The following is a 288,358-nucleotide window of genomic DNA, read 5'->3' on the forward strand; positions in this document are numbered from 1 at the left end:
CAATCTCCCTGTTGCTGCCCCTGCCAAACACTCCAGGCACAGTCTACACTTGCCTGAAGATCATGGTCACTTCCCAGGGCCCTGCATCTAGGAGCAGCAGGCTCCACCTTCCACTGTGTCCTTTGCCACTGACAGGGGAACCAGGCAGAGGCTACTAGCCCTGACCATTGCCTGGAAGCATATACACACACTACTAAGGGGATAATGGCAAGCTAATACCAAGGAAAGTGATAACAAACAACCAAACACACAGGCCAAAAAAAAAAATATATAGTAAGCCGTCACAAAATACCCAGGGGTGATCTTGCATATAAATAGTCTTCCAAGATTACAGTAGTTGTTTTCTCTAAACTAACAGAATAAGAAAAAATATAAGCAAAATGATGAATCTCAGGAACTATTCACGGTAAAAAGAATAAGAGAAGTAACCTGAAAGAGAAAAAAATGTAAGAGAAATCTTCAGTCTAACAGACACTGAGTTCAAAAAAGAGGTAAAGCACCGAATGAATTAAAGACAAATATGAAGGAATTAAGAGCAGATATGAGCAGTAATGCAGATTACATTAGAAAGGAAATAGAAAATATAAGGAGGAGCCAAGGTTAATTAGAAAATTCATTTACAGATATGCAAACTAAGTTAAACACACTGAAGACCAGAATGAATAAGGCAGAGGAACAGAGTAGTAACTTGGAAGATAGAATAATGGAATCACCCAATCAGGACAGCAGGAAACCAAATGAAAAAAAAATGAAAGCAATAAAAGAGACTCATGGGATAATATAAAGTGGGCCAATCTATGCATAATAGAGATTCCAGAAGGAGAGGAAAAAGAAAAGGGGATTGAAAATATACTTGAAGAAATTATGTCTGAAGACTTTCTAAATTTAAAGAAAACAGATATCAAAATACAGGAAGCACAGAGGCCCCAAACAAGTTGAACCCATTATAGGCCGACAGCAAGACATACTGCCATAAAAACAGCAAAATTTAAAGATAAAGAGAGGATTCTAAAGGCAGTAAGGAAAAAAACAGAGAGTTAATTTTAAGGGAACACCCATAAGTCTATTAGCTAATGTCACTATGGAAACACTACAGGCCATAAGAGAGTGGCAAGATATATTCACAATTTTGAAAAGGAAAAATTTGCAGCACAGAATACTCTACCTTGCAAAGATACCATTTAAAATAGAAGGAAAAATAAAGAATTTATCAAAAAAACAAAAACAAAAACAAAAAACAAAAAGAGGGAAGCAATACTAAACCCATTCTAAAAGAAATACTGAATGGGCTCCTCTAAAAAAAAATAATTAAGTGGAAATCGCAAGGAGGAAATTACAATTGGAAAGCAAGTACTTAAATAAGCCAGTATAAAGATTTAAAAGGGAAAAAATCTATTATAAAAGCAATGATAAAAACAATAAAAGGAAAATAAACATGAATATGTTAAAAAAGGACTTCAAAATCATAAAATGTGGGGAAGGAAAGTAAGAAAATTTAGATTCGTATTTTTTAAATGTGTTTCAGCCTATATGACTATAAGGAAAAAGCAAGCAGATATATGAAGGAGTTAAAATATTTGAAAAACAGGGCAAACAGAAATCAAAACCAAACATTATTTTCTCAAAAACTAAAAAGAAGAGGACATAAGCATAAAATAAAAGGAAATTATCCAAACAAAAAATTATTCAAAAAAAGGGAACAAAGGCGAAACACTGAATCAACTGGAAAAAAATGTTTAAAATGGCACAAAATCCATATTTTTCAATAATTACCTTAAATGTCAATGGACAGAATTCTCCAATCAAAATACAGAGTGGAAGATTGGATAAAATTACAAGAGCATAAAATGCAAGAGATTCAACTTAGGGCAAAGGATACATATAAATTGAAAGTGAGGGGATGGGAAAAGATATTTCATGCCAATGGACAAGACAGGAAGGCAAGATTTACAGTACTCATTTCAGACAAAATAGACTTTAAAAGGAAGGCCATAAAGACAAAGCAGAACATTATTTAATGATAAAAACTCCATTCAAGAAGAATATAATACAATCATCAATATATATCCCCCTAATATAGGAGCACCCAGATATGTAGGACAAGTAATAACAGATATATAAGGAGAAATTGATGGGAATACAATCATAGTAGGAGAGTTTAATACCCACTCACATCAATTGACTGATCCTCTAGACAGAAAAATCAATAAGGCAACAGTGATCCTAAATAACACAGTAGAAAAGTTAGACTTAATTGATATTTTCAGGACATTACATTTTCAAGGACATTAATTTTTTGGCAAAAATTCTCAACAAAATTTTAGCCAAACGAATCCAACAGAATATAAAAAATATACACCACAAACAAATATATCCCTGGTTCACAAGGATGGTTCAGCATGTGCAAATCAATCAACGTCATATATCACATTGTGAAAAGAAAGGTAAAAAACACATGATCATCTCAATAGATGCAGAAAAAACATTTGACAAAATCCAACATTCATTTCTGGTAAAAATTTTTACCAAAGTGGGTATAGAGGTAACATACACTAACATAATAAAAACCATTTATGTCAAAAACACAGCCAGTATAATACTCAATGGAGCAAAGCTGAAAGCCTTCTCACTAAAATCTGGAACAAGACAAGGATACCCACCCTCACCACTTTTATTCTATGTAGTATTGGAAGTCCTAGCCACAGTAATCCAATGAACAACAGAAATAAATCTTACCCAAATTGGAAAAGAGGAGCTAATATTTTCACTCTTTGCAGACAAAAATGATAGAAAACACTTGGAGTTCCCGTCGTGGCGCAGTGGTTAACGAATCGGACTAGGAACCATGAGATTGAGGGTTCAGTCCCTGCCCTTGCTCAGTGGGTTAACGATCCGGTGTTGCCGCGAGCTGTGGTGTAGGTTGCAGACGCGGCTCGGATCTGGGGTTGCTGTGGCTCTGGCATAGGCCAGCGGCTACAGCTCCGATTCGACCCCTAGTTTGGGAACCTCCATATGCCGCAGGAGCAGCCCAAGAAATAGCAAAAAGACAAAAAAAAAAGATAGAAAACACAAAAGACTCCACACAAGAACTATTCAAACTGATAATTGAATCCAGCAAAGTAGCAGGATAAAAGATAACATTCAGAAGCAATTGCATTTCTCTGTACTAACACTGAATTATTAGCAATGGAATAAAAAATACAGTACATTTTAAAATTGCACCCAGAAATTAAATACCTAGGAATAAGCCTGACCATGGAGGAGAAAGACTTTTATGCTGAGAATAATAAAATATTAATCAAGGAAATTAAGGGGGATTCAATGAATGGAAAGATATTCCATGCTCCTGGACTGGAAGAATTAATATCTTGAAAATGGCCATATCACCCAAAGCAATCTATAGAGTCAATGTGATCCCTATCAAGTTACTCATGACATTTTTCACAGAACTAGAACAAACAACCCAGAAATTTATATGAAACCATTAAAGGCACAGGATTGTCAAAGCAATCTTAAGGAGCAAACATCAAGCAGGGAGGCATAACTCTCCCAGACAATATTACAAAGCTGCAGTAATCAAGACAGTTTGGTACTGGTACAAAAACCAGACCTACAGAACAATCAAACTGAATATAGAGCCCAGAACTAAACCCAGGTACCTATGCTCAATTAATCTTTGACAAAGGAGGGAAAAATGTAAAATAGGAAAAAAAAACAGTCTCTTTAGTAGCAAGTGGTGCTGGGAAAACTGGATGTCTGCATGTAAATCAATGAAATAAGAACATACCCTCCCACCATGCACAAAAATATACTCAAAATGGCTTAAAGACTTAAACATAGGGCAAGACCCCATCAAACTCCTAGAAGAGAACAGAGGCAAGACATTCTCTGATATCATCTGTACAAATGTTTTCTTAAGCAAATCTCCCAAGGCAACATAAATAAAAATAAATCAATGAGATAAATTTGCAAGCTTTTGCACAACAAAGGGAAACATTAAAAAAATGAAAGAGACAACCTATGGAATGGGATATAATAGTTTCAAACAATGCAACCAACAAGGCCTCAATATCTCAAATATACAAACTACTATAAACTCAACAGCAAAAAACCAACAACCCAATTGAAAAATGGGCAGAAGACCTGAATAGACATGTCTCCAAAGAATATGTACATATGGCTAACAGGCACTTGCAAAAATGTTCAACGTCATGAATTATGAGAGAAATGCAAAACAAAATTACAATGAGGTACCATCTCATGCAGGTCAGAATGGCCATCGTTAAGAAATCAACAAATAACAAATGCTGCAGAGGGTGTGGAGGAAAGGGCACCCCACTTCACTGTTATTGGGAATGTAAATTGGTACAGCTACTATGGAAAATATGGAGTTACCTCCAAAATCTAAATATAGAGCTGTCATATAACCCAGCACTCCCTCTCTTGGGCATATATCCAGAGCAAACTTTTATTGAAAAATGTACATGAACCCCTATGTTCATCACTGCACTATTCATAATAGCTAAGACATGGAAACAAGCTAAATGTCCATTGATGGATTAATGGATTAAGAAGATCTGTCATATATACACAATGGAATACTACTCAGGCATAAAAAAGCAAAAATAATCCCATTTGCAGCAACATGGATGGAACTAGAGACTCTCATACTAAATGAAGTAAGTTAGAAAGAGTAAGACAAATACCATATGATATCACTTATATCTGGAATCTAATATATGGTATAAATGAACCTTGCCACAGAAAAGAAACTCATGGACTTTAAGAACAGACTTGTGGTTGCCAAGGGGGAGGGAAAGGGAGTGGGATGGACTGGGAGTTTGGGGTTAGTATATGCAAACTATTGCTTTTGGAGTGGATGAGCAATGAGATCCTGCTGTATAGCACAGGGAACTATATCTAATTTGTTGTGATGAAACATGATGGAGGATAATGTGAGAAAATGAATATATATATATACAAACACATATATATGTATATATATGTGTATGTATATATATCTGGGTCACTTTGCTGTACAGCAGAAATTTACAGAACATTGTAAATCAAGTATAATAATATTTTTAAAAGGATAATTTCTTTGTCTATATTAGTTCTATTTGATACAGTTCCAAGGGCATGGTCTGCAGTGAAGTTTGGGATTGGCCTGAGATAGCTCACAGGGCTTCTTTTCAAGTGTGTTTCTCAGGCAGCTGTTCATGTACAAAGCTCAAGGCTCAAAGTCACTTCTGTTTCCTTGGGTTTGGCCAGTAAAAGAGGGTCATTACCAGGGAATAGTATAAATATAAAAATGATAAATCATGTTAACAGACAAATGTAAGCACTGCTGATGATGGTGAAACTTAGGCAAACTCCCTTCCTCCACGTGTCCCACAGTGTTTTCATGGGTACAGATTTGCTGACTATAGTGCCTTTGTGGCTCTAATTTAGTGGAATTTCTGCTGAAGCACACACAACCTCCTAGTTTCAGGAAATGAAGACATCTTTTAATTTTTTTCCTAAAGTTCTGTGCCAAGCAGGTTTCACTCTACTTAACAAGCTAATTCCAGATATAAGATGAATGGTACATTTTATACGACTGAATTGTTTGGCTCTCCTTTTCAGAAAAAATCACAAAAGAAGGAAAAAGCAAAGAGTTTATCTACAGAATATGAGAAAGAATAATAACATATGGGAGTGAAGATTAAGAAAAAAATGCCTTACTAATCATGTCTTGCTCCCCTCACCACATAACCCTTTGGGCTTACAGGCAATTTCCTAACCCCAGAAAAATATGCATCTGAAAAATCAACATCCAGATTTCTCCAGAAACACAAGCCATGTGTCAGAGCTAATTCCTTGTTTAACATGTTGACCATAATTTAGTTTTTACCTTAAATAATATCTGATTGAGAAAGTTTTCAAAGTGAGTGTAGATTCAATATTTCACTTAACCATAAGCATAGCATAAAATTATGTTACCTTTCAACTGGATTTGGAGGTCTATAGATATGGACTTGCATTTCCAAGTCCCAACCACTTTTCTAAGTAATATTCCTGGGCTTCTCAGAAAGCAATGGGAAAAAATGAGTAGATGGGGATCCTCAAAGACTCTATAAGTTATTGTTGATATATGTCTACTTTTCCTTTATCCAAAGTAATTTCAATACTATGAAAAAAGTTTTTAAAAACACATATCTTTCTCAAAAACATGTGGAGAACCCCTCGGGTTAGAGAAGAAAATGTTTATATTCCTGTCCATTATGGTGCTACATTAAGTGTCCAATTTGTCTTCAATAAAGATTGGATCATTATCCTGAAAAGGAGATGGCACTAGGTCCAAAGAAATATGTCTAGTTTCTTATTCAAAGGAGTCCTTGGTCATTTGTTCATGGAAATCCGATATGACTGAATCCTAGCCAATGGTCAGTGAATCTTTTCTCATAGGTACTTCCTCAATTGATATTTCAGGGTTTTTTTCTGAGATATAATCAACAGAGGAAAATAATAATTAAACATGTTTCCAAGAGCTCAAATTATATGGGCTATTGCATACCTACCAGTCATATAATAGCAGAAAATTTACAATATTTAGATTTAATAACCTATGATATGCCAACAACCTCTTCCTTCATTTGCCTGTTATATAATGCGATGTCCAAACATTCTGACAGGTTTCATCACCTTAATTTAATGAAATAAAAAATAAGGATTTACAATAACCAGAATGGCTGTAATAAAAAAGACAGAGAATAAAAGTTGACAAGGAAGTGGAAAAATGGGAACACCCACATATTGATGATAGAAGTAACTCTGAAATGGTATGCTGCTTTGGAAAACCATTTGGCATTTTTTTAAAGTTAGACGTAATTTACCATATGACCTAGAAATAACATTCTTGGGTATTATATTTTTGAGCAGAATGTAGTTTCCATCTTCAAGAGCTCTGAGGACTCTTAAAAGAGTAGAGAAACAGATACATAGTTATTTTTAATGTAAAACCTGATTTTTTTATTTTTAAAATTTTATTGAATTATAGTTGATTTACAATGTAGTGATAATTTTTCCTGTACAACAAAGTGATTCTGTTATACATATAAACACATCCATTCTTTTTCATATTCTTTTACCATATGGTTATCACAGTATATTAAGTAGATTTCCCTTTGCTACACAGCAGTTCCCCATTGGCCAATCATTTAATATACTACAATATACCTATGACAGTCCCCAACCCCCAATCCATTTCTCCCCTACCTGTCCCCATTGGTAAACATAAGTTTCTTTTAAAAAACTATGAATCTGCTTTTGTTATTCAAAGAAGTTCATTTCTTTCCTTTTTATGATTATATATATAAGTGATATCATATGATGTTTTTCTTGCTCTAACTAGGTCCATACATTTTGCTTCAAATGGCATTATTTCATTCTTTTTTATGGCTTAGTAATATTCTATTATATATATGCACCATATCTTCTTTATCTATTCCTCAGTAGGTTGCTTCCATGTCTTACCTATTCTAAATATTGCTGCAATGTATATTGAGGTGTATGATTTTCTCTGGATATATGCCCATGAGTATGATTGCCAGATCATATGTAAGTTTTATATTTAGTTTTCTGAGGAATCACCATACTGTTTTCCATAGTGGTTTTAACAATTTACATTCTCACCAACAGTGTAAGAGGGTTCCCCTTTCACCACACCCTCTCCTCCAATTGTTATTTATAGACTTATTAATGATGGCCATTCTGACCAGTGTGAGGTGGTACCTCATTATAGTTTTTATTTACATTTCTCTAATAATTATTGATGTTGAGCATTGTTTCATGTGCCTACTGACTATGTATTTCTTATATGGAGAAATGTCTGTATAGGTTGTTGCTGAGTTGTATGAGTTGTTTGTTTATTTTGCAGAGTAAGCCGTTGTCTGTTGCTTCATTTTCAAATATTTTCTCCCTTTCTGTGGATTGTGTTTTCATTTTGTTTGTGTTTTTATTTGCTGTGTTGTTGCGAGACATGTTTTTATATTTTCTTAGCCTCTTTGCTGAAAACTCCATCTTGTCCTTCCTTTCTTTGTCCCATCTTCCTGCTTGAGAAACAGTCACGGTGATAGTAAATGACTTGAGGATTCTCTGAAATGCTATGCATAGATAGCTAACTCAAATGCTAATGATTCTTAAATGCCTATAGTTTAGAGTAAAAAGTTTAACCATTTACCAGCTAAGTGACTTTTAAAATAATAAAGAAAAAACCCTATATCCTGCACCTACAACCCCCTTTTCACTTGACGTAATCCTCAAGAGCACAACAAAAGCAGTGTGGTTTCTTGAGGCAGGGCTCTTGGTCCCTGAGACCTTGAGTCCCCTGGTTCCCACCTTTACTTAAGATAAATGTCTCTGTGTCTTGTTTTATGTTAACTTTCTTTCCTTAAGTTCCACAGCACCCATTCTTCAGCCCCATCCTGCTGAGCTGGTCTCGACACTGTGTGAAAACTGTTAAGTTTAATTAGATCCCATTGGTTTATTTTTGGTTTTATTTTCATTATTCTAGGAGGTGAATCAAACAAATATTGCTTAGATTTATGTTAAACAGAATTTTATCTATATTTTCCTCTATGAGTTTTAAAGTATCAGGCCTTACTATTAGGTCTTTAATCCATTATGAGTTTATTTTGTGTATGTTGTTAGTGAATGTTCAAATTTCATTCTTCTATATATCCAGTTTTCCCAGCACCAATTCTTAAACAGACTGTCTTTTCTCCATTGTATAGTATTACCTCCTTTGTAATAGATTAGTTGACCACAGGTGTGTGGATTTATTTCTGATATTCCTATCCTATTCCACTGATCTATATTTCTAATTTTGTGCTCGTACCATACTATTTTGATGACTGTAGCTTTGTAGTATAGTCTTAAGTCAGCAAGCCTAATTCTTCCAACTCTGTTTTTTGTTTTTTATCCCTCGGGATTACTTTGGCTATTTGTGGTCATTTCTGTTTCCACACAAATTTAATTTTTTTCTAGTTCTGTGAAACATGCCATTGGAAAATTTATAGGGATTGTATTGAAGCTATAGATTACCTTGGGCAATAGAGTCATCGTGACAAGATTTATTCTTCCATTCCAAGAATATGGTATATCTTTTCATATATTTGTGTCCCCTTCAATTTCTTTCATCAACATCTTATAGTTTTCAGAACACAGGTGTTTTGTCTCCTTAGGCAGATTTATTCCTAGATATTTTCTTCTTTTTGTTGCAATGTGAAGTTGGATTTTTTTCCTTAATTTTTTTTCTAATCTTGTGCTGCTATTGTATACAAAAATGAGAGATTTCTGTGTATTAATTTTGTATCCTGCAACTTTGCTGAATTCATTGATGAGATCTAGTTTTCTGGTAGTGTCTTTAGGATTTTCAATGTATAGTATTATGCCATCTGCAAATGGTAACAGTTTGACTTATTTTCCAATCAGAATTCTTTTTATTTCCTTTACGTCTCTGATTACCATGGCTAGGACTGACAAGAATATGTTTAATAAAACTGGTGAGAGGGACATCTTTGTCTTGTTCCTTATCTTAGCAGAGATTCTAATATAACATCATTAAAAATAATAAAGGCCATCTATGAAAACTCACAGATAACATCATGATGGCCTTTATTATGTTCAGGTAGATTCCCCATATGCCCCCTTTATAAAGTTGTTTTTTTTTTATCATAAGTGGATATTGGATTTTGTCAAAACATTTTTCTTGATCTACTGATATGATCTTATGGTTTTTATTATTCAATTTGTTAATGTTGTATATCACATTTTTTTTCAGATATTGAAAAATCCTTACATCATTGGGACAAACCCCACTTGATCCCAATGACATATACGATCTTTTAAATGTATTGTTGGATATGGTTTGCTGGTAGTTTGTCATGGATATTTGAATCTATGTTTATCAGTGATATTGTCCTATAATTTTCTTTTTGTGGTATTTTGTCTGGTTTTGGTATCAGGGTGATGGTGGTCTCATAGAATGATTTGGGAGTGTTACTTCTCCATATTTTTGGAATATTTTTAGAAGGATAGGTGTTAACTCTTTTGTAACTGTTTGATAAAAGCCATCTGGTTCTGGACCTCATTTGTTGTAAATTTTCTAATAACATTTTCAATTACCTTATACTTGATTGTTCTGTTCATATTTTCTATTTCTTCCTGGTTAAGACTTGGAAGATTGTACCTTTCTATGAAGTTGTCCATTTCCTCTAGGTTGTCCATTTTATTGGAATAGTGTTACTTGTAGTAGTAACTTATGGTCCTTTGTAGTTCTGTGATGACCATTGCATATTCTCCTTTTTCTTTTCTTATTTTACTGATTTGAGCCCTCTCCCTTTTTTCTTAATGAGACTGGCTAATGGTTTATCTGGTTTTTAAAAATTTTATTCAACGAACCAGTTTTTAGTTTCATTGGTCTTTTCTATTTTTATTCATCTCTATTTCATTCATTTCTGCTCTGATTTTTTATCATTTATTTATATATATATTTTTTCTACTGTACAGCATGGTGACCCAGTTACACATACATTTCTTTCTACTCACTTTGTATTTCATTTGTTCTTTCTATAGTTGCTTTAGGTGAAAGGTTAGGTTATATATTTGTGATTCATCTTGTTTTCTGAGGTGAACTTGTATTACTATAAACTTCCCTATTAGAATTGCTTTTGCTGCATTCCCTAGGTTTTAGATTGTTGTGTCTTACTTGTCATTTGTCTCTAGGTATTTTATTTATTTATTTAGTGACCCAGTGGTTGTTTAGTAGCCTATTGTTTAGTCTCCATCTGTTTGTATTTATTTTCTGCTTTTTTTCTTGTATTTGATTTCTATTATTATCACATTATGGTAGGAAAAGATGCTTGATGTGATTTCAATTTTTGTAAATTTACTGAAGCTTGATTTGTGGTTTAAAATATGGTCTATCCACAGAATGTTCCCTGTGCTCTAGAAAAGAACGTGTATTCTGTTTCTTTCAGATGGAATGTTCTATAAAGTCATCTAGTCTAATGTGTCATTTAAAACCTGAGATTCTTTATTGATTTTCTGTCTGAATGATCTGTCCATTGATGTAAGTGGAGTATTAAAGTCCACCACTATTTTGGTGTTGTCGTTGCTTTCTGCTATTATGGCTATTAACAGTTTGCTTATATATTGAGTTGGTCCTATGTTGGGTGCATAAATATATATATATTTACAAATGTTTTATATTCTTCTTGGATTGATCCTTTGATCATTAGGTAATGTCCTTCCTTGTTTCTTGTAAGTATCTTTATTTTAAAGTCTATTTTGTCTGAAATGAGTGTTGTTACTCCAGCTTTTTTTGATTTCCATTTGCGTGGAACATCTTTTTCATCCTGTCACTTTCAGTCTATATATGTACCTAGAATTGAGGTTGGTCTCTTGTAGGTAGAAAATATATGGGTCTTGTTTTTTTATCCTTTCAGCCAGTCTGTGTCTTTTAGTTAGAGCATTTTAGCCATTTACACTTAGGTAATTATTGATAAGTATGTACTTACTGCCAACTTGTTAATTGTTTGGATTTCTTTTGTTGGTCTTTTTTTCCTCTTTTCCTCTTTTGTTGTCTGTTCTCGTGGTTTGACTATCTTTAGTGTTGTGTTTGGACTGCTATTTTTATTTGTATGTGTATCACTGCAGATTTTTGGTTTGCACTTAACATGTTTTGATATGTCTCTCTCTATATATATGTTTTAAGACACTTCTCTCTTAAGTTCAAATACTTTTCCAATATCTTGCATTTGTACTCTCCTCATGATTACCGGTTTTGATATCACATTTCTTGGTGGAATATTTCCTACCTTACTCTCTTTGCCTTTACCAGTGGGCTTATTTTTAATTTTCTCAGTTCTAGTCACATTATTTTCTACTTAGAGAAGTTCCTATAGTATTTGTTGTAAAGCTGGTTTGGTAGTGTTGAATTCTCTTAGCTATTGTTTGTCTGTAAAGTTTTTGATTTATCCTTCAAATCTGAATGAGAGCCTTGCTGTGTACAATATTCTTGCTTGTAGGTTTTTCCCTTTCATCATCTTAAGTATATTGTTCCACTACCTTCTGTCCTTAGGAGTTGCTACTAAGAAGTCAGCTGATGAACTTGTGGAGGTTCCTTTGTATGCTATCTGCTGCTCTTCCCTAACTACTTTCAATAATTTGTCTTTATGTTCAGTTTAATATATATCTCAGGGTATTTCTCCTTGTTTTTTTTCTATATACTTTGTTTTCTTGACTTCAGTGAGTGATTCCTTCCCCATGTTAGGGAAGTTTGGCTATCATCTCTTCAAATATTTTCTCTGGTCCTTTTGTTCTCTCTTCTCCTTCTGGCACACTTATAATGTGATTGCTGGTGTGTTTAATGTTCTCCCAGAGTTCTCTTAGACTGCCTTCATTACTTTTCATTTGTTTTTCTGTATTCTGTTCCATACTGGTTCTTTCCACCAGTCTGTCTTCCATCATGCTTATCTGTTCTTCTGTCTTATGTATTCTTTTTTTTTTTCTTAAAGCCACATCTGTGGCATATGGAAGTTCCCAGGAAAGGGGTCATATCAGAGCTGCAGCTGCCATCCTATGCCATAGCCACAGCAGTGCCAGATCTGAGCCATATCTGCTACCTACACTGTAGCTTGTGTCAATCCTGGATCATTAATCTACTGAATGAGGCCATATGATGAAATTGAATTCTCACAGGCATGATGCTGTGTTCTTAACCCCACTGAGCCACAACAGGAAGTCATGCCTTCTGCATTTTGCTATTGCTGGGTGTTATTAGAGGTGGCTGTAAGCCTAGGGAGACTTTCGGCATCTTGTCTGCTGATGGATGGGATGTGTTCCCACCTTTTTGTTTGGATCGTGGCCACTCACCACTGGTGGGAGGAACCAGATTTTGCTGAAATGTCAGCCTCCAGAGGATATAACTCTTATGATTTCCTGGGACTACTTCATTCAGTGTCCTGCTTCCACAGTGAGCCATATTTGACCCTTGCTTTCCTAGGAGACACTCCAGGACCCAAAGGTAGGACAGTACTAGATTCTTATGGGGTCACTGCTACCCTGGGACCTGGTGCATGTGAAACCCTGTGTGCACTTTCCAAGAGTGGATTTCCCATTTTCTCCAGACCTGTGAAGTTCCTACTTTCAAGCCCCAGTGGCCTTCAAGGCCTAATATTCCAGGGGCTCTTCCTCTCAATCACAGACCCCCAGGCTGGGGAACCTGATGTGGGGTTCAGAACTCTCACTGCTTAGGGAAAGCCACAGCAATATAGTAATTTTCCAGTCTGTGGGTCACCCACTTGGTGGGTCTGGGGTTGCTTATATCATGAAAGCACCCCTCCCACCATCTCAAAGTGGCTTCTTCTTCAGTTGCAGGTGTATCTTTTTTGGTAGCTTCCAGTCTATTTTATTGACTAATGTTCAGTAGTTAGTTTTAATTTTAGTGTTTCCATGATTGGAGGTGAACTCAAGTCCTACTCCACCATCTTGTTTCCAACTCTCTATTCTTAGGTGTTTATCCAAGAGGAATAGAAACACAAAGATTTGCATGTGAATATTCTTAGAAGCATTATTCATAATAGCAAAAAAGATAGACAGTATGTGTCCATCAACTGATAAGTGGGTGAATAAAAAGTGGTATATCCATACAATGCAGTATTATTTGGAAATAAAAATGATAGAAGTATAGATACATGCATGATATAACATGGATGAACCTTGAAAACATTAAATGAACTAAGCCCCAAAATAAAACATTTATTGTACAATTGTATGATTCCATTTATATGAAATTCTAGAATGACCAAATGTTCAGAAACAGAAAATAGATTATCTAATGGTCATGAGACATCTTATTAGTGGGGTGAAAATGTTCTAACATGGAACTATAGTGATGGTAATTTGGTAAATTCACTAAAAATCATTGAATGGTACATTTTAACTGTACAAATTTTGGTGTTCCTTTGTGGCTCGGTGAGTTAATGATACAATGTTTTCACTGCTGTGACTAAGGTCACTGCTTTAGTGTGCATTCAATCCCTGGTCTTAAAGAAAAAACTAAATGAATGAAAAGAAGATGATGTTCTTGAATGGGAAGAATCAATATTGTCAAAATGACTATACTACCTAAGACAACCTACAGATCCCTGCAATCCTTATTAAATTACCAATGGCATTTTTCATAGAAGTATAACAAAAAAAATTAAATATTTGTGGAAACACAAAAGACCCTGACTAGCCAAAGCAATCCTGAGAGAGAAAAACAGAGCTGGAGGAATCAGGATCCCTGACTTCAGACTATATTACAAAGACGCATTTATCAAAACAGTATAGTACTGGCACAAAAACAGAAATATAGATCAATGGAACAATATACAAAGTCCAAAAATAAACTTACACACAGATACTCAAATAATCTGCTATGAAGGAGGCAAGAATATACAATGGCAAAATGGTGATCTCTTCAGTAAGTGGTGCTATGAAAACTGGAGAGGTAAATAAATGTAAAAGTATAAAATAAGAACCCTCTCTAACACCATACAAAAAAATAAACTCAAAATCAATTAAAGGCCTAACTGTAAGACCACATACTATAAAACTCTTTAAGGAAAAAATGAGCAGAACAGGCTTTGACATAAATTACAGCAATTAATTTTTATATTTAAAATTTATTAGAATATATTTGACTTACAAATTTGTGTTAATTTCAGGTGTACAGGAAGGTAAATCAGTTATATATGTACATATAGCCATTCCTCTTCAGAATCTTTTCCCATATAGGCTACTACACAGTATTGAGTAAATTTCCCTGTGTTATCAGTAGGTCCTTGCTACCTTTCTATTTTATATATGAGTGTGTATATATTAATCCCAACCCCTAATTTATCCCTTCTGCCCCCCTGACATTTCCTCTTTGGTAAAAATAATTTTGGTTTCAAAATCTTTGATTAGGTTTCTCTTTGTTCTATTTTATCATTTCTATTAGATTTTACATTTTAGTGATCTCATACAATGTCTTTCTCGCTCTGACTGACTTAGTATGGTAATTTCTAGGTCCACTTACTTTGCTGCATATGGCAAAAATTTATACTTTTTTATGGCTAACATTCCCTTGAATAGAATATTCGATAAAGAAGATGTAGTAATATTTTGTTGATCCACCTCCTAGGCACTGAAAAGGAAAGCAAGCAAACAAGCAAAAAATGAAATTTAGTTAAGCTTAAAAGCTTTTGCATAGCAAAGAAAATCATTAACACAATGAAAACCCACACAATGGGTAAAAACCATTGCAATCAAAGTGACAAAGAAGGGATTAATCTTCAAAATATGCAAGCACCTCAAAGAGCTTTACATCATAATACAAACAACCCAATTAAAAAATGGTCAAAAGATCTAAATAGACCTTTCCTTAAAGAAGACAGACAGATTGCCAAAAATAACATGAAAAGATGCTCAACATATCTAGTTATTAGAAAAATGGGTGGGGTAAATTAGAGTGTTGGGATAGGCATATACACACTCCTATATATAAATTCAGTTAGATGGACTTACTATATACCACAAAGAATATTACTTAATACTCTGTAATAACTTATATGGGGGAAGAATGTGAAAATAACAAATATATGTATATGTGTAACTGGTGTACTTTGCTATATACCAGAAATTACCACATATTTTGATAAAATTTTTACAAATAAAAATAAAGTAAAATTAAAAGATTGATTGGATGGGAATTTTTCACAAACTAGTAAATTATGAAAAATAAAACTACCTCAATAAAGTTGCTTATATATATGTATATAAATCTTAGCTGTATATACATATTAAGTGGAAATATATTCACCTATCACATATAAATGTGTATATATAGAGATATATGTTTATTATGTATTTATGAATATTCTTAGGATATAATCTCCTAACAATGTTCATATATAACATACAACAGTGTTAATTACATTTATCATGTGTTACACCTCTAGTACTTACTTATCTTATAACTGGAAGTTTGTACCTATTAACTGTCATCAGCTGATTCCCCCTTCCAGCTTTAAGGAAATAGAAAAAAAAATTTTGTTATGAGAATTCTTAGGATTTTTTTTCTTGCTTTTTAGGGCCTCAACTATGGCATATGGAAGTTCCCAGGCTAGAGGTCAAGTCAAAGCTATAGCTGCTGGCCTACACCAAAGCCACAGCAACATGGGATCCAAGCTGCATCTGCAAACTGCACCACAGCTCACAGCAATGTCAGATCCTTAACCCACAGGCAAGGCCAGGGATTGAACCCGCATCCTTGTGTATCCTAGTTGGGATCATTAACTGCTGAGCCACAAAGGGAACTCTCAAATTCTTAGGATTTAATCTCTTAACTTTCCCTCACTCCTCAATTCTGATAATCACAAATCTGATTTTTTTTTTATTCCTCTATATATGTATATATATATGTATGTGTGTGTATATAACTGGGTCACTTTGCTGTAGAGAAGAAATTGACAGAACATTGTAAATCAACTATAACAAAAACATTTTTTAAAAAGAAGAAACAACTATCAACTAAAAGGTAACCTAATGAATGGAGAAGACATTTACCAACAAGATATATGATAATGGACTAATATCCATTAACTACAAAATATACAAGTATACAAAGAACTCACACAACTCCACATCAAAAAGTTGAGCAGCTTGATTAAAAAATGCACAGAGAATCTGAATAAACATATTTTTTCAACAAAAGACATACACCATGGGCCAACAGTCACATGCAAAATGCTCATCTCTAACCATCAGAGTAATGCAAGTCAAAACTACAATGATGGGAGTTTCTGCTGTGGTTCAGTGGTTAATGAATCCGACTAGGAACCATGAGGTTGCAGGTTGATCCCTGGCCCTGCTCAGTGGGTTAAGGATCTGGCATTGCCATGAGCTGTGGTGTAGGTCGCAGATGCGGATCAGATCCCACGTTGCTGTGGCTGTGGTATAGGCTTGCAGCTACAGCTCTGATTAGACCCCAGCCTGGGAACCTCTGTATGCCACAGGTGCGGCCCTAGAAAAGACCAAAAAAAACAAACAAAAAAATGCAATGAGATATCACCTCAAACATGTAAAAGTGGCCATTATCAAAATGAAAACAAATAATAGGGATTGGCAAGGATATGGAGAAAATGGTACCTTTGTACATTGTTGGTGGGAATATAAATTGGGATAGCTGCTTTGAAAAACAGTATGGAGATTCCTTAGAAAACTAAAAAGACAACTACCACTACCATATGATCCAGCAATGCCTCTCTGGGATAATCTATCAAAGAAAATAAAAAGACTAATTAGAAAAGATATGCGCACCCCATGTTAATTGCAGCATTATTTATAATAGCCAAGATATAGAAGCAACATGTGTCCATCAATAGATAAATAAAAAAATATGAGAATATTACTGAGCCATACAAAAGAATGAATATTTCCATTTGTGACATGGATAGACCCAGGGAACATTATGCTAAGTGAAATAAGTCAGACAGAGAAAGAGAAATTTTGTATGATTTCACTTATATTTAGAATCTGAAATCAAACAAATCAACAAACTTAAAGCAGGAACAGAGTTATACATACAGAGAACAAACAAAGGAAGAAAGAAGTAGGTGAGGGAGATTAAGAGGCACAAACTTCCAGATGCAAAAAAAAAAAAAAGGGTCATGGTTATGAAATGTAGAGTGTAACAAATAGACTCAATAGGTAATATAAAGACATATCCTAACTAAACTTACCATGATTTACTTATTTATTTATTTATTTATTTATGTATTTATTTATTTATTTACTTTTCTGTGCTGTACCAGTAGCATATTGAAGTTCCCAGGCTACGGGTTGAATCAGAGCTACAGCTGCTGGCCTACACTACAGCCACAGCAACATGGGTTCTGAGCCATATCTGGTACCTACACCACAGCTCACAGCAACACCAGATCCCCAACCCACTGAGAAAGGCCAGGGATAAAAAAAAATATCAGATTTGTGATTATCAGAATTGAGGAGTGAGGGAAAGTTAAGAGATTAAATCCTAAGAATTTGAGAGTTCCCTTTGTAGCTCAGCAGTTAATGATCCCAACTAGGATACACAAGGATGCGGGTTCAATCCCTGGCCTTGCCTGTGGGTTAAGGATCTGACATTGCTGTGAGCTGTGGTGCAGGTTGCAGATGCAGCTTGGATCCCATGTTGCTGTGGCTTTGGTGTAGGCCAGCAGCTGTAGCTTCAATTTGATTCCTTGCCTGGGAACTTCCATATGCCATGGGTGTGGCGCTAAAAAGCAAAAAAAAAAAAAAAAAAATTTAAAATCCTAAGAATTCTCATTACAGAAATTTTTTTTCTATTTCCTTAGAGGGGGAAGGGGGAACCAGATGATCACTATATATATATATATATATATATATATATATATATATATATCACTTCATATATATATATAAAATCTCCCCCTGGAGTATAGGTAACTTACAGTGTTATGTTAGTTTCATGTGTACAGCAAAGTGAATAAGAAATAAGTATACATATATATCCATTCTCAAACTTTTCCCCATGTAGCTATCAGAGAGTATTGAATAAATTTTCCTGAGCTATATCGTAAGTCCTCATTACTGTCAATTTTATGTATAGTAGTGTATATATACTAATCCTAAACTCCCAATCCATCACTCCCTCAAATGTTTCCCATTTGGTCACAACAAATTTGGTTTTGAAATCATTGAGTCGGTTTCTATTTTGTGAATACGTTCTTTTGTATCATCTTTATTAGATTCCACACATTAGGGATCTCATATTGTACTTGTCTTTCTCTGACTTCACTTAGTATGATTATCTCTAGGTCCATCCATGTTGCTGAAAATGGCAGTATTTTGTTCATTTTTATAGCAGAGTAATATTCCATTGCATATATTTACATCTTCTTTTGTTGATGAACAATTTAGTTTGCTTCCATGTCTTGGCTAGTGTAAATAATGTTGCAATGAATATTGGAGTGCATGTATTCTTTCAAATTATGATTTTCTCCAGATATATGCCCAGGAGTATGATTACTCAATCATATGGTTAATCTATGACAAAGGAGGCAAAAATATACAATGGAGAACAAGAAGTTTCTGCCATAAGTGGTGCAGGGAAAACAGGACAGCTGCATGTAAAAAAATGAAATTAGTATATTCCTTTACTTCATGCACAAAAATAAACTCAAAATGGATTAAAAACATAAGTATAAGGCCAGATACTTATAAAACTATTAGTGTTTCTCTTAAATTATAAATTTAATAATTTTAATAAAATTAAACAAAATAAACTCAAAATTATTTCCTAAATTTCATCATCCAATTTGATTAAGATTTAGAAAAAAATGCTATTATTTCCCCATATTACCTAACACTCTAACTGAAAGATTCTGTGTGTGTATTTGAGGGAGGCATACTCTTTAGAAGGCCAATGCACTATCCATTATGCAATGGAGCCACCTGAGGGAGGCATACTCTTTAATTGGAGTTGTCATTCAAGAGCTCTTGGGACTCTTTATAAACCAAACTAAATTATTCTGGGACAAGAATACCCATAATCCAAATTTTATTTTTTTTCTGAAATAGATTAGCTTTCACAAATAATACTACCAGGGAAATACTGCATAATGTCAGAATAATCTGTCCCTTCTCATGATTAACTTTTCATAAAGATACAAATGATGACAATTAAAAATAATCATGAAGAAAGACAAACACCATATGATATCCCTTAAATGTGTCATCTAAAATATATTACAAATGAACCTATCTATAGAACAGAAACAAACTTATGGACATGGAGAACAGACTTGTGATTGCTTGGATTGGGGGAGAGTGGGATGGACTGGGAGTTTGGGTTAGTACATAAAAACTAGTACTTTTAAAATGGATGAGTTAGGTAGTCCTGCTATGTAGTTCAGGGAACTGTGTCCAATCTGTTGGATAGAATATGATGGGGGATGATATGATGAAAATAATATATACACACACACATATATATATGACTGAGTCACTTTGCTGTACAGCAGAAATTGGTAAAACATTGTAAATCAACTATACTTATTTTTTTTGTCTTTTTGCTATTTCTTTGGGCTGCTCCCGCGGCATATGGAGGTTCCCAGGCTAGGGGTTGAATCGGAGCTGTAGCCACTGGCCTACGCCAGAGCCACAGCAACACGGGATCCGAGCCGCGTCTGCAACCTACACCACAGCTCACAGCAACGCTGGATCGTTAACCCACTGAGCAAGGGTAGGGACTGAACCTGCAACCTCATGGTTCCTAGTCGGATTCGTCAACCACTGCGCCACGATGGGAACTCCTAAATCAACTATACTTAAAAAGAAGTAATTTTGAAATGAGAAAGGCCCTAGAGAAAATTATCTGTAAACTGGATGCATGGTATCTGGATAATTAGTGGTTTGATAATAATGTATAATAAAAGTAAAATATGACAATGTATAGTTACAGCTTAATCATATTTTGTATTTTGGTTATCCTTCCCTTTATGAAAATTAAAACTGTGCATATTAAACAAGAAAGGCATCCAAAGGTTAATTAGAAGTAGTTTACACATATTACAAAAAGCCTGAGAGCTCACAGTACTTTTTAAAGAGTTACATTTTCCTACATGTATTTAAAATATTATTTGACTGAAAAGAACACAAGTGTCAAAAAATATTAAGTCACCTACGGACTATCTATATGATAAAATATGATATAAACATTAAAAATACCCTTTTTCAAAAAATAATGTCATGGAAAATGCTTACAAAAAATTTCATTCAAAAGATACAAGATTATATAATTTTTAAGTATTTCTAAAAATGAAAATTTGCTTTATTATGATTAGAAAAAAAAACATTCTCAATGTAAAGTAATTGAATAAAATAAAAATATATACATTGAAATATATATAGAAGTTCCTATTGTGGTACAGCAGAAATGAATCTGACTAGTATCCATGAGGGTGTGAGTTCAATCCCTGGCCTCATTCAGTGGGTCAGGGATCCAGTATTGTCATGAGTTGTGGTGTAAGTCACAGATGTGGCTCGGATCACATGTTGGTGTGGGTGTGCCATAGGCAAGGAGCTGTAGCAATGATTCGACCCCTAGCCTAGCCTGGGAAATGCCATATGCTGGATTTGTAGCCCTAAAATGCAAAAGAAAGAGAAAGAAAGAAAGAAAGAAAGAAAGAAAGAAAGAAAGAAAGAAAGAAAGAAAGAAAGAAAGAAAGAAAGAAAGAAAAGAAATATATACAAAAATACGATTTTACTTAAATAGGATCATGCTAAATATTTTGTTCTGCCAGTCTTACTTCTATCCAAACTGTATGAAAAGTATAAAGAAAACTAAAGTATCACCTATAATTACATCATCCAGAATAACAACTAACACTTTTGTACATTTATTTAAAGATTGTTTTATAAACTGCAACAATAAATATATATTTCATTTAGAATTTTAAAACACTTTAAAAATATTACATAAATTTATACATACACACTCCTTTTCAGGAATTCACCACAGCAAAAAACAGTGATCTGTATGATTATACCCCTGTTTCCAGTAAAAAAAAAAAAAAGTACTTTAATTCCTTGCATTATGTCTTTGTAAACCATATCTTCCCATTTCAGCCCAGTTAAAAACCACGTAGTCATCTCAATAGATGCAGAAAAAGCATTTGACAAAGTCCGACATCCATTCATGATCAAAATTCTTATGAAAGTAGGTATAGAGGGAACATACCTTAAAATACCTAAAGCCATTTACCACAAACCCACAGCAAATATAATACTCAGTGGAGAAAAGCTGAAAGCCTTCCCACTAAAATCTGGAACAAGACAGGGATGCCCATTCTCACCACTGCTCTTCAACATAGCAGTGGCTGTCCTAGCCACAGCAATCCAAAAAACAAAAGAAATAAAAGGCATCCAAATAGGAAGAGAAGAGATAAAACTGTCCCTGTACGCAGAAGACATGATACTATATATAGAAAACCCCAAGGACTCAGCCCAAAACCAACTTGAACTGATCAACAAATTCTGCAAAGTAGCAGGATTTAAGATTAACATTCAGAAATCAATCTCATATCTGTATACTAACAATGAAATAATAGAAAAGGAATATAAAATATAATACCTTTTAAAATTGCACCCCAAAACATCAAATACCTGGGAATACACCTGACTAAGGAGGTAAAGGACTTATATGCTGAGAACTATAAAATATTAATCAAGGAAATTAAAGAAAATGTAAAGAAATGGAAAGATATTCCATGCTCCTCAGTTGGAAAAATTAATATTGTAAAAATGGCCATACTACTGAAAGCAATCTACAGATTCAATGCAATCCCTATCAAATTACCCATGACATTTTTCACAGAACTAGAACAAACAATCCAAACATTTATATGGAACCACAAAAGACCCAGAATCGCCAAATCAATCCTGAGGAACAAAAACCAAGCAGAAGGCATAACTTTCCCAGACCTCAGGCAATATTCCAAAGCCACAGTCATCAAAACAGTGTGGTACTGGTACCAAAACTGACATAAAGGCCAATGGAACAGGATAGAGATCCCAGAAATAAACCCAGACACCTATGGTCAATTAATCTTTGACAAAGAAGACAAGAACATAAAATTGGGAAAGGACAGTCTTTTCAGCATGTATTGCTGGGAAACCTGGACAGCTGCATGCAAAGCAATGAAACTAGAACACACCTTCAAAGCATGCACCAAAATAAACTCAAAATGGCTTAACAACATAAATATAAAACAAGGCACCTTCAAACTCCTGGAAGAGAACATAGGCAAAATACTCTCTGACAACAACCTTACAAAGTTTTTCTCAGGCCAGTCTCCCAAGGCAATAAAAATAAAAGCAAAAATAAACCCGTGGGATCTAATCAAATTGACACATTTTGCCGAGTAAAGGAATCCAAACGGAAAACAAAAAGACAACTTACAGAATGAGAGAAAATACTCTCAAATGATGCAACTAAGGGCTTAATCTCTAAAATATACAAACTTACACAACTCAACATCAAAAAAGCCAACAACTCAATTGAAAAATTGGAAAAGACCTGAATAGATATTTTGCCAAAGAAGATATCAGCAAACCCATGAAAAAATGCTCAACATCACTGATTATTAGGAAAATGTAAATCAAAACTACCATGTGATACCACCTCACACCAGTCAGAATGGCCATCATTAAGAAGTCCACAAATAACAAATGCTGGAGGAGGTGTGGAGAAAAGGGAACCCTCCTGCATTTTTGTTTGGGAATGTAAGCTGGTACAACCACTGTGGAGAAAAGTGTGGAGGTACCTTAGAAAACTATACATAGGACTACCATATGATCCAGCAAGGGATCTGGTTGGGGCTGCAAGTGATTTTTGTTCAGGTGTCCCCAGTAGTGGTCGGCCCAGCCCACCTCTGGGGTCAGAGATAACTGCTCTGGTTTGCCCTCACCACCTGCTGACCACTCAAGAAGCACCCTGTCCCACTTAGCCCATACAGGAGGTTTAGCCCCAGCTGCTCCTAGTTGTAGTGTCTTGGGAAGGGACAGTGACCAAGTGTCTGTGTGCCACCCAGAGCATTTGGCAGTGGTAGTTGCACAGTGAGTGTGGTCCCAGTGAGAGCAACAGCATATGGTGCTTGGTGGGCTTCACATTGCACATAGCCCCCTGATTTCCTAAGCCCATAGAAGAGGTGCCTGGTCAAGGGTTGCCAGCACAAGAAGTGCCCAGTCTCCTGTAAATGAGCAAGAGGCTTTTGCTGCCCACACCCTGCACCAGAGCTACCTGGTCTCCCACAAACTAGTGAGTGGCTTCTTGCTGCCCACAGCCTGTGCCAGAGCTGCCCAGTTTCCTGTAGACTAGCAGGTGGATTCTCGCCACCTATAGCCTGTGCCAGAGCCACCCAGTCACCCATAAACTAGCAAGTGGTTTCTCACAGCCCATAGCCTGCACCAGAGCTACCCCACCTTCTGAGGTCCTGTGGGCCCACACGCACATTAGGGCACAGGGAGTTTCCTATGGTGGAAATAATGGCTCCTTACCTCTCCTTGGGGCATGGACATTCTCCCAGGTTCCCTCTGCCATGGTGTTGCACTCCCCATCCTGTAGCATACTGTTCCTCTGCCCATGGTGCACTTCTCCTTAGCCCCTTAGGCTGTCTCCACACCTCCAACCCCAGTCCTGTCCCCAGGACTGAGCTCCAGAGCCTAAGTGTCAGTGCCCAGCCCCTGCCTGAGCATCTCAGGCTGTAGTGTCTGGGTCAGTAGTTCAGATTATCTGTGTGGCTCTCACTCTGATTTGCTGTTCTCAGTCCAGCTGCTGCACTTTTCTCAGCAACTTTGAGGTTCCTCCAACTTGGCTGGTCTTTTTGTCAGTTAGGTGGCTTCCCAGGATGTGAGTTCCTTTTCTCCTTCATAGCTCCCTCTCAGGAATGTTAGTCCCATCCTGATTCCTTTTCTCTCTCTCTCTTTTTTTCTTTTGTTCTACACAGTTATATCAGCAGTTTCTTGTGCTTTTTGGAGGTTTAAGTTCTTCTTCCAGCATTTAGTTGATGGCCTATCCAAGTTGTTTTACATGTAGATGTGTTTTTATGATGTTCTTGTGGAATTAGATGAGCATGACCTCTTACTCCTCTACCATCTTGCTTCCTCTCCTGGAAAATAATATTTTAAATAATAATTTTCTCTAAAGTGCTTAAATCCTTTGACTTAGTAACTCTCATTTTAGGGATTTATTCCAAAGAAAAAGCTATAATATACCTTTTTATACAAATGCATTCATCATGCCACCATGGAGTTATTTTTAAAAGCAGAAAAGATAAAATCATCTAAATGCCTAAAATATACTGGTTGAATAAATTATGGTACATTCAGATGGCTTTTATATGGTTATTAAAATAATATACTTGAATATTTGATATCACTTGGAAAATACTTACAGTTTAATTCTAATGGGAAAAATTGCAACATTGAATAATATAATCTCAACTTACTAAATAACAGTATATTTATAAATATGTAATCATGCATATATACACAATATGCATAAAATATATATAGATAAATATGTGTGTGTATAAATACATAAATATGGAGGAGATTATGTAAAAGTTGGTTTATCTTTGAGAATTGTTATTATAGGCATTTTTTATTTTCTTATTTTGTATTTCCAAATTTTGGCTGCAGACACAGACATACAAAGCATTGTTTAAACTTCAATACTGTATTCCTAATATCTGAAAAACCATTTTAAAAATGATATGGGTTTTGGTGAACGTACACAAAGATCAATAGTTTTAAACTATCGTAATATATTGCTTACTAAGAAAACTTAGTCAAAATCGACAACTCAGAAATGCAATAAACGGTGCTCTCTCCCATCCCATTCAATCAATATCACCTTCTAAAAATGTCCCCACATTAACTGTACCAAAACAACTAATTATACATATCCAAATTCAATTATTCAGATATAGCAATTGCTTAGTACACATTGTAATAACAAGAGATTTTTTTTTCTTTTTACCATGGGTTCAAAGTTTCTTTCACAGCAATAAAAATAGAGAGGATTATGCTATACACAAACATTATACCAGAAATCAATTCTTCCTCCTCCCCTATAGGATATCAAAGTCCATAAAAGAAAAAGGAAACAAAAAATTAAAAGTATGAAGTTATATATAATGAAAATTTCTTAAAACCCACCTATAGTTTTATTTAGGCCCAAAATACACCTCTTTTGTGTTTATCTGATAAACTAAAGAAAAATCAGGTTAATTAAAGTCCAAAGCTAAAGGTATGTATGTGATGGGTAAAATGAGTTCAAAAGTTAGTTTATGCCCCTCAGTGTCTTTTGCTGTAATAGAAAATGTAAGAATAACTCACAATACACAGCTCTCCCAGACTTTAGACAATATTGCAAAGCTACAGTAATCAAGACAGTGTGGTACTAGTACAAAAACAGACATACAGACCAATGGAACAGAATAGAAAACCCAGAAATAAACCCAGACACCTATGGTAAATTAATCTCCAACAAAGGAGTTAAGAATATAAAAATGGAAAAAATAGAGCTTCTTCAGAAAGTGGTACTGGCAAAACTGGGCAGCTGCATGTAAATCAATTAAACTAGAATGCATCCTCACACCATGCACAAAAATAAACTCAAAATGGACTAAAGTCTAAAGTATAAGACATGACATCATAAAACTCCTAGAAGAGCACATAGTCAAAACATTCTCTGACATCAAATGCACAAATGTTTTCTTAGGTTATTCTCTGAAGGCAATAAAATAAAAATACAAATAAAAATAAAAATAAAACAATTGGACCTAATCAAACTTACAAGCTCTGGCACAGTAAAGGAAAACTTAAAAAAAAGATAACTTATGAAATTGGAGAAAATAGTTGCAAATGATGCAAACTGACAAGAGCTTAATCACCAAAATATAGAAAAAACTCATACAATTCAACAGAAAAAAAAATAAAAGTAAAAAATCGACAGAAGACCTGAATAGACATTTCTCCTAACAAGACATACAGATGGCCAACAGGCATATGAAAAAAGGCTCAACATCACCAATTATTAGAGAAAAGCATATCAAACTACAATGAGGTATCACCTCACACTGTCAAAATGGCCATAAGTCTACAAGTAACAGATGCTGGAAAGGGAGTGGAGAAAAGAGTATACTCATTCTCTGTTGGTATGAATGTAAATTTGTACAGTCACTATGGCAAACAGTATGGAGGTACCTCAGAATTCTCAATATAGAACTACCATATAACCCAGAAATCCAACTCTTGGGCATATATGCAGAGAAAAATTTTATTGAAAAAATACATGTGCCCTTATGTTCAGTGCACCACTATTCACAATAGCCAAGACATGGAAACAACCTAAATGTCTATCGACAGATGAATGGATTAAGCAGATGTGGTATACATACACAATGGAATACTACTCATCCATAAAAAGAATGAAATAATGCCGTTTGCAGAAACAATTATGGAAGTAGATATTCTCATACTAAGTGAATTAAGCCAGAAAGACAAATACCATATGATATCACTTATATCTGGAATCTAATATAAGGCACAAATGAACCTATCTGAAGAAATGCATTAATTTATGGACTTGAAGAAAAGACTTGTGGTTGCCAAGGGGGAGGGAGCGGGATGAACTGGGATTATGTGGTTAGTAGATACAAATCACTGCATTTGGAGTGGATAAGTAATGAGATCCTGCTGTACAGCACAGGGAACTATATCTGGTCACTTGTGAGGATCATAATGGAGGATAATTTGAGAAAAATAATATATATATTATATATGTATATATTTATGACTTCATCACTTTGCTGTACAGCAAAAATTGACAGAACAGTGTAAATCAACTATAATAGAAAAAAATCCAAATAAAAAACACAAGTCACCAATATAAATAGGAAGTAAGTCCTAGTAAATTAGTACTGATAACAAATGGGTAGATAAATTGTGTGAGATTATAAAAGTTCTCCTTGTACACTTATTTCTCAGTAAAATAGCAATTACATTAATCAGATAAGAGTAAGGGCTGTGGGTAAAGTTGCTGGAGAAAGGGAAAGAGAAGGCATGAAAACAATCTTTGAGAGCTAGTGAAGGAACTAAGGTGAAATTTAGTGTTATGGCCAAGCAGGTTTAATGTCCACTTTATGATGTAAATCATCATAATTTTGAAATTAAACAAGGCCTCATGCTGTGTATTTTAATTCAGTCACATCCAGAAGTATAGGGAAAGGCATGGAGTAGATAAAAATCCAGGATTGATTAGTATTAGGACTGTATAGTGAATATGAAAAGAAAAAAGACCAAGTGTGGCTAGCCATGTCAATCACACATGAAAAAGAAATAAAAGGCATTCAAAAATAAAAGTATCAGTATTTTCAAAAGATATGATATTTAATATAGAAAACCCTAATTTCTCAATATAAACTATTATAACTAATCAATGAATTCAGTAAAGTTGTAGGATACAAGATTAACTATACAGAAATCTGTTGCTTTTACATGTATATAAATTGGACAAGGGAATGTAAAAAATTATGGTTTAAAGTTACACAAAAAATGAAATACCCAGGAATAGAGCAAATCCAGGAGGCAAAAGACTCTGAAAACTACAAAACTTTGATGGAGGAAATTGAAGATGATAAATAGAAATTGACTAGGTACTCTTTCTAGTCAATTATGATGGAACACATAATGTGAGGAAAAAGAATGTATACAGGTATGTGTAACTGGGTCACCATGCTGTGCAGTAGAAAAAAATATATATAAAGAAAAAAATAAAGTGAATTTTATTTGGTAAAATAAAATAAAATAATAAAAAAGAAATTGAAAGATCACATATTTTTGGATAGAAATATCTAATATTTTAAAAGGTTCATATTTCCCAAAATATTAATGCAGATTGTTATTAGTTCCCTTCCAAACATCCATGACATTTTCCCCAGAATTAGAAAAAATCATTCTAAAATTTACATGGAAACAAAAAAGACCCTGACTTGCAAAAGCAATCATGTGATAAAAGAACAAAGCTGGAAGAATCAGGGTCCATGGCTGCAGACTATACTACATAGCTACAACCATCAAAATAGCATGGTACTGGTGTAAAATAGACATGTATCAAACAGACTAAAGAGTCAAGAAATAAACCCATTCACTTATGGTCAATTAATCTAGGACAATGGAAGCAGGAATATATGATGGGGAAAAGACAGACTCTTCAATAAGTCGTCCTGGGAAAACTGGACCAGCTACATGTAAAAGAATAAAATTAGAACATTTCCTCACACCATATACAAAAATAAACTCAAAGCTGATTAAAGACCTAAATATAAGACTAGAAATCATAAATTTCATTAAATAAAACCTAGACATAACTCTCTTTAACACAAATCATAGTGATATATTTTTGGATCTGTCTCCTAAACAAAGGAAACAAAAGCAAAAAGAAACAAATGGGACCTAGTTAACCTTAAAAGTTTTGCATAGCAAGGAAAATGATAGAGAAAGTAAAAAGATAACCTATTGAGTGGGAGAAAATATTTACAAATAATATGCCTAATAAGGGGTTATTGTCCAAAATACATAAACAGTTTATACAACTCAATATCAAAAAAGCAAAACCCTATTAAAAATGAGCAGAAATCCTAGGTGTGCACACACACACGCATACACATACATATATGTAGAATGTAATATAACTCAGTTATAAAATGAAAGAAATTCTATACTTTGTAACAATGTTGAAAATCCTAGAGGGTATTGTATTCAGAAAAATGTCACATAAAATCAAATGCGGAATCTAAAAAATAAAGCAAGCAAATGCAAATAACAAAACAGAAACAGACTCAGAGACATAAAGAACAAACTAGTGGATATCAGTGGGGTGAGGGGGAAGGGGAGGGGCAAGGTAGGGTTATAAGAAGAAAAAAATGAAGCAAGTGAGGCAAAGGATTTAGAAGACCATGTAATGAAGAGATTGGTATTTGTTCCCACATAATTTAGGTAGGAAATGGGTACTGAGGACATAAGGGAGAAGAGGAACAGTGAAAGATAATAGAACCAATGGGGTTTAAGAGTTGTTAGTTATACTTGGTGAACTTTTCATTAGTACAGGACTAATATAAATAAAACAGGTGTATTTATTTATGCCATCCTAAAATTAATAAAGTTAAATAACAAAACTGAATATCACGTTTTTAGTCATCAATATACTTCCTTGTGAAATTTCAACTTTTAAAAATGTACATCCCAATGTACCAATATAAGAATATATAGTAGTATAAATAGATGATTCAAAAATGGAAGACACATATCACAGGAGAATTTGAAATAATTGATGTAGATACTCCTCTCATCCAGAAGGAGTAGCCTAATTCACTATCCTCAACTGTCTTTGATTTGGGGCTGGAATTAATTTGTTACTTCCAAAGAACAGAAGATAAAAAAGTGAAAAGTGTCTTTAGAGAGGACAAAACTTGAGGAGAGTACTGACTAGGTGATTGAAGTTAGCATCACTGGTGTAAGTCATGTTGACAGCATGTGTCCCCTAATAGGATGTGATGAGATAAACAATTAACCTCTGTAGTATTCTTCCTCAAAATTTGTAATTCCAGTCTAATCATGAGATAAACATTTGACAAACTCAAATTACTGAACATTGAGGAACATCTTCAAAACTATCACTCTCATGAAGAAAAACAAGGAAAGACATTTTCACAAAACAGAAGAGACCAAGAAGATATGATAACTAAATACATTGTGGGTTGGATCCTGGAATGTAAATGAATATTAGTGGAAAATAAAATTAAGGTTTGGAGTTAAGTATTTAATATTAATATATCAATATTTCTAGCTTAGTTTTGACAAATGTACTATAGTTAAGATATCAACAATAGGAAAACTGGGTTTTGATCACACCAGAACCCCTTGTGTTATATTTGCAACTTTTCTATAAATCTAAAATATACCAAAGTAAAACATTTATTTAAAAAATTGTATCCCATATGGTCTATCTTAAAAATAACATACAGTTACTAGAACTACAACACCAGTGTTATTAAAAGTTATAATTTACAAATATAAGACAGCCATACAAGTAAATACTCAGAAATGACATTCTTTTTTTAAAATTATTTATTATTATTTTTTTCCCACTGTACAGCAAGGGGGTCAGGTTACCCTTACATGTATACATTACAATTACATTTTTCCCCCACCCTTTCTTCTGTTGCAACATGAGTATCTAGACAAAGTTCTCAATGCTACTCAGCAGGATCTCCTTGGAAATCTATTCTAAGTTGTGTCTGATAAGCCCAAGCTCCCCATCCCTCCCACTCCCTCCCCCTCCCATCAGGCAGCCACAAGTCTCTTCTCCAAGTCCAGGATTTTCTTCTCTGAGGGGATGTTCATTTGTGCTGGATATTCAATTCCAGTTATAAGTGATATCATATGGTATTTGTCTTTGTCTTTCTGGCTCATTTCACTCAGGATGAGAGTCTCTAGTTCCATCCATGTTGCTGCAAATGGCATTATGTTGTTCTTTTTTATGGCTGAGTAGTATTCCATTGTGTATATATACCACCTCTTCCGAATCCAATCATCTGTCGATGGACATTTGGGTTGTTTCCATGTCCTGGCTATTGTGAATAGGGCTGCAATGAACATGCGGGTGCACGTGTCTCTTTTAAGGAGAGTTTTGTCCGGATAGATGCCCAAGAGTGGGATTGTGGGGTCATATGGAAGTTCTATGTATAGATTTCTAAGGTATCTCCAAACTGTTCTCCATAGTGGCTGGACCAGTTTACATTCCCACCAACAGTGCAGGAGGGTTCCCTTTTCTCCACACCCCCTCCAGCACTTGTTATTTGTGGATTTATTAAGGATGGCCATTCTGACTGGTGTGAGGTGGTATCTCATGGTAGTTTTGACTTGCATTTCTCTTATAACCAGCGATGTTGAGCATTTTTTCATGTGTTTGTTGGCCATCTGTATATCTCCTTTGGAGAAATGTCTATTCAGGTCTTTTGCCCATTTTTCCATTGGTTGATTGGCTTTTTTGCTGTTGGGTTGTATAAGTGGTTTATATATTCTAGAGATTAAGCCCTTGTCGGTTGCATCATTTGAAATTATTTTCTCCCATTCTGAAAGTTGTCTTTTTGTTTTCTTTTGGGTTTCCTTTGCTGTGCAAAAGCTTTTCAGTTTGATGAGGTCCCATGGGTTTATTTTTGCTCTAATTTCTATTGCTTTGGGAGACTGACCTGAGAAAATATTCATGATGTTGACGTCAGAGAGTGTTTTGCCTATGTTTTCTTCTAGGGGTTTGATGGTGTCCTGTCGTATATTTAAGTCTTTCAGCCATTTGGAGTTTCTTTTTGTGCATGGTGTGAGGGTGTGTTCTCGTTTCATTGCTTTGCATGCAGCTATCCAGGTTTCCCAGCAATGCTTGCTGAATAGACTTTCTTTTTCCCATTTTATGTTCTTGCCTCCCTTGTCAAAGAGTAATGGACCATAGGTGTCAGGGTTTATTTCTGGGTTCTCTATTCTGTCCCATTGGTCTGTCTGTCTATTTTGATACCAGTACCACACTGTCTTGATGACTGTGGCTTTGTAGTATTTCTTGAAGTCTGGGAGAGTTATGCCTCCTGCTTGGTTTTTGTTTCTTTGTTTTGGTTTTGTTGCTTTGGCGATTCTGGGTCTTTTGTGGTTCCATATAAATGTTTGGATTGTTTGTTCTAGTTCTGTGAAAAATGTCCTGGGTAATTTGATAGGGATTGCATTGAATCTGTAGATTGCTTTGGGTAGGATGGCCATTTTTACAATATTGATTTTCCCAATCCAGGAACATGGAATATCTTTCCATTTCTTTACATCTTCTTTGATTTCGTTGATTAAAGTTTTATAGTTCTCGGCATATAGGTCCTTTACCTCCTTGGTCAGGTGTGTTCCAAGGTATTTGATTTTGTGAGGTGCAATTTTAAAGGGTATTGTATCTTTGTATTCCTTTTCTAATATTTCATTGCTGGTATACAGAAATACGACTGACTTCTGAATGTTCATCTTATATCCTGCTACTTTGCTGAATTTATTCATCAGTTCAAGGAGTTTTGGGGTTGAGTCCTTCGGGTTTTCTATGTCTAATATCATATCGTCTGCCTACAGTGACAGTTTGATCTCTTCTCTTCCTATATGGATGCCTTTTATTTCTTTTGTTTGTCTAATTGCTGTGGCTAGGACTTCCAAAACGATGTTGAAGAGCAGTGGTGAGAGTGGGCATCCCTGTCTTGTTCCAGATTGGAGTGAGAAGGCTTTCCGTTTTTCCCCATTGAGGATTATATTTGCTGTGGGTTTCTCATAAATGGCTTTGATTATATTCAGGAATGTTCCCTCTACCCACTTTGGCGAGGGTCTTGATCATGAATGGATGTTGGACTTTGTCAGATGCTTTTTCTGCGTCTATTGAGATGATCATATGATTTTTTACTTTTTTGTTGTTAATGTGGTGTATGATGCTGATTGATTTGCGTATGTTGAACCATCCTCGTGAACCTGGGATGAACCCCACCTGGTCATGGTGTATAATTTTTTTGGTATGTTGTTGGATTCGGTTGGCTAAGATTCTGTTGAGAATTTTTGCATCTATATTCATCAATGATATTGGGCGATAGTTTTCTTTTTTGGTGGTATCTCTGTCTGGTTTTGGAATGAGGGTGATGGTGGCATCATAGAATGTCTTTGGGAGTATTCCTTCTTCTTCAACCTTTTGAAAGAGTTTCAGGAGTATGGGCAAGAAATGACATTCTTGATTAAAGTTGTATTAGAAATAAGTCATTTTTTCCTGCCTAAATAGAAAGACTGATGTACCCACAAGACCATATAAATATTTCTAATATTCTATGATTGCTTGTTATGTGAGCTCTGTGGGCCCTTCTGTTGAAGCAACACTGACTACTGTGGGAGTACTAGTAGGCAAGGCTGACCTCCAGCCTGGTTGTCATCCAGCCCTTCTCTTGTGCAGTGCCTGTCAACACACTAGTAGGTAGGACTGTTCCAATATGACTGGCTGTGGGCTCTGGAAGAAGTGGTATGTGTACGTTTTGGCCCATTGTCAGACAGAGCTCTGTTTAGGGTGGCTGGTTGTGGGAACTGGGGTATCTGGGACTGATGCTGGCCTACTGATAGGCAGGGACAATTCTCCAAGCATCTGACTGCATGGGACTAGGGGGTCCCAGGAATGAAGCTGGATTGCTGCTCGGTAGGAAAGCCCCAGGCATTAATAGGCTAGAGGGAGTACTCCAAAATGCCACTTTTCATCATCAGTGTCCTTATGGTGTAAGCTGCTCTCCAAAATATCTGCCACCAGCATCTGTGTCCCCAACTGGATTTCCAGTTGCCTTCTTCCAAACTAGGGAGCTCTGAAAGATCAGCAAGTGGGTCTTACCCAGGATCCTTTCAAATTACTGATTCTGGAGTTCCCACTGTGACTCAGTGGTAACAAACCAGACTAGTATCCATGAGAACGTGAATTCAACCTCTGTCCTTGCTAAGTGGGTTAAAGATCTGGCATTGTTGTGAGCTGTGGTGTAAGTTGCAGAGGTGGCTCAGATTCTGGGTTGCTGTGGCTGTGGTGTAGGCCAGAATATGAAGCTCTGATTCAACCCCTAGCCGGGGAACTTCCATATGCCGTGGACGTGGGCCTAGAAAGACAAAAAATTTAAAAAAGTACTGACAGTTCCCTGGGTCTCTGAGCATGTGGAATTTTGTACGTGCCCTTTATTTTTTTTTCAATTTTTTTATTACTCAAATGAATTTATCACATCTGTAGTTGTATAATGAGCATAACAATATGATTTCACAGGATTTCCATCCCACAGCCCAAGCACATCCCCCCAACCCCCCAAACGGTCTCCTCCGGAGATCATAAGTTTTTCAATGTCTGAGTCAGCATCTATTCTGCAAAGAAGTTCAGTCTGTCCTTTTTTCAGTTTCCCCATGCCAGTGAAAGCATTTGATGTTGGTGTCTCATTGTATGGCTGACTTCACTTAGCATGATAATTTCTAGGTCCATCCATGTTGCTAAAAATGCTGGTATTTCGTTCTTTTTAATGGCTGAGTAATATTCCATTTTGTATATGTACCACCTCTTCTTGATCCACTCCTCTGTTGATGTACATTTATGTTGTTTCCATGTCTTGGCTATTGAAAATAGTGCTGCAATGAACATTGGAGTACATGTGTCTTTGCAAGTCGTGGTTTTCTCTGGATAGATGCCCAGGAGTGGGATTGCTGGATCACATGGTAGTTCTATGTTTAGTTTTCTGAGGAATCTCCATACTGCTTTGCAAAGTGACTGCACCAATTTACAATCCCACCAACAGTGTACTAGGGTTCCTTTTCCTCCACCCCCTCTCCAGCACTTCTTGTTTGTAGACTTTTGGATGATGGCCATTCTGGCTGGTGTCAGGTGGTACCTCAGAGTGGTTTTGATTTGCATCTCTCTAATAATGAGTGATGTTGAACATATTTTCATGTGTTTTTTGGCCATCTGTATGTCTTCTTTAGAGAACTGTCTGTTTAGATCTTGTGCCCATTTTTTGATAGGTTTGTTTGTTTTTTTGGTATGGAGCTGCAGAAGTTGTTTATAAATTTTGGAGTTTAATCCCTTGTCAGTCATTTCACTTGCAAAGATTTTCTCCCATTCTGTGGGTTGTCTTTTTGTGTTGTTTAGGGTTTCCTTTGCCATGCAGAAACTTTGAAGTTCAATTAGATCCCATTTGTTTATTTTTCTTTTTATTGTCAATACTCTGAGAGGTGGATCTGAGAAGATGTTGCCGTCGTTTATGTGAGAGAGTGTTTGGCCTATGTTTTCCTCTAGGAGTTTGATAGTGTCTGGTCTTATATCTAGGTCTTTAATCCATTTGGAGTTTATTTTTGTATATGGTGTTAGGGAGTGTTCTCATTTCATTCTTTTCCATGTGGCTGTCCAGTTTTCCCAGCACCACTTATTGAACAAGCTGTCCTTTATCCACTGTATATTCTTGCCTCCTTTGTCATAGATTAGTTGGCTGTAGGTGCATGGGTTGAATTCTGGGCTTTCTATCCTGCTCCACTGATCTATATTTCTGTGTAAAAGCTGAAAGAATTCCTGCTGAGATCAGGAACAAGACAAGGATGTCCGCTCTCGCCACTACTCTTCAACATAGTTCTGGAAGTCCTAGCCACCGCAATCAGAGAAGTAAAAGAGATAAAAGGAATCCAAATTGGAAAGGAAGAAGTAAAACTATCGCTATTTGCAGATGACATGATACTATACCTAGAGAATCCTAAAGACTCTACCAGAAAACTGTTAGAGCTCATCCACGAGTTTGGCAAAGTTGCAGGATACAAAATCAGTACACAGAAATCAATGGCATTTCTATATACTAACAATGAAAGAGCAGAAAAGGAAATTAGGGATGCAATCCCATTTACCATCTCATCCAAAATAAATATCTAGGAGTAAACCTTCCTAAAGAAACAAAAGACCTATACTCTGAAAACTACAATCCACTGATGAAAGAAATCAAAGATGACACAAATAGATGGAAAGATATACCATGCTCGTGGATTGGAAGAGTTAATATCAAAATGACTATACTACCTAAGGCAATCTACAGATTCAATGCAATCCCTATCACATTACCAAGGACATTTTTCACAGAACTTGAACAAAATATTTTCAAGTTTGTTTGGAAGCACAAAAAACCCAGAATAGCCAAAGACATCCTAAAAAAGAAAAATGGAGCTGGAGGCATCAGGCTTCCAGACTTCAGACTATACTACAAAGCAACAGTCATCAAAACTACATGATACTGTTTGTGCCCTTTAAAAGTGTAGTTTCTGTTTCCTACTGCCTTCTCCATGTCCCATACTAGAGCCTCATTGGCTTTCAATGCTAGATATTCTGAGGCTTATATCCTCAATACAGAGCCCCTGTGCTAGGAAATCTGAAATGAGTATTAGACCCTTCCTCCTGGGTGAGAACCTCTGCAATTGCGATTATCCTCTCATTTGTGGGCCATCTACTCAGGGGTGTGAGTCTTAACTTTACCACATCTCCACCCCTCTTACCCATCTTGATGTGGTTCATTCTTTACATATTTAATTGTGGAAAATATTTCCTGCTATTCTTCAGGTCATTCTCGGAGATATTTGATCTGAAAATGATGTAAGTGTTTGTGTGTCTGTATTAAGAGATGAATTCAGGGTCTTCCTATTTGCCATCTTTGCCTCATCTCCTGATTTTTATTTTCAAAAACTTTGAGTAATACAGTTAATAATTGGTAATGATTCAGATTCACTTTTAGAATTTTTTGAATTTTCTCAGAGACTTTATTATGATGCTTTCTGAAGTGTTTCTCTGTAACAGTGGTTGAGATGACAGCACTCTTCACTGCCCCCATATGCATATATTTGCTTCCAAGTTAAGAAAATTGATGCATTGTCTGGAAGCACAATGTTATCAAAGCTGAGACTACTAGGGACACTCAGCAAAGGTTTGTTTTCAATGCTGTTGTTGTTAAAAAAAAAGGAGAATGTATCTGTTTCCTAGGGCTGCTGTAACAAAGTACTACAAACTGGGTGGCTTAAAACACCAGAGGTATATAATTTTTTGTAGATACAGAGGTGAGAAGTCCAAAATCATTCGAGTCCATGCTATCTCTCCAAAGCTTCTAGGGGAGAATCATACTTTGTCTCTTCTATCTCTGGGTGGTTGCTGAGATCCTTGGTATTCTTTGGCTTATGCTTGCGTCACTTTGATCTCTGCCTTCTTCACATGGTATACCTCCTTGTACATTTATGTCTTTGGGTCCAAATTTCTTTCTCTGTATAAGGGTACCTGTAATTGGATTAAGGTCTATTTTAATCCAGTATAAACTCATTTTAAACTGATTATATCTGCAAAGAGCTTATTTCTAAATAAGGTCACACTACCAGGTTCTAGGAAGACATGAATCTATGAGGAACATTATTCAACTGAATAAAAACAACCTGGGACATTGTGGAGTTGAATTAGAGCTTTTGATGCTGGGAAAAATCTGGCTGTGTGGTTACATTTTGTCACTTAGTCTATTTTGAAATATAATTCCTTCTGTCACAATCCTAGAGTGATCTGTAGTAATTGATTGGCACTTAAATATTTGGATAGGATTTTATACATGGTCTAACTTTTACACATAATAATGTGGATTTTTAATCTGTTTGCAGTAATGTACCATTACAAGGGGATGAATGAAGCTCCCCATATATATGATAGGCATGTATTAGCTGATTACAATGCCTAATGCCCTAGCACCCCATCATCATATTTACCCTAAAGCATAAAATGACTCATTTTGGAGGCCAGGCAGGAGGACCTGTAGCTGGCAGAAAGTGCCTCACATGAGTGCAAGTGGCTCATGTGCTCTCCAATGCCCTGTCACTCCCCACCATGCTCCCTCCATCTTCCCTTCCCTCCATCAATCTTTTTCTCCCTCTTCACATTCTTTAGCTCTGGCTGTATGCTGGTACGTCTCTGCATTGCACATTCTGGGGACACCAGGGTTCTTGGGATAGAGCAGCAGGATCTATGTAAATCCGTGTAAAGGTAGACACATCATCAGACAGTGTATACAATAATCTAAATCCTTTGTCTGCCAAATCAGAATTTTGGTGGCTGAGACAAATGCATCAATGTTTTTTAAAGATCCCATGTGGGATTCCAGACAAGATGCTAAACTAGGAGGATTTGAGTTCACCTCCTTTCATGAAAACACCAAAAACACAACTAACTGATGAATAGTCATCAAGAAAATAGACTGGAAGCTTCCAGAAAAGATATCCCATGTCAAAGACAAAGAAGAAGCCACAGGATATTAGGAGGGGCAATTTCACTGTATTAGCAATACTATGTCCTCTGGGTGGACAACACACTAACTGGAAAATAACTCTATCACAGAGGAACTGCCACAGGAGTGAGAGTTCTACCCTATGTCAAATTACCCAGCCTGGGGGTCTGGCATTGGGAGGAGAAACCTCCAGAAAATTTGGCATTGAAGGCTAGTGGTGCTTGAGTGCAGGAGCTCCACAGAACTGGGGAAAGAAATACTCTAGTCTTAGAGGGTTCACACAAGGATTTATGTGCACTGGGTCCCAAGGAAAAGCAGGGATTCCATAAGGATCTGGTAAGACTAAGCTGTGGGTTTTTGAGGGTCTCCTGGGAAAGTCATGGCTGGCTATGGCTAACTGTGGGAGCAGAACATTGGAGGTGGAAGTCCCAGGGAATAATCATTGGCATGAGCTCCCTCAGAGGCCTCCATTTTGGAAAAATTTGGCCCAATCCACCAGTGCTGAGAAACCTCAAACCAAACATCAACTAGGTTGACACACAGCCCCATATATAAGCAGACAGTCTGTCTAAAGTCCTCCCAGGAATACAACTTCCTCCAATCACACCAAGTGACATCTCCCCACCCATCAGAGGTACAAGACTCAGGTCCACCACCAATGGGCAGACACCAATACCTCTCGTCAGGAAGCCTGCTCTTATAGCAACTTCACCCACCAGGATGCAGAGGCCAGAAGCAAAAGTGGCTATAACTCTGAAGCCTGCATAAAGGAGACCAAAACACAGAAATCTATACAAACTAAATGTCTGAGAAATATGACCCAGAATAAGGAACAACATAGAACTTCAGAACATCTAAGCAAAATGTAGATAAGCAACCCACATGAAAAAGACTTTAGAGTAATAATAGTATGTTATGCAAAGTCTTGGAAAAAAAATTGGAGGCAAATATCAAGAAATTACAAGATGTGAATTCCCATCATGGCTCAGCAGATATGAGTCTGACTGCTACCTATGAGGATGTGGGTTTGATCTCTGGGCTCAATCAATCAGTTAAGGATCTGGGATTGCCACGAGCTGTGGTGTAGGTCACAGATGTGGCTCAGATCTGACTTTGTTGTGGCCATGGCATAGGCCAGAAGCTACAGACAGAGGATATAGCTCTGATTTGACCCCAAGCCTGGGAACATCCATATGCCACAGGTGCCACCCTAAAAGACAGAAAAGAAAAAGAAAATAAATTACAAGAAATGTTTAACAAAGAAATAAAAGGTTTAACCAATAAACAGGCAGAGATAAATGACACAATAATTGAAATGAAAAATTCACTAGAAAGAATCAACAGCAGAATACAGGAGCAGGAGAGTGAATTAGCAAAATGGAAGACAGACTGGTGGAAATCAATGACGTGGAAAATAAAAAAGAATGAAAATAAATGAGGACAGTCTAAGATAACACTGGCACTACTTTAAACACACCAAGATTCCCACTATATAGGTGCCAAAAGGAGAAGAGAGTGAAAAAAGCCTGGATAAAATATTTGAAGAGATAAAAACTTCCCTAACATGGGAAAGGAATCACTCACTCAAGTGCAGGAACCACAATGAATACCATATAGAATAAACCCAAGGAGGAACACCACAAGGCACATATTAATCAAACTAAGCAAAGTAAAAGATGATGAGAAAATATTGAAAAAGTTAGGGAAAAGCAACAAATTACATGCAAGCGAACCCTGATAAGGTTATCAGCTGATTTTTCAGCAGAAACTCTGTAGGCCAGAAGGGAGTGGAACAATATACTTATAGTGATGAAAGGTAAACACATACAATGGAGAATAATCTACAGAGCAAGGCCCTCATCCAGATTTGAAAGAGAAATCAAAAGCTTTATAGACAAGCAAAATCTAAGAGATTTCAAAACTATCACATCAGCTTTGCAACAAATACTAATGGACCTTCTCTATGTGGAACAAAAAGGCCATGAATAGAAATAAGAAAATTACAAATGACTGTCTTTTTCCCATTTTATGTTCTTGCCTCCTTTGTCAAAGATTAATTGACCATAGGTGTCTGGGTTTATTTCTGGGTTCTCTATTCTGTTCCATTGGTCTGTCTGTCTGTTTTGATACCAGTACCACACTGTCTTGATGACTGTGGCTTTGGAATATTGCCTGAGGTCTGGGAGAGTTATGCCTCCTGCTTGGTTTTTGTTCCTCAGAATTGCTTTGGCAATTTTGGGTCTTTTGTGTATGTATGTACACATGTATGTGTAACTGGGTCACCATGCTGTACAGTAGAAAATAAATAAATAAATAAATAAAATGTAAAAAAAGGAAAATTACAAATGAGAAGTCTCAAAAGTAAAAGCAAACATAAAGGTAGGAAATCATCCACATACAAATATGATATCAAAACCAATACTCATGAGAAGAGGAAAAAGAGAGGCTCCTATAGCAAACCAAATTGTAACCACAAATCAAAATTCTACACTAGGAGTTCCCGTCGTGGCGCAGTGGTTAACGAATCTGACTAGGAACCATGAGGTTGCAGGTTCGGTCCCTACCCTTGCTCAGTGGGTTAACGATCCGGCGTTGCCGTGAGCTGTGGTGTAGGTTGCAGATGCAGCTCGGATCCCGTGTTGCTGTGGCTCTGGTGTAGGCCCGTGGCTACAGCTCCGACTCAACCCCTAGCCTGGGAACCTCCATATGCCGTGGGAGCGGCCCAAGAAATAGCAACAACAACAACAACAACAACAACAACAACAAAAATTCTACACTAGATACACAAAAAAGAAAAATACAAGAAGAAGATATTACAAGTATAAATATATATGCACCCCACACTGGAACACCTCAATATATAAGGTGACTTCTAACAGCCATAAAAAGTGAAATCAATAGCAATACAATAACAGTGGGGGATTTTAACACTTCCTTAAATCAATGGACAGATCATCCAGGAAGAAAATCAACAATAAAACATGGCCTTAAATAATGCATTCGACCAGATGGACTTAATTGAAATCAGCAGAATATACATTCTTCTCAAGTGCACATGGAAAATTCTCTAGGATAGATCACATTCTGGGCCACAAATCAAGCCTCAGTAAATTTAAGAAAGTTGAAATAATATCAAGCATCTTTTTCTGACCACAATGTGATAAGACTACAAATCAAGTACAAGAAAAAAAATGCAAAAAACAAAACCACTTGGAGAGTAAACAATAAGCTACTGAACAACAGATGAATCACTGAAGAAATAAAAGAGAAGATTAAGCAAGATAAATTAAAATGTAAACACAATGATCCAAAACACTTGAAAATCAGCAAAAGCAGTCCTAAGAGGGAAGTTTATAGCAATACAATCTTAACTCAGGAAACAAGAAAAATCTCAAATAAGCAACCCAACTTTACACCTAAAGCAACTAGAGGGAGAAGAACAGACAAAACCCAAAGTTATTATAAGGAAAGACAATAAATATCAGAGCAGAAATAAATGAATGGAGACAAAGAAATCAATAGAAAGCAAAAATGAGGAGTTCCCATCTTGGCTCAGCAAAAACAAATCTGACTAGAATCCATGAGGATTCAGGTTTGATCCCTGACCTCACTCAGTGGATTAAGGATTGGTGTTGCAGTGAGCTGTGGTGTAAGTTGCAGACATGGCTCAGATCTGACTTTGCTGTGGCTGTGGTATAGGCCAACAGCTACAGCTCCGATTTGACCCTTAGCTTGGGAACCTCCATATGCTACAGGGGCGGCCCTAAAAAGAAAAAAAAAATATATGAAACTAAAAGTTGATACATTGAAAAGACCACAACATTGCTAAGGAGCCAGACTCATCAAAAAAAATAGGTAGAAGGCTCAAATCAATAAAATTAGACATGAAAAGGAGAACTTACAAAGGACATCACAGAATACAAAGGAATGAAAGAAAGTACTGTAGTCACAAAAGACCTGCTGGGCAGGCAAAGTGAGGAAACAGCCCAAATGGCCTGAGAAGCGGCAAAACCTGGTGGCCTAAGAGCTGCAAAAGGCCTGGTGGGCAGACAGAATTATTGTGGAAACAGCACACATGCCCTGGAGATGCAAACTGCCCTCAAGTGGGCAGAGCAATCTTGTGATTAGCACAAGATCTGTGATCCCTGCAAGCAGCCAGTCAGGGGACTGCAGAAGTGGGATACTTTGCATGGCTGGCCAAAGAGCTTTTAGGGGCCCACTGGCACATGTTTTGTTCCGTGGCATCTACAGGGAACATTCTGCCATTTGCCTGGCAGGGGAAGGGACTGCAGAATGGCATGGGTCCTACAGCTGCAGAGAGAGCCTGTTAGCAACAGTTAGGAAACAGCCCCAAACTTGGGACTGCAGAGAACACTCCCTAGAGTTGCCAAACAAAGGGAGTGACTGCAAAAATGTCCCCACAGCTATAGAGGGGAGTCCTGAGTGCCTCCTTGGCAAACAAAGGGACTGCAGGAGAAGTTGCTAATGTTGCCAACCAGCTACAGGAAATGGTCCTGAGAGCTACCTGGTAGAAAGAGGGGTCTCAGGAGCCACTTCCACCCATGCTGCCACAAAAGCAATCTTATGCAAAATGAACAAGTGCCATATGTAGAGAACCACATTCCTAGCTCCAGGGGAAGTAGCATGATACTGCTTCTCCCTTCACATGCTCTTGGTACACATGAGCAGATACTACCCCTGAAACCTGCAGGAATAGATGCCAGCTGCTGTATCTGCACACCTGCTGTCAAGGGGATGATAAACATAGAAAGTTAGATATTTTAAGATGACAAAGAAAGAGCTTTCAGAAAAAGGAGGAAAGCAAAAACACACAAACAATTAAATGAAGAGGAGATAGGCAATCTACATGAAAAAGAATTCACAGTGATGATAATAAAGATGACCCAAGATGTCAGAAAAAAAAAAGGCAGGACAGATAGAAAAGTTACAATAGAGCTTTAACAAACAGAATACTGAAAGAACAAGCAAGTAAGATGAATAAAACAACATTTAAAATGAAAAATACATTAGAAGGTATCAATATATGACTAATGGTGGCAGAAGAACAAATAAGTGATGGGGAAGACAGAAAGGTGGAAATCACTGCCACAGACAAGAATAAAGAAAAATGAATGAAAATAAATGAGAAGAAGCTGAGATCTTTGGGACTACATTAAAGAAAACAATGTTCAAACATAGGGTATCCAGAAGAAGAAGAGATAGAGAGATAAAGAAAATATTCAAAGACATTACAGATGGAAAATTTCCCTAACATGGGAACAGAAACACCCACTCAAGTTGAAGAAGCACAGAGTATCCCATACAGGATAAATCTAAGAAACACAGTGAGAAGATTGGAGGCAAGATGGTGGAAGAGTAGAGGGATGCGCTTGCCCTCTCCCACAAACACAACAAAAAAACATATCTACACATAAAATGACTCACACAGAACATCAACTGAATGCTGGAAGAAGAACTTAAACCTCCAAAAATGGCAAGAATCTCTTGATATAATTGGGTAAAACAACAGGAAAGAGGAGAGAGAGAAGGGGAATCAGGACAGGCCTAGCACTCCCAAGAGGGAGCTGTGAAGGAGTAAGGTAACCTACACCCCGGGAAGCCATGTAACCAACAGAAAGATCAGCCAAGACAGAGGGATCTCCAACATGCTGAGAAAAGCTCAGAATCAGGTCCAAGAACAGAAAAGCAGAGTCAGAGTCACACAGATCACCTGAACCACTCCACAGACGCCAAAGACTGAGACCTATGTGTGGGTGCTGGGTGCTGAGACCTATGCTCCAGAGGTCAGTCCCTGGGAGCAGGCTAGTGTTGGCAGTGTGGTGACAGCCTAAGGAACTAGGAAGCAGTGTGCAATGGGAAGAGGGAGTGATACACTAAGGGATGGGGAGTGGAAAGCAATGACAGAGGGAACCCTGGAGAAGGTCAGGACCCACAGGAGAGACAAGGAATCATTGTTGGGGAGGGGAGAGGAGGAGGTATGGGCCACCATAGAATATTCCTTGTTCCCCAGTGTGGGTGCTTGCCTGCCAGTTAGCTTTCCCAGCACACCCCTAATTGCCACCCCTCATGCACCTAGCCAGAAGCTGCCTGCCATCCACGGTGGACAGGCCCTACCACCTGTGGGAAACCAACCACCACTGTGGCATGCCCCAGCCAGGCCTGCCCTACCACAGGAAGCACCCACTGCCCCAGCGTGCCCTGGCAAGCATGGCCTGGCTGTGAGGATTGCGTCACCAATGTGATGCACACCAGCCAGCCCTGTCCACCCTTAGGAAGTGCCCTGCAGCTGCAGTGCAACCAGACCAGCACCACCCACCCTTCAGAAGTGCCCCTATACTTTGGCACAACCTGGTAAGACCTGCCCAGCCACAGGAAATGAACCACCACTGTGGCGTGAACCAGTCAGCCCTACCCGACCTTGGGAATCCCCCTGCTGCTGTGGTGCACCCTGGTCAGCCCTGCTCAGCCATGGGAAGTGCACAACCAATGTGGCATGCAATGGCAAGACCTGCCCACACTCTTGCTGCCCAGGAAGTACCTAGCTGCAGTGCATGACCCAGCCAGTCTGTCCACCTTCAGCAAGCACCCCACCACTGTAGAATGACCTGGACTGCACCTAAAACAGTCCACGATGAAAACAGACCTCTGCAGTCTAGCAGACTTTGAGTTCAAGAGGAAGATAGTAAAAATACTGAAGTAATTAAGAGATGATACGAACAGTAATTCAGATTCCTTTAAAAATTAATTAGAAAATATAAGGAGGAGCAAATAAAACCTATAAAATTCATTTGCATAGATACAAACTGAGGTAAAGGCAGTAAAGAGCAGAATGCATAATGCAGAGGAATGAATTAGTGATCTGGAAGATAGAATAATGGAAATCACTCAATCAGAACAACAGACAGAAAACAAAATGAAAAAACATGAAAGCAATATAAGAGACCTATGGGTAATATAAAGCAGGCCAATCTACACATAATAGTAATTCCAGAAGGAAAAGAAAAAGAAAAGGGAACTGAAAATATATTTGAATAATTATGGCTGAACACTAAAGGAAACTGATATCAAGATACAGGAAGCAGAGACGAACCCAAACAAGTCAAACACAAACAGACACACACCAAGACATACTACAATGAAATGGAAAAAAAATAAAGAGAGGATTCTAAAGGCAGCAAGAGAAAAGTAAAGTGTTAATTATAACAGAACCCCCATAAGGCCATCAGCTGATTTCTCTACAGAAACACTGAAGGCCAGAAGGGAGTGGCAAGATATATTTAAAGTGCTGAAAGGAAAAAATGTGCAACCTAGAATACTCTATCCAGCAAGAATATCATTTAAAATAGAAGGGGAAATAAACAATTCCTCCAACAAACAAAAGCTGAAAGAGTACAGCAAGGTGAAACCCATTCTAAAAGAAATACTGAAAGGGGTTCTCCAAATTTAAAAAAAAAAAAAAAGAGGAAGAACTAGGATGGAGGAAACCACAATTAGAAAGCAGTCACTTAAATAAGCCAACATACAGATCTAATCATGGAGATGTTAAAAAAAAGACATCAAAATCATACAATGTGGAGAAGGAAAGTAAGGAAATAAATAGAATCCTCTCTTTAAATTTTATTATTATAATGAACTGTTTGGGCCTACATGGGTATCAGGCTAAAGAATACAGTTATAGGAAGAGTTAACATACTTAAAAAACAGGGCAAGCACAAACCAAAACCAAACATTACATTCACAAAAAATAAAAAAGAAAAGTACTCAAGCATAAAATAAATGGAAACCATCCAACCAAAAAAAGAAAGGAAGAATGTAGAATCATAGAATCAATTGGAAAACAAGGTTTAAAATGGCAATAAATTCATATCTATCAATAATCACCTTAAATGACAATGGACTTACTCCAATCAAAAGACACAGAGTGGCAGATTGGATAAAAAACAAAAAACACTCAATCTGCTGCCTACAAGAAACTCACCTTAGGGCAAAGTACACATATAGATTGAAAGTGAGGGGTTGGGAAAAAATATTTCATGCCAATGGACAAGACAGGAAACAATACTCATATCTGACAAGATAGACTTTAAAATGAAGGCCATAAAGAAAGACAAAGAAGGACACTAATGGTTAAAGGAACAATTGAAGAAGAGGATAATACAATCGTCAACATATATGCACCTAATATAGGAGCACCCAGATACCTCCAACAAATACTAACAGACATAAAATGAGAAAAGGATGGGAATACAATAACATCAGGGGGCTTTAACACACTCACATGAACAGACAGATCATTTAGACAGAAAACCAATACAGCGACAGAGATCCTAAAGGAAACTATATATATATATATACACACACACACACACACACACACATACACACACACACATACACACACACACATATATATATACATATATATGTATATATATACTATGTATAGAAACCCTAAAGACTCAAACCAAAAACTACTTGAACTGATCAAGAAATTCAGCAAAGCAGCAGGATTTAAGATTAACATTAAGAAATGAGTCACATTTCTGTATACTAACAATGAAACATTGGAAAAGGAATATAAAAACACAATACCCATTAAAATTGAACCCCAAAAAATCAAATACCTGGGAATACTCCAGACCAAGGAGGCAAAGGACCTGTAGGCCAAGAACAATAAAACATTAATCAAGGAAATTAAAGAAGATGTAAATCAATGGAAAGATATTCCATGCTCCTGGGTTGGAAAAATTAATACTGTACAAATGGCCGTACTATCCAAAGCAATCTACAATTCAATAAAATCCCTATAAAATTACCCATGATGTATTTCAAAGAACTAGAACAAGTAATCCAAAAATTTATATGGAACCACAAAAGAACCAGGATAGCCAAACCAATCCTGTGGAACAAAAACCAAGCAGGAGGCATAACTCTCCCAGACTTCAGGCAATACTACAAAGCTACAGTCATCAAGACAGTGTGGTACTGCTACCAAAACCGATATAAAGGCCAATGGAACAGAATAGAGATCCCAGAAATAAACCCAGAAACCTATGGTCAATTAATCTTTGACAAAGGAGGTAAGAACATAAAGTGGGAAAAAGACAGTCTTTTCAGCATGTATTGCTGGGAAAACTGGACAGCTGCATGCAAATCAATGAAACGAGAACACCCTCACCCCATGCACAAAAATAAACTCAAAATGGCTGAAAGACTTAAATGTAAGACAAGACACCATCAAACTCCTGGAAGAGAATATGTATAGGCAAAACATTCTCTGACATCAGCCTTACAAATGTTTTCTCAGGTAAGTCTCCTAAAGCAACAGAAATAAGAGCAAAAATAAACCAATGAGAACCAATCAAACTGACAAGCTTTTGCACAGCAAAGGAAACCAAAAAGAAAACAAAAAGACAACTTACAGAATGGGAGAAAATAATTTCAAACAATGCAACTGACAGGTGCTTAATCTCTAGAATATAGAAACAATTTATACAACTCCACAGCAAAAAGCCACAAACCCAATGGAAAAATGGTCAGAAGACCTGAATAGACATTTCTCCAAGGAAGATATACACAGATGGCCAACAAGTACATGAAAAAGTGCTCAACATCCCTGATTATTAGAGAAATGCAAATCAAAACTACCACGAGATACCACCTCACACCAGTCAGAATGGCCGTCATGAATAAGTCTACAAATAACAAATGCTGGAGGGGCTGTGGAGAAAGGGGTACCCCCCTGCACTGTTGGTGGGAATGTAAGCTGGTACAACCTCTATGGAGAACAGTATGGAAATACATTTGAAAACTATTCATAGATCTACCATATGACCCAGCACCCCCAGTCTCGGTCCTATATCTGGAGAAAACTTTCCTTAAAAATGACACAAGCACCAACATGTTATTTACAGCTCTATTCACAATAGCCAAGACAAGGAAACAACCCAAATGTCCACCGACAGATGATTGGATCAGGGAGATGTATATATACACAATGCAATACTACTCAGCCATAAAAAAGAATGAAATAATGCCTTTTGTGGCAACATGGATGGAACTAGAGACTCTCATATTGAGTGAAGTAAGTCAGAGAGAGAAAGACAAATACATATGATATCACTCATAGCTGGTATCTAATATATGGCACAAATGAACCTTCCCACAGAAAAGAAAATCATGGACTTGGGGAATAGACTTGTGGTTGCCCAGGGATAGTGGGAGGGAGTGGGATGCATTGGGAGCTTGGGGTTAATGGATTCAAACTTTTGCTCTTGGAATGGATTAACAATGAGTTCCTGCTATATAGCACTGAGAACTATGTCTAGTTACTTATGATGGAGCATCAAAATGGCATAAAAAGTTATGTGTACATGTATGTGTAATTGGGTCCCCATGCTACAGTGGGGGAAAAATTGTTTTGGGGAAATAACAGTTAAAAAAAAGAAACACATTGAGACACATACTAATCACCTGACAAAAAATAAATGCAAAGAAAAAATATTGAAATCCACAAGGGAAAAACCATAAATAGCATACAAACGAACCCTCATAAGTATACCAGTTAATTGTTCAGCAGAAACTCTGCTAGCTAGATCGGAGAGACAACATATATTTCAGCTGATGGAGGGGAGTGATCTAGAACCAAGTATATTCTACCCAGCTAGGCTATCATTCAAATTTGATGGATAGATAAAAACATTTTCAGACAAGCCAGAGTTAACAGAATTCAGCTCCTTCACACCAGCTGTACAGCAACTGCTAAAGGAATTTCTCTAGGCATAAAAGTAAAAGAAATTTATAAGAAAATTATAAATGAGAAAACTCACTGGTAAGACAAAGATAATATAAAGGTAGAAAATCACCCATTTACAAATATGTTATGAAAACTATGAAGCATGAGAAGAGGGGTGGACTAACACATAACATTGAAAATAAATTTGAAAATAAGAGCATAGCAACCAAAAATAATTCTGTATACATATAGATGGTTATATCAAAATTTAATGGGAAACGCAAACTAAAAAAAACTATAATGGACACACATATAAAAAATAAAATAGAATACAAACACAATACTAAAGATAGTCAGCAAATCACAAGAAAAGACAATGAAAAAGGAAGGGAAGAAAAAATACCCAGTCACCATCAAAAAATTAATAAAATAGCAATAAGTACATACTTATCCATAATTACACTGAATATAAATGGATTAAATGCACCAACCAAAAGACACAACTTGGCTGAATGGATAAAAAAAGAGACCCATATATATGCTATTTACAAGTGGCCCACTTCTGTCCTAAGAACACATAGAGACTGGAAGTGAGGAGATGGAAGAAGATATTATGTGCAAATGGTAATCAAAGGAAATTAGGAGTTACAATATTCATATCAGACAAAATAGACTTTAAAATGAGGAAAGTCACAAGAGACAAAGAAAGACACTGAATAAGGAGCACCACAATTGCTGACAGCTGTAAGCGAAAAGTTGGTTCTTTGATAAGACCAATAAAATTGAAGAAGAAGCCTGTGTATGGAAAGCCATAATTTGTCTTGGAGGCAAAAGGTGATTTTGCAAAGTGCACGGACAGTGCAGGAGTTTACATGGGCCCCCTGGTGGGCAGAGAGCTTCAATTCACCTAGGGAGTAGAGAAAATTATTTCCGAAGAAGCACAAAAAAATCCTGGTAGTTGAAAGGGGCCTTATAGGTGGACAGAAAGCTGCAATTTTTCTAGGGGGTGGAGGGTGAATCTGAAAACAGTGCAGACTGCAGGAGTCCACACAGGGCCCAATGGGTGTGTAGAGAACCTCAATTTGCCAAGATGGGGTGAGAAAGATTTTTCTGAAACAGCAACAAATGATCTCAGGAATAGCACAAGCTCTGTGATACCAGCCAACAATCAAGCGGAAGATGGTAGAAGCAGAGTACATAGCTAAGCTAGCCAGAGCAGTTGAGAGGGTCCCGTTTGCATGTATTTTACTTTGCCACTGTCACCACTGACGGGGAGCACTCTGCCATTGGCCTATTAGGGGGAGGAATCACCAGAATGGTGCAGAGCCTACAGCAACAGAGAGAGTCTTTTAGCAACAGATAGAAGTCCATGCCCTTGGGGATACAGAGACCAGACAAACAAATGAAATGATTACATAAAGCCTCTTTCCCCCACAGCTAGAGAGAGCAACCCTGAGAATCTCTCCAACAAAGGGAGGAACCTCAGGAGCAGAGGATGCCTTTGCTAAATGTAGGAGATTGTCCCTAGTGATATTTGGATGCAAGAGAGTTTGCAGGAGACAGTGCTCCCATCCTCTGCCACAAAAGTAATCCTGTGAACCCCGAACCACTGACAACTCACAGATCTCATTCCTAGCAGCCATGAATAGTGTAATATCACAGCTCCCATCATGAGTTTTAAGTATACATGAGCCACTACCACACCTGACAACTCCAATACGAGGCACAAGCTGCTTCATCTACATACCTACCATCAAGGACACATTAAACATAGAAAATTAGACATTATGAGATGACAAAGAAATAGCTATCAAAGTAATAAGATAAAAGTCACATAAAAACAACTAAATGAAGAGGAGATAGGTAATCTACCTGAAGAAGAAATCAGAGTTATGATAGCAAAGATGATCCAAGATTTTGGAAAAAAAATAGAGATAAAGAGAGAGAAGTTAAGAAATGTTTAATGAATAGATATAAGACCTAAAGAACAATAAAACTAAGATAGATTACACAATATATTTAATGAAAAATACATTAGGAGAAATCAATAGCAAGATAATGGAGGCAGAAGAAAGAATAATGGCATGGAAGACAGAGAGATGGAAATCACTGCCACAGAAAAGAATAAAGCAAAAAGGATGAAAAGAACTAAGGAGCATCTAAGAGACTTCTGGGACAACATTAAAGATACCAACATTCATGTTATAGAGGTCCCATAGGAAAAGAAAGATAAAAAGGCCCGAAGAAAATATCCTAAGAGATTAGAGATGAAAACTTCCCTAATATGGGAAACAAAACATTAAATCAAATTGAGGAAGCACAAAGAATCCCACATAAGATAAACCCAAGGAGAAACTCAGGAAAACAGATACTAAATAAACTGACAAATATTAAATACAAAGAAAAATATTAAAAGCCACAGTGACAAGAAACACATAACATACAAGGCAAAACCCTCCCCAAGTATAACAGCTGATATTTCAGCAGAAGCTGCAAGCTAGAAGGGAGTGGAAAGATATATTTAAGGTAATGAAGGGGAGGAATCTAGAACCATGAGTACTCTACCCAGCAAGGGTCTCATTCATATTTAATGTAGAGACCGAAAACTTTTCAGATGAGCAAAAGTTAAGAGAATCCAGCACCTCCAAACCAGCTCTACAACAACTACTAAAGGAACTTCTCTAAGCAGAAAAGAAAAAGACACGATTAGAAATAAAATTTCAACTGAGAAAACTCACTGGTAAAGACAAAGATAATATAAGATAAAAAATCACCCACCTACAAATCTGATATCAAAACTAGCAAACATGAGAGTAGAAGACAAATGGAGAATATCAAAAATGCAAATAAAAATAAGAGAATGGTCACCCCAAACAATTCAGCACACATATAGTTGGTTACATCCAAATCTAATGGGAAGAAAAAGCAAAAGAACTATAATGGACACAGACATAAAAAAAGCAGTCTGAACTCAACACTAAAGATAGTCAGCAAATCTCAAGAGAACACAATAAATGAGGAAGGGAAGAGAAAAATATTCCCATAGTAACAATACAAAACAATTAACAAAATGGGAGTAAACACATACTTATCCATAATTACACTGAATGTAAATGGATTAAATGTTCCCACCAAAAGACACAGACTAAAACAATACCATATATACTCTGTTTACAAGAGACCCACTTCAGATCTAGGGACACAAACAGAATGAAAGTGAAGGGATGGAAGAAAATATTATATGCAAATGGAAATCAAAGGAAAGCAGGAGTAGCAATACTCATATCAGACAACATAGAATTTAAAATAAAGAATGTCATAAGAGACAAAGAAGGACACTACATAATGATCAAAGGATCTATTCAAGAAGATATAACAATTGTAAATATCTATGCACCTAACAAAGGAGCACCTCAATATATGAAGCAACTACTGACAGCCATAAAAGGAGAAATCAATAGCAGCACAATAATAGTGCGGGACTTTAACACCCTACTTACATCAATGGACAGATCATCCAGACAGAAAATCAACAAGGAAGTACAAGCCTTAAATGACACCCTAGACCAGAATAGATTTAACTGATAGTTATAGAATATTCCATCTCAAAGCAGCAGAATATAAATTCTTCTCAAGTGCACAAGGAAACTTCTCCAGGATAGATCACATCTTGGGCCAAATATCAAACCTTGGCAAAATTTAAGAAGTTGAAATTATTTCAAGCATTTTGTCTGACCACAATGCTATGAGACTAGAAATCAACTATGAGGGAAAAAAGCAAAAACTAAAAATGTCCAGCAATGAAAAAAAAATGCTAGTAAATGACAAATGGAACATTGAAAAATCAACAAGGAAATCAAAAGATACCAAGGAACAAATGACAATGAAGATAAAATAATCCAAAATCTATGGGACACAGCAAAAGCAGGTCTGAGGGAGAAGTTTACAGCATGCAATATTATTTCAGGAAGCAAGAAAATGCTCAAATGAACAACCTAACCTTACACCTAAAGCAACTAAAACAGGAACAAAAACAACAAAAAATCCAAAGTTAGTTGAAGGAAATAAATCATAAAGAGCAGAGCAGAGCAGAAAGAAATGCAACAGAGACAAAGAAAACAATAGAGAGGATCAATGAAACCAAAAGTTGATTCTTTGAAAAGATCAATAAAATTGTTAAAGTTTTAGCCAGACTCATCAAGAAAAAAAGTGAGAGGGCTCAAATCAATAAAATCAGATATTAAAAATTATACATTACAAGATACTCCACAGAAATACAAAATATCATGAGACTACTATAAGCAACTCTATGCCAATAAAATGGACAATCGAGAAGAAATGGACAGATTCTTACAAAGGTACAACCTACCAAGACTGAACCAGGAAGAAACTGAAAATACAAAGAGACCAGTCAAAAGTACTGAAATTGAAAATGTGATTAAAAACTTCCAAAAAACAAAAGTCCAGGACCTGACAGCAACACAGGTGAATTCTATGAAACATTCAGGAAAGAGTTAATGCCTGTTCTTCTGAAACTCTTCCAAAAAAATAAATAAATAAATAACGGAGGAAGGAACACTCCCAAGCTCATTCTATGAGGCCACCATAACCCTGATACAAAAAGCAGGAAAGGATAACACAAAAAAAGAAAATCAGAGGCCAATATCACTGAGGAATATAGATGCAAAAATCTTCAACAAAATATTAGCAAACTGAATACAAATGTATATTAAAAGGATCATACACTATGATCCAGTGAGATTTATCCCAGGGATGCAAATATTTTTCAATATCTGCAAAGCAATAAGTGTGATTCACTATATTAACCAACCGAAGAATAAAAACCATATGATCTTCTCAATAATTGTAGGAAAGAATTTTGGCAAAATTCAACACCACATTATGATTAAAAACTCTCTAGAAAGTGGGCATAGAGGGAACCTACCTGAACATAATAAAGACCATATATGACAAACCCACAGCTAACATCATTCTTAATGATGAAAAACTGAAAACATTTCCATTAAGATCATGAAAGAGAAAAGGATACACAACTTCACCACTATTACTCAGCATTGTTTTGGAAGTCCTAGCAATGGCACACAGAGAAGAAAAAGAAATAAAAGGAATCCAAATTGGAAAAGGGAAGTAAAACTATCACTGTTTGCAGATGACATGATACTGTACTTGGAAAACCCTAAAGTTGCTACCAGAAAACTGTTAGAACTCATCAATGAATTTGGCAAAGTTACTACCAGAAAACTGTTAGAACTCATCAATGAATTTGGTAAAGTTGCAGGATACCATAAATTTATTGCATTTCTATATACTAACAATGAAAAATCATAAAGAGAAATCAGAGAAACCATCTCACTTACCATTGCATCAAAAAGAATAAAATACCTATAAATAAACCTACCTAAAAAGAAAAAATACCTATACTCTGAAAAATATAAGATGCTTAGAAAAGAAATCAAAGGCAAAACAGATGGAAAGATATACCATGCTCTAGAATTGGAATAATCAACATTGTCACAATTAATATACTCCCCAAAGCAATCTACAATTCAATGCAATCCCTGTCAAATTACAAAGGACATTATTCACAGAACTAGAACAGAATATTTTAAAATGTGTATAGAAACACAAAAGATGTTGAATAGCCAAAGCAATATTGAAAAAGCCAAGACAAGGAAAAAACTTAAATGTCCACTGACATATGAATTGATTAAACAGTTTTGATAGATATGCACAATAGAATACTGCTCAGCCATAAAAAAGGACAAAATAATGCCATTTGCAGCAACATGGATGGAACTAGAGGCATCACACTAAATGAAGTAAGTCAGAAAGAGAAAGACAAATGTCATATGTTATCACATATGTGGAATCTTAAATATGGCACAGTTGAGCCTATCCACAAAATTGAAACAGATCACAGACATGGAGAGCAGATTTTGGGTTGCCAGGGGGGAAGTGGGAGGGAGTAAGCTGGATGGGGAGTTTGGGGTTTGTGGATGCAAAGTGTCACATTTGTAATGGATGGGCAATGGGTCCCTACTGTACAGCAGAGGGAACTCTATGTGATTGGGTCACTTTGCTGTACAACAGAAATTGAAGAAACATTATAAATCAACTATACATTAATAAAAAATTAGATAAATAAAAACTACAATTGGAACCTGAGAGGTAAAAATAGTGCCATGTCATTTGTATGTTAATTTTTATTTCTATTACTTTTATAGTAAAAGACATTTTTAAATAAGATAATTTTAAATTTAGATAATACAAGATGGCAGAGGAGTAATACATGCTGCTCACCTTCTCCCACAAACACATAAAATATTTTTCCCACTACATGTAGAATGATTCACGCAGAACATCCACTAAACACTGGAAGAAGACAAATTTCCAAAAAGGGCAAGAAATCCTCCACATAACTCGGTGGTTGAACAAAAGGGGAAAAAAGAGAGAGAAGAGACAAAAAAGAAAAAATGAATCAGGATGGGACTAGCACTCCTGTAAGGGAGTTGTGAAAGAGGAAAGGAACACACATCCTGGGAAACCACCTAATTGATGGGGAGATTGGCTGAGATGGAGGGACCTCAAAACTTCATAGAAAATACAGCAGCCAGACTGAGGAGAGCAAATCAGGGAGATAGCCACACAAAGCATTGGTACCACCACCCCTGGATACCACAGCCTGAGATGCTTGAGTGGAGGCTGGGCAATGAGAGTCAGGCTCTGGAGGCTGGTAACCAGGAGATGACTAGGGTTGGTGGTATGGAGACAGCTTGAGGGGCTAGAGAAGCAGTGTGCTACAGGATGGGGGGCAGAGTCCACAGCTGTGTGAACCTGGGAGGAGGCCTGGGTCCACAGAGAAGCCAGGTGACATTGTCGGGGAGGGTGAAAGGAGGAGGGGTGAAAATACCATAGGAATATTTTGCCCTGTGCACACATGGGCTCTCGGATGGCTGGATGACTATTACATGGACTATGGACAGTGGGGTGCTCTTGTACAGTTGGGTGCTTCTTTTGTGGGTTATGGGCTGTGGGATGAAATCTCCTCAGCCATCTCAGACTACAGAGGATGGCATGGTCCACCACCATTAGGAGTTCTTGACCAGGCATCACCTGTGGCCCCAGTCACCTCAGAGGAGGGCACTGCAACTGAGGGCCACCCGTTGTTGCTCTCACTCACCTGGGAACACACGCAGCCTGCCATGGCCTTTGCAAAATGCTCTGGGTGCAGCCTGTATCTTCCTGAGGTTCATGTCACTTCCCAGGGCCCTGCAACCAGGAACAGCATGTGGGGCCTCTCTGCGGGTCTTGCCACCGTCAAGGGCCCAGAAACCTGGCAGTGGCTAATAGCCCTGTCCATTGCCTCTATCTTCCTGGAAGCACGTTCAGGCTGCAAATTAGCAGTCTGCACACAAGCATACGTACCATCAAGGGGTAAGATGTTGCACATACTGAGGAAAGAAGCAGCAAGCATCCAAACCAAAAGCAGCCCTCATACCAAGTAAGTAAGTAAGTAAGTAAGTAAGTAAGTAAGTAAATAAATAAATAAATAAATAAATAAATACATACATACATACATACATATATACATACATACATAGTAAGCCCTCACAAACTATCCAGGGGCCCTTTTGCATAGAAATAGCCCTCAAAGACAACAGTAGCTCTTTTCCCTAAAGTCACAGAATAAGAAAAATGAAGAAGCTCAGGAACCATTCCCAGTCAAAAGAAATGGATAATTCCCCTAAAGGAACAAACAATGAAATAGACCTCTAAGTTTAATAGACACTGAGTTCAAAAACAAGATAGTGAAAATACTGAAGGAATCAAGAGAAAATATGAAGGAAATAAGAGCAGATAAGAATAGTAATGTAGAACACTTTAGAAAGGAACTAGAAAATATGAGGAGCCAAGAAAAATTATAAAATTCATTTTCAGAGAAAAAAGCTGAGTTGAAGTCACTGAAGAGCAGAATGAATAATGCAGAGGAGTGAATACATCCTTACCAACAATTGTTATTTGTGGTTTTTTTTGATGATAGCCATTCTGACGGGTGTGAAGTGATAGCTCATTAAGGTTTTGTTTGTATTTGGGTGATAATCAATGATGCTTAGCATCTCTTCATGTGCCTGTTGTCCATTTGTATTTCCTCTTTGGAAAAATTGTTTATTCAGTTCTGTACATTTTCAAATCAGGCTGTATGATGTTTTCATTGTTGCGTTGTATCTGCTGTTTATATGTGTTAGACATTAACTGCTTATAAATCATATCATTTGCAAAATTTTATCCTATTCAGAATGTTTTCATTTTTTTTATATTATGCAGTGCAAAAGTTTTTAAGTTTAATTATGCCCAATTTGTTTATTTTTGCTTTTATTTCATTTGTGTTGACAGATCAAAACAAATTACTGTGATTTATATAAAAGAACACCCATCTATGTTTTACTCTAGGAGTTTTATGGTTTCTAGACTTAAATTTAGGTGTTTAATCCATTTTGAGGTTGTTTTTGTGTACGGCATTAGAAAATGTTGTGATTTCATTCATTTATATGTAGCTGTCCAGTTTTCCTAGTATCACTTATTGAACTGCTGTCCTTTTCTCCATTGTATTGTTTTCTTACATTGTCACAGATTCACTGATTAGTTATGTGCTAATTTAATACTGGGCTGGCTATTGTGTTCCATTGTTCTATATGTCTTTATGCTGGTACCATAGGGTTTTTTGTATTATTATTATTATTATTTTAATAGTTATTTCCCCAATACAATCTTTTTTCTACTGTACATCATGGTGACCCAGTTACACATACATGTACACATTCTATTTTTGCACATTATCATGCTCCATCATAAGTGACTAGACATAGTTTTCAGTGCTACACAGCAGGAACTCATTGTTAATCCATTCCAATAGCAAAAGTTTGAATCCATTAACCCCAAGCTCCCAATCCATCCCAATCCCTCCCACTATCCCCAGGCAACCACAATTCTATTCTCCACATCCATGATTTTCTTTTCTGTGGAAAGTTTCAATTGTGTTAAATGATAACATATGGTACTTGTCTTTCTCTTTCTGACTTACTTCACTTAGTATGACAGTGTCTAGTACCATCCACATTGCTGCAAATGGCATTATTTCATTCTTTTTTTATGGCTAAGTAGTATTCCATTGTGTATATATACAACATCTCCCTGATCCAATCACCTGTCGATGGACATTTGGGTTATTTCCTTGTCATGGCTATTGTGAATAGTGCTGCAATGAAATGTGGGTGCATGTGTCTTTTTTAAGGACAGTTTTGTCTGGATATATGCCCAAGATTGGGATTGCTGGGACATATGGTAGTTCTATGTATAGATTTGTAATGTATCTCCATACCGCTCTCCATAGTGGTTGTACCAGCTTACATTCCCACCAACAGTGCAGGGGGGTACCCCTTTCTCCACAGCCCCAACAGCATTTGTTATTTGTAGACTTATTCATGATGGCCATTCTGACAGGTGTGAGGTGGTATCTCGTGGTAGTTTTGATTTGCATTTCTCTAATAATCAGGGATGTTGAGCACTTTTTCATGTACTTGTTGGCCATCAGTACATCTTTCTTGGAAAAATGTCTGTTCATGTCCTTTGCCCATTTATCCATTGGGTTGGTGGCTTTTTGCCGTAGAGTTGTATAAATTGTTTCTATATTCTAGAGATTAAGCACCTGTCAGTTGCATTGTTTGAAATTATTTTCTCCCATTCTGTAAGTTGTCTTTTTGTTTTCTTTTTGGTTTCCTTTGCTGTGCAAAAGCTTGTCAGTTTGATTGGTTCTCATTGGTTTATTTTTGCTCTTATTTCTGTTGCTTTAGGAGACTTACCTGAGAAAACATTTGTAAGGCTGATGTCAGAGAATGTTTTGCCTATGTTCTCTTCCAGGAGTTTGATGGTGTCTTGTCTTACATTTAAGTCATTCAGCCATTTTGAGTTTATTTATGTGCATGGTGTGAAGGTGCGTTCTCGTTTCATTGATTTGCATGCAGCTGTCCAGTTTTCCCAGCAATACATGCTGAAAAGACTGTCTTTTTCCCACTTTATGTTCTTACCTCCTTTGTCAAAGATTAATTGACCATAGGTTTCTGGGTTTATTTCTGGGATCTCTATTCTGTTCCATTGGCCTTTATGTCAGTTTTGGTAGCAGTACCACACTGTCTTGATGACTGTAGCTTTGGAATATTGCCTGAAGTCTGGGAGAGTTATGCCCCCTGCTTGGTTTTTGTTCCCCAGGACTGCTTTGGGAATTCTGGGTCTTTTGTGGTTCCAAATAAATTTTTGGATTACTTGTTCTAGTTCTGTGAAAAATGTCGTGGGTAATTTGATAGGGATTGCATTGAATCTGTAGATTGCTTTGGGTAATACGGCCATTTGTACAGTATTAATTTTTCCAACCCAGGAGCATGGAATATCTTTCCATTGATTTACATCTTCTTTAATTTCCTTGATTAATGTTTTATTGTTCTTGGCCTACAGGTCCTTTGCCTCCTTGGTCTGGAGTATTCCCAGGTATTTGATTTTTTGGGGTTCAATTTTAATGGGTATTGTGTTTTTATATTCCTTTTCCAATGTTTCATTGTTAGTATACAGAAATGTGACTCATTTCTTAATGTTAATGTTAAATCCTGCTACTTTTCTGAATTTGTTGATCAGTTCAAGTCAGTTTTAGGTTGAGTCCTTGGGGTTTTCTATGTATAGTATCATGTCACCTGCATACAGTTACAGTTTTACCTCTTCCCTTCCAATTTGGATGCCTTTTATTTCTTTTGTTTGGCTGATTTCTGTGGCTAGGACTTCCAGTACTATGCTGAATAACAGTAGTGAGAGTGGATATCCTTGTCTTGTTCCAGATTTGCAGTGGAAAGGTTTTTAGCTCTTCACCATTGAGTCTTACATTTGCTATGGGTTGGTCATAAATGACTTTTATTATTTTAAGATATGTTTCCTCAATACCCACTTTGGTAAGAGTTTTGATTGTGAATGGATGTTGGACTTTGTCAAATGCTTTTTCCATCTCTATTGAGATGATCATGTGGTTTTTTACTTTTCTTTTTTTATTTATTTTTTATTTATTTTTATTTATTTATTTATTTTTATTTTTTTGGCTTTTTGCTATTTCTTGGGCCACTCCCGCGGCATATGGAGGTTCCCAGGCTAGGGGTCGAATCAGAGCTGTAGCCACCGGCCTACACCAGAGCCACAGCAATGCGGGATCCGAGCCGCGTCTGCCACCTACACCACAGCTCATGGCAACACCGGATCGTTAACCCACTGAGCAAGGGCAGGGACCGAACCCGCAGCCTCATGGTTCCTAGTTGGATTCGTTAACCACTGCGCCATGATGGGAACTCCGACTTTTCTTTTTTTTATGTGGTGTATTACATTGATTGATTTGCATATGTTGTACCTTACTAGTAATCCTGGGATTAATCTCTCTTTTTTGTGGTGTATGATCTTTTTTATTGATGTTGGATTCCGTTGACTAAAAGTTTGTTGAGCATTTTTGTGTCTATATTCATCAAAGATATTGGCCTATAGTTTTTTTTAGTATCTTTGTCTGGTTTTGTTATTGGGGTGATGGCATGTTCATAGAATGACTTTTGAAGTGTTTGCCCTTCTTCAATGTTTTGAAAAAGTTTAAGAAGAATGGGTATTAGTTCCTCTTTGTATGTTTGAAAGAATTCTCCTGTGAAGTCATCTGGTCCTGAACTTTTGTTTGTAGGGACTGTTTTTTATTACATACTACATTTCATTTCTAGTGATCCATCTGTTCAATTGATCTGTTTCTTCTTGATTTATTTTATCAAGCTGGAAATCTCTAGAAAGTGGTCCATTTCTTCTAGGTTTTCAAATTTATTGGTATCAAATTTTTCTTAGTATTCTCTTATATTTTTTGTATTTCTTCAGTTTCTGATGTAATTTCTTCTTTTTCCCCTCTTATTTTGGTTATTTTTGTTTTTTCTCTCCTCGTCTTGATGAGTCTGGCCAGATGTTTGTCACTTTTGTTTACCTTTTTAAATAACAGGGTTTGGGTTTAATTGATTTTTTCCTATTTTTTTGAATGTATATTTTATTGATTTCCTCTCTGATATGTATGATTTCCTTCCTTCTGATGACTTTTTGTTTGTTCTTCTTTCCCTAATTTCTTTAGGTGGTGGATTAAGTTCTCCATTTGTGTTTTTTTTTTCCTTTATTGAAGAAAGCCTGTATGGCTATAAATTTCCCTCTAAAGCACTGCTTTTGTGTCATCCCATAAATTTTGAATGAGTGTGTCTTCATTATCATTTGGCTCAATGTATCTTGAATTTTCCTTTTTGATTTCCTCATTATCTCATTGATTTTTGTGGCATATTGTTTAGTCTCCATGTAGTCAGTTTTTTCTCATTTCTTTTCCTGTGGTTGACTTACAGTTTCATGCCATTGTGGTAAGAGAAGATACTTGAAATATTTTCTATACTCTTAAATTTTTTGAAGTTAGCTTTGTGCCCTAGGATGTGATCAATTTTTGAGAATGTTCCATGTGCACTTGAGAAGAATGTATATTCTGATTGTCCTGAAAATGTCAATTAAGTCTAACTTTTCTATTGTGTCATTTAGGACATTTGTTGCCTTATTAACTTTCTATCCAGAGTATCTGTCCCTTGATGTAATTGAGGTGGTGATGATTCCTATCCATCTGGTGGGTGGGGTTTTGTCTTCTGTGAGATTAGAGGTGGCTGTGTGCCTCAGGGGTCTTTAGGCAGTATGTTTAGTGATGGATAGGGCTAGATTTTCCCAAAATGGCTACCTCCAGAGAAACACATACTGATGAATATTCCCAAAAGTTTATCCTCCAATGCCCTTCCCCCACAATGAACCACAGTCACCTTTTTTTCCCAGGAGATCCTATAAGAACTGCAATCAGGTCCAACCCAAATTCCTAAGGAGACTTTGCTTTGGCCTGGGACCCAGTGCATGTGAAATTCTGTGTGTCCCTTTCAAGATTGGGGTCTCTGTTTCTCCCAGTCTCATGAAGCTCCTGCACACAAGACCCACTGGCCTTCAATGGCAGATGCTCTGGTGGCTCTTTCTCTCAGTGCCAGATCCCCAGGCATGGGGTTTTGATATGGGCCTCAGAATTCTCACTCCTGTAGGTGAGTCTCTGTGATACAGTTACTTTCCAGTCTGTGGGGTTTCCCACCTGGGAGGTATGGATCACATAATCTCCCCTCCTACCTCTGGATGTGGCCTCATCTTTGTCTTCTGGAGTAGGATATCTTTTTGAAAGTTTCCAGTCCATTTGATTGAAGGTTGCTCAGCATTTGGTTGTAATTTTGTTGTTTTTATGAGAGAAGTTTAGCTACAGTCTCATTTTTTTTTGTCTTTTCTGAGGCTGCACCCATGGCATATAGAAGTTCCCAGGCTAGAGGTCTAATCGGAGCTGTAGCTGCCAGTCTATGTCACAGCCACAGCAACGTGGGTTCCAAGCCACATCTGTGAACTTCACCACAGCTCATGGCAACACCGGATCCTCAACCCACTGAGTGAGGCCAGGGATCGAACCCACAACTTCATGGTTCCTAGTCAGATTTGTTAACCATTGAGCCACGATGGGAACTTCTCACAATATTTTTTATGGTGCTCTGTGATCAGTCATCTTTGATGTTACTCTTGCAAAAAGATTATGACTTGCTGAAGGCTAAGATTATTGTTAGCATTGTTTGGCAATAAAGTATTTTTAATTAGGGTATACAATTTATTTTTAATTTCTATTTTTAAAATTTTTAATAATATACAGTTGATTTATAATGTTGTGTCGAATTTTTCTGTACAGCAAAATGATACAGTCATATTATATATACATATTTTTCATATAATCTTCCATGATATTCTAGCCAAAAGATTGGATAGAGTTCCCTGTGCTATAGTGTAGGACCTCATTGCTTATCCATTCTAAATATAATAGTTTGCATCTACCAATCCCAAACTCCCTGTCCATACCACTTATTCCCCCTTCAACCTTGGCAACCACAAGTCTGTACTCTATGTCTGTGAGTCAGATTCTGTTTTTTAGATAGGTTCATATGTGCAATATATTAGTGATAATAATAAGGGGTTTGTCTTTCTCTTTCTGATTTACTTCACATGGTATGAGAAGCACTATTTGCATCCATGTTGCTGCATAGGGGATTATTTTCTTCTTTTTTAAGGCTGAGTAGTATCCCATTGTGTATATGTACCACATCTTCTTAATCCATTCATCTGTGGATGGACATTTAGGCTTTTCAATGAAAGTTTGGTACAATCACTATGGAAAACAGTATGGAAGTACCTCAGAAATCTCAATATAGAACTACAATGTGATCCAGCAATCCCACTCCCAGACATATATCCAGACAAAACTTTCATTGAAAAACATGCATGCACCCCTATGTTCATTGCAGCAGTATTCACAATAGCCAAGACATGGAAACAACCTAAATGTCCATCAACAGATGAATGGATTAAGAAGATGTGGTATACATACACAATGGGATTCTACTCAGCCTTAAATAAGAAGAAAATAATCCCTTCAACACTGTAGGAGTGTTCCCTTTTCTCCACACCCTTTCCAGAATTTGATGTTTGTAGATATACTAATGATAGCCATTAGTACCTGTGTGATGTGGTACCTCACTGAAGTTTTGATTTTCATTTCTCTAGTAATCAGTGATGTTGAGCATTCTTTTATGTGCCTATTGGCCATCTATATGTATTTAGGTATTCTGCACATTTTTCTTTTGGATTGTTTGTTTGTTTTTGCTATTGAATTGTGTGAGTTGTATGTATATGTTGTACATTAAGCCCTTATTATATTCATCGTTTTTTAACTTTTTTTCAGATTTCATAGGTCGTCTTATTTTACGGTTTTCTTTTCTGTACAAAAGCTTGTAACTTTGATTAGGTCCCATTGGTTTATTTTGCTTTTATTTCTGTTGCTTTGGGAGACTGAACTAAGAAAACATTTGTACAGTTAATGTCAGAGAATGTTTTGCCTATATTGTCTTCTAGGAGTTTGGTGGTTTCTTGTCTTTAAGCCTTTTGAGTTTACTTTTGTTCATGGTGGGTGTGAGGGTGTGTTCCAATTTCATTGATTTACATGGAGCTGTCCAGTGTTCCCAGCATCACTTGCTGAAATGTCTGTCATTTTCCCATCTTATATTGTTGCCCCCTTTGTCAAAGATTAATTGACCATAGGTGTCTGGGTTTATTTCTGGGATCTCTATTCTGTTCCATTGGTCTGTCTGTCTGTTTTGATACCAGTACCATGCTGTCTTGACGACTGTGGCTTTGGAATATTGCCTGAAGTCTGGGAGAGTTATGCCTCCTGTTTGGTTTTTGTTCCTCAAAATTGCTTTGGGAATTCCGGGTTTTTTGTGGTTCTATATAAATTTTTGGATTGTTTATTCTAGTTCTGTGAAAAATGTCGTGGGTAATTTCATAGGGATTGCATTGAATCTGTATATTGTTTTGTGTAGTATGGCGATTTTTACAATATTAATGTTTCCAACCCAGGAGCATGGAATTTCTTTCCATTTCCTTTAATTCTCTTTAATTTTCTTGATTGATGTTTTATATTTTTCAGCATATGTCCTTCACCTTGATGGTCAGGTTTATTCCTAGGTATTTAATTTTATTGGCTGAGATTTTAAAATGTACTGTATATTTCTGTTTATTTTCTAATATTTCATTGTTAGTATACAGAAACGCAACTGATTTCTGATGTTAATCTTGCATCCTCCTACTTGGCTGAATTTGTTATCAGTTTGAGTAGTGTCTGTGTGGAGTCCTTAGGGTTTTCTATTTATAGTGTTATGTCATCTGCATACAGTGACAAATTTACCTCTCCTCTTCCAATTTGGATACCTTTTATTTCTTTGATTTTTCTGATTGCTGTGTGTAGTATTTCCAATACTATGTTGAGTGAAAGTGGTGAGAGAGGGCACTTTGTCTTGTTCCAGATTTTAGTGGGAAGGCTTTCAGCTTTACTCCATCGAGTATTATATTACCTGTTGGTTTGTCATAAATGACTTTTGTTATGTTCCCTCCATACCTACTTTGGAAGAAATTTATCAGGAAAGGACATTATAAAATGTTTTTTCTGCAACTATTGAGATGATCATGTGTTTTTTACTTTTCTTTGTTAATATGGTGTATGACATTGATTGATTTGCATATGCCAAACCATTCTTGTGAACTTGGGATGATTCCCATTTGGTTTTGGTGTATGATCTTTTTTTTATGTTGTGGATTCTGTTGGCTAAAATTTTGTTGAGAATTTTTGTGTCTATACTCATAAAAGTTATTGTCTAAAATTTTCTCTTTTTGGTAGTATCTTTGGCTGCTTTTGGTATTAGGGTGATGGTGGCTTCATAGGATTATCTTTGAGAGTGTTCCTTCTTCTTCAACCTTTGGAGAATTTATTTAATCTATTTCTTCTTGATTCAGTTTTGGTGGGCTGTAAGTCTCCAGAAAGTTGTCTCTCTCTTCTAAGATATTAAATTTGCTGGTGTATAATTGTTCATAATACTCTCATTTTTTTTGTATTTCTGCAGTATCTGTTGAGATTTCCCCTTTTTCATTTTTTATTTTGTTCATTTGAGTTCTTTCTCTCCTTTTCTTGGTGAGTCTGGAAAGAGGTTTGTCAATTTTGTTTGCCCTTTGAACGAACCAGCTCTCGTTTTTATTGATTTTTTTCTATTGTTTTTTGAATGTCTATTTTATTGATTTCTTCTCTGATCTTTATGATTTCCTTCATCCTGCTGACTTTAGGTTTTGTTTGTTCTTCTTTTTCTAAGTTGTTCTGTTGGTGGGTTAGGTTGTTAGTTTGAGATTTTTCTTCTTTTTGTAGGAAGGCCTGTATCGCTATGAACTTCCCTCTATGAACTGCTTTTGCAGCACCCCTTAGATTTTTAATGGTTGTGTCTTCATTATCATTCAGTTCAATGTATTTTTTTTAATTTCCTTTTTGATTTCCTCATTGAGCCATTTTTTCTTTTTTCATAGCATGATGTTTGGTCTCAATGCAGTCAGTTTTTTCTCATTTATTTTCCTGAGGTTGATTTCTAGTTTCATGCCATCGGGGTCAGAGAAGATACTTGAAAAAAGCTCTATACTCTGAAATTTGTTGAGGTTGGTTTTTTGCAGCAGTTTTTGGTCAATCATTAAGAATGCTCCATATGCACTTGAAAAGAATGTATATTCTGATCTTTTTGGAGGTAATGTCCTGAAAATACTAATTAAGTCTAACTTTTCTTTTGTGTGATTTAAGATCTCTCTTGTCTCATTGATTTTCTTTCTAGAGGATTGGTCCATTGATGTGAGTGAAGTGTTAAATTCTCCTAATATTATTGTACTCCCATCAATTTCTCTTTTTATGTCTGTTACTATTTGCTTTATGTATCTGTGTGCTACTATATTAGGGGCATATATGTTAATGATTGTGATATCCTCTTCTTTGAATGGCATTTTTATCATTAAATAGTGTCCTTTTTTGTCTGTCTTCATGGTCTTCATTTTAAAGTCTATTTTGTCTATGAGTATTGCAACTCCTGCTTTCCTGTCTTTTCCAGTTGCAGGAAATATCTTTTTCTATTTCCTCACTCTCCATTTATATGTGTCCTTTGCCCCAAGGTAAGTCTCTCGTAGGCAACTTATGGGAGTCCTATTTTTTCCCCCAGTCTGCCTCTGTATGTCTTTTGTTTGGAGCATTTGGACCATTGACATTTAAGAATTTAAGGCAATTATTGATAAATATGTATTTGTGGCCATTTCAAAACTTTTTTCCAGTTGTTTCTACATTTCTCCTATTTTCCTTTCTTTCTTTCTTTTTTTTTTTTTTTGGTTAGATGATTTTCTTTTATTTTATGCTTGTGTCCTCTTCTTTTTAGATTTTGTGAATGTAATATTTGGTTTTGACTTGGAGTTTCCCTCCTTTTCAAGGATGTTAACCCCTTCATATATCTGCTTGCTTTAGCCTGATAATGATATAGGCTCAAACCCATTATTAAATAAAAAGAGACTAGATTTTCTTACTTTTGTTCCTCCTATTTTATGTTTTTGATGTCCTTTTTTTAACATCTTCATGTTTATCTTTTTGAAGTTCCTTTTTTTTTTCCTTTTAGGTCTGTATACTGCCTTAAGTTATTGCTTTCCAATTATGATTTCTTCCATCCTATTTCTTCTTTTTTATTTGGAGTATCTCTTTCAATATTTTTTTTTAGAATGGGCTTAATATTGCTGTATTATTCCAGTTTTTTTTTGGTTGTTGTTGGATAAATTGTTTATTTCTCCCTGTATTTTAAATTATAGCCTTGCTGGGTAGAGTATTCTAGGCTTAACATTTTTCCCTTTTAGAACTTTGAATATATCTTGCCACTCTTTTCTGGACTATAGTGTTTCTGTAGGGAAATCATCTGATAGCCTTATGGAGCTTCCCTTATAATTATTTGTTATTCTCTTGCTGCCTTTAGAATCCTCTCTTTATGTTTTGACATTTTTATTGTAATATGTCTTGGTGTGGGATTTTTGATTTCAACTTGTTTGAGGCCCTGCATGCTTCCAGTATCTTGATATATGTTTCCTTTAGATTTGTTTTCAGGCATAATTTCCTCAAATATATTTTCAATCCCCTTTTCTTTTTCTTCTCTTTCTGGAATCCCTATTATATGTAGATAACCTCACTTTATATTATTGCATGAATCTCATATTGCATTCTGTTTTTTTCCTTTGATTTTCTGTCTGCTGTCCTGATTGGATGATTTCCACTAGTCTGTCTTCCAAGTCACTAATTCTTTCTTCTGCATTATTTGTTCTGCTCTTCAGTGACTTTAATTCAGTGTGAATGTCTGAAAATGAATTTTCTATTTTTTATTGGATCCTCCTTATATTTTTTTATTCCTTTCAGAAGTAATCTCAATTACTGTTCACATCTGCTCTTAATTCCTTCATATTTGCCCTTAATTACTTCAGTATTTTCACTATATAATTTTTGAGCTTGGCATATGTTAGACTGCATAGGTCTGTTTCATTGTTTGCTCCTTCAGGTGTATTCTACCTTTTTTTTTTAAACTGGTAATGTTTCCTAAGCTTTTTCATTTCGCCTACTTATTTCTTATTCTGTGAATTTAGAGAAAACAACTACTGTACTCTTGGAGGGTTATTTATATGCAAGAGCACCCCTAGGTATTTTGTGAGGGTTTACTATTTATTTTTGGCATGAGAATTTGGATACTTGCTGTGTCTTTCCTCAGTGTGTCCAGGCTCTTATCCCCTTGATAGGGTGCTGTGTGCTTCCAGGGAGATGGAGGCAATGGGCAGGGCTAGTACCCAGTGCCTGGTTGCTAGGCCCTTGACAGTAGCAAGGACCCATGGGAAGGTGGCACAGGCTGATCCTAGTTGCAGTGCCCTGAAATAACAATGAGGCTCAGGCAGGTTTAGGCATCACCCAGAGCATTGTTCAGTGGCAGCAAGAGTGTATGTGCATTCCCAGAGAGTGTGAGATACAATGGGTGGTGCTCAGTGGCAGTGCCCTCCTCTGATGACTGGGGCTGCAAGTGGTGCCAGTTCACGGACCTCTTGTGGTTCTGGTCCATAACCACTTCTAGAGTCAGAGATTACTGCAGTGTGTCGCCCCTTCCACCTGTAGACCACACAAGAAGTGCCCCTTCCTTCTTAGACCATGCTGTAGGAGCTGCCTCCCATAGCTTGTGCAAGAACCATCACCAATAGCTCACACAAGTGGTGCCTCACTGCCCTTAGTCCTGCCCTCTGAGGGCCCACAGGTGCTAGGAGAAATATATTCCTGTGGTAGTCTGTCTCTCCTCTTGCCCTCTCCGATAATGGTACCTTGCCTCTCCTACAGGCCCAGATCTCCTCCCCATTTCCCTTTGCTATGGTGCTCCTCTCCTCAGCCCTTAGCACACCACTCCCTAGCTCCATCAGGCTCTATCCACACCACCAAATCTAGTCTTCTCCCTGGTACTGAGCTCTGGAGCCTGAGTCTCTAACCAGCCCCCATCCAAGCATCTCAGGCTGTGGTGTCCAGGGGCAGTGGTACCAATGGATTTGTGGCTCTCTCTCTGCTTTTCTATCCTTAGTCCAGCTGCTGTGCTTTTCTCTGCATCTCTGAGGTCCTTCCATCTTTGTGGATCTCCCCATCAGTTAAGTGGCTTCCCATGGTATGGGTTCCTTTCCTCTTTCTCAGCTCCCTCTCAAGAGTGCTGGCCCTGTATTAATTCCTTTTATCTCTCTCTTTTATTTTTTCCTTTTGTTCTACAGAGTTATGTGGAGGGTTTCTTACTGTTTTTGGAGGTTTAGTATCTTCTGCCAGTGTTCAGTAAATGTTCTGTGTGAATTGTTCTACATGTAAATTTTTTTTGATGTGTTTGTGGGAGAAGTTGAGTGATACGTCTTACTTCTCTGGCATCTTGATCCTGTTCTCCAGGTTATTATCATTATTATTATTATTATTTCTTCTTAGGGCCACACCCACAGCATATGGAGGTTCACAGGCTAGGGGTCAAATTGGAGTTACAGATGCTGGTCTACACTATAGCCACAGCAATACGGGAAATGAACTGAGTCTGGGACCTACATACACCACATCTCACTGCAGTGCCACATCCTTAACCCACTGAGTGAGTCCAGGGATCAAACTCACAACCTCATGGTTACTAGTTAGATTCACTTCCACCGTGCCACCATAAGAACTCACTCCCCAGGTTTTTTTTAAAGGTTTCCTTTGCTGGGTTTCCTTTGCTGCGTTTCCTTTGAGTTTAATTATGCCCATTGGTTTATTTTTTGTTTTCATTTTCATTATTCTAGGATGTGGATCAAACATGATATTTCTGCTTTTCATGTCAAAGTGTGTTCTGTCAAAATAACCATTTTAGTCTATGTGTTCATTATCTCATTAGATTTTGATGGATTTATACTTTGTATAGTATAGCAACATTGTATAGTATACTATACATTTATATACTATATGTGTATACTATATATATATATGGTCATTGCAGTACTGCCTATAATATTGATAAATGTGTTTATCCAAAGAGCATACTATACATTTGTATACTATATGTATATACTATATGTATACTGTACATTATGTATAGTATACTATACATTTACACTTTGCATAGTATAGTGACATTACTGTTCTTTTATTTATCCATCCCACTGATATTTATTATGTGCAGACCATTATGCCTGAATTAGGAGATCCCAGTAATGATCCCAGTAAACCTGATTTTAAATAATACTCACATTTTCCTTCACATTGGATTTGGCAATTAGACCACAATATGTCTGTAATGTCCATTGCATTTCCTTCCATCCCCAGGAGTAGGAAGGAAGAAAATGTAACCTGCCATGTGAGTCATGTGACTCAGTCCTGGTGAGTAAGGAGATAATAGATATCTTGCACTTATTCTAAGACAAAACTCCAACACTGAGTTACTAGAAAGTGATATGCGATGACAAAAAATGCTGCTTGGTTCCAACTAACTCTGCTCTAGAAATTTGGAGGAAGAAGCAATTCATGAAAACTAGAGTCAGAGAATAATCTCTGGAACAGATAGGATTTCAACTTGCCTTTGAAGGATGGAAGGGATTCAAATTAGTGAAAGTTAGAGGAAGAATGTTTCAAGAGAGGTAGAAAGTGTGAGATCAAACATATTTATACTCCCACATTAGGCTCTGAGTATAAACTGACATTTTCTTTTAGAATCTATAATTGATTTCACCTTATGCTCTTTTTATATCTAAGCATTGCCTCAGAAAGAAAAATTTCCTTATATATTTTTAAAATAAAAGAATCATAGAAGCAGAAATGATGGATTATTTTGGCTAAAACATAGCAGTAAAAGCTCTTAGTAAACTTTAAATAGATTTCATAAATAATACTAGCTAACATTTATTAAGAATCTTCCATGAGCTAGGAGTTATTCTATATACTTACTATGTATTTATTCACATAATACACAAAAAACCTTGTGAGTTATTACTATCTGCATCTTATAGATGAAAGAAATGAAGCAAAATAAGGTTTAATAAACTTGCTTAAATGTCACACTTAGGAAGTGGCACAGAGTTAAAGTGGAATTTAAAGATTCAGTTTCAGGTGGGTTATCTCCAGAGCCTTTACACTTAATCATATCATAGGTTTGATGAGGAGTTAAAGGGAGAGATGGCTTTCTTTAGTCTTCTGAAAGGTAGAGACAAAATATTAGTCTCCAGGAGGACAGGAGGGCTTTGGGGAAGACTCTGTGGTAATAAGCAATTATTCATAATTCATGCCTGACACAGATAGTTTGGATCGTTAATGGGGAGAAATATATCCATATATCTATATCTATCTATCCATATTTTATATATATATATATGTGTGTATATATATATATATATATTAGTTTTTATGTTTAAAGTGATTTCTGATAACATTATTTTTATTAAATACAAAAGCAGTACAGATTAAGCTAATATCCCCTTGACTATCAACTTCAATCCTGGCACACACACATTGTCCTCTATATCCTAGATTATTGATATGATTTTATTAGTTTGTCTATTTGTGTGTTTTATGTAAATGATATATCTTCTACAAAGACATATGTAATTTATACAGTTGTACATATTGTTTTGTAACTTTGTAATTGTTTTGTTTTAATATTGTTTTGTTATGTATAAATGCATACATGTTTTACCTAAATAAAATGCATAATATTTTATATTAGTATATTTTGAAAAAAGTGGTATCATTTTATACTGCACTTGTTCTAATCTGTCATAAATACAATCTATATTTGTAACATAGATATGATTGTTACTTTTTGTTGTCAATATTTTTGTAATAAGTCTGTTCTTCCCCTCATTATTTTATTACAAAAATTTCAAACATATGGCAAACAAATAAACTTTGTAGAGAATACTCATGTACCTACAAACTAGATTCTACCATTAACATTTTACTATGCTTGCTTGTTTTATTACATATACATGCATTCTTTTATCCATCCATCAATCCATCTTCATTGTTTGGCCTCATTTTAAACTTTTCCATAGAAACCCATATTCTTGTAATAACATAGTTTATTTATCCAAGTTTATCAGTATTATAGGCAGTGCTGCAATCAGCATCCTTGTCCATTTGTGTCCACTTTGCTGAACACCTAAGAGCAATAACTGCTGTGTTATAAGGTGTATACATTATAAATATTAGTAGATACTAACAAATTACTCTTCATAGTGGATCCAACAGTGTATAGTTCTCATTAAAGTATGAAGGGGCTTGTTCCCTAACACATTTCACTTATTTTCATCAACTTTTGAAATGTTTTAAGAATGTTAACTAACCAGTATATTTGGTTGGTGAAAAATGCTATCATTTGTTGCTTTGATTTTCAACTTGCATTTTCATGATTACTAGAGAGTTTGAACATTTTTCATGTGTTTATTTTCCATTGGGGTTTCATTTTTATTCATGTACTTTGCCTAATATACACATTCATACATATGTAAACACACCCACATATATATTTCTACATAGTAATTCATTATCTGTTTTATATGTGGAGGATATTTTTACTGGTCTGTTGTCCATCTTTCTACTTGTCTTATGATGTTTTCATTGTACAGAACTATTCCACTTTACATTTCTATAGCACTTTGAACTTATTTGGTCTTCAGTGTTATTTTTGATGTTAATAAGCAAGGTGATCTTTCTCATTTTATAGATGAAGACTCTAAAATCTTTGGTAAATAAATATTTTCAATATCACACAGCTAGTATGTGGTAATAGCAAGACTCAGAATTAAATCTATTGACCTCTGTTTTAGTTTCTTATTGCTGCTGTAACAAATTAGCAGAAACCTGGATGATTGAAACAACAAACATTTATTATGTTAAACTTCTAATAGTTTTGAGGTCTAAAGTCTCACTGGGCTAAAATCAGGGTGTCGACAAGGCTATATTCCTTGAAAAGACTCTACAAGACAATGCATTTACTTGTCTTTTCCAAATTCTAGAGACATAAATTCCCTAGATCATTGTTCCCTTCCTCCATCTTCAAAGCCAGAAATACAGGCTTTGAGTCCTTCTCATACTTAATTCACTTGATGTCTTCCTCTGCCTTCCTTTTGCATATTAAAAGACTTGTCATAGCCTTGGGCCTACTGGGATAATCACATTTAAAAGTCAGATGATCAGCAACCTTAATTCCATCTGCAACCTAATGCCTCTTTGTCATGTAACATATTCATAGTTTCTGGGGTTTAGGATATGAATGTCTTTGAGGCAGGCATTATTTTTCTTTCCCCATCCCCTAATATGCTGCAACAGAGTAACAGCCAAAGGAGTAAAACAAATGGTTTGGAAAGTAGGGGTGAGAAGGGACAAATTTACCATAGACTTAGTCATATATTGAGTTTTGACTGTGTTCCCAATTCCTGGAAAAGCAGTTGGATCATGAGAATGTCTGCATTTTATGCCTGTGAATAGAGATTTAGGGTTTGAAACTGCATGTAATTCACTTCCACAAATGGTGTAATTAATTTCCACAAAAGAGCCGCAAACTCACTCATAAAAACACAGAGGGCATATAAATAGTATTCATACAGCTACATATGGTTTCTGGGTGCTGGTGAACTCTAATCCAAAAGATCGAATCATGGAAATATAGGATGTGAGAATATAAGCGACCTTAAAGACCAGTTAATACAAGGCTTTCCTTTTACAAGTGAGGTGACCAAAGACCAAAGAAGGAAAATAGCACACCCAAGGTAATATATAAGACTGTGGCATAGTGAGTATGGAATATAATTCTCACTACTAGGTCCAGTTTCACCAAACTAAGCTGTCATTTTTAGAGGCTGTGTAGGTGTTTTTGTGTCCCTTAAATCATATCAGGGAGATGACCATATCCTCCAGCCAGTGGTTTAACCAGCAACTAATTTTCTACCACAATTCTCTAGGAATAAAGAAAACATTGAAATGAGAACAAAGAAAATATAGGACTTGGGAGCCAGCACTGAATGTAAGTGCCCAGGAAGAGAAATATTCTCCAAAAGACAGCTCTTTTTTCTGCTGTTAAAAAGAGGTGAGGTGGAATTGACCAGAATTTTTGTGTGAGAGTCCTGAATTCAATAGAAAAAGGAGCCAAAAAACATATAAGTTAGAAGAAGGCAGATGTTTGGCTATTTAATATAAAGAAAAGTAACCCAAAAGTTGAATGAGTTGTCTTGGGAAATCATGATCTCTCAGTTATTAGAGGCATCCAAAGTTTGTATAGCTAATAAGGAGAGAATATTGTATTGGGACTTTCCAGATTTATATTGCTAAGAACTCTTTCTTTTAATCAAGGTCTACGTGACTGCTTAACACAGAATATAAAATAGGTAAATGCAGCTCTTTTAATAGCTCTATGAAGCAACCTAATCTGGAAGTAAACACTCTTCATGCCTTCTCAGGCCTCCTCTTGCTCACTCTTCTAACCTGCAGTAACTCAAGAGGATTTTGGGATTAGGTGCTTATAGGAACAGATCCCCAGCTGGTTACAATGAGTCAATAAGAATAGCACAGGGACTTGCAGTGACAGACACACAGGCCTTTTGGCAACAGATTTGTTGGGGCAAACAGTGAAACTATCAGGTACAACTAAACCAAACTTAAAACAAGAAAATTCCCACCCAATTCATTGTCCCAAGCACAAAGTTTACAAATGCAGCTCTTTTCTATTAGGATTTTGCTGACCTTGCTCAAAGGCTGTCTTTTTGATTATTTGGTTCATGATTCATGCATTCATTCATCTAGCCAATGTTTATTGAGCACCAAGCCTATATCAAGTGTTATGCTAGACTTTGAGGCTACAATGGGAGCAAAAGAAAAAAACGTGATCCTGGAGTTCATAGTGCTTCAATTATGAGCTGTAAAGACAGGTAGTTAAACAAGAAATTTCAATAAACTTTAAATATACATTGTGCATTGGAAGCGCATGGCAGGACCACCCAGCAGAGAAACATGAAAAGTCAGGGAAGACCACTTGGAGAAAAGGGATTCTAAACTGAGACACAAAAGATAAGTGGGGAAAAGAAAGGGGAAAAAATGTTTGAGCCAGATAGAAAAACACCTAAAGTTTGGAGCTAAGAGAAAGCATGGAGTACCTTGGGAAACTGACAAACTGGCAGAACTCTGGTATAGGTAGAGTATAGAGGAGCATGAAGACAGGCAAACAGTGGCTAGAAAGATTAGGAGAAGCCAGACCACAAAGGGCCATGTTAAAGAGTTTGACCTTTATCCCAGAGAAAGAAAATGAGAAGCCATGAATTTTCTCAAAAAACGTTATAATTTTCTTTCTCATGCAAAGGAATACAAAGAAAGAAAAAAATCAGTTTATATTCACTTTCTAGATAAACTTTAAAAATCAAATTCGTGTATGAAATTTGAAAATTCAAATAGTCCCAAATAAAAAGTGAAAGTCACTCTCTAGGTCACTAACTAGGTCACTTTCCCTAATGGAAGTGTCTGTTAAAAATATTTTTGTGATGATTTCCAGAAGAAAAATTCTTCAACCTCCCTTATAAGTAAATACATAGAAGTATGTGTTTAAGTGTGCATGTGTGTGTGTGTGTGTGTGTGTGTGTGTGTGTGTGTGTGTGTGTGTGTGTATGGAGCAAACACAAAATGCTAATTCTTCTGTACCTTACATTTTACTTAGTGATATATCTTGGAAATGTTTCCCTATGTGCTTACACAGACACGACACATACAAGGAACATTTCACCAGTTTCAATATCATTCTGACCCAGGATCCATGCTAATCTCTGTATTACTCCAATTTCAATAAATAAGGCAAGCACTGCTGGAGGATTTTAAGTAAGGGTGAAATGCAGTCACATTTGTGTTTTGGAGAAAATAACTGGCTGTTATTTGAAGGGCAGATTGTGGGGAGAAAGAATGAAGACAAAAAGAACAATGAGGAAGTTATTGCTGTGATCCAATTAAGAGATGATCTTGTCTCAGATCAAAGCTATGGTGGGGGGATGGAGAAAAGTAGTGGATTCAAAACACATTTAAAATATAAACATGACAAGATTTGTCAATGAAATGGATATAGACGGAAGGCAGGATTCTTAGATGACATTCATATTTCTAAGCTTGAGAAATAGGATGGGAGGGAAAAATTCAGTCACAGTCATAGGAAATGACTTCTTCCTTTTCTCAAATGTTATAGCACTTTTACAGGCTCCTCTTCTCTCACCATGTTTTTATACTAATTAAAGACTTTATTCCTGCATTGTCGTAGCATTCTTATTTGCTGCCAGCTCCTTGGTAGTGGGGTGGGGATAGACTAGAGTGAGGAAAGTGGAGGAAGTAAAGGAAAAGATACTAAAATTTACTGATAACTTACTATGAGACAGGTGCTGCACTAGGCCCTTTTACAGACATTTTTACATTTTATTTTCACAGACTGATTTTGCAGATGAAAAACTTAGGCCCAAAGAACTCGAAAGTCTTTCTCACAGTAATATACTTCAGGGAGAGGCATAACCAAGCTTCAAACTAGGGCTGTCTCTTCCCAGAACCTACAATCAGGAAGCCATATGATAAAACAGAGTAAAGTCGGAAGGAGAAGTTGATGACATTTATAGAGCTGTTCAAGGATGGCAGCCAGGAAATAAGACATGTTAAGTGAGCATAGAAGAGAAAGGCAGACAGGAAGACTCCGGGACAAAGAGAGTGTGAAAATAGGTATCGGGAGGACAGTCACGGAGATTCCAAATGAATGAAGACCCAGGAGGCTGAAGGAAATATGCTTTTTTGCCTGAGGCCAAAGATTGGAAACCTGAAGAATAGGGCTGTCAAGAGCTGTCTAGATCAGTGGTCAAGTGCAAGTTAGCTAGCAGAAGGTAAGTTTCAGAGTTAGAGACCCATAGCCTTGAGCAATAGTTCTTAAAGTGCATGTGGTTCTTAGATGAGCAACATAAGCATCACCTGGGAACTCATTAGAAATGAAAATTACTAGTGCTCACCCCAGATTTACTGAAACATGAACTCACTGTCTTAACAAACTCTCTGAGGTACTCTGTTACATACTCAAGTGTGAGATTCATTGCCTTGGAGGACTGAAGAAAGCGGCAAGTCAAATTCAAGAACCATAGCTCAAGAACAAGACAGTGTCCCCTGAGAGACCACAGAAAATCCACAGATTACAGCATCGTAGATCAATCATTTTAAAGCATGATGGAGCCTGCTGGTCAGAGGTGGGAATGAAAAGGGGGCACTGTGTCTTCAGAGGTGTGGTCTCTTTGGGATAACCTCTTCCTCTCTGCACCCTTACACATTTTTTCAGAGGGCTTCTTTTTAAGAACTGCTAAGGGCAAGCTCCTCAGAGTCCTGAGATAAAGCAGGTAGACTGGCTATGACAGCTCACTGCCCATGACCTTTTATTTTCACTGGACACCATATTCTTCCCCCTAATTTTCACTGTGGGAATGACGGAAAGAAAAAGAACATCTATTGAAGGCCCTTAGATGTTGAGCACTGTGCCAAGGGTTCATGCAAATGTAAGCTTATTTAATGCTTACAGTGTTTCAGTCATGGAAGTGTTATTGTTCCACTTTTACAGATGAGGTCCCAGAGACTCAAAAATGTTAAGTGACTTACCCAAAGTCACACAGCTTAGAAGAAGCCAGCCGGGATAAAAACCCTGGTCTTTTTGACTCAAAACTCCACCCTTCTCACATTGAAGAGTGTTTCCCTATCATGAGATTCCCTGTGTTCTTTTCATTTTTGTAGACTTCCAGGGCCATGCCATTTTGATTGTCTGTACACAGATAATCTGGAAATATTGACTGAGTAAATGAATAAATAAAGGGATGAATGAGTAACAGAATTTAAGATTTTTAAGGACTCTGAAGCACATTCCAGTCCTGTGCTTCTCAAACATGCTTTTAGTGCCATTGAAAGTCCTCGCTGATGCACCAGGATTAACCACATTCTCTGCATGGGCAGGCATACACATGAGTAGATCCCTGGGTATCCTCAGCTCTGCATTCATCTTCCATACATAGTTGGTGTTTGCTATAATATTCTGTTTGGGGAAATAGTTCTGTCACCAAAAATAATTTTGAAAAATGACAAATCAAGACCATGTTCTCTATTTTAGCGAACAGGGGATGGAACCAAGTGTCATAAAGGCAAAATGACTTGTCCAAGATCACTGTGTTTTCTGTAGTGGCACAACTAAAACTTAAAACTAGGATTCCTGAGACATTAATTTTTACCATGAATTAATATAACATTTTATAAAAATGGGGAAAGAATAATTTAGATTTATTTATTTATTTTTATTAAAGAACATCGGATTTACAATGTTGTGCCTATTTCTGCTGTGCAGCACAGTGACCAAGTCATACATATATATACATTCTTTTTCTCGTACTATCTTCCATCATGTTCTACCCCAAGAGACTGCATATAGTCCACTGTGCTGTACAGTAGGACATGATTGCTTATCCATTCTAAATGTAATAGTTTGCTAGATTTATCTTGGAATTTGGAGTTCCCATCGTGGCTCAGCCATTAATGAACCGAACAGCATCCATGAGGATGTGGGTTCAATCCCTGGCCTTGCTCAGTGGGTTAAGGATCCAGCATTGCCGTGAGCTGTGTTGTAGGTCGCAGACATGGCTTGGATCTTGTGTAGCTGTGGCTGTGGTGTAGGCTGGCAGCTACAGCTTTGATTGGACCCTTAGCCTGGTGCCATAGGTTCGGCCCTAAAAAGACAAAAAAAAGAGAAAAAATTGAAATGATTACTCATTTTTGTGCATTTACTATGGGCCAGTCACTGTGTTAAATATCTTTTATGTAAACTTTTATTTCAGTCCTCATAACAGCCTTATGAAATAGGTGCAATTATTACCTCCATTTTACAGAGGCAAAATCAAGTTTTAGAAGAATTAAATTACTTCTCCAAAGTCATAGTATCAAAAAGTGGTAGATCTGGGAATTCAGTCTAGGATGTTTGCTTCTAGTTTTCCACACCCTTAATAATGTTGTCACATTGTAAATATCTATATTGCAGGGGTTTTCAAACTACAGCTTATGGGCCAAATCTCATCTGCTGATTATTTTCGTAAATCATTTTCATATGTATATCAATATACCTAGTGTGCTACAATGGCCTATTTTAATAGTTATGACAGAAAGTGGCTTATGTTCTGCACATAAAATATTTACTAACTGCATTTTTACTGAAGTAGTTTAGCAATTTCTGGGCTATAGGTATTAACTTAAACCCTTTTAAGGTGACCCCTGAGGAAAGGCACCAGAAATATGCCCAGGATTTGCAGAAAAAGTAGGCATTGTGTGCTCTGTCAGTGAATTGCTGAATGAATAATACAGGGTCAAAAACCTAGCTTATCTGGCCTCTTGTTGCCTTCACTATGTTGACTCAACTGTGTCTATATGACTGTTTATTGTTGCCTTTTGTGAGTCACAACAGAGCCCTTATCCCTACTCCTCCCTGTCATAAATGCCTTTAAGCCTGGACTTGGATCCCAGCTTAATGGGTTTGGTCCCCGCCTTCCTCTTCTAGTTTCAAGGTCCACATCTGTGCTAAGTAGGGGAAGAGGCAGATAGTCCCAGGGGCTTTTGTGGACTGATCTAACTCCCCTTGATCACTGATCATTCCTGAAGGAGCTGAAGAAATAGTGGCTCCACCCCTCTCCCTATTGGCACTTCTTGGTTTAGACTGGGATGTAGTCTGTGGAGGTAGTTCCTAAGTGGCTAGGTACCTTTAAGCACCTCCAGTACTTTATGGTCCAGACTTTGCCCCACCAGCTTAATCTTTGAAAGTCCTCCTCCCTGGACACTGCTCCAGACACTTTAAGTCACAGAGAGAAAAAAGTATCAAGACTGCCTGGGGAACAGCATCTGGTCCTAGCCAAGATCGCCTCATCACAAAGTAAGGCTACTGGGTGTTGGAACTGCCATCATACCTGCCTCCTTCCTATAGCTGGTTCTGCTGGCCAGATGTAGTCCTTTCCAAAGAGGCATGGAGTTCTCCAGCTTTTCTCCATGAATTACTCTGCATCCATTCCTTTTTTATACTTTGCTTCTTTAAAAACTCTCTTCTACTCTTAATATCAAGAATGTGCCTTCTTCTTGGAATCTTAGGTATATAAATTTATATAACTGAGATGGTCCACATCGAGTTTAAGTTGCTAATTGTGCAAATGGAATGACTGAGGCCCAAAAAAGGGAAGGGTCTGAACAAAGGCCTGCAACTGGAACCTAGGTCACTTCACTTAGACCAGTGATTTTTCACTACCTTCTCTTTGCAGGAACAAGGATAGCCTCTGGTTTTAAAGAAATCCAGACTTCAATTTCACCCAGAAGTGCTTTTTTTTTTTTTTAGTTTACTTTTTTTTAAAAAAATAATATTTCTGATTCTTTTAAGGCTTCTTAGTTTTTAGGTTTGTTGACCTATATTAATCCAGGCTATTTTCTGGCTATATCTGCTCTCCTCTATGGAAAATATGAGTATTGCAGCCCTGCAGCTTCACTCCAAGAGCTGTTACAAATGGCAGAAGCAGAGTCAATTTACCTTATGAAAGATCTAGTAGTGATCTGTGTACAGCAGGCTCACAGTAATTGTGAAGTTGCTTCCCTGATCACAAAAGAGCTCTGTTTCTCCCTTAAGTAGCACAGTGCGGTAGTGTTGTGGCTAAGAGTTTTGACAGATACAGTAAAATTCCTCCCTCTTTTACTTCCTAATTATGTGATCTTGAACAGTCACCTTCGCCCTCAGAGTCTGTTTTTCTTCAGTTGTAAAATAAGAATTAGAGTATCCATTTCACAGGATAATTGTGAAAGTTAAATGAGAGAATGCATGTAAAGTGGTTAACATAGAGGCTGACATGTAGAAAGCTCTTGGTTTTATTACTAGTTTTATTTTCCTCTATTATCAAGCAACCATGGCCTCAGAATAATAGGAGGGATGATAACCGTGCTTCACAGCAGTAAGGGAAAAAGTTGGTGGGGATGGGGCTCTTCTCACATTTTGTAACCCTTGCAGAGGGCCCTAGTTCTTAAATGGGGCTATTAAAATCCTCCTGTGAGTTTTGACTGGCCACACTGACAGTGCATTTCCTCCTCCTCTAAGCAAATACAACCGGCAAGCTGAGATAACAGAAATGCAGCCCACCCTCTTGTAATTCCTTCTGAGATCCTAACCAGGATTTGGAAAACACCCGGATATGGTTAAAGAACCGTCCCGGGTTTTGTACCAAACCAGGCAGGAACAAAACATTCCGGTAGCTTAGTTTCTAGAAAAGAGGGCTCTCAGAGCTTCCCCCGCCTCCATTCACTCCTCCCCAGTAACACTAACCAAATTAGAGCCCCGGACACGAGAAAGGCCCTGTAACCCAGGATACTGACTAAGCAGGGCTTGCAGACTCACGCTGGGGTCTGCAGTTCAGCATCACTAGGCCGCTAATGTGGATATGGAAGAGTTTTCTCCAAAAAAGGTAAGCTTTTTTTTTCCCTCTCTTTCCAAACTGTACCTTGCCTACCTTTCTTTGGGAAAAAAAAAAACAAAAAACAAAACCTTTCTTCAGCTGGGTTTAGGGGAATCCTGGGCCACTGAGAGAGAAACTTAGTGACTGAGAAGTTGGAAAAAGCATGGCTGGGTGTGCAGGGAAATTGAAGTGGACAATAGGCTCTCTTTGCTACTCTCACCAAAATGGCCAGGGCCACATAGGTTTGGCTGTTTCAGAGACGATCCTGGAATTGTAGAGAGTAGTTAATTTCCTTGTTGCAATAATATGCTCATTTTCTTTCTCACAGGTTGTGGGGTTTATTGAGGTGATGGATCCGAGAGCTACATAAATGGGAAACTCAAGCACTTAAAAACAACCGCTTAGTTCCATACTTTGAGATTCAGATTGACAGAGTGTAAGGCAATGAATGATAGCTGAACTAAGCTATCAGCTTAAAATCTGAATTATTTCTCATACTTAGTGCTTAAATAGAAGAAATATTTTAGAAAATATGGGTTCAAATTCTGGCTTTGCCATTAATTGTCTGCTTGGCTTTGAGCAAAAACTTTCACCCCTGTGGACTCAGTTTTCTACATGTCACATCAAAGGGTTGAAAAAATGTAGTTTCTAAAGGTTTTTATGGATGTGTGAATCTATAACACATTTAGTTTTCTACTGAACATCCATTGTACTTTAAACCCTTTGATAGGGGCTCATATATCCATTATTTTCTTGGAGCCTCAAAACAATCTTGCAAAATAAATATTATCTCTAATTTTGGCTGAGGAAACTGGGGATCAAATGGGTCAAAGTGACTTATTGAAAGTTCACACAGCTACTAGAGGCAAGAAATAGTATTTGAATCTAGGTCTTCTAATTTCAAATCAGTATACACTTTCTATGATACCACAAGTGGGGTGTAAGAAAATAAAGAAACCACCTTAATACGAATGTAAACATGTAGTGAAGTCATATTGTCCAGGAACAGTATGGTGATGATATACTGGACACTATTGCCAGGCTAGAGGATCTTAGATTCTAGTACTAGCTTTCAGGACTTTAGGCGAGTCCCTTCTTCTTTGGGCTTAAGTTTCACCACTTCTGATATGCTAGGATACAGTGATAATTTAAAAATAATATAAATTTTACTTGTATCATCTGGAAACTTTTGAGGCTTTCAAAACTCTCTCCATTTTTCCCTCCCAGTTAAGAAAATCCCACACTCATACTCATTGAAGGTGAGAAAATTCCCATCCAGGACCTATTTTTACTTACGAGGTGAAGAAAAAGCCACAAAAATTAAGAAAGTGGAAAACCAAAAGGTCAATATTGATGGAGAGTTCTATTAGGAAGGCTGCTAAGACTGGAGGCAAAACTCTTTAAGGATAGCTCAGCATTCCTCTGCCCAGTTGAGTGATACTTTGTCTAGGATGAGCCTGTCCAGGCCAGTCTATCCCAACTCAGAGAGAAAAGAGCATTGTTACATAAAGGAACAACTTGCAAATTCTAGGGAAAACACTGATGTAAATTGTCATGGATTATACAGACCAGGCCCAGGTAATAGGGATGACAGGAAAGTAAGATTGAACAGTGTATATTAACTAAACTATGTCTAATTCAAAGTATCACAAAAATTCTCTTCCCTCTCTCTCTCTTTCTCTCTCTCTGTGTTTGTGTGTGCATGTGTGTGTGCCTCTTTCTGTTTCTCTTTCTCTTCTCCTTTGAGCACCTCTTACTTCTGCTGTCTTTTTTTTTTCTTTCCTCCAGGATTCTTGCTTACCTTAACTATTTTGCTTTTAAATTTTCCTTTTATTTTCCTCCTCAGTCTGGTCTTTCTATAAGATCTCCTCCCGTGGGATCAACTGAGAGAAAATATCCCTGCTCAAGTGAAAAGTTTACATAAGGCTTTCAAATCTTTCATCTCATGTGATCTTCATAGCAAACTAATAAGCAGCCCAAAGCAGAGATTATCTCCATTTAAGAGATGAGAAAACTGAGGCTCAAGATACTAGGTGACTTGCTCCATGTAATAAAAGTAATAAATGATAAATCCGTAACTAGAATCTATTTTTTCTAGAGTCTAAAGTCTTTCACTTTTACCATGAAATATCCAAGTGATTCTGAAGGAATGTTATGGGTTTTCCTTTTCTTCTGCTTTTATAATGTGTGATAAAACAAAATTTATTTATTTATTTTTTTTGTCTTTTGTCTTTTTAGTTGTTGTTGTTATTGTTGCTATTTCTTGGGCCGCTCCCTCGGCATATGGAGGTTCCCAGACTAGGGGTCCAATCGGAGCTGTAGCCACCGGCCCACGCCAGAGCCACAGCAACGCGGGATCCGAGCCTCGTCTGCAACCTACACCACAGCTCACGGCAACGCCGGATCGTTAACCCACTGAGCAAGGGCAGGGACCAAACCCGCAACCTTATGGTTCCTAGTCGGATTCGTTAACCACTGCGCCACGACGGGAACTCCTGATAAAACCAAATTTAAAAACAACAATGATAGCAATGACAAGTGAAGCTTTAGGGATAAAAAAGGAAAATTAGTGATTAGAAAGAATGAAAATCTATTTATCAGATACTTACTAGGTTCATAATGCTATTTAACTTAAATGTAACTGAAAACAGTACTCAAGCCTGAGTTTATCAGACTTAAAAATTCTGGTTGTTTTCATTATATCATTTTGCTTCCAAAGAAACTAATTTGTGCCATAGACATGCTCCTCTATGTGTTATTGTATACAGGAACTTATGAGTATGTAGTGTTATGGCTCTTCATAAAATGTTAAAGATTTGTAATTCTGGCGATTTTCATTTCTAAACCTATTTCATTCTCTGTAATAATCATAGCCATTAATTCTTTTTGACCTCTTACTTGTACACTTGAGTACTTATTTGTGTTCTATGCACTTAAAGATCTTAATTCTCACAACTACTCTGAGATGTAGCAAATAGTATTATTTCCATTTCAAAGATGAAAACGCTATGGCTGGAGAAGTGAAGCAATTAATCAATTCACTAAGCTAGGAAGAATAAAGCCAGGATTCATTTGAATAGTCTGATTCCAAAGCCTGTGCTGTGTCCTTAATGAAAAATGGGAAAGAAAAGCTTATCTCACAAGAGTTTGAGAAATAATATGGCATATATGAAAACCATACTGTAGAGAAGAAAAGTACCAGAAAAATGATAAGTTGCATTTTTTCCCATGTTCTGTTGTTTAGTCTTTTTTTGTCATTAGTTACCACTTTTGAATGCTTGTTCATTTAATGCTGAAGTTCTGTACCAGTCTCTTCTGGGAATATTTCCAAGTAAACCATGTGCTTCTTCAATTGTGAAACTCTTACCTGGAACAGTTTTCTCTCTAGGTGAGTTTATGGCACAACAGCCTTATTGCCACCTCTTTGAGAAGAAAGTTTTAAGGAGGTGCATGTTGCTGTCGTACTTTCACTAAATCAAGGACACTTCCTCTCTGCTAAGGACATGGCTATTTGTGACCTTATGTGGTACTATATGTTGGTGATGTAAATGCATCTCTGTATCATCACTGAATGTGAAAACTAGAATGACTTTATGAAAACTCTTTAAAAAATATTTTTTGTAGTTATTTGAGATATTCTCAAATATCCATGACCGTCCAAAAGTAAGAACTATATATTTTAGCTCTATTATTTTATAGATGAGAAAACTGAGGATCACTAAGGTAAAGTAACTTGGCCTAAGGTCACTCTGAACCTGTGGCAAACTTGAACTAGAGTCATTTGATGGGAAAATGTATGTCTAATGTTGCTTTATGTCACATTAGCAGTAGCTGTTTATGTTACACTATGGGATTCCCATTACCATTATTGCCCATAGATGAACAAAATTTCAAGACATGAAATTTTATAGTCCTATCTGGGAAATAAAGAAAATTCAAGGGGTATCTTATGAGAAAGGAAGATGACAACACAAAGTCCAATAACAATTGGTTTATTGCCTGCTATAGAGAATAAAGAACAGTGATGAAGATTCTATAGGGGGCCTCCTGGATCAGTTAGGATTTAAGTTAGCCCTGAGAGTCAAAACATAGAAAGTATGATATGTAGGAGACTATAGCATAAATCAACAAACTGCAACCAGGATGGAGAAAGAGGAAGGAAACCAGGAGTTACCATCTGTTTTGCTCTAAACACTAATTGTACTGGGGCCTTTTCATGTAGGTTTTCTAACTTATTTCTCCAAGGCTTATATTATTACACATAGTTTATAGATAGCAAAACATGTTCAGAGTTGTTAATTATGGCTGCATAATTGTTCAGTGAGAATGTCAGGTTTTAGAAAGATGAATCCAATAACAGGTCTTCCCTTATATCTAGGGCTTTATTCCAAAAGTCATATGAAGACTAGAGATTAACGCTTGGCCCACTACTCTGGGTCTGAGAATTTGTAGTGATACCTATAGTTCTATTTATCAATTAGGATAAATATCTGGGGATTTCCTATCCTCATGTTATCTGTACATATCTTTGATTTTCTATTTTTGATTAATAATCCTTAATATCATGTGCTTAGTTTGAGGATTTAGAAAAAAACTGAGAATTATGTTTAGAATGTGGTAATCTGTCAATGAATCATAGCTACCATCATTGTCATCATGAATGATATTGATTAGATGTATCTCTGTCTAGTTGAATATATGTGTCTGTTACTAGAAGTGATCATAACTACATGTGATTGCATGTTTCAGAATGTGTGGTGTTTTCTCAGATATGACTATAGCTATAGGCATATATAAGCATAACTTGGGGATATTGTGGTTCCATACTATTGAAATAAAGTTAATATTGTAATAAGGAGAGTCACACATTTTTATGGGAGTGTCCCAGTGCATATAAACATTATGTTTACACCATACTAGAGTCTATTAAGTATACAGTAACAATGTTCATACCTGAATTTTAAAACATTTTATTGCTAAAAAATGCTAAACATCATCTGACAATGCAGAATTGCCACAAACATTCAATTTGTAAAAAACAAAATGTCTGTGCAGTGCAACAAAGTGAAACACACAAAAAATTTGTATATGTTCTCTGTGAGTGTGCGAGTATATTTTGTGGAAGGTAGTATAGCATGGTGATTAAGAACATGTATACCTGAAACTAATATAACATTTTAAGTCACTTATACTTTAATAAAAAAAAATAGAAGACCCATACTTCCTTGAGCTTATGACTTTACTGATTATTAACTGGGTGAAATTGGACTAATTACCTTATACTTCTGTTCTGCAGTTTCTCCTTCTACAATATGGAGATAATAATGGTACCTGCTTTATAGTCTCGTTATGTAGATTGAATGATTTAATCTATGCAAAACACTTAGAACAATGTCTGACATGTCACGTGCACATTATAAATATTGATTTTACTATAATTTTATTATTGTTTTTCTTTTTATGGCCTCACCTGCAACATATGGAAGTTCCCAGGCCAGGGATCAAATCAGAGCTGCACCTGGAGCCTATGCCACAGCCACAACCCGGGATCTGAGACACATCTGCAAACTATGCTGCAGCTTGTGCTGAGCTATGCTTGAAGCTACATGGATAAAGGCCAAGGATCAAACACACATCCTCACGGAGACAGCATTGGGTTTTAACTCACTGATCCACAACAGGAAATCCCTTTGTTATTACTTTCAAATCGAAGTATATTTGATTTACAATATTGTGTTAGTTTCTGGTGTACAGCAAGGTGATTCAGTTATATATATATATATATATATATATATATATATATATTATTTTATATGTACTTTTTCAGATTTTTTCTGTTATTGGTTATTATTATTACTATTATTATTATTATTATTTTGAAAGTGACTAAAGCTCTGTGTGACAGTGTGTTTTTATGTGTGGATGCTAGTGTGTGCATCTCTACTTTTAGATACGAATCCATGTGTCTATGTATATGCAAGTGTGTTTATATTATGATGTCTGTGTATCTGGGATTGACTATACCTGTATGGTATGACTGAATGCTCCATGTCAGTCCCAAGAAGTTTAGCTGCCTGGTTGAGGTACTGGAATGAGAGGCTAGAGGCTTAGTTCTAACTTTGATTCAATATTGGACACATTACATGGACTTTTGCATAATAGATAACAAGCAGAGAACATTTTTTTTTTCTGAGAAATGTGCTAATTTCATAGATCTGTGTATTTTCACAAAGTGAACACCCTCATGTAACCAGTAAGTAAATAAAGAAACAGGACATTATCTAGAAGCCTTCCTTTTCTTCCTTACCAGTCACTGATCCTTACCTCAAGAGCAAACGTTATCCTGGCTTCTAACATCAAAGATTAGTTTTGTCTTATTTTGTACTTTACATAAATAAAATCATATAATATGAACTCTCTTGTGTCTTGTTTCTTTCTGCAACATTGTATTTTTTTGAAAAACATCTATGTTTTCATGTATAGTATTAGTTTCTTCCATACCATTGCTATATAGAATTCTATTGTATGCCTAAAATACAATATAATCACACATTATAGTGTTCATGGACATGTTGACTACTTCCAGTTTGGGTCTATGAACATTCTAGTAAGTGTTTTTTGATGAGTTATCATTGTTTTTAAACATAGTTCATAGAGGATGGAAATTGGCAATGATGAAAGCATAAACACAGGGAGAATTAGTGACTTGATCCAGGTACCAAGTTGAGTTAGTGGCTCAGTTAGGCTACTGATGCCTGTTTTCTAATTTGGGGGCCAAAATATATTCTTTTTACACTGCTGAAGAAACTGGATCCAGATTTCTCTTCTGAAGGAATTGATCCATATTTGTCAGTACAAGTGAGTTTTTAACTTTTCCCTCCAAAGTCCAACATGCAAAGCTCCTTTGTTTTCTTTTCTATACCAGCAGCTATTCATTTGCCTGTTTCCAAGAATAATGTGGTCCATGGATCCAGGGCATCTCCTCTGGGCTCTGCTGTTGGTGCAACCCTTATGGTCTGGACTGACTGATGGGGCCACTAGAGTCTACTACCTGGGCATCCAGGATGTGCAGTGGAACTATGCTCCTAAGGGAAGGAATGTCATCACGAACCAGCCTCTGGACAGTGACACGTAGGTTTAATATCCTGTCTAATTTCCTGGCATTAGAGCTAGAATTGGGGAGGGGCACCCTTGAGGACCTTTTCCCAGGTTGTGACTACAGCCAGCTCCTGATCTCTCTGAGCCATGAACACAGTAGTACATTCCCTGAGAATAAAACTAGTTGACTCAGGAGACAGCATCCCATATGGAGTCTGCTGTTCCACATTGAGGTGCCTCAGCATTTTTAGGGTCCTAAATGTCATTCCATACTACCTTGATTCTAAGGTGTTATCTACAATGCTTTTTTAGTAATAGATGTTTAGCTTTTAAACAAGAAAGAAACATGATGTATATACAGTGTTTGTAAGATGTGTGTAGTATATGTAGGCTGCCATAGTTCAATGGAACTATACTGATTTAAGATATGTGAAAAAATAAGGTCAGCCTTAGAATCAAGGAAAGAATAATAATAGCTATAATTTATGTAACACTTTGTGACAGGCACCATACTAGAAATCTATATACTTTGTCTCGTCTAATTCTTACAGAAATTCTAGGAGGTGAGTATGAATATTCTCATCTTATAGATGAGAAAACCGAAGCTCAGGGAGATCAAGTGACTTGCCCACGTCCCACAGCTGTAAATGGAAGAGCTGAGATTTGAACCTGGATAATGCAAATGCAAAGCTCATACTCTTCTCATCATTCTGCCTTTCACAGATCCCACAGATTAACCTTTCTTGATATCAGAGCTTTTCAGATGTTCCACAAATATCTTGAAAAAACCCAAATTGCAGTGGGGGGGTTGCTGAGTCTTGCTTGCTCAGAGCTCCTGACTGCTCTGTTGGTCAATAAACTCTGCTTGCAATCTCAAAACAAGCAAACAAACAAACAAACCAAAACAACCCAAATTAATATATTAAAAAATCTTTGGTAATCACGAATCACTTTGTCTCTCCAAAGCCTCAGAGTTTTTCAAGGTTGACTGTAACATTTCAGAACTCTCTAGGAAGAATTAGAGTAAGAAAAAATATATCTTTTTTTGACAAACCATATTCTATTGATCTAGTGTTGGAGTTACAGAATCTTTGTATTAAAATTATCTTTGAGGGATAAATTTGTTGTTCCCCATCCCCCAATATTTTGAAGTAATAATTAATATTTATTAAGCTTTTACTATTTTTAGGCACTCTTTTAAACTCTATGCATTTTATATTCGCCACCAGTAAAACTGGTATCCTGATTATTTACATTTTACAGATGAGGTAATTATACACAGAGAAGTTAAGTAATCTGCTCAAAGTCCCACAGATTTAGAAATGTCAATATTGACATTTAATCAAAACTTCCTGGCTCCAGAATTTGTGGTCATAACTACTATGCTGTAAGACTTCCCATATATAGCAGGACAACACTAACTCAGGCCACACAGATAGGGACTTGATCACATAGAGTCAGTTGATGTTTGGTTGCCTCCCTATTACTATATATTAGAGTGTACTGAGTGAAATTGCCTTTTTTGTAGGTTAAAATGCTCAAATATCAACAAATTCATATGCTTTAACTTAATACTTCTCATCATCTAACAATTAGATTCTAACCTAAAGCTTTGATCAGTAAAATCCCATTTCCTCTTGTTTTTCCCCAAAGATGGACCCTTTTTTGTCAGCCTCCTCTGGAAAAAAGGCAAAATTATGACTCTCTCTTTCCTTCCTTCCCAGAGTAGCTTCCAGCTTCCTAAAGTCTGACAAGGACCGAATAGGGAGCAGCTACAAGAAGACCATCTACAAGGAATATAGGGATGGCTCATACATGGATGAAATAGCTCAGCCAGCGTGGTTGGGTTTCCTGGGGCCAGTGCTGAAGGCTGAGGTGGGAGATGTCATCCTTATCCACCTGAAAAATTTTGCCACTCGTCCCTACACCATCCATCCCCATGGCGTTTTCTATGAGAAGGACTCAGAAGGTAAGTCCGCCCCCCCACATTTTTTCTCCTACCTGCACCAAATATTCCTTTTCTTTTCCTGCCCTCTGAGAGAGAGGATCTGGGAATGAAGACAGTTTTCTCTTCCTTATTTATCCGAAGTGGCAAGGACTCTTCAGAGAAATCATTATTATCGGTTCTGTTATCCACACTCTGTGTGACTGTGGGCAAGACACTGCCCCTCTCTGGACCTCAGATTCTTCATTAAGAATGTAGAGATTTAATTTTTACTTTATTTCAAAGAATCACTTGAATGAAATTTCCATAAAGCATTTCACTGTGCTTTAGAAAGAGAGGAGTATGCTGTGAATGTAAGGGGACATCATTCTGGTGCCACATTTTTTTTCCTTAAGAGGGAGTTTGGTTTACTCATCTGTATCTCCCACTGTCTCAGGCCTGATGGCTTATAAATATTGACCCAACATTAAGTGAGGGGAATAGGGAGGCAAGTTAGAAGACCCTGACTTGGCCACTAATTCCCTGTATGACATTGGGCAAGTTATTTTTCCTCTTCTCTTGTCCATAAAATGGGAAGTAGACCAATTGATTATTAAGTTGCCTTTAGACTGAAATTCTGTGATTGTCTGCTTTTTGTTTTCCAAAGCGTGTGCTTAAAGGAAAGAAATTCTTCCTTCTTTCTTGCCTCCATATCATCAGTTTGCACTGCTGGGTTATACTATGCAACACTTTTCATGGCCATAGCTCCTTCCCCAAGGGTTGCTACCTCTCTACCCACTGTTGATGTGAGGTCTAGGATTCTTTAGAAAGATATTACCTGAATCTGTGCCCTCCTCAGGTTGTGAGGAATACTGTGCTGGGCTTTAGAACTCTACCTTCCATAGACTGGAAATAGGTGTCCTATACATTAGCCCTCTCTTGGCTTCTATATCTGTCTGGCTCCCTCTCACTCACCCTGGGATTGGGCATGTAATATTTAATTTTCTAGGTTCCTTATATCCAGATGGTTCCTCTGGTTGGCTAAAAGCTGATGATTCTGTTCCCCCGGGAGGCAGCCACATCTACAACTGGACCATTCCAGAAAGCCATGCACCCACTGATGCTGACCCAGCATGTCTCACTTGGATCTACCATTCTCATGTAGATGCTCCACGAGACATTGCTACTGGCCTCATTGGACCACTCATAACCTGTAAAAGAGGTATAGTCCCTAAGTGTGAGCTATGAGATGCAGTTTTGTATATCTAGAGGAAGCAGCGATATAGTTGAGTCACCTACATATTGAGCAGCAGCCTGGAGAGTGTTAATCTTGCAGCCTAGTTTATTATCAGTAATAAAACCTACCAAACTTCCTTTTCAATATGTTTTCTATTTCATTACTTTTTTTTCTAAAATAACAAAAAATAAATTAAAGATTTTGCTACTTTCTTATTTTTTTATTTCACTTAAAAATATACTTAATAATGATGGAAGTCAATTTACATAAGAATAAGATATGTATTAAGAGTTTGATTGTGATGATCATTGTACAACTATAAATGTAATAAATTCATTGAGTAATAAAAAAGTACTACTTTAGCAACAACAACAACAACAATAAAAGAGTTTGGGTAGATAGGATTGAAAGTGTGAGGAGGAGTGTCGGCTTAGTTGTAAAGAGGGATGTTTAAGGTATAGTCAGGCCTGAAGATCTGGGTGTTACAGAAGTGTGTCAGATTAACATCCTGGGTTGAAGACATAAGCAGGGATGATATAAGGGAATTATTCTAGAGCCTATATGCCTTATCTTCTCAACTGAACTGGTGCTTTTATCTGGGATATTTGGAAATAGGAATAAGCAGCAGAAGACTTTATCTACTTTTCTCTTGCTGACAAACTCTTAAGGCCCCTCTCTTTCATGCCTTTCTTATAAGTACCTCCTTGCAGGGAGGTCCTGCTGTGGCTCAGTGGGTTATGAACCCGACTAGTATCCATGAGGAAGTGGGTTCAATTCCTGGGCTAGTTCAGATGGTTAAAGGATCTGGTGTTGCCGTGAGCTGTGGTGTAGGCCACAGATGTAGCTTGGATCCCACGTTGCTGTGGTTGCGGTGTAGGCTCACAGCTGCAACTCCGATTCGACCTCTAGACTGGGAACTTCCATATGCTGCAGGTGTGGGCCTAAAAAGCAAAAAAAAAAAAAAAAAAAAAAAGTACCCTATAGCAGCTTACTGTTGTTAAATAAAGGTTCTTAAAGGCAACTTTCTTACTTGCCCTAGGAACCCTGAATGGGAATTCCCCTCCTCAGCGGCAGGACGTCGACAATGATTTCTTCCTGCTCTTTAACGTGGTAGATGAAAACCTTAGCTGGCATATTAATGAGAACATCGCCACTTACTGCTTGGACCCTGCCTCAGTGGACAAGGAAGATGAGGCCTTTCAGGAGAGCAATAGGATGCATGGTGAGCTGGGAGGAGGTGCCCACACCATGACAGTGAGCACTGATGGAGGGTCTCCACTGGGCCTAGCATTTGGTGGGTGCTTTCACATACCTGGTCCTTTTTAATCCTCCCAAGGACCAGGAGTAGTAGATAGTTTTCCTTGTTTCACTGATGAGGAAACTGAGGCTCCAGTATTACACAGATAATAAATAGCACAGCTAAAATTCCAACCTTGATCTGTCTGACTGGATAGGCTGTGCTCTTGCCATTAGATGCCCTATCTCCTAAAGTGGAAGAATCCAGGTTGTTGACTCCAAAGTCATATACTATGTGCTCAGTCACTTTGGTGAGGGTTGACCATTTATTTTAGTTAGCATTTATTTGTACCAAAAAGGATGCAAACTGGAAAAATTACCCACTTTTTTGGAATGAAAAAAATGATTTCCCATAAAGGAGTTGACAATGTTAATTAAAATTAAAACAAACTAAAAACACAAAATCCTTGAAGCATGGATAGAAAACTAATTTCAGAAATGAAAACAAATTGTTACTTTTGTTTAATTATGGGAATGATTCACTTGATGACAGATATGGGCTCAAAACCAGAGAGTCCCAACAGGAAGTGAAAATTCCAAGGGAAGATGCAAAGGATGGCTTGGACAGCTCAAATTTCTCTTGGATTTAATACCAATTGCTTGTAATAAACATAATTATTCAGCTAACTTACAACTATCTGTGGAAATTATAGGAGGAAATTGGCCTAGGAGTAAAGAGTAGTGTGTAAAATAAAATCCAGTCCTTAGAAAGCTCCCTCATATTGCTGAGTTGGAATCCTGAATCTACCACTTAATAGCTCTGAGTCATTGGGAAGAAAGTAATTTTCCTCTATGAGTCTTGATTTCCACATTTTTTTGCATATGATCAATGATATCTGCCTATTTCCCAGGGCTGTTTGTGAGATTTAAATGAGATAATGCATATGATCAACACAGTATGCTCTTTAAAACCTCATTTAAATGTTATCTATTATTATTGTCACATTGTAAGGCTTCTCTCATTGGGCTATACTTTCCTAACTCTGATGTTTTCTTTGGGTTTTCTTTTGCAGCAATCAATGGCTTTGTCTTTGGAAACTTACCAGAGCTGAGCATGTGTGCACAGAAGCGTGTGGCCTGGCACTTGTTTGGTATGGGTAATGAGGTAGATGTCCACACAGCTTTCTTCCATGGACAGATGCTGACCATCCGAGGCCACCAAACTGATGTGGCTCGCATCTTTCCAGCCACCTTTGTGACTGCTGAGATGGTGCCTCAGGAACCTGGCTCCTGGTTAATTAGCTGTCAAGTGAATAGTCACTTGAAAGGTGTGTCAACATCTCTGATCCTTCAAGTATAGGAGATTGGTGGCAGTAATGGTTATTAGGAGGCTGAAATTCTGTCTTGGGGCCATAAGACTGGTCTTTTAGGTGAGACAGCTGAGTATAAAAATGAAATACTAGACTAGAATTCTTGGAATCCAGGTTCATTCCTGGCCCAGCCATTAAATTGCAGGGTGATGGAATTCTCATTGTGGCTCAGCTGGTTAAGAACTGGGCATAGTGTCAGAGAGGATGTGATTTTGATCCCTGGCCTTGCTCAGTGGGTTAAGGATCCCATGTTGCCTTAAGCTGAGGTGTAGGTAGCAGATGATGCGACTCGGATCTGGTGTTACCATGGTTATGGCATAGGCCTGTGGCTGCAGCTGCAATTCAACCTATATATAGCCTGGAAACTTCCACATGGTGTGGGTGTGACTGTAAAAAGAAAAAAAAATGCAGAGTGACCTGGGGCACAGTTTTCTGGGTTCCATCTTGTCCATTTCTAACATAAGATGGTATAGGAATGGATGAGAGGAATTTTAAGCTGCCTTCTTTTTCTTCTTTGCTCACTATTCTAATGAATTAAGACCTAATAGTATTTGCTGCTGATTGAACAAGGAGTAAAGGAGAAATTAGCTAAAGAAGAGTAGGGCTTCTGCAGGAAATCACAGAGTATTGTGGGCCAGTAGTGACACTCTAGTTGGGAACCAACAGCAATAAGTGTAGAAAGTTTAGTTGTCAGGGGGAGAATTGTTGAAGTAATGGCCTTGTGTACCCAGGAGCATCAGAAGACAGGAAGAATATATGAGACAATGGAAAGAACATTAGGTAGATGATGAGAAGGTTTGGGTTGTTGTCTCAGCTCTGTGAAAAACTAAAAAAATACTGTGTGACTTTGGAAAATCCTGTTCCCACTTCTAGGCTTCACTTGTCAGACATGGAAAATGGGGCATTTGTTTTAAATAGTTTCTAGTATACTCTTCAGCTCTCATTTCTAGAGTTATTTGATGTAAGATAAATTAGGTGTCAAGAAAGTAATATGTGAGTATGTGAAAGTCGATTTCAAAGGGTGACAAAATGTAGACTGGTGGATAATAAGTCTGGAATGGTAGAACCCAGTAAGAGAAAGTTATTCATGTCCCATTGTCTAGGATTTGCCTTCTGTCCAAAAGTTCCCTATATAAGAGAGTATGAATGTTGATGGAGATTAGGGATGCAGTGTGATAGTGGAACAAGCATGCACCTTAGAGACAGACAAGCCTGGATTGAAAACCTGTTTCTTCCACTTAGTTGCCTTTGGTAAGTCATTTTTTGAGTCTATGTTTCCTCATCTGAAGATTTCAGTAATGATTCTTACCTTAGAAACCTGTAATGAGATTTCAGAGATATACTAGGGTTTTGAATCTTAGAGACTAGGGGAATAATGGTGCAAGAGAAGAAAATGAGCACTCAAATTTTCTGTTAAAAATAGGCTCTTAACTCTTAACTGTACCTCTGACTAGCTATGTAATCTTGGGAAAATTATTAACCTATCTATCTGATCCTTACTTTTCTTCATGTGCGAAAGAGTTCACTAAAATTCTGTATCACAGTTATGAGGACTGAACGAGATGACATATGTAAATCACCTGCCACAATACACATTCAACAAAAATGGATATCCTTACTGCCTTCTTTTTCATACCTTGGATTTCTAATTTCCTTGGAATGTTGTGAGATTCAAATGAGATAATGTACCTAAATTACCTCTATAAATAACTAAATGTACATAATGCAATATTATCCATTACCACTTTGCCTCAATGTAACACCTTCCAACATTTGGAAAGACTATTTAGACTCTGCATTTTTTCTTCTTTTTTTATGACTGCACCTGCCACACATGGAAGTTCCCAGGCTATGGGATGGATTGGAGTTGCAGCTGCTGACCTACACCACGGCCAGAGCAATGCCAGATCCAAACCACATCTGCAACCTATGCTGCAGCTTGTGGCAATGCCAGATCCTTAACCCACTGGGCGAGGCCAGGGATTGAACCCACACCCTCATGAACACTATTTTGAGTGCTTAACCCACTAAGCCACAAAGGGAACTCCAAAATCTCTATTTCCTGACAGTCCCAAGTGTGAATATTCATCTCTTTGTAGAAGATGTTTCATTATTTTGGGAGCTTCCCACCTTAAAAATAACTAACTCTTCTTTTTAAAAAATTTGATGCTCCTATGGGCCTAGATTTGTGTGTGGTAGAGTTCTCTATTCTCCCCATTTAAAATCAGGGGTTAAAGCGCAGATCTAGGAAGTGACTTGGACTTGAACTGAGGTATTCTGACTTCAAGCTATGTGATGTTGCTACAGTGTAAGTATTTTGCCACAACAATTAGGCCCTGTTAAATGAGTCAGTTGTGGTGAGCAGGTGGCCCTCTTTCTCCCAGCCAGATTCCTGAGGAGTGAGAGAACATAGCCCATTTGGAGGTAGAGGTAAAGGGCCTAATGGAAGTGACAGGGGAAACACTAAGATAAGGGGAAAGGTGAGTCATCTGGGAGTTGTATTGAGTGGAATAGAGCCAACTCTGGTGTTCTTCCTCCAGGTGGCATGCAAGCACTCTACAAAGTCAAGTCTTGCTCCATGGCACCTCCCATGAACCTACTCACAGGCAAAGTCCGGCAATACTTCATTGAAGCTCATGAAATTCAATGGGACTATGGTCCAATGGGGCATGATGGGAGTACAGGGAAGAATTTGAGGGAACCAGGCAGGTAAGAAGCAGTGGACTCCCTCTCCCCATTCCTGGGCCCAACCACAGACACCTGTGAGTCAGTCTCATAAATCTCTCCACTTTGGTGTCACAATCATTGTCTGTCTGGAATTACATGGCATGACTGTTAACCAATTATTGTGGCTCCCAGGAGAGCTTGCTCTAGCAGAGCTATACAGCTTTTTTATGGTTATGTCATAATCCCAGCAAAGGGTCCAAACAGAAAAGAAGGCCCAGATGGGACCAGATCATTTAAAATGGCATTTCTCCCAACTATTTAATTTACTATTTATTTACCTCTTTGCTCCTTCCTTTCTCTACCACAGTCTGAAAGATAAATTTAAGCTGAAGTATAAAATGTACTCTGGGAAGTATAGGAAAAGGGGAAGCTACCTGCCTTGTAGCCATTCCATGCCTATTATTTTTGGGAAATTTCTGTTTTTCATGCCTCATACATGACTCAGTTGTGGGCAAGAGAGCCAAAGGTTAGTGTCCTAATCAGTTGCTAGGCCTTAAGTTGTATTGACTCATCAGGCTATTAATGGTTCTAGGTCTTTCCAAAAAAGGCGCTTGATAGATGACTAAGAGAGTTTATGGAGGAATATTCTAGGACACCCAATCATGTTCATTCTTTCAGTAGGAACTAAAGGAATGAATATGTAGAAAACTTAGGAAAACAGGCACTTGGATGTCAGCTTGGCTTCTAGAATCTGCAACCAGTCTTGCTAAGTTAGTGCTCTTTACTTTTTTAAAAAGATTTTTATTTTTTTCTATTATAGATGATAGAAATGGTTCTGTCAGGGCTTTAATTTTTGAATGAAGGATATTATTTATTAAAGGTAGGAAGGATCTTGAGTACCTGAGGATGATTAAGGACGAATTGGAACTTGCCCCAGTGTCTGGAATTTATAAGCAAGAAGATTTTACCATACTATTGAGAACTACAATCATTAAAACTATCCACAGTAAAAGGAATTGTTTTCCCTGAAAATGAGTTCCTGATCTTGAAAAGGCTCAAACAGAAGCTGTATATCACTAATTATTGGTGTTGCCAGAGGAAATACCTGGATTATACCTGAAGTCCTCCCTAACCACAAAGATCAATAACTTTATGAGAAAAGGGGTGAGATGGGAATCTATTTGACACATGATAAATAAGTTGAAATTTGCCTACTTATATTCCAGTGTTTCAGATAAATTCTTCCAGAAGAGCTCCAGCCGAATTGGGGGCACTTACTGGAAAGTTCGATATGAAGCCTTTCATGATGAGACATTCCAGGAAAAGGTGCAGCTGGAGGAAGATATGCATCTTGGAATCCTGGGTGAGGAATCCTTAAAATATTAATTCAATTGACTAGAGCAGAGAACTAGGGAGGACTTAGAAACTGGAGCCTGGGGCAAGCTCAAAAGTACATTGTAGTCCAGCATTTTCCAAAGAGATGACTGTTTTGTGAAAAAGAGTTGTAAGTCTGAATATGTATACAAAATACTAAGTTAAACAGAGTCGAATAGTGTTATTTGATGCAGGGCCTCCCAGAGCCTTATATTTATTTTTGATCATCAAGAAGATCTAATAAGGGAATAAAGTATATACATTTTTTATATTTACTCCTAAAAACTTTTTTCATTGAACATTTTCTGATAGCAGTGTTGTACAGATTACACTTTAAAAATTATTCTTTAGGTATGTTTCTAAAGGACTATATAAGACAGTAAGATTGCTCTACTTGGCAATATGGGTCTAGTAACAGACTGGTACAACATGTAGACATGCTTGCTATGGTGAGGGATGCAGAACAAAGTTTAGGGCAGATAGAGTATTTTGCATATGTTAGACCTAATTGTTCTTTTGCATGGTTTTTCTTATCTTTTGTCTAGTGGTCTTGTACATTATTGTAAGTGGGGTATTAATTCCTAGTCTTTGAGCAGAGGTGGAACATTAGGTCTGTGGTTGAGGGAAAAACCAAGCCAGAAACTCTGAACTAGGGTTAGAGCCAGCATACATACTCAGGGTATTGTCTTGGTATTTCTAGTGATTCAAACTAGGTTACATGTGGTATATAATGCAGCAAAGAAAGTCTAGAAGTCATAGCTAGACTACTTAGTCCAGTGCCTGAACAGAGTTTATAATAATTTCATCTACTTAGATTTAGTTTAGGACTGAGGCATGCTCAGATATTTAGATGGCTCCTACCAGGAAATGCTGCTGTGGGAACTGGGACAATAAAGGTGGGGGAAATAGGATTGTACTTGATGATGGAATGGGAGAAAACCCAGGCTTTAGGACCTCGGTCTATTCCTAATCAGTCATTTGAATTTAGGCAGATCAATTCTACCTATCTGAGCTGCAGCCTCCTTACCTATAAAATAAAGATATCCTCTGTCTTGCATACTTTAGAATGTTTGAGGATCAAAATAAGATAGTGGATTTTAAAAAATGTTTTTTTTAATTGTAAATTGCTGTATGTTTTGAAAAGATGATTATTATCACAAAGAGAAAATTTATCTTTTTCATTTCACTTCTCTTTCCCTCTCTCTTCTTCTGTTTCTGACCTTCCTGGCCATGCCTGTTTTCATTTCCATTTTCTCTCCTTTCCACTTTCCAGGGCCTGTGATCCGTGCTGAGGTGGGTGACACAATCCAGGTGATTTTCTACAACCGTGCTTCACAGCCATTCAGCATACAGCCTCATGGGGTCTTTTATGAGAAAGACTCCGAGGGAACTGTGTACAATGATGGTGAGCATACAGGTTTCAAGTATTGTGGCTGCAGATAAGAGCAGGTAGGGAGGGAAAGAGAGAGAAGAAGGTGGAATTAATTGCCATAGATGGATGGTGTTGAATGAATATATGATATTATAGAGAGACAAAGCTGGGATCAGTAAGAAACAGCTACTTTATAACATATTTAAATATATTCTGATTATAAAATAACACATGTATTACAGAATTTTGATAAATGTGGAAAATTATAAAATAAACATTATTCATAGGTAAATTGCTATTACATTTTGATATAACTTCTAATATTTTTCTTTTTATACAAATATATATATTTATAGATTTGTGCAAATCTATATATGTATACACTATATATATATTTTATAGTTTGGTATTGTGCTATTTTCACTTACCATTTTATTGTATCCTTTTTATATGTCATTATAATGTTACAAAAACATTTTAATGACAGTGTAATACTCTATCACATGAATTTGCCATAATTTATTTACTTTATAATTTATTTACTATTGTTTGAATATGTAGGTTGCTTTCATTATTTTTTAATGTTGTAAATCACATTGCAATGAAGGAATATCTGGTTTGGATTACTAACTCTGGAGAGAATCTTATAAGTGGGATTATTGGGTAGTTAGTTTTTGTTTTCTCTGTGAATAATATTAACACATGCTAATCCCAAGCCAAAAAAAAAATTCTGAAAGCATAAAGGGAAATTTGCAAACCAATCTAGAATAAAAGAACAGTCTACAATCCAACTGGTCTCTTCAAGAAATCAGTGCCATAGGGGAAAAAATTTAAAGAGACAACACCAAGGGCAATATGCAAACTTTGTTTGATTTTGGTTGTAAAAAAAGACATTTTGGAGATAATTGGAAAATTTTTGATATACACTGGGTGTTAGATGATATTAGGGTATTTTCTTAGGTGTGGTAATGCTTACTAGTGTATTCAGAAGTAAAATGTCACGATGCTTACATTTTACTTCTAAATGATTTAGAAAAAAAGAGAAAAAAACTGTGTGTGTAAATAGATACACATATACACAGATTTAGATAAATTAAAGATGGCAAAATGTTAACAGTCAACTCCAAGTGGTAGGGCAATTATTATATTATCCTTTAAAGTTTGTCTGAAAGTTTAAGGAGTTGGAACAATGAATAAATAAGAAAAAACTACCCTAAATTATACCACCATGTGATAAATTTACAACAAATATTCTTGTGTATGCTTCTTTGCACATTTTCATGATCATTTCATCAAAATATATGTTAAAAGATGTGGAATTGTGTCAGAAGGTACACACATGAAAAATTTTGGTACCTATGTCCAAACTGCATTCTGGAAAAAATTGCAGTTATATTAATTTGTAGTTCTACTAACAGTTACCAAGAGGGAGGCTATATTTTCTTGCAACCTTACCAGTGTAGGGTAGGCACTTTAATCTCTGTCAAAATGTCACTCTTGTAGATAAACAACAACAAAAACAAAACTCACTGTTTTAATTTGTGTTAGGTTAAACATTCTTTTCAGTATTTATTTTGTATCTCACATTTTTGTGAACATAAACTTTTTAATGTTTTTGATCCATTCTGTCAACATTTTTCCAAAGGGGCTATTTTCATATAGTCACCTTTTCATAGGTGAGTGACAGAAGCAGATGTCATTTGAACCACTTAACACCAGCGCTGATCATTATAGTTTGTAAAATTTTACATTTTCATAGCCAAAAACTTATCTGTTTTTGTTTGTACTGATTTGATTACTAATAGGTTTGAAATTTTAAAATAAAATTTCTGTGCATTTCCTGACCGTAATCCATGTTCATTTAAAAAATTACAGTCTTAGTGTCTCACACACACACACACACACACACATGCAACATATACATGTCTACCTACATACACATACAGAGGGAAAAGTCTTCAACAATTAAAACTGTTCAAAGGTGAAACAGGCTATGATGGCATGTAGCTAATCTTCCATCCCTGGATATTTTTAAACAGGGGTAGGAATACAAAAGGAGATGAATGTGTATTTTTAACTGAGGAATATTCCAAATAAGTTTTAAAAGTCCTTTCAATCCTTAAGTCCTCTGAGTTTGGAAAACTGAAACCTAAAGCATTTTTAATTTCCCCAGTTCATATCACAAGTAGTGGCAGAGTCAGAAACCAAACTCTAGTCTCTTGATTACTACCTGAGATCCTTTTCCATATCTATATTCTATGTTGCTGCTGCTCCAAAATGCATTTGTAGATTATGGTCTTTACCACCCTGTTTGCAAATGATGATACTCAATCTAGCCAGTGTGAGCAATGAGATCCATGTTTTTCCTGCAGGTTCATCTCCCTCTGGCTTGGTGGCTAAGCCCTTTGAGAAAGTAACATATCGCTGGACAGTTCCTGCTCACGCCGGCCCCACTGCTCAGGATCCTGCCTGTCTTACCTGGATGTACTTCTCTGCTGCAGACCCCATAAGAGATACAAATTCTGGTCTGATGGGCCCCCTGCTGGTGTGCAAGGCTGGTGCCCTGGGTGCAGATGGCAAACAGGTATTGCCAAGGTTTCAGGCTGGAAAGTCTGCTGGGAGGAGAATAAGGCTGGGTTGCTGAATAGGAGTTAAGCATTGGGTTCTAGAGGTGAGGGAATAAAAAAAAATAACCAAGTTATTAAATCAGAAGTGAATATTTGGTGACCTCATTCTATTTTGTATACTATTCTTTCATTCACACACATCTTCCTTAGTCTCTATTCCTTTCTATTTTATATTCTCCCAACATCTCATTTTTTTAAATCAATGACCCCTAAACCTTGCTCCTAATTCCTAAATCTGCCTTACTATTTGTTTGTCTCTTTCATATCCAGCCCATCAATTTTAGCTGTTTAACTCTAGGCAATCTGAACCTCTCTTTGCCTCATTTTCCTTATCTAGAGTGAAGAGTTAAAAATGGAAGAAGGTATCTTGTGTTTCTGTGAAGATTAATTAAAACAATCCATATAAAATGCTTAGCACAGTGCTTGATACACAATAAATGTTAGCAGTAATAATAACATTACTAATTACTAATAAAATAATGTTAATCACTAGTATAATTGTTTTTTTCTTTTATTTTCTGGTTCCTCCCCCAAGAGAGTCCATTCCTGATCTCCTAGCCACTTTTCTGCACTCCTGTCCCTAGCTGACTCCAGACTGTCTTCTATTATACTCTTCTCCATAATCTTCATCTTGTGCTTCTCCCCTGCCTCCTTTCATACATTCCTCCCCTCTAGTCTTATCACTTTATTCGAATGTACTTCCCCCACCTGCAATTTAAAGTTATCTGAAGAAAAACTCCCTAGAAACAATTGCAACTCTAGGCAGGAGATATGGCCTTGGCTCTGTGCTTAGAAAAGGAAATTAAAAATAATCAGGAATCACTAGGTTCTAGAGCTGCACAGTCCATAACTGCTGAAACTATTGTAATTCCTCCCTCTGTTCTCTTCCACTGGGACTACAGAAAGGAGTGGATAAAGAATTCTTTCTCCTTTTCACTGTGTTGGATGAGAACAAGAGCTGGTACAGCAATGCCAATCAAGCAGCTGCTATGTTGGATTCCCGACTGCTCTCAGAGGATTTCAAGGGTTTCCAAGACTCCAATCGGATGCATGGTATGGGGAGTGATTTTACCCTGAGCTACAACTGAGAGATTATGAACAATCTAACCTAAATTTAATCATGACCCACTCCTAAAAACACTGATCCCATTGCTGAGCTCTTCCCAAGAGACAAGCTGAATTGAGGGGTTAAACTTAAGGCAATAGATCTTACATTTAGCACTTTCTTATGCTGTATTCTGTTACCTGGTATGGGGGACACTGGAAAAAGATACTGTGAAATGAGGATTGCACACAAAGAATCTACTAGAGAATGAAGAGACTAAGCTCTGATGTTACCTTTCTAGTCTTATCTCCTCCCTTATCACCTTCTACCCTTGCTTCTCAACCCCATACTCCAGCCAAATGTACTTTTCATGCTTTTGCAATGCTTTGTATTACTCTTTAAATTCTCCTCCTTACAACTTTTCTCTCTGCCTATCGAAATTCTTCCCATTCTCTAAGGCCCTACTCCAAAACCACCTCCACTATGTAACAATTTCTTATCACTCAAGCCCAAGATGATGACACTCTCTTCTAAATGTCTATTTCTTTTTAAATCAGACTATTTCGATAGCAAGTTCCAAAGACTCCACAATAGTGTTATCTGTTACATGGCTTTTGACTTCTGCTAAAGTATAGTCTCTTTAAAGGTGAGTATTGTTTGTTTTTTTATCAACGTATCCTTTATATGGTCTAATACATAGCAAATATTTATTGAACTGGTAAATTACCAAACTAATGAGTAGGTGGATGGATGAGTATTCAATGAGTGATTTAATGGGAAGACTCAGTTTAAATTCACAAGTAGCTCTCAGCATTTTCCAATGAGATCAGACTAACAATACCCATGAAACAATTATAGAACATCCAAGAGAGACAATAATTAAGTGCTAAGTTGTGTGGAACATCTTTTAAGTGGCATGGAATTCAGAAGAAGAGGACATTGGTGAATAATCAATTAAAGGATTCCTGGAAGAAGAGACTACTTGAACTGAGCCTTGGAGGTTGAATAGGTTTGCAATCAAACATTATAAGCAGAGGAAGCAGATTCATGAGGTTAGCTATGTTCCCATCATCCCAGGGAATTACCAAATCGAGTTACTCCTTAAATCTGGTTCCAGTCAGGACATTGAAAAGTAATCAGCTTCAAGCAGGCCTCCCTGTACTTTTGAGGGGAGTATGGAAAGTGGGAAGGGTTGAAGAATGAGTGTGTTGTCTTTTGGCTCCATCTTTTGGTTCTCATTACCAGACGGTTACATCAACTGGAAAATGTATTACAGTCCTATGAACTAAGTTTATTCCAGTCTGAATTTATTGGGCACCTGGTAAGTATTTTTCACAACATGCCAGGTGCTTGGATAGTCACAGAGATACAGAAAAAAATGGTGTGGTTCCTGTTAAGTCAATCTAATGTGGGAGATAAATTTGTAAGTAAATCATTGAACTCTGGTTGTATTTCAGAATTTGGGGGTGAGAAGAGTTTTAAGGAAGCCAGAAAGAATGTAATAACTCTGCTTCACAGTAGGTGATATTTGAGCTAGGACATGATAGATGTGTAGTAGTTTGCTTAAGGAGAGAGACCAAGGTTTATTCCAGGCAGAGGGAACAGCATGTGAAAAGTCATGAATATTTTCTAAGTGGTTACCATGTTTAAAGCCTTAGAGAGGCAGGAGCTCAGAAGATAATGGTGTGTATTTGTGTGTGAGAGAGAACAGGGAGGTAGATTGCAGATAGGAGTGCCAGGGAGGAGGCTTTTGAAATAGTTCATGCCAGAGATGATGAGGGCCAGAACCAGGGCAGCGGGAGTGAAGATAAAGAGGAGGAGACGATTGAAAGTTGAGGAGGGAACATTGGGGAACATCACACTTTACAGAGTCATGGAGAATGAGAACAAATGGAGGAAAAACAATCAGAAAAGTTGTAAGAGAACCAGGGAAATACTATGCTACAGAAGCCAAGGGAGGAGAGTTTCGAGAAAGTGAGAATAGGAAAGATTGGGGTGTGTGTGTGTGTGTGTGTGTGTGAGTTGTGGTAGTGGAGAGTAGTTCAGTTTTGCCAGGATATGGAGCATGGTGGAGGAGGGGCAGGAGATAAAGCAAGAAAGGCCAGTCAGGCCCTAATCCTAAAGAGGCAGATCTTCATAAGTAGACCTAAAGTGGCTTAGGGAAGAAGCAAGAGGAGTTGAGAATGACTCAGAAATTTCAAGTTGTGGGAAACCTTAGTATAGAGCTGATGCCATGCTGCCAGCTAGTGCCTGAGTAGTCTGGTCTCATCTCCCCATCTTGTCTTGTGTTTTTGTTTTCCAGCCATTAACGGGTTTCTGTTCTCTAACCTGCCCAGGCTGGAAATGTGCAAGGGTGACACAGTGGCCTGGCACCTGGTTGGCCTGGGCACAGAGACTGATGTGCATGGGGTCACATTCCAGGGCAATACCGTGCAGCTTCAGGGCATGAGGAAGAGTGCAGTCATGCTCTTTCCTCACACCTTTGTCATGGCCATCATGCAGCCTGACAACCCTGGTAAGTGCTATAGCAGCTGGCCCTAGGCTGAGAAACATTGTTGGGTATAGGGCTTGGGGAAATGGGGGAATGGTGAAGAAATAAAAAGAATCAAGTTGAGGGTACTTGGGAATTTTTCAAAATACCTTTGTCGTCTTCTTCAATGTGTACTCCATGTTTTGGTTATTTGGATTCTCTTATCAGATGCAGCCAGAATAGACTGAAGAGCTGAGAAAGCTATTTTTCTGGAACAACAGGAGAGAGTAGGGATGCTGCTAAATATAAGGACATAAATAGGCAGAGGGTGGATTTGGCCACTTAGCCCATTGGCCACAGAGAGCTTCTATAAATTAAATCCTTGCATTGGAAATGAGGTCCATGAGATGTACCTTTAAGTGCTTCCAACTCTGATATTCTGCGAAGATTTTTGCAAACTTCTGCTGGAAGTGGGATAGTGTGTGATGTTATAGTTTCAGCCTAGGAATCAGAACACAGGAACTTCTAGTCCAGGCTCTTTCATTAACTTGCTGTCTAAATTTTGTCTGATCACTTCTCCTCTCTGTAGCTAGATTTCTTCCTTCTTTTCTATTAACTCCTCTCCCTCTCTTCCTTTCTTCTTTTTCTTCCTCCGTCTCTCCCTCCTTCCCACTCCCTCTTCCCTGTCTTTCTTTCATGACGAAATTTGACTGTGTTTCCTCAGGTTCCATTTATGTCTGAAATTTCATAATGTGGCAGCAGTTTTTCTTTGCTGTTCCTAGGGTATATTCTTCTTCTAGGCAGTAGGTGGCAATAGTGTTATTATAAGCTCCATGCAGTTCCCACTAAATTTTTATTTTAGTTCTGTAAATTCCATCCATATTTGAGGCAAAAATTCCCTAAACAAAGCTAATTCCTTGATAACTTAAAAATTCTCAGCCTAGCACTGAGTCTGACAAATACTTGACATAAAGTAGGCCTCTACAGACTTCTTGGGTCCTCATTTCTTCCAATCTACTTAGGATACTTCCTTGGTCAAGGAGAGTTGTATTAGCGAATTAGATACAACCATTAATGGGACTGAAAGAAACAACAGTAATCAGCTCTTGTTGTGAGTGCTGGGATGGGAAACTTCTGGGACAAAAAGACCCTTCTCTCTAGCCTTGGTCCCAAAGCCAAAACCTAGGTTTAATCTCCTTCATACAAAATTAGCTTGGCTCCCCAACCAGGCCTATATGCCATCTCCAAGGCTCACTCTTACTTGGATAAATGAATTTTTGTGCTATATTAAGGCCCAAGGAGAGTGACTGTAGATGGCTCAAAACATTCTGATTGGGAAGTGGCACTAAATGGCTTTATAAGAGCAAGGCTTAAAAGGTTACTTTTCATCAAGATTCCCAAGTTTTCTTACTAGTAAAAGCCCAAACTCTTCTTACTTTTGCATTTTTCAATCCTTTCAAACTCTCCTCTTTCTGAAGAGTTCTCAAGTCATAGAATGTTGGAACTGGAAGAGCCCCCTTGAGATAGTCTTAATTTATTTGTTTTACTAATGGGAGGAATAGGCAGAGACCTGGAGGTAGAAAATGATTTTCTCATGTTAGGAATATTGGATCTATTATTTTTTTCTTTTCTCACTTACCCCTTCTCCATCAACTCCTATTGATTCTTACTCCTGGGTAACCCCTTTTTTTTTATAATTTATTTTTTTCCCCACTGTACAGAATGGGGATCAAGTTACTCTTACATGTATACATTTTTTCCCACCCTTTGTTCTGCTGCAATATACGTATCTAGACATAGTGCTCAATGCTACTCAGCAGGATCTCCTTGTAAATCCATTCCAAGTTGTATCCAATAACCCCAAGCTCCCAATCCCTCCCACTCCCTTCCTCTCCAAGCCTATTCTCCAAATCTATGATTTTCTTTTCTGTGGAAATATTCTTTTGCGCTGTATATTAGTTTCTAGTTATAAGTGATATCATATGATATTTGTCTTTCTCTTTATGACTAACTTCACTCAGGATGAGAGCCTCTAGTTCCATCCATGTTGCTGGAAATGGCATTATGCCATTCTTTTTTATGGCTGAGTAGTATTCCATTGTGTCTATATACCACATCTTCCTAATGCAATTGTCTGTTGATGGACATTTGGGTTGTTTCCATGTCCTGGCTATTGTGAATAGTTCTACAATGAACATGCGGGTGCATGTGTCTTTTTCAAGGAATCTTTTGACTGGATATATGCCCAAGAGTGGGATTGTGGGGTCATATGGAAGTTCTGTGTATAGATTTCTAAGGTATCTCCAAACTGTTCTCCATAGTGGCTGTACCAGTTTACATACCCACCAGCAGTGCAGGAGGCTTCCCTTTTCTCCACAACCCCTCCAACACTTGTTATTTGTGGACTTATTAAGGATGGCCATTCTGACTGGTGTGAGGTGATATCTCATGGTAGTTTTGATTTGCATTTCTCTAATGATCAGTGATGTTGAGCATTTTTTCATGTGTTTGCTGGCCATCTGTATATATTCCTTGGAGAACAGTCTATTCAGGTCTTTTGCCCATTTTTCCATTGAGTTGTATAAGTTGCTTGTATAATCTGGAGATTAAGCCCTTGTCCATTGCATCATTTAAAACTATTTTCTCCCATTCTGGAAGGTGTCTTTTGGTTTTCTTTTGGGTTTCCTTTGCTGTGCAAAAGGTTTTCAGTTTGATGAGTTCCCATGGGTTTATTTTTGCTCTTATTTCTGTTGCTTTAGGAGACTGACCTGAGAAAATATTCATGAGGTTGATGTCAGAGAGTGTTTTGCCTATATCCTCTTCCAGGAGTTTGATGTGTCTTGTTTTATATTTAAGTCTTTCAGCCATTTTGAGTTTATTTTTGTGCATGGTGTGAGGGTGTGTTCTAGTCTCATTGCTTTGCATGTGGCTATCCAGGTTTCCCAGCAATGCTTGCTGAATAGACTTTCTTTTTCCCATTTTATGTTCTGGCCTCCCTTGTCAAAGATGAATTGACCATAGGTGTCTGGGTTTATTTGTGGGTTGTCTATTCTGTTACATTGGTCTGTATGTCAGTCTTGGTACCAGTACCACACTGTCTTGATGACTGTGGCTTTGTAGTATTTCTTGAAGTCTGGGAGAGTTATGCCTCCTGCTTGGTTTTTGTTTCTCAGGATTGCTTTGGCAATTCTGGGTCTTTTGTGGTTCCATCTAAATGTTTGGATTGTTTGTTCTAGTTCTGTGAAAAATGTCATGGGTAATTTGATAGGGATTGCATTGACTCTGTAGATTGCTTTGGGTAGTATGGCCATTTTTACAATATTGATTTTCCCAATCCAGGAACATGGAATATCTATCCATTTCTTTACATCTTCATTAATTTCTTCGATTAAAGTTTTATAGTTCTCAGCATATAAGTCCTTTACCTCCTTCGTCAGATCTATTCCCAGGTATTTGATTTTTTGAGGAGCAATTTTAAAAGGTATTGTATTTCTGTATTCCTTTTCTAATATTTCATTGCTGGTATACAGAAATGTGACTGACTTCTGAATGTTAATCTTATATCCTGCTGCTTTGCTGAATTTATTAATCAGTTAACGTATTTTTGGGGTTGAGTCCTTAGGGTTTTCTATGTATAGTATCATGTCATCTGCCTACAGTGACAGTTTGATCTCTTCTCTTCCTATATGGATGCCTTTTATTTCTTTTGTTTGTCTAATTGCTGGGGCTGGGACTTCCAAAACTATGTTGATGAGCAGTGGTGAGAGTGGGCATCCCTGTCTTGTTCCAGATTTGAGTGAGAAGGCTTTCAGTTTTTCCCCATTGAGGATTATATTTGCTGTGGGTTTCTCATAAATGGCTTTGATTATATTCAGGAATGTTCCCTCTATACCCACTTTGGCGAGGGTCTTGATCATGAATGGATGTTGGACTTTGTCAAATGCTTTTCCTGCATCTATTGAGATGATCATATGATTTTTGACTTTTTTTTTTGTTAATGTGGGGTATGATGCTGATTGATTTGCGTATGTTGAACCATCCTTGTGAACCTGGGATGAACCCCACCTGGTCATGGTGTATGATCTTTTTGATATGTTGTTGGATTCGGTTGGATAAATTTTGTTGCAATATTTTGTGTCTATATTCATCAATGATATTGGGCGATAGTTTTCTTTCTTGGTGGTATCTCTGTCTGGTTTTGGAATGAGGGTGATGGTGGCATCATAGAATATCTTTGGGAGTATTCCTTCTTCTTCAACCTTTTGAAAATGTTTAAGGAGGATGGGCACTATATTTTCTTTATATATTTGTTAGAATTTGCCTGTGAAGCCGTCTGGTCCTGGACTCTTATTTGTAGGGAGTGTTTTTACAACATCTTCAATTTCATTCCTAGTGATCAGTCTTTTCAGTTGGTCTCTTTCTTGATTCAGTTTTGGCAGGCTGTAAGATACTAGAATGTTGTACATTTCTTCCAGATCGTCAAATTTGTTGGCATATAGTTGTTCATAGTATTCTCTTATGTTCTTTTTTTATTTCTGCTGTATCCGTTGTGATTTCTCCTTTTTCATTTATAAGTTTTTTTATTTGAGTTCTTTCTCTCCTCTTTTTAGTGAGTCTGGCCAGGGGTTTGTCAATTTTGTTTACCTTTTCAAAGAACCAGCTTTAGTTTTATTAATTTTCTCTATTGTTTTTTTGAATTTCTATTTTATTGATTTCTTCTTTGATCTTTATAATTTCCTTCCTTCTGCTGACTTTAGGGCTTTCTGGTTCTTCCTTTCCTTTTTTTTTTTTTTTTTTTTTTGTCTTTTTGCCTTTTCTAAGGCCACTTCCATGGCATATGGAGGTTCCCAGGCTAGGGGTCATATTGGAGCTGTAGCCACCAGCCTAACGCCAGAACCACATCAACATGGGATCTGAGCCGCATCTGTGACCTACACCACAGCTCATGGCAATGCCGGATCCTTATCCCACTGAGCAAGGCCAGGGATCAAACCCGCAACCTCATGGTTGCTAGTTGGATTCATTAACCACTGTGCCACAATGGGAACTCCTCTTCATCTTTTTCTAATTCATTTAGGTGGAGGGTTAAGTTTTCAATTTGATATCTTTCTTCTTTTTTGAGGAAGGCCTGTATCACTCTGAATTTCCCTCTGAGTACAGCTTTTGCGGCATCCCATAGATTTTCAGAGGTTGTATGTTCATTATCTTTTGTCTTGAGGTATTTTTTGATTTCCTCGCTGACCCATTGGTTTTTTAGTAGCATGTTGTTTAGTCTCCATGTAGTAGGTTTCTTCTCATTTATTTTCCTGTGGTTGATTTCTAGTTCCATGCCATTGTGGTCAGAGAAGATATTTGAAATCATTTCTATACTCTTAATTTTGTTGAGGTTAGCTTTGTACCCCAGTATGTGACCAATTCTTGAGAATGTTCCATGTGCACTTGAGAAAAATGCATATTTTGATTTTTTTAGTTGTAATGTCCTGAAAATGTGGATTAATTCTAAATTTTCTATTGTGCCATTTTGAATCTCTGTTGCCTTATTGGTTTTCTGTCTAGAGGATCTGTCCATTGATGTGAGTGGGGTGTTAAAGTCTCTTACTATGATTGTATTCCCATCAATTTCTCCCTTTATGTCTGTTAGTATTTGTTGGCAGTATCTGGGTGCTCCTGTGTTTGGGGCATATATATTGATGATGGTAATATCCTCTTCTTGAATGGATCCTTTAACCATTAAATAGGGTCCTTCTTCGTCTTTCTCTATGGCCTTCATTTTAATGTCTATTTTGTCTGATATGAGTATTTCAACTTCTGCTTTCCTGTCTTGTCCATTGGCATGAAATATCTTTTTCCATCCCCTCACTTTGAATATTTGTCCTTTGCCCTAAGGTGAGTCTCTTGTAGACAGCAGATGGAAGGTTTTTCCTTTTTTATCCAATCTGCCCCTTTGAGCCATTTGATCGAAGCATTCAGTCTATTGACATTTAAGGTAATTATTGATAAATGTATATTTATTGCCATTTTAAACCTTGTTTTCCAGTTGATTCTATGATTCTCCTTTCTTCCTTTCCTTTTTTTGGTTGGATGCTTTCCAGTTATTTTATGCGTGTGCTTTTCTCTTTATTTTTTGTGAAAGTAATATTTGTTTTCGATTTGTGTTAGCCCTGTTTATTTAAGTATGTTATTCCCTTCCTGTATTGGCTTGCTTTAGCCTGATAGTCTTATAGGCTCAAACACAATATTAAAAAAGAAAAGAGTCTAGATTTTCTTACTTTCCTTCCACACATTCTATGATTTTGAAGTCCTTTTTTAACATCTTAATGTTTGTCATTTTGCTGTTCTTCTGTTTATCATTTTTACAGTAGTCCCCCCCCCACTTTTAGATCTGTATCCTGGCTTATTTAAGTGATTGCTTTCCAATTGTGGTTTCCTCCATCTTATTTATTACTTCTTTTATTATTTATATAAGCCCTTTTGGCATTTCTTTTAGAATGGGTTTAGTATTGCTACACTCTTCTAGCTTTTCTTTGTTGGAGAAATTCTTTCTTTCCCCTTCTATTTTAAATTATATTCTTTTTTATTTCCCCAATACATTATTTTTTCTACTGTATATCATGGTGACCCAGTTATACATATATATGTATACATTCTTTTTTCTTTCATTATCATTCTCCATCATAAGTGACAGATATAATTCCCAGTGCTACTCTGCAGGATCCCATTGCTAATCCATTCCAAAAGCAAGAGTCTGCATCTATTAACCCCAAGTTACCAATCCATCACAATACCTCCCCCTCCCCCTTGGCAACAAGTCTATTCTCCAAGTCCATTATTTCCTTTTCTGTGGAAAGGTTCATTTGTGCCATATATTAGATCCCAGATATAAGTGATATCATTTAGTATTTGTCTTTCTCTTTCTGAATTACTTCACTCAGTGAGTCTCTAGTTCCATCCATGTTGTTGCAAATGGCAATATTTTGTTCCTTTTTATTGCTGAGTAGTATTCCATTGTGTATATATACCACGTCTTCCTAATCCAATTCTCTGTTGAGGGATATTTGTGTTGCTTCCATGTCTTGGATTTTGTGAATTGTGCTGCAAAAAATAAAACTTACAGAATGGGAGAAATTGTTTCAAATGGTGCAACTGACAAGGGCTTCATCTCTAAACTATACAATCAAGTTATGCAGCTCCACATCAAAAATGCCAACAACCCAATTGAAAGATGGGCAAAAGACCTGAATAGACATTTCTCCAAGGAAGATATACATATGGATAAGAAGCACATGAAGAACATCCCTAATTATTAGAGAAAAGCAAATCAAAACTACCATGAAATACCACCTCACACCAGTCAGAATGGCCGTCATGAATAAGTCCACAAATAACAAATGCTGGAGGGGGTGTGGAAAAAGGGGAACCCTCCTGCACTTTTGGTGGGAATGTAAGCTGGTACAACCATTATGGAGAACAGTATGGAGATACCTTAGAAATCTATACATAGAACTACCATATGACCCAGCAATCCCACTCTTGGGCATATATCCAGACAAAACTCCTTAAATTATATTCTTGCTGGATGGAGTATTCCAGGCTGCCAATTTTTTCCCTTTCAGAACTTTACCTATATCTTGCCACTGTCTTGTGGCCTATAGTGTTTCTATAATCATCTGAAAGCCTTATCGGGATTCCCTTACAATTAACACCTTGCTTTTCTCGTGCTGCCTTTAGAATCCTCTCTTTAACTTTTGTCACTTTTATAATAATATATCAGTGTGGGCCTGTTTGGATTCAATTTGTTTGCGTCCCTCTGTGCTTCCTGTGTCTTGATATCAGTCTCCTTTAGATTTGTAAAGTTTTCAGACATAATTTATTTAAATATATTTTAATTCCCCTTTTCTTCTCATTCTGGAATTCCTATTATGCAGATTGGCCTGCTTTATATTATCTCATAGATCTCTTATATTGCTTTTATATTTTTTATTTGGTTTTCTTTCTGCTGTACTGATTCTGTTATTTCATTTCATTATGGAATGATTTCATTATTCTATCTTCCAAGTCATTAATTCATTCCTCTGCATTATTTATTCTGCTTTTTTAGTGCCTTTAGCTCAGTTTTCATCGCTGTAAATGAATTTTCTAATTTTTCTGTGTTCCTCCTTATATTTTCTAGTTCCTTTCTAATGTGGTCTGCATTACTGTTCATGTCCACTCTTTTTTTATTTTTTAATAATTTTTTTTATTTTCCCACTGTACAGCAAGGGAGTCAGGTTATCCTTACATGTATACATTACAATTACCATGTCCACTCTTAATTCCTTGATATTCAGCCATAATTCCTTCAGCGTTTTTTCACTATATCCTTTTTGAACTCAGTGTCTTTGAGACTGCTGAGGTCTGTTTCATTGTTTGTTGCTTCAGTTGAATTCTCCTTAAAAAAAAAAAAAAACTGGAAATGGTCCTGAGCTTTTTCATCTTGCTTATGATTTTCTTTTTCTGTGAGTTTAGGGAAGCCAAACTGTAGTCCTAGAGGGTTACTTCTATGCAAGAGCTCCCTTTTGTATTTTGTGGGTGGTTACTATTTTTTTTTTTTTTTGGCATGGGAGTTTGGATATTTGCTCTCTATTTCCTTGGTGTGAGCAGACTCTTCCCCAGAGTGCTGAGTGTGTTTCCAGTGAGAAGAAGGCAATGGGTAGGGCTAGTAGTCAGTGCCTGGTTGCTGGACTCTTAAGAACAACAAGGACCTGCATGAAGGTGGCACAGGCTACTCCTAGTTTCAGGGCCTTGCAAAGTGGTAATGAGCCTCAGGCAGATTTTTTAATTGCTCAGAGCATTTGACAGTGGCAGCAGTGGGGTTTTTGTGTTCCCAGGGGAGTCAGAGCAACAACAGGAAATATTTGATTGCAATGCCTTCCTCTGAGGTGATTGGGTCCACAAATGTTCACTTTTCAGAGACCCCTTGTGGTGGCAGGCCATGCCTACCTCTAGAGTCAGAGATAACTGTGGTGGTTTGCCCCCGCCACCTGTTGACCATGCAATAAGCACCTCATCCCACTTATCCCACAAGAGAGGTGCTGCAGAGGTTGCTCCTAGTTGTAGGTTCCTGGGAACGGACAGTGATCTAGCATCTGGACACTGCCCAGGGCGTTTGGCAGTGGCAGCAGCAGGGAAGGTGTGTTCCTAGGGGAGTGAGAGCAACAGTGGGTGGTGTTTGGTTGCAGTGCCCTGTTTCATTTTTGCCAACCCCTGAGGTGACTGGGGCCACAGGTATAGCCCTCTCACAGGCCCCCAGTGGAGGCAGGACACACCTCCCTCTGGCCTCTAAGATGACTGCAGAGGTCTGTCTGTGCTGCCTGTAGATCACACAAGAGGCAGCACATCCCACTTACCCCCCTCACTGCCCTTAGCCCACACACGAGGTGCCTTGCTACCTGTGCCCTGCACAAGAAGGGCCCAGTCTCTTTTAGCCTGAGCTAGTGGCTTCTTGCCACCCATAGCCTGTGCCAGAGGCACTGTGCCCTCTAAGGGCCTGCATGTACACAGGGACATTCCTGTGGCTGTACACCCCTCCTCCTCTTACCTTCTCCAACCATGGCACCTAGCTTCTCCTTTAGGCCAGACTTCCTCCTGGGTTCTCTCTGCCATGGCATTCCATTCCCTAGCCCATAGCACACCCCCACCCATGACAAACCACTCCTTAGCCTCTCAGGCTACCCCAACACAGCCTAATATAGTCCATTCCAAGGAACCAACCCTCAGAGCCTTAGTCTGAGCACCAGGCCCCTGTCAGAGCATCTAAGGCTGTGGTGTCCAGGGAAGTGGTATAGATGATCTTTGTGGCCTTCACTCTACTTTGCCTTCCTCAGTCCAGCTGCTGTGCTTTCTCAGTGAATTTGAGATCCCTCCACCTCAGCTAATCTCCCAGTTGCTTATGTGGCTTCCAAGGATTTGGGTTCCTTTTCTCTTTCATAGTTCCTATTCCTTTTCTCTCCCTCTTTTTCTTTTTCTTTTGTCCTACTCAGTTGTGTCAAGACATTCTTCCCTTTTTGGAGTTTTAAGTTCTTCTGCCAGCATTCGGTAGATGTTCTGTGTGAATCATTTTACATGTAGATTTTTTTGATATTTTGGGGGGAAAGTGAGCATGACATCTTACTCTTCTGCCATCTTGATCCTTCCCCAGTATTGTCATTTTAGCTATATTGATTCTTCCAATCCAAGAGCATGGTATATCTTTCCATCTACTTGTGTCATCTTTGATTTGTTTCATCAGTCCTATAGTTTTGAGACTACAGGTCTTTTTGTCTCTTTAGGTAATTTTATTCCTATGTATGTTTTTTTTTTTTTTCTGATGTGGTGGTAAAAGGTATGGTTTCCCTAATTTCTCTTTCTGACTTTTCATTATTAGTATATAGAAACACAATCAACTTCTATGTATTGATTTCGTATCATGCAAATTTAACAAATTCACTGATGAGCTCTAACAGTTTTCTTGCTCTGTCTTTAGGATTTTCTAAATATTGTATCATGTCATATGTAGAGAGTGATAGTTCTACTTCTTTTTGCAATTTGGATTCCTTTTATTTCTTTTTCTTCCCTAATTGCCATGGCTAGGAATTGAAAAACTATGTTGAATAAAATTGGTGAAAGTGGACATCCTCGATTTGTTTCTGATATTAGTAGAAATGCTTTCAGTTTTTCACCAATGAGAAAGATATTCCATGCTCCTGGGTTGGGAAAATTAATATTGTAAAAATAGTCATACCACCCAAAGCAATCTACAGATTCAATGCAATCCCTATCAAATTACCCATGACATTTTTCACAGAACTAGAACAAACAATCCAAACATTTATATGGACCCACAAAAGACCCAGAATTGCCAAAGCAATCCTGAGAAACAAAAACCAAGCAGGAGGCATAACTCTCCCAGACTTCAGGCAATATTACAAAGCCATGGTCATTAAGACAGTGCAGTACTGGTACTGAGACTGACATACAAACCAATAGAACAGAATAGAGATCCCAGAAATAAATCCAGACACTTATGGTCAGTTAATCTTTTATAAAGAAAGCAAGAACATGAAGTTTTTTCACCATGTATTGCTGGGAAAGCTGGACAGCTGCATGCAACTCAAAGAAACTAGAAGACACCCTCACACCATGCATGAAAATAAACTCAAAATGGCTGAAAGACTTAAATGTAAGACAAGACACCATCAAACTCCAGGAAGACAACATAGACAAAACATTCTCTGACATCAACCTTACAAATGGCTTCTCAGGTCAGTCTCCCAAAGCAACAGAAATAAAAGCAAAATAAACCAATGGGACCTAATAAAAGTTCCCAGCTTTTGCATAGCAAAGGAAACCAAAAAGAAAACCAAAAGACACCTTCCAGAATGGGAGAAAATCATTTCAAATTATCAACTGACAAGGGCTTAATCTCTAAACTATGCAAACAACTTATACAACTCAACAGCAAAAAAGCCAACAACCCAATGGATAAATGGGCAAAAGACCTGAATAGACATTTCTCCAAGGAAGATATACAGATGGCCAAGAAGCACATGAAAAAATGCTCAACATCTCTGATTATTAGAGAAAATCAAATCAAAACTATATCATGAAATACCACCTCACACCAGTCAGAATGGCCATCATTCATAAGTCCACAAATAGCAAATGCTGGAGGGCGTATGGAGAAAAGGGAACCCTCCTGCACTGTTGGTAGGAATGTAAGCTGGTACAACCACTATGGAGAACAGTATGGAGGTACCTTAGAAAACTATGCATAGAACTACTATATGACCCAGCAATCCCACTCTTGGGCATATATCCGGATAAAACTTTCCTTAAAAAAGAAAATGCTTGAAATAATTTCATTTAAAAAAATTTACCAGGGCTTGATTTGTGGCCCCAAATGTGATCTATCCTGGAGAATGTTCCATGTGCTCTTGAGAAGAATATTGTGCTGCATTAGGGTGAAAAGTTCTATAGATATCAGTCAAGTCTATTTAGTCTAGTGTATCATTTGAGGCCTATGTTTCCTTATTGATTTTCTGTCTGGATGATACATCCATTGCTGTAAGTGGGGTGTTAAAATCACTTACTAGAACTGTGTTACTGTTGATTTCTCCTTTTATGGCTGTTAGTAGTTGCCTCATAAATTGTGGTGGTCCTATGTTGGGTGCATATATATTTACAATTGTTATATCTTTGTCTTGGATTGATCTTTAATCATTATGTAAAGTCCTTCTTTGTCTTTCTTTTTTTTTTATTTATTTTTATTGTTATTTCCCCCAACACATTTTTTTTCCATGGTACAGCATGGGAATCCAGATTACACATACATGTATACATTCTTTTTTCTCCTATTAAAATTCTGCATTGTAAGTATCTAGACAGAGTTGTCAGTGCTACACAGCAGGATCTCATTGTTAATCCATTCCAAGAGCAATAGTTTGCATCCATTAACCTCAAGCTCCCAATCCATCCCACTTCCTCCCACTCCCCTGGGCAACCATGAGTCTATTCTCCAAGTCCATGAGTTTATTTTCTGTGGAAACGTTCATTTGTGCCCTATATTAGATACCAGATATGAGTGATATAATATGGTATTTGTCTTTCTCGTTCAGATATATTTCACTCGGTATGAGAGTCCCTAGTTTAATCCATGTTGCTGCAAATGGCATTATTTCGTTCTTTTTATGGCTAAGTAGTATTCCATTGCATATATATACCACTTCTTCCTAATCCAATTATCTGTAGATGGACATTTGGGTTGTTTCCATGTCTTGGCTATTGTGAATAGAGCTGCAATGAACATGCAGGTGCATGTGTCTTTTCAAGGAAAGTTTTGTCCGGATATATGCCCAAGAGTGGGATTGCTGGGTCATATAGTAGTTCTATGCATAGTTTTCTAAGGTACCTCCATACTGTTCTCCATAGTGGTTGTACCAGCTTACATTCCTACCAACAGTGCAGGAGGGTTCCCTTTTCTCCATACGCCCTCCAGCATTTGCTATTTGTGGACTTATGAATGATGGCCATTCTGACTGGTGTGAGGTGGTATTTCATGATATAGTTTTGATTTGATTTTCTCTAATAATCAGAGATGTTGAGCATTTTTTCATGTGCTTCTTGGCCATCTGTATATCTTCCTTGGAGAAATGTCTATTCAGGTCTTTTGCCCATTTATCCATTGGGTTGTTGGCTTTTTTGCTGTTGAGTTGTATGAGTTGTCTCTTGTGACTTTCTTTATTTTAAAATTGAGTTTGCCTGTATTTCTACTGCTTTTCTGTATTTTCCATTTGCATGTAATACTTCCATTCTCTCACTTTGAGTCTGTATGAGTCCTTAAATAAGTGGGTCTCTGTAAACAGCATGTATATGGGTCTTCTTTTTGTATCCATTCAGCCAGTCAATGTCTTTTAGTTGGATAATTTACTCCATTTATATTCAATGCGATTATGGTTAAGTATGTACTTACTGTCATTTACTTAATTTTTTTTAATTGCTTTTTTGGTTCTTATTTCTTCCCTTCCTATTTTTGTCGTCTTCTCTTGCAATTTGCCAACCATATTTAGTGTTATGTTTGGCTTGTTTTTTCTTTTTTATGTGTATGACAATTATAGTTTTTTATTTGATAATCCACTTATATTTTGATATATCCATCAATATGTTTTCAGAATTGTTTCTGGTTTTTGTCTCTTAACTTCAAATGCATTTTCAATGTTCTGTGTTTGTCCTCTCCTCTTCTCATGCTTCCTAGTTTGGCTATCATATTTGTCAATGGGTGATTTTCTACTTTGATGGCATCTTTGCTTTTACCAGTGAGCTTTTCATTTGTAATATTCTTTTTTTCTAAGAACGGCTTTTCCTTTTCTGCTTAGAGAAGTTCCTTAGTAGTTGATGTAGAATTGGTTTGGTGGTGCTGAATTCTCTTAGCTTTTGCTTGTCTGCAAAGCTTTTGAGTTCTCCATCCAAACTGAATGAGAGCTTTGCTGCATAGAGTAGTCTTGTTTCTATGTTCTTCCTCTTCATCACCTCAAATATATCTTGCCACCATCTTCTAGCTTGTAGAGATTCTGCTGAACGATCAGTTGTTATCCTTATGGGGGTTTCCTTATATGTGATTTATTTCTTTTCCCTTGTGGCTTTTAATATTTTTTCTTTGTCTTTAATTTTTATCTGTTTGATTAGTATATGTTTTGCTATGTTTCTCCTTGGGTTTATTTTATATGGAATTTTCCATGCTTCCTCAACTTGACATTATTTCCTTCCCCATATTATGGATATTTTTGGCTATAATCCCTTCAAATATTTTTCTCTGGCTCTTTCTCCCTCTCTTCTCTTGCACTCCTATGATGTGAATGTTGGTATGTTTAATGTTGTCCCAGAGGTCTCTTACGCTCTCCTCTGTTCTTTTGATTCATTTTTTTTTTATTCTTTTCTGTGGCAGTGGTTTCCATCACTCTGTGTTCCACCTCACTTATTTGCTCTTTTGCTTCATTAACTTGTTATTGTTTCCTTCTAGATATTTTTCATATCAGTTATTGTGCTATTCATCTTGCTCTTTAAGTCCTCTACCTCTTTTTTTAACATTTACTTTAAGTTCTCAATCTTCCTCTCCATTCTTTTTCCAAGATCTTGGTTCTTCTTTACTATCATCACTTTGAATCCTTTTTCAAGTAAATTGCCTATCTCCTCATAATTTAGTGGTTTTTGTCTTGTTCCCTTGTCTGAAAGCTATTTCTTTGTCCTCTCATAATGTCTATTTTTCCATTTATCATCCTTTTGACAATAGGAATGGCAGCAGCAGGTGCCCAGTCCTGGAGTTTTCACGTGGGTAGTAGCAGTTCATGTGTACCCAGTGCATGTGTTTAGAGCAGCAGTATCAGACTCCTTCTCTTGGATCTGAGTGGCTTCTAGGTATGGGGTCTGTGAGGCAGGTGGCAGTGATTCACAGTTCACAGAATTGCTTTTGCAGCACACAGTGGAGCAGGGTCTCCTGCAACCTCACCTGCTACCAGGTAGCTTTCAGGACTATTTCCTGTAGCTTTCAAAGTCAGTAGTTGCTTCTGTTGCCCCTCCCTTTGCCAGAAAATCTCTAATAACTGCTCTCTGTAGCTGTAGCTGTTGGCACTGCCATTCTGCCATCATTCCCCTTGCTTGGCCACTCCAGGGAATCTTTCTAAAGCTTCAAATATGGGGTCTTCTCCCTGATTTTTTCTAACAGACTCTCTCTGTCGCTGCAGGACATGTACTTCTGCCAGTCCCTCCCCCCACTTGGCTAATGGTAGTGGTACTCTCTGTAGCTGCTGTGGATTGAAATGTTGATTAATGGGCCTCCTATGACTCCCTTGGTATGGAATTAGTGCCACTGATGTGGGCCTTTGAAGGGCTGATGGCAGGGGCCCTGTGCTTTTTGCCTTTCTCCAGCCAGGCAACCCACAGCTTTAGCATGGAGTGTGCACATTCAGCCCTCTCTTGGTTCTTTTTGGTGCAGATCTGGTGCCACTAGTGCAAGCTCCTGCAGGAACTTGTTCTTTTCTTGGTCAGGCTATGTACAGTTCCCATGGGGAATGGGCACTGGTGGTCCTGTCTTGGCTCTTTTGGAACTGGTTCCACCAGTGTGAGCCCCTGTAGAGCCACTGAGTGGAGCTGCAGCGTTTACCACTCTAACGGGGAATAGACACCACCACCAGTGGCTCTTCTGGCACAGGTAAAGTGTTACTAGCATGGAGACCACTGGTAGGAGTTGGGAGCTTTTGTTATTTCCCTAGGCAGTTACTCTACCTGCTCCAAGGGCACTGCAGCCCTATATGTGGGGTTGCTTCCCTGCTGCTGCTAGGCAGCCACTGCTGCCAGGTGGCTCCCTGAGCTGAAACAGGCAGTGTCCTGAAGCTTGAAAAAGCACATGAGAAGGGAACAAGACTGTGGTTGTGGATCCCACCCCTTCCTTCCAGCTCCCCCAAACAGTAGCATCTAGCCTCTAAGCCTGACTGGATTACCTCTGCTTACACACCCTCAGTTGTGGTTGCCCTATACTCTACTTCCTCCAGGCTGTTTCCATGTGGCCAACCCTGTTTTTTTTTTCTCCCATATAGCCAGCCCCCCAGCTCCCTCTTTGAGTCCAATCTCTAAAGCCAAAGTTTTAGTTCCCAACACTTGCTTGCACCTGCGTATGGTTTCCTGTAGCACTGACTGAGGAGGACTGTTTCTGTTTTAACTTCTTCATGCCCATTGTCTAGAGTTCCTCTTCTGTTTGGGCTGATCCCATCATTGGTGGGGGAACTTCCCAGGGTGCATGAGGTTTTCTTCTTTCCAGCTCCTTCCTAGGGGTTCAAGCACCATCTCGCTTCCTTTTACATATTTTTCTCCTTTCTTCTTTCTTTTGTCCCATTTTCATGAAGTTTTTCTTGTTCTATCATAATCCTGAGGTCTTTTGTCAGCTTTTAGCAAATTTTCTGTGCAAATATGTCCATACATAGATGTATTTTCAGTGTATTTGTGGAAGTAGTTGAGCCTCATGTCCTACTACTCCACCATCTTCCCTCCATCCTCCCAAAAGGACCATTTTTAAATAGAAGACCACTTAGGTCTTAGCCATGTCATTTAGATATGAATTGTGTTAAGAGTGGAGAGGCCGAGAACGTAGAGGCCAATCTCAGCTAGAATAATAAGGGAGGGCTTTCTGTAAAAGATGAAACATGAATTGGGTTTTAGAGAATGAATGAATTCTTATAGGTATTTATGGGGAAGGGGGTAAGCAGGTGTACTATGGAAAAGTAATAACAACATGAGTGAAAATTCCAATATAGGAATGAGATGTGTGGGAGAGGCAATCAGGGACAGATTTAATTGGAGCACCGTTTAATTTGGGACAGAGTGGGAAGCGTGGTTAGTAGTTTGGAGCTAGCTCAGAGAGGCCTTTGAAAGCCAAGAAGAAGAATTTGTAGTGTTGATATAGGGAGTGAGCAATAAAGGAAGGCATACTAAGAAAAATGTCCTAAGTAATGTATCTTCACCTTCAGTTTATGAGCCTTTGTATCCTTGACATAGAAACCTGGATCTTCAGATCAGATCCAAGGAGCTCTACAACTCAGACATTTAAGAATGATATCCAAACATTCCAGAGTCCCTGTCATGGCTCAGTGGAAATGAATGACTAGTATCCATGAAGATGCAAATTTGGTCCTTGGCTTTGCTCAGTGGGTTGCTGTGGCTGGGGTGTAGGCCAGTGGCTACATCTCTGATTAGACCCCTAGTCTGGGAACCTCTATATGCTGTGGGTGTGGCCTTGAAAAAATACAAAAAAGACTGATATCCAAACATTTCATTGTAAAAAGTTAGGGAAGGTCATTCCAAATGTCTCTGATGTGAGCATTCTTCTGATGAAGAAGTTGATATTTCTACATATGCCCACTTTTGTTTCTTTGGGACTTGGTATAAAAGGGAGAAAATTGGTCAGTGTCTTCCTTCAAATAATAATTATTACAGCTTTAGGTACTTATAGTTTCACTTATTGAACATTTACTATATGCTATGCCAAGCAATATGTACAAATTATTGTATTTAATTGTAAAACAATCCTATTCAGTAAGTAAAATGACCTCCATTTCACCATGAGGAAACTGAAACATACAGAGGATTAAAACTTTCCTGAAGGTTATATAGCTAATAAGTGTCAGATAGGGTGATTGAACATCCCAGTTTGTTCAGAACTGAGGAGTTTCCAGAGATATGGGACTTTTATCGCTAAAACTAGGAAAGCCCTTGGTAAAAAGGGAGGAGTTGGTCATCCTAGAAGAAGTTTATTTTTAGACCTAGGCAGTGTAGCTTTGGCACCAGAGCTCTTAACCTCTGTACTCATTGCTCTCAATAAACTTATAATAATCTTTTACTAATGCATGGAAGAACCTTCTCTGAAACTACCCACTGTGCATTATGTATAGAGAACACTACACAGGTGATTCTGATTCAGGTTTTGCTCTCTGTTCCAAACTCAGGGACATTTGAGATTTACTGCCAGGCAGGCAGCCATAGAGAAGCAGGGATGAGGGCAATCTATAATGTCTCCCAGTGTCCTGGCCGCCAAGCCAACCCTCGTCAACATTACCAAGCTGCAAGGATCTACTACATTATGGCAGAAGAGATGGAGTGGGACTATTGCCCTGACAGGAGCTGGGAACTAGAATGGCACAACCAGTCTGAGATGGACAGGTAAGTCCTCAGAAAAGAAGAAATCACATTTTCAGAGATTCTGGATCATTTTACAGATAAGGAGGATATGGAAATTCTGATATGAGAAGGCACTTATCTAAAGTTACCTAATAAAATACAAGTGAGTCTTGAGCAGGGACTAGACCACAGGTAAGCTGAAACTCAGTGCTTCTTTTATGTTGCTATACAGAGCTAAGTAAAAGATCTTTCTCATATCCTCATGCTCTCAATCTTTTCCTCCTTTCCTCTGGTTATCCAGAAGCATCTATATTGGGACTTAAATTTTATAGAGGATTTCCTCAAGGGACCGAATACCCCAAGATCAGCTGTGCCTTGACAAAATGTCATTAAGATAGAGGTTAAGCTGTATAGAAGAAAAAGCTCCAAATAGAGTGGTTTAAATAAGTCTCAAATTTATTTCTTGCTTATATAATAGTACAAATATGAGCAGTTGAAGGCCAATGAGTTTATAGTTACCCACAATACTTGCTTTAATCTCTTGAATTAAGATGTCTATTCCAGTTGTAATCATTCCCAGCTATCAAGAAAGGGGAAATAAATTCAAGGCAAGAAGCATTGTATATAAGGCAATGATCTGGAAGTTGTATACATTACTTTTTCTCATACCCTGATATCCTAAACATATTCACATGGCCCTATCTAGCTTCAAGAAAATCTGGGAAGTGTTACCTCTGGTTGGGAAGTCATGTGCTCAGCTAAAGCCTAGGTGATTCTATTGCTAAAAATTAAGGAGGTGAGAATGGAAACTAAGGTACAACTTAGTAATTTTCACTGTGTTTATTTTTTATGTTCTCACTACCCTTTGCCAATTCTTTATGTTGGTTGTTGAAGGTTGAAGCTTTCTTGCTAAGTTGTTCTTCAACCTATAAAATTAGTTTCTTTCTCTGGCCCTTCATTTACTCATCTTTAAAGTGATGTGTTATAGTTGTAAGAACTTGACTAGTCTTTAATCCAAGCCCTACATCCCTTTCTGGCTGATGTTATCAATGAAGATAAGCCCTATAACCTCTGCATCACTGATTTCCACCTCTAGGATATACCTACCTCAGCAGTCTACTGAGAATATGAAATGATAAAATGAATAATAAAGCTCTTTTTCCTGTTTACAAACAGGAAAAATTCCATAAGGAGAAGTATGTAAGATTTAATTCTATTCCTACCCTTCCCTACAGCTTACCCACCAGCAGGAGAAGCAGTTAATACTCTCAACCACATTGCACCTTGTCCTTTTGTCAGACTAACTCTATCTAAGACATCATTAAGGCTAGAGCTAGTGTTCAGGGCCTCTGATTCTTATCCTCGTGTTATTACCATATAATCTTACTATAAATTCCTAGCTGAATAATGGAAAACAAGGGGACACAAATAAATATCAAAATTTTCCAGTTTTAAGTCCAGTTATGCAGCCAAGTGATGTCTATTCTGACATTAGAAGGAATAGGTCCCTTCCTTCTTATATCTGTTATATGAAGTTGAGTCTGACTTAGCTTCCCTATATCTGAAAGTGAGGAGTTGAGGGTCAGGTGCTGATATCACTCTTTGGATTCCTCTAGTTATGGTCACATATTCCTGAGTAAAAAAGATGGACTCCTGGGCTCCAGATACAAGAAAGCTGTATTCAGGGAATACACTGATGCTACATTCAGAATCCCAAGGCCAAGGACTGGACCAGAGGAACACTTGGGGATCTTAGGTAAGAGAAATCCTAGTCTAGAAGTCTGTGCTTCTCATATGGAGGCTATTTCATATAAGGAAGGCCTGCACATTTTCCATTATCAGTTTTGCCTTGTAACATGCTGGAACTATGGTCATATTTTATAAATCAGCCATGAAAAAAAGCAATGAAAAGGAGGTAATTCATGAATTCCACTACAACCTGAACCAGGTATTTCCAGTATTCTATGCCTAGGGATTTGTAAGTGTGATGGATTTTTTATTTTAAAAAAATATTTTATTTTATTGCTTTTTAGGGCTGTACCAGGAGCATATGGAAGCTCCCAGGCTAGGGGTCAAATCAGAGCTTAAGCTTCTGGCCTATGCCACGGCCACAGAAATGCAGGATCTGAGTCATGTCTGTGACCTAAACCACTGCTCACAAGCCAGTTCCTTAACCCACAGAGTGAGGCTAGGTATCAAACCTACATCTTCATGGATACTAGTCAGGTTCATAACCCAAAAATCCACAATGGGAACTCCCTGGATTTTTTAAAATGCTAAAAACAAGGTAACTTAAGAATATTAAAAAGTAGAAAAAAATGGTACAGGGAACCAGTATTACCCTTCCATGATTTCAATTTTTGCTGTAGTTTCTTCACTCTTATAGGGGCCAATGAGTTTCTTTATTGTTGTCTCATACAGAAGGGGCCCACTGGCCCTTGAAGGGAACTCAGCAATTCCTTACTCTGTGCCAAACTGTCACTCCCTACCAACGATGATTCCATAGAGACCTGATTATTTAGAACCTTAGTGTATTTATTATACAAAGAGAGTTGGAGTGGAAGAAGTGGAGAAAATTGGAGGCAAAATTGCTGTTGAACTACCCTCATTTTGTGAGTATAGGTATATGTTTAAGGCCTTTTGAACTAAAAAGAAAAAAAATTGTCTTTTTGTCTTTTTAAGGCCACACCTGCGACATATGGAGGTTCCCAGGCTAGGGGTCCAATAGGAGCTATAATCACCTACCTTCACTACAGCCACAGCAACAGGGGATCAGAGCCACATCTGCAACCTACACCACAGCTCACAGCAATGCCAGATCCTTAACCCACTGAATGAGGCCAGGTATCGAACCCACATCCTTATGGACACTAGTCAGAATCATTAACAGCTGGGCCATGATGGGAACACCTGAATTTAAAAATTGAGTTAGTCTTGACTTTCAGTCTTTGGATCCCTTCTTGGGGAAAGCTCCTAATTCTAGGGAGCTCCTATATATATACCTTTCTTTAATTCCTTTAATGTACCTGTCCCACTATTCCACTAATTAGAATTTTTCTTCCTTTGCATGTATTAGGTCCACTTCTCAGAGGAGAGGTCGGTGATATTCTAACTGTGGTGTTCAAGAATAATGCCAGCCGCCCCTACTCTGTTCATGCCCATGGAGTGCTAGAATCTAGAACTGGCTGGCCACTGGCTGCTGAACCTGGTGAGTGGGAACATTTAGTGAAGGAAATAGGTAGTGAGACATCTCTGTTTCAGTCCTCTCAGTTTGTTCCTTTATTTTTTTAAATATTCTCTTATGCATAGCACAAATGAACCTTTCCACAGAAAAGAAACTCACATACTTAGAGAATAGACTTGTAGGGCGAGGGCAAGGGAGTGAGATGGGCTGGGAATCAGGGGTTGATAGATGCAAAATATTGCATTTGGAATGGATAAGCAATGAGATCCTGCTGTTACCACTGGGAAGTATATATAGTCACTTGTGATTGAGCATGATGGAGAATAATATGCGGAAAATATGTATGTGTGTGTGTGTGTGTGAGAGAGAGAGAGAGAGAGAGAGACTTGGTCACTTCGCTGCACACTAGAAAATTGACAGAACACTGTAAGCCTTCTATAATAGAAAAGATAAAAATCATTATAAAAATTTTTTAAAATATTCTCTTAGAGAACAGAAATGGGAATATTAACCATAACTAAGCCACAGCCTAAATTTGTCTCTATGAAATGCTCTTTTTTTTTTTCAATTTCAAACAGGCTACTGACCCTATTATGTCTTTTGTTTCCTGAAAGATGTACCCAGCACTTGCTGCACATAGAGCCTTATACTGTCCTGAACCCTGAATACGGATTAAGCTTCTAACCCTCTGTAGATATGAACTTAATCTTGGCCATTGTTTTCTTAAACCCAGTCATATATAAATTTCTTATCACCTTAGTACCAACAAATCTTAACCCCAGTTACACACTAAACTTCTAATACTAAAGGTAGGGCTACTAAAATCCTGACCACATTCTCTTATGATTATTCATTCATTGAATAAACAATTACAAGATGCCTACTGTGTGCAGAAACAATGTTAGAAGTTATGGAAATAGTGAGAAATAAGATTTCTTCCTACCTTTAAAATACTTGGGCTGTTATGACATAGAGATAAGTAAACTGGTAATTATAACACAATGTTTTCAGTGTAAAACAGGGATTTTTAAAATGTGCTATGGAGGTGTAGATTAGGGTATCTAATCTAATGTTCGGGTGATCAAGGTTGGTTTCCCAGAGTAGGTGATGGTTGTTGTTGAAACTCAGCCTCTGTCCACCAGTGCAGAATAGAAATGCAGAAACAGAGTTTTGGGTGAAAAAGAAAAAAAATAGCTTTTATTGCTTTGCCAGGCAAAGGAGGCCATAACAGGTTAATTCCTTAAAGACTGTGTCCTCCTTTGGGGAAGAATTGCAGGGAATTTTATAGTCTAAAAGGAGAAAAACAGGCTTTCAGATAAGAATCAGGATTGAGGCAAATGTACATTCTTCTTTCTTTGGGGGAATATCTGTCATCAAAGCTGGCATCATGAGCTCTCAGCACGATCCTAGTGGTGGTCTTCTGGGTTATTGCCTAGAACAACAGTAGCTGTGAAAAGGGCATATTGATCAGAGATTAGAACAACAAGGAAAGTTCTTAAAAAACATCATGCTAATAATCTTTAACTCACAGTCAATTGTGCTCAGGGTGCCTAATTTTTAGCTTACAGGTGAGTGTGTCTAGGGTGCAATCAAACAAGGGAGAAGCACAAAAAATCTGTTCAATTTTAAAGTATTCATTTCTAAAAGAAGCATAAGGAGTATAAATTTTCTCCTAGCTATGTAAGATGCCTACATCGTTATGTGTATCCCTTGACAGGGACCAGCATCCTGCTCCAAGGCTGCACAATTGTTCCTTGACTGTTCCTCCCTTGTCTTTCCATCTCCTCCATTCCACAATCACCAACTGTCTGAATCTTCTCCTTGGAACTCTGGGAAGGCCATGGGGGCTGAATTAGGCCCATTTCCTAAAGATAAGAAATGTGGGACACAGAAAGGTGTTTTGTGCCCAGGAGTCTGACAGGGCCCTAATCAGTTACCATATCTTAGCTGAGCTCTAAATCAGTAGTTCTCAAACTTTAGAACGCATTAGACTAACATGGAAATCTAGTTAAACTATAGATTGCTAGGATCACCCCTAGAGCCTCTGATTCAGTAGGTCTGGAATGGATTCCAAGAATTTTCTTATTCAAACAAGTTGATGATGTTGCTGGATCAGGAACTACACTTTGAAGAACTACTAATATAAAGGATGAGCTGTATGCATGTGGGTAAAGTGATAGTGTGGAAGAAAATTAGGGGAAAAGAAATTCCAAATTTGGGGAATGCAATATGTAAAGACCCAGTAGTAAGCAATGAAATTTGAAGTTGAGGAAAGGGGATAGGTTCTAAAAAAATAAAGTAGAATCAACAGGATTTGATATTGAAGTAAGAAGGATTCTTGTACAACAACCACATATTTTAGGAAAATCCTAGAATGGCTCTAAGATTTTTGTCCTGGACAACCAGGTAAATAGATTTTGTATTGGACAACTGGGTGAATAGTGATGTCATTCACCAATATAGGGGACTTGGGAATAAACTGATTTGGTATAGGGAAAATTTAATGATTGTGAGTTCATTTTTGAATTTCTTGAATTTGAGATGCCCATAATACAACCAAATAGAGATATCTAATAGACATAAAGGTATAGAACTCAAAAGAAAGGTATTATTTTAGGGATTATATATTAATGGCATCAACATTTATGTAGCAACTGAAGGCAAAAGAACAAACACAGTTGTCTTGGAAGAGTACAGTCAATGAGACAGTAGGAATCCTAGAATAAGACCCTGAGGAAAACCATTTTGAAGGGAGGTAATAATTGAAATGTAAGCATGAGAAGAAGTAAGATGTTAGGATGAAAACCAGGATAAATATGGCATCAAAAATGTTAGAAAGAAGATAATTTGAATGATGAAGATGTCAACAGTTTCAGGTTCCTCAGAGAGGTTAAATAAGATAAGAATATAAAATTTTCCATTAGATATAGCAATAAGGGAGTGGCTGGTGCTTTTGATAAACTGATGGGAAAGTAAGGCAGATTATAATGGACTAAGGAGTAATTAGGAGATGTGTGGGTGAAAATAGTGAATATGGTTTAAGACTTAAGCAGAGAAATTTAGGTGATGAGACAGTCTGTGGTTTGACCAAGGGCTAAAGTAAAGTGGAAGTGAAAGATACTGGAGATGAGGAGAACAAGGGACTAAGAGGCTAGAGTGTTACATGTATTATCAATACAGAATTTAAAAGTCACCGAGCAGTGGAGATTGGGGTATATAGGAAGATGGTGATATAGGTATTAAGATCATCGATAAATGACTAAAAAGGAGAAAAGGGATACATTGGATGCAGGGAACTCACTTTAGAAGGTTATTGTAGTAATCTGCACAAGTGATGACAATGACAATGACAATGACAAAAGTGGTAGGAAATGAGGATTGAGATAATTAAATGGGTTTGAGAGATGTTAATATATAATCAATAAAATATAATGATTATACAGATGTTAAGGATAAGAGAGAGTAAATGATAACAAGCTTACTTTTGGATTAAGCACTTGGATGGTCATACCATTCACAAAGGAGATTTAAAAAGCATGAAGTAGTGGGGTGTTTTGTTTGTTTAGAGTAAGAAGATCTTAAGTTTATACTTGAATGTCTTGAATATAAGGTACCTGTAAGACATCCAGGTAGAAATGAGGGCACTTATAATAATAGGAAGCTATATTCAATTTGAATATGGATATGTAATTGTCGATTGACATCAGGAATAGATGTAGAGATTTAACCATCACAATAGATGATAATTGAAGTCACGATCAGATATGAGATCACCTAGTGGGATAGTGTACAGAGTGACAATAATGGTGAGCTGAGAATGGAGTTTTGTAAAATATGATTATTTAAGAGGAGGTGATTTACCTTAAATAACATAGTTTTTGGTAGTTATAATAAAAACCACATTTAGACACTTTTATACTTGAATGAAATGACTATAAAAAGGTGACTTGGGAAAAAAAATACATGGACAAGAAGAGCCAAGACCTATTTTTAAAAAGATTAATTAGGTGGATGTACCTAGAGAATATTATGCATAGTGAAGTAAGTCAGACAAATATCATGAGATATCACTTATATGTGGAATCTTAAAAATGATATAAATAAATATATATACAAAGCAGAAACAGACTCACAGATATAGAAAACAAATTTATGGTTACCAAAGGGGAGAAGGAAGGAGAAATAGACAAATTAGGAATATGGGATTAATATATACATAATATGCATAAATAGGTGAGCAACATGGATATACGGTATAACACAGAAATTTATATTTAATATTTTGGAATAACCTATAATGGAATATTATCTTTACACCCAAAACTAACACAATATTATAAATCAACTATTCTTCAATAAAAAAGATTAATGAGTTAATGCATGTTAAAAAAAACACTATGATAATTTAATCAGTATGGTACTGTTAAAAATAATTAATAGGACAAAGTACAAATTCCTGAAACCAAAAAAAAAAGCAAAAAAAAATTCCTGAAACAGACGCTAGTTCCATCTTTGTCAATAGCAGTGGGAGTGCCACTATACCACTATCCCACTATTAGCCCATATTTATTCTTTCTACCTCCCTCCTTAGAGCTTCTTACAAGGGAGATGTTACTAATCTGATTAATAAGAACCAAGGATATTTGTTGAAGAATTCCTTACTAGTGAGCAGGGCTACTGTTTCTTTCATCTCAGCACTCCTTATTGTCCTGCCAGCTTCCATGTGGTAAGCTGATCGGTGACTGCAAGTGAGTGAACTAGTTATATGAGTTAGGACAATGCCTGCACTGTAGATCTAGCCATTTTACTTTCAAGGGGATAGAATGAGGAAGCTTTGTGTAGGCCTTTTGGTCAAAGTTTATCAATTCATCTATTATCAGCATTCTGCAAATAGGAATTATTGGACCCTGTCTCAGCTATTAAAGTGGCATTTGATTTTCATTCAGCTACTATTCTTTATAGTTCCCTTAGTCAGAAGTATCAAGGAGAGGTATATGTAATAAAAGTCAGACTTTCTTGTGCTCCTGTAGAAATAGCATCACGATGGCATTGAAATATTTCCTCTTATGCCGAGTGTATATAAAAATTTAATACTAGGAAAAGTTGGCATTTCAGTGGAAGAAAGGAAAGAGTGATCAATACAGTCAGCCCTCCATAACCACTGGTTCCACATCCAAGCATTCAGCCAACTACAAATTGAAAATTCAGTTCACTCTTGAACAACATGGGTTTGAACTGCAGAGGACATTATACATGAAATTTTTTTCAACAAACATGTATTACAGTACTACACGATCTGGGTTGGTTGACTCCACTGATGAGGGGCCATGAACATGGAGGGCTGACCTAAAGTTATATGTGGATTTTCAACTGTGTGGAGGGTTGAAACACTTAACACCTGTGTTGTCTATGAGTTACCTGTATTTGCAAAAAACAATCTGGAAAGTTCCAAATATCAAAACCCTAATTTGCCATGGGCCAGCAACTGGTTTTTACATAGTATTTACACTGTATTTATAACTATTTTCATAGAAGTTACATTATATTAGATTTTATAAGCAATCTAGAGATGATTTAAAGTATATGTAAGGCTGTGTTTGGTTATATGTAAATAATTTATATAAGGGACTTAAGCATGGATTTTGGTGTACATAGGAGTTCCTGGAACCAATCCCCCATGGATGCTGAGGGAGGGTTGTATATGGTTTTAGGACATGGTGTTATCCCTTGGGAAAATAAAATTAGATCTCTGCTTATTTCCATATGCTAAAATAAATTACAAATAAATTTAAGGTAAAATAGCTTACAAATAAAATAATTAAAAGACAATATAAGTAAAAATTTTTCTGCATTCAAGGTGAGGGTAGGTTTTTCTAAGTTTGAGACCCTAAAAATATATTTAACATATGACATTGTTACTATATGAAGAACACATATTTTTTAAAGAGTGGCAAAAAAATGAGTATATAGACTGAAAATGTATGAGAAGAAATATGAATGTCTAGCAACACATTTTATAACTAAAAATGGGGTAACTAATAAATATTGCAGTGCAAATTGGTTAATAAAGCAAGTGTGAACCCCTCCTTCATAAATTTTATACTCTGGGGGACAAGGCAGGTAATAAATAAGTAAATTTGTAGATATATATATTTACAAAATCATGTAAGTTTTATGAAGGAAACAGAAAAGAATAATGTGACAGGGTAAGGGGAAAGGTATATAGATCTTCCTGAGACAGTGACATTTAATTTGTGACCTAGGGGATATGAAAAGCTAAGGAGGCAACTATAAGAAGAGTATTGGAGGAAGGGGAAAACATTCCAAGAAAAAGGAAAAGCAAGAGTAAAGACCCTGAAGCAAGAGTGTATTTGGCATGACCAGAAAAGCAAGGCTGCTAGTATTCTGGAATTGAGTGGGCCATAAGGAGAAGGGAAAGAGAAAATGACAAAGTTACAAGTGGAAGAACAGTGAGAAGCAGATCATGTTGGGTCTTATAGGCCATAATAGGGACTTCAAGTGTGTTGGAAAGACACCCGAGAATTTAAATAGGGGAATGACGTGATATGACTTACATTTCAATATGACCAATCTGATTGCCATGTTGAAAAGAGGCTATAAGAGGGCAAGGGAGGAATTAGGAAGATTATCAAGGAAACAATGCAGTAATTCTGGTGAGAGATGAGGGGATGATGATAGCTCAGACCAAGATGGTATAGATGGAAGTGATGAGCAGTGATCATATTTAGCATGGCTTTATAAAGTGAAACTAATGAGATATTTTGATGGTCTAAATGTGAATTGGGAGTAAAAAAGAGCAGAAAATAAAAGATTATTACAAGTGTTTTGGTCTGGGACAATGGAAATGAAACTGTCATTTAAAAAAAAATAGAGAAGACAAGTTTTTCAAGTAGGAAGAATGGGGTCTCAATTTGAAAAACAATGTTTAAGATTATTGGACACATGAATGGAAATATCAAGGAGGTATTTTGCTACACATGTTTGAAGATTCCAAGAGAGGTGCAAACTCAAGATAGAGATTTAAGATTCATCAGACTTTAGATGATATTTAAAGATATAATATGTATGAGATCACTTATGGAGTGAATTAGGCAATGAAGAATGACTGAAATAATTAGATTAATCCAGGTAGGAAATGATGGCAGATCAGACTAGCCTGATATAGAGAAAAGAGTGAGAAGTGTTCTTATTCTGAATGTATTTTGAAATAGATGGATGGATTGGGCTTTCTAGATAGATTTTTCTTTTTTTCTTTGAATTTATTTTTTAATTTTTAAACTTTTTTATTGTTATTTCCCTATACAATTTTTTCTACTGTACAGAACAGTGACCCAGTTACATATACATGTACACATTCTTTTTTCTCCCAATATCATGCTCCATCATGAGTGACTAGACATACTTCTCAGTGCTACACAGCAGGATCTCATTGCTAATCCATTCCAAAAGCAATCGTCTGCATCTATTAACCCCAAGCTCCCAATCCATACCACTCCCTCCCCCTGCGCCTTGGCAACCGTAAGTCTATTCTCCAAGTCCATGATTTTATTTTCTGTGGAAAGGTTCATTTGTGCTGTATATTAGATTCCAGATATAAGTGATGTCATGTGGTATTTGTCTTTCTCTTTCAGACATATTTCACTCAGTATGAGAGTCTTGGGTTTCATCCATGGTACTGCAAATGGCACTATTTTATTCTTTTTTAAGGCTCAGTAGTATTCCCTTGTGTATATATACCACTTCTTCCTAATCCAATCATCTATGCATAGACATTTGGGTAGTTTCCATGTATTGGCTATTGTGAATAGAGCTGCAATGAACATGTGGGTAAATGTGTCTTTTTCAAGGAAAGTTTTGTCCAGATATATGCCCAAGAGTGGGATTGCTGGGTCATATGGTAGTTCTATGCCTAGTTTTCTAAGGTACTCTGTACTGTTCTCCATAGTGGTTGTACCAGCTTACATTCCCACCAACAGTGCAAGAGGGTTCCCTTTTCTCCATACCCCCTCCAGCATTTGTTATTTGTGGACTTATTAATGATGGCCATTCTGACTGGTGAGAGGTGGTATCTCATGGTAGTTTTGATTTGATTTTCTCTAATAATCAGGGATGTCGAGCATTTTTTCATATGCTTGCTGGACATCTGTATATCTTCCTTGGAGAAATGTCTATTCAGGTCTTTTGCCCATTTATCCATTGGGTTGTTGGCTTTTTTGCTGTTGAGTTGTATAAGGTGTTTGTATATTTTAGAGACTAAGCCCTTGTCTGTTGATCATTTGAAATGATTTTCTCCCATTCTGTAAGTTGTCTTTTTGTTTTATTTTGGGTTTCCTTTGCTGTGCAAAAGCTTTTCAGTTTGATCAGGTCCCACTGGTATATTTTTGCTTTTATTTCTCTTGCTTTGGGAGACTGACCTGAGAAGCAATTTGTAAGGTTGATGTCAGAGAATGTTTTGCCTATTTTCTCTTCCTGGAGTTTGATGGTGTCTTGTCTTATATTTAAGTCTTTCAGCCATTTTGAGTTTATTTTGGTGCATGGTGTGAGGGTGTGTTCTAGTTTCATTGCTTTGCATGCAGTTGTCCAGGTTTCCCAGCAATGCTTGCTGAAAAGCCTCCCTTTTCCCCATTTTATGTTCTTACCCTCTTTGTCAAAGATTAATTGACCATAGGTGTCTGGGTTTATTTCTGGGTTCTCTATTCTGTTCCATGTATGTGAGTTTTGGTACCAGTACTGCACTGTCTTAATGACCATGGCGTTGTAACATTGCCTGAAGTCTGGGAGAGTTATGCCTCCTGCTTGGTTTTTGTTCCTCAGAATTGCTTTAGCAATTCTGGGTCTTTTATGGTTCCATATAAATTTTTGGATTGTTTGTTCTAGTTCTGTGAAAAATATCATGGGTAATTTGATAGGGATTTCATTAAATCTATAGATTTCTTTGGGTAGTATGGCCACTTTTACTACCCAAAGCAATATATAGATTGTTTATAAATATTTTATATAATTATTTTATATTATTCACTTAGAATGACTTTCCATTTATTCATATACTCTTCTATGCCTTTTATAGAAAGCATAGTATTTTTATGAAGATGTCTCCATAAAGGTTTTACATATGCTTAAGTTCATACGTGGTTGTCTTGTCACTTTTAATGCTAATTTTACAATACACTTTTAATTATTTCTCATAGATTAATTCTATTGATTTTTATGTTAATATTTCATCTAGTAGGATACCTTAATTTCCTTATTGATTCTGTTATTTGTTGATTCTTTAAAAACTTAGTTTTCGTTCTCTCTATTATTTCCTTTTCACATGTGTTTGTCAAGATCTCTGGGATTAGGGATATTGGTGGTATCCTTTGACTTTTTCCTAATCTCAAAGGGGATATGACTATTGTTTCTCATTCTTTTCTATGGATCTTTTTTGGAAGAAGATGATAAATTTATTTAAATTTCAGTCAGTGTAAATTGACCTAAAACCTTTAATAGAAGGATCATTTAAGAACTCTTTAAAATGATTTTTCCAAAAAGGTTATTCTAGACTTATCCTAATCCCCAAACCATGTTAATTTGTATAGGTTCTAACAGCTTAGAATTTGTACTTCTCCCCCATTACCCCCCCAAAATTAAAGGTTTTATAATACATATTCTCACAAGGCATACACCTTCTTATGCATTCATTGCATTTACTCTTAGTAGATAAGAAAAACTCATCCTAGTTATAAGGCCAATCACATCACTATTGAAAAGCTGCACTTATTACTTCAGTATAAGTTTTATTCAGAATACATTGTATTTCTTGAACAACTTCTATTTTAACCTAAAATCTTTATCAAATCCTAGTTTGGTGTCTGTATTTTCAGAGTGTGGGTGAACATGTGGTGAAATGATGATTATGCAAGTAATAATGCAGCATAATATTTTACTACTATAAAAATGTATCGTGTAGTTAGAGAAAAACTGCCTACCCACCTTAGATAAGTTTTCCAACAAATCTATGTAAAACATGTAATTTAAAAATACTGACACCACAGTATATAAGTATTTATTATAAATGAACATAATATATTCTATAGTCCCTGTCTTTAATTTTTTGGGGAAAACCATAAATTACACTATGGAAAAATTACATCCTTGGAAACGCTTATGTTCTCATAGTGATGTATGGTCAGATTTAATGATCCCAATTTTTAAACATCTAGATTAAATAATAAAACATATTTTATAAGCATACTATATTACATGTATATCAATTCTAGTACCTTAAGAGCTAACCAATTAGTCATTAACATACAGAGACATTCATCATAATAATTAAGAACTATCATCCATCTCTTCCACGAATTAATGGGTGGTCAACTCCAAATAAGCAGTGCTTACATCATTATCTGTTAACAACCATCATAAATGAAAGATGGGATGAGAAGTACAACTGCAACATATTAAAAACCATTTTATCAAAAATTCACAAGTTAAAACTAGAATACTTTATATAATTGATCACCAGCTGTCATAAAACTGCCTTCAATAAAACTCTCTCTGTCACTGATTGGACAACTGGGTATATGTGGGTATGATAGAGATTTTCTTGTTGAGGTGCACATAGGTTAGGATTTTTTGAGGAAAAAAAACCATCAGGTATGTTTCACCAGCCTCTGAAATGTACCCATGACTGCATTACAGAATCTCAAGTCTGTTTTGAAGCCCCAGACAAGAGCTTTTGAATAGACAGTTTGTTCATCTCTGGTAATGATGGCAAGACTCCTGGATTTGTATGATGCTACTTTTTTTGAAGTACAATTTTCACTTAACATTATATTAGTTTCAGATGTGCAATATAATGATTCAGTAATTGTATACATTACAAAATGATCACCCTGATAAGTGTAGTTAACATCCATCACCATACATAGTCACATTTTTTCTTGTCATGAGGACTTTTAACATCTACTCTTTTAGCTATTTTCAAATATGCAATACAGTATTATAAACTATAGTGACCATGCTATACATTATATCCCTGTGACTTTTTTATTTTACAACTGGAAGTTTGTACATTTTACTGCCATTGCTCATTTTGCTCAACCTCTAACCCATGCCTCTGGCAACCACCAATCTGTTCTCTGTATCTATGCCTTTGTTTGGTTTGGTTTAGTTTGGTTTTGGTTTCATCTTTAATTTACCATATAAGTGAAAACATACATTATTGGAATTTTTCTGTCTGATTTATTTCACTTAGAATTATGTCTTAAAGGTCTATCCATATTTTCACAAATGCAAATATTTTATTGTTTTTTATGGCTGAATAGAATTCCCTTATATATATGTATGCCATGTCAACTTCATCTATTCATTCACTGAAGGATACTTTGGTGTTTCCATGTCTTGACTATTGCAAATAATGCTGATATAAACACGGGGATACATATATCTTTTTGAAATAAGGGTTTTTGTTTTCTTCAGATAAATACCCAGAAGTGGAATTGCTTGATCATATATGGGTTCTTTTTTAAAATTTTTTGAGGAACCGCCATACTATTTTCCATAGTGTCTGCACCAATTACATTCCTACAAACAATGAGCAAGTGTTCCCTTTTCCCCACATCCTCACCAATGCTTATTTCTTGCCATTTAAAAAATTGTTTTTAGGGCTACACCCACAGCATATGGAAGTTCCCAGGCTAGGGGTCAAATCAGAGCTACAGCTGCCGGCCTATGCCACAGCCACAGCAACATGGGATACAAACCATGTCTGTGACCTACACCACAGCTCAAGGCAATGCTGGATCCCCGACCCACTGAATGGGGCCAGGGATTGAGTCTGCATCCTCCTGGATACTAGTCGGATTTGTTTCTGCTGTGCCACAAAGGGAATTCCCATTTCTTGCTTTTTGATAATAGTCAATCTAATGGATATGAATTGATATTATGGTTTTGATTTGCATTTCCCTAATTAATGATGTATAGCATCTTTTCATGTACCTTTTGGCAATTTGGAGGTCTTCATTGGAAAAATGCCTATGCAGGTCCTCTGCTCATTTTTTAATCAAGTTGTTAATTTTTTGGATGTGGAATTGTATGAGTTTTTGTATAGGTTTTTTTTTTTTGTCTTTTTTTAGGGCTGCACCCACAGCATATGGAGGTTCTCAGGCTAGGGGTCTAATCGGAGCTGTAGCTGCTGGCCTACACTACAGCCACAGCAACACCAGAACCAAGCCATGTCTGTGACCTATACCACAGCTCATGGCAACGCCAGATCCTTGACCCACTGAGCGAGGCCAGGGATTGAAGCCATACCCTCATGGTTCCTAGTCAGATTCGTTTCTGCTGTGCCATGACGGGAACTCCAGTTTTTGTATATGTTGGATATGAATCTCTTATTGGATATATTGCTTGAAAATGTCTTCTCCCACTCAGCAGGTGGCCTTTTCATTTCTTTAAAATTTTTTATGCAAAAGCTTTTTAGTTTTATGTAGTCTCATTTTGCTTATTTGTGTTTCTGTTGCTCTTGCCTGAAGAAACAGATCCAAAAAAAATATCAGGGTGTACTGCCTGTGTTTTCTTCTAGGATTTTTATGATTTCAAGTTTTACATTTAATGCTTTAATCTACTTGGAGTTTATTTTTGTATATATTGTTGTGAGAAAACAGTTAAGGTTTATTATTTTGTATGTAGCTGTCCAGTTTTCCCCACAACGTTCATTGAAGAAGTTATCTTTTTTCCATTGTATATTCTTATTTCCTTTGTTGTAGATTAATTGCCCATTTAAATGTGGTTTATTTCTGAGCTGTCTATTCTATATCATTGATCTATGTGTCTCTTTTTATGCCAGTACCATAATGTTTGATTACTGTAGCTATGTAGCATAACTTGAAATCAGGCTGCATGATGCCTCCAGCTTTGTTTCTCTTTCTCAAGTCTGCTTTGACTATTCAGATTCTTTTGTGGTTCTGAAAAAATTTTCAGAATTACTTGTTCTATTTATATGAAAAACGCCATTGAAATTTTGATAGAGATTGTATAAAATCTGCATATGCTTTGGGTAGTTGAACATTAAATAATACTAATCCTTCCATCAATGAGGAAGGAATGTCTTTACATTTATTTGTTTCTTCTTCAATTTCTGTCCTCAATGACATAGTTTTTATTGTTCAGGTCTTTCACCTCCTTGGTTAATTTTATTTCTAGGTATTTTTTGATACTATTGTAAATGGTAACAATTTTATTAATTTTTCCTTCTGACAGTTTGTTATTGGTGTATGGAAACACAATGGATTTTTGTATGTTGAGTTTGTATCCTGAAACTGCTGAATTTGTTTATTAGTTCTAAAAGATTTTTGGTGGTGTCTTTAGGATATTTTATATATCTTCAAATAGTGATATTTTCACTTTTTCCTTTCTAATACCTCTTATTCATTCTTCTTGCTTAATTGGCTGGGGTATGTCTTCCAATACTGCATTGAATAAAAGTAGCGAGAGTAGACAATCTTGTTTTGTTCCTCACAATAAAGGAAAAAAATTCAAATTTTCACCATTGAATGTGATGTTATGTGTGGGCTCATCATATATGGCCTTTATTCTGAAGAAGTATGTTGACTCTATACTAACTTTGTTGAGAATTTTTATCAGGAATGCATGTTTAATTTTTTTCAAGTGTCTTTACCCAAAAAAAAAAAAAAGACGAAAAAAAGGTTAGGAGTTCCCATCATGGCACAATGAATCCAACTAGGAACAATGAGGTTGTGGGTTTAATCCCTGGTCTTACTCAGTGGATCAAGAATCTGGCGTTGCCATGAGCTGTGGTGTAGGTTGCAGGTGCAGCTTGGATCTGGTGTTGCTGTGGCTGTGGTGTAGGCCAGCAGCTACAGCTCTGATTAGACCCCTAGTCTGGGAACCTCCATATGCCATGGGTGCAGCCCAATGGTTCACAGTATTCTTTTTTGTATTTTTGCAGTATTGTTTGAGATTTCTTCTTTTTCATGTCTTGTTTGTTTATTTGGGTTCTCTCTCTTTTCTTCTTGGTGACTGTAGCCAGAGGTTTATCAATTTTGTTTACCCTTTCAAAGAACCAGCTCTTGATTTTATTGATTTTTTTAAGTACAGTTGATATAAAATTTTGTGCCATTTTCTGCACTAGAGCAAAGTGACCCAGATATATACACATTCTTTTTCTCTAATTATACTTCATTATCTTCTATCCCAAGAGATTGGATATAGTTCACTGTGCCATACAGTGTGATCTCATTGCTTATCCATTCTCAATGTAATAATTTGTATCCAATAACCCCAAACTCCCAGTCCATCCCACTCCCTCCATGATCCCCCTTGGCAACCAAAAGAGTGTTCTCTACATCTGCAAGTCTGTTTCTTTTTTGTGGATATATTCATTTGTGCCATATTTTAGTTTCCACATATAAGTGATATCATATTGTGTTTTTCTTTCTCTTTCTGACTTACTTCCTTTAATATGAGAATCTCTAGTTGTATTCATGTTTCTACAAATGGGATTATTTCATTCTTTTTATGGTTCAGTAAAATTCTGCTATCTTAGAAGCAAATATTCCCACCCAAATCAAGCCTTCAAAGAACTGCAGCCTTGACTGTAACCTCATGAGAGACTCCAACACAGAACCATGCAAGTAAACTGCTCCTAAATTTCTGAATCACAGAAATTGTGTGAATTAACATTTATTGTTGGTTTAAGACACCAAGTTTGGGTCAATTTGTTATGCAGCAATGTATAACTAATACATCTTCCAGTTGGCTATTTTATTGGGAAGTTATTGAATTTATAGCTTCATTTATAGAGAACTGACCTCTTCACAATATTGAACATTTGTATACAATTAGAACTTCTTTCTTTCCATTGAGTCAAGAATTTTTTAAAATACTATTTTATTTTTATGGCTGAATAATATTCCATTGTATATATGTACCATGATTTCTTTATCCATTCCTCTGCCAATGGACATTTAGGTTGCTTCCTTATCTTAGCTATTGTGAATAGTATTACAATGGACATTGGGATGCATGTGTCTTTGCAAATTATTGTTTTCTCTGGATATTGGCTAAAGTTTTTGCCTCCATCCTTTTTCTGAGTCTTGAATCATATTTACCATCATGATTCTGAGTTCCTTTTCAGACAGATGCATATCTCCACTTCATTTAGTTCTTCTTCTGGGGTTTTATCTTGTTCCTTCATCTAGAACCTATTTCTCTGTCATCTCATCTTAAGTTTCTGTGTTTATGGCCTCTCTTCTATGGGATGCAGGATCATAGTTCCTTTTATTTCTATTGTATACCACCTTTTGGGTGAGATTGGTCGAGGTGCTTGTGCAGGCTTTCTGGTGGCAGGGACTGATGCCCACTCACTAGCAGGTTGAGCTGGTTCTTGCTGTGGTGGGCAGGGCTGTGTCAAGGAGTGTATTTACAAGTAGGATCATGTTTTCCTTTAGCATTCTCAGCACACAGTATATAGTAAAACAGCAATTTATCTGGATTTCCGAACTGAGAGAAAGATGAGTTTACATGAGTAAACACTAAACTACAAAATTATGTGTACATGATAGTTATTGTTTCATGGTGGTGGTAAAGTCCAAGTGAAGACTGTGTAGTTTTGGAGTTCAGTTTTTTCTGAATCAACTTTTGTGCTCTTACCATTAGAATAAAACATTAAAATGTCAAAATAAATTTATGTCAATCAAAAAATATTTGTGTATGGGCATGTTTAGAAGTGGCTCTGGACTCAGGATGACTTTAGGCAGCCTGTCCCCTTGATGGGTGGGACTGTGTTCCCACACTGTTAGTTGTTTGGCCTGAGGCCTTCCAGCACTGAATCTTGCAGGCTGTTGGATGGTGCCTGGTTTCAGTGCCAAAATGGAGATCTCCAGGAGAGCTCACACTAATATCACTCCCTGTGGCTCTACCACCATAGTGTCTCAACCCCCACACTGAGCTATGGATGATCCCCACCTCCCCAAAAGACACTACAAGACCCACAGGTAGTTTTGTCCCCAGCTCCTATGGAGTCACTGCCTTGCCCTTGGTTCCAGTGCATGTGAAAACTTGTGTGCACTGTCCCAGATTAAAGTATCTGTTTCATCCCGTCCTATGGAGCCCCTGTACTCAAGCTCCACTGGCCTCCAAAATCAAATGCTCCTCCTCCTGATGTCAATTCTCCAGACTGGGGAGTCTGATGTGGGGCTCAGAACTCTCACTACTGTAGGAGAACCTCTACAATATAATTATTTTCTAGTTTATGGGTTGCCCAGATAACAAGTATGGGATTTGCTTATATATGAAAGCTCCCTTTTACCACCTCACCATTGCTTAGTCTTTGTCTTTGGGTGTGGAATACCTTTTATTAATTAGTTCCAGTCTTTTTTGTTGGCAGTTGTTCAGCAGTTAGGTGTCATTTTCATGTTTTCTTGAGAGGAGATGAGGTCAAGTCCTTATACTCTGCCATCTTATCTCATCTGGAAAGAGATATAAGAATTTTTAGTTAACAAGTTTTTTTTTTTCTTTCAGCATTTAAAATATGTCAATTCAATTTTTTCTGTCCTCCATGGTCTTGGATGTGAAATCAACTGTTAATCTTGAGTACCTTTTCCACAGGACAAATCCCTTTTCCTTGCAGCTTTTATGATTCTCTCTTTTTTTCTTTGTTTTGCAAGTTTGGTTATTCATCTTGGCATTGATAATTCAAGTTTATTCCAGTTAGATTTAGTTGAACTTTTTGGATGTGTCGATTCATCAAATGTATGAAAATTTTAGCCATTGTTTATTAGATATTATTTCTACTCCTTTCTCTCTCCTTTCCTTCAGGGACTCCCATGTATATGTATATATTAAGTTTTTGATGTTTTACCATAGGCTGTTTATTCTCTCTTTACCTTTCTTCATTCATTTTTCTTTCTACTTTTCAGTCTGGTTACCTCTAGTTGTCAAATCATCAAGTTTACTTATTTTGTCTTCTGAATGCTCAAATCTGCTGTTTAACATATCTAGTAAACTAGATTTATAATTTTGGTTATCATACATTTTAATTTCAGTATTTCTGATTTTCCTTTTAATTTTTATACATTTATTGATATTTTGTGTCCATACATATTTTTAAAACTACTTAGTTTTTGTCCATAGTTTCTTTCAGCTTTTTGAATACCTTTAATTTACTTTTGTCTTTTTAGGGCTGCACCTGTGGCACAAGGAGATTCCCAGGCTAGGGGATGAATCGGAGCTACAGACACTGGCCTACACCACAACCACAGCAACACTGGATCCGAACTGCATCTGCAACCTACACCACAGCTCACAGCTACACCAGATCTGTCACCCACTGAACAAGGCCAGGGATCAAACCTGCATTCTCATTGGTTTTAGTCAGGTTACCCAACTGCTGAGCCATGGCAGGAACTCCTTGAACATATTTAAACAGCCTCTATAAAGTATGTCTATAATTCCTATATTTGGGCTTCCTCAGAGTGATTTCTCCTTATCTTTTTTTTTTCTTTTGAATGGGCCATATGCTCCTTTTTCTTTGCAACCTTGTGAAATTTTCTTGAAATTTGGATGTTTGAATATAATGTGGAAATTATGGAGATTTGCTTATCCCCTCTTCTCCAGAATTTACTCTGTGTGTGTGGACTTTTTTTTTTTTTATTGTTGAAGTCTTTAGTAGTCCATTTGTTTAGTGAATTTTCTGAAGTATTTTTTGCAGATGATGTTTTCTTTGCTGTGTATAATTGCAGAAGTATTTGTTCTTTTGATTTTATTTAACTAGTGTTTTGACAGAAATTTCCTTGAATTCCAAGAGCTGAGAGAGAAAAAAATACCTCTTCCAGTCTTCTGAGATTGCCTCTGTGCTAGGCTTAGCCAGGCTTTCCATGAACCTAGGGATCAGTCTGTGTTATAAACATTGAATCTGTAGATTGCCCTGAGTAGTAAAGTCGTTTTGACAGTATTGATTCTTCCAATCCAAAGCATGGTATGTCTTTCCATCTGTTTGTGTCATCTTTGATTTCTTTCATCAGTGTCTTATAGTTTTCAGAGTACAGGTCATTTGTTTCTTTAGGTAGGTTTATTCCTAGGAGTTTTATTCTTTTTGATGTAATAGTAAATGGGATCATTTCCCTAATTTCTCCATCTGATCTTTCATTGTTAGTATATAGAAATGCAGTCGACCTCTGTATTAATTTTGTGTCCTGCAACTTTGCCAGATTCAATGATTAGCTCTAAAAGTTTTCTGGTAGTGTCTTTAGGATTTTCTAGGTATAGTATCATGTCATCTGCAAACAGTGATAGTTTTACTTCTTCCTTTCCAATTTGGGTTCCTTTGATTTCTTTTTCTCCTCTGATTGCTGTGGCTAAGACTTCTAAAACTATGTTGAATAGTAGTGGTGAGAGTGGGCATCCTTTTCTTGTTCCTGATCTTAGTGGGAATTCTTTCAGGTTTAACCACTGAGAATGATGTTAGCTGTGGGTTTGTCATATATGGCCTTTATTATGTTGAGGTAGTTTCCGTCTATGCCCACTTTCTTAGTTTTTTTTTTTTCAGAAATGGATGTTGGGTTTTGTCAAAAGTTTTTCTTCCTATATTGAGAGGATCATATGGTTTTTATTCTTCAGTCTGTTGATGTGGTGTATCACATTGGTAGATTGGCAGATACTGAAGAATCCTTGCATCCCTGGGATAAATCCCACTTTATCAGGGTGTACAATCTTTTTAATCTATTGTGTGATTCAGCTTGCTAGAATTTTGTTGAGGATTTTTGCATCTATGTTCATCAGTGATATTGGCCTATATTTTAATTTTATTTTTTTCTGGCATCTTTATCTGGTTTTGGTATCATGGCGATGTTGGCCTAATAGAATGAGTTTGGACAGACTTCACCACAACAATAGCAATGAGGTCATCCAAGCAACACCAGCAACCTACACAACAGCTCATGGCAACACCAGATCCTTAACACAGAGGCCAGGGATTGAACACACATCCTCATGGATACTAATCAGTTTCATTATTGCTGAACCACAATACCCAAACCCCTAGTATTTCCCACTCCACACATTTCATCTTTGTTAGCAAATTTGGCTTCAAAATCTTTGAGTCTTTTTTCTCTTGCAAGCTTTTTCATATGAAATTTTTTAGAATAGTTTCAGAAGGTTAGAACTTAACTCTTCTATAAATGTTTGATATAATTTGCCTGTGAAGCCATCTGTATCTGGGCTTTTGTTTGTTGGAATTTTTTACTTTATTTTATTTTATTTAATTTATTTATTTATTTATTATTATTATTATTATTATTTTTTTTTTTGCTTTTTCTAGGGCTGCACCCACGGCATATGGAGGTTCCCAGGCCAGGGATTGAATCGGAGCTGTAGCTGCCAGCCCACAGCAGAGCCACAGCAATGTGGGATCCAAGCTGCCTCTGTGGCCCACACCACAGCTAATGGCAATGCTGAATCCTTAACCCACTGAGAGAGGCCATGGATCAAACCCACAACCTCATGGTTCCTAGTCAGATTCGTTAACCACTGTGCCACGACTGGAACTCCTGTGTGTTGAAATTTTTTAAATCACAGTTTCAATTTCAGTACTTATGCTTGATACATTCATCTTTTCTATTCTGTCTTGGTTTAGTCTTGGAAGATTGTACTTTTCTAAGAATTTGTCCATTTCTTCTAGATCGTCCATTTTTTTTGTATATAGATGCTTGTAGTAGTTTCTTATGATCCTTTGTGTTTCTGTAATGTCCATTGTAACTTTTTTCATTTCTAATTTTATTGAGTCCTCTCTCTTTTTTTTATGAGTGTGGCTAAGAGTTTATCAATTCTGTTGATCTTTTCGAAGAACCAGCTTTTAGTTTCATTAATCTTTCTATGGTTTTCTTCATTTCTATTTCATTTATTTCTGCTCTGATCTTTTTGTTTTCTTTCCTTCTGTTAACTTTGTGACTTGTTTGTGTTGCTTTAGATGTAAAGTTACATTGTTTATTTGAGCTTTTACTTATTTCCTGAGGTAGGTTTATCTTGCTAAAAACTTTCCTTTTAGAACTGCTTTTGCTGCATACCATATGTGTCTTTATGTCATTTGCTTTGAGTTTTTTTTTAATTCCCTCTTTGATTTCTTCAGTGATCCATTGGTTGTTTAGTAGGATGTTGTTTAGTCTCCACATGTTTGTGTTTTTTGTGGTTTTATTCTTGAATTTCCAGTTGTAGAGAGTTGTGGTTGGAAAAGTTTCTTTATGTGATTTCAGTTTTCTTCAGTTTACCATGGCTTGATTTATGGCTCAGAATGTGATCAATCTTAGAGGATGTTCCATGTGAACTTGAGAAGAATGTGTATTCTGCTGCTTTTGTTTTATAAATATCTTTTATGTCCATTTTGTCTAATGTAACATTTAGGACTGTGTTTCCTTTTTGATTTTCTGTCTGGATGATCTGTCTATTGCTGTAAATGGGGTGTTAAAGTGCTCTGCCATTATTATGTTATTGTCAATTTCTCCTTTTAAGGTTGTTAGCAGTTGCTTTATTTATTGGGGTGATCCTATGTTGGTATACATCTGTTATAACTTCTTCTTGGATTGAACCTTTAATCATTATATAATGTCCTTTTTGTCTCCTATAATATTCTTTATTTTAAGGTCTATTTTGTCTTATATGAGAATTACTACTCCAGCTTTCTTTTGATTTCCATTTGCATGGCATGTTTTCTTCCATTTCACTTTCCATTTGTCTGTGTCCCTAGAACTGAAATGGGTCTCTTGAAGACAGCTTATATAAGGATCTTCTTTTTGTATCCATTCAGCCAGTCTATGTCTTTGGGTTGGGACATTTAGTCCATTAACATTTACGGTAATTATTGATATATATGTTCTTATTGCCATTTTATTAACCTTTTTGGATTATTTGCTGTTGGTCTTTTTTCTTCTCTTCTTCTCTTGTTCTCTTCTCTTGTGGTTTGATGACTATCTTTAGTGTCGTATTTGGATTGCCTTTCTTATTGTAGATTGTTGGTTTGTAGTTACCCTGAAGTTTAGATACAGGAAACTATATATATACACCTAGAGAAGTTCCTTTAGTATTTCTCGTAAAGCTGATTTAGTGGTGCTGAATCCTCTTATCTTTGTTTATCTGTAACATTTTTTATTTCCCTTCAAATCTGAATGAGAGCTTTGCTGGGTAGAGTAATCTTGGTTGAAGTTTTTTTCCTTTCATCACTTTAAGTATATCATGCCACTCCCTTCTGGCCTGCAGAGTTTCTGCTGAAAAATCTGCCAATAACATCATTGGGGTTCCCTTGTATGTTATTTCTTTTCCCTAGCTGCTTTCAATATTTTATCTTTGTCTTTAATTTAGGTCAGTTTGATTTTGTGTCTCAGGGTGTTCCTCCTTGGATTTATTTTATATGGTATTCATTGTGCTTCCTGGATTTTAATAAGTGATTCCTTTCCCATGTTAGGGAAGTTTTCAGCTATTATCACTTAAAATATTTTCTCTGGCCCTTTCTATCTTCTCCTTCTGGCACTCCTATAATATGGATGTTGGTGCATTTAACATTGTCCCAGAGTTCTCTTAGACTGTCTTCATTCCTTTTAATTGTTTTTCTCTTTTCTGCTCCACATGAGTGATTTCTACTAGTCTGTCCTCCACCTCACTTATTCCTTCTTCTGCCTCCTGTATTCTGCTCTTGGTTGTTTCAAGTGAATTTTTTATTTCAGTTATTGTATTTTGCATCTCTGATTGCTTAATCAAATCTTCTATTTCTTTGTTCAATGTTTCTTGTAATTTATCAATCTTTGTCTCCAGTTTATTTCCAAGATCTTGAATCATCTTTACTATCATCAGTCTAAAGTCTTTTTCACGGAGGTTGGTAATCTCCAGATCACCTAACTGTTTTTCTGTTTTTTTTTCTTGCTCCATTATTTGTGTCATAGTTCTTTGCCTTTTCATTTTGACTAGATTTTTGGTGTGGTCCTTTTGCAGACAGTAGAGTTGTAGCCACTGTTGCTTCTGACGTATGCCCCCCTTGTGGCTGAAGTTGATATGGGGGCTTGTTGTAGGCTTCCTGATGGGAGGCACTGGTGACTGCCCACTGGTAGGTGGAACTGATTCTTATCCCTCTGGTGGGTTGGACTTTGTCTCTGGATAAGGTTAGATGTAGTTTTGTGCCTGGGGTGTGGGGTGGGGTTGGCAGCCTGTTTGCTGATGCTTGGAGCTGTATTCCCACCCAGATTATTGTTTGGCTTTGGGCCTCTCAGCTCTGATAGGTGGGGCCAGATTTTTCCAAAATGGCTACACCAGAGGAGCATGCACTAATGATTATTCCCAAGAACTTTGCCTCCAATGTCCTTCCCCCACAATGAGCCACAGTCACTCCCTGTTTTCCCAGGAGATCATCCAAGAACTGCAGTCAGATCTGACTCAAAGTACTACAAAGTCTCTGCTTAGCCCTAGGACCCAGTTCACAGAAATGCCTGTGTGCACCTTTCAGAAATGGAGTCTCCATTTCCCCTAGTCTCATGGAGCTTGTGCACACAATTCCTGCTGTCACTCAATGCCAAATGCTCCAGGGGCTCCTTCTCCCAATTCCATTTCCTCAGGCATCAAACCTGATGTAGGCTCAGAACTCTAACTTTTGAGTCTGTGGGCTGCCCAAATATTGCATAAATGTCCCTCCTACCATCCTCATGTGGCCTCTTCTATCTTCTGGAGTAGGGTATCGTTTTTTGATAGTTTGTAATCTATTTGGTTGAAGGTTGTTCAGCAGTTGGTTGTGATTTTGTTGCTTTTATGAGAGAAGTTGAGCTCTAGTCCTTCTACTCCACCATCTTAATCTCTTAATTCAACATTTACCAATTCAACAATTGCTAATTGTTTTCCAGCATTCTGAAAAAGCCAATTCTGATATTTTCTGCTTGTTTTCAAATGTTTTAGGGGCAGGCAGGAAAAGGAACTCAGATATTCTGATGACTCTCCCATCTTACAATTTTTATTGCCATTTGTTTATTGAAGAAATAGATTATTTGTCTTGTAACCTTTGAACTTGCCTAAATGCATCTGCTAATGTCTTTTTTCCCTTTTTGTAAGAAATTAAATTTAATTTTAGAAAATATTTTAATGTGTCAGTTATTTTTAATGTTTTTATGCCCACACATACTCAAAGTAACATAATATTTTGATTTTTACAACATGGAGACTACACCATAAAAATATTTCTTCAACTTTTTATTTCTACTTTAACAATATGCCTTGGACATGGTACCATTTTAATACATTTATGTTTACCTCCTTTTATATGTTGTATGGTATTCTATGAGATAGATTTATCATAGTGTATTTAAGAATTTCTTCATATATATGGATGGTTATGCTGTTTTCAGTTTTTGGTTTGATAACAAGCTTCAGGGAACATCTTTGAGTGAGTCTCCTGGTGAGCAGATATTTTTATAGGATAAATATTAGAAATTGAATTAATGGCTGTAGATTACACAGTATAAATTTTCATAGGAACTGACAAACTGCCTTCTAAAAGACTGCAGTTTACATTTATACCAACACTCTATAAGAGTCTTTCTTTTCCCAGATCCTTGGAAACACTGAATGTCATCAATAGTTTTAATTTTTGCCAATTTAATGGGTAAAATTTGGTACCTCTGTTTGTTTTTATGTGCATTTCTCTGATTACCATTGAGGTTAAACATATTTTTGTGGCTCTTTTTACCATCTCTGAGATGCTTCTTTTTATATTTTTCCTTTGTCTATTAAATTGTGTTTTTTTAATTTAAAGTAATATTTTAAACATACATTATGGAAACAAATTATTTATTAAATTTATTGCAATTATTTTCCCCCTGTCTGTAATTTTAACAGACTTAAAACTTTTTATGTAATGATTTTTATTTTTTCCATATAGCTGGTTTACAGTGTTCTGTCAATTTTCTACTGTACAAGATTTTTAGAAAAGTCTTGATTTTACAATATTAAGCTGGAAGTACAGAAAATTCCCATATAGCCCTCGATCTCAAACATTCATGGATATCCCCACTATCAACATCCCATGGTAGAGTTGTGCATTTGTTACAGCTGAACTTACATTAGTACATCATTATCAGTCAAAGTCCATAGTTTAGGTAGGTTTCACTCTTGGTGTTTTGCAGACTATGAGTTTTAAGAAATGTGTAGTGGAATATATCCATTATTATAGTATTATACAAAATAGTTTCCATTACTTAAAAAATATTTGTGTTCCAGGAATTTATCATTCCCTCCCCAGTGACCTAAAGCCACTGCTGATCTTTTTACTATCTCCATATCATGCTTTTCCATAATGTCATGAGGTTGCAGTCATGTAGTTTTCATATTTTCAATATTTGTTTCTTAAAAGTCTTCCACATCTTTTCATATTTTCATAGCTCATTTATATTCATCACAGAATAACATTCCATTTGCTCAATTTGTCACAATTTATTGATTCATTCAACATCTTGGTTGATTCCAAGTTTTGGCAAATATCATAAAGATGCTATAAACATCTGTGTACAGGTTTCTGTGTGGACATGTTTTCACCCCACATAGATAAATAACAAGGAGCACAATTACTGGACACTATGATAAAATATGTCATTTTATAAGAATCTGACACATTCTCTTTCAAAGTGGTAATAACATTTTACATTCTCACCAGCAATTAATGAGAATTCCTGTTGCTCAACATTCTAGTAAGCATTTGGTGTTTTGGATTTTCACTATTCAAATAGGTATATAATGATATCACATAATTTTAGTCCATGATTCTCTAATGACATACTATATTAAGCACCTTTTCATATGCTTATTTGCCATTTATATATGCCTTCTTTGATGGGGTTTCCATTCAGGTATTTTGCCCATTTTAAAAATCTGATTGTTGATTTTCTTATTAAGTTTTAAGAGTTATTTGTATAATTAGTATATCAATCCTTTATCAGAAATGCCTTTCAAAGACTTTCTTTCCAGCTTGTAGTTTGATTTCTCTTTCTCTTTGCAATCTCTTTCAAAGATCAGTAAATTTTAGTTTTAATGAAATTCAGCTTATCAATGATTTCTATCTACTTCGTGCCTTTGGTACTGTATCTAAAATGTCGTCGCCAGACCTGAGATCATCTAGGTTCTCTCCAATGTTAACTTCTAGGACTTTCATAGTTTTATATTTTACATTTATGTATGTTATCCATTCTGAATTAATTTTTTGTGATGAGTGCAATCTATCTAATTGCCAATGACATTCCTCACAGAGATAGAACAAAATAATATAAAATTTGCATGGAAACACAAAAGACCCCAAATGTCCAAAGCAATATTTAAAAGGAAAAACTGAACTGGAATAATCTGGCTTCCTGACTTCAGGCTGTACTACAAAGCTACAGTAATCAAAAGAGTATTGTACTGTCACAAAAACAGAAATATAGATCAATGGAACAGGATATAAAACACAGAAATAAGCCCATGCACCTACAGTAAACTAATCTATGGCAAGAGCATACAGTAGAGGAAAGATATATAACAAAATATAACAGTTTATATCCGCAAAACCCCCAAATGCCCATCCATCCCACTCCTTCCCATCAATTTGTTTAATTTGCTTTTATTTCCTGTACCTGAGGAGACACATTCCTAAAAATATTGCTAGGACCAATGTCAAAGAGCATCCTGCCTATATTTGCTTCTAGGATTTTCATGGTCTCAGGTCTTACATGAATATCTTTCCACTATTTTTGAGTTTATTTTGTATATGGTTTGAGAAAGAAGCAGTTTGGGTTTTGTTTGTTTGTTTGCATGTAGCTGTCCACTTTTCCCAGCACCATTTATTAAAGAGACACTCATGTCCTTATTGTAAATTTTTGCCTCACTTTTTTGTAGATTAACTTGCCATACAAGTGTGGGTTTATTTCTTGGGTCTGTATTTTTTTCCATTGGTCTATATTTCTGCATTTGTACTAGTACCATACTGTTTTGATTACTGTTGATTTGTATTATAGTTTGAAATTTGGGATACCTCCAGTTTGTTCTTTTCTTTTTTTCTTTTTTTTTTTTTTTGGTCACATCTGTGGTATATGGAATTTCCCAGGCTAGGGGTCCAATCAGAGCTGCAGCTGCCAGACTTCACCACAACAATAGCAATGAGGTCATCCAAGCAACACCAGCAACCTACACAACAGCTCATGGCAACACCAGATCCTTAACACAGAGGCCAGGGATTGAACACACATCCTCATGGATACTAATCAGTTTCATTATTGCTGAACCACAATACCCAAACCCCTAGTATTTCCCACTCCACACATTTCATCTTTGTTAGCAAATTTGGCTTCAAAATCTTTGAGTCTTTTTTCTCTTGCAAGCTTTTTCATATCATTTTTATTAGATTTCATGTACTAGCTATCTCATATGATATTGGTCTTTGTCTGACTTACTTCATTTATTTTTTTATAGTTTTATTTATTTATTTTTTTCCACTGTACAGCATGGGGACCAAGTTACACACACATGTATACATATTTTTTCCTCCATATTTGTTGTATTGTGATGTACGCATGTAGACATAGTTCTAAATGCTACACAGCCAAATCTCATTGTAAATCCATTCCAAGAGTGATACTTCGTGCCCATTAACCCTAAGCTCCAGATCCCTCCCACTCCCTCCCTCACCACCTGGGCACCCAAAAGTCCATTCTCCAAGTCCATGATTTTCTTTTCTGTGGAAAGGTTCATTTGTGCTGTTTATTACCTTCCAGCTATAAGTGATATCATATGGTATTTGTCTTTCTCTTTCTGACTTACTTCACTCAGAATGAGAGTCTCTAGTTCCATCCAAGTTGCTGCAGATGGCATTACTTCGTTCTTTTTTATGGCTGAGTAGTATTCCATTGTGTATATATATCACATTTCCTAATCCAATCATCTGAAATGGACATTTGGGATGTTGCCACGTCTTGGCTATTGTGAATAGTGCTACAATGAACGTGCAGGTGCATGTGTCTTTTTCAAGGAAAGTTTTGTCTGTATATATGACCAAGATTGGGATTGCTGGGTCATATGGTAGTTCTATGTATAGATTTCTAACGTAACTACCTCCATACCTTAGAAATCTATAGTTCTCCATAGTGGCTGTACAAGCTTACATTCCCACCAGCAATGCAGGAGGGTTCCCTTTTCTCCACACCCCCTCTAGCATTTGTTATTTGTGGCCTTATTAATGATGGCCATTCTGACTAGGGTGAGGTGGTATCTCATGGCAGCTTTGATTTGCATTTCTCTAATAATCTGGTATGTTTAGCATTTTTTTTCATGTACTTGACGGCCATCTGTATATCTTTCTTGGAGAACAGTCTATTCAGGTCTTTTGCCCATTTTTCCATTGGTTTGGCAGCTTTCCTTGCTGTTGAGTTATATAAGTTGCTTGTATATCCTAGAGATTAAGCCCTTGTCCGTGGCATCATTTGAAACTATTTTCTCCAATTCTGGAAGGTGTCTTTTTGTTGCTTTTTGGTTTCCTTTGCTGTGCAAAAGCTTGTCAGTTTGATTAAGTCCCATTGGTATATTTTACTCTTATTTCTGTTGCCTTGGGAGAATGACCTGAGAAAATATTCATGAGGATGATGTCAGAGAATGTTTTGCCTATGTTCTCTTCCAGGAGTTTGATGGTGTCCTGTCTTATATTTAAGTCTTTCAACCATTGTGAGTTTATTTTTGTGCATGGTGTGAGGGTGTGTTCTAGTCTCATTGCTTTGCATGCAGCTGTCCAGGTTTCCAAGCAATTCTTGCTGAAAAGACTTTCTTTTTTCCATTTTATGTTCTTGCTGCCTTCATCAAAGATTAATTGACCTTAGGTGTCAGGGTTTATTTCTGGGTTGTCTATTCTGTTCCATTGGTCTGTATGTCAGTCTTGGTACCAGTATCACACTGTTTTGATGACTGTGGCTTTGTAGTATTTCCTGAAGTCTGGGAGAGTTATGCCTCCTGCTTGGTTTTTGTTTCTCGGGATTGCTTTGGCAATTCTGGCTCTTTTGTTGTTCCACATAAATTTTTGGATTGTTTGTTGTAGTTCTGTGAAAAATGTCCTGGGTAATTTGATAGGGATTGCATTAAATTTGTAGATTGCTTTGGGTAGTTTGGCCATTTTTATAATACTGATTTTTCCAATCCAGGAACATGGAATATCTTTCCATTTCTTTACATCTTCATTAATTTCTTCGATTAAAGTTTTATAGTTCTCAGCATATAAGTCCTTTACCTCCTTCGTCAGATCTATTCCCAGGTATTTGATTTTTTGAGGAGCAATTTTAAAAGGTATTGTATTTCTGTATTCCTTTTCTAATATTTCATTGCTGGTATACAGAAATGTGACTGACTTCTGAATGTTAATCTTATATCCTGCTGCTTTGCTGAATTTATTAATCAGTTAACGTATTTTTGGGGTTGAGTCCTTAGGGTTTTCTATGTATAGTATCATGTCGTCTGCATACAGTGACAATTTTATCTCTTCTCTTCCTATTTGGATGACTTTTATTTTTTTGTTTTTCCGATTGCTGTGGCTAGGACTTCCCAAAATACGTTGCAGAGCAGTGGTGAGAGTGGGCACCCCTGTCTTGATCCAGATTTCAGTGAGAAGGCTTTCAATCCTTTTCCATTGAGTATTATATTTGCTGTGGGTTTGTCATAAATGGCTTTGATTATGTTAAGGAATGTTCCCTCTCTACCCACTTTGGTAAGAGTTTTCATCATAAATGGATGTTGTACATTGTCAAATGATTTTCCTGCATCTATTGAGATGATCATGTGGTTTTTGACTTTTCTATTGTGAATGTGGCGTATGATGTTGATTGATTTGTATATGTTGAACCATCCTTGTGAACCTGGCATGAACCCCACCTGGTCATCGTGTACAATCTTTTTGATATATTGTTGGATTCAGTTAGCTAAAATATTGTTGAGAATTTTTGCGTATATATTCATCAAAGATATTGGCCAATAGTTTTCTTTTTTGGTGGTACTTTGTCTGGTTTTGGAATTAGGGTGATGGTTTCATCATAGAATATCTTTGGGAGTGTTCTTTGTTCCTCAATCTTTTGAAAAAGTTTGAGGATGAGCACCAGATCTTCTTTGTGTGTTTGACACAATTCATCTGTGAAGCTGTCTTATCTTGGGTTTTTAATTGTAGGGAGTGTTTTTATGCTGTATTCAGTTTCATTTATAGTGATCAGTGTGTTTATGTGGTCTCTTTCTTCTTGGTTCAGTTTTGGCAGGCTTTATGATTCTAGAAAGTTGTCCATTTCTTCCAGATTGTCAAACTTGTTGCCATATAGTTGTTCATAGTATTCTCTTATGTTTTTTTTTTTTTGTATTTCTGCAGTATCCATTTTTATTTCTCCTTTTTCATTTCTAATTTTGTTTACTTGGGTTATTTCTCTCCTCTTCTTAATGAATCTAGCCAGAGGTTTGTCAATTTCGCTTACCTTTGCAAAGAACCAGCTCTTGGCTTTATTAATTTTCTCTATTGTTTTTGAATCTCTATATTATTGATTTCCTCTTTGATCTTTATGATTACCTTCCTTCTGCTGATTTTAGGTATTTTTTGTTCCTCTTTTTCTAATTCATTTAGATGGAGGGTTAAGTTGTCAATTTGAGATCTTTCTTCTTTTTTGAGAAAGGCCTGTATCACTCTGAATTTCCCTCTGAGCACAGCTTTTGAGGCATCCCATAGATTTTGAGAGGTTGTATGTTCATTATCGTTTGTCTTGAGGTATTTTTTGATTTCCTTTTTGATTTCCTCATTGACCCATTGGTTTATTAGTAGCATGTTGTCTAGTCTCCATGTAGTAGGTTTCTTCTTATTTATTTTCTTGTGGTTGATTTCTAGTTCCATGCCATTGTGGTCAGAGAAGATACTGGAAATAATTTCCATGCTCCTAAATTTGTTGAGGTTAGCTTTGTACCCCAGTATGTGACCAATTCTTGAGAATGCTCCATGTGCACTTGAGAAGAATGTGTATTCTGAGTTTTTTGGATGTAGTGTCCTGAAGAGATCAATTAAGTCTAACTTTTCTATTGTTTCCTTTAGGATCTCTGTTGCTTTATTGGTTTTCTGTCTAGAGGATCTGTCCATTGATGTGAGGGGGTATTAAAGTCTTCTACTATGATTGTATTCCCATCAATATCTCCCTTTATGTCTGTTAATATTTGTTGTATGTATCTGGGTGCTCCTGTATTTGGGGGCATATATGTTGATGATAGTAATATCTTCTTCTTGAAAGGATCCCTTAATCATTAAATAGTGTCCTTCTTTGACTATGTCTTTTGTTTTACAGTCTATTTTGTCTGATATGAGTATTGCAACTCCTGCTTTTCTGTCATGTCTATTGGCATGAAATATTTTTCCCGCTCTCTCACTTTCAAATTATATGTGTCTTTGTCCTAAGATGATTTTCTCATAGAGAACAGATTGAGGGTTTTTGATTTGTTATCCAATCTGCCACTCTGTGTCGTTTGATTGGAGCATTCATTCCATTGACGTTTAAGGTGATAATTGATAGATGATTATTTATTGCCATTTTGAGCCTCGTGTTCCAGTTGATTCTATGATCCTCCATTCTTTCTTTTTTGGTTGGATGGTCTCCAATTATTTTCTGCTTGAGTGTTTTTTATTTTTTCATTTTTTGCAAATGTAATGTTTGGTTTTGATTTGTGGTTGCCCTGTTTTTAAAGTATGCTAACCCCCTCCTATAATTGTGTGTTTTAGCCTGATGGTCCTGTAGGTTCAAACACTTCATTACCATACTAAAATTAAAAAAATAAGATAGGAAGCTATTTATTTCCTTACTTCCCTTGCCCACATTTTAAGATTTTGATGTCCCTTTTTTTTGTTTTTAATTTTATATTGTTTTAAACATGTTCATGATTAGATCTGTATGCTGGCTTATTTGAGTGACTGCTCTCTGATTGTCGTTTCTGCCATCCTAGTTCTTCCTCTCTTTTTTTTTTCTTGATTTAGGGAAGCCTTTTCAATATTTCTTTTAGAATGGGTTTTGTATTGCTGTATCCTTTTAGCTTTTCTTTGTTGGAAAAATTTTTATTTCCCCTTCTATTTTAAATGATATTCTTCCTGGATAGAGTATTCTAGGTCACAAATTTTTTCCTTTCAGTGCTTTAAATATCTCTTGCCATTCCCTCATTGCCTGTAGAGAAATCAGCTGATAGCCTTCTGGGGGTTCCCTTATAAGTGACATTTTGCTTTTCACTTGCTGCCCTTTTGGATTCTCTCTTTATCATTAGCTTTTGCCATCTTTATTATAATGTGTCTTCGTGTGGGTCTGTTTGGTTTCAACTTGTTTGGGGCCCTCTGTGCTTCCTCTATCTTGAAATCAGTATCCTTTAGATTTGGGAAGTTTCCAATGATGCTTTCTTCAAATATATTTTCCATCCCAAAGTCATAGCAACACTGGATCCACACTAAAACTGCAAACTATCCTAGAGCCTACAGGAATGCTATACCTTTAATCAACTGAGGCCAGGGATTGAACCCACATCCTTATGGAGATGCAGCAGGTCCTTAATCTGATGAACCTAAATGCAAATTCCTATGTGGTAGTTTTATTTTATTTCCCATATTTAGTTTTTAAAAATAATCTCCATACTGTTTTCCACAGAGGTTGAACCAATTTACATTCCCACCAAAGCGTGGGAAGTTTTCCTATTCTCCATGCTCTCTCCAGGATTTATTTTTTATAAACTTTTTCATTATAGACATTATGAGTTGTGTGTGGTGACAACTAATTGTAGTGTTGATTTGCATTTCTCTAATAATTAGTGATGTTGAGCATTTTTTCATGTGCTCGTTGCCTATTTGTAAGTCTTCTTTGGCCATCTATCTGTCTTCTTTGGATAAATGTCTATTTACATATTCTGACCATTTTTAATTGGGTTATTTTTATTTTTAGATAAAACTGTATGAAAAGTCTATATATTTTGGAGATTAATCTTTGGTTTGTTGATTTGTTTCCCAAGATTTTTCCCATTCATGAGGTTGTCTTTTCTTTTTGTTAATGATTTCCCTTAATGCACAAAAACTTTTAAGTTTAATTAGGTCCCATATGTTTATTTTTGTTTTTATTTTTTATTACTTTAGGAGATGGATCAAAAAAGATATTGCTCTGATTTATGTCAGAGTGTGTTTTGCTATGTTTTCCTCTAGGAGTTTTATAGTACTCAGTCTACATTTAGGCCTTTATTTCATTTTGAGTTTATTTTTGTGGATGGTGTTAGTGTTCTAATGCCATTCTTTTACAAGTAATGGTCCAGTTTTTCCAGCACTATTTACTGAATAGATTTTCTTTTCTCTATTTTATATTCTTCCCATATTTGTCATAGAATAATTAATCATAGGAGATTCCATTGTGACTCGGTGGTTAACGAATCTGACTAGGAACCATGAGGATGTGGGTTTGATCCCTGGCCTTGCTCAGTGGGTTAAGGATCCGGCATTGCCATGAACTGTGGTGTAGGTCACAGAGGTGGCTCAGATCCTGCATTGCTGTGGCTCTGGCATAGGTCAGCAGCTGCAGCTCCGATTAGACCCCTAGCCTAGGAACCTCCATATGCCATGGGAGTGGCCTTAGAAAAGTCAAAAAGACAAAAGAAAAGTCATATTTGCATTGGTTTACTTATGGACTTTCTATGCTGTTCCACTGATGTATATTTGTATTTTTGTGCTAGTTCCATACTGTTTGAATAAATGTAGCTTTGAAATCAAGGAACCAGATTCTTCCAGCTCTCTTTTTCTTTCTCAGTATTTCATTGAAAATTTCAATTCTTTTTTTTCTTATAATCCTCTGAAAAATGTCATTGGTACTTTATAGGGATTGCACTAAAATTGTAGATTGCCTTGGGTAATATAGTCGCTTTGATGATATTTATTCTTCCAATCCAAGAATGTGGTATATATTTCCATTTGTTTCTGTCATCTTTGATTTCCTTCATCAGTGTCTTATAGCTTTCCCAGTACAGGACTTTTGCCTCATTTTGTATGTTTATTCTTAGATCTTTTACTCTTTTTGTTGTGGTGGTAAGTGGGATTGTTTCCTTTATTTCTTTTTCTGATATGTCATTGTTAGTGTATAGGAATGCAAGAGGTTTTTATTTTTTTGTTTTAAAAAATTTGTATTATAGTTGATTTACAATGTTCTGGCAATTTCTGCAGTATAGCAAATTGACTTTTTCTCTTATTATCCTCCATGATGTTCCAACATGAGTGTTTGCATATAGTTTCCTGTTCTATACAGCAGGATCTCATAGCTTATCCACTCCAAATGCAATAGTTTGCCTCTATAAACCCTAAATTACCACCCCATACCACTAATTCCCCCTCCCTCTTGGCAAACACAAGTCTGTTCTCCATGTCCATGAGAGGATTTTTTTCCATAGATAGGTTCATTTGTGATGTTTATTAGATTCTAGATATAAGTGATATCTTATGGTATTTGTATTTCTCTTTCTGATTTAGTATGAGAATCCCTAGTTCCATCCATGTTGCTAAAAATGGCATTATTTTTTTCTTTATTACAGCCGAGTATTATTCTATTGTGTATTTGTACCACATCTTCTTAACCCATTCATAAGTTGATGGACATTTATGTTGTTTCCATATCTTTCCCATTTTGAATAATGCAACAATGAACATGGGGGTGTGCTTTTTCAATGAAATTTGTGTCCAGCTATATGCCCAGAAGTGGGATGGCTGGACCAAATGGTATTTAGTTTTCTCAGGTACCTCCATACTCTTTTCCATAGTGGTTTTATTAATTTACATTCCCACCGAGGGTGTAGGAGGGTTCGTTTTCCCCATACCCCTCTTGAGCACTTGATACTTGTAGGCTAATTAATGATAACCATTCTCACAGGTGTGAGGTAGTACCTCATTCTAATTTTGATTTGCATTTCTCTAATAATTAGTGATGTTGAGCATTTTTTCATGTGCTCATTGCCTATTTGTAAGTCTTCTTTGGAGAAATGTTTATTTAGGTCTTCTGCACATTTTTTTCAGTTTTTTTTTTTTTGTGTTGATGTTGAGTTGTGTGAGTCATTTGTATATTTTGGAGATTAAGCCCTTGTTGGTTGCATCATTTGAAACTATTTTCTCCCATTTAATAGGTTTTCTTTTTTATGGTTTCCTTTGTGTGCAAAAGCTTGTCAGTTTGATTGGGTCCCATTGGTTTAATTTCATTTTTGTTTCCATTGCTTTGGAAGGCTGATCTGAGAAAACATTGTATGATTGATGTCAGAGAATATTTTTCCTATGTTCTATTCAAGGAGTTTTATGGTGTTTTGCCTTATGTTTAAGTCTTTAAGCTATTTTGAGATTATTTTATGCATGGTGGGTAGATGTGTTCTATTTCATTGATTCTCATGCAGATGCCCAGTTCTCCCAGCACCACTTGCTGAAGAGGCCATCTATTTCACATTTTATATTCATGTCTACTTTATAGAAGATTAATTGGCAATAGCTATCTGTATTCATTTCTGGGTTCTCTATACTGTTCCATTGGTCTGTATGTCAGTTTTTTTGTTTGTTTGTTTGTTTGTTTTTGTCTTTTTGCCATTTCTTGGGCTGCTCCCATGGCATATGGAGGTTCCCAGGCTAGGGGTCAAATTGGAGCTGTAGCCACTGGCCTACACCAGAGCCACAGCAATGCAGGATCCATGCCGCATCTGCAATCTACACCAGAGCTCATGGCAATGCCTTATCCTTAACCCACTGAGCAAGGCCAGGGATTGAACCCTCAACCTCATGGTTCCTAGTCGGATTTGTTAACCACTGAGCCATGACGGGAACTCCTGTACGAACACTGTCTTGAAAACTATTGCTTTGTAATATTGCCTGAGGTCTGGGAGAGTTTTGCCTCCTGCTTGGTTTTTGTTTCTCAGGATTGCTTTGGTAATTCTGGTTCTTTTATGGTAGCATACAAAATTTTGGATTGTTTGTTCTAGTTCTGTGAAAAATGTCTTGGGAAATTTGATAGGGATTGCATTGAATCTGTACATTGCTTTGGGTAATATGGCCATTTTAACAATATTATTTTTTCCAAACCAGGCAAATATAATATCTTTTGATTTCTTTGAATCCTTTTTAATCCCCTTGATTAATGATGTTATAGTTCTAAGCATGTAAGACTTTCACCACCTTGGTCATGTTTAATCCTAGGAATTTAACTTTTGGGGTGGGATTTTGAAGAGTATTTTATTTTTATATTCCATTTCTAATATTTCACTGTTAGTATGCAGAAATGCAACTAACTTATGAATGTTAATCTTTTTTAAATTTATTTTTTCTTGTTATTTCCCCCAACACATTTTTTTTCCCACTGCACAGCATGGGGACACAGTTACACATACATGTATACATAATGTTTTCTCCAATTGTTGTGCTGCGTTGTAAGTATCTAGACATAGTTCTCGGTGCTACACAGCAGGATCTCATTGTTAATCCATTCCAAAAACAATAGTTTGCATCCATTAACCTCAAGCTCCCAATCCATCCCACTCCCTCCCCCTCCTCCTGAGCAACCACAAGTCTATTCTCTAAGTCCATTGTTTTCTTTTCTGTGGAAAGTTTCCTTTGTGCTGTAGATATGAGTGATATTATATGGTATTTGTCTTTCTCATTCTGATTTACTTCACTCAGTATGATAGTCTCTAGTTCCATCCAGGTTGCTGAAAATGGCATTTCGTTCTTATTTATGGCTTAGTAGTATTCCATTGTGTATATATATCACATCTTCCTAATCCAATTATCTGTTGATGGATATTTAGGTTGTTTTCAAGTCTTGGGTATTGTGAATAGACTGCAACGAACATGCAGGTGCATGTGCCTTTTTTAAGGAAAGTTTTGTTCAGTCATATTCCCAAGAGTGGGATTGCTGTGTCCTATGGTAGTTCTATGTATAGATTTCTAAGGTACCTCCATACCATTCTCCAGAGTGGTTGTACCAGCTTACATTCCCACCAAGAGTGCAGGAGGGTTCCCTTTTCTCAACATCATCTCTAGCATTTGTTATTTGTGGACTTATTAGTGATGGCCATTCTGATTGGTGTGAGGTGGTATCTTGTGGCAGTTTTGACTTGCATTTCTCTAATAATCTAGCATGTTGAGCATTTTTTTCATGTGCTTGATGGCCATCTGTATATCGTTCTTGGAGAAATGTCTATTCAGGTCTTTTGTCCATTTATCCATTGGGTTGGTGGCTTTTTTGCTGTTGAGTTGTATAAGTTGTTTGTATATTTTAGAGTTTAAGCCCTTGTCTGTTGCATCATTTGAAACTATTTTCTCCCATTCTGGAAGGTGTCTTTTTGTTTTCTTTTTGGTTTCCTTTGCTGTGCAAAAGCTTGTCTGATTAGGTCCCATTGGTTTATTTTTGCTTTTATTTCTGTTGCTTGGGGAGACTGACCTGAGAACACATTTGTAAAGTTGATGTCAGAGAATGGTTTATCTATGTTCTCTTCCTGGAGTTTGATGGTGTCTTGTCTTATATTTAGGTCTTTCAGCCATTTTGAGTTTATTTTCATGCATGGTGTGAGGGTGTGTTCTATTTTCATTGATTTGCATGCAGCTGTCTAGATTTCCTAGCAATACTTGATGAAAAGAATGACTTTTCCTCACTTTATGTTCTTGTTTCCTTTGTCAAAGATTAATTGACTATAGGTGTCAGGGTTTATTTCTGGGTTGTCTATTCTGTTCCATTGGTCTGTATGTCTGATTTGGTACCAGTACTGCACTGTCTTGATGACTGTGACTTTGTAATATTGCTTGAGGTCTGGGAAAGTTAATCTTATCTTATATCCTGCTACTTTGCTGTATTCATTGATCAGTTTGAGTAGGTTTTGCGTGGCGTCCTTTGAATTTTTTTTTTTTTTGCTATTTCTTTGGGCCGCTCCCGTGGCATATGGAGGTTCCCAGGCTAGGGGTCGAATCGGAGCTGTAGCCACTGGCCTACGCCAGAGCCACAGCAACGCAGGATCCGAGCCGCGTCTGCAACCTACACCGCAGCTCACGGCAACGCCGGATCATTAACCCACTGAGCAGGGGCAGGGACCGAACCCACAACCTCATGGTTCCTAGTCGGATTCATTAACCACTGTGCCACGACGGGAACTCCTGCATTTTCTATGTATGGTATCATGTCATCTTCATAGAGTGACAATTTTAACTCTTCTCTTACAATTTGGATAATTTATTTCTGTGGTTTGCCTGATTGCTTCAGCCAGGATTTCCAATACTATGTTGAATAAAAGTGCAGAGATTGAACATCCTTGTCTTGTTCCAGATTTTATTAGAAAGGTTTCACATGGAGTATTATATTGGATATTGCTTTCTCATAACTGGCTTTTATTATGTAAGGTATGTTCCCTCTGTATGCACTTTGGTAAGAGTTTTATCATAAATGGATGTTGGATTTTGTCAAATTCATATCCTGCATCTATTGACATGCTCCTGTGTGTTTTTTTTTTACTTTTGTTAATATGCTCTATGATGTTGATTGACTTTCTTATGTTTAACCATCCTTGTGGACTTGGTGTATGATCTTTTTTATATATTGTTGGATTCGGTTGGCTAAAATTTTGTGGAGAATTTCTTCATCTATATTATTCAAAGATGTTAGCCCATAATTTTTTTTGAAATATTATTGTCTGGTTCTATCATTATGGTGATGGCTTCATAGGATGTCTTCAGGAGTGTTACTTCTTCAGTCTTATGGAAAAGTTTAAGAAGGATAGGTAAAAGTTCTTCCTTGCATGTTTGGTAAATTCACCTGTGGAACCATGTGGTCCTGGACTTTTGTTTGTAGGCAGTGTTGTCATTACATATATATATATATATATATATATATATATATATATATATATAATGATTTTTTTCCATTATAGGTGGTTTACAGTGTTCTGCCAATTTCCTACTATATAGCATGGTGACCTAATTTTCAGTTTTATTTCTAGGAATGAGTCTGTTTAAATGATCAATTTCTTCTTGATTGAGATTGGTGGCCTCTGTGTCTATGGAAAGTTGTCCATTTCTTCTAGATTGTCTAATTTTTTGGCATATAATTGTTCATTGTATTCTCTTAATTTTTTTATTTTTGCACTTCAGAAGTATACATTGAGATTTCTCCCTCTTTATTTCTATTTTTTTTAAGCTATCTTCTTCTAGGTGAGTCTGGCCAGAGCTTTGTCAATTTTGTTTACCCTTTCAAAGAACCAGATCTTGGATTTAATGATTTTTTTCTGTATTTTTGAATCTCTATTTCATTGTTTTGCTTTCTGATCTTTATGATTTCCTTCCTTCTGCAGATTTTAGGTTTTCATTGTTCTTTTTGTAATTCCTTTAGGTGTTCTCCTTTTTGTAATTCCTTCCTTGAGGAAGGCCTTTATTGCTATGAACTTCCCTCTAAGAACTGCTTCTGTAGAATTTCATAGATTTTGAATGCTTGTTTTTTCATTGTTATTTGGCTCAAGGTATTTTTTAATTTCCCATTTGACTTCCTTATTGAAACTTTTTTTTTTAAGTAGCAATCTGTTTAGTCTTCATTTAGTCAGTTTTTTCTCATTTATTTTCCTGTGACTGATGTTTAATTTTGTTCCATTGTGGTCAGAGAAGATACTTGAAATAATTTCTACACTCTTAAATTTGTTGACATTAGCTTTGTGCCCCAGTATGTGGACAATCCTTGAATAAGTTGCATGTGCACTTGAAAAGAATGTACATTCCAATTTCTTTGGATATAATGTCCTGAAAATAGCAATTAAGTAATTTTGCTATTGTGTCATTTAGGATCTCTGTTGCCTTATTTATTTCTGTCTAGAGGATCTGTCCATTGATGTGAGTAGGGTGTTAAAGTCTCTTACTATGATTGCATACCCATCAATTTCTCCTTTTATGTCTGTTAGCGTTTAATGTATGTATTTTGGTGCTTCTATATTCGGTAAGTATATATTGACAAGTGTAATATCCTATTCTTGAAATTATCTTTTCAGCTTTATATAGTTTCCTTATTTTATTTTCTTTATGCCATTTGTTTTAAAGTGCATAGATTTGCCCACTTTATATTATCCCATAGATCTCTTATAGAAATTTTCAAGATTTTTTATTATAATTGATTTACAATGTTCTGTCAATTTCTGCTGTACAGCAATGTGACCCAGTCATACCTGTATATACATTCTTTTTCTCACATTATTCTCCATCATGTTCCATCACAAGTGTTTAGATACATACTTCCCTGTGCTATAGAGCAGGATACCATTGCCCATCCACACCAAATGCCACACTTATTATCTACTAACTCTAGACTGGCAATCCATCCCACTCCTTCCCCTCAACCTGGCAAACACTATTTGTCCTCCATGTCCATAATCTTTTTTTTGTAGATAGATCATTTGTGCTATATTTTAGACTCCACATATAAGTGATATCATATGGTGTCTGTCTTCTCTTTTTGCCTTACTTCATTTAGTATGAGAGTCCCCAGTTCCCATCCATGTTGCTGCAAATGTCATTATTTTGTCCTCTTTTATGGTTGGTAGTATTCCATGGTATATATGTACAATAAATTCCCAATCCATTTATCTGTTGATAGGCATTTAGGTTGTTTCCATGTCTTGGCTATTGTGAATAGTGCTGCAATGAACATACAGGTGTATGTGTGTTTTTCAAGGAAAGTATTGTCCAGATATATGCCCAAGAGTGGGATTGCTGGGTCATGTGGTAGTTTTATGCATAGTTTTCTAAGGTACCTCCATACTGTTTTCCATAATGATTGTACCAATTTATATTTCCACCAACAGTGTAGGAGGGTTGCCTTTTCTTCACACTCCCTCCAGCATTTGTTATTTGTGGGCTTATTAATGATGGCCATTCTGGCCAGAGTGAGGTCGTACCTCAGCAGTTTTGATTTTCCTTTCTCTAGTAATCAGTGATGTTGAGCATTTTTTCATGTGTTCGTTTGCCATCTGTTTATTTTCTTTCACGAAATGTCTGTTCATGTCTTTTGCCCATTTTTCAATTGTGTTGTTGAATTTTTTGCAATTGAGTTGTATAAGGTTTTTGTATGTTTTACAGATTAAACTCTTGTCACTTGCATCATTTGAAACTATTTTCTCCCATTCCATAGGTTGTATTTTTATTTTTTAGGTTTTTCTTTATGGTTTCCTTTACCACGCAAAAGCTTGTTAGTTTGATTAGGTCCCATTGGTTTATTTCTGTTGTTATTTCTGTTGCCTTGGGAGACTGGCATGAGAAAACATTTGTAAGGATGATGTCAGAATATTTTGCCTATGTTCTCTTCTATGTGTTCTATGGTGTCTTGTCTTATGTTTAAAGTCATTTTGAGTTTGTTTTTGTGCATGGTGTGAGTGTGTGTTACAGTGTGTGTTCCAGTTTCATTGATTTACATCTTAGTGTCTAGTTTTGCCACTTACTGAAAAGACAGTCTTTTTTCCATTTTATATTCAAGCTTCCTTTGTTGAAGATTAATTGACCATAGGTTTCTGGGTTTATTTATGGGTTCTCTGTTCTATTCCATTGGTCTGCATGTCTCTTTTGGAACCACACTGTCTTGATTACTGTGGCTTGGTAATATTGCCTGAAGTCTGGGAGAGTTATGCCTCCTGCATGGTTTTTGTTCCTCAGTATTGCTTTGACAATTCTGGGTCGATTGTTTGTTCTAATTCTGTGAAAAATTTGATAGGAATTGCATTGAATCTGTACATTGTTTTTGGTAATTCACCATTTTTACAATATTAATTTTTGCAACCCAGGAGCATGGAATATCTTTCCATTTCTTTGAATGCTCTTTAATTTCCTTCATTAATATTTTGTAGTTCTCAACATATAAGTCTTTCACCTGCTTGGTCAGGTTTATTTCCAGGTATTTTATATTTTGGGGTGCAATTTTAAAAGGTATTATATTTTCATATTCCTTTTCTAATATTTCATTCTTAGTATACAGAAATGCTACTGATTTCAAATATTAATCATATCCTGCTAATTTGGTGAATTTGTTGATCAGTTCGAGTAGGTTTTGGGTTGAGTCCTTAGGGTTTTCTATAAATAGTATAATTTCATCTGCATACAATGACAATTTTTCCTCTTCTCTTCCAATTTGGATACTGTTGTTTGTCTGATTGCTATGGCTAGTACTTCCAACACCATGTTAAATAACAAGTGGCAAGAGCAGGCATGCTTGTCATGTTCCAGATTTTAGTGGGAAGACATTCAGCTTTTCTCTACTGAGTATTACACTTCCTGTGGTTTTGCCATAAATGGATTTTTTATGTTAAGATATGTTCCTTCTATACACACTTTGGTAAGATTTTTTTTATCATGAATTGATGTTGGAATTTGTCAAATGCTTTTTACGCATCTATCGAGATGATCATGTTGTTTTTGACTTTTCTTTGTTCATATGGTATATGATGATTGATTTGTGTATGTTGAACCATCCTTGTGAGCCAAGGATGTATCAAATTTGGTTGTGGTGTATGATCTTTTTTATATGTTTTTGGATTTGAATGGATAAAGTTTTGTTGAACATTTTTGATTCTTTATTCAACAAAGATATTGGCCTATACTTTTCTTTTTTGGTAGTATCTTTGGTTTTGTTATTAGGGTGACGGTGGTGTCATAGAATGTCTTGGGGAGTGTTCTTTCTTCAAAATTTTGGAAAAGTTTAAGGAGAATGGTTACAAATTCCTCTTTGTATGTTTGGTAGAATTCACCTGTAAAGTGACTTTTATTTGTAGGGAGTGATTTTATGGCATATTCAATTTCATTTCTAGTGATTGGTCTGTTCAGTTCATCAATTTCTTCTTTTTTTATACCAGTTTGTTTTTTTTTATATTTTATTTTATTTTCCTACTGTACAGCAAGGGAAACAAGTTATCCTTACATGTATACATTACATTTACATTTTTTCCCCATCCTTTGTTCTATTGCAACATGAGTATCTAGACAAAGTTCTCAGTGCTACTCAGCAGGATCTCCTTGTTAATCCCAAGCTGCCAATCCCTCCCACTCCCTCCCACTCCCATCAGGCAGCCACAAATCTTTCTCCAAGTCCATGATTTTCTTTTCTAAGGAGATTTTCATTTGTGCTGTATATTATATTCCAGTTATAAGTGATATCATATGATATTTGTCTTTCTCTTTCTGACTTACTTCACTCAGTATGAGAGTCTCTAGTTCCATCCATGTTGCTGCAAATGGCATTATGTCATTCTTTTTTATGGCTGAGTAGTATTCCATTGTGTATATATACCACTTCTTCCGAATCCAATCATCTGTTGATGGACAATTGGGTTGTTTCCATCTCCTGGCTATTGTGAATAGTGCTGCAATGAACATGCAGGTGCATATGACTCTTTTAAGTAGAGTTTTGTCCAGATAGATGCCCAAGAGTGGGATTGTGGGGTCATATGGAAGGTCTATGTATAGATTTCTATGGCATTTCCAAACTGCTCTCCATAGTGGCTGTACCAGATTACATTCCCACCAGCAGTGCAGGAGGGTTCCCTCTTCTCCACAACCCCTCCAGCACTTGTTATTTGTGGACTTTTAATGATGGCCATTCTGACTGGTGTGAGGTGGTATCTCATGGTAAATTTGATTTGCATTTCTCTTATACTCAAGGATGTTGAGCATTGTTTCAGTGCTTGTTGGTCATCTGTATATCTTCCTTGGAGAACAGTCTATTCAGGTCTTTTGCCCATTTTTCCATTGATTGATTGGCTTTTTTGCTGTTGGGTTGTATAAGTTGTTTATATATTCTAGAGATTAAGCTTTTGTTGGTTGCATCATTTGAAATTATTTTCTCCCATTCTGTAAGTTGTCTTTTTGTTTTCTTTTGGGTTTCCTTTGCTGTGCAAAAGCTTTTCAGTTTGATGAGGTCCCATGGGTTTATTTTTGCTCTTATTTCCATTGCTTTGGGAGACTGACCTGAGAACATATTCATGATGTTGATGTCCGAGAGTGTTTTGCCTATGTTTTCTTCTAGGAGGTTGATGGTGTTCTGTCATATATTTAAGTCTTTCATCCATTTGGAGTTTATTTTTGTGCATGGTGTGAGGGTGTGTTGTAATTTCATTGCTTTACATGCAGCTGTCCAGGTTTCCCAGCAATGCTTGCTGAATAGACTTACTTTTTCCCATTTTATGTTCTGGCCTCCCTTGTCAAAGAGTAATTGACCATAGGTGTCAGGGTTTATTTCTGGGTTCTCTATTCTGTTCCATTGGTCTGTCTGTCTGTTTTGATACCGGTACCACACTGATTTGATGACTGTGGCTTTGTAGTATTTCTTCAAGTCTGGGAGAGTTATGCCTCCTGCTTGGTTTTTGTTTCTCAGGATTGCTTTGGCAATTCTGGGTCTTTTGTTGTTCCACATAAATGTATGGATTGTTTGTTCTAGTTCTGTGAAAAATGTCCTGGGTAATTGGATAGGGATTGCATTGACTCTGTAGATTGCTTTGGGTAGTATGGCCATTTTTCCAATATTGATTTTCCCAATCCAGGAACATGGACTATCTTTCCATTTCGTTACATCTTCTTTGATTTCTTTGATTAAAGTTTTATACTTCTCGGCATATAGGTCCTTTCCCTCTTTGGTCAGGTGTATTCCCAGGTATTGGATTTTGTGAGGTGCAATTTTAAAAGGTATTGTATTTTTGTATTCCTTTTCTAATATTTCATTGCTGGTATACAGAAATGCTACTGACTTCTGAATGTTCATCTTATATCCTGCTACTTTGCTGAATTTATGAATCAGTTCAAGGAGTTTTGGGGTTGAGTCCTTAGGGTTTTCTAGGTATAGTATCATGTCATCTGCATACAGTGACAGTTTGATCTCTTCTCTTCCTATATGGATGCCTTTTATTTCTTTTGTTTGTCTAATTGCTGTGGCTAGGACTTCCAAAACTATGTTGAAGAGCAGTGGTGAGAGTGGGCATCCCTGTCTTGTTGCAGATTTGAGTGAGAAGGCTTTCAGTTTTTCCCCATTGAGGATTATATTTGCTGTGGGTTTCTCATAAATGGCTTTGATTATATTCAGGAATGTTCCCTCTATACCCACTTTGGCGAGGGTCTTGATCATGAATGGATGTTGGACTTTGTCAAATGCTTTTTCTGCGTCTATTGAGATGATCATATGATTTTTGACGTTTCTTTTGTTACTGTGGTGTATGATGCTGATTGATTTGTGTATGTTGAACCATCCTTGTGAACCTGGGATGAACCCAACCTGGTCATGGTGTATAATTTTCTGGATATGTTCTTGGATTCAGTTGGCTAAGATTCTGTTGAGAATTTTTGCATCTATATTCATCAATGATATTGGGCGATAGTTTTCTTTTTTGGTGGTATCTCTGTCTGGTTTTGGAATGAGGGTGATGGTGGTATCATAGAATGTCTTTGGGAGTATTCCTTCTTCTTCAACCTTTTGAAAGATTTTCAGGAGGATGGGCACCAATTCCTCTTTATAGGTTTGATAGAATTCACCTGTGAAGCCATCTGGTCCTGGACTTTTATTTGTAGGGAGTGATTTTATGACCTCTTCAATTTCATTTCTAGTGATTGGTCTGTTCAGTTGGTCTGTTTCTACGTGATTCAGTTTTGGCAGGCTGGAAGATTCTAGAAAATTGTCCATTTCTTCCAGATTGTCAAACGTGTTGCCGTATACTTGTTCATAGTATTCTCTTATGGTTTTTTGTATTTCTGCATTATCTGTTGTGATTTCTCCTTTTTCATTTATAATTTTGGTTATTTGGGTTCTTTCTCTCCTCTTTCTAGTGAGTCTGGCCAGGGGTTTGTCAATTTTGTTTACCTTTTCAAAGAACCAGCTCTTGGTTGTATTAATTTTCTGTATTGTTTTTGAAATCTCTATTTTATTGATTTCTTCCTTGATCTTTATAATTTCCTTTCTTCTGCTGACTTTACATCTTTTTTGTTCTTCTTTTTCTAATTCGTTTAGGTGGAGGGTTAAGTTGTCAATTTGGGATCTTTCTTCTTTTTTGAGAAAGGCCTGTATTGCTATACATTTCCTTCTGAGCACTGCTTTTGCAGCATCCCATAGGTTTTGAGCGGTTGTGTCTTCATTATCATTTGTTTCAAGGTAGTTTTTAATTTCCTTCTTGATTTCCTCATTGACCCATTGGTTTTTTAGTAGCATGTTGTTTAGTGTCCATGCAGTAGGTTTTTTCTCTTTCCTTTTCCCATGGTTGATTTCTAATTTCATGGCGTTGTGGTCAGAGAAGATACTTGAGATAATTTCTATGCTCCTAAATTTGTTGAGGTTAGCTTTGTGTCCCAATATGTGGTCGATTCTTGAGAATGTTCCATGTGCATTTGAGAAGAATATGTATTCTGCTTTTTTTGGATGTAGTGTCCTGAAGAGATCAATGAAGTCTAACTTTTCTATTGTTTCCTTTAGGATCTCTGTTGCTTTATTGGTTTTCTGTCTAGAGGATCTGTCCATTGGTGTGAGAGGGGTATTAAGGTCTCCTACTATGATTGTATTCTCATCAATATCTCCCTTTATGTCTGTTAATATTTGTTGTATGTATCTGGGTGCTCCTATATTTGGGGCATATATGTTGACGATAGTAACATCCTCTCCTTGGATGGATCCCTTAATCATTAAATAGTGTCCTTCTTTGTCTTTCTTTATGTCTTTTGTTTTAAAGTCTATTTTGTCTGATATGAGTGTTGTGACTCCTGCTTTTCTGTCATGTCTATTGGCGTGAAATATTTTTCCCCACCCTTTCACTTTCAATCTATATGTATCCTTTGTCCTAAGGTGAGTTTCTTGTAGGCAGCATATTGAAGGTTTTTGCCTTTTTATCCACTCAGCCGCTCTGTGTCTTTTGCTTGGGGCATTAAGTCCATTGACATTTAAGGTGATAATTGGTAGATGATTATTTATTGCCATTTTGAACCTCGTGTTCCAGTTGATTCTATGGTTCTCCATTCTTCCTTTCTGTTTTTTTTTGTTTTTTTTTTTTTTTGGTTGGATGGTCTCCTGTTATTATCTGCTTGAGTGTATTTTTTTTTTTTTTTGCAAATGCAATATTTGGTTTTGGCTTGTGGTTGCTCTGTTTTTTAAGTATGCTAACCCCTTCCCATAATTGTGTGTTTTAGCCTGATGGTCCTGTAGGTTCAAACACTTTTTTACTATATTAAAATTAAGAAGAGAAACATACAAACAGACGAACAAAAAGGGTCTGTTTATTTACTAACATCCCTTGCCCACATTTTATGATTTTGTTGACTATTTTTTTTTTTTTATTTTCATTGAGGCATGTTCATGATTACATCTGTATGCTGGCTTATTTGAGTGACTTCTCTCTGATTGTGGTTTCCTCAGTCCTAGTTCTTCTTCCTCTTCTTTTTCTTATCTTTTTTCTTCCCTTTCCTTCCTTTCTTTTTGGTTTAGAGAAGCCCTTTCAGTATTTCTTTTAGCCTGTGTTTTGTGTTGCTGTATTCTTTAAGTTTTTGTTTGTTGGAAAAAAATTTTATTTCCCCTTCTATTTTAAATGATATTCTTGCTGGATAGAGTATTCTAGGTTGCATATTTTTTCCTTTTAGCACTTTAAATATCTCTTCCCATTCCCTCCTGGCCTGTAGTGTTTCTGTAGAGAAATCAGCTGATATTCTTATGGGGGTTCCCTTGTAGGTAACATTCTGTTTTTCTCTTGCTGCCTTTAGGATCCTCTCTTTATCACTAACTTTTGCCATTTTTATGATGATGTGTCTTGCTGTGGGTTGTTTGGGTTCAACTTGTTTGGGGCCCTCTGTGCTTCCTGTATCTTGAACTCAGTTCCTTTAGATTTGGGAAGTTTTCGTCGATAATTTCTTCAAATATATTTTCCATCCCCTTATCTTTTTCTACTCCTTCTGGAATTCCTATTATGCGTAGATTGGCCCACTTTATATTATCCCATAGGTCTCCTATATTGCTTTCCTCTTTTTTGATTTGGTTTTCTGTCTGCTGACTGGATTGAGTGATTTCCATTATTCTATCTTCCATATCACTGATTCGTTCTTCTGCATTATTCATTCTGGTTTTTACTTCCCCTAGTTCAGTTTGCATCTCTGCAAACGAATGTTCTAGTTTTTCTTGGCTCCTCCTTATATTTTTTAGTTCCTTTCTGAGGGTATCTGCATTACTGTTCATATCTTCTCTTAATTCCTTCAGTATTTTCACTATTTCTCTTTTGAACTCCAGGTCTGTCAGACTGCAGAGGTCTGTTTCATTGTTGACTGTTTTGGGTGAGTTCTCCTGTTGGTTTGACTGCGCGTGGTTTCTCAGCTTCTTCATCTTGCTTGTTGTTTTCTTTTTTTCTGAGGGAGTTGTACTCTCCGTTATCGGGCAGTGTTTGCCTTGTCACTGCTGTGGAATGTTTCCTGAGGGATGGCATTGTTGGTCAATCTTTCTTGAGGCAGTGTGGCTTTCTGGAGTGTTGATGGGGCTAACAGTGTGTCTTTGAAGCAAAGGAGGACTTCCTGAGGGCAGACAGGACTGGGAGGTCCACACTACGATGGTAGCAGATTTCACTTGTTCATGCAGAGCTTGCTCTGGTGTTTTTAGGCTGTGGGGTTCTTGCAGGGGTTTGGCAGTGTTGGGCAGCTGTTCCTCAGGAGTTCTGCACCCCCTGAGTGCCAGAGCAGCTATCTGGGTCACTGATAACCCAAGAGGCTCTTCCCTAGGGCAGCCCGACTCAGAAGGACCTTCTGAGAATGTAGGCAGATCTTTTCACAGTCTGGCCAAGCTTGTTGTAGCTTTTCTGGGCTGCAGGGGGTCCTGCAGAGAGCTGGCAGTCCTGTGCAGCTGTTCTGAGAGAGTGCGGCTCCCCCTGAGCGCTGGAGCAGCCAGCTGTGCTGCTGCAAACCCAAGCGTCTCTTCCCCAGGGCAGGCGGACTCAGAAAGACTGTCTGATAATTAGGCAGATCTTTTCATGGCCTGGCCAGGCTTGTTGTATCTTTTCTGGGATGCAGGCCTTTTCTCGGTGGCTGTTGGTGTTTGGTGCTGCTCCACAGGGGTGTAGCCCTGCCAAAGGGCAAGCAGGCCTGTTCAGGGACAGCCCCTGTGGTGGTAGGCTTCAGGCAATTGTTCAGACCAGCCCTCCTGTATGGCAGGAAGCCCCAGGTCTGGCGAGTGCATAGGGGGTGGCGGGTTTGGGGGAGGGGATGCACTGGGAAGCACAGCTTTCTGCTAGCTAGTGGGCCAGTAAGCTTGCTGTGGTGTGGGGAGTATTCTCTGGGGACCCACCCCTTCTCTCCCCTCCCCAGCACAGGCACATACCAGGCTCTTTTCCCAGGTTCCCTGTGATGTCGCTTTCCACTTCCCCACCCCTAGAGTATTGCTCCCTCCCTCTGCAACGCTTTGTTTTCTAGTCTCCCAAGCAGTCTCTGCTCCACCCTGCCCCCCAGCCCTTTCCCACGCTTTAACCTCGGGAGTTGAGGTCTTGGTTCCCAGCCCCCACCCAGGCGTCTCAATTTTTGGTGACTGTGCCCATAGTTCAGATGATCCATTCGGTTCTTGACCTGCTTTTCAGAACTCCGACTAACTGCTACACTCTTCTCTGCATCTGGAGATTCCTCCTGTTCATTTGATCTTTCCTTCAAGTAGGAACTTTCCAGGGTGCAGGATCCCTTTCTCCTCCACAGTTCCCTTTCAGGAACGCCCGTCCATCTCAGATTCATCTTCTCTCACTCTCCTCTTTTCTCTTGTTTTACGTAGTAATGTCATGAACTTCTTGCCATTATTGGATTTTATGTTCTTCTTCCAGCGATTGGTTGCTGTTCTGTGTGAGTCATTTATCCTGTAGATGTGTTTTTTTTGTTGTGTTTGTGGGAGAGGGCGAACATGTCTCCCTACTCTTCCACCACCTTGTATCCTCTCTATTTCTTCTTGATTCAGTTTTGCTGATAGTTGTCCATTTCTTCTAGGTTGTCAAATTTGTTGGCATATAATTGTTCATAGGATTATCTTGTTTATTTTATTTTTTTGTATTTCTGCATTATCCATTGTGATTTCTCCTTTTTCATTTCTTTTTTTGTTTATTTGGGTTTTTCCTCTCCTCTTATTAATGATTATTACCAGAGGTTTTTCAATTTTGTTTACCTTTTCAGAGAACCACCTCTTGATTTTATTGATTTTTTCTATTATTTTTCTGAATCTCTGTTTTATTCATTTCCTCTCTGATATTTATGATTTCCTTCCTCATGCTGACTCTAGGTTTTGTTTGTTGTTCTTTTTCTAATTCCTTTTAGAGGTGTTGGTTTAGTTGTCAATTTGTGATTTTTTCTTCCTTTTTGAGAAAGTCCTTAATTGCTATGAATTTCCCTCTAGGCACTGCTTTTACAACATCCCATAGATTTTGAATGGTTATGTCTTCATTATTGTTTGTCCCAAGGTTTTTAAATTTCCTTCCTGATTTCCTTATAGACCATTGGTTTTTTAGTAGGATGTTGTTTAGTCGCCATGAATTGAGTTTTTTTCTCATTTCTTTTCCTTTGCTTGATGTCTAGTTTTGTGCCATTGTGGTTAGAAAAGATACTTGAAATAATTTCTACACTCTTAAATTTGTTGAAGTTAGTTTTGTGCCCAAATATGAGATCAATCCTTGAGAATGTTCACTGTGAACCTGAGAAGAATGTATATTCTGATTTTTTTGGATGCAATTTCCTGAAAATGTCAATTAAGTCTAACTTTTCTATTGTGTCATTTAGGATCTGTCTTTCCTTACTGATTTTCTGTCTATAGGATATGCCCATTGATTTGAGTGGGGTGTCAAATATCCTACATTTATTGTATTCCCATCAATTTCTCATTTTATATTTGTTAATTTTTTATGTATTTGGGTGGTCCTATATTAGGGGCATATATTTTGAGAATCATAATAATCCTCTTCTTGAATGGACCTTTTTACCATTACATTGTGTCCTTTTTCTTTCTTCATGGCCTTCATTTTAAAGACTATTTTGTTTGATATGAGTATTGTAACTCCTGTTTTCCTGTCTTGTGCATATGCTGGCTTATTTAATTGATTGCTTTCTGGTTGTGATTTGCTCCATGCTATTTCTTCTTCCTTCTTTTTTTATTTAGAGAAGTCATTTCAGTATTTCTTTTTAGAATGGGTTTAGTGTTGCTGTACTCTGTTAGCTTTTGTGGGTTTTTTTTTTTTTTGGAGAAATTCTATATTTCCCCTTCTATTTTAAATATTATTCTTGCTGGAAAGAGTATTCTTGGCTGCATTTTTTTTCCTTTCCTTCAGAACTTTGAATATATCTTGCCACTCTCTTCTGGCCCATAGTGTTTCTGCAAAGAAATCAGCTGATAGCATTATGGTGGTTCCCGTATAATTAACGTTTTGTTTTTCTCCTGGTGCATTTAGAATCTTCTCTTTAACTTTTGCAATTTTTATTATAATATGTCTTGGGGTTGGCCTGTTTGGTTTCAACTTGTTTGGGGCTCTGTGTGCTCTCTGTATTTTGATATCTTTTTTTTTTTTTTAGATTTGGAAAGTCTTCAGACATAATTTCTTCAAATATATTTTTGACCCCCCTTTCTTTTTCTTCTCCTTCTGTAATTCCTATTATGCTTAAATTGGCCCAGTTTATAATATCCCATGTATCTCTTATATTGCTTTCATATTTTTTATTTGGTTTTGTTTGCTGTCCTGATTGGGTGATTTCCATTATTCTCTTCCAAGTCACTAATTAATTCCTCTGCATTATTCATTCTACTCTTTAGTGCCTTTAGTTCAGTTTGTGTCTCTGCAATGGAATTTTCCAATTTTTTGATGTTCCTCCTTATATTTTATAGCTCCTTTCTAATGTAATCTGCATTACTATTCACATCTGCTCTTAATTCCTTTATATTAAGCCTTAATTCCTTCAGTATTTTCACCATATGCCTTTTGAACTCAGTGTCTGTCAGACTGCAGAGGTCTGTTTCATTGTTTGCTGCCTCAGTTTAATTCTCCTTTTTTTTTAACTGGGAATCATTCCTGAACCTCTTAATTTTGCTTATATTTTTCTTTTTCTGTGAGTTTACAGAAGCCAAACTGTAGTTTTGGAGGGATACTTCTATGCAAGAGCACCCCATTGTATTTTGTAGGGGTTACTATTTATTTTTCATGTAGGAGTTTGGATATTTGTCTGGATATATGCCCAAGAGTGGGATTATTTGGTCTTATGGTAGTTCTATATTTAGTTTTCTGAGGTACCTCTATACTGTTTTCCATAATGGTTGTACCATTTTACATTTCAACCAACAGTGTAGGAGGGTTTCCTTTTCTCCACACCCTCTCCAGCATTTGTTATTTGTGGGTTTATTAATGATGGCCATTCTTCCTGGTTTGAGGTGTTATCTCACAGTAGTTTTGATTTGCATTTTTCTGATAATCAGTGATTTTGAGCATTTTTTCATGTGACTTTTGGCCATCTGTATATCTTCTTCGGAGAAATGTCTATTCAGGTCTTTTGCCCATTTTTCAATTGGGTTGTTGTTGTTGTTTTTGCTGTTGATTTGTTAAATCTTTTAGTTCTTCATTAAACATTTCTTGTAACTTTTCTGTCTGTGCCTCTATTCCTTTTCTGATATCTTGGATTTTCTTTACTATCAACATTCTAAACTTTTTGCAGGTATTTTCACTGTATCCTCTTCATTTCACTTTTTTTTATCTTGTTCCTTTGTCTGAAGGCTATATCTTTATTATCTTATATTGTCTAACTTCCTATATTTGTAGTCTGCTTTATAGTAGGTGTGTAGATACAGTAGCTGGTGCCCAGTCCTGGAATTCTCTGGGGGTAGTGGAAGCTCACATGTACCCAGAACACATGATGGGAGAAATGGTATCATACTACCTCCCCTGGAGCTGGGAGGCAGCTAGGGATGGGGTCCAAGAGGAAGGGGGCAACCAATCACATTTCATGGGACCACTCCTGGAGCAGGGGGATATGGCAGTGGCTCCTTTGACCCCTCCCTTTGCCAGGTGGCTTGTAGGACCACACTCTGTAGCTGCAATTGTAGAGGCTGCTCTTGTGGCCCTTACCTTTGTAGGTAGCTCACAAGACTCCTTTCAGTAACTTCAAAATCAGATGCTCCTCCCATGGGCCCTCTCTTTGCCAATTGGCTTGCAGGTTTGCTCTTTATCTGATGATATAAGCAGCTCCTATGACAACCCCTCCATTGGCCAGGGAGCTCCCTTGAATACCCTTTGTTCCTGTGATAGGGAAGTCACTGCCCCTCCTGTTGCCAGGCAGCAGGTGCTAGCTCTATAGCTCCTGGAGCTGGTATTGGTCATGTCCTGCTGCCTGAGAGCATGCACAGGTTTCAAGACTGTAGTAGTAGACCCTGCCCCTTCCCTACAGCTCCCCCCAAAACAATGGTCCCTGGCCTCTAATCCTGTCTGGGTTTCCTCAGCTTATGCCCTCAAATGTGATCACCCTAGACTCTAGTCCCATGCCACCAAGCCCAGTTTTTTTTTTTTGGTCCACAGAGCCAGCCCCAGTTCTCTCCCCGAGTCTGATGGCTAAAGACCAAGTTTTGGTAACCAACCCCTGGCTGTACCAGTGTACAGTAGTCTTGGACTGGGAGTGTGGGGTAGTAGCATTGACCATTTGTGCAAGACTCTTTCTGTTTTAATTACTATAAACTGATTGCTGTGTTCTCTTCCAAGACTCAAGTTTCTCCTCTATTTTGGCTGATCTCCTTGCTGGTGGGGGGGGGGAATTCCAAGGGTACAGGAACTTCTCTTCTTTCCAAGATCCCTTCTAAGGACAGAAGTCCCATCCTAATTTCTTTCTCATTTTCTCTTTCTTTTCTTTTTTATTAATTCTACTTTTTGGAGATTTTCTTTCTCTATCAGAATCCTGATGTATTTTGTTAAAGTTCAGTAAATTTCTGTATGAATAATTCTACATATAGATAGATGTATTTTTTATGTATTTGTGGGAGCAGATGAGTTTTATATCCTACTACTCCACCACCTTAGGAATTAATTCATTTTTGATGCAATTATAAACGACATTGTTTACTTAATTTCTCTTTCTCATAGTTGTAAATAGTGTAGAAATACACAACACATTTTTGTGAAATAATTTTGTGTCTTGCCACCTTACTAAATTAATTTATTCATTCTAAATGTTTCTGGTTGTAGCTTTGGGATTAAAAAAAATAATAGAGTATAGTTGAGTGCAATGTTGTACCAATTCTGCTGTACAGCAAAGTGACCCAGTTACACATATACATACATTTCCTTTCTTATATTACCTTCCATCATGTCTATTCCAAGAGACTAGACATAATTTCACATACTATAGAGCAGGACCACATTGCTTATCCATTCTAAATGTAATTGTTTGCATCTGCTAACCACAAAATCCCAGTCCATCCTGCTCCCACCTCCCCCCACCTTGGCAACCACAAGTGTGTTCTCTACATCTGTGAGTCTCTTTCTATTCTGTAGATAGGTTTATTTGTGCCCTGTATTAGATTTCAGATGTAATTTATATCATATTGTGTTTGTCTATCTCTTTATGACTTACTTAGTATGAGAATCTCTAGTTGCATCAATGTTTCTATAAATAACATTATTTCATTCTTTTTTATGTTCAAGTAGTATTCCATTGTATATATGTACCACATCTTAATCCATTCTTCTGTCTATGGGCATTTAGGTTTTTTCATGTCTTGGCTACTACAAATAGTAGTAGCCGTTATGAACATGCAGGTGTATGTATCCTTTTGAGTTGTAATTTTGTCCAGATATGTGCCCAGGAGTGGGCTTGCTGGATCATATGGTAATTTTATTTATAGTTTTCTAAGGAACTTACATATTATTTTCCATTTTAGTTGTATCATCTTACATTCCCACCAACAGAGGGAATGTCAGAGGATGTTTTGCCTTTCTTCTAGGAATTTTATGGCATCGTGTATTATGTTTAAGTCTTTAAACCATTTTGAGTTTATTTTTGTGCATGGTGCCATTGGTGCCATTGCCAACAAGAGGATAACTTTTTCCCACATCTCCAGGATTTGTTATGTGTAGGCTTATTAATAATCACCATTCTGACTAGTGTGAGGTGGTACCTCATTGTAGTTTTGATTTGCTTTTCTTTAAAATTTAGTGATGTTGAGCATCTTTTCATGTGCCTACTGGCCATACATATGTCTTCTTTGGACAAATGTGTATTTAGGTATTCTGCCCATTTTTTGGATTTTTGTTGTTGTTGAGTAGTATGCATTGTTTGTACATTTTGAAGATTAAGCCATTTTGTTTCCTTTATATGCAACTATTTTCTCCCATTCTATAGGTAGTCTTGTTTTTTTAATGGTTTCCTTTGCTCTGAAAAACTTATTTAGGTACCATTTGTTTATTTGTTTTAAATTTCCATTGCCTTGGGAGACTAACCTAAGAAAATATTTGTACAGTTTATGTCAGAGGATGTTTTGCCTTTCTTCTAGGAATTTTATGGCATCATGTATTATGTTTAAGTCTTTAAACCATTTTGAGTTTATTTTTGAGCATGGTGCCATTGTGTGTTCTAGTTTCATTGATTTTTATGCAGATATCCAGTTTTCCCAGGACCACTTATAGTTTCTAGTTCCTTTTTAAAGTAATATGTTTTACTGTAGATATCTGATCTTAATTTCAACAGTTCTTTCATTACATCCTTTTTGAACTCAGTGACTGTTAGACTACAGAGGTCTCTTTTAATGTTTTTTCCCTCAGGAGAATTTTCCTGTTCTTTTAACTGGAAATGGTTCCTGTGCTTCTTCATTTTGCTTATATTTTGCCTTGTTCTGTGAATTTAGGGAAAACAATTATTTACTGGAGTCTTGAATGGCTATTAATATGTGGGAGAATCCCTGAGTAGCTTGTGAGGTCTTAGTATTTTGGGGGTCATGCAGGCTGCTTTTGGCTTGTATGCTTGCTGTATCATTCCTCAGTGTGTGCAGGCCATTATCCTCTTGATAGGGGGCATGAAGGTGTATGGCTTGACTGTGCTTCTAGGCAAGTGGGGACAATGAAAATCTCACACAAGCAGCACCTGGCTGCAAAGCCCTTGACAGCGGAAAACCTCATGGAGAGGTGAGGACACAGGCTAGCTCCTGGTTTCAGGACAATCAGCAGTTGCAGTGAATCTCAGGGAGGTGGGGACTGTGCCCAGAGCTCTTGGCAGTGGCAACAATGAGGCATGTGCATTTACAGGAAAGTGAGGAAAATGTACAATGCTTGGTTTCAGGGCCCACCATGGCACCAGAGGTTACTGAGGTGATGATGGGCTGCCCAACCTCTGGAATTCAACACTGCTGCAGTGGTTTGCACCCACCCCATAGCTTGTGCAATAGGCACCCCACCACCTGAGATCCTGAGCATTCACAAATAAGTTCCTATGGCATTCCCACCCTTCCTCCTCTTATACTCCCCAACAATGGTGCCTTGCATCTTTGGCAAGCCAGGCCTACTTTCATGTTCCTTTGGCTATGGTTCACTGCTCACTAGCCCCTTCAGGCTGCTTCTACACAGCCAAACCTTGTCCTCTGCCTGGAACTGACCTCTATAAGACTCAGTGCCCGGGTCCTGCCCGAGTGTCTCAGGCTCTGGTGCACCAGGAAGTGGTATAAATAGTATGTGTGACTCTCTCTCTGCTTTTCCTTCCTTAGAATGGCTTATGCACTTTTCTTTGAGGCTTTTAGGCTCTTCTTCCATGCAGGCTGAACTCTTTGTCAGTTAGATATCTTCCCATCATGTGAATTCCTTTCCTGTTTCACAGCTCCCTCTCAGGAGTGCTGATCTTGTCCTGATTCTTTTTTTTAAAAAAAAAACTTTCTCTCTCTCTTTGCCTTTTCATTCACTCAGTTATGTGGAGGATTCTTGCCCTTTGGGGAGTCTTATTTATTCTGCCTGCATTCAGTAGTTGTTCTGTGTGAATCATTCTGTATGTAGATTTTTTGGGGGAATATGTTTGTGGGAGAAGGTGAGAGCCATATCCTACAACCCTGCCATCTTGACCCCAGGATTTTTTATATATAGTACGAAGTCATCTGCAAACAGTGACAATTTCACTTCTTCCTTTCCAATTTGGACTGCTTTTATTTATTTTTCTCCTCTGATTAATGTGGCTAAGACTTCCATTAACATGTTGAATAAAAGTAATGAGTGAGCATCTTTGTCTTGTTCCTGATCTTAGAAGAAATAATTTCAGTTTTTTACCGTTGAACATAATATTTTCTGTGGGTTTGTCACATATGACCTTTATTATGTTGAGATATGGTCCCTGCAGACCCACATTGTGGACAGTTTTTATCATAAATAGATGCAGAATTTTGACCAAAGTATTTCTGGAATTATTTAGATGATAATATGCTTGTTATACTTCACTTTGAACATATGATATGTCACATGTATTTATTTATTTATTTATTTATTTATTTATTTAATACTCAAATGAATTTGTCACATCTATGGTTGTGTAATGATCATCAAAATCCAATTTCACAAGATTTCCATACCACAACCCAAACACATCCCCCCATCCCCCAAACTGTCTCCTCTGGAGACTATAAGTTTTTCAATGTCTGAGTCAGCATCTGTTCTGCAAAGAAGTTCAGTCTGTCCTTTTGTCAGATTACACATGTCAGTGAAAACATTTGATGTGGGTGTCTCATTGTATGGCTGACTTCACTTAGCATGATAATTTCTAAGTCCATCCATGTTACTAAAAATGCTATTTCGTGCCTTTTAATGGCTGAGTCATATTCCATTGTGTATATGTACCACATCTTCTTGATCCACTCCTCTGGACATTTAGGCTGTTTCCATGTTTTGGATATTGAAAAGAGTGCTGCAATGAACATCGGAGTACATGTGTCTTTGCGAGTCATGGTTTTCTCTGGATAGATGCCCAGCAGTGGGATTGATGGATCAAATGGTAGTTCTATGTATAGTTTTCGGAGGAATCTCCATACTGCTTTCCACAGTGGTTGCACCAATTTACAATCCCACCAACAGTGTACTAGGGTTCCTTTTCCTCCACACCCTCTCTAGTACTTTTTGTTTGTAGACTTTTGGATGATGGCCATTCTGGCTGGTGTAAGGTGGTACCTCAGAGTGGTTTTGATTGGCATTTCTCTAATAATGAGTGATGTTGAACATCTTTTCATGTGTCTTTGGCCATCTTTATGTCTTCTTTGGAGAACTGTCTGTTTAGATCTTCTGCCCATTTTTGGATTGGGTTGCTTGTTTTTTTGGTATGGAGCTACAGAAGGTATTTATAAATTTTGGAGATTAATCCCTTGTCAGTTGATTAATTTACAAAGATTTTCTCCCATTTTGTGGGTTGTCTTTTCATTCTGTTTAAGGTTTCCTTTGTTGTGCAGAAACCTTCAAATTTCATTAGGTTCCATTTGTTTATTTTTGCTTTTACCGTCATTACTCTAAGAGGTGGATCTGAGAAGACGTTGCTGTCATTTATGTCAGGGAGTGTTTGCCCTATGTTTTCCTCTAAGAGTTTTATAGTGTCTGGTCTTATATCTAAGTCTTTAATCCACTTTGAGTTTCTTTTTGTGTATGGTGTTAGGGAGTGTTCTAATTTAACTCTTTTCCATGTGGCTGTCCAGTTTTCCCAGCACCACTTATTGAACAAGCTGTCCTTTCTCCATTGTATATTCTTGCCTCCTTTGTCATAAATTAGTTGACTATAGGCATGTGCATTGAATTATGGGCTTTCTATCCTATTCCACTGATCTATATTTCTGTCTTTGTGCCAGTACCATACAGTTTTGATGATTGTTGCTTTGTGGTATAGTCTGAAGTCTGGAAGCCTGATGCCTCCAGCTCCATTTTTCTTTTTCAGGACGTCTTTGGCTGTTCCGGGTCTTTTGTGCTTCCAAACAAACTTTAAAATATTTTTCTGTGAAAAGTGTCCTTGGTAATTTGATAGGGATTGCATTGAATCTGTAGATTGCCTTAGGTAGTATAGTCATTTTGATAATATTAATTCTTCCAATCCATGGGCATGGTATATATTTCCATCTATTTGTGTCATCTTTGATGTCTTTCATCAGTGTCTTATAGTTTTCAGAGTACAGGTCTTTTGTCTCTTTAGGTAGGTTTCCTCCTAGCTATTTTATTCTTTTGGATGTGATGGTAAACGGGATAGATGGGACTGGCAGGATCACACCATGATGGAGGCAGACTTCCCATGGCCGGGTAGGGCTTGCCACAGTGCTTGTGATCAATGGAGCTCGTCCAGGTGGTGGAGGTTCTGGGCAACTGCTCCATGGGATTACAGCACCTCCCAAGGGCAGGTGGTGCTAGCTGGGCCACAGGAAGACAATGGAGCACTTCCGCAGGACAGATGGGATTGGCAGGACTGCACCTTGATGGAAGCAGTTTTCCCGTGGCTGGGCAGATCTTGCCCTGGTGTTTCTGGGCCACAGAGCTCTTTAGGGGTTTGGCATTGCTGAAGGCTGCTCCACAGGAGTGTGGCCCCTTCAGAGGCTGGCAGGCCAGGCCTGGGTAAGCTCCAGAGGTGGTTGGCTTCTTGCGAGTGGTGAGGTCAGCCTCCCAGGATGGCAGGCAGCCTCAGGTCAGGCACACATGGAGAGTAGGGGGAGGAAATGCACTGGGAAGCACTGCTCTCTGCTAGCTTGTGGCAAGTGCACTCGCTGGGGTGCAAGGAATATTCTCTAGCAGCCCACCCCTTCTCCTCTCCTCTCCCCAACACTGGCACCTTGTCTCTCCTGTGGGTCCAGATCTTCTCCCAGGCTCCCTCTGTTGTGGCTTTCCACTCTGCAGCCCTTAGCATATTGCTCCTTCCACCCATGATGCACTGCTTCCTAGGCCCTCAGGCTGTCTCCACACTGCCAAACCCAGCCCACTCCTGGGGACTAACCTCCAGAACCTAGGTCTTGGTGCACACCCCCAACCCAAGCATCTCAGTTTTTGGTGACTGTGCCAGTAGTTCAGATGATCTGTTTGGCTCTCACTTTGCTTTTCAGATCTCAGACCTACTGCTGCCCTCTTCTCAGCATCTGGAGATCCCTCTGACTTGGTTGATCTTTCTGTTGATTAGGTAACTTTCCAGGGTGTGGGTTCCCTTTCTCCTTCACACTTCCCTTTCTGGAGTGCCAGTTGGGGTCCTGATTCCCCTTCTCTATCTCTCCTCTTTTCTCTTGTTTTACCCAGTAATGTCACGAGATTCTTGCTATTATTGGAGGTTTAAGTTCTTCTGCCAGCATTTAGTTGCTGTTCTCTGTGAGTCATTTAACATGTATATGTGTTTTTTGTTGTTGTTGTGTTTGTGGGAGAGGGCAAGCCTTCCCCCCTACTCTTCCACCATCTTGCTTCCCTCTCTAACAGTTTTCTGGTAGAGTCTTTAGGATTCTCTAGATATAGTATAATGTCATCTGCAAATAATGATAGTTTGACTTCTTCCTTTCCAATTTGGATTCATTTTATCTCTTTTACTTCTCTGATTGCTGTGGCTAGGACTTCCAAAACTATGTTGAGCGATAGTGGTGAGAGCAGACATCCTTGTCTTGCTCCTGATCTCAGCAGGAATTCTTTCAGCTTTTCATCATTGAGAATGATTGCTGTGGGTTTGTCACATATGGCCTTTATCATGTTGAGGTAGGTTCCCATTATGCCCACTTTCTGAAGGTTTTTTTTTTTTAACTGAAATGGGTGTTGGATTTTGTCAAAGGCTTTTTCTGCATCTATTGAGAGGATCATAGGGTTTTTATTCTTCAGTTTGTTAATGTGGTGTATCACACTGATGGATTGCAGATATTGAAGAACCCTTGCATTCCTGGGATAAATCCCACTTGATCATTGTGTACAATTCTTTTGATGTATTGTTGGATGCGGTTTGCTAGTATGTTGTTGAGGATTTTTGCATCAATATTAATCAGTGAAATTGGCCTGTATTTTCTTTTTTTGTGGTATCTTTGTCTGGTTTTGGTGTGAGGGTGATGGTGGGTGGCCTCACAGAATGAGTTTGGGAGTATCCCTTCCTCTGCAGTTTTTTTGAAAAAGGTTCAGAAGGAGAGGTGTTAGCTCTTCTCTAAATGTTTGATAGAATTTGCCTGTGAAGCCATCTGGTCCTGGACTTTTGTTTGTTGGAAGTTTTTAAATCACAGTTTCAATCTCAGTTCTTGTGATTGGTCCATTTATCTTTTCTATTTCATCTTGGTTTAGTCTTGGAAGACTGTACTTTTCTAAGAATGTGTTCATTTCTTCTAGGTTTTCTGTTTTATTGGCGTATAGTTGCATAGTCTCTCATGAGACTTTGTATTTCTGTGATGTCCGTTGTTACTTCTCCTTTTTCATTTTTAATTTTATTGATTTGAGTCCTCTTTCTTTTTGTCTTGATAAGTCTGGCTAAGGGTTTATCAGTTTTGCTGCTCTTTTCAAAGAACCAGCTTTTCGTTTCATGGATCTTTTCTATAGTTTTCTTTGTTTCTATTTCATTGATTTCAACTCTGATTTTTATGATTTCCTTCCTTCTACTAACTTTAGATCTTGTCTGTTCTCTCCCTAGTTTCTTTACAGGCAAATTTAGGTTGATTATTTGAGCTTTTTCTTGTTTCCTGAGGTGGGCTTCTATTGCTCTAAACTTTCCTCTTAGAATGGCTTTTGTTGCATCCCATAGGTTTTGGAGTTTCGTACCTTCATTGTCATTTGCTGCTATGTATTTTTTAATTTCCCCTTTGGTTTCTTCAGTGATCCATTGGTTGTTTAGTACCATGTTGTTTCATTTCCACGTGTTTGTGTTTTTTGAAGTTTTTCTCTTGTTGTCGATTTCCAGTTGTATAATGTTGTAGTCGGAGAAGATGCTTGATATGATTTCAATTTTCTTAAAGTTACCAAGGCTTGTTATGTAGCCCAGGATGTGATCAATCTTAGAGGATGTTCTATGTGCACTTTATAAGAATGTCTTTTCTGTATTCTATTGCTTTTGGATGGAATGTACTATAAATATCTCTTAAGTCCATCTGGTTTAATGCATCATTCAGGGCCTGTGTTTCCTTATTGATTTTCTGTCTGGATGATCTGTCCATTGTTGTCAGTGGGGTATTAAAGTCCCCCACTATGATTGTGTTATTGTTGATTTGTCCGTTTAAAGTTGTTAGCAGTTACCTTATACTTTGTGGTGAATCTATGTTGGGTCCCTAGATATTTAAAATTTTTATATCATCTTGGATTGTTCCTTTGATCATTATGTAGCGTCCTTCCTTGTCTCTTAAAATATTCTTTATTTTAAAGTCTATTTTGTCTGATATGAGTATTGTTATTCCAGGTTTATTCTGATTTCCATTTGCATGGAATATTGTTTTCCATCCTCTCACTTTTAATTTGTATGTGTATATATATTTTGTATATATATATATATATATATAGTATATATATGTATATATATAATTTGTATGTATATATATATATATATATATATATATATATATAAACAACTTAAAACAATCCTGTATATATATATATACAGGATTGTTTTAAGTTGTTGGTCTCTTAACTGCAAGTACGTCTCCAGCGTCCTGCATTTGTATCCTCCTCTTCTCACGATTTCTGGTTTCACCAGCATAACTGTGCATGGATCATTTCATATTATTACTGTATATATGCCTTTACTGTTGAGCCTTGTCATTTGTGGTATTTTTGTTTTTGTTTTTAGGGTTTTGGTTTTTTTTTTTTTTTTTTTTTTTTTGCTTTTTAGGGCTGCACTAGTGGCATATGGAGGTTCCCATGCTAATGGTCCAATCAGAGCTGTAGCTGCCAGCCTACACCACAGCCACAGCAACTCGGGATCTGAGCCACTTCTGCAACCTACGCATGTCTCACAGCAACACCGGATCCTTAACCCACTGAACAAGGCCAGGTATCAAACCTGCAACCTCATGATTCCTAGTCAGATTAGTTTCTGCTGCACCATGAGGGGAACTCCCATTTGTGGTATTTTTGTTTATGGTTGTGGCCTTTTCTTTCCTGCCTAGAGAAGTTCCTTTAGTATTTGTTGTAAAGCTGGTTTAGTGTTGCTGAATTCTCTTAGCTTTTGCTTATCTGTGAAGGTTTTGATTTCTCCTTCAAATCTGAATGACAGCCTAGCTGGGTAAATTAACCTGGGTTGGAGATTTTTTTCCTTTCATCACGTTAAGTATATCATGCCACTCCCTTCTGGCCTGCAGAGTTTCTCCTGAAAAAAATCTGCCAATAACCTTATCTGGGTTCCCTTGTATGTTGTTTCTTTTCCCTAGTTGCCTTCAATATTTTCTCTTTGTCTTTAATTTTTGTCAGTTTGATTAATATGTGCCTTGGGGTGTTCCTCCTGGGGTTTATTTCATATGATACTCATTGTGCTTACTGGATTTGAGTGAGTGGTTCCTTTCCCATGTTAGGGAAGTTTTTGGCTATTATCTCTTGGAATATTTTTTCTGTCCCTTTCTCTCTCTTCTCCTTCTGGCACCCCTATAATACAGGTGATGGTGCATTTAACTTTGTCCCAGAGTTCTCTGAAACTCTCTTCATTTGTTTTCAATCTTTTTCTCTTTTCTGTTCCTCATCCATGATTTCCACTAGTCTGTCCTCCACCTCACTTATTCGTTCTTTGTCCTCTTGTATTCTCCTGTTGGCTGCTTCTAATAAATTTTTTATTTCAGTTATTGCATTTTGCATTACTTCTGGCTTAAGTTTTATATCTTGTATTTCTTTGCTCAGTGTTTCCTGTAAATTATCCATCTTTGCCTACAGTTTATTTTCAATGTCTTGCATCATCTTCAGCATCAACAGTCTAAAATCTTTTTCCTGGAGGCTGAGAATCTCCTGATCAGTTAGCTGTTTCTCTGGGTTTTTTTCTTTCTCCCTTATCTGAGTTATAGTTCTATGTCTTTTCCTTTTTTTTTTTTTTTTTAGGTTTTTGGTGTGGTGATCTTTTTGCAGGCAATAGAGTTGTAGCCTCTCTTCTGGTGTCTTCCCCCCTTTTGGCTGAAGTTGGTATGGGGGCTTTGCTGTAGGCTTCCTGATGGGAGGGACTGGTGCCTGCCCACTGGTAGGTGGGGCTGATTCCTATCCCTCTAATGGGTGGGACTTTGCCTCTGACTGAGATTAGGGCTGGCTGTGCACCTTGGGGGTTTTTAGGCAGCCATTTACTGATGGGTGAGGCTGTGATCCCACCTGGATTTTTGTTTGGCCTGGAGCTTCTCAGCACTGATAGGTGGGGCCAGATTTTCCCAAAATGGCCACCTCTAGAGAAACGTATGCTGATGAATATTCCCAAGAGCTTTGCCCCCGATGCCTTTCCACCACAACAAGCCACATCCCCCCCACCCCGTTTTCCCAGGAGATCCACCAAGAACTGCAGTCATGTCTGAGTCAGATCCCTAAGGAGCCTTTGCTTGGGCTTGGGATGCAGTGCATGTGAAAATCTGTGTGTGCCTTTGAAAATTGGGTCTCCATTCCCCCAGTCCTGTGGAGCTCATGTGCACCAGCCCCACTGGCCTTCAATGCCAGATGCTTCAGGAGTTCTTGCTCCCAGTGCCAGATCCCCAGGCATGGGGGGTTTATGTGTGGCACAGAACTCTCACACCTGTAGTCTCTATGAACCAGTTACTTTCAGGTATGTGGGTCTTCCCACCCAGTAGGCATGGTGTTGCCTATATCATGTAATCGCCCCTTTTACCTCTTGATGTGATCTCCTCTTTGTCTTCTAGAGTAGTATATCTTTTTGAAAATTTTCAATCCTTTTGGTCAAAGGTTGCTCAGAATTTGGTTGTAATTTTGTTTTTATGACAGAAGTTGAGCTCCAGTCCTTCTATTCTGCTATAGTAATCCCATCTACAAAACATCCTTTTAAATTCTTTTTAGGCAATTTGTAGAGCTCCATTGTGTTTGGGTTGGTTACTAGAAAATTGTCTTCCTTTGATGGTGTCATGTTTCCTTGGCTATCCACACTCATATTTCTTGTAGCTTTTCACTGATATCTCCACTTTTGAGGGATCACTCAACTCTTCCAAATTGTATGTTCTGGCCACCATGAGGAAAGATCTTCACCTACAGTTAGGTACAAGGGTGTTAGCTGGGTGGGGCATGACTACTTTGGTTCTGTGTGTACAGTATTGGCTCTGGTTCTGGGTAGGGCACAGTGGTATAGTATACATACAGCTGTATCAACTGAGATTGGTTTCAGTGAATACTGCAGTGATCCTCAATGGACAAGTCTGCAGGTATCCATGGTGGTGACAAAGGCTATTGGAGTCCTCAGTGATGAAGGCTACCTGGGTCCTCTTGTTCACTTTTTCCCCCCATAAGGCAGTTATGACTGAGAACATTCCTCTTTCCACCATGCCCAACATGTGAGTTCACATGCAATGGTTTCTTATATGTGCAGAAGTATCTGTGGGGTGACCCCATTCACTTCACAGAAGTATCTCAGAATTCTGTGGTTCAGACCCATTCACTGCTGCAGTGGTTCTGATGTCTCCAGGGAGGAGCATTTCCTGTTTGGGGAGAGGGGTCAAGTGGCAGCTATTCTTGTGGGAGTGGAGCAGCAGTGGCTGCTTCTGAGTAGAGGAGCCAGAACAGAATTGACTCCTTTTGGAAGGCTGAGTGGCATAAGTTCCTTGTGTAGTGGTGTCAGTGCAACAGCAGCTCCTTCTTGGGGGGACACAGGGTGATGTCTCCTTTTGGAGGAAGGGGGCATCATAAACTTCTTGAGTAGTTGTGATGTTGTGTCTCATTTTTGGGGTAGCTAAGTGTCACTGTATCTTTGGCTGCAAGTTGAAGCAGTTCCTACTTGTGGTAAGTGGGGAACAGATGTGATTCTTTCTGAGGGAGGGAAGAGTGACAGTGGCCTCTTCTGGAAAATGCAGTTTTGATGGCTCAGGGAGGGCACAGGAGGGCAGTAGTTACTTATAGGTGGGAGGGCAAGGAGTGTCAGTGGCTCCATCTCAGAAGGATGCAGTAGTGTCCTTCTAGGGAATTGGAGTGGTGGCAATTCCATCTTTGGTGTTACACGTCAACAGTGAGTCCTTGTAGAGCTGGAGGAAGAGCAATTGTGGTTCCTTGGAGGAAGGACATATTTGTCATAGCTCCTTGGATAGGGGCAGGGTCATGGCTCCTTCTTGGGGGGAAGGGAAATGGAGGTTTCCTCTTTTCCTCTTGGGAGTTGAGGTGATGGCATATCCTTCTTGAGCTGCAGAGGAGTTATAGAGTCTTCTTGGCTTGGGGCAGAATAGTGGTGATTCCTTTTTGTAGAGGTTGAAGAGAGGCATGGACTCCAGTCACCATCAAGAAAGAATTCATGATGGTAAAGGCCGCTGGCAACCTCCCACTGTTCTTTTCCTCCATGAGGGTCCTATCTTGATGCCTAGCTATACCAGAATAGAGTGATTAAGGTAAGATAATTCCTATATTTATTTGGCCATCTTCAGTTATTTTGCTCTGATGTGTTGATACACATTCTTCCTTGTATTCTGGAGGTCTCTCAGAACTACTTAATGGATATAAAATTTTTTATTCCCTGTTTTGGTTGTTATTGTGGGGGGAAATGCATATTTGGACTTCCTTAGTCTGCCATCTTGCTAACGTCAGTCCTGTATAATCTGATTCATATAAAATACTCAGAATGGGAAAACTATACAAATGTAAAAATAGATTAATGGTTTCCCAGGGTTTTGGTTTGAGGGTGGAGTAGAGAATGATGGCTAAAAAATGCATGGATCTTTTTATGGTAATGATTTCTTTAAAATTATTGTGTTGATGATTACAAAATTCTGCAAATATAATGAAAACCACTGAATTGTTCACATTACATCTGAGAATTGTAGAGTTTGCTAATTACATTTCAATATCAGTAAAGTTGTTATGAAATTAATATGGCATCACTTGGAAGATGGATTTGAGGGGGCAAGACTTAGAGAAGCATGTTGGGAAGTTTTGTAATAGTCGAGTATTCAAAAATCAGGGTCTAAACAAGGGCAGAAATATTGGGAATTGAAAGAAAGAGACTGTGGTCATAAAATGTATTGTAGAAGTACAATTGGTAAGATTTTCCATACGATTGGATGTTGAGAGCATGAGGGTAGGGAGAAAAAGAACACTAAAGTTTATCGAATCTGAGTAACTAGGAGGGTTTCAATGTCATCACTAAACACTGGAAGCACAGATTGATTAACAGCATTCTTTTTTCAAAGGAGACAGGTGAGTTTAAAACAATTTTAATTTTTGATGTGTTGTCAGGACAATCTTCAAAAGATGTTCAGTATCTTTAAATTACAATGTTTATTAGCTTCAGTTATATAGCGTAGTGATTCAGTATTTTGCAGATTAGTCTCCATTATGTGATATTATAAAATAATTGTTATACTTCCCTGTGCTGTACACTTAAATTTGTTGCTTATCTATTTTATATGTAGTACTTTGTTTCTGTTAATACCACAAATAAATAAATTAAATAAATAAATAAAGAAAATTAAATGATGTTCAGTATGTAATTGAAACTTTCGATTGGAGCTTAATGACAGGGAATGTCTAGCTAAATATTTAAGCATCATCAATACCCATAGATCATAACTGACATCAGAAAAGCAGCTGAAATCTTCCAGGAGAGAGTATGAAAAATGAGAAGAGGACTAGAGAGGGGTTATTGAAGAAACTACTCCATAGAGAAGTCAGCAGCAGGAAAAAGAGACCAAAATAGAGCCAAAGAAAGAAGGACATTATAAGCAGAGAGAAGAGTAGCAGAGTTGCCTTACTAGAGGACTGGGCCTGAATCTTTAAAGATAGGGACAGTAGAAGAGAGGCTGTAGGTGTTCCAGAAAGGAGAAGAATAAAGGCACAAAAATAAAATTAAGAGTATTATGGGAATAATGCAGAAATATTTTAAACATTGTGAGACTCACCCACAACGGCCTGGAGATATTTCTGTTCTGGTCCAATTGGAAACTCCTATTCCATTTTCTAGGTGAGGTTCTCACTTACCAATGGAATATCCCAGAGCGATCTGGCCCAGGGCCCAATGATTCTGCTTGTGTTTCCTGGATCTATTATTCTGCAGTGGATCCCATTAAGGTAAGGGCAATATTGATTTTCTGGATGTGAGCCTCAGAAATGGGCAGACTGCCTAGGAAAAGAAGCTATTAAACAGATTCAGTAAGAAGCCTAGACTTGAAGCCCAGGATTTGGGGGAAATTCCTCAAATGCTGGGCTTATTTTAATATATAGAAGGAGAGATGAATGGAATAGGTAGCACCATATATTCATTTTGAGGATTTTCTTCCTTGTTTCTTCTTCTTGGATCATATAAAACAACATGTTATGATTTAAGAAACCTAGAATTAGTTGTCAAGAAATTGGGGTTCTAGCTGAAATTTGGTTTTGTCTTTCCTTTGGAATGAATTTATACAAGTCATTTTGTCTGTTTTATCATCTGGAAAGTGAGTTTATCTATGTAGCTACCCATACACAACCAGCTGTCAACAATCTTTTGTTGAGACCCTCCTACATTTTAGACACTTTAACTGGTGCTATGGATGATACAAAGGTAAGATACAGTTCCCATCTTCAAAGAATATGACATAATTTTTAGAGATAGATGAATATAAAATAATATTGAGATTAAAGATATTAAATATAAGTGTATATATATATATATATATATATATATATAATATATTTTAAATATAGCATAGTATTAGTAGTTCCTTAAAACTATATGATAGAAAGTACTATGGGGCTCCATGAGAAAGTGATTACTTCTGCTTGGAGGAGAGGATGAATGAGAGGGAGACTAGAGAAGGTAACATAATGGTAAGCACCTATACCATGAGCCTTGATATCTGAATAGCATTATGACATAAGATAAGGGCTATGATAGAGGGGCAGACATTACAGGAAGAGGAAACAACCTGAGAAATGTACTGGGTTGTGAAACTGCTTCATGGGTTTGTAGATAAATGAATAGTCCAGCTGAACTAAATCTTAGATGAGATAGCATGTCTTACCTGTGCCCCAAGATATTTCTGAGGATGAATTTAATAAATACAGTTGAGATGCTTATAAATGCAAGATATTATGATGAACTGCTGAGGTCTCAGTGAGCTTGAATGTCAATATAGCTCACTGTAGAGCACTACCACTCAGGAACAAATCCATCTCTTTCACTCTCTCCTCCTGCCTCCTATCCCCAGGACATGTATAGTGGCCTGGTAGGACCCTTGACCATCTGCCGAAAGGGCATCCTGAAGCCCCATGGAGGACGACGTGACATGGACCGAGAATTTGCCTTGTTATTTTTGATTTTTGATGAGAACCAGTCTTGGTATCTGGAGGAGAATGTGGAAACTTATGGGCCCCAGGAGCCAGGCCGTGTTAACCCACAGGATGAGACTTTCTTGGAGAGCAATAAAATGCATGGTCTGTAGAAAAGAACCTATCCTTATTCCAAAGAAGTCCCTACTGGTTGCATAGGGGTATTTGATAGGCCCATCACTATCTAAGGGATCATAATTCCTGAAAGTATAGGAATATGAAATGGGGACAAATTAGAAGAACTGTCTCCTACTGCATTTTATATTTTATACATAAAAGAGATAATGCGATCCAAATTAGATCAGGTGCCCAAAAGCAGGAAGCTGACTCTGTGAAGTTGTTGTGGGGACATTAGCATATTTTGACATATTAGAGAAGGCAAGATGGTTATTAATGACTGTCAATGTACCTGGTACCCTGGCTGATTGAGGCCCCTCCACTTAAAAATCCTGAGTTTAGTTTTTCAATATTGTCTTCTTTCCTTACCACTCTAGATCTGAGATATGCTTCCTCAATAAATTCTAATGTAGGCAGATGAAGGGAAGATTGCCTTTTAGTCTTGTTTTAAAACAAAGGCTTAATTTAGAGATGACTGGATGGGTGAAAGAGCCTCAGAGTACAGCATACTGGATTCATATCATATACAAATAAGAGCTTTTTGATGCTCAAATAGATTTTGGAGAGAAATTGTGCATTGGAGCCTTCCTTTGATCTATAGACTTGTCTATCTTTAAAAAAATATAAAACCCAGGATACAATCTCAAATAAGAGGTAGAATTTAAGTGCAGAAAAATGTATGAGGTTATTTCTCACTATCCCTTCTAGTCCAATATTTCTTTGATTTGAGGGAAAATTGCAGCTTTGATAGTTCCTCTACTGGAACTCAAAAGTAGTATCTCATTGTCACTCAGATTCTAGCTGTTTCCTCTTCATGGTGATTTGAGTAATTCATATTGGAATAGATGAGTCACAAATTTTACAATGTGAATTTTTTAGTTCCTTTCACATCATAGAAATAAATTTCCCAAGACTAAAAGTGAATGAGGAAACAGATCTTGCTAGTGCAGGGGTTTGGCTAATGCTCATTTCCATCTATTAGTTTATATGTTTATTCATCAAAATTCTTCATGTATCTATCTACTTATCTATGAAGTATTTGTTTGAACACTCTCCGATTGCCAGCACTGGAAATAAAAATATAAATAATGTTTGGGTCTGAGGGCAAATAAATAATATCCATCCCCGCCATTCCATATTCCTAAACTAGTTGAGGAAGAGAAAAAGATGCTTAAAATCAAATGTGAACTTACCAAGAAGGCTAGTTGACAAACTGAATTTAGCATTGCAATGAAATGGGCTTGCTTATGGGCTCCTACAATGGATAGATTTTCCATCTTGTCATTGACATAGAGGGACAACAATAATCCTCCTCCTTTGCAGGGGCAAAATCTTCCCCACAATTGAATAATAATCCAAGAGAGAAGATTTAGAGGTGTTGAATTGAGCATAGTTAGTTCCTTTTCTCAAATACAAAATTTGGACGGAGTAAAAACAGAGACAGGCTATAAATATTCCATCCATTATTTCCCCTTGTGGAATGTAGAGTGGACATTATTTCCCCTCTTTGATAACATGAAAAGTGGGGGGAATGTATCATGGCGTAGTCTTGTCAGTGTTAATTAAAATGGCAATGAGTGGTTAGTTTTCTTTAAAGCATAGAATGTGGCCTGGGAAGAGGCAGATGATGAGTCTCATGCATTAATATCATTATTAATTCCAAAAGTGTGACAATTATTTTTTTAACATTTATTGTGGAGTTCCCATCATGACTCAGTGGTTAACAAACCTGACTAGCATTCCTGGGGATCTGGGTTCAATCCCTGCCCTCACTCAGTGGGTTAAGGATCCAGCGTTGCTGCAAGCTGTGGTGTAGTTCGCAGACACAGTTTGGATCCTGCATTGCTGTGGCTGTGGTGTAGGCTTTCAGCTACAGCTCCAATTGGACTGCTAGACTGTGAACCACCATATGCCATGGGTGCAGCCCTAAAAAGAAAAAAATATTGTAAGCTCAGGTGTCTTTTGGGTATTCTGAAGAATACAAGGAAATTATAGTACTATAGTTTATAATTCATTTATTGCTTATTATAAACCTAGTTGGGGATATGAAATTATGAAAATTAAAAAATAGGTAAATATAGAAGGCAGTTTATTGTGAGTTCCAAAAGGGTGGTACAGAGAGGACTGGAGCAGTTCAGATATGGGAGAGGATGCAGGGAATTGAGAGGTACTGAAAGGAGGTAGATCAGGGAATATTAGAAGAGATAAAGTTATGACTTTGAAAATATGAATAAAAGGAAGAAGAATTTCTGAGAGGAACAATCAGAAACATGAATAAGTACACAAAGAATATGAATATGGAGTCATATGGGAGGATGGTGAAAAATCACTCTAATTAAACGTGTAGGATAGTTGTAGATGGGTCTGGGAAGGTATTTGGGAGATATATTTTGAAGGAAATTGTTGGCTGAGCTTAGGAGTCACAGTCTTGATTGATCTTTTGGTCAGAATGGAGCTATTAAAGTATTTTAAGCAGCAGAATGAGAATGATATGGTCATATTAGTTACTTAGGAAGATCACGCTTATAACATCAGTGTGGAAGATAGACTTGAGGGAGATGAATAGAGAAGAGAGAAGTTAGGAGGCTTTCTATCATCAGAGGTGATAGGGATTAGCTCTATGGAAGTGACAATGGGAAGTCAAAATGAGAGATATAAAATAATATTTCTTCTTTTACAGCCATTAATGGAAAGCTCTATGCCAACCTCAGGGGTCTTACCATGCACCAAGGAGATCGGGTGGCCTGGTACATGCTGGCCATGGGCCAAGATATTGACCTACACACTGTCCATTTCCATGCAGAAAGCTTTCTCTATCGGGTGAGCTGGAAAGAGGGCAGAGTCCCTCAGTGGTGACTAGATGAGTGCTTCGATATCCATTAAGGAAGAAGAGAATAACAAGGAAGAAAATAATAATCAGTTAAAATATAGGTCTTGTGTGTAGAATATTGAGCAGGGGATTCTAGACTGGCTTTGTATCCCAGAGTCAGTCATTTCCCTGTAGGCTTTAGATTACCCCTTTGATATAGAAGAAATAAGTGGCTCATTTATGAGATAAGGAGATTGAAGGAATAAATGTAATTGGGTTTCAATTGGGGTCTTGAGACCCAGTGAACAGACATCCTAAGAGCAAAAAATTTCATAGTGTCTCACAATATCTGTAAAGTCCTTAATCCATTTCTGAACTTCAATTCAGGAGCTATATAGAACAACATGTAGGTCTTGAAGAAGATTTAGACTTAGAAAAATGAGTCAGAGTAGTAAGCATTAATGTAGACTAAAGGACATAGAAGGTCTGATAAAGGCAGTGGCATGGAGGAGAAACCAAATTAGTTTTGCTCCTAAAGGAAAATTTGGATCCTTCCCAGGGGCCAAGGTTTTTAACCCCGCTAAATAGTATGGATAAAAGGTGTAACAGCTTTTACTTTGGGACACAAGAAAAAAGTAGGAGGGGAGAATCTCCTCTATTGAGTCAGTTTGTGTAGGTGGGTTCACAGAGATGAATAAGTTGGAATCTTCAAGATCCTGTCTGGTCTATGAATCTTGGAGTTCCATGTTCCTGATGTGGATATCCAAATCTTCAAGTTCATATAAGTGCCAGATAATTTCTATACCCTATAATTTCTCCACTTACCCCCAATCTCTCTTGCAGAGTGGAGAGAGCTACCGGGCAGATGTGGTGGATCTGTTCCCAGGGACATTTGAGGTTGTGGAGATGGTGGCCAGCAACCCTGGGACATGGCTGCTGCACTGCCATGTTACTGACCATGTACATGCTGGCATGGAGACCCTGTTTACAGTCTTGTCCCAAAGAGGTAAGACCTAACTATTCAAGACAAGGCTATCTTCCAGCACTGTATTTAGCCTATAAGAACCAGATAATACCAAGAAGCCTCTTGCACCTATCCTTCTGATCCCAAGAAGAACCAGGACTTAATGACTGGCCCCTAGATATTATCCCAACAAATATTTCCCAGTTCTTATTCCTCTGCTCCTGTCACCTCCTAATTTCTTTGACACCTATTAAGCTCACATGGATTGATTGATGCTTAGTGTAGATTTGCTTCATTTGAATACATTTAAGTTGTATATAATTTTATTATTTTAGAGTTTATTAAAAGCAATATTTCAAGGAATATTGCTAATGAATTCTTTCTTTAAAAAAAGGAGAAATATAATTCTAACAGTCACCACTTAATTGGTTTCTGTAGTGAGGATCGTGAAAGGCAGTTCTTTCTGTCTTTAAACAACAGTGTCTAAGTCTGGATAGAGATATTGGCATTTAATTACAGCCTCTCACAGACAGCTTTTCCCTTATATTTGCTATATGGAGAAAGAATAGCCAGGGCAGTTTCTTTACCAATCAATGTTTTTCACCAAGAATATAGAAGTATAGGCTGTATTGTATTGTGTGTCTTCGAGCCATTAAAGTATTGTGTCTCACTTCTTAAGTCTCTTGACCTAAATCCAGGAATCCAAGGAGGTTTTTTTTTTCTTTTTTATTCTGTGCTTTTTTAAAAAACATAAATCACAGTGTTTTGAAAATTTGTGGTATTAAGGAATGTATTCTGAGACGCCCAGCCATTGGCACTCTATCAGCAGGAATAGAAAGTGGGAAAATATCTTTGGGTATTCAAACAGGAGTAACAAATAAGCGTAGAAAATATGACTCTGCTATTTACCCCCAAAGAGGGAGACAAATGATTGAATATTATGATTTACTATATCTTCAAAAAGCTATGTCCTCTAGTAACCCATATTGCTGAAATGTGTCTTCCTGTTACTACTCTAGTGCTATCCTCTACCTATCAGACAGGCACACATAATTCTTTGTTGTCAATTCTTAAAACCAAAAGTCAAGTGGCGATTGATGTGTGTCAAGTGGTTACTGATGCTATAGATCCAAAGCAATGGGTTGTCTCCATGTGTAATATGGGTCATCTCAAATATGGAACATCTGATAGATAAGAGACTGCATCAATACATACTATCGAGAAACTTATATGAATAAGGATAGCTCATATCTCTCTATAACAATGAGCCAAATCTTAAATATTATCTATTTGTTTATCCTCTATGTGATCTAATTTGATATTGTTCCAGCCACATATGAGCCAACAGGCCAATCAGAGGGAAGTTGAAGACAGATAAGGAATAAAAGACAAATTGTTGGAAAAAGTTCATGATGAAGAAGCAGGGGTTGAAAGCCAGAAGCTACAACAAGAGATTAGAGGTCATTTTTTTTTCAACTAAAAGAACAGAGAAAACAGAAAGGGATCAATGTTTATATTTGGGTGAAAATATTGAGAAAAAGGTAAAATATTTCTGTCAGATTGTTTCATCTGTTATGGAGGAGAAAGAGTCATCTACTGAAAGTGAAAGATAAATGAATAAGGGGCTTGAGGAGAGTCTGAAAAGTTTTGAAATAGCTGCTCTGGGAGATGGGAAAGTTACACTGAGTGATGGAAAATTAATTAATTATTACCAAGCAGCATTGAGGACTTAAAGTTGGAAACAAAGAATATTGATATTTACAATTGTGTGATATTTCTCAACAAGCATTCACATGCCAGAAGAAAATATTTAAAAAGTATAGTTATTGCGGTTTCATCAAATGATTATATCATTCCTGGTAAGTTAGTATCTGAAGTGATAGACATTTGAGTCTAGTCTGACCAGGAATGGAAGAAAACACAGGCTGAAGCTGGTGAGTTGGGAAAAAGTGGAAGAGTTCAGGAACTAAAGGTCATTGTGATAGGCAAATAACAGGTGAAATGGTATAAATAGCATAAAAACAAATGTTAGAAGGCTTTTGTGAGATTTTACCTTTCTGATATACAGAAATTCTGAGTAATGAGTCTAATGTGACCATAGGAGTGTTTGATAAGAGTTGAAGTACATATGAAATTCTTTGGAGTGGGAGTTCCCATTGTGGCTCAGTGGAAATGAATCTGACTAGCATCTATGAGGATGCAGGTTCAACCCTGGCCTCACTCAGTGAGTTAAGGAACTGGAATTGCTGTGACTGTGGTGTAGGCTGACAGCTGCAGCTCCAATTTGACCCCTAGCCCGAAAATCTCCATATGCCTTGGGTGTGGCCCTAAAAAAAATAAATAAAAAATTTAAAAAGCAATTTGTTGGAGTTAAGAGGTCCAATATCTGTGAGACTTGAGTGTTTGACAGGTCAACACCCACACATCCATGATGGGAACTGAGGAAGAGAAAGACTGAGCCACCTATGAAAGACTTCCATGAATGAAGAGAACTGCTGGGTAATAGGGACGAGTGGTTTTGGTTTTTGTAGCTAAATAATATGATCCTCAAAAGAGATACATCATTGCAAAAAATGGGGGATAATAAATAATCTTAAAACAATGTAAAAGAAGCATAGTCCTCAGAGAAGTGCTCAGCCTCATTAAAGCAATAAGAGGAAGAAGTATTCTAAGAAGAGATTGAGTATGTATGGATGTAGGTTTGACAAAAAGCAGGGGCTTCCTGAAGGAAGGCTGGAAAAGGGTTACAAAGAGAGCAATAAGGAGGATAGAGAAAATGCCAATCAATGTGCAAATATTGCCAGAGGGGTGACATATTTTGGACCACAAACCTATGTTCTTGCTCATATTTTGTGTTACAGCTCAAACTCAAATCCGCATTCCAATATTAACATTGATCCAAAGACAGTAATTCCAATCACCTTTATTTTGCTTACTATACCACAGAGAGTTTCCTCCAACCAATACTAACCTTCCACAACAAGCCTGTGGAGAAGTAGTTAGAAAAAGAAGACTAACCTCTTTTTATTTTTTCCCTCCAGAACACATAAGCACTACTACCATCATCAGTGAAGAGACTGGAAAAGGTAGGGTGAATGATACAGAGTCTCAGTAGTTATATCTGTTGTGCATTTGGGGAAAGGTGCAGTGCCTCTAGAGGATGGGTTTCACTGGACTGAAAGGTGGACCACAGTACCTTCACACAGCATTCTGAGATTTATTTAAGACTTCAGAAGCCAGGAATCTAAGGTTAAGCTTCGAGTTGAACTTCCCTCAGCAAGTTTATTTTTTCTGCTCATCATGCCCAACCTTCTAAATTGAGGAAAATAGCTTCATCCCCAGTTGCATCCTGCTATCTTTTCCTCCCACCTAATGTGTGAGAGGGAAGAAAATTCAAGGTCTTGCTGAGTTGTGCATGAAGGAGCTGTAGCACAGACATGAATTCCCCATATGGACAGTGAAAAACTAAGACAAATACCATTCACTCTGCACCAGCTAATTTTATTCTTTCATCTGTGGAATACTAAATAGTTGACTCTTTGGAACAAGCCATTTCTGCATTTCAAGAAAATAGAAATTCTTGTCCTATTCAGGTAAGTTCAAATAGTGCTTTCACTCTCCACCCCATTTGTATATGGGTGGAGAAAGACTCAGAAAATTATAAGAGGCTAGAATGGATGTTAGAGATCATCAGTTTAGTCTGGAGGATTTTCAGTTCTTTTTGAAAAAAGCCTAATGATCTGCCTAAGTATCTTATAAAGTGTCAAGCAGGGAACTAGGGAATGTACGGATGGGTTGGGGAATGGTAAGGTGAGGCTGGGAGAGTGGACTGCTATACATATATGTGTAAGAATTTGTATGTATACACACAGATATATTTGTGCATATATACATATTTTGTGCATAGAGTTGTATATAACATTTGTACATATTAGTAGGTACATACATATATACATCCTCATAAGCTGATTAGTCTGAGCTTTACTCCATAGGTTAATTGGAGATCTTCAAAAGTTTGTATGTCAGGAACTAAGAAAATCAGATATCTCACCTAGAAAGATCAATGTGACATCAGTGTTATCATGACCTAAAGATAAGAGAGACCAGACATCACAGTGACGGGCTCTTGTTATGGTCCAATGGTCAATGTGAGTATTGATAAGATAGATGATTAAGTCAAACTGCTTTCAGGAGTTTCTACATGCTTTTCCTCATTTTACCCTCTGGAACTATAAAAACCAAATCCATTAATTTTTTTCTCCATCACAGGCCTTTATGTATTTAAAGAAGTAGGTCAAGGCCATTCTAACTCTGAGTCTTAGCTTTTTCCATGGGGGGATTGGAGCCTCACTGCTTCCTAAGGATTTTCTCAGCAAAGATATTTTGTTTCACTGATTCTCTGTACCCTCTGAATTTGTCATCACTGGCTGATCATTCAAGAGATAAGGACTGTTCCTCTCTTCTCTTTGGATATGCTTATTTCTGCTCTTCTATGAGGTGACTATAAAAGATGCCTTTTTTTAGGGCCGCACCCATGGCATATGGAATTTTCCAGGCTGGGGTCAAATCAGAGCTACAGCTGCTGGCCTACACCATAGCCACTGCAATACAGGATCTGAGCCACTCCTGAGACCTATACCACAGCTCACGGCAATGCCGGCGGATCCCTGACCCACTGAGCAAGGCCAGGGATGGACCCCACATCCTCATGGATACTAGCTGGATTCTTTTCTAATGTGCCAAAATGGGAACTCCCAAAGATGCTTTTTAGAGTATTCTCCATCCCAGGGTTCCCATTTTCCTCTTGTTCCATTTCAGCAGCAATCCCCAGAGATGTTGGAGAAGGCAAAGTGAGGATGCTGGGCATGCAGATTCCTGTAAAGGACATTGAGGTGCTGACTTCTGTCTTGATTGCCATTGGTGTCATTCTCCTGCTCATTGCTTTTGCTCTTGGTGGTGTGGTGTGGTACCAGCATCGGCAGAGAAAACTACGGCGCAACAGGAGGTCTATCCTGGATGACAGCTTCAAGCTTCTCTCTCTAAAGTAAATGGATCCTGGAACTGCACATCTGGAATGTACTCACAGCAGGCCATGGACAAGCAGCTGACCTCACTGTCAAAGGGGTATGGGTGGTAGAGACGCAGAAGAAGGGATCAAACTCATCTAAGTATTTTTTTTTCATTTATTTATTTACATGGAAATAATATGCTTTCTTTTTCTTTAGTTTCTTTGCTCCACTTGGGCACCTGGGACTGTGAGTCCCTTGGTATCCTACATCACAAATTTCAACAGCTGTATTACTCACCCACTGACACTTGGAAGGTCTGGAAATTTCTAAAAACTGATTCTTCTCACAAGGTAGATACCAAGGATAAGCCTCATTGATTAGGTTTCTACTGCTTTCAGGGACCTAGGCAAGTTCATTCTGAACTGAAGCTAAGTTAACTGTGATAATAAATCCACATCTAAACTAAGGACTAAGATAATAGGCATGATGAGAAATGAGTGGGGTAAAATTTGAAGATCCAAATTGTATTTTTATTCTTCTTGGCAGTAGACTATTTCAGAGAAGTTTGTGGATGGAATATTATTGCCATTAGCAACTACAACCTCTGGAGACAAAAGCTCCTTAGGAAACCAAATATTCCAAGTTCCTGGCACAGTTGCAGTCAAGGGAATGTTGAGTGTCCTGTCCATGTTCTAGTCAGAAAATTCTATACATTAAAGTGCTTGTTAGAAAAGTGAACATTGTGATTTTAATTGTCTCTGTGGCCTCTGGGAGGTTGTGACTGTGACTGAAAGAGCACTCAATGAGGCTGGTGGGGGGGGGCTAGAATTGGGCTTAAAATGTGTCTGCTTATCCTTTGTGGACTCTGAAGTTTTACATTTTTAAAATGGAAAAGCTTTATCAGAGGAAGCATCAAAATCAGAGTGGCAAGTAGCATCTTTTAGTCCATAAGTGTCAAAAGTATTCTCAATCCTAAGAAAAGTTGCCAGAGGGAAAAGGACCGAGATTGGACTCTAACTTTTCCACTGCACACACAGATATAATGGGATCTTCTGGAAGTGGGGGGTATGAGAGGTTAACTTGCAATTTTGGGGGCATCTTTATAGGACAGAGTCTTTCCCTCTGGCAATTTAAAGGAACATTCTTTTGTCATTAAAAATTCAAACCTCTCTAAAACCTTGGTTAGAGAGCACAGACAGGAGATAGAGTAGAAGTGGGATAAAATGGCCCACTCTCACTAGGAGATAGAGTAGAGGTGGGATAAAATGGCCCACTCTCGCTACAGTAGCCATAATACCATTTTGCATGGCAAGTGGAGAAGAGAAGCATCAGGGATAGAGAAGATAATAACTGAAATGCTTTACACTTTGAATCTAACACCTGATTGCATTTGACTTACCTTAGTTCTATCAGGATGCTACTTTGTTTTATGTTTTAGTAAACAAATGATCAGAAAGAGTAAGTGAATTTGCCCCAAGCCATTCAGCTACAAATTGAGCAAGGATTCAAGTTTTCATTTATTTGACTTTAAATATCTGTTTCATCCTTTTATATCATGAAAAATCCACTAATCTCAATCATTTGTACTCATATTGAATCTAATTTTCCAGTTCCTGTCTCTCTAGCAAATCTCTCTGCCTAATTAGCAACCACTTATAGATTAAGTATAGAAACCCAGAAGGCTAATTATCTGTTGCTAAATAATGTTGAAGGTTGGAGGGTAAAACACAGACCAGAGCCTATAATTTATCTTGGTTTACTGTGGTCAGTGTCTTTGTGGAGAGCTTTACTGGAAATCTCAGAAACATAGCAGGGGATTGGAGGTGGGAAAAGATTTGGATTTCTAGTGATAAAATCAAATCCGAGTATTTAATCCATTGTATAATCAATGCACTTAACAGCAGAACTCTGTTGGTATATTGTTAATGTGAAGGTTATGTGCACTCTGGGAACTCCAGGCAATTGTCACATGCAGCTAGAAGGTTGTTAGCTTGGTCAAAGTCAGGACTCTGAGATAAGAAGTAGGTTGGATGAGGGTACATTTCTCTGTACGTAATCTTCAGAACAAGAACAAGAAAAGTTTTCCTACTCTTAGCACTATCATTCAGCATAGTCCTACAGATCCTAAGAATTACTAGGCAATAAAAATAAATGCAAGATTTCCCCATTTTAAAGGAAGATATAAAATTGTCCCTTTTTTCAGATGTCACGATCTTATATATAAAAATGCCATAAAGACTTTACCAAAAAAAACTAGAATTAAAATATATTTAGTACAGTTACAGAATACAAAATCAACATTGAAAAATCAGTTGTATACCTATACACAAACAATAAGCTATGTGAAAAAAAAGAAAATGATTCCATTTATAATAGCATCAAAAACAATAAAAACCATAGGAATATTTTTCTCTTTTTTCCTTTTATCTTTTAAAATTTTTTAAATTTTTATATTTAAAATGTTATACTCCATTTACAATTATTACAAAATATTGCCTATATTCTTTATGTTGTACAATATATCCTTGTAGCCTATCATATACCCAATAGTTTATAACTCCCACCCCTACCACATTTATGTTGCTCCTCCCCCACTGTCCCCACTGGTAACCACTAGTTATTCTCTGTACCTGTGAGTCTGCCTTTTTAAAATTTTTGGTTATATTCAATAGTTTATTATAAAGTTTTTGATTCCACATGTTAGTGATATCATACAGTATTTGCTTTTCTCTGTCTGACATATTTCACTTTGCGTAATGCCCATCAAATCCATCCATGTTCCTGCAAATGGCAAATTTTCAGTTTTGTGTGACTGAGTAGTATAATACATCTTCTTTATAAATTTATCTTTGATGAACACAAGCTGTTTCCATATCTTGGCAATTGTAAATAGTGATGAACATGGGTTGCTTCCATATCTTGGCAATTAGAAATTATGCTGAATAAACACTGGAGAGCATATATCTTTTTGAATTAGTGACATTTTTTTGGATATATACCCAGGAGTGAAATTGGGGGGTCAACTACTTTTAGTTTTATTGAGAAACATCTATACTGATTTCCACAGTGGCTGCACCAATTTACATTCCCACCAACAAAATACGAGAGGTCCCATTTTCTCCGCATCCTCACCAACATTTCTTATTTGAGTTCTTTTTGATTATAGCAATTCTCATGGTTGTAAGGTGATATCCCTTTGTGGTTTTGATTTGCATTTGCCTGATGATTAGAAATGTTGAGCAGCTTTTCACGTACCTGTTGGCAATCTGCATTTCCTCTTTGAAAAGATGTATATGCAGTTCTTCAGCCCATTTTAAATCAAGTTGTATGATTTTTTTGTTGTTGTTTCTGCTGTGTTTATGAGCTGTTTATATGTGTTGGATATTAATCCCTTAGTGGTCATCTCATTCGCAAAGGTTTTCTCCTATTCAGTAGGTCGTCTTTTTTGTTTCATGTTATCCTTTGCTGTGCAAACACTTATAAATTTAATTTGGGTTCATTTGTTTATTTTTGCTTTTGTTAACTTTAGAGAAGTAGCCAAAAATATTGCTGGAATTTGTGTAAAAAATGTCTACCTATGGCTTCCTCTAGGATCTTTCTAGAATCCGGTCTTACAGTTTATAGCCTTAAACTGTTTTGAGCTTATTTTTTTATATAGTGTTAGATAATGATTTAATTTCATTCCTTTGCAAGTAATTGTCCTGTTTTCCTAGCACCACTTTTTTATATCCAAATTTTATTTAGATAACTTAATATCCATGTATTTATCTTTTAAAACTTATTTTTTAATTATTTATATATTTCATTAAAGTATACTTGATTAAAAATGTTATGCCATTTCTGCTGTACAGCAAAGTGACTGAATCATTCATATATACATATATATATTGTGTGTGTGTGTATGTATATATATATATATATATATATATATATATATATATATATATTCTTTTAAAAAATATTTTTCCATCATGGTCTATCCCAGGGCATTGTGCTATACAATGGGAACTTATTATTTATCCATTCAAAATGTAATAATTTGATGGAAACAACCTAAATATCCATTGACAAATGATAGGTTAAGAAGATGTGGTATATATACACAACGGAATACTACTCAGCAACAAAAAATAACAAAATAATGCCATTTGTAGCAATCTGGATGGAACTAGAGACTCTCATACTAAGTCTGGAAGAGAAAGACAAATACCATATGATATCACTTATGTCTGGAATCTAGTATATGGTGCAAATGAAACTTTCCACAGAAAAGAAAATCATGAACTTAGAAAATAGACTTGTGGTTGCCAGGGGGGAGGGGGAGGGAGTGTGGTGATTTGGGAACTTGGAGTTAATAGATGCGAATTATTGCCTTTGGAATGGATAAGAAATGAGGTCCTGCTGTGTAGCACTGGGAACTATGTCTAGGCACTTATGATGGAGCATGATAATGTGAGAAAAAAGAATGTATACATGTATGTGTAACTGGGTCACCATGCTATACAGTAGGAAATTGACAGAACACTGTAAACCAGCTATAATAAAAAATGAAAAACATTATATTAAAAAAATGTAATAGTTTGCATCTACTAACCTTAAACTCTCAGTCTATCCCACTACTCCTGCCCTTGGCATCCACAAGTCTGTTCTCTACATCCATGAGTCTGTTTCTATTTTGTAGATAGGTTTGTTTGTGCCATATTTTATTTCATTTTCTTTTCTTTCTTTTTTTTTTTTTTTGAGCTGCACCTATGGTCTATGGAAGTTCTCATGCTAGGGGTCAAATTGGAGCTGCAGCTCCCAGCCTATGCAACAGCCACAGCCGTGCTGGATCCAAGCCACCTCTGCCACCTACATCACAGCTCAGGGCAATGCCAGATTCTTAACCCACTGAGCAAGGCCAGGGTTCAAGCCATAATCTCCATGGATACAGTTGAGTTCTGAACCTGCTGAAACATGATGGAAAGTCCTGTGTCATATTTTAGATTCCACGTATGTGATATCATGTGGTATTTGTCTTTCTCTTTTGACTGACTTCACTTAGTATGAGGATCTCTAGTTGCAACTATGTTGCTACAGATAGCATTATTTCATTATTTTTTATGGTGGGGTAGTATTCCATTGTATATATGTGCAACACCTTCTGAATCCATTCCTCTCTTGAAGGATATTTAGGTTGTTTCCTTGTCTTGGCTATTGTGAATAGTGCTGCTATGAACATAGCAGTACATTTACCTTTTTGAATTAGAGTTTTGTCCAGGTATATGCCCAGGAGTGGGGTTTCTGGATGATATGGTAGTTCTATATTTCATTTTCTGAGGTACCTCCATAGAGTTTTTCACAGTAGGTTTACCAATTTACATTCCACTGACAGTGCAGGAGGGTTCTATTTTCTCCATACCCTCTTCCACATTTGTTATTTGTAGACATTATTGTTATTACTATTATTGTTTTTTAAGGCTACGCCTGGAGCATGTGGAGGTTCCCAGGCTAGGGGTCTAATTGGAGCTACAGCTGCTGGCCTATGCCACAGCCACAGCAACACAGGATCTGAGCTGCATCTGCACCACAGCTCATGGCAATGCCAGATCCTTAACCCACTGAGTAAGGCCAGGGATCAAACCCATAACCTCATGACTCCTAGTCAGATTCGTTTCTGCTGTGCCATGACAGTAGCTCCTGTAGACTTATTATTAATGGCCATTCTGAACAGATTGAGGTTGTACCACATTGCAGTTTTGATTGACATTTCTCTAATAATTAGTGACATTGAGAATGTTTTCATTGCCTACTGGCCATCCGTATGTCTTCTTTGGAGAAATGTCTGTTTAGGCCTTCTGCCAATTTTGTCATTGAGTTGTCTGCCTTTCTTTGGAGATTAAGCCCTTGTGTGTTGCATTATTTGCAACTATTTTGTCCCATTCTAAGGGTTATCTTTTCATTTGGTTTATAGTTTTCACCGCTGTGTGAAAGCTTGTAAGTTCAATTAGGTCCTATTTGTCTATTTTTGTTTTTATTTCTCTTGCCCTGGGATACTGAGTTGAGAATATGTTTGTACATTTCAGGTCAGAGAATGATTTGACTATGTTCTCTTCAAGGAGTTTTATGATGTCATGTTTTATGCTTAAGTCCTTAAGCCATTTTGAGTTTATTTTTATGTAGGGAGTATAAATGTGTTCTAGCTTCATGGATTTACATGCACTATCCAGTTTTCCTGACACCACTTGCTGAAGATGGCCTTTTCCTTAGTTTATAGTCTTGTCACCTTTGTTGAAGATTAATTACCCTTAGGTGTCTGGGTTTATTTCTAAGCTCTCTATTATGCTTCATTAATGTGTTTTCTACCAATGCCACTCTTTTTTTGATTACTGTAGATTTGTAATATTGCCTGATATCTGGGAGAGTTATGCCTCCTGCTTGTTATTTTTGTTTTTCCCTAGGATTTATTTTTGATTCTGGGTCACTTATATTTCCAAATTATTTGTTCTAATTCTGTGAAAAATGTCATTGGTAATTTGATTGGGATCACATTAAAGCTGATGGCTTTGGGTAGTGTGGCCATTTTAAAAACGTTGATTCTTCCAATTCAGAAGCATGGGGTATCTTTCCATTTCTTTGAATCCTCTTTAATTTCCTTGATTAATGTTTTATAGTTCTCAGTGCATAAATTTTTCAACACCTTGGTCAGGTTTCTTCCTAGGTATTCTATTTTTTGGTGCTATTTTTAAAAGGTATTGTTTTTTATATTCTTTTTCTAATATTTCAATGTTATTATAGATAAATGTAACCAATTTTTGGATGTTAATTTTGTATCCTGCTACTTTGCTGAATTTGTTTATCAGATCAAGTAGTATTTGTGTGGAGTCCTTAGGACTTTCTGTATATTGTGCCATGTCATCTGCATAGAGTGACAATTTTATCACTTTTCCACTTTGGATACCTTTTATTTATTTTGTTTGATCTGATTGCTGTCAGACATCAGATTGGCTAGGATGTTCAATACTATGTTGAATAAAAGCAGTGAGAGTAGACATCCTGGTCATTTTCCAGATTTTAGCACAAGGCTTTCAGCTTTTCTCTATTGAATATTTAATGACTGTGTGTTTGTCATAAATGACTGTTTTTAATGTTGACATAAGTTACCCAATACCCTCTTTGGTAAGAGTTTTTATCATGAATGGATTTTGAATTTTGTCAAATGCTTCCTCTGCATCTATTGAGATGATAATGTGTTTTTGACATTTTTTTTGTTAATGTGGTGTGTTATCTTGACTGATTTGCACATATTGGGGCATCCTTGTGAAGTTGAGATGAATCCCACTTGGTCATGGTACATGATCTTTTTTTATGTGTTGTTTGATTCATTTTTCTAATTTTTTTTGGATTTGCATCTACATTCATCCAAGAAATTGGCCAATAATTTTATTTTTTGTAGTATCTTAGTCTGCTTTTGGTATTAGGGTGATGGACTTCATAGAATGTCTTTAGGAGTGATGGCTTCAAAGAATGTCTTTAGGGGTGTTCATTATTCTTCAATCATTTGGAAGAGTTTAAAAGGTATTGGTATAAATTCTTCTTTTATGTTTGGTATAATTCACCTGTGAAGCAATAAGGTTCTGGACTGTTTTGTATGGAAATTTTTAAATTACATATTCAATTTCATTTACAGTGATGGGTCTGTTCAAATTTGCTAGTTTTTGATTCAGTTTTGGTCAATTGTAACTAAAGAGTTGTTCATTTATTCTAGGTTGTCCAAATTGTTGCCAAATAATTTTTCATAACATTCTCTTTTATTTTATTTTTTTTTTGTATTTTCATAGTATAACTTGAAATTTCTTGTTTTTCTTCTCTTATTTTGTTCATTTGGGTCCACTCTCTTTTCTTCTTTGTCAGCCTGGCCAGAGGTTTGTCAAATTTTTTTTTTTTTTACCCTTTCAAAGAGCCAGCTTTTGGTTTTATTGTTTTTTTTTTCTATTTTTTAAATCTCTGTTTTACTGATTTCCTCTCTGATCTTTATGATTTCCTTCCTTCTTTTGACTTTAGGTTTTATTTATTCTTCTTTTTCTTTTTTTTTTTTTTTGTTTATTTGTTTGTTGTTTTTTTTATATATATATATTTTATTTTGTTTTCCCACTGTACAGCAAGGGGATCAAGTTACCCTTACATGTATACATTACATTTTTTCCCCACCCTTTGTACTGTTGCAACATGAGTATCTAGACATAGTTCTCAGTGCTACTCAGCAGGATCTCCTTGTAAATCTATTCTAAGTTGTGTCTAATAACCCCAAGCTCTCGATCCCTCCCACTCCCTCCCCCTCCCATCAGGCAGCCACAAGTCTGTTTTGAGGACAACCATTCCCAATAGAGGAGGACCGTTCTTCGGTCAAGGGTATATGAGTAGTTGAGCTCCCCTGATAGAACCTCCAAACAAGCTCTCAAGGTCCACTTATTCTTCTTTTTCTAATTCTTTTAGGTGGTGATAAGGTAGGTTGTTTATTTGAAATGTTTCTTGTTTTTTTGAGGAAGGCCTGAATCACTATGAACATCCCTCTAAGAACTACTTTAGAGCACCCAATAGAATTTTTTAATTTTATTATTAGAGTATAATTTTAGAGTATTATGTCAATTTCTGCTCTACAGCATAGTGACCATAGATTTTCATTTTGTTTGTGTTTTCATTATTGTTTGTCTCAAAGTATATTTGATTTCCTCATTGACCCCCCCCTTTTTTTTTGGCCTTTTTAGGGCTTCACCTGAGGCATATGGAATTTCCCAGTCTAGGGGTCAAATTAGAGCTGCAGCTGCTGGCATACACCACAGCCACATAAAAGCCAGTCCAAGCCATGTCTGCAACCTATACCATAGGTCATGGCAATGCAGGATCCTTTACCCACTGGGTGAGGCCAAGGGTCAAACCCACATCCTCATTGATCCTAGTCAGGCTTGTTTCTGCTAAGCCACAATGGGAACTCCAACCCATTGGTTTTTTAATAGTATGTTGTTTAGTCTCCAAGTAGTCAGTTTTTTTCATTTCTTTACCTGTGGTTGATTTCTAATTTCATGCCATTGTAGTCAGAGAAGATGCTCCAGATAATTTCTATATTCTTATGTTTGTTGAGGGTAGTTTTGTTATGTGGTCAATCCTAGGGAATGTTCCATGTGCACTTGAAAAAAATATATTCTCTCTTTTGGGGGATGTAATGTCTTGAAAATATCAATTAAGACTAAGAGTTCTATTGTATCCTTTAGGATCTCTGTTGCATTTTTGATCTTCTATCTAGAAGATCTAGGAGTTCTGTGGGGTATTAAAATCTTATGCTATTAATGTATTCCCATCCCTTTCTCCTTTTATTTCTGTTAGTAATTCTTTATGTATTTGGGTGCTCCTATATTAGGTGCATATATGTTGACAGGTGTAATATCCTTTTCTTAAATTGATCATTTTATCATTAAATTGTGTCTTTCTTTTTCTTTATTGCTTTGTTTTAAAATCCATTTTGTCTGATATGAGTTTTGGGACTCCCACTCTCTTGTCATTTACATTTGCATGATATATCTTTTCCCATTACCTCACTTTTGGTCTATGTGTGGTCTTGGCCCTAAAGTGGGTTTCTCTTAGGCAGCATATTGTATGCTCTTATTTTCTTATCCAGTCTGTCACTCTATGCATTTTTCTTGGAAAATACACTCCATTGACCTTTAAGGTAGTTGTTGATAGATATGTTTATTGCCATTTTAAACCTTGTTTTCCAGTTGATTATATATTTTCTATTGTTTCTTTTTGTGGTTTTATGATTTCCTTTTATTTTAGGTTTGTTATCCTCTTATTTTTGTTTTTTGTGAATCTATTGTTTGTTTTTTGATTTGTAGATGCCCTGGTAATTAAGTATGTTAACCCCTTCTTTATTTGATTGCTTTAGACTGACAGTCATATAGGCTCAAACACATTCTTATAAAGAAGGAATCTAGATTTTCTTACTTTCTTTCCCCACATTTTATGATTTTGATGTTATTTTTTACATTTTATATTTAACCTTTTGCTGTGTCTTCTGTTTGTCCTCACTTTCACAATTTTTTTTCTTTTTGATCTGTATACTGGTGTATTTAAGTGATTACTTTCCAATTATGATTTCTTCCATCCTATATCTTCTTACTTCTTTCCTATTTAGAGGAGACCTTTCAATATTTCTTTTAGGTTAGGTTTAATATTGCTATATTCTTTTAATTTTTGCTTATATACACATCATTTCTTTTTATTTTAAATTATATTCTTGCTGTTTAGAGAATTCCAAGTTGCAAAAATTTTCCTTTTAGAACTTTTAATATATCTTTCCACTCTCTTCTGGCCTGTAGCATTTCTTTTTTTTTCTTTCTTTCTTTCTTTTTTTTTTTTTGTTATTTCTTGGGCCGCTCCCACGGCATATGGAGGTTCCCAGGCTAGGGGTTGAATCGGAGTTGCAGCCACCAGCCTACACCAGAGCCACAGCAACACTGGATCTGAGCCGCATCTGCAACCTACACCACAGCTCACAGCAACGCCGGATCGTTAACCCACTGAGCAAGGGCAGGGACTGAACCCGCAACCCCATGGTTCCTAGTCGGATTCATTAACCACTGCACCACGACGGGAACTCCTGGCCTGTAGCATTTCTGAAGAGAGGTCAACTTGTTGCCTTATGATGGCCTTTTAATTAACTCTTAGTTTATGTCTTGCTGCCTTAAGAATCCTTTAACTTTTGCCATTTTTATTATAATATGTTTTTGTATAGTTCTCTTTGGGTTTAACTTTTGGGGTCTCTCTGTTCTTCCTATATCTGGATATCTGTTTCCTTCTTTATATTTGGAAAGTTTCCAGCCAAAATTTCTTCAAATACATTTTCAATCCTTTTCTATTCTTCTCCTTCTGGAATCCCTATTAGAATAGCATGCTTATTTTATAAGATAGATCTCCTTATTACTTTCTTTTTTTAAATTTAGCTTTCTGCCTGCTGTCCTGATTGGGTCATTTCTATTATTATATCTTTCAAGCCACTTATTCATTCCTGTGCATTATTCGTTCTGTTGTTCAATGACTTTATCTCAGTTTTTGTCTCAACAAATGAATTTTCTAATTTTTCTTGGCTTCTCCTCATATTTTCTCATTCTTTTATAAAGTAATCTGCATTACCATCAATACCAGTTCTTCATTCCTTCAGTATTTTCATTATTTTGTTTTTGAACTCAGTGTCTGTTAGATTTAATTTGTTGTTCCTTCAGGGAAATTCTACTGTTCTTTTAACTATGGATGGTTCCTGTACTTCTTAATTTTTCTTATATCTTTCTTATACTGTGAGTTTAGGGAAATCAATCATCTACTCTAGTCTTTGAAGGATAATTGTATGTGTGGGTATCCATGGATATCTTGTGGGGATTTACCATTTTTTTTGGCATCAGGGAAGCTTTTGGTTTGGATGCTTGCTATCCCTTTACTCAGTGTGTACAGGTTATTATCCCCTTGATGGGGCCATGCAGTTGTACAGCCTGTGTGTGCTTCAAGGACAATGTGTGGTGCCTTCAGGGGGTGACTCATGGGGGCAGCAGACTGCACCTCATTGCAGGGCCCTCAAAAGTGTTAGTGACTCCCAGGCTGGTGGCAGTGGCACCCAGGTCCCTTGGCAGTGGCAATGGCAGGGTGTGTGAACTCTAAGAGAGTTAAGGGCAATGGATGACTCTGTTGCAAGGTCCTCAATGGAAGCAACCCCTGAGGCCCAGCACCACTTCTTGAAGAGAATGTCTTTTCTCTATTATATATTCATGCCTCCTTTGTTGTAGATTAGCTGAGCATAAGTGCCTGGGTTTTAGTTAAGAATGTGTTTAACAAATGAGGTGAAAGATATATACATTGTCAATATTAAAAAATTGAAGAAAAATAAATGGTGATATTTCTGTTCATGGATCAGAAAAATTAATATTGCTTAAATTTCCATACAACCCAAAGCATTCTACAGATTCAATTAATTCTCTAACAAAATTTCAAATGCCATTTTTGACAGGAGGGCATTTTGCTAAAAGTAGTAAGACAGAGAAAAACAAATACCATATATTTTCACTTATATGTACAGGGGGTCTCACTGTATTATTTTCTTCAAATGCATATTAATCCACCTTATCCCAATAAAATTTTAACTTTAATGAAATACCATGCAGAATAGCAGATGTGCGATGTTCAAACTGTCCAGAAGCCCTGGCTGAAAGTGCCTCTCTTTTTCTATGCAATTAAGCTAAACATCTTTAGAAAACACTGGTTAGGCACACACTTGTTGGAGGGGAGGGGTTTGTCAGCATTCACTGCAACACTCCTTGTTTCTGACTGATGGAATTACAGCTAAACTCTCAAAGTTTTATTTTATGTCCCTTCAAGAGCTCTTTTGGAGACATAGGAAAATATTTATGAGGGAATCAATCAAGCCCAATCTGTGCCTTGGCAAGGTTTATTAAGAGTTCTGAGAGGTGCTTGGTCTACTAATGAGAGAAAATATGATTGAATGTCACTGATCTAATAGAATTGCTCATAAGTTTCTGTCCAGAAGGATAGTTCCTAACAAGTTCTAGTGTGTTTGGAAATAGTAGGTCTCTTCCATGACAAAACTGAAATAGAACTCTAATTAAGAAAGCAGTGTCATGTGGGTCCCTTGCAAAGTCATTTGTTTGACTGCTCTTAAAAAGAATATCAGCCATTATTTATATAATGTACATATTTATGATTTCTAATGTACACAACTTGTATGAGTCCACTGTTGCATTGCTTCTAGACAGGAAAAATGGAAGTCTAGCTATGTTTTGTCCTTTTTTTTAGAGGTGCGAATTTAAGGATTGAATATTATATGCTTTGTGGTATCCATCATGCACATTCTCAGAAAAGTCAGCATCTACAGAAGAGGAATGTGTTTGGGAAGAAGTTCCTATTTTAAGCAGAAAATGAACCCCTAAATTTAAGTGAGAAAGCAAGGGCTGGAGTCCCAAGTATAGGGATTAGGGACAAGGACTCAATGAAACTATGCAAAGATAGAAGGCCACATGGTATTGGCACCCTGGTCTGTCCAATGAGGAGCTGGTGGCCTGTGGTTCTCCTCCTCTGATCTCCTTAGATTCATAGGCATTTTACTCTCAACTCACACGTCTTCTCTTGCCAGTGGATCTGAGCCCTTTACTCAGTTTTGTCTCACTTGCTAACTCAGACAATGCCATATAAAATGCTGAAATCTTGTCCTACATAATTTGGGGCCCTCTACTTTCTGCCAAATTGCATACTGAAAATAATTCTGTCAATGATTTCATATTCAATCCAGAGTGAAAGGATCTGAAATATTGAATCCTATAGGAAGTGGTAAGTAATTGGGCTCATTTGTTTATTTTACTAGTAAAGTATGTATTACACAGGTATTACTTGAGTAACTATGTGAAGAATTACACTGAAGTGCTTAAATAACTAAATAATAAATTATATGCACTACTTGGTAATCACATGCATAGATGGGCTACTTGTATGGCTTGTTACTCATAAGCAGTTCAATAAACAGGTAAAATTAAACATATTGTCACTACCCAGGGAGAATCACTATTAATATTTTGTCATTTCATTTATTTTAATAAATGCTGCTTATTTGGCATTTCCATTTGTATATTTTTATCTGAATATCTTATGGACATCTCAGATAACTCAAATATAAAAAATCAAAACTGAAATCCTGAAATTCACTCTTGGCAAGCATTATCTTTTTTTCTACAGTTTTTGCCTTCACAGGAAATGACAAATCCTGCTTTTCAGCTACTCGGGCCAAAAACCTTGGGATCATCTTTAACTCCTCATTTTATCTCTCATACACTACATTTAACTAATCAACAAATTCTTTAGGCTCTACCTTTAAATTTATATACAGAATCTGACTTTCTAAACATATCTGCTGTTATTACCCTTGTCAAGCCACCAGAACTACTTTCCTGAATTGTTGAAATAGTATCTGGATGGTTTCCCTGATTCCAAATCTTTAATCTATCCTCAACACAACAGCCAAAATAATTATTTATAAACATATGTCATAACAGGAAAGCCTTTTGATTCAAAACCCTCCAAATGCCACTCAACTCAGGTGAAAAACTTAAGCCTTTACTATTATATGCAAGGCTCTTCATTATCATTCAGCTCCTTTCTGACTTCAATATTACTCACCTTTATAGTCACTCTTTTCCAGCCACATAGGAATTCCATACAGTGCCTTCAACATGACAGGCACATCTCCCTCAGGAATTGAACTTTCTAGATCCTTTATACAGAATGATCTTTTTTTCTGATAGCTTCATAGTTTGCTTCCTTTCCTCCTCCAAGTCTTCACTCAAATACTGCTTTCTAAGAGGCCTTAACCTATTGCCCTATAGTAAATCTCTACTTCCTTGACACTGTCCATCCAATTCTGTGTTTTATTATTTTACTGAGCATGTATTCAAGAATGTTATTTTCAGTTTGTTCATTACATAAACAATATTGAAATAGACACCCTTAGAGCAAATCTTAAGCTCACATTTCAAGATTTCAAAAGAATAAGAATTGGGCTCATTAAAGAATGGATGAATAGAATAGAATAGAATAGAATAGAATAGAATAGAATAGAATAGAATAGAAAGCCCCAAAATGAACATGCATATCTATGGTCAATTAATCTTCAACAGAGGAAAGAGTACACAATGGAGAAAAGACAGTCTCTTCAACAAGTGGTGTTGGGAAAGCTGGACAGTTGAATGTATTCAATGAAGTTAGGACACACCTCATGCCATACATAAAAATGAACTCAAAATGCCTTAAAGACTTAATATGAGACATGAAAGCATAAAACTCCTAAAAGAGAAAATAGGCAAAATATTCTTGTACATAAATAACATCAATGTTTTCTTAGGTTTCCCCAAAGAAATGTTTCCCCAAAGAAACAGAAATAAAATCAAAGATAAACAAATGGGACATAATCAAACTAACAAGCATTACAGAAAAAGAAACCATAAACAAAATGAAAAGGGATGCTGAATGCTTGGAGATTATGAGAGGGCAAGGAAGCTCTGCATCTCATCCTGTAGCTTGGTCTCAGCATCTATTATCACAAACTACTTCCCAGTGCACACACATGCTTGATCACTGCAAAACCCTGCAACTAGGAGCAGCCGGTGCAGCACCTCCTGCATGGGCTAAGTGGGATGGTGTGCCAGGGGCAAACCACCATAGTTATCTCTGACCTCAGTTGTGGGCATGGCCCACCACAACTAGGGTCCATGAACAGGCACCACTTGCAGGCACAATCACCTCAGGGGGCACCACAGAGGAGAGCATTGTGTCTGAAAACCACCTGTTTTGCTCTCAATCCCCAGGGAACTCACAAACCCTGACACTGCCATTGCCAAATGCTCTGGGCAGTGCTTAAATATGCCTGAGGTGAATTACCACTTCCCAGGCCCTGCAAGAAGGAGTAGCCTGCAACACTTTTGTGCAGGACCTTGCTATTGTCAAGAGCCCAGCAACCAGGCACTGAATACTAGCCCCAGCCATTGCCTCCTTCTACATGGAAATACACTTAGCACTCTGGGGATATCAGCCTGCTCACCCCAAAGAAAGAGAAAGCAAATATCCAAACTCCCAAGTCAAAAATAAATAGTAACTGACCAACAAACTACAAAGGGACCCTCTTGCATAAAAACAGCTTTCACAGAAAAAAATAAGAAAATAAGCAAAATGAAGAAGCACAGGAACCATTCCCAGTTAAAAGAATAGGAAAATTCACCTGAAACAGCAAACAATGAAATACACCTCTGCAGTCTAATAGGCACTGAGTTCAAGCGGGAGACAGTGAAAAACTGAAGGAATTAATGGTTAATATGAAGGAATTAAGAGCAGGTACAAACAGTAATGCACATTTCTTTAGAAAGGAAGTAGAAAATATAAGGAGAAACCAAGAAAATTCATTTGCCAAGATGCAGACTGAGCTAAAGGCATTAAAGAGCAGAATGAATAATTCAGAGGAACAAATTAATGACTTGGAAGATAGAATAATGGAAATCACCCAAACAGGACAGCAGACAGAAAACCAAGTGAAAAAACATGAAAACAATATAAGAAATCTGTGGGATAATATAAAGTGGACCAATATAAGCATAATAGGATTTCCAAAAGGAGAAGAAAAAGGAAAGGAGATTGAATATACACATGAAGAAATTATGTCTAAAAACTTTCCAAATCTAAAGAAAACAGATATCAAGATACAGGAAGCACAAAATGCCATAAACAAATTGAACCCAAACAGGCCCACACCACAACATAATATAATAAAAATGGAAAATGTTAAAGATAAAGAGAGGGTTCCAAAGGCATCAGGAGAAACACAGAGTTAATTATAAGGGAACACACATAAGGCTATCAGCTGATTTCTCTACAGAAACACTACAGCTCAGAAGACAGTGACAAGATATATCCAAAGTACTAAAAGGGAAAAACATGAGGCCTAGAATATTCTAGCTATCTAGAATATCATTTAAAATAGAAGGAGAACTAAAGAATTTTTCCAGAAAGCAAAAGCTAAGAGACTACAGCAATAATAAACCCATTCTAAAAGAAAAACTGAAAGTGTTTCTCTAAATAAAAAGTAAGTAAGAAGAAACGGCAGAGAAAATCACAATTGGAAAGCGATCACTTAAAAAAACCATTATGCAGATCTAAAAGAAAAAAAAACTTATTGTAAATTGACAATAAACATAAGGAACAAAAAAAAGGACATACATGAAGACGTTAAAAAAGGATTTCAAAATCATAGAATGTGGGGAAATAAAGCAAGAAAATCTAGACACTTTTTTTAAATAATGTGTTTGAGCCTATATGAATATCACGCTAAAGCAAGCATATATAGGAAAGGGTTATCATACTTAAAAACAGGGCAATCACAAATGAAAAAGAAACATTAAATTCACAAAAAAATAAAAAGTACACGAGCATAAAATAAAGGGAAACAATCCAACCAAAAAAAGAAAGGAAGAAAGGAGAAACATAGAATCAACTGGAGAACAAAGTTTAAATTGGCAATAAAGACATATTTATCAATAATTACTACCAATGTCAATGTACTGAATTCTCCAATCAAAAGACAGAGTGGCATATTGGATAAAAAAGCAACATCCTACAATATGCTATCTACAAGAGACCCAACTTAGGGCAAAGGACACATATAAATTGAAAGTGAGGGGATGGGAAAAGTTATTTCATGCCAAAGGAAAAGACAGGAAAGCAGTAGTTGCAAAACTAATATAAGACAAAATAGACTTTAAAAAGAAGGCCATAAAGAAATACAAAGAAAGATAGTATTTAATGATAAAAGGAAACATTCAAGAAGAAGATATCACAATCATCAAAATATATTACCCTAATATAGGAGCACCCAGATACATACAACAGGTACTAACAGATGTAAAAGGAGGAATTGAATGGAAGACAATAATAGTAGAAGATTTTAACACCCCACTCACATCAATGGACAGATCCTCTAGACAGAATATCAATAAGGCAACAGAGATCCTAAATGGCACAATAGAAAAGTTAGACTTAATTAAATTTTCAGGCTGTTACCTCCAAAAAAATCAGAATATACATTCTTATAAGTGCACATGGGACATTCTCAAGTATTGAACACACATAGGGGCAAAAAACTAACCTCAACAAATTTAAGAGAATAGAAGCTATTTCAAGTATCTTCCCTGACCACAATGGCATGAAACTAGAAATCAAACACTGAAAAAGAAATGAGAATAAACACTCTACATGGAGGTGAAACAATATCCTACTAATAAACCAACGGGTCAGTGATTAAATCAAAAAGTAAATTAAAAAAAATACAGCAAGACAAATGATAATGAAGACCAAACAACTCAAAATCTATGGGATACCACAAAAGCAGTTCTTAGATGGAAATTCATAGCAATACAGGCCCTCCTCAAAAGAAGAGAAAAATCTCAACAATTTAACCCACTACCTAAATGAATTAGAAAAAGAAGAAGAACAACAAAAAAACCCCTAGAGTCAGCACAAGGAAGGAAATCATAAAGATCAGAGAGGAAATCAATAAAATAGAGATTCAAAAAATGATAGAAAAAAATCAATGAAAACCAGAGCTGGTTCTTTGAAAAGGTAAAGAAAATTGACAAACCTCTGGCCAGACTCACAAAGAAGAGGAGCGAAAAATCCCAAATAATAAAAATAAAAAAAGAAAAAGGAGAAATCTCAATGGATACTGCAGAAATAAAAAAAGAAAATAGTAAGAACAATTATATGTCAACAAATTTGACAACCTAGAAGAAATGGATAACTTTCTACAGAATTATAGTATGCCAAATCTGAATCAAAAAGAAATAGATCAACTGAACACACTGATCACTAGAAGTGAAATTGAATATGCAATAAAAACACTCCTTAAAAACAAAAGTTCAGGACCAGAGGGCTTCACAGGTGAATTCTTCCAAACATAACAAGGGGAATACATAACCATCCTCCATAAACTTTTCCAAAAGTTTGAAGAAGAAAGAACACTCCCAAAGATATTCTATGAAACCACAATCACCCTAACACCAAAACCAGACAATGATACTACTGAAAAGAAAATTATAGGCAAATAACTTTGATGAATATAGATGCAAAAATTCTAAACCAAATTTTAGCAAACAATCTAACAACAAATAAAAAAGATCATACATCATGACCAAGTGGGATTCATCTCATGTTCATAAGGATTGTTCAACATACCCAAATCAATCAATGTCATACAGCACATTAACAGATGAAAAGTCAAAAAACACATGATCATTTCAATAGACGCAAAAAAAGCATTTGACAAAGTCCAACATTCATTCATGATCAAAACTCTTACCAAAGTGGGTATATAGGGAATACACATTAACATAATAGAAGCCATTTATGAGAAACCCACAGCAAGTATAATACCCAATGTAGAAAAGCTGAAAGCCTTCCTGGTAAAATCTGGAACAAGACAAGCATGCCCACTTTCACCACTTTTGTTCAACATAATTTTGAAAATCCTAGCCACAGCAATGAGAAAAACAAAAAAAAATAAACGGTATCCAAAGTGAAAGAGAAGAGGTAAGATTGTTGCTCTATGCAATAACATGATACTATATATAGAAAACCCTAAGGACTCCACAGAAACACTACTTGAATGGATCACCAAAGTCAGCAAAGTAGCAGGATACAAGATTAACATTCATAAATCAGTTGCATTTCTCCATACTAACAATGAAATATTAGAAAAGGAATACTTTAGAATTTCACCCCAAAAAGTAAGTAACTAGGAATAAACCAGACCAAGGAGGTGAAAGAATTATAGGCCAAGAAGTATAACATATTAATCAGGGAAATTAAAGAGGATTCTAAGAAATGGAAAGATATTCCATATGCCTGGTTTTGAAAAATTAATATCATGAAAATTGCCATACTCCCCAAAGCAATCTACAGATTCAATGCAATCCCTATCAAATTACCCATGACATTTTTCTCCAGAACTTCAACAAACAATTCAAAAACTTATATGGAACCATAAAAGACCCAAAATTGCTAAAACAATATTGAGGAACAAAAACCAAGCAGCACACATAACTCTCTCAGACTTCAGGTAATATTACAAAGCCAGAGTAATCAAGACAGTGTGGTACTAGCACCAAAACAAACATATGGACCAATGGAACTTAATTAAAGATTCAGAAATAAAAGCATATAATTATGGCCAATTAATCTTTGACAAATATGGCAAAAATATAAACTGGGAAAAAGTCCTTTCAGCATGTGGTGCTGGGAAAACTGGACAGTCACACATAAATCTGTGAAACTGGAACACACTCTCACACCATGCACAAAAATAAACTTAAAATGGCCTAAAGACTTAAACATAAGACAAGACACTATCAAACTCCTGGAAGAGAACACAGGCAAAACGTTCTGTGACATCAACCTTACAAATGTTTTCTCAGATCAGTCTCCCAAGGCAACAGAAATATAAGCAAAAATAAACCAATGGGACCTAATCAAACTGACAAGCTTTTGCACAGCAATGGAAAACCTTAAAAACACACACACACACAAAAACCTTTGAAATGGGAGAAAATAGTTTCAAATGATGCAACTGAGAAGGGCTTAATTAGTAATATAGACAAACAACTTATACAACTCCACAGCAAAAAAGCCCAACAACCTGATTGAAAAGTGGGCAAAAGAACTTAATAGACATTTCTCCAAAGAAGATATATGTATGGCCAACAAGCACATGAAAAAAAAATGGTCATCTCTAAATATTATAGAAGTGAAAATCAAAACTACTCTGAGGTACCACCTCACACCAGTCAGAATGGCCATCATCAATAAATCCACAAATAACAAATCCTGGAGAGGATGTGGAGAAAAGTGAACCCTCCAACACTGTTGATGGGAATGTAAGTTGTTACAACCACTATGGAAAGCAGTACGGAGGTACCTCAGAAAACTATAGAACTACCATAGGACCCAGAAATCCCACTATTGGGCATATATCTGAACAAATACTTCCTTTAAAAGGACACATGCACCCATATGTCCATTGCAGTACTGTTCACAATAGCTAAGACATAGAAACAACCTAAATGTCCATTAACAAATGAATGGATTAAGAATATATGGTATATTTACACAGTGGAATACCACTCAGCCATAGAAAAGAACAAAACAATGCCATTTTCAGCAACATGGATGGAACTAGAGACACTCATACTAAGTGAAGAAGGTCAGGAAGAGAAGAACAAATATAATATGATATCACATATCTGGAAACTAATATATGGCACAAATGAAACTTTCCACAGAAGAGAATCTCATGGACTTGGGAGAAGAGAGTTGTGGTTTCCAAGGGTGAGGGCAGGGAGTGCAATGGACTGGGAATTTGTGGTCAATAGATGCAAACTCTTGCATTTGGAATGGACAAACAATGAGATCCTGCTGTATAGCACTGGGGAACTATTTCTAGTCACTTGTGATGGAGCATGATGGAGTATAAAGTGAGAAAAAAGGGTCATATATATATATGACTGGGTCACTTTGCTGTACAGTAGAAAGTTGACACAACATTGTAAACCAACTGTAATGGAAAAAATAAAAATCATTAAAAAAATCCTCTCTGAGAAGTGGGCACATAGGAAACCTATCCCAACATTATAAAATCATATATGAGATACCCATACCTAATATCATTCTCATTGGTGAAAAACTGAAAACATTTCCACTAAGATTAGGAACAAGACAAGGATATCTATTTTCACCAATGTTATTCAATGTAGTTTTGGAAGTCCTAGCCATGGCAATCAGGGAAGAAAAAGAAATAAAAGGAATCCAAATTGGAAAAGTAAAACCCACACTGTTTGCAGATTATATGACACTATAGCTAGAAAATCCTAAAGCCACTACTAGAAAAATATTACAGCTCATCAGTGAATTAAGTAAAGTTTCAGAACACAAAATCAATATACAGTAATTGAGTGTATTTCTATCTACTAACAATGTAAAATCAAAAGAGAAAATAAGGAAATCAAAAAGAATAAAACATCTAGGAATCAACTTACCTAAAGAGACAAAAACCTGGACCCTGAAAACTATAAAGCAGAGGTAAAAGAAATATAAGATGACACAAGCAGATGGAAAGATATACCATATTCTTGAATTGGATGAATAAATATTGTCAAAGTGACTATACTGCCCAAGGCAATCTACAGATTCAACACAATCCCTATCAAATTACCACAACATTCTTCAAAGAACTAGAACAAAATATTTTAAAATTTGTTTGGAAACCCAAGCTTTTGGTCCTGAATGGCCAAAGAAATATTGGGGGGAAAAAAAGGAACTGAAGGAACCAGGCTTTCTGACTTCCTATACCACAAAGCTACAGTCATCAAAACAGTATGGTACTGGCATGATACAGAAATATAGATCAATAGAACAGAATAGAAAGCCCAAAAATAAACCGTTGCACCTATGGTCAACTAATCTATGATAAAGAGTTAAGAATATACCATGGAGCAAAAAGAGTTATAGTTATATGTAAAAAAAAAAAATGAAGTTAAAACATTATCTAACACCATACAAAAAAGTAATTTCAAAATGGATTACAGATCTAAATGTAAGGCCAGATACTGTAAAACACCTAGAGGAAAATATAGGCAGAACACTATTTGACACAAATCACAGCAATATCTTATTTTATCTAATTCCTAGAATAATGAAAATAAAAATAAACCAATGGGACCTAATTGAGCACAAAAGTTTTTGGGTTGTGATGATAATTATACAACTATAAATGTAGTAAAATTCATTAAAATGTTTTTGCATGGTAAAGGAAACCATTAAAAAATGGAAAGACAACCCACAAAGTGGGAGATAATCTTCACAAATGATACAAGTGACAAAGGTTTAATCTCCAAAATATGCAAACAACTCATAAAACTCAACAAGAAAAAAACATACTATCCAATCAAAAAATGGGCCATATTTCTAAATAAACATTTCTCCAAAGAAGACAGATAGATGGCCAAAAGTTATATGAAAATATGCTCAATATTACTAATTAATAGAGAAATGTAAATCAAAACTTAAAATGAAGTACCACCTCACACTGGTCAGAAAGGGCATCATTAACAAATCTACAAATAAAAAAAATACTGGAGAGCTGACAAGCATTCCAAATTTAGACTACCAAATACTTAAGGCCATCCAGAAAAGTTTTGCCAATTGCTTATCCTACTAACTGAGTAGATCCCATATCTACAGCAGCCCAATAGGGAATCTCTGGGTGAGAGAGCTCCAAAGGGCAGCAGCAGTAATGTTGATTAGGGTTGTACAAAGCAGGCAGGTTCTAAATGGCTAAAAACTCCTCATTTTCTGTGCTTAAAACAATTGAATGCATAAAAATTTGTTTGGAGGAGGGCTTTGGAGTTAATGTGTAATAGCTGCTGTAAAGATGTAAACAACTGAGGAGCCAATATACAGAGCTTATTTTGTCTCACTTAGGAAAAAATGCAAATCATAACAGTGAGTAAAAGAAAAGGGCCCTTACCATCAACTTAAAAAAGTATATAAACATAAATACATATGTATAAACAACTGTATATTGAAAAATTACATAATATATTCTAAATGGATGAATTCCTAGAAACATACAAAGAGGACTCAGGAATAAATGGGAAATGTGAATAGACCTATAATAAGTACAGAAATCATATCAGTAATCATAAAACACCTAACAGCAACAAAATATCCCAGGAACATATTCCTTTCCCCATTGGTAACTATAGTTTGTTTTCTATGAGTCTGTTTGTATACAGATTTATTTGTACTATTTTTTAGATATCACATAAAAGTGATGTCATATAATATTTGTCTTTTTCTGACATACTTAGTATGATATTCTCTAGGTCCATCTATGTTGCTACAAATGGCAACATTTCAGTCTTTTTATTGCTGAGTAATATTTCATTGTATATTACATCACAACTTTTACATCATCTGTTGATGGGCACTTGAGTTGTTTCCTTGTCTTGGAAATAGAGCTAATATGAACACGGCAGTGCATTTATCTTTTTGAATTAGAATTTCTGTGTATACACCAAAGAGTAGGAAGTGAGATTGCTGGATCATATGTTGGTTCTATTTTTAGTTTTTAAAGAAACCTATGTATGGTTTGCCACAGTGTCTGTACCAATTTATATCCCCCCCCAATAATACACAGGTATCACCTTTCACCATACCCTTTCATTTGTAGACTTTTTCATGATAAACCTTCTGAAGAATGTGAGAAAATACCTCATTGTGGGGCTTTTTGGGGGGAGTCACATCTGTGGCGTGCAGAAGTTTTGGGGCCAGGGATTGAAAATAAGCCCACAGCAGTGACAATGTCAAATTCTTAATTACTAGGCCATGAGGGAACTCCCTCTTTGTGGTTTTGCTTCTCTTTTCTCTAATAATTAGAGAATTAGTATCTCATATATACAGAGAAATATCTAATGGTTAGCAGAGGGGAGATATGTGGGAGAGGGGTGAAATTGGGGAAAGGATTAAGAGATAAAAACTATATATATAATATATATAATAGATGAAATATTGGATATAATATTCAGCATAGGAAATATAACAAATGTTCTTTATCTTTAATCAAAATATTTTAAAATCTGGAGCTCCCATTGTGGCTCAGCAGTTAACGAATCTGACTAGGAACCCTGAGGTTGCAGGTTCAATCCCTGGCCTTGCTCAGTGGGTTAAGGACCTGGCATTGCCATGAGATGTGGTGTAGGTCACAGATGCAACTCAGATGTCTCATTGCTGTGGCTCTGGTGTGGCCAGTGGATACAGCTCCAATTGGACGCCTAGCCTGGGAACATCCATATGCCATGGGTGTGGCACTGAAAAGACAAAAGACCAAAAAAATAATTTAAAAATCTATAAAAATATCAAATTACTCTGATGTACATCTGAAATTAATATGACATTGTTAATCAAATGTACTTCAAGAAAAATAATAAAAGGAAAGGAATAAAATTTAAAAAAAATGAGAATAGATAATTGCTGTCTTTTTCTTTTAGGGCCTCACCATGGCAACTTGGAAATTCCCAGGCTAGGAGTTGAGTTGGAGCTGCAGCTGCTTATCTACATCACACCCACAGCAATGCCAGATCGCAGCCATGTATGCAACCTACATCACAGCTTGTGGCAATGCTGAATCCTTAACCCACTGGTAAAGGTCAGGGATTGAACCTGCATCTTCATAGATTCTAGTTGGTTTGTTTACCACTGAGCCACAATGGGAACTCTGATACTTGCTCTACTTTATATAATTCTTTACTTCCTTACATTTACTGATGTGTTGCATATCTTATCTGTGGAATTGCCACCTAGCATTACTTGCTTTCAGCCTCAAGAATTATTTTTCTAATTATATCATATAAATAACTTTCACCAGGAACATTTTTAAAAATATTTTATTTATTGGGTGAAATTTTTATCCTTCAATTCTGAAAAATAGCTTTGCAGGGTAAGATTATTGATTGAGAGCATTCTCTTTTCTTCAGTACATTAAATATATTATCCACTGCCTTATGACAACTCAGATCTTAAACTTATTTAGCTTCCCTTATATTAGACCTCATTATTTTTCTCTTGCTGCCTTTAAAGTCTTGTCTTTGTTTTTTTTATAATTTTGAATAAAATGGTTCTGGATGTAGATCTCCTTACTTTTATCTTACTTTGAGTTTATGCAGATTCTTGTGGTCTTTACCACATGTGGAAATTTTTCATTCATTATTCCATCATATATATCTTCTGCTCCATTCTCACTTTCCTCATAATTTTATGCTTCATTTATATTTATATTGGCACACTTAATTGTGTTTTATATTTATCTGAGTCTATTTTTACTATTTAAAAAAATGTTTAGATTAAATCATTTCTATTAATCTCTGTTCAAAATGATTTATTCTTTTTTAATTTTTATTTTATGCTGAAGCATAGTTGATTTACATTGTGTTAGCTTCAGGTATACAGCAAAGTAATTTAGTTATGCATATGCATATATCCACATAGGTCATTACAGTATATTTAGTGGAGTACACTGTGCTATGAAGTAGGTCTTTGTTGATTATTTTATTTATAGTAATGTGTATATTTTAATCTCAAATACACAATTTATTCCCTTCATGTTTCCCCTTTGGTAAGCATATGTTTGTTTTCCATGTCTGCAAGTCTATATTTTGTAAATAATTTCATTTATGTAATTGTTTTAGATTCCACCTTTAAGTGATATCCTATGATGCTTGCCTTTCTCTGTCTGACTTACTTCTCTTACTATGATAATCTCTAGATCCATCCATGTTGCTGAAAATGTATTATTTCATTTTTATGGCTAAATGCTACTGTCCTGTTGAACACCTGAATACAAGCCCCTTTGGCCACTCGAGCCAGACCATCTAGGGACTCTATGAATGTTTCTTTAGGCACCAGACACAAAAGCCAGAATGAAAGCTCTGGACTCACACTTCTTTCTTAACGACACCAATGACTTGAGATGTTGTGGCAGGAAAGCACAAAGACATTACCTACTGGCCTCCCCAGTTTTGCAGAGGAATATAGTCAGCCTCTAGAAGTGTGTTTAATTAGATGCCTAATGTTCAGACCAAAATTATGAATATAACCTAATAGCCTCCTTTACAGATCCTAGTGACCAAAAGTGAAGCAAAGGAAAAATTCAAAATGGTGCCCATTGGCCTCTATTCCCAGAGAACGGATAAATATTACCCTAGGTGTTTGCCAAACCAGAAGCTGCTCTTTATTTTTTTCAAGTATTTTTTGTTTTATAGAAGTATATTTGCTTTACAAAATTATGATAATTTCTGCTACACAAAGAGATTCAGTTATACATACACATAGATTCTATTTCAGATTCTTTTCCCATAAAGATAATCACAGAATATTGGGTAGAGTTCCCTGTGCTATACAGGAGGTCCCCTTTGGCTAGTTATTCCATAGACCTCAGTGTGCACATGCTAATATTAAACCATCAGTCCATCTCTCCCCCACACACCTATCCCCTTTTGTAACTATAAGTTTATTTTCAAAGTCTGTTTCTGTTCAGCAATTAAGTTCTTTTGTGTCCTTTTAAAGATTCCACACATAAGTGATATCATGATATTTACTTTCTCTAACATTTCACTTAGTGTAATGTCTAGGTCCATCCATATTGTTGCAAATGATGTTATTATATTTGTTTTATGACTAATATTCAATTGTATATATCTACCACATCTTCTTTATCCAGTCCTCAGTCAATGGGCATTTAGGTTGCTTCTATGTCTTGGCTGTTGTGAATAGTACTGCAATGAACATTGGGGTTCATTCATCTTTTCAAATTATGTTTTTTTTTTCCCAGTATATATGCCAGGAGCGGGATTGCTGGATGATATGCTAGTTCTATTTTTAGTTATTTGAGGAACCTCTGTACTGTTTCCACAGTGATTGTACCAATTTACATTCCCATGACGGAGCATGATAATGGGAGAAAAAAGAATGTATACATGTATGTGTAACTAGGTCACTATGCTGGACAGTGGGGAAAAAAATTGTATTGGGGAAATAACAATAATAAAAAAAGTTTAAATAAAGGACATTATGCTTTTAAAAAATGTAGGAGTGTTCCTTTTCTCTGCAACCTCTCTAGAATTTCATCTTTTTTTGGTAGACTTGATGTAGATGGCCTTTATGACTTGTGCAAGGTGACACCTCACTGTAGTTTTGATTTGCATTTCTCTAGTATCAGTGATGCTAAGCATCTTTTCATGATTTTTGGCCATCTGTATGTCTTTTTTGGAGGAATGTCTATTTAGATCTTCTGCCTATTGCTGATTGTGTTGTTTGTTTTAATATTGAGCTGTATGTATTGATTGTATATTTTGGTGATTGTCGGTTGCTTCATTTGTAAATATTTTCTCCCATTCTGTGGGTTGTCTTTTCTTTTGCTTTATGGTTTCCTTTGTTGTGCAAAAACATTTAAATTTAATTAGGGTCAAATATTTATTTTTATTTTTATTAATCTTTCAGGTAGATTGCTGGGGTTTATGTTAAAAAGTGTTCTGGCTATGTTTTTTCTAAGAGTTTTATAGTATCTGGTGGTATATTTAGGTCTTTAATACATTTTAAGTTTATTTTTGTGTATGGTGTTAGAGTAGTCTAATTTCATTCTTTTACATGTAGCTTATTGGTGAGACTTTTTTCTCCATTGTATAGTCTTACCTCTGTTGGATTAGATTAATGATAGGTGCATTTCTAGGCTATCTATTCTGTTTGACCAATCTATATGTCTGTTTCTGTGCCAATATCATGCTGCTTTGATTACTAGAGATTTGTACTAGAATTTTAAACCATGGAGTCTGATATCCCCAGCTTTGCTCTTTTTTTCTCATGAATTCTTTGGCAATTTGATGTCTTTTGTAATTCCACATAAATTTTGGAATTATTTATTCTAGTTATGTGAAAAATGTCATGAGTATCTTGATAGATTTGCATTAAATCTGCATATTGCTTTGGGTAATATGGACCCTTCAATAATATTAGTTCTTCCAATTGAAGAACACAAGATATATTTCCACTTCTTTGTATCATTTTCAAATTCTGTAATGTTTTATAGTTTTCAGTATATAGTTTATCCACATCCTCAAGTATATTTATTTCTGGGTCTTTTGTTATTTTCATGCAATCATAAATGAGATTGTTAATTTCTCTGATAGTTCATTATTAATCACTAGAGAAACAAGAGATTTCTGGTATATTAATCTTGTATTCTGTTACTGTGCTGAAATCATCTATTCACCCTAATAGATTTTAGGTAGAGACTCTAGGTTTCTCTACATTGAGTAATATGTCATCTTCAAATAGTGATACTTTTAACTCTTCCCTTCCAATATAGATGCCATTTAATTATTTTCCCTTTTTGATTTCTATGGCTAGTATTTCCAATAAAATGTCAAAAAAAGTGAGCATCCTTGTCTTCCTGATTTTAGAGGAAAAAAATCATCTTTTTACCATCGAATATGATGTTACCTATGGGTTTTTCATAAATAGACTTTCTAATGTTGAGATACATTCCTCAATAATAGATAATTTGATATGAGTTTTTATCATGAATGGATGTTAAATTTCATCAAGGGCCATTTCTGTGTCTACTAAGATGATCATCTTTTTTTTAATCCTTCCTTTGGTTAAAGAGGTGTGTGGCATTGATTTATTTGTGATTGTTGAATCATCTCTGTGTTCCTAGCATAAATCCCACTTTCTCATGTTGTGTGATCCTTTCTATATATTGTTGAATTTGATTTGTTAATATTTTGTTGAGAATTTTTGCATCAATATATACCAGATATTGGCCAGTAACTTTCTTTATAGTAGTATTTTTGTTGGGTTTTGGTATCAGCATAATGGTGTCCTCAAATAATGTGTTTTGGAGTGCTCTCTCATCTTCAAATTTTTGTAATAGTTTGAGGAGCATATATATTACATCTTCTCTATGTTTGGTAGAATTCCTCAGTGAAGCCATCTACAACTGGATGTGTATTTGCTGGGAGTTATTATTATTATTATTATAATTATTACAAATTCAAGGTCACTACTAGTGATTACTATATTCATGTTGTCTATTTCTTTCTCATACTCTTATGGCAGGTTGCATATTTGTAGAAACTTGCTCATTTCTTGAAGGTTATCCCATTGGTGTATAGCTACTCATAGTATCCTCATAACTTTTTTGTACCTCTATGATATTGGTTGTTGTTTCTCCTCTTTCATTTTCATTTTGTTTATTTGGATCTTCTCTCTTTTCTTCTTAAAGATACAGGCTAAAGATTTATCATTTTTGTTTTTCTAATTAAAAAAAAAGCTCTAGCTGTCATTGATGTACTTTTTTAAATTCTCTATTTTATCTCTGATTTTATTTCCTTTCTTCTGCTTTTTTTTTGATCACTGATTTTTTTTTCCTATTTCCTTTAGATGGAAGGTTAGATTGTTTGAGGTTTTTCTTGTTTCTTAAAGTAGACCCATATTACTATTAACTTCTCTCTTAGAACTGCTTTTGCTGCATCACATATATTCTGGAAAGCTGTGTTTCCATTTTCACTTGTCTCTAAGTATTTCCTGATTTCCACTTATATTTCTTCATTGACCAATTGATTTTTGAGGGTAATTGATTTCTATTTTCATACCACAGTGGTTGGAAGAATGCTTGATATAATTATTCTTTTCATATGTTTTTGAAATTTGTTATCCTGGTGAACATTCCATGTGCACTTGAAAAGAATGTGTGTTCTACTTTTTAGGGATGGAATAACCTGTATGTATCTATAAATTCTACAGGTCTAGTGAGAGTAGAGTTGGAGCAAGAAGGGTTGACATGCATACACTGACTATGATGATCTGGCTGTCATCAGAGTTCCAGACTACTTCTGATGCACCACAGATGTAAGCACAAGAAATGGCTGCCCCCTCCTTACTCAGACACTGATTTAGGTTTGAGTCACATAAGTATCACATGGATTAAAGCTTTTTTGTCTTTGTGGAATTACAAGGTCAGTCAAGGTGGGGGCTGGAGCATTCACTTGACTCATGTTCCTGTGTTCTATGACAGCTGCAAGAAATGAATCAGTCATGCATACATTATCAATCCACACTCTCAATGATGCTTCACGAACAAGAAAATATTCACATGCTCCTCACAAATACAGTCCATGCTTCCCACTGCCTTCTCATTAGGCTCAGCTGCCCTCAAACCAGCCAAAGCAGTTCACTGTCCCTTTGTTGGATCCCAGGCAGAAGTGCCCAATATATATCTCAAACTGCTCACTTCCCAGGGAGGATATCCACCTGTGTAATCTATTTTCCTGAGACCCCATCCAGGGGCAAATTCCTAACCTGAGAGCTTCTATTCCTCTTCTACCTAATCTGTATGAATTTATCTTACGGCTGCAACTTGTATACTTTCTCACAGTGTCCAGTTCAATTTCACTGTACTTTAATATTTTTGTGGGACTAGGTGTTCTCTTAGTCCACCATCTTGATCTGAATCAAATATCACATGGTTTTGATCACTAGAACCCAGAAATAAACCCAGACACCTATGGTCAATTAATCTTTGACAAAGGAGTCAAGAATATAAAGTGGGGAAAAGACAGCCTTTTCAGCAATTATTGCTGGGAAACCTGAACAGCTGTGTGCAAATCAATGAAACTAGAACACACCCTCACACAATGCACGAAAATAAACTCAAAATGTCTGAAAGACTTAAACATAAGACAAGACACCATCACTCCTGGAAGAGAACATAGGCAAAACACTCTCGGACATCAACCTTACAAATGTTTTCTCAGGTCAGTCTCCCAAAGCAACAGAAATCAAAGCAAAAATAAACCAATGGGACTTAATCAAACAGACAAGCTTTTGCACAGCAAAGGAAACCAAAAAGAAAACAAAAAGACACCGTCCAGAATGTGAGAAAATAGTTTCAAATGATGCAACTGACAAGGGCCTAATCTCTAAAATATACAAACTTATAAAACCAACAGCAAAAAAGCCAACAACCCAATTGAAAGATGGGCAAAAGACCTGAATAGACATTTCTCCAAGGAAGATATACAGATGACCAACAAGCACTTGAAACAATGCTCAATATCCCTGATTATTAGAGAAATGTAAATCAAAACTATTATGAGGTACCACCTCACACCAGCCTGAATGGCCATCATTAACAAGTCCACAAATAACAAATGCTGGACGGGGTGTGGAGAAAAGGGAATCCTGCTGCATTGCTGGTGGGAATGTAAGCTGGTACAGCCACTATGGAGAACAGTATGGAGGTAGCTTAGAAAATTATACCTAGAACTACCATATGACCCAGCAATCCCACTCTTGGGCATATATCCAGACAAAACTCTACTTAAAAAAAAAAAATACATGCACCGGCATGTTCATTGCAGCTCTATTCACAATAGTGAAGACATGGAATCAACCCAAATGTCCACTGACAGATGATTGGATCAGGAAGATGTTGTATATATACACAATGGAATACTACTCAGCCATAAAGAAGAACAAAATAATGCCATTTGCAGCAACATGGATGGAACTAGAGACTCTCATCCTGAGCAAAGTAAGTCAGGAAAAGAAAGACAAATACCACATAATATCACTTATATCTGGAATCTAATATAGGAAACAAATGAACCTTTCCACAGAAAATAAAATCATGGACTCGGAGAATAGACTTCTGGTTGCCAAGGGGGAAGGGGAGGAATGGGAGGGGTAAATAGATGCAGAATGTTCCCTTTTGGATGTATTAGCAATGGGATCTTGCTGTGTAGCACTGGGAACTCTGTCTAACCAATTATGATGGAACACATAATGTGAGAAAAAAGAATTATACATGTATGTGTAACTGGGTCACCATGCTGTGCAGTATTAAAAAAATATGTATATATAAAAGAAATCAGAATGAGTGATGCTAACAGCTTTTTTAGTCTTGCTCAAGTTGTTTTTTTCTATTTGGATTCTTTTGTTATTTGAAGTGAATTTTAGGATTTTTTCTATTTCTGTAAAGAAAAGCAATTGGGATTTTGATAAGGATCATATTGGACCTTTAGATTTGAGTATTATAAACTCTTAACAAATATCATTTTAAAAAGTCTTCCAAAATAAAAATTAAAAATCAATCAATCAATAAAAAAAAAAAAAAAGAATGTAAATTGGAAAAGAAAAAGTAAAACTCTCACTGTTTGCATGACATGATATTATACATAGGAAATGCAAAATATGCCATCAGAAACCTGTTAGAGCTCATCAATAAATTCAATAAGTTGCAGTATTTAAAATTAATACACAGAAATATCTTTCATTTCTGTACACTAACAACAAAAGTTCCATAAGAGGAGTTAAGACAACAATTCCATTTACTATGGCATCAAAAAGAATAAATTACTTAGGAATAAACCTATCAATGAGGCAAAACACCTATAATTTGAACAGATGCTGATGAAAAAAATAAAAAATGACAAAGGATGACAGAAAGATATACCATGCTCTTGAATTAGAAGAATAGATATTGTCAAAATGACTACACTACCCAAAGTGATATACAAATTCAATGCAACCCCTACCAAATTACCAAAAGCATTTTTCATAGAGGTAGAACAAAAGTTTTAAAATTTGTATGGAAACACATAAGACCCCAAATAGCTAAAGCAATCCTGAGAAACACATAAGACCCCAAATAGCTAAAGAAATCCTGGAGGAATCATGCTACCTGACTTCAGACTATACTACAAAACTATAGTAATCAAAACAATATGGCACTGGCACAAAACCAGAAATATGGATCCATAGAAAAAAATACAAAGCCCAAAAATAAACCCACGCCCCTATGGGTGATTAATCTGCTACAACGGAGGCAAGAATATACAATAGATAAAGATTTTTTCCTCAATAAGCAGTGCTGGGAAAACTGGACAGCTGCATGCAAAAGAATGAAATTAGAACATTCTTTTGTGTATTTAATACTATACACAAAAATAAACTTAAAATAGATTAATGACCTAAATATGAGACCAGCTACTGTAAGTCTTACAAGATAACATAGCACATTCTTTGTCATAAGTTGCAGAATATCTTTTCATTTCTTCCTCCTAGAGTAATGAAAATAAAAACAAAAATAAACAAATTGGACCTAATTAGACTTAGAAGATTTTACACAGCAAAGAAAACCATAAACAAAAGGAAAAGACAACCCACAGAATGGGAGAAAATATTTGCAAGTAAAGTGACTGACAAGGGACTAAGCTCCAAAAAATACAAACAACTCCTGCAGCTCGATGTCAAAGAACAAACAACCCAATCAAAAAAAAAAAAAATGGATGGAAGATCTAAATATATATTTCTCCAGAGAAGACATACAGATAGTTAAAAAGCAAATGAAAAGATGCACAACATTGCTCATTATCAGAGAAATGCAAATCAAAACTAGTATGAGGTATCATCTCACATAGATCAGAATGGCCCTCATAAAAATGTCTACAAACAATAAATGCCAGAGAGGGTGCAGAGAAAAGGGAACCCTCCTACACTGTTGGTGGGAATGTAAATTGGTACAACCACTATGGAAAACAATATGGAGTTTTCTTGGAAATCTAAAAATAGAATTACCATATTATCCAGCAATCTCACTCCTAGGCATATATCCGGAGAAAACAATAATTTGAAAATATTCATACACCCTGATATCCATTGCAGCAGAATTTACAATAGCCAAGACATGGAAGCAACCTAATGTCCATTGTAAGAGGAATGGATAAAGAAGATGTGGAACATATATACAATGGAATAATAATCCACCATTAAAAAATGATGAAATAATGCCATTTTTAGCAAGATGAATGGACCCAGAGATTGTCATACTAAGGGAGGTAAGACAGAGAAAAACAAATATCATATGGTATCACTTATATGTGTAATCTAAAAAAAGATATAAATAAACTTGTTTATAAAGTAGAAACAGACACACTAACTTTGAAATCAAACTTGTGGTTACCAAAGTTGAAAAGTGTGAGATGGAATGGATTGGGAGTTTGGGACTGGCACCTACACACTGTGGTATATGTAATGACTGGACAATGGGGACAAGTGTGTAGCACAGGGACTCTACTCAATACATATTCTGTGATAACCTATATAGAAAAAAAAATCTCAAAAATAACGGATATGTGTATATGTATAATTGAACCACTGTTGTACAGCACAAAAATTAACTTTGTTAAGTCAATGATACTTCAATAAAATTTTAAAAAATAAAAAATAAAAATTCTTCCAATCCCAGCTTTCCATTTTATGGTATATCTCAAAAACATTTCTTTATATTATTTTTAGTATACAATTTTTTCACTAATATAGTTTATTCCTAAGTGTATTTTTCTATTTGTTACAATTATAAAAGAGATGATTTTAATTTCCTTTTTAGAAAAATTTTGTATAGAAACACCACCAATTTTGGTTGTTGATTTTCTACTCTGCAACCTAAAACCAACTGTTAATTTCATTGATTTTTTTTCTTTTTTTTTTTTGCCTTTTCTAAGGCCACTCCCACAGCATATGGAGATTCCCAGGCTAGGGGTCTAATCTGAGCTGTAGCCACTGGCCTACGCCACAACCACAGCAAGGCAGGATCTGAGCTGCGTCTGCGACCTACACCACAGTTCATGGCCTATGCCACAGCTCACAGCAACACCGGACCCTTAACCCACTGGGAGCAAGGCCAGGGATCAAACCTACAACCTCAGGGTTCCTTGTCGGATTTGTTAACTACTGTGCCACGATGGGAACTCCTCTATTGTTTTTTTAAATTACTTGATTAATTTCTTTTCTGTTCTTATTTTTTTTCCTTCTAGCTTTGATCTTAGTTTGCTCCTTTTCTAGTTATTTGAAGAGTAAAGTTAGGTTGTTTAAGATCTTCTTTTTTAATGTAGGTGTTTATTCTTGTCAGTATATTGTTTATTTTCCATAGAATTATGAGTTTTCCCTTTTTATTATTGATTTGATTTGATTGTATTGTGATTAACAAAGATACTTGAAATTATATTGATCTCCTGAATTTGTAAAAACTTGTCTTATTCCCTAGAATGTGATATATTCTGGTGTCACAAGACATGTTTCTACAATATTTTCTTAGCCTCTTGGCTAAAAACTCCGTCTTGTCCTGCTTTACTTTATCCCATCTTCCTGCTTGAAAAACAGTTGCAGTGCTGGTGAATGACTTAAGCTTTAGAACAAAGACCTAAAGGCATAAGTTATTCATAGGATCAGCTGCATGAGGACATAATTCATTGGTCTAGGCACAGGGGACCTGTGCAGATTGGCATGCCATTTGCACAGCATGATAAGTCCTCTTAAGAACAAAAGAGGAGCCTCATGGCTCCAAGGGGTTTATGAGGGGTCATTAGCAGGATATGCATTAGCAAGGAGAACCAAGGTGCAAAACTAGGCACACGGGGTTCCTGCAGAAGCACAATGGTGATTCTCTAGATGCTATACACAGATAGCTGACTACAAGCTTCCTCAAATGCTAATGACTGTTAAATGCCTAAAGGTCAGAATAAAAGCTTAACCTGCAGCCACCTATGTGACTTTTAAAATAACTTAAAAATACCAATATCCTGCACCTACAACCCCCTTCTCACTTGACTTAATCCTCAAGAGCACAATAAAAGCATTGTGGTTTCTTGAGGCTGCGCTCTTGGTCCCTGAGACCTTAAGTCCCCAGGTTTCCACCTTTAATTAAGATAAATATCTCTGTGTCTTGTTTTATGTTAACTTTTTTCCTTACGTTTCACAGAATCCGGTCTTCAGCCCCACCCTGCTGAGCTGGTCTTGGCATTCTGGATAATGTTATCTGTGCACTTTAGAAACATGTTTATTTTACTCTCTTGGGGAGAAAGTCTATATATGTATGTTAAGTGAATTTTGTCTATATTCTTGCTCAGTTCTGTTTCCTTTTTATTTTCTATATGGATTATGTATCCATTATGGAGAGAGATATTGAAATCTCTCATAATCATTGTATTGCTTTCAAGTTATCCTTTTAGCTCTGTCATTGTGCCAATGTTTACTTTATATATTTAGGTAATTTGATGTTTAAAAAAATATATATATTCATACTTTTTATAGCTTGCTGAATAGATCCATATAGCATTATGAATGACCTTCTTTGTCTCTTATGACAGTTTTCACCTTAAAGAACTTAAAATTCTATTTTTTTCTGATATAAATATAGCTACATCTCCTCTCTTTTAGTTATCATTTAGATAGAATATTTACCCCCTACCCTTAATTTTCAGGCTACATTTGTTCTTAAAGTTAATGTGAATCTCTTGTAGACAAAATAAGTCATGTAGGTTTTTGCTTTTGTTGTTGTTGTTGTTAATCTATTCAGTCACTCTATGTTTTTTTATTGGGGATTTTATTCCAGTTACTACTGAAGTAATTAATGAGAGTAAGTAAATGTTATTTCCTTTTGTTAATTGTTTTCTCTGTTTTGTTTTTCTCTTGCTCCTCTCATCGTTTATTGTGTTTCTTTGTGGTTTGATAATTTTGTACTCAAATGCTTTGATTCTTTTGTCATCTTTTCTGTTTCTACTGTATACTTTTTCTGTGATTACCATGAGGTTGTCAAATATTTTACAGTTATAGAAGGCTGTTTCAGTTTGATAACAGCATAATTTCACGTGCGTACAGAACCTACACACTATAATTTCCCCAGGCATATTTTACATAATTTATGTCGGATTATCCATCTTTTTATATTGCATTTATACTAACAAACATCTTTGGTTATAGGTATGTCATTGTGAGTGTTATCTTCTAACTTATAGTATTAAAAGTAATCTATGTGTTCCATTACATTAATACAATATTATGTTTGTCTTTAATTTGCCTTTATTTACTTTCATGTTTTTAAATTTATTTTTATCAAGATAATGTTAGATTACAGCATTAAATATATTTCATGTGTACAACATTATATTATTACATCTGTATTCCCTGCAGGGTTCTAAGCACAAAATATTTGGTTCTAATCTTGGAATTGGTCCCCTCTAAAAATTTTGCTCTCCTCCCTGCTCTGTCCCCACTCTTAACCACTACTTTGTTCTCTAAAACTACATATTTGTTTTTGCTTGGTTTGGTTTGTTCATGTAATTTGGGTTTTTGGCTTGTCATTTCGCATATGAGTAAATTCATACAGTGTATGTCTTTCTCCATCTAACTTATTTCACTTAGCATAATACCCTCAAGATATATTCACATTGTCACAAATGACAAGATTTCATCTTTTCCATGGCTGGCTGGCATTCTAGTGTGTGTGTATCTTCTTTATCCATTCAACTATTGATGGGCACTTAGATTAACTCCATATCTTGGCTATTGTAAATAATACTGCAATATACATAGGGATAAACATACATTTTTGAAATAATGTTTTTATTTTCTTTGGATAAATACTTAGGAACGAAATAGCTGGATGGTTATTTCTAGTCTTAATTCTATGAGTAATCTCCATACTGTTTTTCCACAGTGGATGTGCAAATTTATATACACACCAACAGTGCTTGAAGGTTTCCTTTTCTCCACAGCCTTACCAAGTCTTTCTACTCTTCATGTTTAATAACAGTGATGATTTTATCAGGTGTGAGATGATATCTCATCATGGTTTTGATTTGTATTTCTTAATATTTAGTGATTTCGAGCAGATTTTCATGTGCTTATTGGCTATCTCTATGTCTTTTTTGGAAAAATGTCTATTCAGATCATCTACCCATTTTTCAGTTGGGTATTTTAGGTTTGTTCATTTGTTTTTTTCAGTTTTGAAATGTACGAGTTTTGTGTATAATTTGGATATTAATCCATCATTGGATATAACATTTAGGCAGCTTTTTCAATTTGTTGATGGCTTTCTTTTTCTTTGCAAAACACTTTGGTTTGATAAAGGCTCATTTGTTTTTGTTTTTTTTGCTTTTATCACCCTTGTCTGGGAACACATATCTAGAAAGATACTGCTAAGATCAATATCAAAGAGTGTTCTGCCTTGTAGAAGACATATGTTTTCAGGTGTTATATTCAATTCTTTAAAATATTTTGAGTTTATTTTTTGTGTGTGGGAAGTGACATAATGGTCAAGTTTAATTTTTTGCATGTGATTATCCAGTTTTCTCAACATCATTCATTGAAAAGATTTTACTTTCTCCATGGTACATTCTTTGCTCCTTTTTGTAAACAAATAATTGCCCATATGTGCATGTGTTTTGTTTCTTTCAGTTGTGTACCATTGATCTATGTATCTGTTTTTTTCCTGTTTTTGTTTTTTGCCAATACCATAGGGTTTTAATTTCTATGGTTTTATTTATTTTATTTATTTATTTTGTCTTTTGTCGTTTTAGGGCTGCACCTGTGGCATATGGGGGTTCCCAGGCTAGGGGTCTAATCTGAACTGTAGCCGCTGACCTACGCCAGAGACACAGCAACGTGGGATCTGAGCTGTGTCTGCAACCTACACCACAGTTCGTAGCAACGCTGGATCCTTAACCCACTGAGTGAGGCCAGGGATCGAACCCGCAACCTCATGGTTCTTAGCTGGGATTTGTTAACCACCGACCCACGATGGGAACTCCAATTTCTATGGTTTTATAATAGTGTTGGATATCAGGGAGTGTGATTCTTCAAGCTCTTCTCTTCTCAGAATTCCCTTGCCTTTTGTAGATCAAGAATTTTAGGGGTTTTTTCCTATTTCTTTGAAAAATATCTTGGGATTTTAGTGGAGATTTCATTAAATCTGTAAATTATTTTAGGTCATATGTGTATTTCAATAATGTTAATTATTCCAATCCATAGACATGATGTATTTTCCATATTTTGTGTTGTTTTCAGTATCCTTCAACAATGTCTTGTAGTATTTAATGTACGGGTTTTTTGTTTTTTGTTTTAACCTCCTTGGTTAAATGTATTCCTAAATATTTTATTCTTTTATTGATTGCTAATGGCATTGGTTTCTTAATTTTTTTCTTCTAGTTCATTTTTAGCATACATAAAGCCAAAGGACTTTTGTATGCTCATTTTATGCCCTGAAATCTAGGTGTTTTCATTTATTATTTCTAACAGCTTTTAGTGAAGTCTTTAAAATTTTGTATATATAAAATCATGTCATCTGAACATAGTGACAGTTTTACATATTTATTTAATTTATTTTGCTTACCAACTTGTTCTGGCTAGGACTTCCACTATTATATTAAATAAAAGTAGAAAGAGTAGGTTCAATTCTGATTTTAAAGAAGATGCTTTCAGTTTTTCACTATTGAGTATGATATTATCTGTGAGTTTGTCATATGTGGCCTTTATTATGTTGAGGTAGTTTCCTTCCATATCTACTTTATTGAGAAGTTTTTTTTTATCATAAATGTGAGTTGTATCTTATCAATTCTATATCTGAATCCACTGAGATAAGCATGTTGTTAAACTTAATTTTGTTAATGTGGTTTATCACATTTATTGATTTTCAAATGTTGAACTATTCTTGGATCTCTGAAATAAATCCCATTTGAACATGGTGTATGATCTTTTTAATGTATTGTATTTGTTTAGCCAATATTTGTTGAGGATTTTTGCATCTATATTCATCAGAAAGGTTGGCCTACAATGTGTGTGTGTGTGTGTATGTGTGTTGGTTATGTCTAATTTTGGTATGAGTGTGATTTTTGCCCCATAAAATGTGGGATGTTTACTCTCCTCTTTATTTCTTCACAAGAGTTTGAGAAGGATAGGTATCAGGTATTATTTGCTTTTTTGGTAGAATTCACCTGTGAATACATCTGGTCCTGGACTTTAGTTTGTTGGAAAGTTTTTGATTATTTTTTTTTCAATCTCCTTACCAGTGATCAGTCTATTCAGATTTTCTACTTCTTCATGATTCAGTCTTGGAAATTTCAGGAATAAAATATTTCCATCTTTTTTTTATTTCCAAGTTATAGTTTTTACAAAATTTCTTTTTTTATGTTGTGATTTGGTTACCAAGATGATGTAGCTCTAATTAATGTTACTGTCCCCCCTTTGGGTTTTATGCTGTACTTAACTGTTTAACAACCAATTTTGATATGGTGTTGCAATTTTCTGATTCTGTATGTCTATTTATCACCTTTCTTAAAGGCTTATGTACTTTTGCATTTTCATTTCATTTAGAAGAAATTCTTCCAACATTTCTTTAAGGCAGGTCTAACGGTGTGGAATTCTCTCAGCTTGTGTTTGTCTGGGAAAGCCTTTATTTATTCTTCATATATGGCAGATAAATTTGTTGTATAAAGTATTCTCAGCTGACAATTTTTATCTTTCAATATTTTGAGTGTATTATTCCACTATCCTGGACTACAGAGTTTATGATGAGAAATCTGATGATAGCTGAAGGGAGTTCCTTTGGAGGTTACTCTCCTTTTTTCTTGGGCTGCTTTTAAAATTCTTACTTGATCATTGAAATTTGATACTGTAAATATAATGTGTCTTGGAGGAAATGTTTTTTCATTCAGGTAATTAGATGTTCTCCTAGCTTCTTAGACTTCTATGTACATTTTCTTCCCCAGGTTTGGGAAGTTTTCAGCTATTATTTCTTTAAATAAACTCTTTACTCCATTTAACCTCTTTTCTCCTTCTGAAATACCCTTTGTCCTTATATGCCTTTCCTAATAAAGTCATAAAATTCTCATAGAATTTCTTCAATTTTTGGAAATATTAGTTGTCTCTCTTTTTCTTTTCTTTCTTTCTTTTTTTTTTTGGTCTTTTCTAGGGCCACACTCACGGAATATGGAGGTCCCCAGGCTAGGGGTCTAATTGGAGCTGTAGTCGCCAGCCTACACCACAGCCACAGCAACGAGGGATCCGAGCTGCATCTGGGACCTACACCACATCTCATGGCAACACCAGATCATTAACCCACTGAGCAAGGCCAGGGATCGAACCCCCAACCTCATGGTTCCTGGTTGGATTCGTTAAGCACTGTGCCACAACAGGAACTCCTGTCTCTTTTTCTAACTGAATCATTTCTAGATTTCTATCTTTGATCTTGCCAATCACTTTTCCATATAATCTGCTCTATTACTAATGCTTTCTACTGCATTCTTTATCTTATTTGTTGAGTTCTTTAGTTACAGAATTTCTGTTTGCTTCTTTTTTAGAGTTTCTATCTCTTTGATAAAGTATTCCTCCTATTCATTAATTTTATTCCTGAGCTCATTGAACTTCCTTCCTGAGTTTTCTTGTATCTCACTGAGTTTCTTCATGACACTCATGAATTCTTTATCATTTAGGTTGTGATTTTTTGTGACTTTGGTTTCTGGAGAATTGTCTTTTTGTGTATGGCACAGTGTAACTATAGTTCTTCATGGTTGTTCCTCTGCCAAAACATTTGAAGTAAAAAATGGCTTTCTTGTTTAAGTAAAATTTTTGTTTTTTGTTTTTTTTACATTCATTCTAATAATTTATATATTAGTAATTAGAGTCTTTTTTTTTTCATTAGTTGGTGCTATAGCACAAGTTTTTGGTTTCTCTTACCTGACCTGCACCTGGAAATATGAGAATTGACACTTTCCTCCTTCTACCACCTCTGCCAAAGGTGTAGCTGGTTCTTTGAGGCTATTGGTGTCACTGCTGTTGTTGGCTTCATTACTGGGGCACTAGGATGGTGGGTGCCTTTACTGCATTTGGGGTCACTTTTGTCAAAGGCACCACCACAACAATAGGGAAAATGTGAGGTGGTGGGAGCTGGAGTTATGGGCATTTCTGTGGCATCTGAGATTGTCAAATAAGTGGGTGCTCTCGCTGAAGATGTAGTGTCAGATTTACAGGTGCTGCTATAACTGGAGGAACCAGGGTTGGGGCCCCACCACTGTTGTTGCTTGGCTCCCTGTGACCCAAGACATTGCTACAGCTGGGGTGAAGTCATATGCACAACCTCCTCTGCTGCTATCTAGATCTCTGGGGCTGTGGGTTCAGCCATCACAGCCATGCGGATGGAGTTGTGGATGCCACTCTGCTATTTTCTAGATTCTGCATCCTCTTTTTGTTCCAATCCACCTGCCTTCAGATATACTAATGTGTAGTGATCTCCAACATTATTTTGTGTTGGGCAGAGGAAAATTTGTTGAGTTACGGATATTTTATTAGTTTTAGATGGAAGTGAAGAGAAAAATGTCTCCCAGAACCATAATGCTGACATCACTTAAACCTGATTTATTTAAATATATGTAACTATTAATGTAACTGAAGAAACTTGTGCCTAATGAAAGAAAAAAGGAAAGATGAAAGCAAGCAAGCAAGCAAGCAAGCAAGAAGGAAAGAAAGGAAGGAAGGAAGGAAGGAAGAAAGGAAGGAAGGAAGGAAGGAAGGAAGAAAGAAAGAAAGAAAGAGAAAGAAAGAAAGAAAGAAAGAAAGAAAGAAAGAAAGAAAGAAAGAAAGAAAGAAAGAAAGAAAGAAAGAAAGAGAGGGAGAATAAAAGAGGAAAAGTAACAGCCAAACTCTAAAAGTTACCAGGAGTCCACTTGGTATGTGTTGAATTCAGTCCTCCAAGCATTTCTTGTCAGGCTGGATGAAGAAGTGAGAGAATAAACATGTAACACACTTTCTATTATTGCCACTTAATTTCTCCCTTTTTGCCCTCTTTTGCCACTCTACTCCCTTTTCCTTTTATCTGTATCTTTCATCAAATATCCCTTTAACTCCTCCTGGTTTACTGACTCTAATTCCATGCCCCCGCCTCCATGTTTCTCTATATGTTTGTCTTTCAGTCTCTCTCTGTCTTTGAGTGTCTCTGTGTCAATATGTCACTATTTTTATCATACCAACATAGGCCCATTTCTTTCTGTACCTCTCTTATGTGATTCCAAATCTGTATGCATATGCCTGTGTTTATCTTTCTCTCTGTGTACTTTTATATGTGGATCAGTGTTTCTTCCAGTGACTATGTGCTCATCTTTATTTCTCCTCCTTCTCTGCCTTTCTTTTCCTTCTCATTCCTCTTCTTCCATTTCTCTATCTATATTTCTCTGCCTGCCCTTTTGCATTATGTCTCCTTATCTCTGTTTCCTTTTGCATTTCTTCATGTGTTTCTCTAAAATACTCTGTAAACCTCAAGCTACCTTCATGTCACTTTCTTCTCTTTTTTTCCTCTTCTTTCCTTTCATTGCCTTACTTTTCTTTGCTTTCATATCTATTATCAACTTTTCCTTTCTTTTACTTGACATTTTCATTGTTTCATTTCTTTTTCTACTTATCTATTTCCTTTTCTGTGAATGACTCTGTCTCTTTATTTCATGCCTCTGCCCTCATCATATTTGTTATCTCAGTTGAAACAGTTCTTGTTCTTTCTCATCCTCCTTTTACATATTATATATACTTCCCTAATTTTCTTTTTTTCATTTTTTTCCTGCTTTTCTATATCAGTTTGCCTCTTTCATTCCTTCTCCTCTTCTGTTTATTTTCTATTATTTTCCTCTTCCTCATTTTTAGATTTTTCCTCTAGTTTTTTTTTTTTGCATCTATTTAGATACTTTCTTTCTAGATATCCTGATTCTTGCCACCTTTTTGTTTTTGATCTTTTTGTCTTTTTTTAGGGCCACACCCATGACATATGAAGGTTCCCAGGCTAGGGGTCAACTTGGAACTACAGCTGCTGGCCTACACCACAGCCACAGCAATGCCAGATCTGAGCCATGTCTGTTACCTACTCCACAGCTCATGGCAATGTGGGATCCTTAACCCACCGAACAAGGCCAGGGACTGAACCCACTTCCTCATGGATCTTAGTCGGGTTTGTTAACCACTGAGCCACAACAGGAACTAATGTTTTCTATCTTTATCTCCTTTTTTTTTCTCCTGTCCTGCTATCAAACTTTTGGGTTTGGTTACTAGCATCCTTCTACTCCTGCCTTGCAGGCCCTCTTTGTTTTTCTACTGGGTCCATGAGCATGTTATGTAAGAGATGCTTGTTTTATTCCTCCTTTGCAACATCTACATAATTGCTATTTACTTTTCTTAGCCTATGTTGATATAATGCAAAGTTCCATGCCATTAGGCCCTTTCCTAAACAACAGTGGTTCCACCATGAGGTTGCGGGTTAGATCCCTGGCCTTGTTCAATGGGTTAAGGATCTGGCATTGCTATGAGCTGTGGTGTAGGTTGCAGACATGGCTTGGATCCCACATTGCTGTGGCTGTGGTGTCAGCCGGTGGCTAGAGTTCTGATTAAACCCCTAGCCTGGGAACCTCCACATGCTACAAGTGTGGCCCTAGAAAAGACAGAAAGACAAAAAAAAAAGACATGGTACATATACACATTAGAATATTACTTTTCCATTAAAAGGAACAAAATAATGGCATTTGCAGCAACATGATTGGACCTAGAAATTATCATGCTAAGTGAAGTGAGTCAGACAATGAGACACCAACATCAAATGCTGTCACTTATATGTGGAATCTAAAAAAAGGACACAATTAACTTCTTTGCAGAACAGATATGGACTCACAAAGTTGGAAAAACTTATAGTTTCCAAATGAGAAGGGTTGGGAGGTGGGGGGATACACTGGGGGTTTGGGATGGAAATGCTATAAAATTGGAATGTGATGATCATTGTACAACCATAAATGTAATAAAATCCATTGAGTAATTTAAAAACAACAATAACAACAACAACAACAAAAAATAGTGGTTCCATTTGAATCCACCAGGTTGGAGGTGCTCTAAACATAGCCAATAATAAGAATGCCCAGTGGAAAGCAGTAGCTACCATTCAAACTATTCCACTGGCATTACTTGAAATTTATTAAGATTACTTGCAACAGCAGCACAGTTCTTGAAGTCCAAGAGAATGCCAAAGAAGAATCTCTTCTCTCCACACATAAATACAACTTTTTTCACATGTCCCTAGATAAAACTATTTAAATGTTCACACACTTAAGCACACTTTGTTATCTCCAATTAGCACATACAACATTGTAAGTCAGCTATTCTAGAATAAAATTAAATAGAAAAATAAGGACAAAGTCACATTTATTCCAGTAGGAGTGAGGTCACATAATAAATTTTATAGGCTATAGACTCAATAAAAGAACTATTTCCTAAATTAAAAACATAGAGTACAAATTAGGTATAGTAGAAACTGTGCAGGATACATAGTAATACCTTAAAAAGACAAAAGAGAATTATACTACTTTAGTAGTGCTTATATCTGAGGGATGGAATTAAGAGTGATTTTTTTTTGTTTATGTTCTACAGTTTTTGTATTTGTGTCATTCATCATATGGGTTATAACCAAAGGTGGGTGAATGCCTTATAAATGAATTCATAAAAAAGAAAATGTCTCTCAATAAAAGCAACTACACTAAAATTGAGATATGTGTGAACTCTACAGACAGATGTTGACCATAGAAGTGTATTCTGAACTTCTCCAGGTAGATAGTAGTAGAAAAGTCTGAGACTAGTGTTAAAAAAGTGGAGCCTGTCCACTAAATTATCTTTGAAAAGAGATGGACATTGATTCAAGGTTCTTCTTACTAATACTTCCTTTTTTGTTAAAAAAAAATACTTGGGAAACCACTTACTATGTGCAAGTTGACACTCATATTATGTTTTGCAAGAAGAAAGGGAGTTTAAGGTTAAAAAAAAAACAAACTAGGGGATAACTTCTTTCAGTTTATCCAGTACCATCATGGCTATGGCTAAAGGTAGGAAGAGTCTGAATAATGTCTTTAATTGCTTTTTTATATGCCATATACAGTAACAGGTACAGCATTACATATTAAATCAGGTAATCTTAACAACCACCCTATGTGTTAAGTATAATTACTATTTTAATTTTACAAATGAGGTCTCTGAAGTTCATAGAGTAGAAGTGACTTGCTCAGTCATAGAGCTAGTAAGTAGCAGAACTAGGATCATAAGTTTCTCTCTGTTGCAACTACTGGAGGTCTTGGATGTGTAGTTCCAGAGAACAAAACTCTAGTGTGGGTCATGACGATGTCACTGGCATTTTCTGAAGCTTCAAGAAATATCCCTCGTGCCCATAAAACTCCATGTAAAAGGATTCTTATAATCATACCAAATAGAATTTGTGATTTTCAACAGAGGGTCACAACATAGAATTGTAGGAGATATAAAACAGGAATAGCTTCAAGGAATAGCACCATCCTATACAGATTGAGTAGCCCTGAGAGAGTAAAATACTCATTCATATTACAGCATAAGTTGGGGACTCTGATGGTTCTGCCTTACAAATGATTGATCTTTCCTGAGAGCCTTCATGTTAAGAAATGTATGTTATTCTCTCTTTTGGAAATATCTTGCCTATTTGGTAACCCATATAGTGTTGATATTCTCAAAAAAAATCCTTACAAATAGTCATATTATGAAAAATGAGTTTTGGAGGTCCCTTCATGGCTCAACAGTTAACCAACCCTACTAGGGTTCCATGAGGATGCAGGTCCAATCTCTGGCCTTGTTCAGTGGGTTAAGTATCTGGAATTGCCATGAGCTGTTGTTCACAGATGAGGCTCAGATCCCATGTTGCTGTGGTTGTGCCATAGGCCAGCAGCTGCAGTTCCAATTCAACCCCTAGCCAGGGGACTTCCATATGCTGTGGGTGTGGCACTAAAAAGTAAAAAAAAAAGTTTATGCTTGTTATCTATTTTTGCTACTGAACAAAATTTCATGCTCTCCATGATTTCATTTTTAAGAGACTCTTGAAATTTATTATGATTTTTCAAGTGTGAATTATCTAAATAAATATATGCCCCCACTTTTTAGAATGTTTCTCTTAAAATAACAGTAAACTTCTGGAACACTAGTTCAAACTGGTATACAAATATATTCACTGAAGTGAAACAGAATAACAGAGCTGAACTCTTAAGGAAAATAAAGAAAAAAAAAGTCTTACTACCTCCTTTATCTTACATGTGAGATCACTGAGAAACAATAGAGAGCCTTACTAGCCTCATGTCACATAAGGAATTGGTGGCAGAAATGGTACTTATGCAACAAGTGTACAATGATATTGGCACCTAAATAAGTGAATTAAAGTGAATATTAAACAAATACAAATTCTCCAAATTTCTTCTGACCCAGAATTCTGCTGTTATTCAATCATGGCCTTAAATTCCACTATAAAGGGAAAGATATTCAGCAATGCCCAGGGACAAGCTCAGCAAGCTGGAGTTGAGTAACTGGAAAGAGGTTAGGGAGAGGAAGCACTGACTGCTGAAACAACTGTAACATAAATTTCCAGAACCAAACATGTGCCCCAAATATATATATTAATCACTGTTGTGAAAACTGAAATAAACACCTGGTTTCCTCACATTTTACATATATATTGATATTATCCAAGCTGGTGGAGATTCTGAGATCAGGAACAAGTCTCCTAATTTTATCTATTGTCCCATGCCTCTGTATTTAATACCAAATTGTAACTGACACTTTCCTAATTTTCTTAAGAGCCAAAAACATTTTGCAACCTTAAAAGGCAGAGAAGACATTGATCCTGGTTTTGTCCAACTCAAAAAACAGTTCTCACTGAAATTAATGTGCTAGATAATTAAATTGATGGTTCCACATATGTTCACATTTGGTCTTTATCATGATCCTTAGTGCTATATAGTAGTAATCCAATTTTATAAATGAGGAAACTGAGATAGAGCTGCACCTCAGGCAAGGAAGCATTTTTCCTATTGTTTGAATCAAGCTCATTCTTGGCCCAAGTCATTTTGCCTGTATTCCCTAGAGTTTGTCTCTTTTTTTCCTGATTCCCCCTGTCTCTGAGACTATTTTGGTAACCTATCCTTGTGTTAGTTCATCTGTAACCAGTTCAAGTTCAGAAGATATAACCAAGTCTCCATTTTCCCAGCACTAGCTGAAATATTCCTCTTAGTTGGCTCTTCATATCTTCTTTTTAACTTTTTTCTTATTATTCAAATGCCACTTTTCCTTGACATGAAAAGAAGAAAAGGGGCTGTAGATTATAGGACTTAAATTTTTTTTTGTCTTTTTTGCTATTTCTTGGGCCGCTCCCACGGCATACGGAGGTTCCCAGGCTAGGGGTCTAATCTGAGCTGTAGCCACCGGCCTACACCAGAGCCACAGCAACGCAGGATCCGAACCGAGTCTGCGACCTACAGCACAGCTCACGGCAACGCCAGATCCTTAACCCACTGAGCAAGGCCAGGGACTGAACCCGCAACCTCATGGTTCCTAGTCAGATTCGTTAACCACTGCGCCACGATGGGAACTCTCAGGACTTAAATTAATCAAAAGTCTTTTGGTGTAAGTGATGGAAATTAAATTTAAGTTAATGAAGGGTAGGGGTGTAGATTATATATTGTCTCATGTAACTAATATGTTCAGAAAGTTTGAATTCAGGGACTCAAGTAATGTCATCAGGATTCTAGATTTCACACCCTTTCTATCAGCAGGCTCTGTTTGACCTTATTTTTGTATGTATTCTCATTCATTCTCTATTACATGGTGGCAACGCTAGCCCTCATTGCCTTACAGATACAATAGAAGTCACTGATTTAACCAAAAGGATATAATTAACAAATATAGAGCATTCCACTAATTAAAAGAAGAATATACATTTTTCAAGAGCAAACACAACATTCACAAATATAAGCTACACTCAGAGACATAAAACAAATTCAAAAAATTTCTTAAATATTGAATTTATGCATACTATGGTAGCAAGCTGGAATATGATAAGAGAAAGACAAAAAGAAAATATTCAAATAAATGTATATTAAATAACACACTCTAAATAATACATGGGTCAAGGAAGAAGTATCAAAGGAATTTTTTTTGGTCATTATTAGGGCTGTACCCATGACATATGGAGGTTCTCAGGCTAGGGGTCCAATCAGAGATGTAGCTGCCAGCCTATGCCAGAGCTACAGCAACACAGGATTCAAGCCACATCTGCAACCTCCACCATAGCTTAAGGCAATACCAAATCCTTAACTCACTGAGTGAGGCCAGGGATCAAACCCTCATCCTCATGGATGCTAGTAGTGTTCATTAAACTCTGGGCCATGCTGGGAACTCCAAAGGAAATTTTAAAAAATGGAACTGAATGAAAATGAAAATGCAACATATCAAAATTTGTTTAACACAAATAAAGCAGTGCTTAGAAAGAAATTTGCATCACTAAATGCTTACATTAAAAAAGAGAATGGTCTAACATCAATAATTTGAGATCCTACCTTAAGAAACTGCAAGAAAGGACAAAATACTAAAAGTAAATGTTGACTGTTCTCAACTCTTAAAAATAAAGCAAATATGTGAAATAATGGATAAGTTAATTAATATGACTTGGACAATCATTTCACAATGTGTATGTGTATTAAAACATCACATTCTACATATAAATATATACACTATTTGTTGATGATAATTCAACAAAGATGATTTCTTTAATTGCTAAAGTTAGTGGAAGGAAGAATATAGATAAGAACAGAAATCATAGAAATTAAATAGAGAAAAACAAAAATCTGATGAAGCAAAACACATATTCTTCAAAAAGCAAACAATGAAATTAATATGACTAGCAAAATTGACAGAAATGAAAAGAGAAGACATAAAAAACCAAATATCAGGAAAGAAACAGGTGATATCACTGAAAATTCTACAGCCATTAAAAGACTAATTGATGACTCTTTGGTGAAAGAGAATACTAAAAACAACTCTACATAAACTTGACAACTTAGATCAAATGGGTCAAATCCTAAAAAATCCCCACAACTCACCAAATATGAAATATACAAATCAAGTAGACTTATTACTGTCAAAGAAATTAATTTCATAATTTATAAATCCCCAACAAGGAGTTCCCTTCATGACTCAGCATTTAAGAACGTGACTAGGATCCATGAGTATGTGGATTCAATCCCTGGACTCACTCAGTGGGTTAAGGATCTGGCATTGCCATGAGCTGTGGTGCAGGTTGCAGATGCAGCTTGGATCTCATGTTGCTGTGGCTGTGGCATAGGCCAGCAGCTGTAGCTCTGATTTGATCCCTAGCCTGGCAACCTCCATATGCCACAAGTGTGGCCTGAAGAAAGCAATAAAATATTTTTAAAAAAATCCCCAACAAGATATATACACTCTCACATGGTTCACTGGAGAATTCTCCCAAACATTTAAAAAAGATTAAAAAAAATTTATAAAATCTATCAGAAAGTTGGAGAGGTAGCCCTTCCAATTTATTTTATGCCGCTAGTATTATCCTGATACCAAAACCAGACAAATGCAGCAATAAAAAAAATAATCAATTTTGATAAACCTCATTAATACAGAATTAAAATTCTCTAAAATATTAGTAAATAAAATCCAGCAATATATAAAAAGAAGTATATATAATGACCAACTGGGATTTAGTTCAGGAATGAAAGCTTACTGAAGTATTTGAAATTTCATTAATGTAATCCACCATATCAACAAGATAAAGAAAAAATATGCTCAGATAGTCAGGCTGCCCCGGGGAGGAGACTCTTGGGTTTCCAACAGCCCTGCTACCTGCCCAAGCCCCCAGGGGGTGCCCTAGTGGATCAGCTGCATAGGACTGCCAGCTCCAGACAGGACCCCCAGCAGCCCAGAAAAGCTGCAACAAGCCTGGCCGACATGGGAAAAGATCTCAGACGGACTTTCTGAGTTGGGCTGCCCCAGGGAGGAGCCTCTTGGGTCTCCAATGGCCCTGCTACCTGCCCAAGCCCCCAGGGGGTGCCCTAGTGGATCAGATGCATAGGACTGCCAGCTCCAGGCAGGACCCCCTGCAGCCCAGAAAACTGGCAACAAGCCTGGCCGAGTCGGGAAAAGATCTCAGACGGTCTTTCTGAGTCGGGCTGCCCTGGGGAGGAGCCTCTTGGGTTTCCAGTGGCCCTGCTACCAACCCAAGCCCCCAGGGGGTGCCCCACTCCCACGGAATAGCTGCTCAGCACCACCAGCCCCCTGGAAGAGCCCCTGCAGCCCAGAAAAGCTGCAACAAGCTCAGCCAGACTGTGAAAACATCTGCCTACATTCTCAGGCTGTCCTTCTGAGTTGGGCTGCCCTAGGGAAGAACCTCTTAGGTTCTCAGTGACCCAGATAGCTGCTCCAGCCCCCAGGGGGTGCTGCACTCCTGAGGAACAGCTACCCAACACTGCCAAACCCCTGCAAGAACCCCACAGCCTAAAAACACCAGAGCAAGCTCTGCATGAACAAGTGAAATCTGCTACCATCGTAGTGTGGACCTCCCAGTCCTGTCTGCCCTCAGGAAGTCCTCCTTTGCTTCAAAGACACACTGTTAGCACCATCAACACTCCAGAAAAGCCACACTGCCTCAAAAAAGATTGACCAACAATGCCAGCCCTCAGGAAACATTCCACAGCAGTGACAAGGCAAACACTGCCCGATAACGGAGAGTACAACTCCCTCAGGAGTAAGAAAACAACAAGCAAGATGAAGAAGCTGAGAAACCACCCCCAGTCAAACCAACAGGAGAACTCACTTAAAAGAGTCAACAATGAACCAGACCTCTGCAGTGTGACAGACCTGGAGTTCAAAAGAGAAATAGTGAAAATACTGAAGGAATTAAGAGAAGATATGAACAGTAATGCAGATACCCTCAGAAAGGAACTAAAAAATATAAGGAGGAGCCAAGAAAAACTAGAACATTCGTTTGCAGAGATGCAAACTGAACTAGGGGAAGTAAAAACCAGAATGAATAATGCAGAAGAACGAATCAGTGATATGGAAGATAGAATAATGGAAATCACTCAATCCAGTCAGCAGACAGAAAACCAAATCAAAAAAGAGGAAAGCAATATAGGAGACCTATGGGATAATATAAAGTGGGCCAATCTACGCATAATAGGAATTCCAGAAGGAGTAGAAAAAGATAAGGGGATGGAAAATATATTTGAAGAAATTATCGACGAAAACTTCCCAAATCTAAAGGAACTGAGTTCAAGATACAGGAAGCACAGAGGGCCCCAAACAAGTTGAACCCAAACAACCCACAGCAAGACACATCATCATAAAAATGGCAAAAGTTAGTGATAAAGAGAGGATCCTAAAGGCAGCAAGAGAAAAACAGAATGTTACCTACAAGGGAACCCCCATAAGAATATCAGCTGATTTCTCTACAGAAACACTACAGGCCAGGAGGGAATGGGAAGAGATATTTAAAGTGCTAAAAGGAAAAAATATGCAACCTAGAATACTCTATCCAGCAAGAATATCATTTAAAATAGAAGGGGAAATAAAATTTTTTTCCAACAAACAAAAACTTAAAGAATACAGCAACACAAAACCCAGGTTAAAGGAAATATTGAAAGGGCTTCTCTAAACCAAAAAGAAAGGAAGGAAAGGGAAGAAAAAAGAAAAGAAAAAAAAAGAAGAAAAAGAAGAGGAAGAACTAGGACTGAGGAAACCGCAATCAGAGAGCAGTCACTCAAATAAGCCAGCATACAGATTTAATCATGAACATGCTTCAAACAAAATAAAATCTAAGAGAAAAAAATGAAAAACAGTCATCAAAACCATAAAACGTGGGCAAGGGATGTTAGGAAGTAAATAACCCATTTTGTTTGTTTCTTTGTTTGTTTCAATTCTTAATTTTAATATAGTAATGAAGTGTTTGGACTTACAGGACCTTCAGGCTAACACGCAATTATGGGAAGGGGTTAGCATACTTAAAAAACAGGGCAACCACAAGCCAAAACCAAATATTGCATTTTCAAAAAAAAAAAAAAAATACACTCAAGCAGATAATAACAGGAGACCATCCAACCAAAAAAAAAAAAAAAAGGAAGAATGGAGAACCATAGAATCAACTGGAACACGAGGTTCAAAATGGCAATAAATAATCATCTATCAATTATAACCTTAAATGTCAATGGACTGAACGCCACAATCAAAAGACACAGAGTGGCTGAGTGGATAAAAAGGCAAAAACCTTCAATATGCTGCCTACAAGAAACTCACCTTAGGACAAAAGATAAATATAGATTGAAAGTGAAAGGGTGGGGAAAAATATTTCACGCCAATAGACATGACAGAAAAGCAGGAGTCACAACACTCATATCAGACAAAATAGACTTTAAAACAAAAGACATAAAGAAAGACAAAGAAGGACACTACTTAATGATTAAGGGATCCATCCAAGGAGAGGATGTTACTATCGTCAACATATATGCCCCAAATATAGGAGCACCCAGATACATACAACAAATATTAACAGACATAAAGGGAGATATTGATGAGAATACAATCATAGTAGGAGACCTTAATACCCCTCTCACACCAATGGACAGATCCTCTAGACAGAAAACCAATAAAGCAACAGAGATCCTAAAGGAAACAATAGAAAAGTTAGACTTCATTGATCTCTTCAGGACACTACATCCAAAAAAAGCAGAATACACATTCTTCTCAAATGCTCATGGAATATTCTCAAGAATCAACCCCATATTGGGACACAAAGCTAACCTCAATAAATTTAGGAGCTTAGAAGTTATCTTAAGTATCTTCTCTGACCACAACGCCATGAAATTAGAAACCAACCATGGGAAAAGGAAAGAGAAAAAACCTACTGCATGGACACTAAACAACATGCTACTAAAAAACCAATGGGTCAATGAGGAAATCAAGAAGGAAATTAAAAACTACCTTGAAACAAATGATAATGAAGACACAACCTCTCAAAACCTATGGGATGCTGCAAAAGCAGTGCTCAGAAGGAAATGTATAGCAATACAGGCCTTTCTCAAAAAAGAAGAAAGATCCCAAATGGACAACTTAACCCTCCACCTAAACGAATTAGAAAAAGAAGAACAAAAAAGACCTAAAGTCAGCAGAAGGAAGGAAATTATAAAGATCAAAGAAGAAATCAATAAAATAGAGACTCAAAAAAATAGAGAAAGTTAAGAAAACCAAGAGCTGGTTCTTTGAGAAGGTAAACAAAATTGACAAACCCCTGGCCAGACTCACTAGAAAGAGGAGAGAAAGAACCCAAATAACCAAAATTATAAATGAAAAAGGAGAAATCACAACGCATACAGCAGAAATACAAAAAACCATAAGAGAATACTATGAACAAGTATATGGCAACACGTTTGACAATCTGGAAGAAATGGACAACTTTCTAGAATCTTCCAGCCTGCCAAAACTGAATCACGTAGAAACAGACCAACTGAACAGACCGATCACTAGAAATGAAATTGAAGAGGTCATAAAATCACTCCCTACAAATAAGAGTCCAGGACCAGATGGCTTCACAGGTGAATTCTATCAAACCTATAAAGAGGAATTGGTGCCCATACTCCGAAAACTCTTTCAAAAGGTTGAAGAAGAAGGAATACTCCCAAAGACATTCTATGATGCCACCATCACCCTCATTCCAAAACCAGACAGAGATACCACCAATAAAGAAAACTATCGCCCAATATCATTGATGAATATAGATGCAAAAATTCTCAACAGAATCTTAGCCAACCGAATCCAAGAACATATCCAAAAAATTATACACCATGACCAGGTTGGGTTCATCCCAGGTTCACAAGGATGGTTCAACATACACAAATCAATCAGCATCATACACCACATTAACAAAAGAAACGTCAAAAATCATATGATCATCTCAATAGACGCAGAAAAAGCATCTGACAACGTCCAACATCCATTCATGATCAAGACCCTCGCCAAAGTGGGTATAGAGGGAACATTCCTGAATATAATCAAAGCCATTTATGAGAAACCCACAGCAAATATAATCCTCAATGGGGAAAAACTGAAAGCCTTCCCACTCAAATCTGGAACAAGACAGGGATGCCCACTCTCACCACTGCTCTTCAACATAGTTTTGGAAGTCCTAGCAACAGCAATTAGACAAAGAAAAGAAATAAAAGGCATCCATATGGGAAGAGAACAGATACAACTGTCACTGTAGGCAGACAACATGATACTAGACATAGAAAACCCTAAGGACTCAACCCCAAAACTACTTGAACTGATTAATAAATTCAGCAAAGCAGCAGGATATAAGATGAACATTCAGAAGTCAGTCGTATTTCTGTATGCCAGCAATGAAATATTAGAAAAGGAATACAGAAATACGATACCATTTAAAATTCTACGTCACAAAATCCAATACCTCGGAATACACCTGACCAAGGAGGTAAAGGACTTATATGCCGAGAACTATAAAACTTTAACCAAAGAAATCAAAGAAAATGTGAAGAAATGGAAAGATATTCCATGTTCCTGGATTGGGAAAAATCAATATTGTAAAAATGGCCATGCTACCCAAAGCAATCTACAGAGTCAATGCAATCCCTATCCAATGACCCATGACATTTTTCACAGAACTAGAACAAACAACCCAAACATTTATATGGAACCACAAAAGACCCAGAATCGCCAAAGCAATCCTGAGAAACAAAAACCAAACAAGAGGCATAACTCCCCCAGACCTCAAGAAATACTACAAAGCCACAGTCATCAAAACAGTGTGGTACTGGTATCAAAACAGACAGACAGACCAATGGAACAGAATAGAGAATCCAGAAATAAACCCTGACACCTAGGGTCAATTCATCTTTGACAAGGGAGGCAAGAACATAACATGGGAAAAAGAAAGTCTATTCAGCAAGCATTGCTGGGAAACCTGGACAGCTGCATGCAAAGCAATGAAACTAGAACACACCCTCACACCATGCACAAAAATACACTCCAAATGGCTGAAAGACTTAAGTATACGACAGGACACCATCAAACTCCTAGAAGAGAACATAGGCAAAACACTCTCGGACATCAACCTCATGAATATTTTCTCAGGATAGTCTCCCAAGGCAACAGAAATAAGAGCAAAAATAAACCCATGGGACCTCATCAAACGGACAAGCTTTTGCACAGCAAAGGAAACCCAAGAGAAAACAAAAAGACAACTTTCAGAATGGGAGAAAATAGTTTCAAATGATGCAACGGACAAGGGCTTAATCTCTAGAATATATAAACAACTTATACAACCCAACAGCAAAAAAGCCAATCAATCAATGGAAAAATGGGCAAAAGACCTGAATAGACATTTCTCCAAAGAAGGTATACAGATGGCCAACAAACACATGAAAAAATGCTCAACATCGCTGATTATAAGAGAAATGCAAATCAAAACTACCATGAGATATCACCTCACACCAGTCAGAATGGCCATCATTAAGAATTCCACAAATAACAAGTGCTGCAGGGGCTGTGGAGAAAAGGGAACCCTCCTGCACTCTTGGTGGGAATGTAAACTGGTACAGCCACTATGGAGAACTGTTTGGAAATACCTTAGTCATCTATCCATAGAACTTCCATATGACCCCACAATCCCACTCTTGGGCATCTATCCGGACAAAACTCTACTTAAAAGAGACACATGCACCCGCATGTTCATTGCAGCACTATTCACAATAGCCAGGACATGGAAACAACCCAAATGTCCATCAGCAGATGATTGGATTCGGAAGAGGTGGTATATATACACAATGGAATACTACTCAGCCATAAAAAAGAATGACATCATGCCATTTGCAGCAACAAGAATGGAAGTAGAGAATCTCAAACTGAGTGAAATGAGCCAGAAAGACAAAGACAAATACCATATGATATCACTTATAACTGGAATCTAATATCCAGCACAAATGAACCCTTCCACAGAAAGAAAATCCTGGACTTGGAGAAGAGACTTGTGGCTGCCTGATGGGAGGGGGAGGGAGTGGGAGGGATGGGGAGCTTGGGCTTATCAGACACAACTTAGAATAGATTTAGAAGGAGATCCACTGTTTAGCATTGAGAACTATGTCTAGATACTCATGTTGCAACAGAACAAAGGGTGGGGGAAAAAATGTAATTGTAATGTATCCATGTAAGGATAACCTGACCCCCTTGCTGTACAGTGGGAAAATAAAACAAAATTAAAAAAAATATGCTCAGATAAATTGAAACATAAAAAGCATTTCACAAAATCCAGTACTTGTTCATAATAAAATAGAAAAGCTGGAGTTCCCATCGTGACACGGTGGTTAGCGGGTCTGACTAGGAACCATGAGGTTGCGGGTTCAGTCCCTGCCCTTGCTCAGTGGGTTGACGATACGGCATTGCCATGAGCTGTAGTGCATGTTGCAGACGCAGCTCGGATCCAGCGTTGCTGTGGCTCTGGTGTAGGCTGGTGGGTACGGCTCCGATTAGACGCCTGGCCTGGGAATCTCCATATGTCGCTGGAGCGGCCCAAGAAATAGCAAAAAAAGACAAAAAAAAAAGAAAGAAAAAAGAATGAAAAGCTCAGAAAACTTGAAATATAAGGAAATTTCCTCAACTTAATAAAGAGCCTTCATCAAAAATCCTGTATCAGAAAAGATGTAAATTCTTTTCTCTATGTTTGGTAGAATTTCCCTGTGAAGTCATTTGGTCCTGAAATATTTTTTGTGGGGAATATCTTTACTACACATTCAGTTTCATTTCTAGTGATCGTTCTGTTCAAATTATTTCTTGATTCAGTTTTTGTGAGCTGTGTGTTTCTAGAAATTTGTCCAATTCTTCTGGGTTATAGTTTCATGCTATTGTGATCAAAGAAGATGGCTTGAATTAATATCTATACTCTTAAATTTGTTGAGGTTAGTTTTGTGCCCCAATATGTGAATGGTCCACTTGAACATAATATGTATTCTAAGTTTTTTTTGTGTGTGTGTGTGTGTGTGTGTGTGTGTGTAAGGAGGAATGTAATGTTCTGAAAATACCAATTAAGTCTAACTGTTCTATTGCATTATTTTTATTTATTTATTTATTTTTCATTACTCAATGAATTTATTATATTTATAGTTTTACCATAATCATCACAATCCAATTTAACAGGATTTTTCCATCCCACAACCCAAGCACATCCCCTCATAGTGGTTTTGATTGGCATTTCTCTAATCATGAGTGATGTTGAACATCTTTTCATGTATTTTTGGGCCATCCATATGTCTTCTTTGGAGAACTGTCTGTTTAGATCTTCTGCCCACTTTTTGATGGGGTTGTTTGTTTTTTTGATATTGAGCTGTAGGAGGTGTTTATAAATTTTGGAGATTAATCCCTTGTCAGTTGATTCATTTGCAAATACTTTCTCCCATTCTGTGGGTTGTCTTTTCATTTTGTTTATTGCATTATTTAGAACCTCTGTTGCCTTACTAATTTTCTGTCTAGAAGATCTGTCCATTGATGTGAGTGGAGTCTTAAAATTTTTCTACTATTATTGTATTCCCACCAATTTCTCTTTTATATGTGTTAGTATTTGTTTTCTAAAAGATTGAAAAAGGAAGATTACCAAAGACATTCTATGAAGCCACAATCACCCTAATGCCAAAACTCAACAAAGGTACTACCAAAGAAGAAAATTATAGGGCAATATATTTGATTAATAGAGATGCAAAAATTCTCAACAAAATTTTAACCAATCAAATCCAACAAAATGTAAAAAAGTAATGTAAAAACCATCAAAAAGTGGGATTCATCAAATTTCACAGTAATAGTGGAACATACACAAATCAGTCAATATAATACACCACATTAACAAGAATATAGTCAAAAACATCATGATCATATCAATAGATGGAGAAAAACATTTGAAAAAATCCAATATCCATTCATGGTAAAAACTCCTACAAAAGTGAGTAGAGAGGGAATATATCTCAACATTAATAAAAGCCAGTTATGACAAATACACAGCCAATATAATACTCAATTGAGAAAAGCTGAAAGCCTTCCTGCTACTCTGAAACAAGACAAGGATGCCCACTCTCACCAGTTTTATTCAATTTTATTATATTGGAAGTCCTAGCCACAGCAATTAGGCAAACAAAAGAAAGAAAATATATCCAGATTGTAAGAGAAGAGGTGAAACTGGCACTTTATGCCAATGGCATGAAACTATACATAGAAAACTCTAAGGACTCCACACAAAAAGTATTGCAATAGATCAATGAATTCAGTAAAATAGCAGGATATAAGATTAACATTCGTAATTGGTTGCATTTCTGTATAACAATGAAACTTTAGAAGAGGAATATAAACAAACACAACATTTCTTAAAATTGCACTCCCAGAGTTCCTATTGTGGGTCAGGGGAAAAAATCTGACTAGCATCAATGAGGATGCAGGTTCAATCCCTGGCCTTGCTCAGTGGGTTAAGGTTCTGGCATTGCCGTGGGCTGTAGTGTAGGTCACAGATGCAGCTTGGATCCCATGTTGCTGTGGCTGTGGTGTAGGCCAGCAGCTATAGCTTTGATTTGACCCCCAGCCTGGGAACCTACATATGCCATCAGTGTGGCCCTAAATGGAAAAAATATAAATAAATAAAAAATTAAAAAAATAAAATAAAATTGCCCTCTCCCAAATACCTAGGAATAAAGCTAACCAAGTAGGTGAAAGACTTACATGCTGAGAAGTATAAAACATTAATCAAGGAAATTAAAGAGGATTAATAGAAATGGAAACATATCCCATGCTCCTGAACTGGAAGAGTTAATATTGTTAAAATGGCCATAATATCCAAAGCAATGTACAAATTTAATGTGATCCCAATAAAATTACTAATGACATATTTCAAAGAACTAGAATAAATAATCCAAAAATTTATATTGAACCATAAAAGTCCCAGAATTCCCAAAGCAATCCTGAGGGGGGAAAAGCAGGATGTATAACACTCTGAGACTTCAGATAATATTACAAAGCTACAAGACAGCGTGGTAATGGTACAAAAACAGTCATACACATCAATAGAACAGAATAGAGGGCCCCAAAAGAAACCCAAACACCATGGGTCAATTAATCTTTGACAAAGGAGGCAAAAATACAAAATGGAAACAAACACTCTCTTCAACACGTGGTGATGGGAAAACTGGAACGCTGCATGTGAGAAACTAGAACATACCCTCACACCATGCACAAATAAAATGGCTTAAAGACTTAAACATAGGAGAAAACACCATAACACTCTTAGAAGAGATCATAGGCAGGATATTCTCTGATGTAAATTGTAAAAATATTTTCTCAGTTCAGCCTCCCAAGGCAATAGAAATAAAAACAAAAATAACAAATGGGACCTAACAAAACTTACCATACTTTGCAAAGTAAAAGACACCATGAAAAAAATGAAAAGACAACCTACCGAATGGGAGAAAATAGTTCCCAATAATGCAACTGAGAAAAGGCTTAATATCCAGAATATAAAAACAACTCATACAACTCAAAAACAAACAAACAATGCAGTCACAGATGGGAATAAGTGACAATGCCTGCTCACCAGCTCAGGTCCTGAAGTCAGCAGCGCCACCGAAATAAGAAGAAAGAGACAAAGAAATAGAGCGGGGATCAGGGGGCTACTGCCTTCAAGAGGCAATAGCAACCCTCTGAGCCAACTCATGGTTTTTATTTACTATTTTCTACTTCCTTTTACGTGCAGAGGATACATCGATATTTTACTTCAAACAGATTGGAAGCAACATATGCTAGGACAGTCATTCCTAAGCACAGAAAGTAATCATAAATGTTTTAGCCCTCCTAGGCCTGTAATTTGTTGTTTACTTCAAACCATCTAAGGCCTCTCCCAAAAATCCCCCAAGGCTCCAGTCCTGAGAATGTCAGAGATGATGGTTTTCCATCAGCAACATCAATACTTCAGCACTCTTGTTATCAAGATGCCATTCTTTGATGTTGTTCTCATTCATTTTGCCTCAAGGGTCATGGGAGAGTCACAAGATTTTGTATAGGCTGACCTTCTACAGCCACTCTATGGCACCAGTCTTTTCTTTACACTTTTTTGTCATGTCACATACTCATGCCTCCAACATATAAGACCTAAATAGACATTTCTCCAAAGAAGATATATGGATAGCCAATAGGCACATGAAAAGATGTTCCACATCACTAATAATTAGGGAAATGCAAACCAAAACTACAATGAGGTACCACCTCACACAGGTCAGAATTGTCATCATTAACCAGTCTACAAATAGCAAATACTGGAGATAATGTGGTGAAAAGGGAACCCTCCTACACTGCTAGTGGGCATGTAAATTTGTACAACCACTATGGAAAACAGAATGGAGGTTCCTCAGAAAAATGAAAATAGAACTACCATATGAGGTATTCTCATTGTGGCTCAATGGGTTAATAATCCAATTAGTATTCATTAGGATGGGGGTTCAATCCCTGGCCTCACTCAGTGGGTTAAATATCTGGCATTGCCATGAGCTGTGATATAGTTTACAGATGGGGCTCATATCCCATGTGGCTATGGCTGTGGTTTAGGCCAGCAGCTGCAGCTCTGATTCAATGTCTAGCCTGGGAACTTCCATATGCTGCAATGCTGCAGGTGCAACCCTAAAAAGAATATATATATTTATATATATATACCCCTATGTTCAATGCAGCACTATTCACAATAGCCAAGACATGGAAACAACCCAATTGTCCATCAGAATATGAATGGATTAAGATGTGGTACATATACACAATAGAATACTACTCAGCCATAAAAAGGATGAAATATTGCCATTCGCAGCAACATGGATGCAACTACAAATTCTCATACTGAGTGAAGTCAGTCAGACAAAGACAAATAAAAATTATATCACATGTGGAATCACAAATGAACCTATCTACAAATCATAAACAATCTCACAGACATAGAGAACTGACTTGTGGTTGACAAGGGGGAGGAGGTAGGGATTGGGATGGACAGGGAGTTTGGGGTTAGTATGTGCAAACTATTACATTTAAATAGACAAGCAGTAAGGTCCTTCTGTATAGCACAGGAAACTATATCCAGCCTCTTGGGATAGACTGTGATGGAAGACAATAAAAGAAAGGGAATATATATATGTGTTTGCGTGTGTGTGGGTGCATGTGTGTGTGTGTGTGTGTCTATGACTGAGTCACTTAGCTGCTCATAAGAAATTGGAATGACACTGTAAATCAACTATACTTATTTTTAAAAACTTAAAAAGAAACCCTGTACCTATCATTATGCTGAATGTTAAAATATTGAATGTTTTCCCCAGTAATATTAGAAACAAGGCAAGGATATCCACTATCATCAGTTTTATCCAATGCAGTACTGAAAATTCTACCCACTTTAATATGGAAAAAAAAGAAATAAGAAACATATAGATTGGAAAGAAAGAAATAAAGCTATTGTTATTTACAGATGATATGATTGTCCACACAGAAAGTCCCAATGAATATAAGGACAACCAGAATCACTCTTGGAACTAACAAATGAATTCAGCAAGTCACAGGAGCAACATACAAAAGTCAATCTCATCTCTATATGCCAGCAGCAATAATTTTTAAACTAAAATTAAAAATCCTAATGCCCTTGGAGTTCCTGCTGTGGCAAAATGGGATCAGTGGTATCTCCGCAGAGATGGGATGCACGGTCGATACTGAGTCTGACACAGTGGGTTAAGGACCTGGCATTGTCACAGCTGAAGCATATGTCACAACTGTGGCTAGGATCTGATCCCTCATCTAGGATCTTAGTATGCCATGGGGTGGCCAAAAAAGAAAAAAAAATAATGCCATTTATAGCATAAGTTTTATATTTAAGTGTAAACCTAAAAAAGCATATACAACATCTAAATGGTAAAAATTACATTGGTAATTAATACAGGTAAATGCAAAACATAAAACTATAAATGTAAGGCTATAAATCATTTTTTAAAAATAAGAGAACAGCTTTGGGATCTAGGGCTAGACAATGAGTTTTTAGATGACAACAAAAGTGTGATCCATAAAAAGAAAAATTGATAAATTGGACCTCATTTGAATAATTAAAAAAAACCTTTTACTTTGTGAAATACTCCATGAAGAGTATTAAAAGTTATAGAATTGGAGAAAAAACATAAAGACTGTATATCCAGGAGTTACTGTTGTGGCATAACAGAAACAAATCTGATTAGTATCCATGAGGATGCAGGTTCAATTCCTGGCCTCACTCAGTGGGTCAGGGATCCAGCATTTCTGTGAGCTGTGGTGTAGGTTGCAGATGCTGCTCAGATCCCATGTTTCTGTGGTTGTTGTGTAGGCCAGAAGCTGTAGCTCTGATTCAACCCCTGGCCTGGGACCTTCCATCCATATGGCAGGGGAAAAAAAAGACTGTATATCCAACAAAGATTATCTAGACTATATAAAGAACTCTTAAAACTGAGTGGTAAAAAAACAAGCACTCCAATTAGAAAAGGGACAAAATACATGAATAAACATCTCACTGTAAAGGATATATATATCTTTCACTGAAAGTTACATATAATCACATGAAAATATAGTCAGCATTATTAGCTATTAAAGAAATGCAAATTAAAACTTTGATGAGATATCAGCACACAGTTGTCAAAATGGCTAAAATAAAAAAAAGTACAATACCAAATGCCAGTGAGAATGTGAAATAACTAAATACCTCATATTGCTTGGGAATGTTACTCTGGTACTGACTGACACTCAGGAACATTATTGCAGTTTCCTCAAAATCTAAACATGCAATTACTATCTGACACTGCTATTCCTATTTCACTTTTGGAAGTTTATCTCAGATAAATAAAAACTTAGATCCATGCAAAAATATGTGCAAAAATGTTCACAGTAGCCATACTCATAACAGCAAAATACTGGGAAAAACTCAGATATCCTTCGGTCAATGAATGATTAAAGGGACCAAGGTACAACAGAATATTACTGAAAAATAAAAAGGAATGAACTAATAATATATGAAATAACTTGGGAGTATCTTAAGGGAATCATCACTTTTTTTCATGTTACAACTTTATTTCATTATAATTGATTTATCATGATTTGTCAACTTCTGGTGTATAGCATAGTGACTAAGTCATACATTTATATATATTCTTGTACTCATACTATCTTCCACCATGTTCTATCCCAAGAGATAGGATATAGTTCCCTGTGCTGTACAGTAGGTACTTATTACTTATCCACTCTAAAAGCAATTAAGCAGAGTGATAAAAGCCACTACACAAATATCACAAAATGTGTGATTTCATTCACATTGTAGCATTCTTGAAATGATCAACTTTTTTTTTTCCCACTGTACAGCATGGGGATCAAGTTATTCTTACATGTATACATTTTCCCCAACCCTTTGTTCTGTTCTAATATGAGTATCTAGAAATAGTTCTCAATGCTATTCAGCAGGATCTCCTTGTAAATCTATTCCAAGTTGTGTCTGATAAGCCCAAGCTCTCGATCCCTCCCACTCCCTCCCTCTCCCATCAGGCAGCCACAAGTCTCTTCTCCAAGTCCATGATTTTTTTTTCTAAGGAGATTTTCATTTGTACTGTATATTAGATACCAGATATGAGTGATATCATATGGTATTTGTCTTTGTCTTTCTGGCTCATTTCACTCAGTATGAGAGTCTCTAGTTCCATCCATGTTGCTGCAAATGGCATTGTGTCATTCTTTTTTATGGCTGAGTAGTATTCCATTGTGTATATATAACACTTCTTCCGAATCCAATCATCTGTTGATGGACATTTGGGTTGTTTCCATGTCCTGGCTATTGTGAATAGTGCTGCAATGAACATGCGGGTGCATGTGTCTCTTTTAAGTAGAGTTTTGTCCGGATAGATGCCCAAGAGTGGGATTGTGGGGTCATATGGAAGTTCTATGGATAGATGTCTAAGGTATCTCCAAACTGTTCTCCATAGTGGCTGTACCAGTTTACATTCCCACCAAGAGTGCAGGAGGGTTCCCTTTTCTCCACAGCCCCTGCAGCACTTGTTATTTGTGGAATTCTTAATGATGGCCATTCTGACTGGTGTGAGGTGATATCTCATGGTAGTTTTGATTTGCATTTCTCTTATAATCAGCGATGTTGAGCATTTTTTCATGTGTTTGTTGGCCATCTGTATACCTTCTTTGGAGAAATGTCTATTCAGGTCTTTTGCCCATTTTTCCATTGATTGATTGGCTTTTTTGCTGTTGGGTTGTATAAGTTGTTTATATATTCTAGAGATTAAGCCCTTGTCCGTTGCATCATTTGAAACTATTTTCTCCCATTCTGAAAGTTGTCTTTTTGTTTTCTCTTGGGTTTCCTTTGCTGTGCAAAAGCTTGTCCGTTTGATGAGGTCCCATGGGTTTATTTTTGCTCTTATTTCTGTTGCCTTGGGAGACTATCCTGAGAAAATATTCATGAGGTTGATGTCCGAGAGTGTTTTGCCTATGTTCTCTTCTAGGAGTTTGATGGTGTCCTGTCGTATACTTAAGTCTTTCAGCCATTTGGAGTGTATTTTTGTGCATGGTGTGAGGGTGTGTTCTAGTTTCATTGCTTTGCATGCAGCTGTCCAGGTTTCCCAGCAATGCTTGCTGAATAGACTTTCTTTTTCCCATGTTATGTTCTTGCCTCCCTTGTCAAAGATGAATTGACCCTAGGTGTCAGGGTTTATTTCTGGATTCTCTATTCTGTTCCATTGGTCTGTCTGTCTGTTTTGATACCAGTACCACACTGTTTTGATGACTGTGGCTTTGTAGTATTTCTTGAGGTCTGGGGGAGTTATGCCTCTTGTTTGGTTTTTGTTTCTCAGGATTGCTTTGGCGATTCTGGGTCTTTTGTGGTTCCATATAAATGTTTGGGTTGTTTGTTCTAGTTCTGTGAAAAATGTCATGGGTCATTGGATAGGGATTGCATTGACTCTGTAGATTGCTTTGGGTAGCATGGCCATTTTTACAATATTGATTTTTCCCAATCCAGGAACATGGAATATCTTTCCATTTCTTCACATTTTCTTTGATTTCTTTGATTAAAGTTTTATAGTTCTCGGCATATAAGTCCTTTACCTCCTTGGTCAGGTGTATTCCGAGGTATTGGATTTTGTGACGTAGAATTTTAAATGGTATCGTATTTCTGTATTCCTTTTCTAATATTTCATTGCTGGCATACAGAAATACGACTGACTTCTGAATGTTCATCTTATATCCTGCTGCTTTGCTGAATTTATTAATCAGTTCAAGTAGTTTTGGGGTTGAGTCCTTAGGGTTTTCTATGTCTAGTATCATGTTGTCTGCCTACAGTGACAGTTGTATCTGTTCTCTTCCCATATGGATGCCTTTTATTTCTTTTCTTTGTCTAATTGCTGTTGCTAGGACTTCCAAAACTATGTTGAAGAGCAGTGGTGAGAGTGGGCATCCCTGTCTTGTTCCAGATTTGAGTGGGAAGGCTTTCAGTTTTTCCCCATTGAGGATTATATTTGCTGTGGGTTTCTCATAAATGGCTTTGATTATATTCAGGAATGTTCCCTCTATACCCACTTTGGCGAGGGTCTTGATCATGAATGGATGTTGGACGTTGTCAGATGCTTTTTCTGCGTCTATTGAGATGATCATATGATTTTTGACGTTTCTTTTGTTAATGTGGTGTATGATGCTGATTGATTTGTGTATGTTGAACCATCCTTGTGAACCTGGGATGAACCCAACCTGGTCATGGTGTATAATTTTTTGGATATGTTCTTGGATTCGGTTGGCTAAGATTCTGTTGAGAATTTTTGCATCTATATTCATCAATGATATTGGGCGATAGTTTTCTTTATTGGTGGTATCTCTGTCTGGTTTTGGAATGAGGGTGATGGTGGCATCATAGAATGTCTTTGGGAGTATTCCTTCTTCTTCAACCTTTTGAAAGAGTTTTCGGAGTATGGGCACCAATTCCTCTTTATAGGTTTGATAGAATTCACCTGTGAAGCCATCTGGTCCTGGACTCTTATTTGTAGGGAGTGATTTTATGACCTCTTCAATTTCATTTCTAGTGATCGGTCTGTTCAGTTGGTCTGTTTCTACGTGATTCAGTTTTGGCAGGCTGGAAGATTCTAGAAAGTTGTCCATTTCTTCCAGATTGTCAAACGTGTTGCCATATACTTGTTCATAGTATTCTCTTATGGTTTTTTGTATTTCTGCTGTATGCGTTGTGATTTCTCCTTTTTCATTTATAATTTTGGTTATTTGGGTTCTTTCTCTCCTCTTTCTAGTGAGTCTGGCCAGGGGTTTGTCAATTTTGTTTACCTTCTCAAAGAACCAGCTCTTGGTTTTCTTAACTTTCTCTATTTTTTTGAGTCTCTATTTTATTGATTTCTTCTTTGATCTTTATAATTTCCTTCCTTCTGCTGACTTTAGGTCTTTTTTGTTCTTCTTTTTCTAATTCGTTTAGGTGGAGGGTTAAGTTGTCCATTTGGGATCTTTCTTCTTTTTTGAGAAAGGCCTGTATTGCTATACATTTCCTTCTGAGCACTGCTTTTGCAGCATCCCATAGGTTTTGAGAGGTTGTGTCTTCATTATCATTTGTTTCAAGGTAGTTTTTAATTTCCTTCTTGATTTCCTCATTGACCCATTGGTTTTTTAGTAGCATGTTGTTTAGTGTCCATGCAGTAGGTTTTTTCTCTTTCCTTTTCCCATGGTTGGTTTCTAATTTCATGGCGTTGTGGTCAGAGAAGATACTTGAGATAATTTCTATGCTCCTAAATTTGTTGAGGTTAGCTTTGTGTCCCAATATGTGGTCGATTCTTGAGAATATTCCATGTGCATTTGAGAAGAATATGTATTCTGCTTTTTTTGGATGTAGTGTCCTGAAGAGATCAATGAAGTCTAACTTTTCTATTGTTTCCTTTAGGATCTCTGTTGCTTTATTGGTTTTCTGTCTAGAGGATCTGTCCATTGGTGTGAGGGGGGTATTAAGGTCTCCTTCTATGATTGTATTCCCATCAATATCTCCCTTTATGTCAGTTAATATTTGTTGTAGAAATGATAAACTTTTAACGTAGGAGAACATATTCATAGTTGCCAAGGATTAAGGATGGTAGAGTTAGCGTTGCAGGGTTGACAGTGTGTGTGGCTATAAAAAAGCAATGCAAGAAATACTTGTAGTGATGTAACTCTTCTGTATCCTGACTGAACCAATGTCAATATCCTCATTGTGAAAATGCAACGTTTTCCCTTTGAAGGAAACATGGTAAAATTTACATGGTACCTTTCTGTATTAGTTCTTACAACTGCATGTGTACATGTATATTTCTGTAATGATACAGCTGCTTGTAAAAATATATAACATTTCTAATGTATTTTAATGTTTAATTAAAAAAGTTTTTATGTCTTTCTCCCTGTTAATCTTGGTAATATACCAGAGAAGATACCGGCTGCCCCAATTTGGTTTTTGTGTCAATCTATAAACAAATTGGTATGTTAAAGGGGTTATTCTGATTGAGTAACTTGTGTCACATTACCATCTTATAGAGGAGATGGATTAATATGATTGCCTGGCACACCAATTGGGGCAGGGACAACTCTCAAAAGGAGCTCAGCAGGAAAATAAAACATTAACACATAGTCCTCCTCTCTCCCTCTCCCCCTGCCCAATCTTCTGTGAAAAGTATTTATTAGTCTGTACAAATTTGTTTTCATAAACTGTTGGCTGACTTGTTACAGTAGATTCACAAGACTTTAATTTGAATAGCGTTTTCCCACACACCTCAGAATCTGGAATAATATGCCATTCTCGAATTGAGCTATCTGAGAAATTCTTCCATGGAGTTCTGAATTTCAGTTTGAAGCAAACAGATTACATATTTAGCAAGTCTGGAGACAGGTCTAGTCACAACTGAAGGATAGTAAGTTTCATGTGTAGGAATCTCTAAATCAAAGTTTTTCAGGTCTAGGGCCTTCCTGGCAAGTCCTGACTTACAAAGAGGAAAATAATTTTTTAAATAACACAGGCTTCATTTTCTTGGCCCAGGGGACGTATCTCTGTCTATCCCCTCGGGACTCAGAAAATAATTCTTATCAACCCTAGAGAGGCAGGAAGATAAAATGGAGCATGGTATGTATAATGAATCTAACCGAAGAAGGTTACTTAGAGTGAGATGGGCATTTATATGGTGGTCCTGTGATGCTGGAGTTATCAAGACTTTTGCAATTGTCTTACATAAAGATAAAAAATTCCTAGGAACTTCAGGTGCCAGAATTGGGTAGGTTTGTCAGGGCTAAGAAAAAGTGGGGAACTGTTTTAACTGGAGTGCATAGACAGAGCTGGTCTTAGATTTCAGGCCCTAAAAGAGCACATCCTTACAGTTAGGTGTCCCCAGAGTTTGATGGACCTCAGCCATGAATTCTCCCATAACTCCTTACCACTTCAAATCAAGAAAAGATTTTAGAAATCCAAATATAGATTCACTTTGGAAAAACTGAGTCAATCAAAGGATATTAAGTATATTTTAGTCTATGTTCCAATTCTGACTGGTTACTTATGACTACTTGGGTGCTTTGTTGAAAAGGATTTGGAGGCTACACTAAACCTTAGCAGGAAAAATAGTCATAACCACTTAGCAATATCTTTCATGGTTATGGAAAGGGGTATTGGCATCATATGTTCTGTATTCTTAATTTTCTAATACAGATAGGGTGTTCATGCCCTGTTGTCTAGGGGGAATTTTTCAATAAACCTCAGGTTTTGAAATACATAGGAATGCACTTGGGAAAAGACTTGTATCAAGAATACTCCAATGCCAGAATTCTAGGTTGATAAATAGGGGGAAGGGAAGATATGGGATAAATAACAATAACTGACCAAGTAATTGTTTATGCCTGATAGATTCCAGAGGGCCATGATCCATGTGGCACTCTGAAGAGAGAGTTCCCAGTGGTGCTACTGGGCTTTTTGGCTGTTTTCAAGGGATGGGAGGTCAATTTAGAGGATGTTTTTGGTGGCAGGAAATAAAATCCTATTCAAACAAGAAAAAAAAAACAGAGAATGCAAGGGAAACCAGGGTTAATTTGAACTGGAACTAAAAGTTAGATTAAGAAAACTGTGATTGCTTTATGTGTCAGGAATTATATGATCTCTTTCATCTTCTTTCTGCAAGTCTGTCCTCTTATTTCACTTTAATCTCTTTAGTGGCTGTTTCTACATATTCTTCTGTACATGGCTACATTTACAGTTCAAATCCACACGGTTTTTCAGGTTTACCACCTACTACCATTTCTACAACCACCCAATAGCTGAGCAGGCAATAATAAAAACATGCCAAAAACAACAGATTGAATTTCAGGCAAGCAGCCAACATAGCAATATGAACTAACAGGGAACACATATTAATATTTGGTTTTGGTGGTAGAGCAAAATGTAGATTGAAAATGGGTGGAATTGTTAAATCAATGTGGGAGAAGGAAAGAAAAGGAAAAGTAGTCAAAATAAGAATTTTGTTTTCTATCCTTAAGCAGGTATATGCTAAGACTAGAATTGTGTTTTTTGAGAAGTAAATATAGCAGCATTTTAGAGAAAGGAGTGGTAGCCAAGAGTGGAAGCAGGAAGAAGAGTTTAAATGTTATTACAGCAGTTTAAGTGAGAAATTATTAAGATTTGCTTTAAAGCTGTGGAAGTGAAAATGGACAGAATACCTAGGAGTTGGATTGCTATGTCATATGGTAAATGCATGTTCAGCTATATAATAAACTACAAAACTGATTCCTAAAGTGATTGTACCATACAACTTAATACATTATCACAAACTTTTAACATATTTTCATTTTTTTACTTGCTACAAGAAATCTACTTCATTAATTTTTTTAACTTTTTATATAATGATTTTAATTTTTTTTCATTATAGCTTTACAGTGCTCTGTCAATTTTCTATTGTACAGCATGGTGACCACCTACTTATACATGCATTTATACATTCTTTTTTCTCATGTTATCATGCTCCATAATAAGTGACTAGACATATTCCCCAGTGCTACAAAGCACAATCTCATTGCCTACCAGTTCCAAAGGCAGTAATCTGCATCTATTAATCCCAAACTCCCAATCCATCTCACTCCCTCCCCCTCCCCCTTGGCAACCACAAGTCTATTCTCCAAGTCCATGATTTTCTTTTCTGTGGAAAGGTTCATTTGTACCATATATTACATTCCAGATATAAGTGATATCATATGGTATTTGTCTTTCTCTTTCAGACTTACTGCACTCAGTATGAGAGTCTCTAGTTCCATCCATGTTGCTGCCAATGGCATTATTTTGTTCTTTTTTATTGTTTAGTAGTATTCCATTGTGTATATATACCACATTTTCCTAACCCATGCTCTGGTTTCTATTCAGATTGTATAAATTTTTGCCTTTTCATCTTTTTTTATAGCCCTTCTGATAGCTGTATAGTTGTATCTCAATGGGATTTCAATTTGTATTTCCCTAACGACTAAATGTCTTCTGAATATTTTTCATGTATTAATTTCTCATTCATGGTAAAGTGTCCAAGTCATCTACCTATTCTTATTGAGTTGTTATTTACTACTATTCAGTTATAAGATTACTCTATTTATTTTGAATATGTGTAATTTATCAGACATGTGACTTGCAAATATTTGTTCCTAGACTGTGGTTATGGTAAAGCAAACATTATTAATTTTGATGAAGTACAATGTTTAAAAAATTTTAATGGTTCATGCTGTACATTTTTATATTCTCATGAGTATTTTTCAGTTTTGTTCTAAGGCATAATTACATTACATGGAAAGAGTTTGATTCTTTCAGGTACTGTTTGTAAGCTTTGTTAAATAGGATTATAGCAACATTTAGCCTAGGGTTAATTTTTCAATGCTGCCATGACAAATTCTTTCTGAGTTCTGTAATGCCCCATTAATTATAAGTCTGTCTGATAGGAATAGGGATTCCTCCTGGTCCAAGTTTTATACAAGGACTGTTTCCTCAAATAATTTTTGTTATTTCACTGGCTTTGGGAAGTTTCTCCACACATGTTCACTACTCAGTACTTAGCTGAAGTCTTGAAGTACACTTTCTACAGTCTGTAAAGTACCCTATCCAATCAGTTAATTGATTACTAATAATCAGACAGGTATTCTATCCCCAAAATTATAGCTGCATTACTCTCTCTGAATTGTATTCCTGTCTCCTCAATTCAGTGAAAGCACTGGGCTGATTCAGTTTTTCCTTATAGTGCTCTAGCCTAGTGTCTGTCTTCAGGCAATAAGATAGGGAAATCATAAAACTCACTTCATTCTTGTTTCTCAGAGATCAGAGTTCTATGTCACCTGTTGTTCAATATTTTAAGACGGTTATCACAGAGGATATGCACCACATATCCTCCTTGTGTTTTCCTATTCTGTCCTTAAATCCAGATATAAGGAGACTATTGTCAGGAAGAGTTGGAAGGTCATCACTTTCTCCTACAAAGTTTCTAGATAATTATCCTGAGAAAAATAACTAAACCACAGGAGAGCCTATCAAGCTCAGGCCAACTTTTCTGGGCAGTTTGATATAATGAGGCATGCATGATATTAACAAAAGTCAACCTGCTTTCTAGTCCCAGTCCTGCCACTTACCAAAAGTATGATATTGGGTAACCAATTTATTCTGGGACCCTAACCAATTATTAAAAATTTGAGCATTTATCCTCCAATATTTCAGCCCCATGCTGACACACTCTCCCGATACTGTCCTTTCTTTTAGTATTTCCATGTGTTCTCTGGAGCACAAATTTAAAGGGATTAAAAATTACCCACGTGAATTCTTCAACAAAATAATAGAAAATGAAATCCAGTAGCATATTTAAAGGATGCTGACAATGTCCACCATGATTAAGTGGGATTTATACTAGGAATGCAAGGCTGATTCAACACAATAAAATCAATCAATAAGATATACTGAAATAGAGTTTTAACTAAAGAACAATCCCCCCTTGGCTAAGAAGGCAGCTGCAAACCTTTCCAGCTATGCTGGTCACTATACCACCCTTCTTGTAATAATGTAACAACTGTGTGCCCTATGTCCAAGCCAGCAGCCCTGCTAATCATGTACCCAACATTGCTTATCAGTTCCGCTTCTGTAACCTTGCTTGCTCAGTTTCTTAGAGAGGAACACTGTCTGCTTGGGGATGGGGGGAGGTCCGGGATGCTTACATGGGAAAATCAAGACTTTGTAGTGTATAAAAGTTACTGAGAACAAAGACCTGGTGCTCAGACTCTGGAGGTGACTCCTCTGAGCCCACACTGGTGCTGAATAAACCTTGCTCTTCCATATCTCTGAGTGCTGTTTGTCTCCTTCCACTGCCATGGTTTTTGTGGTTTCTGCAACAATACCACATTAAGATACTGGAGAAAAAAATTAATCATCGCAATTGTTGCAGAAAAGGCATCTAACAAAATCCAAAGTCCTTTCTATGGAAAAAAAAAAGCATGCTAAAGAAAGGAGGGAACTTCCTCAACATGCTAGAGAACATGAAAAAACCCGCAACTAACATTACATACTGAGAGTTTTTACCCTAAGTCCAAGAATAAAAAAAAAACCACTTTTACACTGTTATTCTAAATTGTGTTGGAAGTTTTGTCAGAGCAACTAGGCAAGAAGAAGTAAAGCTATCTAAATTAGAAAGAAAGAGGTAAACACTATCTCTACTCACAGATGATGTAATCACATATATATTTTTTAAAAATCTACAAAAAAACAGAGTTAATAGATGAATTCATCAAAGCTGATGGATACAAGATCCACACCCCAGCAATGAACAACCTAAAAAGGAATATAAGAAAATAATTCCTAAGAATGTATATATGTATATGTGACTAGGTCACCTTGCTGTACAGTAAAAAATTGACAGAACACTGTAAACCAGCTATAATGGGAAAAATTAATATCATTATACAAAAAGAAAACAATTCCATTTACAATAGCTTCCAAAATAATAACATATCTAGGAATAAATTTAACCAAGAAGGTAAAAGATGTATACACTGAAAAACCACAAAGTGATGTTGAAAAAAATTAAATACCTGTATAAATGAAGACTTTTTGTCATGGATTAAATTTTTACTATTCCTAAAATCCTAAGTGATCAGTATATTCTGTGCAATTGGTATAAAAATTCCAGCTGCATTTTTGGAGAAGTAGAAACGATGATCCTCAAATTTATGTGAAATTCAAAGGCTCTCAAAAGAATCAAAACAATTCTGAAAAAGAACAAAACTAGAAGACTAGTATTTCCAAATTTTTAAGCTTAATGCAAAGAAATTCTAATAAAAACAATGTGATATTGGCATAAGTTATATAAAACAATAGAATATAATTGAGAGTCCAAAAAAGATCCCATATATTAATGACCAGTTGATTTTTTAAAAGGCTGCTAATTCCACACTGCTGTCTCTTCAAAAACTGGTGCTGATACAGTTGGATATCCACTGGGAAATAAAAATGAAGTTGGACATCTACTTTATACCACATAGAAAAAAATTAAAAATGTATCAACACAAATAAAAGAACAAAATGATAAAACTCCTAGAAGAAAGTATAGGGTCAATCGCTATAACCTTGGATTTTGCAATGGTTTCTTAGCTATGACAACAAAATCATGAAAAATAACAACCAAAATAGATAAATTGGACCTAATCAACATTAAAAACTTTTGTGCATCAAAATATATTATCATGAGTGTTGAGGCAATATACAGAATGTGAGAAAGTCTGCAAACCATATATCTAATGAGAGTATAATGTTCAGAACCTATAAACTCCTAACAACTCAAAAAATAAAAATACAACCTAATTACAAATGAGAAAGGACTTAAATATATCTAAATCACATATACAAATGGCAAAAAAATCTGAAAATATACTCAATATCATTGATTACTTGTGAAACACAAATCACAAATCAAAATGGCAATGAAGTGCTGCTTATCACTCACTAGGATGGCTATAATTGTTAAAATGGAAAATAACAAGTATTTGAAAGGAAGGAGAAATTCAAACCCTCATATATTGCTTGTGGGAAAGTAAACTATTTCAAATTCTGTGGAAAACAGCTTTGCAGTTCCTCAAAAAGAGAAACATAAAATTAACATAAAACCCATTTATTCCACTCCTGGGCATATACCCAAAATAATTGAAAAGAAGTACTGAAACAACTACATGTATGCTCGTATTAATACCCAGCACTATGCACAATATTCAATATCTGCCTATAAACAGCTCAATGTTTATCAGAGATTAATGGATAAATTGTGATATATGTATGCAATAGAAGATTATTCAGTCATAAAAAGTAATGTAGTAGTAATTTATGCTCCAATATGAATGAATCTCAAAAATGGTGCTAAGTGAAAGAATACAGATATAAATGGTCATATATTGTATGATTCCACTTATATGAAATATCCAGAATAGGTACATATATAGAGGCAGAACACATATTGGAGTTTTCCAGGGACCAGGACAGAGGGGAGATGGGAAGAAACAGTTTAATGTTATAAGATTTTATCTCAAAGTGCTGAAAATATTTTGAAACTAGATGGAGGCAGTGATTTTTACAAGACAGTGAATCAACTAAAAGATCCTATCTACAAAACAGAAACACATAATGGACATGGAGGGTAGACTTGTGGTTGCCAGTTTGGAGAGGGGAAGGAGTGGAATGGATGGGGAGTTTGGTGTTGGTAGATGCAAAGTATTACACTTGCAATGGATAAGCAATGGGGTCCTACGGTACAGCACAGGAAACTATATCTAGTCCCTTGGTTAGAACATAATGGAAGATAGTATGAATAAAATGTATATATATATGTATGACTTCATCACTTTGCTATACAGCAGAAGTTTAAAGAACATTGTAAATCAATATACTTTATTTTTTTGCAGATTTTATTTTATTTTATTTTATTTTGTGTACCATGGAGAGAAATGGTTATTAATAATACAGTTGTAGAACTGTATTATTTAATTGTACATTTGCATTATTTAATTGTAATTATCATAAATTCTTAGATGGAGAGGAAATCAGAATCAGATCTAAGAAGACCAGCATACTAAGAATGATGTCAAATGATAAATCAATATACTTTAATACAATTTTTTAAATGGTTAATTTTTGGAGTTCCTGTTGTGGCTCAGCAGAAGCAAATCTGACTAGTATCCATGACAACACAGGTTTGATCCCTGGCCTCACTCAGTGGGTTAAGGATCTGGCATTGCTGTGAGCTGTGGTGTAGGCTAATGGCTACAGCTCCAATTTGACCCCTTTGCTGGGAACCTCCATATGCTGCAGGTGCAGCCCTAAAAAAGACAGAAAGTAAGTAAATAAATGATTAATTTTGAGTTAGGTGAATTTTGCTTCTACTTGCTCTCCATTGCTTCTTTCTTCTCTATTGCACAGGATCCTCCTTTGAAGTTCATGCCCTTTGTTTATAATACTGTTATAGAACAGTGTCATCTACCAACCTCCTGTTTATTGTCTTATATTTATTGAGAAATTTGGCATTTGATTTGGCTTATTTTCTACTCCAAGTTTTGTTATTAAGTCACTTCAATTTTCAGATTTTAACACACCCACAATTCTGTACTCCCCTGTCCCTTCTCTTTATTTCCAATTATATTTTCTCATGGTCTTACCTTGAATTTTGTTATAATCTGAAATCCTTAACCCTCAAAACAATAAGATTTAATCTACCACTGTCTCTCTAGGTTTTTTCTTGGGAAAGCCATTACTGCTCAGACATGTCAGGAATTCAATATGTTGGAAAGTTAGGTGAGTTTTAAAGATTTTTAGGAGGCCAGACAATTATTTTAGCAGCTCAAGTTATCCCATTTCTTGTGTTCAAGGTGAGCCTATGCACTGAAAGTTTAGATCTCATCCTTTCCTTTCTCCTTGGAAAAGTAATATTCTTTCATGTATCTTCAAATCTTTCTCTTGGCTTTTTCTTAAAGCATATAAACATTCCCAGAAATCTTCTATTAAAAAAAAAATTCTCCCTCAACTCATGAGCATCTTTGGCTATCACTTGGTTTTTCTCTTTTTAAGTTTGTTGATTTTACAACATTCACAACCTCATTACTCAATATTTTATTATCTCAATCCTAATGTTAAAGTTATATATTCCTTCATAATAAACTATCCCAAATTTTAGTGGGCTAAAAAGTAATAATTTCATTATATTCATTATTATGCATTTTATCAGTTAAGATAAGGTCTGCTGCATAATTCTATTCCAAAAGTCACTTAATGGGGTCACTAGGTGGCATCCAGCTGGTGGTTGGTCTGGCATGGAGGATCCAAAATAGTTTCACTCACATGCCTAGTGCCTTGATGGAAATATCTGAAAAGTTGGGCTCAGTGAGTTTCTATCCTTCTACGTGTTGTCTCAGTGCCTCTGCATGTGGCATTTCTAGCAGAGAAATCAGGCTTCTTCAACAGTGGCATGGCATTCCAAAAGACAGACTGAGGAAAGAGTAAACTACATGGCTTTCTATGACCTACACTTGGAAGTTAGGCAGCATCCAATTATACTGCATTATATTTGTTAAACTAACTCACATGGCCAACCCAGATCCAAGGAGAGGAAATTTCACAAGGGGATGATTACCAGGAAGCAAGGTTAACTGAAGTGACATGTTTTAGTCTGCCACACCATGCAACTCCTAAACCCACCACAATCTGGGTACATGCTCTGCCACACCACTGAAATTGCAATATCAAAACTAAAAAGAGTCCTCCTCCTAGTTGTTAAATCCAAAAGATATTTTAAAGTACTTTTTTGGCTTGCTTTTTCTGCTGAATTACACCCTATTATTGACAACTAACTCCCTGAAATTCTTCTCCCTTGACTTCTCTATATCAACATTTTTTTGGTTTCTAAACTTGGAAGAAAGGAAGAAAATTAGGTGATATTTCTATTTTTCTGGCTTTGAGCCAGAGAGAAAGACACATTAAATTCCCTACTGAATGCCTAAATCTGGTATAAAAAACCTGTTTAAAGAACCAGAGCACAAAGTTCCAGGTTCATTTCCAGAAGCAGGAAAGTGTGGGTATAAAATCCTAGAAAGTAGCCAAAGATGAAGAGCCCTAAATTCTGTATATAAATTTTGCCCAAATCTCTGGCCAACTATAAGTGTAGGCTTCACACTCCATGCAGTCTAGCTAAACCTGAAAGAACAGAACAAATATTATAAAAACTTTGCATTTCAGAAGAAACAGTTTATATTTGAGTTCAGCCAAATTAACTGCCTATGAAAACAAAACAAAACTATGTTTTCAGAGACACAAAATATTGTCCAGATTCTCTACAACACAGTATTTACAAAATCCAATGGATGTTTCAAAATAACTTAGATATATGAAGAAATAAGTAATGTGACCCATACTCAAAAAAGCACTTACTAAAAATAAATATTGAGATGACACTGATGTTGGAAATAACAGACACATTTTAAAACAGTTATGCCCAAAGATTTAAATAAAAATATGTACACAGTGAATAGTGACTAGGAAACATATGTACAAATACATTGCAACTGTGTGAAAATGACAAGCCCAAAGGTGGAAAATCAGTTTAAGGTCTAGGAAAGAGTGGGCATGGTAAAACTAGCTAGGAATTAACCTACTGACAATGTTATTTCAAAGCCTCATATTTTCCACACATAGAATATACAGTCTCATTGTTCCTGTTTCTGGCCACTACTCACCCTACCCTACTTTCAACATACACAGGGCCTAAATGCAACTTAGACATTGGTTCCAGACTTACCTTTCAGAGTGCAGTATTAATTAGAATATTATTGACTGCAAGGGACCTAAAAATAACTTTAATTTTGGCAAAATGAGGAATGTATTAAAAGCTACACATAGAGGAAGGAAAAGAATGTAAGTGGGACCTCAAGTTCAAATAAGACAAGACTTGAACACAAATATAATTCTTTGGTCTCTCATTTATACATGTTGATTTCATTCTCTTAGACCAATTTCCTCCCTGTGGCCATCAGAGTACTACACAAGTTCCTGAGATAGCTCCAAGTTTTGCCAGAAAAAAATTAGGATAGAACATTTTTACACATATTCATTTGGAAAAATTCTTGGGAAGAGTTCTGATTTCCTAACTTAGGTGATACACATTTACTTCAACCAATCAAATCAACTATTGCCAGGGAGAGGGATATTATGATTGGAAGTCTCTACTAGAATGCCATGATTGGAGGAAGGAAAAAAAGCTCTCCTCAAGAGCAAAGGGATGAGAGAGAAATACACCCTTTCAAAAAATACTCTTTCCAACAGCTTTCTTATACTCTATTCCACTTGGTGATACCACCATGCTCCATGAAATAACCTATATTATGATCATGAGATCTCCCTTACAGTTTATTTTATTTATTTTTATCCATGTCTATGGCATGCAGAAGTTCCCAGGCCAGGGATTGAACCTGTGTCACAGCAGTGACCTGAGCCACAGCAGTGACAATGCCAAATCCTTAACCTTCTGAGCCACCAGGGAAATCATGCCTTATAGTTTAGATTGTTCATTGCCCTCCGTTATCTGTACTGTTTTTCTCCTCTTCATTTTTATTTTGCTTTAAACATGGATATGATGGCTGGAGTCTATCTTGTACCATCAGGTTGAGGTATACACTATGGAGATGGTAGAGGTAGTAGAAGCCCACCCATAAGCTTTAGCATAAAAGAAAAATACTTTTGTATACTGTTACTTTCAATTTCTGCTAACTCAAAATTGGGCTTAATTCAAACTAAAATTCCCTTCAGTTCCCATATCTAACCAAGACAAAACAAATAATTATTGAGAGTAGGCTAAACCAAAAGACCTGGTGTTGAATCTAGGCTATTCTTTGTACTAGCTTTGTGACCCTCATCTGTGTATGCCTTAATTTCCCAATGCATAAAATGAGGCCAATAATCTTATATTTCATTGGGTGGTTATGAGGGGTAAATAACACCTTTCATGGAAACATGTAGTAATTGTTCAATAAGTGTTAGCTACTTTCAATTCTTCCCAATTTGCTGACTTAATACTATGGAAGTCTTGGCCTTCCTCCACAATCCAATTGCTACTCCACTCCAGTAAGCTTCTGCCTCCATAGCAGAACACTCCAATAGCATCATCTTCATTGTTTAGGGTTAACCTAAACACATCTCAAACACATCTCAAAGACTAGGTCAACTGGTCTCTTAGGCCCTTCAAGTGCCCCTCATCACCAATGTAATGAAGCCTGGTGTTCAAGGCTCTTTGTAATGAATGCCCAACTGGCCTTGCTGGCTCCACCATATCCTACATCCTAGAAACACTTAACTAATTGCCATTGTCACAACACCTTCACACACATATGCTCACACAGAGAAATACAAACCTTTCTTATTCCCACTCTTTTGAAATTCTCTACCCTTGGCTTTTGTGGCTTCACACTTTCTTACTCTTTTTTTTTTCAATAGTTCTGAATTTTCCTTCTCCATTATTTTTATGGGATACTCATTTTCCACCCTCTCTCTAAGTTTCAGAATTCCCTAGGATCTTATCCTCTGATCACTTTCATTTGCACTGCTTGTCCTATCCTTGAGTGATATCTTCCATCTGGCTTTTAATGACTACTTAAATGCTCATGACTCCTAGATCTATATTTTCACTTATGACCTCACTTCTGATCTTTGATCTCACACGTCCTGCTGGAAAAAGACATCCTGAACATCACAAAGACACTTCAAATTGAATTTGCCTTTCACACCTCAAACCTGTCTCTCCTTTTTATTCTGAGTCTCTGTTGGTAGTAGCATCCCATCATCCACAGTACTACCCAAGCCTGAAACTTGTTATTCTTATTCTGCCTATCTAAGAAATTACTTACACTTACCATGAAAATCACCTCCTCAATAACTTCAGTCTATTTCCTATCTATCCTCACTGCCTCTACTCTGGTTCTGATCCTCATCTTTGTCTTGAATTAACTTCCTCCCTTGTCTCCCTGCTTAGAGGCTATAATGCCTCCAATGCATTAGCCAACATGAGTACATACCTACATCTTACCATGTTAGTGACCTGCTTAAAAGCATTCACTGTTTCTTGTTGCCTAGTCAGACAAAATTAACCAGAGTTTCCCATAGTTATTAAATACTTACCATGTGTCAGGGACAATGCTAGGTATTTACTATCCAGCTTAGAAGAAAGAGATATAAACACATAATTACTATATAATGTAATAAATTTCATGATAGAAATAGTCACAGGAATTTCGGGAGCACAAGATTGAGTCTCTTAAGGGCAGGGCATTTTTCTTCCTAATGTTTGCATCTCCAAATCCTGTCCCAATGTCTGATTCTGTTTGTAAAGTGGAGGTGAAAACTTCTTTATCACATACTAAGTAAATGCAATGAATTTACTTGGATCCTAATTTAAATAGACAGATTATAAATTATTTATAAAAAAATCTGATGACTTTGTATAGTAACAGAATATCTAAATATTGAAGGAGTATTGTATGTTTTAAAAATGTTATAATGGTACTATCATTATGTTTTTTTAATTTTCTTATCTCTCAGAGAGATGTACAAAAATATTTCCAAGTGAAATGAGTTAATGTCTGAAATGTACCCCAAGATATGTGTGTAGTGGTGAGGTGTAGGGAATGAAGATATAGCTAAAACAAGATTGGTATGCATAATCACTGAAGCTAGATGATGGATTTTTAAAAAATGGCATTTTCTATTTCATAGTGAAGTTGTAGCAATTAAATGAAATGATTTTATGTAAAATGCTTGATATAGTGACTATCATTTCAAAAAAAAATGTTAGTTTTGCTTCTCCCTTCTTCTCTCTCTCTAACATATGGCAGGCACATCAAAGTTAAAAGCAAGTCAGTGGAATTGTAATTAGAAGCTCATTATCTAAAGAACTAGAAAAATGCACATTTCTCTCCTGATTATGACAGTGTCTAATGTAACAGACAACTTCCTGAGAGCCTGAAACAGGAATGCCAATTTCTAATACCAAAGGAAAGAAAGGGGAAAAAATCATGATTGAAACTTTAGGGAGAGAGAAAACATATAAGCACATTCATTCTTTTAGTCTGAAAGAGGCTGGCTTATTCTAGTTTTCCTCTGTTGCTTGACTCTCTTCTGCAATATTGCCACCTTGAGGACGCCAAGCATCATAATATCTTATTTCCAGATGCAGAGCTTGTTACAATAGCTCTGAGTGTTCTGTGAAATTTCTGGAAAGAAATGGCTTCTCTCAGTTATTTCTTCAAACAATATTCATATGCTCCCTCTTGCCCTTTAAAATTCCTTTACTGATGCTGGGAAAAATGGACAGATACATGTAAAAGAATGAAATCAGAGGAGACTCTAGCACTAGATACATACAATAAACTCAAAATTGATGAAATACTTAAATGTAAGACCAGTTACTATGAAACTTCTACAGGAAAACATAAGCAGAACACACTTTGACACGAAACACAGCAATTTTTTTTGGATTCATCTCCTAGAACAATGGAAAGAAAAAAAGTAAACAACTGGGACTTAATTGAACTTAAAAGCTTTTGCTTTTCTGGTCACATTGAAGATCTACCTAGAGCATATTACCATGTCCCAGGGCCCTGCAACTAGGAGTAGCCTGTGCCACCTTCCTACAGATCCTTGCTGCTATTGAGAGCACAACAACCAGGCACTGACTGCTGCTGGCCCTAACCATTGCCTCTTTTTCCCTGAAAACACACTGAGCATCCTGAGAAAAACAGTCTGCTCAAACTGAAGAAACAGCAAATATTCAAACTCCTACACAGAAAATAAATACTAACACCGTGAAAAACACAAAAGGGTATTCTTGCATAGAAATAGCCTTATGAGACTACAGTTTGGCTTCCCCGAACTCACAGAAAAAGAAAAACACAAGCAAGATGAAGAAGCACTGAAACCATTCCCAGTTAAAGGAACAGGAGAATTCACCTAAAACAGTCAACAATGAAACAGACATGTACACTCTGACAGACGTTGAGTTCAAAAGGGAGGTATTGAAAATACTGAAAGAATTAATAGAGGATATTAACAGTAATACAGATTCCTTTAGAAAGAAACTATAAAATATAAGGAGGATCCAAGGAAAACTAGAAAATTCATTTGCAGAGATACAAACTGAGCTTAAGGCAATAAAGAGCAGAATGAATAATGCAGAGGAACAAATTAGTGATATGGAGGATAGAGTAAAGGAAATCACCCAATCAGGACAGCAGACAGAAAAGCAAATGAAAAAACATGAAAGAAATATTAGAGACCTATGTGATAATATAAAGCAGGCCAAACTATGCAT

The 288,358-nt window shown here is 36.7% G+C and overlaps 1 protein-coding gene and 1 pseudogene across 3 annotated transcripts; one reads left to right on the top strand and one right to left on the bottom strand.

The window, feature by feature from the left end:
• Positions 1 to 76,107: 76,107 nt before the first annotated feature.
• On the bottom strand, positions 76,108 to 76,204 carry LOC125118996 (uncharacterized; annotated as a pseudogene).
• Positions 76,205 to 81,651: 5,447 nt separating this feature from the next.
• HEPH (hephaestin) lies at positions 81,652 to 207,179 on the top strand. Of its 3 annotated transcripts, none has more exons than XM_047765482.1 (21): positions 81,652 to 81,876; positions 88,793 to 88,998; positions 90,690 to 90,934; positions 91,899 to 92,111; positions 93,166 to 93,348; positions 94,436 to 94,690; positions 97,273 to 97,441; positions 98,626 to 98,762; positions 100,047 to 100,178; positions 102,518 to 102,729; positions 103,675 to 103,825; positions 106,120 to 106,332; positions 124,296 to 124,509; positions 126,084 to 126,223; positions 127,544 to 127,675; positions 194,730 to 194,836; positions 195,955 to 196,180; positions 198,873 to 199,012; positions 199,845 to 200,007; positions 203,007 to 203,051; positions 204,784 to 207,179. In XM_047765482.1, exons 1-21 carry the CDS (start codon positions 81,853 to 81,855, stop codon positions 205,011 to 205,013), a joined length of 3,537 nt encoding a protein of 1,178 aa, XP_047621438.1. In that variant the 5' UTR covers positions 81,652 to 81,852; the 3' UTR covers positions 205,014 to 207,179. The 3 variants fall into 3 exon arrangements, with proteins under 3 accessions (XP_047621438.1, XP_047621440.1, XP_047621441.1); XM_047765484.1 differs by having other exon boundaries at positions 204,787 to 207,179; XM_047765485.1 differs by having other exon boundaries at positions 88,796 to 88,998.
• Positions 207,180 to 288,358: the final 81,179 nt, after the last annotated feature.

Source organism: Phacochoerus africanus, chromosome X (assembly GCF_016906955.1).
Source record: "Phacochoerus africanus isolate WHEZ1 chromosome X, ROS_Pafr_v1, whole genome shotgun sequence".
Classification (NCBI taxonomy): Eukaryota; Metazoa; Chordata; class Mammalia; order Artiodactyla; family Suidae; genus Phacochoerus; species Phacochoerus africanus.

Excerpts from the sequence above, each read along its gene's own strand:
- HEPH (XM_047765482.1), top strand. The coding sequence starts at position 81,853 with ATGGAAGAGTTTTCTCCAAAAAAG. Across the intron at positions 81,877-88,792 it reads AAGAGTTTTCTCCAAAAAAG|CAGCTATTCATTTGCCTGTT; the intron begins GTAAGCTTTTTT and ends TTTCTATACCAG. Across the intron at positions 92,112-93,165 it reads ACTCATAACCTGTAAAAGAG|GAACCCTGAATGGGAATTCC; the intron begins GTATAGTCCCTA and ends TACTTGCCCTAG.